The sequence below is a fragment of the Lissotriton vulgaris genome, chromosome 6, assembly GCF_964263255.1.
Source record: "Lissotriton vulgaris chromosome 6, aLisVul1.2, whole genome shotgun sequence".
In the NCBI taxonomy this organism is placed as follows: Eukaryota; Metazoa; Chordata; class Amphibia; order Caudata; family Salamandridae; genus Lissotriton; species Lissotriton vulgaris.
In genome coordinates this window covers 150,143,553-150,431,910 of record NC_141694.1, presented here as the reverse complement: position 1 = coordinate 150,431,910, position 288,358 = coordinate 150,143,553, and the positions used below count along the sequence as shown (strand labels likewise).

General features: G+C 46.1%; 1 protein-coding gene across 3 annotated transcripts; it reads right to left on the bottom strand.

The window, feature by feature from the left end:
• Positions 1–67,604: 67,604 nt before the first annotated feature.
• Positions 67,605–240,489, bottom strand: GATA4 (GATA binding protein 4). 3 transcript variants are annotated; one of them, XM_086926188.1, is made up of 8 exons: positions 240,172–240,489; positions 221,632–222,765; positions 221,005–221,547; positions 114,892–115,058; positions 74,234–74,359; positions 73,410–73,497; positions 70,284–70,423; positions 67,605–70,129 (listed from the first exon to the last, which is right to left on the bottom strand). In XM_086926188.1, the coding sequence occupies exons 3-8, from the start codon at positions 221,492–221,494 to the stop codon at positions 69,977–69,979; spliced, it is 1,164 nt and encodes a 387-aa protein (XP_086782314.1). In that variant the 5' UTR covers positions 221,495–221,547; positions 221,632–222,765; positions 240,172–240,489; the 3' UTR covers positions 67,605–69,976. The 3 variants fall into 3 exon arrangements, with proteins under 3 accessions (XP_086782314.1, XP_086782313.1, XP_086782315.1); XM_086926187.1 differs by lacking the exon at positions 240,172–240,489 and adding an exon at positions 227,781–228,793; XM_086926189.1 differs by lacking the exon at positions 240,172–240,489 and adding an exon at positions 227,785–228,574 and having other exon boundaries at positions 70,284–70,416; positions 73,409–73,497; positions 221,005–222,765.
• Between the last annotated feature and the right edge of the window lie 47,869 nt (positions 240,490–288,358).

Sequence of the window (288,358 nt, the reverse complement as noted above, 5' to 3'; positions counted from 1 at the left end):
TACTTTGAATAAAGTGGAGTTAAAACAATACAACCTGCTATCTGTGATTATTGAACTACTTTACAGTCTATTGCATATACTAGTGATTAGAGTTATCTCTATATACATAGGGAAGAGATACGAATAGCCCGTATACTGTGTAGGGTATATTATTGTCCCAACACCTTCTCTGTCCGCTCTTGTTTATTGTGCTTTGTTGCTACTATGTGCTGTATGTAATATAATCTACTGCTTTTGTACGCGTTACATTCAATACATACACTAAATAGAGATATTTTGATATTAGCTGCTGGGAAAATGGCGAGCAAAATCCCAAAACGGCAGCTCTGTTTGTACTGAATTGTGGGGTCTAAAACCGAAGCTTACCGGCTCCAGGAGGGGTCGTGGAAACGCTGCCCAGACGCTGCTCACACTACCTTCCTCACACAGCGCTGCTGGGTCCCTGACGTTGTGGTCGCCCCCGCCGCTGTGCAGCGCCATCGCACGGCCGCGGAGCGGAGCGGACCACAACTCCCAGCGAGCCCTGCAACATCTCCCGCCCACTTCCTGCACAAGCGCCAGGAGGCGCTACTAAAGGCGGCTGCTACCTCCGCGTCGCGGACGCGCGCGGGCGGCGCCGGGCGGAGCCCGGGCAGAGGGCGGGCCGTCTAAGGCCGTCCAAGGACGACCAGGGACGGGACGGGCCACGTCCGTAACATCTTCCATTATGGGTAAGCGCAAATTGGTAACACCAGCGGCTGATGAAGCCAAAGCGAAGGTGCCAAAGTATACTACAAGTATACTCACATACCTAACTACTAAGGTGGGGGAACTATCATCGCAGATTGCTGAGTCCGAGCGTGAACTGGGCCTTGCTCCTAGCCCTGGGATTGGTGATACTTCGAACTCCTCTACCATAAATTGTATACCATTGGAGCCTCGGGTCATCATTGAGGCTTGTAGACCTACTTTGCCACTTCCTGCCACAGTTCTTCCATGCCCGGCCTTACCTGAAACTGTGATACCTAACTTCCCTATGAACCCCGGGGATGATGGAAGATCTGCTTTAACTATGGCTGGCTCTGCCCAGCCAACCCTTCTGACGGAGGAAGGCATTATGGCCTTATTGGAAAAACTGTTCACAGATAGACTTGAGACTGCTTTAATCCAGATTGCCTCGGATATTAATGAAACCTTGAAGGACTGTGTTAAGAACCTTATGGCAAAATGTGATCGTATCAATGATGTTCTTAATACTCGGGCCCCTGCCTTCTCTATGCCTTTGGCTCCATGCTCCTCAGTTGTGCAGGTTGCTGCCCCTAAAGTTTGTGACCCACCCATAACTAGGCCAGTCAATATCCCTCTTTTACCTACTGTTAAACCTGTGCCCCAAAAAGGGAAAGTAGATAATGGAATATATATCCCCACGACAGAGGCTGCCCATAATGCAAGTTGCTCCACAAGGCCCAGAGGCCAGTGGGGGGCACCGGAAAAAAGGGTACCTCCAATAAATTTACCTCCGGATGCAACACCCTTTGTCGCAATTTTGGTTAACGTGCCTAAACTTGAAGATGGGGCGGTAGAACAACATGAGTCTCTGCTTAGGCACGTTAAAAAATGGTGTAATGCCAACTGCACGGGAGAAAGTAACATCGCAGACAATATTGTAACAAGCAGACGGGTAAACTGGGTGGGTAGAAGCAAGAAAGAGGTATCTGGAGACTGTGTCATTGTAAATTTTAAATCCAAGAATGTCGCTAGTCGACTTTTTTGGGATGACTCCCCTCTGGATCCTCTAAGTAAAGGGGTCCGGGCGATGCCTCTTGGTTTCTTTTATCCCCGACCTTTTAGGCCAGTTGTAAATGAGAACAATAAGTTACAGTCTATTGATAATACTTGGGCAGAGGATAATCTTATCTCACCTATGCCTACTAATGTATGGATGACTAAGCCAGTCAAAGGTAATGGTGTAGTAAATGTTGTAAGGAATACACCCTCCAACGATCTACCATTGTCAAACATGTTTTCGGCATTAGCTGATAGAATAGACATTGAATGACTAGAACCTGTACCTGAACAGGATAACCTGACTTGTCAACCCCCAAGCAATACTGATGTGGCCCTACTTGATGTCAGAGTCAAAACTATTATTAACGACCCATTACAGTTAGGGGGAGGGCACATACGGTTATTATCATGGAACATTGCGGGCCTACGGGCAAAACAAGATGACCCAATTTGGTTACAATCACTGAAGAACCATGATATAGTTGCATTACAAGAAACTTGGATGAAAGATAAAGGTTTCTGGGTAGAAGGATACATTTCTTTTTTTGTTGATGCCCAGAGCTCCACATCGGGTAGGGACAGAGGGGGTTTGCTATTCCTTGTTTCAGTTAAAATTGCAGGTAATGTTAGAGAAATCCCTAGCTCTTCTCACTATTTTCAGCTGGTGGAAATCTGTTTGGCTGATAAGAATAAGATTGTATTAATAAACTGTTACAACTCTATGCAGGGGGGACCCCCAAATTTTGTTTTAGATGGTTTATCAGACTTTTTAACTAAATATATGTCAAAACAAACCACTTTTGTTCAGTGTATAATGATGGGTGATTTTAATGTTCATTTGTGTGAGTCCCATTGCCAGATTATTGATGATAACGGTCCTGATTATACCTCACCGCCACACTTTGAACATAGCCCTAAGGGTGTGGCGATGGAAAACTTGCTCTCATCAAATGACCTATATGAACCAGGGTTCTCAGATACAACAAACCGTGTGGTCACGTACAACGCAAGGGGCAGTGAATCGATTATTGACTACTTTTTTATGTCCTCAGGGCTCCTTCGTTATGTATTGTTTTATAACGCAATTGTGAGTGGATTTAGTGACCACAACCCTGTGTTATTGGTTTTGGATGCTCTTTCTGGTTTGCATAAAGGAGTTTTAAGGGCTACCTCTATAAGGGACGTGAGGAGTAAAGATCAGGGCAGACGCCTTAAATGGTGTAAAGTCTGCCCAGAGGATTTTCATGGTCTTATTGTGCAAGATATGGGAGTCGAAATTGGGAAATGTAGGAATAGAGAGATGAGGGGAGGGGAAGTTGTGAGTGCCTTTGAAGCTATTTGTGCTAGAGTGGAAAAAGAGCTTAGAGTCAAACCAGGGAGGGGTTCTGCCCCAGTGTGTAGATGGTTTGACCACTCTTGCTCACAGGCACACTCAGCCTTGCTGAAGGGTCTTAAACATTCCCCTAGAGATAGGACTTTGGTGGCAGATTTAAGAAGACATTATGCTTTGGCAGTCAAACTTCGGAAAAAAGCCATCAAAGATGAAGCCTGGGACTCTTTGATGGACCCCATAACCCTTAAACATAGCTCCAAATTTTGGGCTATAATTAATAATCCTTTGTTCTCCCACACTAATAATTTGGATCTTGAAATTAACATATCTGAAGCTGACTGGATTAACCATTTTTCTAATATATATGGTTCTAATGAAATTGCCGAGGTGTTTAAAATACCTTACCCCCCATCGTCTCCCAATAAATTAGATTTTACCAAATCAGAAGTAGAGCTGGCAATTTTAGGCTCAGCTGCTAATAAAGCCCCGGGCCCGGATGGGGTACCCCTGGACCTATACAAACTTAACTCTGAGATGTGGGCTGAGATTTTAGCTAATGTTTTTAATTGTGTGTATGAGGGGGGTTTGCCAAAAACATGGTCATGTGCTATTATAGTACCTATTTTTAAAAAGGGCCTAAGAAGCGACCCAAAGTGTTTTCGACCAATTTCGTTATTGGATTCTTCAATGAAGATTTTGGGCAAAGTCCTGCTTGCTAGAATTAACACCTGGTCCACAGACAATAATATTCTAGTAGATGCCCAGTATGGGTTCCGTGCTGGGAGAGGGACTGAGGACCAATGCTTAAATCTTCATCTGTTAATTTCGAAATACACAACTGTTAAAAAAGGGTCAATTTTTGTTGCTTTTATGGACCTGTCCACAGCTTTTGATTTGGTGAATAGAGCTCGGCTGTGGACCATGTTGTTAAAGCTGGGTCTTGATCCTCCCCTTGTATATTTTTTGGCAGAATTACATAAAGATTTGAAAGCTTCAATTAGAATGGATCAAGAAGGTAATCGTACCGCTTGGTTCAAATCCAGCAGGGGCGTGCGGCAGGGCCGCATTCTTGCTCCCATGCTCTTCACTTTGTACATAAATTTACTTGAGGAAACTCTTTTAACTGCTACTTTGGATACTCCGCGTGCAGGGGAAACTCGTATTCCGGTTCTCCTGTACGCGGACGACGCAGCTTTAATAGCTCGGACCCCCATAGGTTTACAAAAACTTTTAAATGCTTTTAATGACTTTATGTTATCATTAGACCTAGTGATAAACAACTCCAAATCACACGTCATGGCTTTTGGGGCTGGTAAAAACAACTCCAGACAGTTCTACTGCAACGGTGACGTGATCACTAATGTTAAAATTTTTACATACCTGGGTGTAATTTTTGACACCAAGGGGAGTTGGGCTCCGCAAATTGTAGCTAAAACCAAAGCGGTCAGAAGCTCGGCCACTGCTATCCTAAGTTTTGCTAGGAAACTGGGCGGGAAGCCAACAGGTGCCTTACTTAACTTGTACAGGGCAAAATCAGTGGCAATAGCCAGGTACGGCTCGGGTCTGTGGGGCTATGTAAATAGTGAACCAGTTTAAAGGGAAGAAAATAAATTCCTGCGTTCCACCTTAGGGCTTCCCCAATCTACAGCCACGTTCTCTGTTCACCAGGAAGTTGGGCTTGGGTATATATCGGACACCCTTCTTATGGCTCCTATCTTGTTATGGATAAGGCTTTGGACCAATAAAAACTTGGGTCTAAATCATAAAATACTGGTGGACTGTTTAAAACTAGATAATTATAAAAACATTATTTGGCTTTCATATATACAAAAGTGCTCTCTGGACCTGGGTCGTCCTGATATTTTTCTGGCCCCTCAGGGTCTTAAGAAAGCTGATTTAGATTGGGTGAAGGCCAATTTTATAACAATGAAAAATGCGGAGAGGGAGGAACGCCAACTACTCAAGCCCACGGTCAGAGCCCATTACCTGACCATCACGCGTCTTACCATTCAACCATACCTTACTATCGTCACTATCCCCTTTCATAGGTGGCTTCTGGTTAAACTTCGGTTTAACCAGATTTACACAGTTTTGTGTGATAGTCAAGGTTGGTTTAAGGAGGAGGATGCCCCTGTCTGCAATTGTGATAGTTTTTCTACACAAAATAATATGCATTTTATGTTGTTTTGTAATTTCTTTACTGAGCCCAGACAGAAATACCTGGTACCATTATTGAAGGAGAAAGCTTTTTATCAGGCAAAACCTGCTCTCCTGTACCTCCAATTATTGGATTCTGCGCTGGCCATGTTTAGCGTGGCCAATTACCTTGTTGCTGCAGTTAGGATCAGGAGGAAAAGACTTAAAAATGCAAATATTAGTGCTTTGTGAAGAAGATTGAAATGGATGTTGTTCACATTTTAAATGTCTATTTTATCGAGTACTTACTCTTTTTATGATGTATTTTTATAATGTATATTAATTAATTATTACTGTCGTTTCCTCATATCATGTATTTTTTATGTATATGTAAATACTACTGATTGATGCTTTTTGTATTTGCTTATGAATTTGTATTGCCCTTCCTGTGATGTGATTGTAGAATGCTTTTATGATTTTGAACTAAATCGAATAAAGTGGTTTTGACTACTGAATTGTGGAGCAGTTAAAGGGCAACAGTAAAAGTTTACTCTCAAACAATACGGCTCTGTGATGCCTCATCAATAAGTTTTGCTTTTGGAAACCTCGGCACTGTGAGCATTTCAAGAAGATATCTTACTGCCACCTAGTGTACAGTGGCTGTATTACACCCACAAGGACAACAGGATGAGGGCTTGAAGGCTCGTCTTCTCTCTCCGGTTGCCTGCTGCAGCACGGATGGGGGTAACTTATGAGCATTTTCCACAAGCACTTTGATCAGTTAAAAAACTGACTGGCATGAGACCGGTAATTTTTGGCTGGCCTTCTGGTATCGCTTTGCTCATACACTACGAAACAACCTGTGCGTTTTTCTTACGTCTTTTTGTAAAGCAAGTACCGACCCCTCGGCATAGCATTGTGCTAGTCCTATGCTTAAAGACTTTACTGTAGAAATGGCAAAATGCTTTGTCTGTTTCTACCCCTGCGTGGATGGCACTGTGCTAATTACGTGCTTAAAAACTTTGCTAGAAAAACAGACATTTTTAAGTGAGCAGATTCAGTGTCGCTGGTGTTGTAGTGGGTTCTACCCAGGAGATGTTTATCATTTAAACTTGGGAACTACCGGTAGTTCTTTGTCTGTCTATCTATCTATCTATCTATCTATCTATCTATCTATCTATCTATCTATCTATCTATCTATCTATCTATCTATTTATCTATCTATCTTCAATAAAATCAAAATGTCTTAACTTACGCCAGACCTAAGAAACAAACTGCCCTGGGAGCTTTTTAGAACAGCGGCTCAGATTCTGTGCCCCCAGAACACCATAGGCCCCTGCAGCGGCCAGGGTAGGCTCCATAATAACTCTACACGCAGGAAACCTGTGCAGAAATATCATAAGTGTCTCATCACTTCTGTTCCCTCTGTGGTACCAGTACCATATTGTACCTTCACAGAGGCTCAAAGGGCTGATGCAAGTATCTTTGTTCGTGTTGCAGAAAAACCCTTCTAGAGTCCACCATTCATGCTTCAAGGGAATTGTACAACAACAGATGTGTCTCCTGGGCACTCTAGGGCTTTGCCTGTGTACCAAGCCTACTCAGTTCAAGGGGCTCTGATTAGTCATCTTGAACACCTTTCTTCTCCCCGAGCCTTGGCAGGACAGGAGCATCAGAGTTGAAGCTTTTTTCATGACTGAAAGTTGCTTTTCCGCAGAAGAACTGCCTCATCCCCTTTCCTCACCGCTTGTGGCATAAGAATCATTCCATTAGAATCAGATTGATTTACTAAGAGGGCAAAACTGTTTATCTTTTATGGCTCCACTGTGAGCAACTTAGAGAAATGTCCACCCCGTTGTTGCATGGCCACACCCCAAATGGTTGGTTTTGTTCCATATGGTCATATGGTGGCTATTGCCTAGATGCATGAAGGGTTTTTTGCATTCGCAAACGGTGCGAATCGCAAAATTCGGCCGTATGCGAATGCAAATCCCGTTTTTGGGATGCATGAAGCATTTTGCCATTTTCGCAATTTAAGAAGTCGCAATTTTATTGCGATTTCTTAAATTGCGATTGCATTTAAGAAATCGCAATTTTGTAATTTCTTAAATGCAATGCATGATTACTTTACAATTGCGAATTCGCAATTTGGAAGGGGTAAATTAGCATGAAGTTGAACTTCATGCTCATTTACAGAAAACTTTCAAACATGTACTTGTTGCATATTTGAAAGTTTTAATTTACACACACACATGTCCTTGGGTCATGTGTGTGTGTAAATTGCACTTACAGTTTAATTTCAGGGGTGCAGGAAGGGGTTCTTTGAACTCCCCCTGCACCCTTGAAATTGCATTCACATTTTGCGAATCGCAAATTGAAATTCGCAAAATGTTAATGCCTTCCCATTGACTCCTATGGGCCTTTTGGCCCATAGGAATCAATGGGAAGGGTTTTCCTTAATTGCGAATCGCAAATTGTGAATCGCAATTAAGGAAAATTACAGAATCGCAAAAAATTTTGCGAATTTTTGATGCATAGCATTTTGCGATTTCTTAATTGCGATTCCTTAATTTTTGCAATTAAGAAATCGCAAAATGTTACAATGATGCATCTAGGGGCTAGTGGACTAATGCAGCCACTGCAGGGACCTGTGTTAGACCTCATGGTCACAGGTTCAGTTCCCGGCGGGTCCGCTCTGCTTCTCATCCTTTCTGAGGTTGATTAAAAGATGCCCCTTTGGCGGTAAATGTGCGCTTTACAAATACGCATGTTATGTCACATGGGTGTAGGGAATATGTACTGTTGCATTTTGCCTCTGAATTATTTTTCCATCTTTCTGTGGATGTTGAAGGAGAGTCCAATGGGTTTTGAAGGTAGCTCAAGTTGTTAGGGAAAACCAGTGCAATGATTTCAGGAATGGAACGATGGAGTCCAGGTTTTGCCTTTGACTACTGGTCCCGTTATGCAGTGCTGAATCACCTGAAGATAGGATATTTGTTTTTCTGTAAAAATGAAGGTAGAGGGGCTTATTATCAAGCCACTTATCGCTGTGTTATCTGCACTTTTCTGCCGATAACGCGGCAATATTTGCATTGCCCTATCATCAAGGCAGCGTTAAGCCAATTAACGTGGCTTAAAGCCACGTTAATTGGCTTAACGCTGCCTTGGTAATAGGGCCAAAAGGAGGTGCAGTGGGTTTTGCGGTGGGCTTTCCACCGCAACACCAGTTTACTTCGACGCTGCCACCTATTATCAAGCTTGGCGATAATAGGTGACAGCGCCGAACTTAAGACCAGAAAAATCCTGGTCTTAAGGTGGCGAAGCAGCACACATGGAAAAAACAAAATGCCAAGGTTTCTTTATGTACAGGAAGGTGTCCCTTCCTGTACATAACCAAACCTCTTTTTAAAAATGCCAATTTGTAACTTACATGTGTGCTGCATGAAGCATAAACATGCAGCACATAAACAAACCTTCCCTGCTTTCAGACACCCTTGCACTCTGGTGCAAGGGTGCCTGCGCTGGCGATAAGTTGTAAAACCTACCGCCATCACAGGGGGAAGCGCTAGGCTGCACCATTTCCTTGGTAATGTGGTGCAGCCTAGCGTTTCCGAAGTGGCGAAGAGAGGCGTAAAGCCAAAACGGCTAATGCTTCTCTTCGTCACTTTGTTGATAGTATGCCCCAGAGTGTGGAGTGAACTAATACTCATTACACCATTGGCAGAATTACCATTGGCAGAACTTTGATGCCTACTATGGTATGATGGCGCTAATTCTATCAGTGTTAATTCTGCCAGCAGTTATGCAGACTATCACTCCTGCTAAGCACCTGACCTTATACAAAGCCCCACATCATTAGAACATTCTTTTCCATGTTGGGAGCAAAATTATAAAATGTATTCCCAACGTCAAGATAACGTCCACGGGCTGCTGGAATTGAGAATGGCAGTGAAGATCTGGCTTTTCTTCACAAATGAGCAGTCACACAAGGATCCCTCACACAAGGAGGATATGCATTGCTGCACACTCAGGCCCATCCCTCCTCCAAGAACCATATATGAGCCTCCCACACAAGGATGGAAGCATTATCATAAACACATACATCTCACTCCTCTAATTCCCACTCCTTGCTTAACTGCATGTTATGTTATGTTACTGCCATTTGGATAGCGCAACAGCTGCCCAGCAAAGGGGCGTCCCAGTGCATCACTAGTATAAGAGCAATCCACTGCTCATTGTGCACAATACCAAACCCTCATTCTAAATAAGCATACTTGTAATCCATAGCATTTTAATCTAACACAACATGCTATATTAGCTTAAGCATTCTAGCTCTTGCTACTCTTCGCCCAACTACAGCAGCAACAAACATAGGCCACCCTACAAACCGACAGCCATCCAACCGAACAGTGTTTATGGAATCTCATGTAAATGGTTTGCTGGCTCAGTGGAGTAAAGCATCCACCTTAAGGAAATGTGTTTGATCTCATGCTCCTAGGTTCAACCCAAGGAAGGACAGTAGAAAAGTGCATGAACAGGCATGCTCAACATCCATGCACATGTTACAGGCACATATGAAGACAAAAGCACCTAGAGACAAATATGTTTACACAGACCAAAACATTGAGAAACATTTCTCCATATGGACCACCAGACTTACGGGCGCCCATGCACAGAGACCATCAAACCTGCAGGCATCACCAGTCATGCAGTTGCCTGGGCACACCGACCAACACTCAAGCAGGTACCCATGCACTAAGACCAACATGCTGGGGGCTCTTATACATATAAAATACACACACAAATAAAGTTTCAGACAAATGCATACCATAAAGCAGCACACATGCATGCATGTGTAGTTAGACTGAGGGACGAACAGACAGATGGACAGATGGATTGCTAACCACAAGCAGTTATCTACAGATGGGTTGACAGCCATTCCAGCATATGAGAGTGCCTGCCATATTTACAGATGCCATGCCATGTTGACCGGGATTATTTTGCACAATAAATGTGGCTGGAGTACATTAGTCAAAACTATGAATGTCATGTCTTGGTCGCTGGCTGGCATTTTTTACTGTGTTGGGAACAAATCCCAAAGCAATTCTTTATTTCTGCAGAGGAACAAAGCAACAGCCCTGATGCATAGTTTCTCTCTGTGCATGAGGACCATTGTGTGTGTGTGTGTGTGTGTGTGTATATATATGTGTATATATATATATATATATATATATATATATATATATATATATATATATATATATATATATATATATATATATATATATGTGTATATATATATGTATATATATATATATATATGTATGTATATGTATGTATATATATGTGTAGATATATATATATATATATATATATATATATATATATATATATATATATATATATATATATATATAGCCACAAATTGAAGGAGTCACACCCGTCGAGCTTGCACCATTTTATACGGGTGAATAGCTTAGTCCTTCCGTCAGCATACACACACAGGTAACTGTGCCAGACGCGTTTCGAGCATCTCAGCTCTTGGTCACTGGCTTACACTGGAAAAAGCAGTAGGAAAGCGCGCCATGCTTCAAGGTTAAATTGTCACCGTCCCAATGGGCGTGTTCGCTGATGCACCCTGGTAGCTGTAGTTTGCTCCACAATCCAGACCCCAGTGGGTAACGCTGTTGCCATCAAATATTTGCCCAAGTGGAGGTGTGTAAAAACAGTCAGGTAAGGAATCTGCCAATGTTACACCCTCGAATACGGACTCGTCGTTCCATAAGCTTCTGAATGTCCTGACACCATGGACCTGCTGCATAGGCAGTGGGACTCACGGCTTCGGCAAGCCGCTATACTCAAAGAAGAAAGTTGCCAAAAAATTGGAGGAGTCACACCCGTCGAGCTTGCACCATTTTATTTGGGGAATAGCTTAGTCCTTCCATCAGCATACACACACCGGAAACTGTGCCAGACTCGTTTCGAGCATCTCATCTCTTGGTCACTGGCTTACACTGGAAACAGCAGTAGGAAAGCGCGCTATCCTACAAGGTTAAATTGTCACCGCCCCAATGGGCGTGTTCGCCTATGCACCCTGGTAGCTGTAGTTTGCTCCACAATCCAGACCCCAGTGGGTAACGCTGTTGCCATCAAATATTTGCCCAAGTGGAGGTGTGTAAAAACAGTCAGGTAAGGAATCTGCCAATGTTACACCCTCCAATACGGACTCGTCGTTCCATAAGCTTCTGAATGTCCTGACACCATCGACCTGCTGCATAGACAGTGGGACTCACAGCTTTGGCAAGCCGCTATACACAAAGAAGAAAGTTGCCACAAATTGAAGGCGTCACACCCGTCGAGCTTGCACCATTTTATTCGGGGAATAGCTTAGTCCTTCCGTCAGCATACACACACCGGTAACTTTGCCAGACGCGTTTCGAGCATCTCAGCTTTTGGTCACTGGCTTACACTGGAAACAGTAGTAGGAAAGCGCGCCATGCTACAAGGTTAAATTGTCACCGCTCCAATGGGCGTGTTCGCTGATGCACCCTGGTAGCTGTAGTTTGCTCCACAATCCAGACCCTTAGTGGGTAACGCTGTTGCCATAAAATATTTGCCTAAGTGGAGGTGTGTAAAAACAGTCAGGTAAGGAATCCGCCAGTGTTACACCCTCGAATACAGACTTGTCGTTCCATTAGCGTCTGAATGTCCTGACACCATGGACCTGCTGTATAGGCAGTGGGACTCGTTTGCGGCTTTGGCAAGCCGCTATACACGCTATACATATTTTGGAATGGCCACCCTAAAAGTAGTGGGCCTTTATCCAGACAGTGGCTGGTGACCGTGATGCCGATAGGTCACCCATAAAAATGTTTGCTGTGACAGAGCCAACTGAGGCTAGGTCGTGGAAAACCTAGTGGTTCCCTCCCATATCTACAGGAGGTGGGGGAACAGTGAGCTTAGTAGGGCTAGAGCCTTGCCCACATATGGTGGGTCTCCCACAGTGTCAAACTCTACATGATCCTCTAAATCCTTACTCAATGTTAGTAGTAAATTAGATTTGAGGAAGAGAAAAGAGAGTGATAATTACCATTGTTTAGATTCTATGGCCTCTCCTTAAAAAAACCTGTTTACTGTGGTTGATGACATACTTGAGTATCCATCCCTATTGAGTAATTAAAGTTTCAACTTAAATATGAAAGCAGCTCTAAGTACAATTGTTAGAAATGGTATTTCGGGTTGGCTGAGGCTTGTGCCAAAGTTAGGCAGAAACCACCACTCTAGTTAGGGCAAGGAAGTTACACTCCAAAGATAACCCCTGCTCACCCCCTTGGCAACATGACACGAGCAGTAAGGCTGATCCCGGAGGCAATGTGTAAAGCATTTGCGCACGCACCCACCAGCAACAACGTCCTGGCCCCCAACAAAAGAAACTCCACACAAGGTTACATCAAAAATAGCCTTTGTATTATCAAAACACATCATAATCATAATCACAGGATGTACATTGTGCCAACTGGCACGGGCAATATTTACACGGTATTATGTACACCTGCCCGGGCCACATGGACCACTGTCAGGATCATCACAAAGGAAACTTGGTAAAGGTGAACTAAGACATACAAGTAAATATAGGTCATAGAACGTACAGTCAGTAAACACTGCTAATTACTGCACTTGCAACAGTCTGTGCCATGAAATCCATCATACACAGTACCCCATCAGTCTAACTACATTAGACCCTAACCACCTAAGTAAAACCTTACACTAGGGGCTTAAATCACACAGGGAAGTATAATCTCCCTAACATAAACCTAAACAGGTAAAACAACCTCCTATTGCCTCTCACACCTATGTTTTCAACCACACTTGCGGAAAAGTTGAGCACGCTATTAGTCGTATTCAACAAGGTATTTTTATTTATACCGAACCAATCTAGAAATTGATCGAATTCAATCTAACATATTTTCACACATAAAGACACATGGATACAAAAATGATTTACACTATGAATATAGAATACATTCAAAATACAAATATGATCCTAATTCTATTAAACAGAAACATTTAGGGACAAAATAAGTGATAATTCAGAAACAAGACAAAACCATTTTCAACATGTGATACATCCAGTGAAACATTTAGCACTGTGAGTGATAATGAAGCAAGAAAAGTAATGAAGGAAAAAGGAAGGTAGGAAAGAAGCAAAGTGAATTTGTGAATTTTGCAGCAGCAAAATAACTGCTGGCTCGAAATAAATCAAAACAACTCCTTTCGATTCCAGTACGAAATTTCTGGAATCTCATCAGGGCACAAATGAAGTTCTGTCAGAGTGTAGGAATTGTAGAATTGCACGAATTTTCTGGGTGTGCAATGTCAGGCTTCTAAAGCAAATGATCAGGCAATTGGCTGGGGGTCACCCTCCGTAGGCGAAAGTGTAATTCCCGCCTGTCGGTGCATATGTCACCGTGTTGTTTACAATGGGGGGGGAAGGGAGGCAGGACGCGGAGATCTGACTCGCGCTTTCTTTTTTAAGAAGTAACCCTGGCTTGACGCTCCGTAGTTGATTATCGGGGATGTTCCATCATGGTTTCAAAGTTGAAAAGGCGACCGCTGTGTCCTGTGGGTCTCTGCCTACTGGCGTTCTGTGCCGAATCCAAAAAAACGGTGTTCAGATTATAATAGGGTCCAGCCTCTTCACCTGTCCATAAGGGCCTGGCTCCTTTCGTTTTACTCTTACATCATATCTAGAGGCATCAAACACAGGGTGTGCAAAACATATTACACACAGTACATTTCCTAACACCCAAAGCATTAGCACATAAATCACATCAAGGTCCAGGTTGCACCACTGCGCCAAAACCTAAACGTTGCAGCTGCCCACTACTTGCTGGGCAGCTGAGAACAATGAACAGGGCCTAAACGCTGCAACTGGCACTAAGTGCTGCGCAGCTGTGGAAGGCCAAGGTAGAAGCGAAGGAGTGTGACTCACTCCTGAGTCCAAAGACATGTCCCTAGAAAGAGAAACCTAAACGGTGCAGCTGCCCACTACTTGCTGGGCAGCTGTGACTCAAAAACTGAGACAGGGGCCCTCACTGGCCCTTCAGGACAAGTTGCGCAAACGTTGGAGCCTTCCAGGCTCTGAAACAATACATGTGCCCTCTGGAGCACTCTGGCTCCTCAAATACATAATGCCCCCAATGGTTGGAGACTGAATTTGCCTGGGGCAATAAAGCATGGCCCCCTCGGGCCCGTTGTACAAGGGAGCCCCACAGGGCTCGGCGAGCAATGGTGGGGCCTGGAACTAGCCCTGGGCCACTCTTGCCCCTTTTTTGAAAGACATGCCCACAATCGGTGGAGCGGCCCCCTATCAGACGGGGACCGCTCAAGAAATAATGGCGGCCGTGCCCCCTCCATGCCCAGCCCTCACTTACTGGGCTCCAGCATCGGAGGGGGGGCTTCTCTCCTTGCCGGTGTAAATGTAAATGTAAATGTAGTTGAGCTTATATAGCGCACAGCTACCCGCAGTGAGTGTCCCGGCGCTTGCTTAGGGAACCCGTCCTGATATTCCCCTGTGTGATAGCCCCAGCAGGTATCCACAAGGTGAAAGTCAGGCATCCCGCCGCGAGGGGCCGTTGTGGAGATTAAGCAAGCTATTGCCCAGAGTCGCAGAGTGTGAACCCGTGAGTCGAGAAGGCACCGGAGCGAGAATTATCGAGTCTGTGGAATTTTTTTTAGCCCAAGACCCGCCGAGGCGGGGAATTGAACCCTGGTCCAGGACCGATCTCAGCTTCCGGGTCTGCCGCCTCTAACCCCTGAGCCACACTTCTCCACAAGTCCTGCTTCACTTGCGGCACCGGGGCTCCCTTTTCATCACGGGAGCCCCGGAGGGGACAAAGAAACGGCACTGCCTCCACCGGCCGCCTCGATTCCACCGGGTGGCTTCTCCTCTCCTAGGCGCAGGACTTCTGCCAATCTCAGCGCGGCGGTGGGCAGGACTTCCCTTCCAAACCGGAAGTCCCGGCCAGCGTCTGGCACTATGGTGCCTGACTTCCTGTTTTCGGCGCAAGGGCCGCAGCGGTGATTTTTGGGCATAAAGGAGGGGTGGGCACCCTCGGTTTTAAAAATAAATATCAGGAAGCGGACATCAGCGGGGTGGGCACCGGAAATTGGACTTCGACATAAAAACAGGGTGGGCACCCGTAATTAACCCCACACCACCAAGGGCATAATGCAGGGTAGGCACCTGCTATAAACACGAGCAGGACAGTTCCAAAACAAAGCGCTTTCCAGGCGGTAAGGGAGACAGAAACCCTAGCGCCACAAAGCAACTGGAGCAAAAGGGTTTCCAAGAGGTCCTGGGCATCAGGAGGGGCAATGCAGGGCCCAGGGGCCAGCACACAGGGCACTCCATCAAGGAGACAGCCCCCTTGGCGGTCCCTCCTGGGCCCCACTAGCAGCAAGCCCACTACTGTTAGGATCCAAGCCAGAACTCCAGGTATCCAGGCATCCAGAGGCTGGGCAGGGCCCAAGGATGCAAGCCTTCCCCTGGGCCCCAGCAGCAGTACACCCCTGGTAGATTCAAGTCAGGGACAAGAACATTTTCACAGCCTCTTTTTGTACACCATTTCCTTTGTTTCCAAAGGTGCAGGCAAGTGGCAAACCAGACGCAACTGGTTCTTGAGCACTTTGTTTTACCTCAGCCCCTCTGCCTATTCACAGGATGGGTCAGGGACATCAGGCACACCACAGGGGGTGGAGCCAGCATTGTGGAGGGAAGGTCCAGCCCTATTCAGGTCCCAGGTGCACTCCTCCCTCCCATCAACATGCAGATCTCTCCATTCACCACCGGGGCAGACCCATCCTGACTCCTAGAGCCAGGCACACCAGCCAGCTCCAGCCAATTACAAGCCAGACAGTCAATTCACATTAACTGAACAGACATGCCAACTTCTAGAAGTGGCACTTCCACACTAGACACAATAAATCCACACACATCATCGCGCAGCATTCAATCTCTCGAGTCCGCACATACCAAACTCGACCCTGCACTCCCCACACATCAGGAACTACCATGGACACACATACCCCCCATGCATTCCTATGGGAGGGCAGGCCAATCTCACACACGCACTCAGAGAGCGCACGCACTTTCACTGGGACACAATGTCAAAGTGCGCAAAGATCAGAAATCACTATAATTATGTAACATTAAAACGCAAAAAGTTCAGGTGTGAGTCAGCCAAATGGGCCAAGTCCAACAATAATAAATCACCTGGAGAAGGACATGACAGGTCCAGCTACCTCATTGTTAACTTTCTGAATTCTGTATAAAGGAGGCACCAACAAAAAATGATGAATGTGTCCTCATGTAATGCAACTGATGCTATGTAAAGTGCTCTGATACCCGATTCGGGTCAAGTTCGCGCTATATAAAACTCTCGAGAAAAAAAAATTCTAATGAGAGAAGGAGGTTTTCACAATGCATTTTCCCCTTATTGTTGCTGTGTGCATGCCCCACTTACTACTATTTTTGTCAGTGAGGTTTGCTCTTTGCAACCTCAGTTCCCTTTGGTGCTCGATTGGATGTCTTTGCTTTGTTCTTCCCTTTTCCCTGATGGCAGGGAGAGTTTGGTGCCATGTTTGTCAATGTCTGCAGTATCTTAAATTAAGAATATATAAAAGCAAGGATTTTTTCCGCCCTTAGTGGCTTTTTATTTCTAACTGGGACACTCATTGGGAGACACTTCATATGTACCATTTTGTGCAGTATGGCTTAGTGGCTACTGGGAAGAGTCACTCTTTCCGCGGGTAATCATGAAGGAACCTTGACAGAACTTCACAGCAGTCAGTCCGTTACACCTTACCCCATGTCTTTCTTGCACACTAGGGCCTCAAAGTTCAGCCTGCATCACTGAGTGATGGATTGCAGGTCTGAGCAGTCATGCAAGCTTTTTGGATGATGTGGTAATTCCCTTGGCATGTACTGAAGGTCACTGGGAAATTGGCACAGCACGGGTGGCTTTAATTATACATGAAGAGTACTCTTATGACCATAGTATATTAAATGGAACAGTGATGTTATGATTATAAGTTTATGAATGTCAATTATAACACATCTGCAAGGGTGAAAAAACCTAAATTATTTTATTATGAAACACAGTAAAAATGAAAGTCTTGAAAAAGCAAGGGCGTGGAGATTGTGTAGGGCATTAGTTTGAATGAGTGCTGCAAGCAGCATTCACTAAAGCTCACTGAGAAAACATAGGGGCATATTGACAAGGGCTTGCGATAAACTTATCGGCGCTTTAGCGTCTGTTTTCGGGCGTAAAGCGGCGATAATTCTATCGCTTTATCAGCAAGGACACGCTAACGCTTGTTTTGCTGATTTAGCGCCTGTTCCCAGCATGCCTACTTTGCATCACTAATAAAATGCAAAGTAGGCGTGCCTCCAGACACTCCATGGATAAATATCGTGAAGGCAGCTTCGCGATATTTACAACAAGGTGTAACGATAAAATTATTTGCGCTACCTCGGCATTAACGCAGGAATTTAACGTCTGTTAAGGCATGCTTGACATGGGGGGTGGATTGTGGGGCTAAGGCCACAGGGCCTTATCAGTAAGATTATCGCCATTTTCCATGGAACATCGCTGGAAAACCAGCGATGTTCCAAGGAAAACGGCGAAATCCCCACTATCGCCGGAATATTCATCACCATGGCGCTGAGCGTTGTAAATCCGCTACCGTGGCGATTTATTCTGGGGATACAAAAAACAGCGCTAAGCACGGTCAGCGGTAATTATCGCTGCCTGTTGTAAATATGCCCCCCAATATTTAGGACCTGAGATGAGGAAGCAAGAAGTTTCTGACATATGGTGTTGACGCTTGAGCGTTGAACTGATGGGCAATGAGAAGAAAATGTTGTAGGACTCCAATGGAGACCTCCTTTACTTTTTTTTTACTGAAACACATAAGAAAGTCTCGTAGCAAAGGAGCAGTGTGGGGGGAAAAAGGACTCTGTTGTCTTTTTCCTAATTATATCAGAATATTCACCCCACAGGACTCCAAATTGTCAGACATGCCCACGTTGTCTTGTCGTTCAAGAATTTTCTGCCTTTGATTTGGCAGGGCCAGGCAGTGTGTTGCGGGCACAATAAGAGGCTGCTGTTTGGATGCTGCAGGGGGCTGGGCAGCAATGGGTAGAAGGATGGACGAATTTTCCACACATGTTAAGCTCCTGCTTTGCAGGTCAGTAGAGAATGGGAGTTGCGTCCAGAAAATGGGGTCAGAGCCTATTTTCTCGCCTTCCTTCCAGCAGAAATGAAGCAGGTGCTTAAACTGCATTACCAAATTCGCTGAGCTGTAGATCCCAGAGCCAGCACCCTGCAGCATCCAGACTGCAGAAACAAGAGACAACACATTATCAGCCTCCCACCTCCACCGCCCTTCATCCTCAAATTCCTAAGCCTTGATCTCCAGAGAGTTACCATCCTAGGTGTGCAATCACCAGATGCTGGCAACATCAGTGCTTCCAGCCTTTTGGCCTGCTCCTCCCCTCCCCCGCAGGAAGAGCTCATCCTATGGAACTGGAGCCCATCACAAACTCCTGAGCTGCAGGCTCTTTCTACATCCATGATGAGAGAGGCAAGCTTTCCAAAAGTAGCAGTGATTTATTAGATGGTTGCTTGTAAGGATTATAGGAACGAGAGCCATAGGGTTCACCCGAATGGGGGATTTTCCACCAGTTCAACTGCAGGAGGTCATCAGCTCTGTTCCGCAGTTACCCAACAGTTGACATCAGCTTTACAGTTTACTCACCTCTCTGCTTCTTCTATTATATGCCTTTTATGTGTTATTTATGTGTTAATCAAGCCATGTCTCTTTAACCCGATGACCGCGGTGCGAATTTCGCCGCGGTGCGAGCGATTTAATCAATGGGCGGGGTTCGGATGCCCCCCGGCCATTCTCCGCACATGCCCACTGTCAATGTATGTATTGTTGTTGGGGGCGTGGCTATGACTGCAATGGAGGCAGATGTGTTTGGGTAGAGCTCTGCCAGAGGCTCCCCTAAACAGGCTGCTTTCTCCACATACAATCGTTCCTGGAGGCTGCAACTGTGGTGAAATTATGCAAGACATTATGGTGCCGTGGCGATGAGAATTCTAACTCACCCGAGCCCGGCAGTGCGGAATCTGATCGCAGAGACCGATTGCTGTGCAGTCCTGGCTGGACCGGCTCCGTCTACTCCAGCCCGTGGTCTGGCTCCGCCCACCAGGCCGCAGGTAATGGCGTAGGTGACGACCACAAAAACTGATTACTCGTCCTGTCCTGGCCTGTGGCTGTGCCGGCTGATTTACAAGATGTGGCTGATGCGGCCCCTGGGGGAAAGCAGGTCGGCAGACCAGTCTTTTACCCGGGGAGGTTGTGCGAGGCCAGGGACAGGCAGGAAGTAGTTAGGGTTAGGTCAGGGGTGGGAGGGGTTAGTTAGGAGGCTATTTAGGGGGACAGGAAGGGAACAACTTCCTTTTCCTGTCCCCGGTGCCTCACGGAGAAATCAGTTTTGAGCGTAGGCGGAGTGTGAATTAGGTAGGCGGAGAGCTAATTAGTTTGTTTGGACGTCGTAACTGGTGCTCCAGTGCGACGATTAGGCCAGTTTCCTGCATTTACAGTTAGGTGGGGTGCTATTTAGACTTATTTTCGAATTATCGTCACAGGTGCTCCGGTGCGGTGCGCGTAGGTGCCAAACCTCACGCATCTCGCGGACGGGCAGAGCGCGGGTGCCAAACCTCACGCATCTCGCGGAAGGTGCGAACGGTTGATTTTAAGGATGGCTACGCCTGATGCAGAGGCTGTGCGGGCTGCCCTGATAGTGCTTGGCCGGGCTGGGAGGGCAGATCTCCTCCAGCCCGGTGTCCTGGACCAGGCATGGGTCGGCATGACCCGCCCGACCAGGTCAGCATCTGCGGGGGTGGCTGCAGTTGTTGCAGCCTGTATGGATGAGCCCTCTTGGGCTCGTGAGGGGGGGGCAAAGAAAGGGAGGGGGAGGAAGCCGCAGTAAGCTCCCAAGAAAGGCGGCAGGCGGCTGAGCCTCCCTGCCAAGGTGGGGGCAGGGGATGTGGTCCCGGAGGAGGAGGAAGGGGCCGGAGGGGAGGGGCCCACGGGCCCCAAGCTTGCAGTTGTGGATCCCGGGCAGGGCCAGGCTCCGCTGGCGTCACAGGCCAGGTTGTCTAGGAGCTTGGGTCAGTTGGTAGGGTATGACGAGAGCAGTGAAGACAGTGGGGGGGAGGACTCGGATGATTGGGAGGTGGCGGTTGGAGAGGAGTTTGCCCTCACGCTGTCCGGGGAGGAGTCCGGGGGAGAGGAGGGAGTCGCCATCCTTGAACAGCCGGTCGACCTTTCGGGGGGCCGGAAAGAAGTTGTGAGGTCCCATGGTTCCAAGGGCAAGGGCCCTCTGAAGGCGCAGCAGCAGGTGGGGGCAGGGCAGGCGGCGGGGAGTGCTACGGCACCCGTGCCCGGGAAGGGAGGCCTGGGGGAGCCAGGGCAGTCTTCCACGTTTGACAGGTGGGCCCACATGACCGAGGAGGAGAGGGCCCGCGACCAGCGCCGCGTCATTGCGGAATATGAGAAGGAGTGGCAGCGCTTATGTGCCGCCAGGGAGGCGAAAGCGGGTGGGGTGCCCAAGGGCAATGGGGCCCAGGCACCTGCGCGTGGCCGGGGGCCGGCTGGGGGTCGAGGAAAGGGGGTCCCAGGGGCCCAAGGGCAGTGGGTCTGGGTGGAAAGTTCAGGGACTGCCTTGGCGGATCAGAGACCTGGTGGTACCAGGGCCTCCACGAGCAGCTGGCAGAGGCCGGGGTAGGCCGGCGGGGCGCAAAACGGCCTCAAAACGCCGGGACGAAGAAGCAGGGGGGTCTGCGGCAGCCTGCCCTCCAACGAGGGAGCGGGCACCGTCGAAGTTGGAGTGTGAATTTACGCCTGGAGTGAAAGGGAAAGGTGCAAAGAGAGTTGTGACTGAAGTGGTGCTGCTGGATGTGCAGGATGAGTGGTTGGACTATGAGGATGAGGAGGATGATTTGGAAGAGAGTGAGTTGCGTGAACCTGAAAGTGTGTGCAAGGCTAGGGTGGCAGCGGCCAGGGTTGGTGCTTTCCACGAGGCACGGGACGGCGCCAGTCAGGCCAGCAGAGGGATGTGAAGCCGGCGGACGCACGGCGACAGGAGAGGGACGCTCCTGCAACTTTGTCAGGTGAGGGCGCTTGGTAGGACGCCTGGATGGAAGGGGGGAGTGGGGGAAGGAAAAAGCCCTGCCGGTCGGTGGGGGTGGGGGATGGGTCTATGCGGTCTTTGACCCCAGGTGGGGTGGTGCCTGTGAAGGCTGATGGGGGTAAGCAGGTCGCAACGGCCAGCGCGCAGACTGACAAGGCGGAGGAGTTGGAGGGGAAGGATGAAGGGGTAGAGAAGCTTCTGAAGAAATTGCCGTACATGGGGCTGGCGATGCCTCTGGGGTCACATTTGTCGGACAAAACGAAGGAGAGGATCTGGAGACATGAATATGTGGATGTGTTTAAGCTCTTGCATAGGGAGATTCAGGCGAAGGGGGGGTCTAAAGAGGAGGAGTGAGAATTGACCAGGCGGCCGAGGGTGCCGGTCACGATGGAGAATTGGACGTCAGCCTTCTTGATTTATGAGAGTGTTTATTATGAGAAGTATGGGGATCGGGGTATTGCATTGTTCAAGTATATGGATGTGATCAGGAAGGCGCAGCTTCATTTCGGGGGCTTTGCATGGTTGAGCTACGACGAGGAGTGTAGGGCCAGGGACAGTGTTAATCCCGACAAACCTTGGGGGGACGTAGACCAGGTTCTTTGGATTCAGTGGATGTCTTCGACACAGGCGGCGGCGTCTACGCATACGGCCAGTGGTCTTCCGGTCACTTATCGGTCTTTTCAGCCGTGCCCTGCCCAGTCTGGGGCGGGTAACCAGGGAGCTGCAGGTGGACAGGGGAACCAGGCTGTGTGGTCTGGATCAGCAGGGCAGCAGTACAAGCCAGTCGCTTCCGGGGCCTGCTGGGGGTTCAATAAAGGTTTCTGCAACCACGCCTCCTGTAAATTTAAACATGAGTGTTCGAAGTGCGGGCGGCGTCACCCAGTCACACAGTGCCTCACCTTGGCTACGCCGTCAGAGCGGTGGAAATTTGCCAAGGGTAGGGGGCAGCCTGGGCCGAAGGCCCATACTCCGGTTAAGGTGGAGGCCATGGGTCCTTGGCTCTCCCGGTACCCTGATAAGGAGGCGGCGTTGCGTTTGTACTGGGGTTTTGTTGAAAGTTTTTGGATTGGATATCAGGGGCCCAGGGAGAGGAGATGGGCTGAGAATTTGTGGTCCGCCAAGGAATTGCCGGAGGTTGTGGCGCGTAAACTGGAGAAGGAGGTTTCGGAGGGCATGATTGCGGGTCCTTTTTCTGATTAGCCGATGTCGGAACTCATTGTCTCACCTTTGGGGGTGGTGCCCAAAAAAGAGCAAGGGGAATTCAGATTGATTCATCACTTGTCTTGGCCGGAAGGTGGGTCGGTGAATTATTTCATTGCGGAGGAGGACTCCAGAGTGTTGTACGCGTCAGTGGATGATGCCATTGGTCTGGTGCGGTCCTGCGGGAGGGGGGCAGAGTTGGCCAAGTGTGACATCAAGTCGGCCTTTCGCCTTTTCCCCATTCATCCGGCGGATTTTCCTTTGTTGGGCATGCAGTTTGCCGGGGCCATTTTTGTGGACATGATGTTGCCGATGGGTTGTGCGATTTCCTGCGCGCTCTTCGAGACTTTCAGCTCCTTTTTGCAGTGGGCCTTCGTGGACCGCAGTGGGCACCGGCTGGTGTCTCACTATTTGGATGACTATTTGGATGGCTGGGATGACGTTTTGTAGGCGGCTCGGCATGGCCATGTCGGGCGTGGCCCTCCCACATCACAGGGTCAGAATCACCCTGGGAGTCCGGTCGGACTTGCGAGTGTGGCTGGTGTTCCTGGAAGACTTCAACAGTGTGTCCTTGGATTTTGTGCGGGACAGGATGGTGTGACAGGTTCAACTCTACTCGGACGCGGCAGGTTTCGGGATCACCTGGGACGGTCGCTGGTGTGCGGAGCAGTGGCCGGCTCACTGGCTGTGCCAGGGCAGTAGCATTGCATTTTTGGAGTTTTTTCCCTTGTTGGTTGCGCTGCTGGTGTGGGGCCCAGAATTCAAGAACAGGTTGGTGTTGTTTCATGTGGACAACATGACGGTGGTGGACTTGGTGAACAACCAGAAAGCAAGGGACCTGCGAGTGCTGCGCTTGCTGCGAAGTTTCATGCTGCAGTGTCTGCGTTTCAATGTGCTGTTTCACGCACAACATGTGCCTGGCGCAAGTAACGAAATTGCGGATGCGTTATCTCGTTCGCAGTGGCAGCGCTCCAGGGAGCTGGCGCAGGGAGCGGAGGCTTGCAGGACCAAGGTGCCGGAGGGTATCTGGGCAGGGGGGGAGTGAGAGTGGTTGGTTTGGTTGAGAGGTCTTTGGCGGAGTCTACTAGGTGGGCATACAGATTGGCTTGGACTGAGTTTGGGGACTTTGCGGGTTTGGGGAAGGATGTGGGGACGTTGCCGAAAGAGGAGTGTGAGCAATGGGTGGTGCGCTTTGTGTTGGACTGCATCGATAGGGGGTTGTCGCAGACGACGATAGCTGGCAAGTTGGCGGGAGTTTCTTTCTACAGCATGGTGTATATGGGTTTTGATCCAGCTAGATCGGGTCTGCTGAGCCGAATGTTGAAGGGTTGGGGGCGGGTGCGGGCAGAGTTGGGTGGGGGGGGAGTTGCCACAGGAGGCTGTCACGTTTGACTTTTTGGAGAAGGTTTTGCAGGAATTGCATTTCTGTTGTTATGACGGGGAGGAGGTGGCGCTGTTTCGCCTGTGCATGATCTGGATGTTTTTCGGAGCATTTCGTGTGTCAGAGTTGCTGGGGACCCGTGGGGTGCCGGGTCGGATGTTTGCTGATGTGCGTGTGGATGGGGCGCGATTGGGCATTTGGTTGGGACGTTCCAAGATGGACCAGCTGGGGCGGGGCAAGTGGGTTTGGTTGTCGGAGAGTGGGTGTGCGAGCGTGTGCCCGGTGCGAGAGTGGCTGAGGTTTGGTGGGTGAGTGCGGAGGTCAGAGGGGGAAATTTTTGTGCACGCATCGCGGAAGCGTTTGACATCATTCCAGTTGTTGGCGGTCTTGCGGATAGCTTTGAAGAGGCTGGGCAGGGATCTGGCTCGCTTTGGCACGCATTCGTTTCGGATTGGGGCAGCCACGGCGGCGGCGGGCTTGGGTTGGTCGTGGGAGGAGATCAGGAGGATTGGTCGCTGGCGGTCGCGGTGCTGTGAGCGCTATGTGCGCAAGTGAGGGCGCGGGGCGCACTGCTTGGACGGCTGCGCTGCTTGGCGTTTTTTCTTGTTATGCTTTGGTACTAATCTCTTTCTCTTTGTAGGTTGTGTTCGGGGACCGGGGGCCAAGACGGTCACTTGGGTCGTTGGGAATTCTTTTGTACACTGGGCTTCGAAATACGCTGACAGGCAGGTGTACGGCCGTAGCCTGGGCCTGAGGAGCAGCCATCACGAAGTACAATGGTGGGGTAAGAGTGGAATGCGATGGGGTGAACTGTTGCCGTGGCTAACAAGGAAAGTGTTGCAGCTGGGCTGTCCGGACATGCTTATCGTCCACCTGGGGGAAAATGACTTGGTGAAGCAATCGGGGGTGTCACTGTTGCATTTGATGCAGAGGGACTTGGAGGTGATGAAACGCAATCTGGATGGCGCCTGTATTGTGTGTACTGGATTTGTTCCACGGAGGATCTGGAGGGGTGCACTCAAGCCTGCGGCCGTTGAAAGGGCCCGCAGGAAATTGAACAGGGCGATGAGACTCTTTTGTGCGGATCGGGGTATCAAAGTGCTGGCTCATGTCGGGCTTCAGCTGGAACAGCCACTTCTTTTCAGGGACGACGGCATCCACCTTTCTCACATGGGAAACGCTTTTTACCTGATGGAGCTGCGGGACTTGATTAGCTTTTTGTGGAATGAATCGGTCTGGTGTAAGAGGGACTGAGTTAGAAAGGTGCACGCTTGGTGGGGTAGGTAACCGCCCTCCGGGGGTTCCCTGGGTGGCGGGAACTGGGAGGGGTTGGGAGTCCATGACGGGCAGAATCACCCTTCTAGGGAGGGGGTTACAGGTGCAGGATGGGAGAGAGTGATAGACGGGAGTGCGATGGATGGAAATGACCGAGGAGTTGGAAAGTGAAAAGGGGAAGTGAATGAGATGCAAAGAGGTCATGGTGTGATTTGGGAGTGGCTGGTGGAGCACGTGAGTGGATGACCGTTGAAAGGCAGGATGTTGGGGGGATTGTTAAGTTAATGATGTTATGTTTATTGTAAATGTCATGCCTGTCCTAATAAATGGCCTTTTACGCAAACTGATGCGTGGAGTGGTTATTGCGCGATGCTCCTGCTGGTCTGCCTGAGTGCTCCCCTGGTTGCGGATCGCTGTGCTGCAGAGGGTGGACCGCATAAACAGACAACGCCTGGAATACCTGCCTAGCCATTTCCCTCATGGCGGACCTGCAGTGCGCGACTTTCCAGCTATACTGCGCACCCGTGGGTAGCTGCCCCTTAGCTGCACGGCCACAGGCTCGAGTGTGGACGGGACATGCTTTGAGTACCTGCGGTGCCGCCTTTGGGAATCTGAGCTGCGGCCTCCCCCGACTTGGCTGCCTGACCGGTGAGGAGCTTGCGAAGACGTGGTGCGCGTGGGCACCACCTTGTCTGCCTGTGTTGCCGCGTCCGCCCGGCTCATTGCGGTGGGAGGCCCCCCCCATCGGCGTGTTAGAGGCGATCACTGGCCGTGCTGACTGCCGTCTGTCAGCTGTGAAGCGCTGCTGCCGTCTGTGCGCCCCCCCCGCCAGTGGACCAGACAAGGTGTTGATTGCCTGCTGCGGCTCTTGGGTGTACTCGTTGGCAGGGGGAAGTGCATGGCTGAAGCCCTGGATGTGCTGCCGGTGGGCTAAGGACTGGCCCCTTAACACCCGCTGTAAGACGGGCGGCGGGTCCATACACAGCCACGCTGTTTGGGCAGACGCAGTTGGAGTTATCAGCGCAGTGTGCATTTGGAGTAAGGGTCCCCTCCCCCGGGAGCTTGCGTGCTGTGTCCCATGGGCCATAGTCCATCCCCGCAGGTGCTCATCTGTTGGAGGAGCGATTGGTGCTCTGCCTACTGCATGGGATCTATGTAGTGGCTACTCATTCACGGCTATGGTCAAATAGAAGCTGACACGCCTTGCGTGCCTTGCCGCGGCGGGTGGCTGCACACTGCTGCCCCGGCGCTTGTGTGGAGTACCTGGCTTGCTCCTGGAGAGTGCGTCCAGTGATACCCGCCGCTGGATGCAGCACCAACCCATGGAGGTCTCCTGTTGCAGTGAACTGAAGCCCCACCATCTCCTGAGATTTGGAAGGCTGGGATAGATGGTTGGCGGCCGGGTTGCAGGAGGGGCACAAGTGAATGGTGGATTGCGCCCGCGACCACAATTGCGTTCCGTGGAGGGTTGACCAGCTGGGATCCACTGCTGTCGGGCCGGGATACGCAGCACCACTTATGCCCTAAAGATATTGTGCCATACCGCTTCTGGACGTGGTGCACGACGGATGAACGCAATCTGTGCCTGATGTCTGCGGCACCCAGACGCGTGCCGGGATGGGAGGAATGCAGACCTTACTGCCACAGTTTAAATCTAAGCTGGAAAAGATGGCGTAGCAGGGGCACTCCGATCAGACTGCTAGTAAACTAGATGCAGTGCTCCTTGCCATGGAACTGCTGGAGGAAACACTCAACCAGACCCGCACCTCCCTGGAATCCAAAATTGACAAGGTAGCCATTGACCTTATCCACCTGCATGCTGATCATCTGAAACTAACGGATCGCACTACTGTTGTGGAATCTACGCTTGTCGACATCAAACCGCAGGTGACGCAAACAGATAAACACATGCAAGACCTGCTCTATCGTGTGGAGTTCCTGGAAGAAAGGCACGGGACGGCGCCAGTCGGGCCAGCAGAGGGATGTGAAGCCGGCGGACGCACGGCGACAGGAGAGGGACGCTCCTGCAACTTTGTCAGGTGAGGGCGCTTGGTAGCACGCCTGGATGGAAGGGGGGAGTGGGGGAAGGAAAAAGCCCTGCCAGTCGGTGGGGGTGGGGGATGGGTCTATGCGGTCTTTGACCCCAGGTGGGGTGGTGCCTGTGAAGGCTGATGGGGGTAAGCAGGTCGCAACGGCCAGCGCGCAGACTGACAAGGCGGAGGAGTTGGAGGGGAAGGATGAAGGGGTAGAGAAGCTTCTGAAGAAATTGCCGTACATGGGGCTGGCGATGCCTCTGGGGTCACATTTGTCGGACAAAACGAAGGAGAGGATCTGGAGACATGAATATGTGGATGTGTTTAAGCTCTTGCATAGGGAGATTCAGGCGAAGGGGGGGTCTAAAGAGGAGGAGTGAGAATTGACCAGGCGGCCGAGGGTGCCGGTCACGATGGAGAATTGGACGTCAGCCTTCTTGATTTATGAGAGTGTTTATTGTGAGAAGTATGGGGATCGGGGTATTGCATTGTTCAAGTATATGGATGTGATCAGGAAGGCGCAGCTTCATTTCGGGGGTTTTGCATGGTTGAGCTACGACGAGGAGTTTCGGGCCAGGGTCAGCGTTAATCCCGACAAGCCGTGGGGGGATGTACATCAGGAACTTTGGATCCAGTGGATGTGTTCGACGCAGGCGACGGCGTCTACTCATACGGCCAGTGTTCTTCCGGTCACGTATCGGTCTTTTCAGCCGCACCCCGCCCAGTCTGGGGCGGGTAACCAGGGAGCTGCAGGTGGACAAGGGAACCAGGCTGTGTGGTCTGGATCAGCAGGGCAGCAGTACAAGCCAGTCACCTCGGGGGCCTGCTGGGGGTTCAATAATGGTTTCTGCAACCGCCCCTCCTGTAAATTTAAACATGAGTGTTCGAAGTGCGGGCGGCGTCACCCAGTCACACAGTGCCTCACCTTGGCTACGCCGTCAGAGCAGTGGAAATTTGCCAAGGGTAGGGGGCAGCCTGGGCCAAAGGGCCCATACTCCGGTTAAGGTGGAGGCCATGGGTTCTTGGCTCTCCCGGTACCCTGATAAGGAGGCGGCGTTGCGTTTGTACTGGGGTTTTGTTGAAAGTTTTTGGATTGGATATCAGGGGCCCAGGGAGAGGCGATGGGCTGAGAATTTGTGGTCCGCCAAGTAATTGCCGGAGGTTGTGGCGCGTAAACTGGAGAAGGAGGTTTCGGAGGGCATGATTGCGGGTCCTTTTTCTGATTGGCCGATGTCGGAACTCATTGTCTCACCTTTGGGGGTGGTGCCCAAAAAAGAGCAAGGGAAATTCAGAATGATTCATCACTTGTCTTGGCCGGAAGGTGGGTCGGTGAATTATTTCATTGCGGAGGAGGACTCCAGAGTGTTGTACGCGTCAGTGGATGATGCCATTGGTCTGGTGCGGTCCTGCAGGAGGGGGGCAGAGTTGGCCAAGTGTGACATCAAGTGGGCCTTTCGCCTTTTCCCCATTCATCCGGCGGATTTTCCTTTGTTGGGCATGCAGTTTGCCGGGGCCATTTTTGTGGACATGATGTTGCCGATGGGTTGTGCGATTTCCTGCGCGCTCTTCGAGACTTTCAGCTCCTTTTTGCAGTGGGCCTTCGTGGACCGCAGTGGGCACCGGCTGGTGTCTCACTATTTGGATGACTATTTGGATGGCTGGGAGGACGTTTTGTAGGCGGCTCGGCATGGCCATGTCGGGCGTGGCCCTCCCACATCACAGGGTCAGAATCACCCTGGGAGTCCGGTCGGACTTGCGAGTGTGGCTGGTGTTCCTGGAAGACTTCAACAGTGTGTCCTTGGATTTTGCGCGGGACAGGATGGTGTGGCAGGTTCAACTCTACTCGGACGCGGCGGGAGCGGCAGGTTTCGGGATCATCTGGGACGGTCGCTGGTGTGCGGAGCAGTGGCCGGCACACTGGCTGCGCCAGGGCAGTAGCATTGCATTTTTGGAGTTTTTTCCCTTGTTGGTTGCGCTGCTGGTGTGGGGCCCAGAATTCAAGAACAGGTTGGTGTTGTTTCATGTGGACAACATGACGGTGGTGGACTTGGTGAACAACCAGAAAGCAAGGGACCTGCGAGTGCTGCGCTTGCTGCGAAGTTTCATGCTGCGGTGTCTGCGTTTCAATGTGCTGTTTCACGCACAACACGTGCCTGGCGCAAGTAACGAAATTGCGGATGCGTTATCTCGTTCGCAGTGGCAGCGCTCCAGGGAGCTGGCGCAGGGAGCGGAGGCTTGCAAGACCAAGGTGCCGGAGGGTATCTGGGCAGGGGGGGAGTGAGAGTGGTTGGTTTGGTTGAGAGGTCTTTGGCGGAGTCTACTAGGTGGGCATACAGATTGGCTTGGACTGAGTTTGGGGACTTTGCGGGTTTGGGGAAGGATGTGGGGACGTTGCCGAAAGAGGAGTGTGAGCAATGGGTGTGCGCTTTGTGTTGGACTGCATGGATAGGGGGTTGTCGCAGACGACGATAGCTGGCAAGTTGGCGGGAGTTTCTTTCTACAGCATGGTGTATATGGGTTTTGATCCAGCTAGATCCGATCTGCTGAGCCGAATGTTGAAGGGTTGGGGGCGGGTGCGGGCAGAGTTGGGTGGGGGGGAGTTGCCACGGGAGGCTGTCACGTTTGACTTGTTGGAGAAGGTTTTGCAGGAATTGCATTTCTGTTGTTATGACGGGGAGGAGGTGGCGCTGTTTCGCCTGTGCATGATCTGGATGTTTTTCGGAGCATTTCGTGTGTCAGAGTTGCTGGGGACCCGTGGGGTGCCGGGTCGGATGTTTGCTGATGTGCGTGTGGATGGGGCGCGATTGGGCATTTGGTTGGGACGTTCCAAGACGGACCAGCTGGGGCGGGGCAAGTGGGTTTGGTTGTCGGAGAGTGGGTGTGCGAGCGTGTGCCCGGTGCGAGAGTGGCTGAGGTTTGGTGGGTGAGTGCGGAGGTCAGAGGGGGAAATTTTTGTGCACGCACAGCGGAAGCGTTTGACGTCATTCCAGTTGTTGGCGGTCTTGCGGATAGCTTTGAAGAGGCTGGGCAGGGATCTGGCTCGCTTTGGCACGCATTTGTTTCGGATTGGGGCAGCCACGGCGGCGGTGGGCTTGGGTTGGTCGTAGGAGGAGATCAGGAGGATTGGTCGCTGGCGGTCGCGGTGCTGTGAGCGCTATGTGCGCAAGTGAGGGCGCGGGGAGCACTGCTTGGACGGCTGCGCTGCTTGGCGTTTTTTCTTGTTATGCTTTGGTACTAATCTCTTTCTCTTTGTAGGTTGTGTTCGTGGACCGGGGGCCAAGACGGTCACTTGGGTCGTTGGGAATTCTTTTGTACACTGGGCTTCGAAATACGCTGACAGGCAGGTGTACGGCCATAGCCTGGGCCTGAGGAGCAGCCATCACGAAGTACAATGGTGGGGTAAGAGTGGAATGCGATGGGGTGAACTGTTGCCGTGGCTAACAAGGAAAGTGTTGCAGCTGGGCTGCCCGGACATGCTTATCGTCCACCTGGGGGAAAATGACTTGGTGAAGCAATCGGGGGTGTCACTGTTGCATTTGATGCAGAGGGACTTGGAGGTGATGAAACGCAATCTGGATGGCGCCTGTATTGTGTGGACTGGATTTGTTCCACGGAGGATCTGGAGGGGTGCACTCAAGCCTGCAGCCGTTGAAAGGGCCCGCAGGAAATTGAACAGGGCGATGAGACTCTTTTGTGCGGATCGGGGTATCAAAGTGCTGGCTCATGTCGGGCTTCAGCTGGAACAGCCACTTCTTTTCAGGGACGACAGCATCCACCTTTCTCACATGGGAAACGCTTTTTACCTGATGGAGCTGCGGGATTTGATTAGCTTTTTGTGGAATGAATCGGTCTGGTGTAAGAGGGACTGAGTTAGAAAGGTGCACGCTTGGTGGGGTAGGTAACCGCCCTCCGGGGGTTCCCTGGGTGGCGGGAACTGGGAGGGGTTGGGAGTCCATGACGGGCAGAATCACCCTTCTAGGGAGGGGGTTACAGGTGCAGGATGGGAGAGAGTGATAGACGGGAGTGCGATGGATGGAAATGACCGAGGAGTTGGAAAGTGAAAAGGGGAAGTGAATGAGATGCAAAGAGGTCATGGTGTGATTTGGGAGTGGCTGGTGGAGCACGTTAGTGGATGACCGTTGAAAGGCAGGATGTTGGGGGGATTGTTAAGTTAATGATGTTATGTTTATTGTAAATGTCATGCCTGTCCTAATAAATGGCCTTTTACGCAAACTGATGCGTGGAGTGGTTATTGCGCGATGCTCCTGCTGGTCTGCCTGAGTGCTCCCCTGGTTGCGGATCGCTGTGCTGCAGAGGGTGGACCGCATGAAGAGACAACGCCCGGAATACCTGCCTAGCCATTTCCCTCATGGCGGACCTGCAGTGCGCGACTTTCCAGCTATACTGCGCACCCGTGGGTAGCTGCCCCTTAGCTGCACGGCCACAGGCTTGAGTGTGGACGGGACATGCTTTGAGTCCCTGCGGTGCCGCCTGTGGGAATCTGAGCTGCAGCCTCCCCCGACTTGGCTGCCTGACCGGTGAGGAGCTTGCGAAGACGTGGTGCGCGTGGGCACCACCTTGACTGCCTGTGTTGCCGCGTCCGCCCGGCTCATTGCGGTGGGAGGCCCCCCCCATCGGCGTGTTAGAGGCGATCACTGGCCGTGCTGACTGCCGTCTGTCAGCTGTGAAGCGCTGCTGCGGTCTGTGCGCCCCCCCGCCAGTGGACCAGACGAGGTGTTGATTGCCTGCTGCGGCTCTTGGGTGTACTCGTTGGCAGGGGGAAGTGCATGGCTGAAGCCCTGGATGTGCTGCCGGTGGGCTAAGGACTGGCCCCTTAACACCCGCTGTAAGACGGGCGGCGGGTCCATACACAGCCACGCTGTTTGGGCAGACGCAGTTGGAGTTATCAGCGCGGTGTGCATTTGGAGTGAGGGTCCCCTCCCCCGGGAGCTTGCGTGCTGTGTCCCATGGGCCATTGTCCAGCCCCGCAGGTGCTCATCTGTTGGAGGAGCGATTGGTGCTCTGCCTACTGCACGGGATCTATGTAGTGGCTACTCATTCACGGCTATGGTCAAATAGAAGCTGACACGCCTGGCGTGCCTTGCCGCGGCTGGTGGCTGCGCACTGCTGCCCCGGCGCTTGTGTGGAGTACCTGGCTTGCTCCTGGAGAGTGCGTCCAGTGATACCCGCCGCTGGATGCAGCACCAACCCATGGAGGTCTCCTGTTGCAGTGAACTGAAGCCCCACCATCTCCTGAGATTTGGAAGGCTGGGATAGATGGTTGGCGGCCGGGTTGCAGGAGGGGCACAAGTGAATGGTGGATTGCGCCCGCGACCACAATTGCGTTCCGTGGAGGGTTGACCAGCTGGGATCCACTGCTGTCGGGCCGGGATACGCAGCACCACTTATGCCCTAAAGATATTGTGCCATACCGCTTCTGGACGTGGTGCACGACGGATGAACGCAATCTGTGCCTGATGTCTGCGGCACCCAGACGCGTGCCGGGATGGGAGGAATGCAGACCTTACTGCCACAGTTTAAATCTAAGCTGGAAAAGATGGCGTAGCAGGGGCACTCCGATCAGACTGCTAGTAAACTAGATGCAGTGCTCCTTGCCATGGAACTGCTGGAGGAAACACTCAACCAGACCCGCACCTCCCTGGAATCCAAAATTGACAAGGTAGCCATTGACCTTATCCACCTGCATGCTGATCATCTGAAACTAACGGATCGCACTACCGTCGTGGAATCTACGCTTGCCGACATCAAACCGCAGGTGACGCAAACAGATAAACACATGCAAGACCTGCTCTATCGTGTGGAGTTCCTGGAAGAAAGGCCCGGGACGGCGCCAGTCGGGCCAGCAGAGGGATGTGAAGCCGGCGGACGCACGGCGACAGGAGAGGGACGCTCCTGCAACTTTGTCAGGTGAGGGCGCTTGGTAGGACGCCTGGATGGAAGGGGGGAGTGGGGGAAGGAAAAAGCCCTGCCGGTCGGTGGGGGTGGGGGATGGGTCTATGCGGTCTTTGACCCCAGGTGGGGTGGTGCCTGTGAAGGCTGATGGGGGTAAGCAGGTCGCAACGGCCAGCGCGCAGACTGACAAGGCGGAGGAGTTGGAGGGGAAGGATGAAGGGGTAGAGAAGCTTCTGAAGAAATTGCCGTACATGGGGCTGGCGATGCCTCTGGGGTCACATTTGTCGGACAAAACGAAGGAGAGGATCTGGAGACATGAATATGTGGATGTGTTTAAGCTCTTGCATAGGGAGATTCAGGCGAAGGGGGGGTCTAAAGAGGAGGAGTGAGAATTGACCAGGCGGCCGAGGGTGCCGGTCACGATGGAGAATTGGACGTCAGCCTTCTTGATTTATGAGAGTGTTTATTGTGAGAAGTATGGGGATTGGGCTATTGCATTGTTCAAGTATATGGATGTGATCAGGAAGGCGCAGCTTCATTTCGGGGGCTTTGCATGGTTGAGCTACGACGAGGAGTGTAGGGCCAGGGACAGTGTTAATCCCGACAAACCTTGGGGGGACGTAGACCAGGTTCTTTGGATTCAGTGGATGTCTTCGACACAGGCGGCGGCGTCTACGCATACGGCCAGTGGTCTTCCGGTCACTTATCGGTCTTTTCAGCCGTGCCCTGCCCAGTCTGGGGCGGGTAACCAGGGAGCTGCAGGTGGACAGGGGAACCAGGCTGTGTGGTCTGGATCAGCAGGGCAGCAGTACAAGCCAGTCGCTTCCGGGGGCCTGCTGGGGGTTCAATAATGGTTTCTGCAACCGCCCCTCCTGTAAATTTAAACATGAGTGTTCGAAGTGCGGGCGGCGTCACCCAGTCACACAGTGCCTCACCTTGGCTACGCCGTCAGAGCGGTGGAAATTTGCCAAGGGTAGGGGGCAGCCTGGGCCGAAGGGCCCATACTCCGGTTAAGGTGGAGGCCATGGGTCCTTGGCTCTCCCGGTACCCTGATAAGGAGGCGGCGTTGCGTTTGTACTGGGGTTTTGTTGAAAGTTTTTGGATTGGATATCAGGGGCCCAGGGAGAGGCGATGGGCTGAGAATTTGTGGTCCGCCAAGGAATTGCCGGAGGTTGTGGCGCGTAAACTGGAGAAGGAGGTTTCGGAGGGCATGATTGCGGGTCCTTTTTCTGATTGGCCGATGTCGGAACTCATTGTCTCACCTTTGGGGGTGGTGCCCAAGAAGGAGCAGGGGGAATTCAGATTGATTCATCACTTGTCTTGGCCGGAAGGTGGGTCGGTGAACGATTTCATTGCGGAGGAGGACTCCAGAGTGTTGTACGCGTCAGTGGATGATGCCATTGGCCTGGTGCGGTCCTGCGGGAGGGGGGCAGAGTTGGCCAAGTGTGACATCAAGTCGGCCTTTCGCCTTTTCCCCATTCATCCGGCGGATTTTCCTTTGTTGGGCATGCAGTTTGCCGGGGCCATTTTTGTGGACATGATGTTGCCGATGGGTTGTGCGATTTCCTGCGCGCTCTTCGAGACTTTCAGCTCCTTTTTGCAGTGGGTCTTCGAGGACCGCAGTGGGCACCGGCTGGTGTCTCACTATTTGGATGACTATTTGGATGGCTGGGAGGACGTTTTGTAGGCGGCTCGGCATGGCCATGTCGGGCGTGGCCCTCCCACATCACAGGGTCAGAATCACCCTGGGAGTCCGGTCGGACTTGCGAGTGTGGCTGGTGTTCCTGGAAGACTTCAACAGTGTGTCCTTGGATTTTGCGCGGGACAGGATGGTGTGGCAGGTTCAACTCTACTCGGACGCGGCAGGTTTCGGGATCATCTGGGACGGTCGCTGGTGTGCGGAGCAGTGGCCGGCTCACTGGCTGCGCCAGGGCAGTAGCATTGCATTTTTGGAGTTTTTTCCCTTGTTGGTTGCGCTGCTGGTGTGGGGCCCAGAATTCAAGAACAGGTTGGTGTTGTTTCATGTGGACAACATGACGGTGGTGGACTTGGTGAACAACCAGAAAGCAAGGGACCTGCGAGTGCTGCGCTTGCTGCGAAGTTTCATGCTGCGGTGTCTGCGTTTCAATGTGCTGTTTCACGCGCAACACGTGCCTGGCGCAAGTAACGAAATTGCGGATGCGTTATCTCGTTCGCAGTGGCAGCGCTCCAGGGAGCTGGCGCAGGGAGCGGAGGCTTGCAAGACCAAGGTGCCGGAGGGTATCTAGGCAGGGGGGGAGTGAGAGTGGTTGGTTTGGTTGAGAGGTCTTTGGCGGAGTCTACTAGGTGGGCATACAGATTGGCTTGGACTGAGTTTGGGGACTTTGCGGGTTTGGGGAAGGATGTGGGGACGTTGCCGAAAGAGGAGTGTGAGCAATGGGTGGTGCGCTTTGTGTTGGACTGCATGGATAGGGGGTTGTCGCAGACGACGATAGCTGGCAAGTTGGCGGGAGTTTCTTTCTACAGCATGGTGTATATGGGTTTTGATCCAGCTAGATCGGATCTGCTGAGCCGAATGTTGAAGGGTTGGGGGCGGGTGCGGGCAGAGTTGGGTAGGGGGGAGTTGCCACGGGAGGCTGTCACGTTTGACTTGTTGGAGAAGGTTTTGCAGGAATTGCATTTCTGTTGTTATGACGGGGAGGAGGTGGCGCTGTTTCGCCTGTGCATGATCTGGATGTTTTTCGGAGCATTTCGTGTGTCAGAGTTGCTGGGGACCCGTGGGGTGCCGGGTCGGATGTTTGCTGATGTGCGTGTGGATGGGGCGCGATTGGGCATTTGGTTGGGACGTTCCAAGACGGAGCAGCTGGGGCGGGGCAACTGGGTTTGGTTGTCGGAGAGTGGGTGTGCGAGCGTGTGCCCGGTGCGAGAGTGGCTGAGGTTTGGTGGGTGAGTGCGGAGGTCAGAGGGGGAAATTTTTGTGCACGCATCACGGAAGCGTTTGACGTCATTCCAGTTGTTGGCGGTCTTGCGGATAGCTTTGAAGAGGCTGGGCAGGGATCTGGCTCGCTTTGGCACGCATTTGTTTCGGATTGGGGAAGCCACGGCGGCGGCGGGCTTGGGTTGGTCGTGGGAGGAGATCAGGAGGATTGGTCGCTGGCAGTCGCGGTGCTGTGAGCGCTATGTGCGCAAGTGAGGGCGCGGGGCGCACTGCTTGGACGGCTGCGCTGCTTGGCGTTTTTTCTTGTTATGCTTTGGTACTAATCTCTTTCTCTTTGTAGGTTGTGTTCGTGGACCGGGGGCCAAGACGGTCACTTGGGTCGTTGGGAAATCTTTTGTACACTGGGCTTCGAAATACGCTGACAGGCAGGTGTAGGCCGTAGCCTGGGCCTGAGGAGCAGCCATCACGAAGTACAATGGTGGGGTAAGAGTGGAATGCGATGGGGTGAACTGTTGCCGTGGCTAACAAGGAAAGTGTTGCAGCTGGGCTGCCCGGACATGCTTATCGTCCACCTCGGGGAAAATGACTTGGTGAAGCAATCGGGGGTGTCACTGTTGCATTTGATGCAGAGGGACTTGGAGGTGATGAAACGCAATCTGGATGGCGCCTGTATTGTGTGGACTGGATTTGTTCCACGGAGGATCTGGAGGGGTGCACTCAAGCCTGCGGCCGTTGAAAGGGCCCGCAGGAAATTGAACGGGGCGATGAGTCTCTTTTGTGCGGATCGGGGTATCAAAGTGCTGGCTCATGTCGGGCTTCAGCTGGAACAGCCACTTCTTTTCAGGGACGACGGCATCCACCTTTCTCACATGGGAAACGCTTTTTACCTGATGGAGCTGCGGGATTTGATTAGATTTTTGTGGAATGAATCGGTCTGGTGTAAGAGGGACTGAGTTAGAAAGGTGCACGCTTGGTGGGGTAGGTAACCGCCCTCCGGGGGTTCCCTGGGTGGCGGGAACTGGGAGGGGTTGGGAGTCCATGACGGGCAGAATCACCCTTCTAGGGAGGGGGTTACAGGTGCAGGATGGGAGAGAGTGATAGACGGGAGTGCGATGGATGGAAATGACCGAGGAGTTGGAAAGTGAAAAGGGGAAGTGAATGAGATGCAAAGAGGTCATGGTGTGATTTGGGAGTGGCTGGTGGAGCACGTGAGTGGATGACCGTTGAAAGGCAGGATGTTGGGGGGATTGTTAAGTTAATGATGTTATGTTTATTGTAAATGTCATGCCTGTCCTAATAAATGGCCTTTTACGCAAACTGATGCGTGGAGTGGTTATTGCGCGATGCTCCTGCTGGTCTGCCTGAGTGCTCCCCTGGTTGCGGATCGCTGTGCTGCAGAGGGTGGACCGCATGAAGAGACAATGCCCGGAATACCTGCCTAGCCATTTCCCTCATGGCGGACCTGCAGTGCGCGACTTTCCAGCTATACTGCGCACCCGTGGGTAGCTGCCCCTTAGCTGCACGGCCACAGGCTCGAGTGTGGACGGGACATGCTTTGAGTCCCTGCGGTGCCGCCTGTGGGAATCTGAGCTGCGGCCTCCCCCGACTTGGCTGCCTGACCGGTGAGGAGCTTGCGAAGACGTGGTGCGCGTGGGCACCACCTTGTCTGCCTGTGTTGCCGCGTCCGCCCGGCTCATTGCGGTGGGAGGCCCCCCCCATCGGCGTGTTAGAGGCGATCACTGGCCGTGCTGACTGCCGTCTGTCAGCTGTGAAGCGCTGCTGCGGTCTGTGCGCCCCCCCCGCCAGTGGACCAGACGAGGTGTTGATTGCCTGCTGCGGCTCTTGGGTGTACTCGTTGGCAGGGGGAAGTGCATGGCTGAAGCCCTGGATGTGCTGCCGGTGGGCTAAGGACTGGCCCCTTAACACCCGCTGTAAGACGGGCGGCGGGTCCATACACAGCCACGCTGTTTGGGCAGACGCAGTTGGAGTTATCAGCGCGGTGTGCATTTGGAGTGAGGGTCCCCTCCCCCGGGAGCTTGCGTGCTGTGTCCCATGGGCCATTGTCCAGCCCCGCAGGTGCTCATCTGTTGGAGGAGCGATTGGTGCTCTGCCTACTGCATGGGATCTATGTAGTGGCTACTCATTCACGGCTATGGTCAAATAGAAGCTGACACGCCTGGCGTGCCTTGCCGCGGCGGGTGGCTGCGCACTGCTGCCCCGGCGCTTGTGTGGAGTACCTGGCTTGCTCCTGGAGAGTGCGTCCAGTGATACCCGCCGCTGGATACAGCACCAACCCATGGAGGTCTCCTGTTGCAGTGAACTGAAGCCCCACCATCTCCTGAGATTTGGAAGGCTGGGATAGATGGTGGGCGGCCGGGTTGCAGGAGGGGCACAAGTGAATGGTGGATTGCGCCCGCGACCACAATTGCGTTCCGTGGAGGGTTGACCAGCTGGGATCCACTGCTGTCGGGCCGGGATACGCAGCACCACTTATGCCCTAAAGATATTGTGCCATACCGCTTCTGGACGTGGTGCACGACGGATGAACGCAATCTGTGCCTGATGTCTGCGGCACCCAGACGCGTGCCGGGATGGGAGGAATGCAGACCTTACTGCCACAGTTTAAATCTAAGCTGGAAAAGATGGCGTAGCAGGGGCACTCCGATCAGACTGCTAGTAAACTAGATGCAGTGCTCCTTGCCATGGAACTGCTGGAGGAAACACTCAACCAGACCCGCACCTCCCTGGAATCCAAAATTGACAAGGTAGCCATTGACCTTATCCACCTGCATGCTGATCATCTGAAACTAACAGATCGCACTACCGTCTTGGAATCTACGCTTGCCGACATCAAACCGCGGGTGACGCAAATAGATAAACACATGCAAGACCTGCTCTATCGTGTGGAGTTCCTGGAAGAAAGGGCTGAGGATGCCGATGGGCAGACGCTACGCAACAATGTGCGCATAATAGGTATACCGGAACGATGGGAAGGTAGCGAGCCTGCCCCACACATGGAAAAATGGCTCAGAGTTTTATTGCCTGAGGTGTCCCTTTCGCCGAACTTTGTCATAGAACGTGCGCACAGGGTTCCGACGAGACCCCATGCCCCCACGGGGTCAAACCCACGGCCCATGCTCCTTCAGATCCTCAATTACAGAGATCGAGATTCAATATTGCAGGAAACCAGGAAACTTCAAGATGTTCAAATTGACAATCACAAAATCATGGGGCATATTACCAACAACTAGCGATAATTTTTGTCTCTAACTTGTTTAGAGACAAAAATTATCGCCGCACATCGGCGATTTCTATCGCAGATAAACCTTGCTATTAACAAGGTTTATCGCAAATGCGATAAAAAACGGCCGAAATGCATGAATATCGCTGAAAAGTCAGCGATATTCATGCATTATCGAGCAAATGCTCTTAGCCATGTTATCCACCTCCCATTGGATAACATGGCTAAGAACTGCTCAGGGCAGGTGTTAGCTTTTGGAGTTATTCCCGCTTAGCGCGAATATCTCCAAAAGTTGGTAATAGGAGATAGCGATGTTAGCGACTGTTTTCAGTCTCTAACATCTTGGCACGCCCACTTTGCATCTCATTAGTGATAAATATCACTGACATGCAAAGTGGGGCCCAAGATGGTCGCTATCTCCTACTAGCTGTCGCTAACTGGTGTTAGCGACAGCTTGGTAATAGGGAGATAATTTTATCTCCGCTTTCTTGGCTTTTAAAGCCAAAAAAGCGGAGATAAACCCCCTTGATAATATGCCCCAAAGTTCTTTCCGGACTACACTATCCAGGTACAACGCCAGAGGTTTTCTTTCATGGAGGTGAAGAGACGTCTTCGGCAGCACGACCTGAAATATTCCTTGCTGTTTCCAGCACGTCTGCGAGTGGTTGCCAGTAATAAGACGCACTTTTTCAACACATCGGAGGAGGAGGAGGACTGGCTGGACACCTAAACTAATGCAAGGCCCCGAGATCGTGCCACAATGCTGCCTAAGCTGAAGGGCCCCTTTCACCGCCGGCGGAGGGAGCGCAGATTCACAGGAGCAAGGACACCGCCCTCGCCACCTGTAGTCCCACACTCAGAGCTGATCCTCAGTGGGCAGCGGGATGCCCTGCAGGCGATAGCGGAGATCAGCGGCTCGTTAGTGATTGAGGATGCATTCAATTCTAACCAACGAGATTTGTCCAGCGATGACGAACAGGTGTACGGCCTACAGAACTCTCAGGACTCGAATGAACAGCCAGATGTCACCCCGCAGACGGCGGACTAAATAGCAAGAGCTCTACTGGTTCCTGTCTTTACATGGACTATGTATCAAGGTGTTGGGGTGTGTATGGGGGGGGTGCGCTGACATTGCCATAATGGACATCTGTGGTGGGCGTTGCTATAACTCTGGTGTATTCGCTCATAGTTGGGATTGGTGTCATGTTGCATGTGGGATGATGGACTACTGCTGTGTGGGTTTGCTATTGTAAGGATATCAATGTACATCACTCATTTGATAACTGCATCTAAGTTTCTATATGTAGTCAGCCTCACTTATACTGTATTTTGCCTGGTACTGGGGAGTCTCCGAGCTGCTGGATACACGGATTGTCGGCTAACGGATAGCAGTTCGAAGTGCACCCCTCCAGATTGTTTTGATTGTTGTCTCCATATGGGAGTTTGGACGATTGCTAGTTGCATTTTCGCCCTTTTGGTATTACATATGCTTGTGTTTCTGTTTTGGTTTTGTTCTGAGATATCTCCATTATGTGTGGGCTCCTGCACTGGAATGTGCCACAAGTCATCGTACAGGGCAAGCTGAGTGACACTAGGCCTCGTTTGTCAGACACACCTGATTGGCCGCTACGGGCATGGATTCACTTGAAGGGTTGTTGGACGTATGTCTTTGTCGAAAATTGGTACCTGGAATCTAAGAGGCATGCACACGCTATCACGTAGATACCAGATATACTCATACCTCAAACGGCACCTCATAAAGATAGCTCTACTGCAGGAGACCCACCTGGCCAAAACGGAGGTACAGCTCTTGCACCGCCGCTGGCGCGGCCAAATGTATGCTACAGGGTACTCAGCTTTTGTGATAGGTGCACTTATATGGGTGAAGCCAGGTGTTTCGTTCACAATTACGCAATCACAGGTAGATGCAGAAGGGAGGTATGTAATAGTTAAGGGTATGCTAGACAGCCAGCACATAGTACTTGCATCACTGTACGCTCCTAACGCAGAGCAGGATGCTTTCCCTGACAAGGTATCGCACATACTTGCACCGTGGCACGATATTCCCATGTTATTAGGAGGCGACTATAACAGAGTACTTGATGTCTCACTAGACAGATCCTTCCCGCCCCTTCCGGGCACCAGTACACACCACGCCATGAAAGCCTTGACTAATTGGGCAACACAATGGCACTTGAGGGATGCCTGGAGGCACCGTTATCCTCGTGACAAGGTGTATTCCTATTACTCAGGGGCTCATAACTTGCATGTACGGGTTGGATCGTTATATGCTATCGGAGGCACTTCTCCCCCATGTATCGTCAGCTTACTATCTAGGCAGGACACACTCTGACCATAACCCACATGTATTAGAGATGCTGTGGGAACACCCTCTGCCACCAATTCCGACCTGGCGACTCCAACCTGATTTACTGCTAGATTCCCCTTTTCGTACACTACTGGCTGCCAATTTCTCCCAATATTTTGAGGAAAATACAGGCCCAGCTACAACACCTCAGATAGATTGGGATGCATTCAAGGTGGTGATCAGGGGCGACGGTCTTGGTGCACAGGTGGGCATGCGTAGACAATTGGAGGCAAACCTCACACGCCTCGAAGCTGACATTTTTCGAAGAGAGAGAGACACGATTGGTGGGGACACCGGACCTTTTGCACTTGTTAGAGAAGAACACGCTAGATTGATTGACCGCCTCCGCAATCTTAACTATGCAGCGCACTCGGCGCGCACCCGCCACATGGGTGACAAACCTGGGAGGCTGCTGTCATGGCTGATACAAGTGGACATAGCTACAGTACCCGTGTCGGCGATACAAAACACGCAAGGATCTATAGTGTATACCCAAAGCGATATACCCCGCGCCTTTGTGGAGCACTATTCCACTATATACAAGTCTTATTTGACAGCTACGGAAGCTGATGTGCAGGACTTTCTTTCTGCCCTAACACTGCCACAGCTGACGGAGCACCAACAGGAGGAATTGGGTGCTCCCCTGCTCTCGGAGGAGCTGAGGGACAGTATTTATTCTCTTTCAAATGGTAAAACGCCGGGCCCCAAAGGACTGCTGGCTGAATTTTATAAGGCATTTTCGGATATACTGGTGCCGGAACTGCTGCGGGTATATGAGTAGACCCTAGAATACACAGCACTCACGCTAACACAGAATGAGGCTACATTAGTATCTGTATTGAAACTGGGCAGGAATCCCGATTCCCTGGGCTCTTACCGCCGGCTGGCTCCATTGAATATAGATTGTAAAATCCTTGCCTCCACGTTGACCAAACGTATCTCCCCATTTGTGCCGACTCTAGTACATGCTGACCAAAATGGCTTTGTTCCGACCAGGAGCACCTCTCTAAATGTTTGCAGGATATTTAGCATTCAGAAGCATGCAGTAGAGAACTGGCCCCGCTCTGGCTTTCTGGTACTGGAACTGGAGAAGGCCTTTGACTCATTGGAGGGCCTTATCTTGCAGCGGTTTTGCGTAAATATGAGCTGGGAGATGGATAGTTGCAGCTGGTGCACCTGCTGTATCAACGCCCCACAGTGCGTGCTCGCACGGGCAAGCTTTTGTCTGACACAATTAGGGTACGGAGAGGAACCAGACAGGTATGCCCTTTGTCCCCGTTGCTCTTTTCTTTAGCCATGGAGCCTCTGGTGGCACTTCTCCGCGAGGGTGGCGCGGACTGGGGCATCCCCCTGAAGGATGGACTTCATGCAGTGTCTCTATATGCGGATGACTTATTATTGTACGTAAGGGACCTGCATGCAATACCGCTGATGATACCAGCGCTGTTCCGTAGCTTTGAGTGGGTGTCGGGCCTCAAGGTAAACTGGGCTAAGTAGGGGGCCTATTCTTTTCGCGGGGATGTGGCTGTTGCTGATATCTTGTTCAACGGAATCGCGCTTGAGTGGTATTCGACCTCGTTCAGATACCTCGGTATATATATCTACAGGTCCCCAGTGGACATACTGGAAAGTAATCTGGTTTGCGCTACCTCCTTCATAGGATCACAGATAAAATTCTGGAAGACACTGCCACTCAACGTGATAGCAAAAACAACAAGTGATGGACCAAATGTGGATAAATGTCACACATTCCCCCAGTCAAAAGATCTGGGCCCAAATCCATCGTTTTTTTGCACTCCACACCACCCTGGGTTAGACAATGGCGATATGCAAATCAGCTCTGACCCTGTTGCCCCATGGGAACAGTCCAGTCCGAACTACAAAAGTCATGTCCTTCCCAGAACGGAATCAAGCATCCGAGGACCGGACCGGTTTCGAGGTAACACCTCTCATCAGCCCGGCTAGCTTGATTCCAAGTGGTGTGGAGTGCCTGGGACCCACGTCTGGGCATCCCCAGCGCACTTAGGGCGGCAATTGCAAAAACAACAAGTGATGGACCGAATGTGGATAAATGTCACACATTCCACCAGTCAAAAGATCTGGGCCCAAATCCATCGTTTTTTTGCACTCCACACCACCCTGGGTTAGACCATGGCGATATGCAAATCAGCTCTGACCCTGTTGCCCCATGGGAACAGTCCAGTCCGAACTACAAAAGCCATGTCCTTCCCAGAACGGAATCAAGCATCCGAGGACCGGACCGGTTTCGAGGTAACACCTCTCATCAGCCCGGCTAGCTTGATTCCAAGTGGTGTGGAGTGCCTGGGACCCACGTCTGGGCATCCCCAGCGCACTTAGGGCGGCAATTGCAAAAACAACAAGTGATGGACCGAATGTGGATAAATGTCACACATTCCCCCAGTCAAAAGATCTGGGCCCAAATCCATCGTTTTTTTGCACTCCACCCTGGGTTAGACAATGGCGGTATGCAAATCAGCTCTGACCCTGTTGCCCCATGGGAACAGTCCAGTCCGAACTACAAAAGCCATGTCCTTCCCAGAACGGAATCAAGCATCCGAGGACCGGACCGGTTTCGAGGTAACACCTCTCATCAGCCCGGCTAGCTTGATTCCAAGTGGTCTGGAGTGCCTGGGACCCACGTCTGGGCATCCCCAGCGCACTTAGGGCGGCAATTGCAAAAACAACAAGTGATGGACCGAATGTGGATAAATGTCACACATTCCCCCAGTCAAAAGATCTGGGCCCAAATCCATCGTTTTTTTGCACTCCACACCACCCTGGGTTAGACAATGGCGATATGCAAATCAGCTCTGACCCTGTTGCCCCATGGGAACAGTCCAGTCCGAACTACAAAAGCCATGTCCTTCCCAGAACGGAATCAAGCATCCGAGGACCGGACCGGTTTCGAGGTAACACCTCTCATCAGCCCGGCTAGCTTGATTCCAAGTGGTGTGGAGTGCCTGGGACCCACGTCTGGGCATCCCCAGCGCACTTAGGGCGGCAATTGCAAAAACAACAAGAGATGGACCGAATGTGGATAAATGTCACACATTCCCCCAGTCAAAAGATCTGGGCCCAAATCCATCGTTTTTTTTCACTCCACACCACCCTGGGTTAGACAATGGCGGTATGCAAATCAGCTCTGACCCTGTTGCCCCATGGGAACAGTCCAGTCCGAACTACAAAAGCCATGTCCTTCCCAGAACGGAATCAAGCATCCGAGGACCGGACCGGTTTCGAGGTAACACCTCTCATCAGCCCGGCTAGCTTGATTCCAAGTGGTGTGGAGTGCCTGGGACCCACGTCTGGGCATCCCCAGCGCACTTAGGGCAGCAATTGCAAAAACAACAAGTGATGGACCGAATGTGGATAAATGTCACACATTCCCCCAGTCAAAAGATCTGGGCCCAAATCCATCGTTTTTTTGCACTCCACACCACCCTGGGTTAGACAATGGCGATATGCAAATCAGCTCTGACCCTGTTGCCCCATGGGAACAGTCCAGTCCGAACTACAAAAGCCATGTCCTTCCCAGAACGGAATCAAGCATCCGAGGACCGGACCGGTTTCGAGGTAACACCTCTCATCAGCCCGGCTAGTGTGGAAAATTAGAAAAATTGATGTACATAAACAGCGTTCATTTCCCTTTTCCCACTCCTCTCCCTGTAAGCACCATGAATACCATAAAATATTGACCGCATCACTCCGCCAGTAAAAGCCCGTACCCATATGTACGTGACAGCCATTCTAGGCACCATGGCCTTTTGCCCATTGGAATCCCCGGCTTCCCTCCTGCGCGTATCCTAAACCCCCTCTCACATGCATAGACCATGACACCCTCTCCCTCTGCACGACCCTGCTATGAAAGGCAACCCTCCTGCTTGACCCACGCAAACCCCCCATTTCCTCTTGAAGAGGCATCCTTCGTCTCAGCTGACATAACCCCCCAGCTGTATCTGACTGCCCCTGTTCTCTCATGTACAGGTCACAAGACCTTTCTCTCTGTGCGACTCTGTCCCTGTGCGCACCCTGGCTCCCCCCTCCTCCCTCACATGGACAAGTCATAAACCTTCCTCTTCTGCAAGACCCTGTCCTTGGGAGTCCCGGCCGCGCCTGACCAACACCTCCTTTCCTTTTATGAATAACCCCTCTGTTAGTAAACCCTCCCTCCGCGATGGACTGTCCACACATGTCCGAGGCCATCGCCTAAGCCGGAAGATACTGTTTATTGCCCCTTATGGTATGGAGTCACTCCTCTTCAAAGAACCCACTATTGATCCTGGCTTCCCCACCCCTTGGGATACGATCAGGCGCACATCTCCTAATAATCAGCGGAACACTCAGCTGCGTCATTGCCCCCTCCCTTATCTACAGTTCAAGGGTCTCTATTGATAACATATGTGGGGTAGGATTGACACGAGGATTATAGGGATGTCTTTTCTTTGTTTCACAATGTCCTGATTGTAATGCCAAGTGTTTTGTAAGGTATAAAAGAAGATGTCTCAGCTCACTTGTTAGAGCACCTCCCGAAAGACACTGTGTTTCGTGTCCGAAATGACAGGCTCTCCTCATGAGTAATAAACTCTGTTCTTGATTCCTGCTTCCAGCGCCCGTCTCTTTATTTGGTAATCATTCAGAATGGGAACTAAGAGGCGTCTTGCGCCAGCAGCCCGGGCATCGAGGGTAATTTGGGCTCACCTTTTACAATTGGCGTCCCAACGCGGGGTCCATCAGTGACATAAGGTCCAGTAAGAGAGATCCAGACGATGAGGTGAATATCTAAATGATCGGAGTATACCTGCCTTGAGAGGGCCCTCGCCCGGCTGCCGATTGAATGAACTTCACCGATTCTGAACGGACCTCTCTTGAGCGACCTATTGTCCTGACTGGAATCCCACAGGAATGCTACACGGAGTAAGAGAACGATCGGGCACTGGAGGAGGAAGATAAAGAACTGTCCGTATGGTCCGGGTCGGGGTAAGATTAAGTAGGGCGTTTTGCGCCTGATTGGTAGGATGGTTTTATCCATCTGATTGATTGATTGATTGTATTGGAATCGGTATTTGAATACTGATATTGTTGTTATTGGTTCATTTAGCTTTGGATGCTACTTGAAATATTGGTTCTCTTCTTGAGAACGAGACATTCTCTGTTTGCAAACGGCGGCGAATAGGAACGTTCGTCCCTCTTTGCAGATAGAGAAGGGTAGGTAATGCAGACTTTTGTCCCCGTTGTAATCCGTCATGCCTACTTTTCTCCCCACTGATTGTTTGAAATCGATTAATAATCGATTGTTGCTCTTTGAGATCTTCCCTGTCCACAAACAGAGACGAATAGGAATATTCTGTTTCCCTTTGCAGATAGCGAAGGGCAGGTAATGCAGACATTTGTCCCCGTTGTAATCCGTCATGCCTGTTTTTCTCCCCACTGATTGATTGGTTGCCTGGACATTGTTGTTCCAGGAATTGTTTCGTTTGAGGTATTTTCTACCTGCAAACAACGTGGAATAGAAATATTCTATCTAGTCTTTGCAAGTAGTAAAGGGTAGGTTATGCCCCTTTGTGAATTAGTCAGTCCTACCCACTCCCCACTGATTGTTTATTTGGGGGGTAGCTCGCATGGTCCGTCCAGGAGGCTACCCTTATGGAGGACATATGCTCCCCACTCACGGGCCATTTAGTGGAAGTAGATCATCTGGTCCGTCCAGGAGGCTACCCTAGTAAGTGGAAGTACATCCTTTGCTCTGTCCAGGATGATACCCTAATGAAGGAATATATGTTCCCCTTTTGATTGATAATCTAGTTCCACCCGGACCATTTATTGGAGGTAGCTCACCTGGTCCGTCCAAGAGTACCCCTAGTGAAAGGACATATAAAAATGAAGTGATCACCGTACCCTACTAACAGAAAACTTTAGCTCGAAACACGCTAAGGAAAAGAAGGAAAAATAAAAAGAATTCGGGCTAAGTCAGTAACCCCCTGATGAGCTTTCGACTTCACTAAAAATAAGAAACATTAGAAACAGTTCGTAATAAGAAATATAAAATGGCGAAAAATCGACAGCAAGACAGCCACGAGGTAGCTAGGCTCCACTGCCTATTCCTGCTCCCAACATGTCTGCCTCATTGCCCACCACGCCCAAATAACGGTCACATGAAATAGAAACAATTCAATAGGTACCTACCCCCATTCCAGAAGCTCCCGAAGTGCAACAGGTCCGCGGTTACGCCCATCCGGAAGGCGAGGCCTCGATGCGTGCAGGGCTCGGCTGGCCGCAGTCGAAGGGGGAGGCTGTAGGGCGGACGGCCCGAGGAATCATGGAGGTCTCCCCTTTCCCTCTTCTGCTGCCCTGCAGGCCACGGTGGGGGGGGGGGAGCTGTCTTGCCTCGGCCACCGACCACCCCCCACACCCTCTCTCTTGCCTGATCTGGCCATCGACGAGGACCGGAGCCAAGGCGAGGTTGGACAACCCTGAATGTTGCAGGTAGTCCCGCCACATGACCACGCCTGAAGATTACAGGTAGTCCTGCCACATGTCAACGCCTGAGAGTGACAGGTAGTCCAGCCACACGGCAACGCCTGGACAGTTGCAGGTAGTCCCGCCACATGTCAAAAGGGGGGGGGGATGTCTTGCCTCAGCCACCGACCCCCCCCCCCATCTTCAATGGCTGGCACGGCCAATACCGAAGCGCTGGAGCCGAAGAACGGCGCGGGGTCGCTGGAAGGGGGAGGCGGCGCGAACGACCCTCCCCCACCTCCCTCCAGGTGGAGGCTTCCAGCGACACCCCAATGCTCTTGCTTAAAGAGGGTCAACATCGAAAAGCGGTCTTTTGCCCAGGACGGGCACACGCCCCATGCCTTCTCTCCTCAACTTTGAAGATTCTATGAGAGCCGGGGGGCACCCCGATCCCTCCGCATGGGCGCCCCCGTCCCCCTCACTGGGAACCGCGACATCGGCGCACTCCTGCCAGCGCCAGCCTCAGTTTGGAAATGGCTAAAATACAGCCAAGGCACAGACTTGTTCAGTTCCGGAGGAACACCAGAATGACCCGGTAGGAAAAATTGTTACCGCCCTCCCCACTCTTTGACTGATGGTCCATATTGCTAAACTGTTAACCCATTGCGAAAAACTTTTGAAACCACCAACGGAAGGTTCTGGTCCTACTACGAGTCAGTGGAGGCAATCTGACTATGCAGGGACTTGCCTGACCTCGCCCAAAATGGCGCCGACACAAAATGAGACTTTTAAATAAACCTTGTTGCACCCTGATTGCGCAGCTTTGATGCCCCGAGATATGTATGCAGTGTTTGGACAATGAAAGTAGATAAGAAGGATATTGAGTATGTGCTTGGAAAAGAAAGCGATATAAGATGGATATTGATTATGTGTTGGAAGCAACGAATTGGTATGAAACAGGAACTGATTGAGCATTTGACAATGAATTGGTAAATATTAGATCTTGAGTAATAGTTGGACAGCGAGATAAAATTATTGAAAAATTGAATTATTGGCATGCATTATACTTGCAGTGTAGGAAAGTTCGATATGATTTTATTTCACTGCTGCACTTTACGAAATGAAAGACCACCGACTTTTATTCTCCGTAGCCGGCCCACTGGTTTGTAGGCCCGTATTTGTGCGCCAACCTTTTTCATTAAAATCTTTGAACACGCAAATATTATCGTAGCGTTTATATTTATGAATGTTGTTGAAATGTATGGCTACTGTCATCGACATAGGCAAAATACATGCAGTATGATTAAGGTTGAAGGTTAAAAAGGCCCGGTATTTAGCAGCTACACTATGTATCGCAGGCAGCCGAAAAGGTGTTTTTAGACGCCCTTGAGCGATACCACAGAAATACCACCTGACCGCCACCCTTACACACGACCTATAAGGCCACGATCGTGTGATGCATGTAGATCTGCAGACCATCGATGATTATCTATCTGACACTGCTGGTCCCTCTGGGCTTAAACGCCGAGATGGTAGAGAATGCACCCCGGGGAGATAGGTCGAGTATGTGGTAGGTAAAAACATTTTCGGATTTATGCGCGCTGATGTGTTTTGAATGCTGCCCCCACCCCTTCTTTCTCCTCCCTTCTGCAGGTCACGTCGGAACGTCGGCTGAAGTATGGGAGAGCGATGATCGGACCACCGACGAAAAGGGAAGGAGGAAATATGTGCATAGTCCTTATGACGATAAGTTTTTTACAAGACGTAGACTTTAAACATGACTGTTCCTCCCTAGAACATAGAGACTGGGAGGATGGACTGACATAGAAACTTGACGGGTACTGTGATGACGGAAATTGACTCGACATTAGCATGATGGATAACACGATTATGACGTTTAATTAGATAAGGGAAAGGACTAGGAAAAGTCCTGAGGTAAGGGTACCCAGGCACCCCCGTCTGGGAAGTTAGAAATATTGTTGATGTTCGAAATGTATCACCTCCTTCTCACCCTCTTGTAGATATAACAAAAGCTGCCTGACTGATCTCCTGACCAATACCCCCTGTTGCCTCAGCCTGGAGAACTTCCCACCAAAGGAAGAAAACTGAAAAATGGTTTAAGATCCAACCATGGGTAAATAGCGTGACCGGGTTAATTTCTGACCGCCTGACCGAGGTGTAAGTATTGGCAATTGGGAGCGCTCGCAAAAATAGCCAACGAGAAGAGAAGGAGGAAAGGTAAAAAGAACTCAGCCCATGGATAAATAGGATATTAAAAATGCGCAGCATGCGCAAGGAGATTTTCGTTTGGCCAACAACTGTTTTGTGTTTTGTCGTGAACGCTTTTGTATGTAACACATGTACTGTCTTCCCTTGTCTGAGTTTGTGTGTATGTAATGTACGGATTTATGTCTTCCCTCTGTCTGTGTTCGCGTGTTACCTGACCCCTGTCGTTCTGTGTTGTGAGCGCACCAAATGACCTATTACCGTACACGTCTTTCTCTCTCTCTCCCCTCGATCTCTCTCTCTCCCTCTATCTGTCTCTCTCTCTCTCTCTACATGTCATATGTGTACTGAATAGCTCGTTTAGGTTGCGGACGACTCTCACTCTCTACGAGAGTCCCCCTGTTCCATCTTCCTTTGTGTATATACTTTGTGCCCCGCTGGCACTAGTCTGATTGGATACTCTGTGAGCACAAAGGTGTTCAGTGAAATTGACAGAAAATAAAATGATTGTGATTTGCCATATTACTACCTCTCCTTTCTACAAAATGAATGAACTCGAATTGGCTAAGAAAGAAAGGACAGGTGAGACGACTAAGGTCCCCTGATCTGGCCCTCTTAAAAAGGGAACTATATGTCAATGGCACCCTATTTTTTTGTTGTTGTTAGAGACAAACGCCAACGTCTAGGTTGACCTCCAATGCCCAGATTGCCCCACCCCTTTGCACCCAAGCGCTAATGCCCGAAGCATCCCCGCCCCACTTGATTGACCCCAGCTGCTGTCCCGGATATAAACATGATGACCATGAGTAACTGTCGTCCCTCGAGAAAAACCTGTTTTACCCTGACTCTCGATGATAGCGCCCCCGCCCAGTTTGAAAAGGTTAGCCAGCCTTGAAGGGAAACGTTAGACTGTTAAGGCTCAGGTTAGAAAGACGAGTCTCCCTGGAGGTTCCGAAATGTTGAGTTTGATGGAATGCACAGTTGATAAGAGTCTGACTTTCCTCCATATGTGACATGTGTAGACGATGAATAAAACTTGGCATGAACTCAGTAGGAATGCTGACATATGCACTGCTTGGTAATGAACCTCTGACTGTGATCGATGAGCGCATCTCCCAAGTGCGTAGGATTGAGGGAAGAATTCACATGCATAAATGTCTTCCCCTGACCAGTTCTCTAAAGCTTGTTTTGTACCTATTTCAAAGATATACGATCACCGGAGGAGAAGGGTCGGACGTGACACACAGCCTGGCCGCAGATCATGGGACACATGCGACCTCGATCAAAGGTGGAGCCCCAGCACGACAGGAATACGGGACGAGGCAGCACTCTCCAATGTGGTAAACGAAAGGATGAAAGGCTGCCCTGAAGCCCTCTGTCCGCCTACCCACACGTGCCTGAAGCTTCCGTCCCCCTCTTCAAGCCCGGTTGATGGGCTTGCTTGCTTGTTATCATTTGCTCCCTTGGTCCCTTTGGTGTGTCCCAGGAAAATCTGCCCCCACTCGGCCCTCTCACTCCCATCGACTATCGAAACCACACACCCTCTTTTCCACATGACTTCTTGTCGAAAGGAAGAACAGCATCCAGGTGGAAATGGGGTACGCCGCAGGAATATGGGTGCCGAGCATAAGGCGCAACTAAAAGGATTGGTTAGGGAACAGGACTGTGGTCTAACAGCAGAGGACTGACCGCACCCTGCAACGCGTAAGGATGGACCCGAGCTGGACCTATAGCTCCACCGCCGGTGCTCAACAGCGCCAACGAAAGGATACGGACTAGAGCCTACCGGTGATGGCTCACTGCTAAAAAGACTAGAGCCTACCAGTGATGGCTCACTGCTAAAAAGACACTGTGACGAAGAGATCTTGTGTATTGAACTGAATTCCGCCCTCAACTACTTGGTCAAGATGTTCATTGGTCACATTTTTTAAGTCAGAAACATTTATGCTATGTAGTGCTTTTGAAATGATAGGAACTCGACAAATGCAATTTCCTTTGTGCTGCATTCTGCCCATCACATCAACTGTCCATGATTATATGCCAAATGTTAGTATTGACAAATGCTAATTCTTCAACTACGCCTGTTTATTTGTACCCCTATCAAGTACAAAAATGAACTCTGTAATGTAAAAAGGGGCGACTGTGGAAAATTAGAAAAATTGATGTACATAAACAGCGTTCATTTCCCTTTTCCCACTCCTCTCCCTGTAAGCACCATGAATACCATAAAATATTGACCGCATCACTCCGCCAGTAAAAGCCCGTACCCATATGTACGTGACAGCCATTCTAGGCACCATGGCCTTTTGCCCATTGGAATCCCCGGCTTCCCTCCTGCGCGTATCCTAAACCCCCTCTCACATGCATAGACCATGACACCCTCTCCCTCTGCACGACCCTGCTATGAAAGGCAACCCTCCTGCTTGACCCACGCAAACCCCCCATTTCCTCTTGAAGAGGCATCCTTCGTCTCAGCTGACATAACCCCCCAGCTGTATCTGACTGCCCCTGTTCTCTCATGTACAGGTCACAAGACCTTTCTCTCTGTGCGACTCTGTCCCTGTGCGCACCCTGGCTCCCCCCTCCTCCCTCACATGGACAAGTCATAAACCTTCCTCTTCTGCAAGACCCTGTCCTTGGGAGTCCTGGCCGCGCCTGACCAACACCTCCTTTCCTTTTATGAATAACCCCTCTGTTAGTAAACCCTCCCTCCGCGATGGACTGTCCACACATGTCCGAGGCCATCGCCTAAGCCGGAAGATACTGTTTATTGCCCCTTATGGTATGGAGTCACTCCTCTTCAAAGAACCCACTATTGATCCTGGCTTCCCCACCCCTTGGGATACGATCAGGCGCACATCTCCTAATAATCAGCGGAACACTCAGCTGCGTCATTGCCCCCTCCCTTATCTACAGTTCAAGGGTCTCTATTGATAACATATGTGGGGTAGGATTGACACGAGGATTATAGGGATGTCTTTTCTTTGTGTCACAATGTCCTGATTGTAATGCCAAGTGTTTTGTAAGGTATAAAAGAAGATGTCTCAGCTCACTTGTTAGAGCACCTCCGGAAAGACACTGTGTTTCGTGTCCGAAATGACAGGCTCTCCTCATGAGTAATAAACTCTGTTCTTGATTCTTGATTCCTGCTTCCAGCGCCCGTCTCTTTATTTGGTAATCATTCAGAATGGGAACTAAGAGGCGTCTTGCGCCAGCAGCCCGGGCATCGAGGGTAATTTGGGCTCACCTTTTACACTAGCTTGATTCCAAGTGGTGTGGAGTGCCTGGGACCCACGTCTGGGCATCCCCAGCGCACTTAGGGCGGCAATTGCAAAAACAACAAGTGATGGACCGAATGTGGATAAATGTCACACATTCCCCCAGTCAAAAGATCTGGGCCCAAATCCATCGTTTTTTTGCACTCCACACCACCCTGGGTTAGACAATGGCGATATGCAAATCAGCTCTGACCCTGTTGCCCCATGGGAACAGTCCAGTCCGAACTACAAAAGCCATGTCCTTCCCAGAACGGAATCAAGCATCCGAGGACCGGACCGGTTTCGAGGTAACACCTCTCATCAGCCCGGCTAGCTTGATTCCAAGTGGTCTGGAGTGCCTGGGACCCACGTCTGGGCATCCCCAGTGCACTTAGGGCGGCAATTGCAAAAACAACAAGTGATGGACCGAATGTGGATAAATGTCGCACATTCCCCCAGTCAAAAGATTTGGGCCCAAATCCATCGTTTTTTTGCACTCCACACCACCCTGGGTTAGACAATGGCGATATGCAAATCAGCTCTGACCCTGTTGCCCCATGGGAACAGTCCAGTCCGAACTACAAAAGCCATGTCCTTCCCAGAACGGAATCAAGCATCGGACGACCGGACCGGTTTCGAGGTAACACCTCTCCTCAGCCCGGCTAGCTTGATTCCAAGTGGTGTGGAGTGCGTGGGACCCACGTCTGGGCATCCCCAGCGCACTTAGGGCGGCAATTGCAAAAACAACAAGTGATGGACCAAATGTGGATAAATGTCACACATTCCCCCAGTCAAAAGATCTGGGCCCAAATCCATTGTTTTTTTGCACTCCACACCACCCTGGGTTAGACTATGGCGATATGCAAATCAGCTCTGACCCTGTTGCCCCATGGGAACAGTCCAGTCCGAACTACAAAAGCCATGTCCTTCCCAGAACGGAATCAAGCATCCGAGGACCGGACCGGTTTCGAGGTAGCACCTCTCATCAGCCCGGCTAGCTTGATTCCAAGTGGTGTGGAGTGCCTGGGACCCACGTCTGGGCATCCCCAGCGCACTTAGGGCGGCAATTGCAAAAACAACAAGAGATGGACCGAATGTGGATAAATGTCACACATTCCCCCAGTCAAAAGATCTGGGCCCAAATCCATCGTTTTTTTGCACTCCACACCACCCTGGGTTAGACAATGGCGATATGCAAATCAGCTCTGACCCTGTTGCCCCATGGGAACAGTCCAGTCCGAACTACAAAAGCCATGTCCTTCCCAGAATGGAATCAAGCATCCGAGGACCGGACCGGTTTCGAGGTAACACCTCTCATCAGCCCGGCTAGCTTGATTCCAAGTGGTGTGGAGTGCCTGGGACCCACGTCTGGGCATCCCCAGCGCACTTAGGGCGGCAATTGCAAAAACAACAAGTGATGGACCGAATGTGGATAAATGACACACATTCCCCCAGTCAAAAGATTTGGGCCCAAATCCATCGTTTTTTTGCACTCCACACCACCCTGGGTTAGACAATGGCGATATGCAAATCAGCTCTGACCCTGTTGCCCCATGGGAACAGTCCAGTCCGAACTACAAAAGCCATGTCCTTCCCAGAACGGAATCAAGCATCCGAGGACCGGACCGGTTTCGAGGTAACACCTCTCCTCAGCCCGGCTAGCTTGATTCCAAGCGGTGTGGAGTGCCTGGGACCCACGTCTGGGCATCCCCAGCGCACTTAGGGCGGCAATTGCAAAAACAACAAGTGATGGACCGAATGTGGATAAATGTCACACATTCCCCCAGTCAAAAGATCTGGGCCCAAATCCATCGTTTTTTTGCACTCCACAACACCCTGGGTTAGACTATGGCGATATGCAAATCAGCTCTGACCCTGTTGCCCCATGGGAACAGTCCAGTCCGAACTACAAAAGCCATGTCCTTCCCAGAACGGAATCAAGCATCCGAGGACCGGACCGGTTTCGAGGTAGCACCTCTCATCAGCCCGGCTAGCTTGATTGCAAGTGGTGTGGAGTGCCTGGGACCCACATCTGGGCATCCCCAGCGCACTTAGGGCGGCAATTGCAAAAACAACAAGAGATGGACCGAATGTGGATAAATGTCACACATTCCCCCAGTCAAAAGATCTGGGCCCAAATCCATCGTTTTTTTGCACTCCACACCACCCTGGGTTAGACAATGGCGATATGCAAATCAGCTCTGACCCTGTTGCCCCATGGGAACAGTCCAGTCCGAACTACAAAAGCCATGTCCTTCCCAGAACGGAATCAAGCATCCGAGGACCGGACCGGTTTCGAGGTAACACCTCTCATCAGCCCGGCTAGCTTGATTCCAAGTGGTGTGGATCTTTTGACTGGGTGTGAGTGTTTGATTGATTCAGATGCTCCATCCATCACCACCCCCTTTTGTACCGCTTTTGGCTGCCATAAGTGTGGCAGGGTATGCTCAGACGTGAGTCCCTTGCTCACTTTGCCACTTGGATTCAAGCAAGCCGGGCTGAAGACGGCTGGAATGCCAGAAACCGGTCCTCGGAAGCTTGTTTCCGGTCCAGGGAAGACATGGCTTGGCAGTTCGGGCTGGACTGTTCCCATGAGGCACAGGGTCAGACTGATTTGCATATAGCCATGTCTGAACTGGGGTGGCAGAGTGGGCTAAAGAACGGTGATGGATTAAACCCAGATCTTTTGACTGGGTGTGAGTGTTTGATTGATTCAGATGCTCCGTCCATCACCACCCCCTTTTGTACCGCTTTTGGGCGCCATAAGTGTGGCAGGGTATGCTCAGACGTGAGTCCCTTGCTCACTTTGCCACTGGATTCAAGCAAGCCGGGCTGAAGACGGCTGGAATGCCAGAAATCGGTCCTCGGAAGCTTGTTTCCGGTCCAGGGAATACATGGCTTGGCAGTTCGGGCTGGACTGTTCCCATGAGGCACAGGGTCAGACTGATTTGCATATAGCCATGTCTGAACTGGGGTGGCAGAGTGGGCTAAAGAACGGTGATGGATTAAACCCAGATCTTTTGACTGGGTGTGAGTGTTTGATTGATTCAGATGCTCCGTCCATTACCACCCCCTTTTGTACCGCCTTTGGCCGCCATAAGTGTGGCAGGGTATGCTCAGACGTGAATCCCTTGCTCACTTTGCCACTGGATTCAAGCAAGCCGGGCTGAAGACGGCTGGAATGCCAGAAACCGGTCCTCGGAAGCTTGTTTCCGGTCCAGGGAAGACATGGCTTGGCAGTTCGGGCTGGACTGTTCCCATGAGGCACAGGGTCAGACTGATTTGCATATAGCCATGTCTGAACTGGGGTGGCAGAGTGGGCTAAAGAACGGTGATGGATTAAACCCAGATCTTTTGACTGGGTGTGAGTGTTTGATTGATTCAGTTGCTCCGTCCATCACCACCCCCTTTTGTACCGCTTTTGGCCGCCATAAGTGTGGCAGGGTATGCTCAGACGTGAGTCCCTTGCTCACTTTGCCACTGGATTCAAGCAAGCCGGGCTGAAGACGGCTGGAATGCCAGAAACCGGTCCTCTGAAGCTTGTTTCCGGTCCAGGGAAGACATGGCATTGCAGTTCGGGCTGGACTGTTCCCATGAGGCACAGGGTCAGACTGATTTGCATATAGCCATGTCTGAACTGGGGTGGCAGAGTGGGCTAAAGAACGGTGATGGATTAAACCCAGATCTTTTGACTGGGTGTGAGTGTTTGATTGATTCAGATGCTCCGTCCATCACCACCCCCTTTTGTACCGCTTTTGGCCGCCATAAGTGTGGCAGGGTATGCTCAGACGTGAGTCCCTTGCTCACTTTGCCACTGGATTCAAGCAAGCCGGGCTGAAGACGGTTGGAATGCCAGAAACCGGTCCTCGGAAGCTTGTTTCCGGTCCAGGGAAGACTTGGCTTGGCAGTTCGGGCTGGACTGTTCCCATGAGGCACAGGGTCAGACTGATTTGCATATAGCCATGTCTGAACTGGGGTGGCAGAGTGGGCTAAAGAACGGTGATGGATTAAACCCAGATCTTTTGACTGGGTGTGAGTGTTTGATTGATTCAGATGCTCCGTCCATCAGCACCCCCTTTTGTACTGCTTTTGGCCGCCATAAGTGTGGCAGGGTATGCTCAGACGTGAGTCCCTTGCCCACTTTGCCACTGGATTCAAGCAAGCCGGGCTGAAGACGGCTGGAATGCCAGAAACCGGTCCTCGGAAGCTTGTTTCCGATCCAGGGAAGACATGGCTTGGCAGTTCGGGCTGGACTGTTCCCATGAGGCACAGGGTCAGACTGATTTGCATATAGCCATGTCTGAACTGGGGTGGCAGAGTGGGCTAAAGAACGGTGATGGATTAAACCCAGATCTTTTGACTGGGTGTGAGTGTTTGATTGATTCAGATGCCCCGTCCATCACCACCCCCTTTGGTACCGCTTTTGGCCGCCATAAGTGTGGCAGGGTATGCTCAGACTTGAGTCCCTTGCTCACTTTGCCACTGAATTCAAGCAAGCCGGGCTGAAGACGGCTGGAATGCCAGAAACCGGTCCTCGGAAGCTTGTTTCCGGTCCAGGGAAGACATGGCTTGGCAGTTCGGGCTGGACTGTTCCCATGAGGCACAGGGTCAGACTGATTTGCATATAGCCATGTCTGAACTGGGGTGGCAGAGTGGGCTAAAGAACGGTGATGGATTAAACCCAGATCTTTTGACTGGGTGTGAGTGTTTGATTGATTCAGATGCTCCGTCCATCACCACCCCCTTTTGTACCGCTTTTGGCCGCCATAAGTGTGGCGGGTATGCTCAGACGTGAGTCCCTTGCTCACTTTGCCACTGGATTCAAGCAAGCCGGGCTGAAGACGGCTGGAATGCCAGAAACCGGTCCTCGGAAGCTTGTTTCCGGTCCAGGGAAGACATGGCTTGGCAGTTCGGGCTGGACTGTTCCCATGAGGCACAGGGTCAGACTGATTTGCATATAGCCATGTCTGAACTGGGGTGGCAGAGTGGGCTAAAGAACGGTGATGGATTAAACCCAGATCTTTTGACTGGGTGTGAGTGTTTGATTGATTCAGATGCTCCGTCCATCACCACCCCCTTTTGTACCACTCAACGTGATAGGCCGCATCACCTTAGCAAAGATGATAGAACTACCCAGGCTTTTATAGTATTTTGCAAATCTTCCGGTATATGTCCCAGTGAGGCTGTTTAGGGAATTAGAAGGGTTAATCAGAGGCTTAGTTTGGAATGCAGGGCAACCCAGTATAGCCTTACAGAAGTTATATGCACCCCCGGAAGGTGGGGGCTTAGCAGTTCCCCACCTGGAAATATACTATCTAGCTGCGCAGTTACCGTGGGTCGCAAAATGGCTACGTGGCAAAAATTTGACGGACACGGCGACCAAGACAACGGTCTGGACGCAAACTCAGATATACGGGCTGTTTCATCCGCTGGGCAAAGTTCCCCGCCTGACGCCACTCTGTGCACTGAGGAGAGCACCAACTTAGCTGCCATTCACACATAAGTCATTTCTATAACTTTGACCTTACAGTATTTAAAATAGAGCTACTATTCATGCTACTGCATGTGTACACTGTTGCCCTTTTCTTGCTTGTGTGCCTTGGAGCCGGGTCTTACCGCCCTCAGGGTAAGTAGCGACTCCTGGTGGGAGAGCTACCGGACAGTGACGTGGGGCGAGGGAGGGGGTAGTAAACACCAGAATATGAATGAAAGCAGGTAAGTTGACAATTAAATCAATAAAACAAATTCCGTTGCGTGCGCTGCATCGCCAAATGCGATGCAGGGCGCACAACAAAATTCATTTTTATTGATTTAATTGTCAACTTACCTGCTTTCATCCTTATTCCGGTGTTTACTACCCTTACTTTCCTGCCCGGTAGCACTCACATCAGGAGCCGCTACTGCTCACGGTGTAGAGTGAACTTGCGCCCGGACATGAGCGCTCCTTGGAATCTTCCATCATCTTGAGCGCCAGCTGCTCTGCGTGTGCCCAGAACCAAGTATTGTAGAGCATTGGAGGAAATATTAACTTACATTCAGTACAGCCTGATGTTATTTAGTGGTACTGATCTGCTCTTGTTTCCTTTCTGGCGTTGTGTTCCACCCACTGAAGTGTTTCTGTTAAGGGACTGCTGGTTGGTCAATCAGATTGCTTTCCCATCATTTGATATTGGGAAATCAAATCTCTATTCAGATTGGCTACATAGCCTGCCTGACTGGTGTTTGTTGCTACAAAACCAGCTGAAATAACTGTACTTTTTAGGTCGAGCATTCGATACCTCTTGTATATACTTTAGTATATACTTATGAGTATGTACTTTGTTGGTTCTGGAGATCAGCCCTAGGACTAGTCTGCTTCCGCTTAGGGACTTTTTTCTGGCAACTGCCTCTATTTAACTAACTTGATAGAAAACGACCAGCAGAGTTCAGTAAAATACCAGAATCACTTTAGCATTCTCTAGATTCCAGTCCATAGAAATTACCTTCCACAAGCACCCGTAGACAATAATATTTTTTCAAATCTTGTATTTTCAGTTATATGACCACCGAGGGACCTGATATTATATTAAAAACAGAGCTTTGGACTATATCATTTCCGTCTGAAAGTCCACATTTCTCTCCATGTGTTCCCTTACCTGGCGTGTCACGCAGTTTGAACAGTAGATCTTTCAGCACCCAGGCTAATGTCCTGCATAGCTAAATACATATAAGGTCCCAAAGGCGAGACCGATTGCATTGCAAATGCTTGTTAAAATCAGCACACAGGTATTAGCATAGCAAGTAAAAGTTAAAATTACGCAATACGTTTTACGTTATTCTTGGCAGTGTGTTGCTTCTCCTTAAACCATTCAAAATGTGTATATTCTAGCTTCCTTTCTTACTGAACAAGGTGAAAAAATGGGAAAACTGCTTCTAACATTTGACAACTAACTAATAGCAATGGATGGAGCTAAATATGATCCCATTCAGAAACTACTCATATTAGTTAACTGCTTAGCCTCTGAAGGACAGAGAAAAATTGCCCATCTACCGGCACTAACTCCTCTAGTGACTGTTAAGTAAGATGTTTATGTGGAAGCTGTTAATCGGTTGCAACATAATTTCAAAGTTGACGAGTATAATTGTAGAAAGACTGAGATTTTTCACATGTTGTCAATTACAACATGATCCTATTGTTGGATTCTTAGCAGAACTAAGAATTCTTGCTTCCGTGTGTGAATTTGATGGGGCCCTGGATAATTCTTTAGCAGATCAAATCGTCGCCAACTGCATTGATTGGAATTAGTTTTTTAAAAAGATACTTTCCTGCAGAAATTTAAATCTGGAAGAGACATTAAAAATTGCCATGGGCATCAAAAGTTCTATTATGGCCTCAAAAGAGTTGGGAAACTTTAAACAGTTTTCCAAAGTTGATTGTATAAAAACTATTGTAACCAAATATGAGTACAGTTCTTTCTCACATTTTAAGATCTGAACAGCTGACAAGTCTAATAATACATCTTCAACGAATAAGTGTTTTAGATATCGATCTAAAACTAATTTAGCCAATCAAAATGGGTCTCCAGTCGAAGTTTTGATCTACGTAAAGTGTAAGAAAGTTGGGAATTTTGCTAGGGCCTGAACAGAAATTGGGTTATGAGCATGCCTTACTTTCTAAGAAAAAAACGAAAGTAATGGATCTGCAAATAGAGTACTTTTGTCCATCAAGATGGTGAATTATTCTCTTCCTGCAAGCAAAGGTGGGGATCTTATATATGCTATAATCATTGGTGATGTTGAGGTTGAAGTCATTGTGGACTCAGAGTCTCCTATCACCATTATAACGGACACATTGTTTTTCAAACAGTGGAGCAAATTGGAGCTTTCTCCTTCTTATATACACACTGTGGCATTTAGGGGACTCAACCTAAACCTGCTAGGATGTTTTAAAGACAAAGTTTAAAAAAAGATATATCTTTATTGTATAATTTCATAATACACATCAAACAACAGCGCAAACCCACACCCTGCACAGTTGTACAACATCAGAGAAAAGCAGGACAGCACACACATCCACATACACAATTGCAGTACATGGCATAAAGGAAAAGTGCCCCGTTTTAAGAGAAAGTTACTTGCAAGGACAAGGTAATTTACACAAAGATTTATGTTGCAAAGAAAAGGGACAGTATACTTGGGTGGAGAGTTTAAGGTGAATTTAGAATGGCATTGAGGTCTGGCACCACATGTCCCATTACATTGGTTGATACAAGTTCTCATCATATTGGTTCATTAAGACTGTTAAAGGATGAACACATTCCATTGTTCGAGGACAAAATTGATATGGTAAAAGGGTACAAATACAAAATTATTTTGAAAGCAGATGTCATTCCTGTTCCCTGCAAAGTACGGAATGTTCCACTGAGTATCAGGGAACAACTGAAAGATCACTTGGATATGCTATGTTGCGAAGATGATATAGAACCTGTTGACCCCTCAATAGATTGTTCCAACTGTTGGGGCCTAGAATAATCCTTGGGATATAACGTTGTGTGTGGTCTTAGGTTATTAAATAGAAGTATTGTAATGGATTGCTTTCCCCTGCCTAAGATCCAAGAAATGTTAGCTCAACTAGGGAAAGTCAAAGTATTTTTACATTTGGATTTGAGGGACACTTATCACCAATTTGGGCTTAATGATGAACCCAGATCCTTTAATGTTTTCAGTTCACTATTTGGAGCTCTTAGATTTCTTAGTATGTCATTTGGTTTAGCCTCACTGTGTGATCTTGATTTCAAAAGCTGATGCATTACAACTTTGGGACTGTAGGTAATATGCTAGTCTACCAAGATGACATTTGCCTTTACAGATACAAAAGAAAGTCACTTATTGGTGTTAGCATATGTGCTAAACATTTTACAGGTCAAAGGTAATAGAGTTAAAAAAGAGAAAAACCAATTTCTAATGAAATAAGTAGACTGTAGATGTGATTTAGATGGCTGAAGAGATCTCAGTTATGGAAGCGGTTGCTGCGCATAGAGGGTGTATGAATAGATTAACAGGCAAAACACAATTTTCTTTGATGAGAGGTCGAGTGGATAAAACTAAATTGGTGCCTACTTAGTTGATACATGCAGAAGCACTAGTGGTGAAGAAAGGAGGGGGCATATTATCAAGAGTGGAGTTAAGATTATCGCCGCATTAGCGGCAGGAAACTGCTCCTAAAACGCCAATAATGGGCTTGATAATATAGCGTAGAGAATTCCAATAGAAGCCCATGTTCACACTAGAACATGGGCTTCCATGGGACTTCACAAGTGCATATTATCAAGCCCATTATCGCCACTTTAGTGGCAGTTTCCTGCCGCTAAAGCTGTGATAATTTTAACACCGTTTCTTATCTCTATGGAATTTATACTTTTTTCTTTCCTTGATCACATCTTCTTCCTTTTTCAAACGGGTCATCATTTCTTTGTGTAATTTGTCTCTATCCTCACTCGTGCCCATTTCCTCAAATTCTTCATTTAGTTAATTAATTTCTTCGAGAAGAGCTGCCCTGTCGATAGCCGCATATTTGAATAGTATCAAACCAAGCGTTTTGATGAATCCAAATTGCATTCAGCCCACTCGCGCATCATATCTGTGTTGGGGTTTTCATAGCTTGGTGCCAGAAAGATTTGCAAAACCCGTGGGATTCTGCCCACATCTATATAGCATTGCAGGGAGCTCAGCTTTACTTTTCTTTTCAAGGATCTTGAATCTGTCTTTTAAGGTGGTTGTCTGACTTTCACTGCATTTAGTATGGGTTTCACTGTTGTTGGCCGGCGTTTCATCATCAAACGTAAGTAGTGCCGCTGCTTCTCTGCTTTGTACCGTGTCGTCCGACATGGCAAAAAATGAAGGAAAATAGATTGTGTTGTGGGAGCAGCTTAATCTGTATTCTGATTTTATTGTTAGCTCTCCCCCTAAAATAGCACTCCTCTCCGCCCCAGCGTTTGCCACTATAATCCCTACCTGCTTCACCGCAAAGTCCCCCGGGTCCTCCAACTATCGTTACACAGTGGTATCGGTGGGCTTTACGGTAATCACTGGACTGTGGGGGGGTCATACGCCGCGTTTCCTTCACAGGAAGTACTCCGTTATACACATAGATGCTCAAAAGGTCTATCCTTTGGAACCACAGTGCTATATGTTACATGCACACATAGATACATATGCACATGCATGCTGATTCAGTAGGCTCCCCTACTGGACCTAGATTGTGAACACCTTGGCTCTCACTAGTTTATAGCACTTTGACATTACAAGTATAAATGGAAAAAGCATTGAATTATCATAATTTTCCCTAAACATAGTGAAGGGCTCCAAAACTGGCTTATAATTTCATAGAACATCCATTGTTATATTTGAAAGCAAGAGTCCAACAATAAGTAGTGAATTGTGAAGGCCTCTTTAAATATGGCATGATGCTTCACCTGAAATAGGACTAGTGGAACCCCTTTCGCTAAAACCTCTGGACTTGCACAGAAAAAGCCACAACATATATTAAGAAACATCCTCATGAAGTGTTGCCCTGCTCTTAGGCCCCTCTGTGATTCTGCATGCTAGGAATCTTCAACCGAAGACCTCTAAGACAGTAGAGGACCATAACCAGTAGCAACTAGTGTCTTTTAATTAACATGAGTTTTTCTTTATCTGATACCAAACCATATTGGAGTTCATAAGCAATCCCCTACCTGCTTCTTTTGGCCCTCCTGTACCTCTGATCTCTGCTTCTTCCACGCTAGCTTATCAGCTGTCCTTGAGGTGTGGGTGGACAAACAGACCATTTGATAATGTGTCTGCCCCCAGGCCAATTTGGATACCCTCTATATACTAACATGTTGCTTTATGCTTTTGTTAATTTTAAAAAGAGGATCTCTTCCATGCCTCTTCGGCTTTGCAGAGTTGGCCATATTTAAACTACCACCCTTCTCCTTTCCGAAATGTTTATGAAGATGAGGAAGGAAGTAAGCGGGGGACGATGCATCTGTGATGAGGGGAGAAGGTTGATGTCTGCGTAACGTCCTCACAGGCTGGTGTGGTGGATGCTGCAACGCATTCATCCTGCTCTTTGTGTGTCACATTAGCAAGCTATCATGTCACAAATAAATTCATAACATATGTAGTTTCTACTCACGGGACCACCATTGCTTTGGGCAGTCTTTCCGCTTAGACTAAGAAGAAAACAGCGTCTGGCTCCTTGCCGTGGCATAGGCTTGTAAAAAGGATACATGTGAGAGTCCAACCATGGCTATACCTACCAAAGGGACTTGTGTTTCTGTGCCTTGTTTTACAAAGAAGACTTATTAGATTTTTTTTCCTTAGGCCGTGTTGACTGTGTCTCCTTTAATGTGGAGTCTCGACACGGGGTAAAAAGGGAAGGGTCTGAGGGCAGTGGTAGGTACCCTTAAAGCATGGGGTTACGCATGGAGCAACGAGTAGGGGAGAAAGCGAGTCATTAGAGAGAGACACACCGAAGTAGGATGCATGCCAAAGGATACCAAAGAAGAGAGTAGGCAAAAATTTGAAGAACCATGCACTCCCATTGAGTGGAGAAAGTGACACTCCATAAAAAGAAGCTTAAGGAAAAATATTTCTGTGACGCACCGTTCAGCCAAAAGCCATATCTCATGACTTTAGGGACATACTTGCATTTGTATTATGTGTAAAGTCTTTAGACATAATAGAAGTGCTCTACCTTTTTAAACCATAACATAACATGGCATGAGGGGTCAACACATTAGGGTGGACTACTGCATATCCCCATTATCACCCCACAGTTCAAGATACATTACAGTCTTGACTAACCAATTCCACAGCAGTCACAATCTAATCATCTCCACTTCATATCCATCTCAGTTCAAGAGTACAAATCACATGTCTTGCATCTTGAGGATTCATAAATACCCTTTGAGCTTTTCCATGGGCCCCATATTTTGTCAAATGTTGGGTACAGCCCCGCCCCATGTATATTGATTTGTCGGCTTCTATACACCAGTACATATGTTTGCTCTAGTACTCAAAGTGGGGGAGCAGAGCTGACCACCACAGCTTTACTATGTTTTGGCAGGCCAGCACCATGCCTACATTGCAGGATGCTTGTTTCAGGTCCAGGGAGGACCCAGCTTGGCAGTTCGGGCTGGACTGTCCCCATGAGAAGCAGGATCAAGACTGAGTTGCATGTCACTGGGTCCAAACAAGAAGAAGCGTAGAGAGCAAAAGATTTAACCTAGATCTCTTGACTGGGGATGAATGTTTGATTTATTCAGCATTCCGTCCATCATATGTTGCTGCAGCATACATTGCAGAACAGGCACTGATATCTAGTTCAAAGTTCTTCCACCTTGATTCCCAAGATGCACAATTTCATCCCCATAGTTAATTGGAGCAGTGAGGCCCCACCAAACATCCCATAACCTTCCCCCAGAAGTACTTAATTCCTAAGCAATCTGAAAAAGAAATAGTATGTGAGAATTAACCCAGTTGATCACTCCCCCTAAGACATTCACTATTTTCAGCTTGTCCTATAATTCCCTTGTGTAATAGACTCATTGCAACACCTGACGGTGTATTTGTCTAAATCCAGCCTTGATTTCTGCTCCACTTGGCACCTGCAGCACTTTATTCCATCCCTTATCTGAGAGGTACTCTTGATCCTGCCCCCACCTTTCTCTATGGGAGACAGTTGATTATTGTTTTTTTATATATAAGACAAATTGTGAAAGAGGGTCTGGCAGTATTCCATCCTCTAAGGGATTAATGTTCTCGACCTGAGTATCTTTAGGTACAGCAACCCTCCGCATGTATGAGGTGTAAGTAGTGAAAAACCTCCCCCACTCGCATCCGAAAAACCTTGCGGGCCGCACATCTCAAACGTCACCAAGCTTACTAACCTCCCCCTTACGTGCCAGCTGCAAAAAAACAATTACTTTATTCGTCTTGCACAATCTCTAGGACTCCCTAAGTGGGATCTCCCATCTAAAGGTTTTATGACCATTCCAGCTATTTCAATGTTTTGTCGCAAGACAGGAGGACCATTTAATAGATGTCGGCCACCCTAGTCTGTGGCCTTTGCCGTAAATGGCAGCGGGGTTTCCTTGAGGACCTATCCAGTGTTTGTCATGCCTAATCAATGGCTCCCCTTGTAATAGAAGTGCTAACCTGTACAATGCATGCAAGAGTCTTTCCAGTATGTCTAGAGCTCCATAGACATAACAGAAGGACTTCTTTTACATTAGAAAGAGAAAATAAATTCCTTTTAATATGTATGAGCATGGGTGAGCTGGCCTGGTTTTGAGAGGTTTTTGGGCTCTTGGACAATGAGAGAGAGTTAATGTTGTTACGCGAAGGTTCCCTGCCCTATCCCAGAAGGTAAATAATATGTTTAAAGTAACCTTTGCTTAAAAGAGCTCTCTTGAATGTTCAAGGGAATTCTTCTGGTCCCTCTGAATATTCATGGTACAAACTGATTTGTGGCTATTCGTGGGTCAACCAAAATTTGAGAGGGTTACGCAAGCGCATTTACAGGTCTCACATTTAAAAGTTTGCTTCAGATCTGCTCCTGGAGCCTTCATATCTCGTCTTCACAATAACTATCATTCACATTTTTCTTCATAGCATCCTATTTGTGCCTAAATTCCTGAAATGTTTTTTCCAGTTATATTGCTTTGAAGAGAATGAGCTGGTATCCATGAAAACAACTTATGTTGCAGACATACAGTTGAAAAAGGTTTTTAAATCCCACCACATTTTAAAGTGGTTTAATTACCTTTGAAACATTAGACAAAACAATATAAAAATTCCCACCATCAGATTTTTACTTAGCAATAATAGGAAGAGAAAATCAGCATTGACTACCTTGTTCCAATCAATAAGTTACTCTTCCAATTAGCTGTATTACAATAAATCAATCAATTGTAATGTTAATAAAAGCTCGATTTTAATTACAGCTAATAGTGTGTACGGGAATTGCACGTTATCAAAGAGGAAAACAATCACAAATGCCTTGCATCTTCATGTAAACCCACAGGATCTGCTTCCAACTTCACTCAAATGTTCCATACGCAAACGCTTGGGGTTATATTGCATTACAGGATTAGATCATTCCCCCTCCTAGTGAGAATCAATATCCTCAGATTTTCTCTGTTGAATAAGTATTTGTATTCTTCAAAGAAATTCTGCAAATGACTGAGAGCTTCCAACAGATATTAAAGGTCTTGCCATTCTTGTTATCTTTTGCCATACAAACTTCGACTGTCTTTAATAGAATATTAAATTAAAGACCCAATAATAATGACATAAAGATGCAGACAAACAAATAAAGACTATAGAAAAATATCAGTTAAGAATCCTGACCTGATCATATCCAATGTTTAAGCTCGTGTCCCAACATCTATCATGCATGGAATTAGAATTTTAATTTAACCTAGTCTTACAGGTGAAGAATGTGTTTGAGTGGATTTGGACATTGTCAACTGGTCAACATTTCTGGAGATATATTTGCATGGTCTTTATTTTTGCAGTCTGCATTTCTGATTTTCTAATTTGTAGCCTTTATTTTTTAAGTTTATATTTTTACAATGGACTGTATTTTTTACTGCCACATTTACCAATATCACACTGAGTATATATTTGTGAATTTATCTCCGGCTCTGGCTCTCTGTGCTAGTTAAAGAAGTGTTGAATACAGCCCTTTAACACACAGCATGAATCCGATGCTCAGTTGTCAGTACATCAAATGTAGTGTTTTAAGCTCTTGACGTGCTTCGTTTGTCTTAGTAGATAAGTAGATAATATAGACGCATTGTGAAATTTTCCATTCAACTTACAAATGAACATCAGTTTTTAGATGTCTTCAACTTCTAGATCGAATTTGAAAAAACACAACCTCTTAAAATGCACTTGTTGAAATGTTCTCTATCACTCGTTCACTTTTTTCTAGGACTTTCTCATAGGAGTGGAATACATATTTACTACTTGTTGAGTGATATTCAAAAAGCTGCCATTTCCTCTTTCGAAGAATTACAAAGAAAGGCAAAATATGGTCAATAGGCTTGTCTGTTCTTTCTAAAGGAGTCATTGATTATCTATCATTGATGGAGAACACAACGCCTTGTCCTGGAGGAGGTCACCTGAGCAGAACGTCATTTGTATGTACAATATCCCAGAGTTAATAATGATAGTGAATTGATGATTCTTGAGCCAAATACAGTGACCTTCCAATATGATGCAAATACATTATGGATGGCATACATTTAAGTTATAGTCTGAACAATTTGGTGTTGAAACCATCCCTGTTTAAATAAAATGATCTAGCTTTATGTTTTATGTGTTACAAAAGCAGACCTAATAACAAAAACTAGAAGACTTCTTAATAGTACTTTATACCTCCAGTGAATTTCAAGAGTCTTTTAAAACACACCTTGCACTGTTTTGTCTTGTATTGTCCTGTATTTCTGTTTTCTTACTTTCAAGCCCAACCTTGGTTATGTGCTCATTTAATGAAGCTGTTAAATGTATTACTAAATTGAAGAGATTTTCAGATCTGCTTGTGAGGGAACCATTGAACCACAGTGGCCTTATACATGTGCCTCGGGCATGGCTTTTAGAGCGACTGAATGAAAAGCTCGGTCCTGGCCTAACAAACTTGACTTTTTCAAACTATTTTCTGGAGCCGGCTCCATGAGATGCAACGTTAAGTCAGTTCCGGCAAGACATAACCTATTCGACACATCATACATGATGAGTCCACCAAATATACTCATGAGAAGAAAATGTGTCCAGTTTGACAATAATCAGCCCTTTTCACACCTTTTTGTAGTCTTTATTTTCTTCCGTTAACACACTTTCTGTAGTCTGAAAGCACCAGGTTCTTGGGTAGTGACGCTGATTATGAAACCGCTTTTTGGAACATTCTTTGGTTTGGAGATTTGGATTGTTTTGACATTGTTTTTCCTTTCTTATATTATTATTAGAATTCAAAACTTTGCATCCATGAGAAGTCCTCATACAAGAGTGCTTTTTTTTCTTTTGCAGAACTGCAGCTTACACCCCTCAATAAGACAAGATGAACTGCGGCGAGCACGATGTGTTCTCGAGGAGCAGGCAGATGAACCTGGAGTCTGAAAGGGATGGAGTACTTTGCACAACTAGGTTCTAGCTCTGGGTTCAGGCTAAGACCAGGTTGTTCCAGGAGTCATGCTTGGAGCTGGTTTGTGGGGGCGTACTGGCAGCTGAGTGGTGTCCCTGTGGTGAGAGCTTCAGGCTTGTTAGAGAAGGGTGTAAAGAACCCATATGCCCTGAGATTGAAGAAGCAGAATTCTGGAAAACAAATTGTAGGACATGCTATTAAGCTATATGATTATGGGCAACAAACAGAATGACAAAACAAGGGGTTACACATGTCTCTATGCATTTATGAATAAACCTAGTTCTATCCACGCTCTGATTCAAGCTACTTTGGGATCACTCATACCTGAGAAATTGAGTGTCCATAATGAGATGAGATTTCTGGTTCTGTCTTTATTGGGCGCAGGTCTTCTGTGGTGGCATTGGAGGTGATGTAGCTGGTGTTGGGCGTAGATGTGAGGCTCTCACTGTTGGTTGATGTTGATCCTAAAAAGAAATAAAGCCTTAATACACATATTGGTTCTAAACTTGTTCAGCAGCAAGACAAGATCAAGGATTGACAATAGATACACAATACCATACAGGAGTTAAAACATATTCTCATGAATCAGTGTCTGATCACACAGAAATGCAATAGAGTGTATTTGTTTATGGAGGGTGTAGGGGGTGAGGGGCTCAGCCACAAACAGGGTTGTATATTTCAACTAGGCACCCTTCTTTTGTTTTTTTATCTGTTTATTGCGTTTTGTTTAATAACTTTTACACACTAACAAGCATAGGAGTATTAAATAAATGGTACATCTAACAATGCAAATTTGTGCCAATGTTGAATGTTACAACAAGAGCAGGAGTATCTGAACACCTGTGGCAGCATTTCCCGGTGGTGCGAGTCCAAGTCAGTGTATCAGATAACATCCATTACTGGGAAACGAGCGGGAGACACTCTTACAGCTAGGCAGGGCATGAGTACATTGTCATAAAACTAGGCACCCTTTTTGTGCATTTCCTTTGTATCTTGCATGGCTGACCTAAGGTAAACCTTTGAATGATTCCTTGATTGTTCTTTATTATAGTGTGTTGAACATTATATGTTTGATGTTTCTATTTACCTACATAAATCAGAGGTAGATTTTAGTAAGTGAGCTGTGAGTAACACCCTTAATTTTGGAAGAGAAATGTTTTTGCCTACAGGTCTTTTTGGCCGAATGCCTTGGTCACAAGGTCTTTCTGTAAAGATATCAGGGCCTGGGGATGTTGAAGTTAAAGGATCTATGCATTCATTCATATGTAACCCAAACAGAGTATTTGGCACTTAATTCTGCTCTCCATTGTCCACCACTGGAGGCAACTCGCAGCCGTGTAGGTAAGCGTGGTCGGGTAACTCCCCCCACCCCGCGCCCTGCAACCGCACCACTGCCCCGCTGCATGACAGCTCTTACCTGCACCGGCCACAACTGGTGAAGGCTCTGGCAGGCAAGGCCCATGTTATATTTGAAAGTATCTCTGAGACCAACCATGTGTTGCAAATGTTTTTCGAAATGTGTGTTTTGAATATGCACCACTGGATAGTAAAACCCAGGAGCTTGGGAACTAGACAGTGGTGTGCAATGCTTATGGCCAGGATAGGTTTTTAGATTCAGCATTCCATTGTTTGTTATTCCTTGTTTACTTGAGAGCATGCTACCTTCAGTGGGCGCCATGCTCTAAAAGTATTATAGCCCTGCTTCTTTGGACTATAACGATTGCTAAAGTGCCTCTCACTCATTATAGGCTCACAGAGGGTTGCTATATCTGTTATCACCCTCAACAACGGGGTTGTAATACTACCTTGTTGGAATGTGTCCTGAAGGTTTTGCATGCTTGTGTCTTGTGTTTGCTATGAGGCCTTCTGAAATCTTCTAATTGCCAGTATAGCCAGTGGAAGTTCACAGCCCTAGACAGAGTGGTACCTCTTTAGGCAGCCTGTAATTTAACCTTTTTGTCTATAAATTTAGTTTTGGTTTATCATCTGCCCTTTAACAATCTACTTGATATCTGGTCACATCTATAAACAGAATTATGGTTCTCATGGTCTTGACTCAACTACTTACTTCAACAAGCATTGGCAATGCCAATAGGGCTGGCTTTAAACTAATGTTGTATGGTAATGTGATATATTACAAGTAGCTAGCATGGGAATGGATATCTATTTGTGTGGAAGCAAAGACCTGTAGAATAATTTTGGTGTAGGTTAAATGATCAGGTGACAGTTGCACTGTCAAACCAGTCTTGAAAATCCATGTAGGTTAATGACTGCCCTTCTCCCATATGTGCTGGTGCCAAAGAAAAACGCCATAGATTATCTAGTTATGTGAGACACTTTAATAGCTTTACATAGCGTCTGTAAGCCCCTGAAAGTTCAAGCTCCGGCAGCCGGATAAATAAACAAAATTCTAACAACTCCGTAGAGGGAAAATCCTTTTTTGTGGAAGCACACAACTTCTGCCAATTCAAAACATGTACTCCTAACTCCCAACATGTAGACAGAGCCAACACCCTTCTCTAGTGAAGTTTACATATTTCTCTTGCAACAGCTGCACTATCAAGCCAGACCATGACAAGCATTGGCAATACCAATAGACCTGACTTTAAAGGAGTGTTGTATGGTAATGTGAAGCATTACAAGTAAATAGCATGGGAATGGGTGTGTATTTATGCAGAAGCAAAGACATTGTAGAGTACTATTGGTGAAGGTTAAAAGGTCAGGTGACATTTGCACTATCAAGCCAGACCTAAACATCCATTTAGGTTAATGACTGCCCTCCTACCATCTGTGCTGCTGCTGGAGAAAAACACCATAAATGATCTTGTTATCTAAGACACTTTCATAGTATTACAATGTTATGTGTGTGCTCCTGAAAATTCAAGCTCAGGCAGCTGGATAAATAAACAAAATGGTCACAGCTGTGTGGAGGGCAAGCACTTATGTGTGGAAGCACACAACTTCTGCCCAATCAAGACATGTATTCTCAGCTCCCAACTTGTGGGCAGACCAAGCCCCTCTCCAGATGATTCTCACATAATTGTCGTGTGACTGCTGCGCTGGTAAGCCAGACCATAAAAACAGGAAGCCCGATGTTATTGTTTTGCTGTTTTGAATACCAGTTTATGGAAATTGAACTCTACTGTAGCAACATTTGAAAAATGTATTTGCCTTAAAATTAAAAAAAAAGTGATGCCCATTTTGGTGCATGGCCAAGATTGATTATCTTATTATTGAGCCTTGTTTGTAATTGGAAAGTGATCAAAAACATGCAATGGAGTGGAATGTGGCCGGAGCAAATGCCAGTGGTTAAGATTCATTCAAGCCTTTCAATACCCAGTTATTGCCTTTCACAATGGCTTTGAAAAATGGTAGGAATGGCTACTGTGGTGCACACCGTTGGCTTTTACTTAGTTAATCTCTCACTCTTACTTAGTTAACCTCTCTTACCTGTCGGTGTATTGGACTTATTCAGGTTCTTGGGTTTCCGTTTCCTGGTCTGAATTCCCTCCTTTTTCATTGCTAGTGGCCTTGGCACCTAGAACCAAATGCATGGTTGTCAGTGTGCTGCATTCAGCTGATACACATGAAATAAAGTTGTGGACAATTTTACAACTTGGACAGGTAAAACAAATCTTTCTCCCTCTCCTTTAGGAGGTCTACTTGTGCAGTCCACCAACAGAATCAAATTTTGACCAACTTTGCTTTAGTATATGTGACTGTTTGTATATCTTTTTTATCCCTGGCATCATAAAAGCATTGAAATGAATTTGTGAGTTCCTAATCCTGATCATCCTGAGACGCTGGTAGATGTGGTTTCCCTTCAGAGATGCATTGCCCGATCACCAACACTGCTGTTGTCCTCGCCCTGCATCTTGTAGATTTATTGATATGTCCCCCCTTAGTAGACCATCGCTGTAGTGTCTTAGGTTGAGTTTTCAGGACTTAAACGAGAAGGCACACTACTCTTTGAAAATTGCCACTTTACCAATATTACCACTCCACTCCCTGATTATCTTAGTGTCACCAGTATTACATATTCCCTTCCAAACGAGATCTGCCATCTCTTTTGAAAGTTATATTAACACATTTATGAACAAGACTGATACCTGTGGGAGCTGGAGCCCTAGTGGCCTGGATTATGTTTTGTTTTTTGTAGCTGGAAGTCTTGCAAATAGCAGAGATCCTACTGAGATGTACTGAAACAGGGTGTCCCTGGGAGCAGGCAAAATATGCATTTGTTTCATGTGAACCACAAAAAGAACATAACTTACCCCATGCAACTTCATATACAGGCCGCAGGCATTACAGACTGGCTCGCCCTCTGCGTTTCGGCGCCACAGAGTGGTGATGGTGGTATGGCAGTTGGCACAGGACAGTCCGACGCGACGGGAGGCAGACTGCAACGAATGGACAGAAACATATATATCAGCAAAGAATTGATAATGACATCTCTCAGTAAACCTCTTTCTCACCTTAGCTTCAGTTGAAGGACTATTAAGAATTTATTTTTGCAACCTTGAGTGAAGTAACAATTTATCACTGCCTTTCCTACAAATGGGGCCGCCGTGGACACCTGAGCGGGCACACAGATGCTCCTCGGCAGCATGGGCAGATGAATACATTCTTGGTGCCCTAGTACCCTAGACCTGTGGTTTGGGTACACCTGGGGGTCCATGAAGCCTATTCAAGGGGTCCATGACAAGTGGACTAATTTTAGTATAGAAGCAATCCAATATTCCTATTACAATTTGCATTTAGATTTTTTTTTAATATTTGTGAATTATATAAAATATTTCATCATTTGGGTATCTGTTTGATGAATGCTTGTTTTTGTATTTTTTGAGTATTGGTTTGCGATCAAATCATCGACATTTACTAGGCCAGGGTCTCCAGGTACCAGTAATGACTTATTGGGGGTTCCCGAAATTCCATTAACGATTCAGTGGGGGTCTCCAGGTTCCAATATTGATTATGTGGTGGTCCTCAGAGGTCAAAAGGTTAATATTCACTGTTAGGCAATGGTGTTGCTTTAATGGCTGGTAATGGTACCCCCTTCACGTAATAACCTGACCTTGTCAACATAATATGCATTTGTAAAGTGCACGTCTACCCTGAAGGGTATCTTGGTGCTGAATATTGTTTCTCAGCTCAGAGATACTCATTTTATTGAACTTGGAAGGATGAAAGGCTGATTAGACCATCAGGATTATAACCTGGGTCCATGAGGTCAGTTCCCTGCAGTGGATGCATTTGTCCCTTGAACCTCCGGACCCAGCTCACATGGCTTTCCTGTATGGTATTAGCTTACGAAACAACTAGTTTGCCTACTTTTCTTTCAAAAAGAGCTATTTCCTCCCCTCCTACAAGTTCTAGATACTTGTCCTGGGATCCTACTCTCAACTTATTTCCTTTCCAAGGATAGGCATTTCCTGTGTTTACTTATTGCTGGATAGAATTATTTAACCTAAATACCCTCAACAAGTAATCCCTAGGCAAACTTTTATTACACGAGTTTACAAACATACTTTTTTATTTAAACCTGTCAGCAAGTCATAGAGGGAGACTATGGAGCTGACTTAAATGTCGGTGGGAGCCCTGTTTCTCTGCCAGGACGATGGACTAAATTGCTCAGTATCACTGGCCTAAATTTGAAAATGATGACCAAACTGGTGGCTATTTCTACAAAATTGTCAAAAACCGCTGTGACGGTGGTTCCTGTCAATGCTCTTCACAGTTTGGTGCAGGGCTCTGTCAGCATGTCAGAGCCTTGCACCAAACTTGTTTCTTTTTTATTAGAAAAAAAAAATCCTGAAGCATGATTTTCATTTTGGAAATAAAAATATAACACCCCTTCACCATGAGAGTTACCTCTCATGGCGAGAGGGACATTGTGTTGGCCTGGAGGGAGATCCTTCACCGTTGTGACAGAGTTCCCTCTCTCCTAACAATTAAATCAGCCCCTTAGTTTGCGTTGGAAGCTTGGGAACACCATAAACATGTACTCTGGTGAGCATTCCCAAACTCCTGCCTGACTTCTTCCCACCCTGAACAAGGTTGGAGATTTGCTCCAGCATATGGTAACTGCTCTTCCAGAGGAAGGAGAACAGATCTCCTCAATTTCTGGAGTGGGTGTAAGGGAAGAGGCTTCCTCGATAAGGTGCAATATTTTCCCTGAAGAGCAATAAAGTGCATGTGCACAGTGGACGCTGATCTCAGTGTGTGGGGTTCTCTGCTATGGAGAATTCAGCACCAGGAATAAGAGTGTGCTGAAAAGCTGTCCTGCCCTTCCCTGGAGTAGGGCTGGAAACCTGTGCCACCTACACCCGGTGCAGCTTTCCAGGGGTACTCTTGCAAATGTTGTTGAACAGCAGAAACTAGGCACGTTCAGGTGAAGGCAGACACCTCCGCCCATACCTTTCTTACTTCCTTCGTGAATAGTCTCTTGGTGTGTGTTAGCCCATGTGTTTGATCTGTTGTGAGGTACTTGCCCAAAGCACACGGAGCTGCTTTCAAGCCATTTATTTAGCAGGGAGACAGCCTAATGGGCAGATGTGCCTCTGCCTTGGATCACATCCTCTCAGGCAGCTAAGGTGCATTTGGCACAATGCAGGGTCCAATAAGCATTATGTGTTTGTGTGCGCGTGTAGGAGTGCTTGTCGAGCACTTAACAGTTCCCCTTAAGCACTCCCCAGACCCTCAAGCCTCCACTTGTCTTTTGTTAGCAGAGCACTCACTGCTTGAACGTTTGATGCCAGGAGTGTTTAGCTTAGCTATGTAAATAAGAGTGAAGTATGTTTTGGGAAAAATCAGACTACCTAATATTGTTAAGCATTACAGACAAATGACAGCACGTGACCACCCAGAAGCGACTGCTGTTCATTAGCAGCAAGTCCTGTAACTTCTCAAAACCCTCTCAACACTATGGCTCGCCTTCTGAGTGGTAGTGACAAGCTGAGTCAGGATTACAAGTCACCTGCACGGGTTATTAAGGCACTAACTTGATTTTCCTAAAATATGTTCGCAAGGATTAACCTGGTGAAATATATCCCTGCATAACAGCCTGGAAATCTGGAGTTAATTGTAGAAATCTGTTAGAAACACAGATTTCCACATTAATTTCCATTTCCTTAGAGGGTTACTTGAAATAGTACAGTAATTTTGCATCTTGTATTCATTTATTGCTGCAATATCAAGAGGTTTGGGTGCAAAATTACTGATGCAGTATTACTACAGAACTTAGAATGACCCTGTAAGGCCCTTCTCAGAAATTCTGTATTGGTCGGTAATGGGAGTCTTCCGCCAAGGAGGGTTTCTGCAATGTGTGCTAATACCATGTGCCGTGTCAGTGCAACCACTGAGCTTCGAAGGACACATGTGTCAGATTCATCCTGGCAGAATATGTCTTGAGAACATGACCTAAAGATTGGGAATGACCTGCAGAAATCAATGTGGAAAGAGAGATTCTTCTTCAATTTCCCATATCTTAGGACAATGCTCATAAGGAGGCCAAATCTCCCCCCAGCACAAGAAACCCCTCAGGGACGAAGACCCCCTCGTCAACTATGTAAATGATTCTAGGACTCTAGTAAATATTCCCGATTTCATGCCCTGATGTGGTTATATCAAATCATATCCTTATATAGGCATAAGAATCATACCCATATTAAGACATAGCCAATGCAGTCCAATACGGCAAGGCTACTCCCATAGACTCCTAGAAAGCACAACACGTTCTTAAACAAACCAAGCCTCCAGCAGCCCGGGAATTCCCCCTGCTTCTGTATTGATTTGTCTTAGAACTCCTGAGGTCCTGAAAGAACTGCGAGTTCTTAGTGACGTCTTATGTCCAACCTTACGTCAAACTCGGCACCTTCCAGGTATAAATATACCAGCATCTGCCTTAAACAACACACAGTGGTTTGGAGCAGATCGGCTATCTACTTGCCCGACGCCCTGCTGATACGAGTGCCGAAGGAAGCCGACCCTCCCACTGACGCACTGAGAGAGACGCTGTCTTTTCTCCTTTAGAGAAATCCAGCTCCAGTGTTTCCCTGTCACCCTTGCGGGTTGCTGGGAGATCGAGTCCTAAGAAAGAGATACAAGACCTCCTTCATTCTATAACCAAGGTACGGAGCTGATTAGACACTTAGAGAATTCTTGATTCAGATTCTTGGCAACAACTGTAACTCATCTACTCCTTCCCTGTAGTAGGTTTAGGTTAGGTACACTGGGGTAGGCGTATCTTAGAAACACCAGTTGAGTACGTTTAGTCATTATTTTATCATAGTATGTATTTTATCCATTTTAAGTATCTTATGGCTTAGAAACCATATCAATACTTTTACAGTATTATTTCATAATACTAATTTTACTGTACGCACTTTACTTTATGACAAGTATTGCAATTGTGGCAATTCACTTTTCTTGCATGAGAAAGTAGACTGCTCAATAAATAACCACTTTTATTGAAAACGCCCATCTCGCTATTTCTCTGCACTTCTGGTGAAACGAAGCATGCACGCTTAACTGAGTCAAATAGCTATCTATTGTTTCCGCGACTCTGGAGATATACTCCTTATTCTGGGGGAGCAAAGTTGTCATGTTTATGCGATTGTCAGAAACTAATCCCTTCTTGTCTATTCAAGAAAGTTAGCACCTTCTTGTTTACTCAAGAAAGTTTCTAGTGACCTCTGAGCTAGCTGGCATTTCATAATTAAGTCCAACATATTTAATAGAGAGCTAGTCGACCTAGAGGCCCATAGGAATGAATGGAAAGACATTCTTAATTTGCAATTCACCATTAAAAATTCGCAAATTAAGAATGCAATTTCAAGGGTGCAGGGGTGTCCAAAGGACACTCTGTTGCACCCCTGAAATCTGCTTAGGAGTACATTTTACACACTCACTTGCCCCAAGGGCATGTGTGTGTGTAAAATGGAACTTTGAAAAATGCACTTTAGTGCATTTTTCAAAGTTTTTGCAAATTACCATGAAGGTCAACTTCATGGTAATTTGCTCCCCTTATTTGCGAATTCGCAAATTTTTAAAGTTTGATGCATTGCATTTAAGGAATCTCAATTTGAAATTCCTTAAAAATTTAAGAAATTGCAATTTTGCGATTTCTTAAATTGCGAAAATAACAAAAATTTTAATGCATCCCAAAAATGGGAATTGCATTCGCAAACAGCCGAATTTTGCGATTCGCACCGTTTGCGAATGCAATTTCCTTTGATGCATGTGGCTGATAGAAACTACACTACATGGCGCCCAACATGGGGTCAAACGTTTCCTTACAGCCTGCACATACCACGTCACTGTGCAATCTCGTACCAAAGGAACAATTAGCATTTCTCTGAGTGTGGGGGTGAGTCAGTTTCATTTGCACTGGCCGGTGGGGCTAATAATGAAGGCATGCATGAAAATGATTTGTAATTTGGAATCAGGATTTATGGATGTATTTTGATTATCAACTTATCCAATTGAGATATTGTTGAATAATACCCAAAATGAAATATAAAAATAATATGTGAAGCATGCATCAATATATTGAGACATTAGGCAAATAGGGCCAGATGTGCGACCATTCCATTTTGCGAGTCTTTAATTGCGAGTATTTGAGACTTGCAATTAGAGACTCACAAATGTGATGTACTAATGTGTCTCAGACCACCAGGTCTAGGTCACTTTTTAAATAAAGCAATTTTTTAAAATCGAAATGCAGCCCAATTTTCTTAAAAGAAAACAGGATGCATTTCAAAAATAAAAAATAAAAGCTACCTTTTCATTTTTTAAGAGTAGGCAGTGGTCTGTGGGACCATTGTCTGCCCTCAAAACATGTTGGTGCACCCATTCACAAATGGGAAGGGGTCCCTTGGGGGCGCCTTCCCCTCTGAGAATGGGTTACAACCTCCTTCATAGAGGCAGTAAAATATTAATGTTTTGCGACCACATTCCGGTCGCAAAACATTCATACTTGCCTCTGCGACTTGCTATTAGGAAGGGATGCCCTTGAAATGCATCATCCTAATACCGACTTGCAAACCCTATTTTGTGAGTGAGTAATAGGTTACAGACTCACAAAATAGGGTTAGTACATGCTAAGAACAATTTTAGCCATTGCAAACAGCCCTATTCTGCATTTGGGACTGCTAATAATGGTCGTAAATGTGGCCCATAGTGCGCGGAACTCGCATAAAAGTGATGGTGCACGGGGGAGTATCCAGGTTGTTTTCATGGACTTGTGTGTGTTCATGGACAGAGAACATACCCCGTTGCATACATGAAAATGATTAAATGTATGAAATAGGACTAATTATCAAGTTCGAACTAATATGGGTGCATCAATTGGATTTGTCTATGAATAATTTTCTCCCTCATATTTGGAAGTTAACTCTAGGCCATGTTCTTCATCCACCAAAACCCTCTCTCCACCTGACCTACCTATTTATTTATTGTATCGATGTATGAATTACTGGCTTGTGACAGAGAACAACTTTGTAGTGCTAAGTCTTGTTATACTGTTAAGTTGACAGTTTTGGTGATTCAATAGGAAAGCCCATTCCAACATCGGTGCCTTCTTTCGCATCTGCATTGCTGCCTTCATTTGCATGAACCTGCATCTTGTGAGGAGACCAAGTGAGCATGCATGGTGGCCGAGCAGACAACTGCCCGGTGGATTGGCTTAGGCTTCTGTGCACACAGATATATAATGATCAGGAGGACCCCTGGTCCTTATAGCAGCCATGCAGCAGTTCTGGGGTGAGCGCAGCGCAGTTCGTAGTCTCTGCCACAGATATTCACCGAAAATCCAGCTGAGTCCAAAAATCCAGAAGACCAACTTCCAGACCACAAACTGGGGACACTATGCCCTATGTATTGCCTACTAACTGGGGAGGGGGTGCGGGGGAGAGGGGATTGGGTCCTCTACAACACTGACTACCTAATTCACCACCGTGCCCTTTCAAAATGCCCTAAATGCAGCTCTGATGACTCAGGCCTTCCTTACATGGTTTAGTCGTGCCACATAACACAGACCTTCAGGTCTCACTAATTTGCTGAACCTTACGAGCTACCTCCTGGGACAATCCCTCAACTCTAGGATGGGAAGGATGAGTAACAGTTGTATCAGTCTAGCCCTCACCCTGCCGAAAAAGACCACTTCAACCAACAGGAGATCGCCCAGAGGACCTAGCCCCCCACAATGGACCGACCTAGTGAAATATTAGGTACAGCTAGAATTAGGGACCCTCCGTTGAGAAAACTGCAGAGGCACCCAAACACACACACAGTTGGGAGGCTTAGCTACTGTCCTTCCACCTCCCTGCAGTCATAGATGCGGATTCCGGTCCCGGCGTGACCCCAGCCGCAGTTCTGCAGAGCGCTAACAGGGGTGATCCCAGAGCAGATCTATCTCTCATAGAGTCCCTCTCAGGAGGCTGAACACCGGACATGCGTACTGCTACTAATCTCACACCAGAGGGCGAGAAGCGCCTCACCACTGCACTTTACTCTGCATTGGATGGTTTGACATGCCCTGAGACCAGATCCGATTGGCCTTAATAAACTGAACTCTGACCTAACTTTTGATCACAACTTGTTTCCAACCAATTGACTTTTACCAACCTTCCTTTCTGAGCACTGGCTCCTCCTGTCAGTGAAGGAGGTGTGGTCTAGTGGATACGTTGACCCCTGTGAAGGTAGTAAATCGCTGCTCATTACTTCAGCATTTTAGTGAATATTGTCATCCTGGGCAAAAATGTTAACATATCTGCTCTTCAGTTCACTTATCTACAAAATGATGTGCATAGATGAAGTCAAAGGGCCTCATTATGAATTTGGCTGCTTGGGAGCGGAATCGCTCAACACCATCAAACCCGTGGTTAGACCGCCCGCCAGATTAGGAGTTTTCTCCTGTCTGGCGGGGGTTCTTTGGCAGTGCCTAAGAAATAGGCAGCACAATGAGAACGTCAAACTCTGTACCTGCACGGCATGGACTGCTGCAGTCAATGCCTTATAGGTACTGGGGTGCATGCACACAGGAGAGGGGCCCTACAAGTACCCCCCTGCATGCTTTCCATGGCGCAGAGGCACAAGGAGGCCTTGTAGGGCCCCCTTTGTTTGAAAAGTGTGGCAGTGAGGAAACTCGTAATTGATTGGTGATGGGCCCAGGGCGCCTGACTGCCCTGGTTGTAATAGGGCGGTTGGAAGACCGTCACCGCTGTGCCCCCACGAGTCTGGCAGTCCGTGGATCGCCAGACTCGTAAGAGGACCAAAATTACATTATTAACCTGGATTTTAAAAAACTTTCACAAGACATCCAGTAAAAGTTGCCAAGTGACTCCTAACTCACATGTGTGGTTCTATTGTGCAGTGTAGACATGCTCCTGTGCCTTGGGGGAACAATTTCTACAAGGGTTTGACCCGTGCTTGGGTATACAGTTAAGTTTAGTATTTGGTTTGTAATTTGGATTAGGCGTTTTATTAAATCTACAAACAATTTTGGATTAAGGTGAACATTATGGGTTAGAATATTATGGGTAGTGTTATAATTAAGGCCATGGTAAGGGTTTTGAGATTTGTTGTTATGGTTTCTTCATAATTATCAGTGCAAAGTAAAAAAGGCACTTTGGGTGATTACGGGTTATTCATAATCGCTATTTTGCATATATTTCCTCATTGTCGTACTCATTACTCAGAGTGGGATACTAACCAGGTGTAATTGCCTTCGATCAGGGGCGGCCTTTGGCATGTGCAAGCTGTGCACCTGCACAGGGCCACCAAACCCCAGGGGCCACCACACCAATATATATATTTAATATAATAATCCTCTCAGGATAGATACATATTTGTGTGGGGGGCCCTGGCATCGATTTGGCGGTCTCCAGCTATGTTCCACTTCCAAAAACCCTGACCCCCGTCTTCACTGGCCTCCGCGCTCCGCCCCGCCCGGAACCCCCTCTTCCGGGGCCCCCTACCTACGCTCCCTGCCCAGGGCCACCATGAGCCTAGAGCCGCCCCTGCTTCGATTCTGACAGAAGAATTGAAGCATATCACCTGGGATTAACTCTGTTTATGCATTTTTCTGACTCCCCCCACCCTCACCCCTCACCCCTCCCCTTCCCCGTTTCCAGAGATGGATGTCACCTGTGGCCTTCCCTTGCGATGTCTCGGGCGAGGGTCATAAAAGGGGAATCGGGAACAGAAAGTGCGTTTTCAATGTCGGTGAGCGAAGTCAATTTAGTGTAGTCCCACAGATTAGACTGCAGCACCTGAACCACTAGAGGGCAGCAGTGCCCGCAGAATATGCCCCAACGACTGTTTGCCTCTCGACAACTGAAAATCAAAGCGGGCTATGAAACACTAAATATAATTAATAAGAGAAAATCTAAGGTGACAGCGTACATTAATTTTTTGACAGCACGTCTTAGATGATGTAGCACCTCGCTAACCACCTCCCCAAAAACTCGCATGCCCTTTTTTTCGCTTCGTATACTAGCTTTATTGTAAGGAAAATTTTGAACAGAACATAATTGTGAACATTTCTTTTATAGGGCCACATCTGTTGCCATCTAAAATGTTTCGCCTCCTTGCAATGTTTTACATAGAAATGTTTGGGGGCAGATTTACAAGCCGCTTGCGCCATATTTGCGTCACTTTTCCAATGTTAAAAGTGACGCAAAAGTGGCGCAAAAGGCTTGTAAATCTGCCCCTTGGTGCGATACTTTTAAAAGCCCTACGGAATAGTAGTCTTAGTTTCCATTTTACAAAGTTGCAGTTTGCTCACAGTTATTAACATTTCACGTAATAGTTATGAGAAAATACTGTGTCATTTTGCTAAACCCAAACTACATTATTTTGCACAGGGAAGACGAGGGGTTATGTTTATACTGGAGCATAACCGTTTTATTTTTTACATTTCCCTTAGGAAAGTAGCAGATGTTAATTAAGGGTGTGTAAAGTGAATTGTACTATAACAACACCTGTTATTTACAGTATTTAGAAATTGCATTGTGTTATGAAGCGCTTTATAACACGGATTGTTAACATTATCGTTATTGAGAATTAAATTGGAACAATAAGGTACAAGATCTGTCATTTTTGAATACGAATGCACTCTTTTTCCAACCTTTATTGGGCAAAGCTAGTCGGATTATATTCCATAGTTGGCGGTACAAAGATGTGGATCATTACTATGTCATTTATGACCCATGCTACCTGATTACTCTAACTGATTACTCCTTATTACTCAGGTTGAGATTTAATTAAGCAAAACGTGGGTAATCCAATAGAATGATGAGGGGGTTATTATGGTGTTTTATTTGATGATTATATTCTGTATTGTAAGTTTTAATTAACTGAACAATAAACTCGTACTTACTTGAGTATTAAAATAAAGGCACTCTGGGAGCTCTGGTGAGTTCTGCTACACATTTCGGGCCTATTAAGAAAAGTGGTGGCTCCTCCGCAATGGCGAATGAGTGTCGCCCCACTGCCTGGCTCAGAGCCAGCAAATGTAAAATAAAACGAGGTTCTTGCACCGTTTTATTTTGCTTTTTGCCAACTCTGAACCAGCGCTGCAGGGAGGGGCGGGGCCTTGGTATGGGAAGGGGAGGAGGCGTGCTATGTGCACTCCAATCCCTAAATGCGCATATGTGTTTTGGCCGGCCGTCTCAGCCAACCAACAAACATGCGCACTTCGGTTTTCTTCAGCCCAGCTGCATTGAGCAGCCGGGTTGGAGAGACCCCGTAGACTCCTTGGTCTGAACGGGCGTCTTTCCTGACTGCTCAGACCAATCCCCAATAATGTATTTCTCCCCCCCCCCGTCCTCCCCCGCCCCACCACCACCACCACCACCCTCTGTTTATGGCGGCCACCACTGATTAAAAAAGACTTCAGCGAGTCCTCCTAGGTGAAGCAACCACATGGATGAGAAGAATTTGCACTGGATCAAGGTGAGACATGTGTTTTCTGGTCAATATGTCTGAGCACATATTGAGTTGAAAAACAAAGAAAGTTTCCTGTGTAAATAAAAATATTATCTACAAGCAAAATACACTATTAGGCATGAACTAATAGCCAATTCCAAGATGTAGGTGGAAATAACGAATGTTTTTTCTGTACCAGTTATTAAATGTTCAGAAACTCATACTCCAGAAACTGAATCCAGAAGTTAACAAACAAGCAACTGAGTATCTCGAGCTGCTCCCATATCTCATGTATTCTGTTTTGCAACTTTACAGCAAACAATCTTGCATAAGGTAGAGAAGAAGGTTGTATGAGTGATAGAATCTGTCCCTCTCCTGACATGTGCCACAGCAGCCATTGCTAAGTCTTGCTACATCAGGGCTCAAAACAGTGAGAGTGTTTTCACAACCAGCTGCTATAGTAGGGAAAGGTCCCTGCATGTGTAGCACAGGGCATCGGATATTCATGCAAACTGTGAATCTCTGCACACCCCACATGTACAGGCCTAAGGCACGTATTGAAATGTGCCTGCGACTGGCATGAACAGACAAAATCACAAAACAAATATATTTTTTGTTTTAAAAAATAAATCTTGAATTTGACTAGCACTTTAGTAGTATTCTGTGTGCCCTGAGACCACTTCGGAAAGGCACCCATTTGTTGAGGAGTTTTTAAAACTGGACTCATTACAGGATATCTTTGTCAGCACCAGTGGCGACTGACAACATTAAAATATGGTGGGGTCCTGTGCCCGAAAAACTCACCATATATGTTACACTTGCTGGCCCGTTTCAAGTGAAATTGCGGCAAGACAATGGGAATCATCACATTTTGATTGAGTACAGCTCCTCTGCAGCAGGTGGCGAAGGGTAGCAGTTCCTAGTTATATTCGGTGGGGGTCCTGGTTACTGAAGCAGGAAAGGGAAGGACTTCCCTCTTTGTGCAGCGTGAATCCAACCAATCCTGGAGCTGCAGCACAGCTCTAGGATTGGCTGGAGCAGCCTAACCCAGGGCTTATTTTGAGGCTGGTGGCCTGCAGGTGCAATCCCTCTGCTGTTTTACAGTGTCAGGATTGCTGGCTCTGAATTGCCCATGTCTGATTGGCCTACTGTAGTTAGCCGGCTAGTCCGACATAAACAACTGGCAGGCTGCAGTAATAGTGAAATTATAGGAATCACTTAGCGAGCCCCCTGCCCTGTTGCACTAAGCGCGCGCCTGGGAAAAATTATAATGGTATTTATTACCATTTTATTAATGTGTGTTTAGCTGCTGCACTTGCATACTGGAGTCAAAGTATCAGTTGTGTGGGTGGAGTCAGAGTATAAGTTGTGTGGGTGGAGTCAGAGTATCCGTTGTGTGGGTGGAGTCAGAGTATCAGTTGTATGGGTTAAGTCAAAGTATCTGTTGTGCTGGTGGAGTCAGAGTATCAGTTGTATGGGGGAGTCAGAGTATCAGTTGTAAGGGAGGAGTCAGAGTATTAATTGTATGGGGGAGTCAGAGTATCAGTTGTGTGGGTGGAGTCAGAGTATCAGTTGTGTGGGTGGAGTCAGAGTTTCAGTTGTGTGGGTGGAGTTAGAGTATCCGATGTATGGGTGGAGTCAGAGTATCCTTTGTGTGGGTGGAGTCAGAGTATCAGTTGTATGGGGAGTCAGAGTATCAGTTGTAAGGGTGGAGTATCAATTGTATGGGGGAGTCAGAGTATCAGTTGTGTGGGTGGAGTCAGAGTATCAGTTGTGTGGGTGGAGTTAGAGTATCCGATGTATGGGTGGAGTCAGAGTATCCTTTGTGTGGGTGGAGTCAGAGTATCAGTTGTATGGGGGAGTCAGAGTATCAGTTGTATGGGGGAGTCAGAGTATCAGTTGTGTGGGTGGAGTCAGAGTATCCGTTGTGTGGGTGGAGTCAGAGTAACAGTTGTATGGGTTAAGTCAAAGTATCTGTTGTGCGGGTGGAGTCAGAGTATCAGTTGTATGGGGGAGTCAGAGTATCAGTTGTAAGGGTGGAGTCAGAGTATTAATTGTATGGGGGAGTCAGAGTATCAGTTGTGTGGGTGGAGTCAGAGTATCAGTTGTGTGGGTGGAGTCAGAGTTTCAGTTGTGTGGGTGGAGTTAGAGTATCCGATGTATAGGTGGAGTCAGAGTATCCTTTGTGTGGGTGGAGTCAGAGTATCAGTTGTATGGGGAGTCAGAGTATCAGTTGTAAGGGTGGAGTATCAATTGTATGGGGGAGTCAGAGTATCAGTTGTGTGGGTGGAGTCAGAGTATCAGTTGTGTGGGTGGAGTTAGAGTATCCGATGTATGGGTGGAGTCAGAGTATCCTTTGTGTGGGTGGAGTCAGAGTATCAGTTGTATGGGGGAGTCAGAGTATCAGTTGTATGGGGGAGTCAGAGTATCAGTTGTGTGGGTGGAGTCAGAGTATCCGTTGTGTGGGTGGAGTCAGAGTAACAGTTGTATGGGTTAAGTCAAAGTATCTGTTGTGCGGGTGGAGTCAGAGTATCAGTTGTATGGGGGAGTCAGAGTATCAGTTGTAAGGGTGGAGTCAGAGTATTAATTGTATGGGGGAGTCAGAGTATCAGTTGTGTGGGTGGAGTCAGAGTATCAGTTGTGTGGGTGGAGTCAGAGTTTCAGTTGTGTGGGTGGAGTTAGAGTATCCGATGTATGGGTGGAGTCAGAGTATCCTTTGTGTGGGTGGAGTCAGAGTATCAGTTGTATGGGGAGTCAGAGTATCAGTTGTAAGGGTGGAGTATCAATTGTATGGGGGAGTCAGAGTATCAGTTGTGTGGGTGGAGTCAGAGTATCAGTTGTGTGGGTGGAGTTAGAGTATCCGATGTATGGGTGGAGTCAGAGTATCCTTTGTGTGGGTGGAGTCAGAGTATCAGTTGTATGGGGGAGTCAGAGTATCAGTTGTATGGGGGAGTCAGAGTATCAGTTGTGTGGGTGGAGTCAGAGTATCCGTTGTGTGGGTGGAGTCAGAGTAACAGTTGTATGGGTTAAGTCAAAGTATCTGTTGTGCGGGTGGAGTCAGAGTATCAGTTGTATGGGGGAGTCAGAGTATCAGTTGTAAGGGTGGAGTCAGAGTATTAATTGTATGGGGGAGTCAGAGTATCAGTTGTGTGGGTGGAGTCAGAGTATCAGTTGTGTGGGTGGAGTCAGAGTTTCAGTTGTGTGGGTGGAGTTAGAGTATCCGATGTATGGGTGGAGTCAGAGTATCCTTTGTGTGGGTGGAGTCAGAGTATCAGTTGTATGGGGAGTCAGAGTATCAGTTGTAAGGGTGGAGTATCAATTGTATGGGGGAGTCAGAGTATCAGTTGTGTGGGTGGAGTCAGAGTATCAGTTGTGTGGGTGGAGTTAGAGTATCCGATGTATGGGTGGAGTCAGAGTATCCTTTGTGTGGGTGGAGTCAGAGTATCAGTTGTATGGGGGAGTCAGAGTATCAGTTGTATGGGGGAGTCAGAGTATCAGTTGTGTGGGTGGAGTCAGAGTATCCGTTGTGTGGGTGGAGTCAGAGTAACAGTTGTATGGGTTAAGTCAAAGTATCTGTTGTGCGGGTGGAGTCAGAGTATCAGTTGTATGGGGGAGTCAGAGTATCAGTTGTAAGGGTGGAGTCAGAGTATTAATTGTATGGGGGAGTCAGAGTATCAGTTGTGTGGGTGGAGTCAGAGTATCAGTTGTGTGGGTGGAGTCAGAGTTTCAGTTGTGTGGGTGGAGTTAGAGTATCCGATGTATGGGTGGAGTCAGAGTATCCTTTGTGTGGGTGGAGTCAGAGTATCAGTTGTATGGGGAGTCAGAGTATCAGTTGTGAGGGTGGAGTATCAATTGTATGGGGGAGTCAGAGTATCAGTTGTGTGGGTGGAGTCAGAGTATCAGTTGTGTAAGTGGAGTTAGAGTATCCGATGTATGGGTGGAGTCAGAGTATCCTTTGTGTGGGTGGAGTCAGAGTATCAGTTGTATGGGGGAGTCAGAGTATCAGTTGTATGGGGGAGTCAGAGTATCAGTTGTATAGGGGAGTCAGAGTATCAGTTGTGTGGGTGGAGTCAGAGTTTCAGTTGTATGGGGAGTCAGAGTATCAGTTGTAAGGGTGGAGTCAGAGTATCAGTTGTATGGGTTAAGTCAAAGTATCTGGTGTGCGGGTGGAGTCAGAGTATCAGTTGTATGGGGGAGTCAGAGTATCAGTTGTATGGGTGGAGTCAGAGTATCAGTTGTGTGGGTGGAGTCAGAGTACCAGTTGAAGGGGTGGAGTCAGAGTATCTGTAGTGTGGGTGGAGTCAGAGTATCAGTTGTATGGGTTAAGTCAAAGTATCTGTTGTGCGGGTGGAGTCAGAGTATCAGTTGTATGGGGGAGTCAGAGTATCAGTTGTATGGGTGGAGTCAGAGTATCAGTTGTGTGGGTGGAGTCAGAGTATCCATTGTGTGGGTGGAGTCAGAGTATCAGTTGTATGGGGGAGTCAGAGTATCAGTTGTATGGGTGGAGTCAGAGTATCAGTTGTGTGGGTGAAGTCAGAGTATTAGTTGTGTGGGCGGAATTAGAGTATCAGTTGTATGGGTTGAGTCAAAGTATCCATTGTGTGGGTGGAGACAGAGTTCCAGTTGTATGGGGGAGTCAGAGTATCAGTTGTGTGGGTGGAGTCAGAGTATCAGTTGTACGGGTGGAGTCAGAGTATTAGTTGTGTGGGTGGAATTAGAGTATCAGTTGTATGGGTAAAGTCAGAGTATCCGTTGCATGGGTGGAGGCAGATTATCAGTTGTACGGGTGGAGTCAGAGTATCCGTTGTGTGGGTGGAGTCAGGGTATCAGTTGAATGGGTGGAGTCAGAGTATCCGTTGTGCGGGTGGAGTCAGAGTATCCATTATGTGGGTGGTGTCAGAGTATCAGTTGTGTGGGTGGAGTCAGAGTATCAGTTGTATGGGTGGAGTCAAAGTATCAGTTGTATGGGTGGATTCAGAGTATCCGTTGTGTGGGTGAAGTCACAGCATCCATTGTGTGGGTGGAGTCAGAGTATCCGTTGTGTGGGTGGAGTCAGAGTATCAGTTGTATGGGTTAAGTCAAAGTATCTGTTGTGCGGGTGGAGTCAGAGTATCAGTTGTATGGGGTAGTCAGAGTATCAGTTGTATGGGTGGAGTCAGAGTATCAGTTGTGTGGGTGGAGTCAGAGTATCCATTGTGTGGGTGGAGTCAGAGTATCAGTTGTATGGGGGAGTCAGAGTATCAGTTGTATGGGTGGAGTCAGAGTATCAGTTGTGTGGGTGGAGTCAGAGTATTAGTTGTGTGGGTGGAATTAGAGTATCAGTTGTATGGGTTGAGTCAAAGTATCCATTGTGTGGGTGGAGACAGAGTACCAGTTGTATGGGGGAGTCAGAGTATCAGTTGTGTGGGTGGAGTCAGAGTATCAGTTGTGCGGGTGGAGTCAGAGTATTAGTTGTGTGGGTGGAATTAGAGTATCAGTTGTATGGGTGAAGTCAGAGTATTCGTTGTATGGGTGGAGGCAGATTATCAGTTGTACGGGTAGAGTCAGAGTTTTAGTTGTGTGGGTGGAGTCAGAGTATCAGTTGTATGGGTGGAGTCAGAGTATCCGTTGTGTGGGTGGAGTCAGGGTATCAGTTGAATGGGTGGAGTCAGAGTATCCGTTGTGCGGGTGGAGTCAGAGTATCCATTGTGTGGGTGGTGTCAGAGTATCAGTTGTGTGGGTGGAGTCAGAGTATCAGTTGTATGGGTGGAGTCAAAGTATCAGTTGTATGGGTGGATTCAGAGTATCCGTTGTGTGGGTGAAGTCAGAGCATCTATTGTGTGGGTGGAGTCAGAGCATCCATTGTCTGGGTGGAGTCAGAGTTACAGTTATATGGGTGGTTATATGGGTGGAGTCAGAGTATCCATTGTGTGGGTGGAGTCAGTGTATCAGTTGAATGGGGGAGTCAGAGTATCAGTTGTAAAGGTGGAGTCAGAGTATTAATTGTATGGGGGAGTCAGAGTATCAGTTGTGTGGGTGGAGTTAGAGTATCCGATGTATGGGTGGAGTCAGAGTATCAGTTGTATGGGGAGTCAGAGTATCAGTTGTAGGGGTGGAGTATCAATTGTATGGGGAGTCAGAGTATCAGTTGTGTGGGTGGAGTCAGAGTATCAGTTGTGTGGGTGGAGTTAGAGTATACGATGTATGGGTGGAGTCAGAGTATCCTTTGTGTGGGTGGAGTCAGAGTATCAGTTGTATGGGGGAGTCAGAGTATCAGTTGTATGGGGGAGCCAGAGTATCAGTTGTGTGGGTGGAGTCAGAGTATCAGTTGTGTGGGTGGAGTCAGAGTATCAGTTGTATGAGGGAGCCAGAGTATCGGTTGTGTGGGTGGAGCCAGAGTACCAGTTGTGTGGGTGGAGTCAGAGTATCCGTTGTGTGGGTGGAGTCAGAGTATCAGTTGTATGGGTTAAGTCAAACTATCTGTTGTGCGGGTGGAGTCAGAGTATCAGTTGTATGGGGGAGTCAGAGTATCAGTTGTAAGGGTGGAGTCAGAGTATTAATTGTATGGGGGAGTCAGAGTATCAGTTGTGTGGGTGGAGTCAGAGTATCAGTTGTGTGGGTGGAGTCAGAGTTTCAGTTGTGTGGGTGGAGTTAGAGTATCTGATGTATGGGTGGAGTCAGAGTATCAGTTGTATGGGGAGTCAGAGTATCAGTTGTAAGGGTGGAGTATCAATTGTATGGGGGAGTCAGAGTATCAGTTGTGTGGGTGGAGTCAGAGTATCAGTTGTGTGGGTGGAGTTAGAGTATCCGATGTATGGGTGGAGTCAGAGTATCCTTTGTGTGGGTGGAGTCAGAGTATCAGTTGTATGGGGGAGTCAGAGTATCAGTTGTATGGGGGAGTCAGAGTATTAGTTGTGTGGGTGGAGTCAGAGTATTAGTTGTGTGGGTGGAGTCAGAGTATCAGTTGTATGAGGGAGCCAGAGTATCGGTTGTGTGGGTGGAGCCAGAGTACCAGTTGTGTGGGTGGAGTCAGAGTATCCGTTGTGTGGGTGGAGTCAGAGTATCAGTTGTATGGGTTAAGTCAAAGTATCTGTTGTGCGGGTGGAGTCAGAGTATCAGTTGTAAGGGTGGAGTCAGAGTATTAATTGTATGGGGGAGTCAGAGTATCAGTTGTGTGGGTGGAGTCAGAGTATCAGTTGTGTGGGTGGAGTCAGAGTTTCAGTTGTGTGGGTGGAGTTAGAGTATCTGATGTATGGGTGGAGTCAGAGTATCAGTTGTATGGGGAGTCAGAGTATCAGTTGTAAGGGTGGAGTATCAATTGTATGGGGGAGTCAGAGTATCAGTTGTGTGGGTGGAGTCAGAGTATCAGTTGTGTGGGTGGAGTTAGAGTATCCGATGTATGGGTGGAGTCAGAGTATCCTTTGTGTGGGTGGAGTCAGAGTATCAGTTGTATGGGGGAGTCAGAGTATCAGTTGTATGGGGGAGTCAGAGTATCAGTTGTGTGGGTGGAGTCAGAGTATTAGTTGTGTGGGTGGAGTCAGAGTATCAGTTGTATGAGGGAGCCAGAGTATCGGTTGTGTGGGTGGAGCCAGAGTACCAGTTGTGTGGGTGGAGTCAGAGTATCCGTTGTGTGGGTGGAGTCAGAGTATCAGTTGTATGGGTTAAGTCAAAGTATCTGTTGTGCGGGTGGAGTCAGAGTATCAGTTGTATGGGGGAGTCAGAGTATCAGTTGTATGGGTGGAGTCAGAGTATCAGTTGTGTGGGTGGAGTCAGAGTAGCCATTGTGTGGGTGGAGTCAGAGTGTCAGTTGTATGGGGGAGTCAGAGTATCAGTTGTATGGGTGGAGTCAGAGTATCAGTTGTGTGGGTGGAGTCAGAGTATTAGTTGTGTGGGTGAAATTAGAGTATCAGTTGTATGGGTTTAGTCAAAGTATCCATTGTGTGGGTGGAGATAGAGTACCAGTTGTATGGGGGAGTCAGAGTATCAGTTGTGTGGGTGGAGTCAGAGTATCAATTGTGTGGGTGGAGTCAGAGTATCAGTTGTATGGGGGAGTCAGAGTATCAGTTGTGTGGGTGGAGTCAGAGTATCAGTTGTGTGGGTGGAGTTAGAGTATCCGATGTATGGGTGGAGTCAGAGTATCCTTTGTGTGGGTGGAGTCAGAGTATCACTTGTATGGGGGAGTCAGAGTATCAGTTGTATGGGGGAGTCAGAGTATCAGTATTGTGGGTGGAGTCAGAGTATCAGTTGTGTGGGTGGAGTCAGAGTATCAGTTGTATGAGGGAGCCAGAGTATCGGTTGTGTGGGTGGAGTCAGAGTACCAGTTGTGTGGGTGGAGTCAGAGTATCCGTTGTGTGGGTGGAGTCAGAGTATCAATTGTATGGGTTAAGTCAAACTATCTGTTGTGCGGGTGGAGTCAGAGTATCAGTTGTATGGGGGAGTCAGAGTATCAGTTGTAAGGGTGGAGTCAGAGTATTAATTGTATGGGGGAGTTAGAGTATCAGTTGTGTGGGTGGAGTCAGAGTATCAGTTGTTTGGGTGGAGTCAGAGTTTCAGTTGTGTGGGTGGAGTTAGAGTATCTGATGTATGGGTGGAGTCAGAGTATCAGTTGTATGGGGAGTCAGAGTATCAGTTTAAGGGTGGAGTATCAATTGTATGGGGGAGTCAGAGTATCAGTTGTGTGGGTGGAGTCAGAGTATCAGTTGTGTGGGTGGAGTTAGAGTATCCGATGTATGGGTGGAGTCAGAGAATCCTTTGTGTGGGTGGAGTCAGAGTATCAGTTGTATGGGGGAGTCAGAGTATCAGTTGTATGGGGGAGTCAGAGTATCAGTTGTGTGGGTGGAGTCAGAGTATCAGTTGTGTGGGTGGAGTCAGAGTATCAGTTGTATGAGGGAGCCAGAGTATCGGTTGTGTGGGTGGAGCCAGAGTACCAGTTGTGTGGGTGGAGTCAGAGTATCCGTTGTGTGGGTGGAGTCAGAGTATCAGTTGTATGGGTTAAGTCAAAGTATCTGTTGTGCGGGTGGAGTCAGAGTATCAGTTGTATGGGGGAGTCAGAGTATCAGTTGTATAGGTGGAGTCAGAGTATCAGTTGTGTGGGTGGAGTCAGAGTAGCCATTGTGTGGATGGAGTCAGAGTGTCAGTTGTATGGGGGAGTCAGAGTATCAGTTGTGTGGGTGGAGTCAGAGTATCAATTGTGTGGGTGGAGTCAGAGTATCAGTTGTGTGGGTGGAGTCAGAGTATCAGTTGTATGGGGGAGTCAGAGTATCAGTTGTATGGGGGAGTCAGAGTATCAGTTGTGTGGGTGGAGTCAGAGTATCAGTTGTATGGGTTGAGTCAAAGTATCCATTGTGTGGGTGGAGACAGAGTACCAATTGTATGGGGGAGTCAGAGTATCAGTTGTGTGGGTGGAGTCAGAGTATCAGTTGTATGGGTGGAGTCAGAGTATTAGTTGTGTGGGTGGAATTAGAGTATCAGTTGTATGGGTGAAGTCAGAGTATCCGTTGCATGGGTGGAGGCAGATTATCAGTTGTACGGGTGGAGTCAGAGTAATAGTTGTGTGGGTGGAGTCAGAGTATCAGTTGTATGGGTGGAGTCAGAGTATCTGTTGTGTGGGTGGAGTCAGGGTATCAGTTGAATGGGTGGAGTCAGAGTATCCGTTGTGCGGGTGGACTCAGAGTATCCATTGTGTGGGTGGTGTCAGAGTATCAGTTGTGTGGGTGGTGTCAGAGTATCAGTTGTATGGGTGGAGTCAAAGTATCAGTTGTATGGGTGGATTCAGAGTATCCGTTGTGTGGGTGAAGTCAGAGCATCCATTATGTGGGTGGAGTCAGAGTATCCGTTGTGTGGGTGGAGTCAGAGTATCAGTTGTATGGGTTAAGTCAAAGTATGTGTTGTGCGGGTGGAGTCAGAGTATCAGTTGTATGGGTGGAGTCAGAGTATCAGTTGTGTGGGTGGAGTCAGAGTATCCATTGTGTGGGTGGAGTCAGAGTATCAGTTGTATGGGGGAGTCAGAGTATCAGTTGTATGGGTCGAGTCAGAGTATCAGTTGTGTGGGTGGAGTCAGAGTATTAGTTGTGTGGGTGGAATTAGACTATCAGTTGTATGGGTTGAGTCAAAGTATCCATTGTGTGGGTGGAGACAGAGTACCAGTTGTATGGGGGAGTCAGAGTATCAGTTGTGTGGGTGGAGTCAGAGTATCAGTTGTACGGGTGGAGTCAGAGTATTAGTTGTGTGGGTGGAATTAGAGTATCAGTTGTATGGGTTGAGTCAAAGTATCCATTGTGTGGGTGGAGACAGAGTACCAGTTGTATGGGGGAGTCAGAGTATCAGTTGTGTGGGTGGAGTCAGAGTATCCGTTGTGCGGGTGGAGTCAGAGTATCAGTTGTATGGGGGAGTCAGAGTATCAGTTGTATGGGTGGAGTCAGAGTATCAGTTGTGTAGGTGGAGTCAGAGTATCAGTTGTTTGGGTGGAGTCAGAGTTTCAGTTGTGTGGGTGGAGTTAGAGTATCTGATGTATGGGTGGAGTCAGAGTATCAGTTGTATGGGGAGTCAGAGTATCAGTTTAAGGGTGGAGTATCAATTGTATGGGGGAGTCAGAGTATCAGTTGTGTGGGTGGAGTCAGAGTATCAGTTGTGTGGGTGGAGTTAGAGTATCCGATGTATGGGTGGAGTCAGAGAATCCTTTGTGTGGGTGGAGTCAGAGTATCAGTTGTATGGGGGAGTCAGAGTATCAGTTGTATGGGGGAGTCAGAGTATCAGTTGTGTGGGTGGAGTCAGAGTATCAGTTGTGTGGGTGGAGTCAGAGTATCAGTTGTATGAGGGAGCCAGAGTATCGGTTGTGTGGGTGGAGCCAGAGTACCAGTTGTGTGGGTGGAGTCAGAGTATCCGTTGTGTGGGTGGAGTCAGAGTATCAGTTGTATGGGTTAAGTCAAAGTATCTGTTGTGCGGGTGGAGTCAGAGTATCAGTTGTATGGGGGAGTCAGAGTATCAGTTGTATGGGTTGAGTCAAAGTATCCATTGTGTGGGTGGAGACAGAGTACCAGTTGTATGGGGGAGTCAGAGTATCAGTTGTGTGGGTGGAGTCAGAGTATCAGTTGTGCGGGTGGAGTCAGAGTATTAGTTGTGTGGGTGGAATTAGAGTATCAGTTGTATGGGTGAAGTCAGAGTATTCGTTGTATGGGTGGAGGCAGATTATCAGTTGTACGGGTAGAGTCAGAGTTTTAGTTGTGTGGGTGGAGTCAGAGTATCAGTTGTATGGGTGGAGTCAGAGTATCCGTTGTGTGGGTGGAGTCAGGGTATCAGTTGAATGGGTGGAGTCAGAGTATCCGTTGTGCGGGTGGAGTCAGAGTATCCATTGTGTGGGTGGTGTCAGAGTATCAGTTGTGTGGGTGGAGTCAGAGTATCAGTTGTATGGGTGGAGTCAAAGTATCAGTTGTATGGGTGGATTCAGAGTATCCGTTGTGTGGGTGAAGTCAGAGCATCTATTGTGTGGGTGGAGTCAGAGCATCCATTGTCTGGGTGGAGTCAGAGTTACAGTTATATGGGTGGTTATATGGGTGGAGTCAGAGTATCCATTGTGTGGGTGGAGTCAGTGTATCAGTTGAATGGGGGAGTCAGAGTATCAGTTGTAAAGGTGGAGTCAGAGTATTAATTGTATGGGGGAGTCAGAGTATCAGTTGTGTGGGTGGAGTTAGAGTATCCGATGTATGGGTGGAGTCAGAGTATCAGTTGTATGGGGAGTCAGAGTATCAGTTGTAGGGGTGGAGTATCAATTGTATGGGGAGTCAGAGTATCAGTTGTGTGGGTGGAGTCAGAGTATCAGTTGTGTGGGTGGAGTTAGAGTATACGATGTATGGGTGGAGTCAGAGTATCCTTTGTGTGGGTGGAGTCAGAGTATCAGTTGTATGGGGGAGTCAGAGTATCAGTTGTATGGGGGAGCCAGAGTATCAGTTGTGTGGGTGGAGTCAGAGTATCAGTTGTGTGGGTGGAGTCAGAGTATCAGTTGTATGAGGGAGCCAGAGTATCGGTTGTGTGGGTGGAGCCAGAGTACCAGTTGTGTGGGTGGAGTCAGAGTATCCGTTGTGTGGGTGGAGTCAGAGTATCAGTTGTATGGGTTAAGTCAAACTATCTGTTGTGCGGGTGGAGTCAGAGTATCAGTTGTATGGGGGAGTCAGAGTATCAGTTGTAAGGGTGGAGTCAGAGTATTAATTGTATGGGGGAGTCAGAGTATCAGTTGTGTGGGTGGAGTCAGAGTATCAGTTGTGTGGGTGGAGTCAGAGTTTCAGTTGTGTGGGTGGAGTTAGAGTATCTGATGTATGGGTGGAGTCAGAGTATCAGTTGTATGGGGAGTCAGAGTATCAGTTGTAAGGGTGGAGTATCAATTGTATGGGGGAGTCAGAGTATCAGTTGTGTGGGTGGAGTCAGAGTATCAGTTGTGTGGGTGGAGTTAGAGTATCCGATGTATGGGTGGAGTCAGAGTATCCTTTGTGTGGGTGGAGTCAGAGTATCAGTTGTATGGGGGAGTCAGAGTATCAGTTGTATGGGGGAGTCAGAGTATTAGTTGTGTGGGTGGAGTCAGAGTATTAGTTGTGTGGGTGGAGTCAGAGTATCAGTTGTATGAGGGAGCCAGAGTATCGGTTGTGTGGGTGGAGCCAGAGTACCAGTTGTGTGGGTGGAGTCAGAGTATCCGTTGTGTGGGTGGAGTCAGAGTATCAGTTGTATGGGTTAAGTCAAAGTATCTGTTGTGCGGGTGGAGTCAGAGTATCAGTTGTAAGGGTGGAGTCAGAGTATTAATTGTATGGGGGAGTCAGAGTATCAGTTGTGTGGGTGGAGTCAGAGTATCAGTTGTGTGGGTGGAGTCAGAGTTTCAGTTGTGTGGGTGGAGTTAGAGTATCTGATGTATGGGTGGAGTCAGAGTATCAGTTGTATGGGGAGTCAGAGTATCAGTTGTAAGGGTGGAGTATCAATTGTATGGGGGAGTCAGAGTATCAGTTGTGTGGGTGGAGTCAGAGTATCAGTTGTGTGGGTGGAGTTAGAGTATCCGATGTATGGGTGGAGTCAGAGTATCCTTTGTGTGGGTGGAGTCAGAGTATCAGTTGTATGGGGGAGTCAGAGTATCAGTTGTATGGGGGAGTCAGAGTATCAGTTGTGTGGGTGGAGTCAGAGTATTAGTTGTGTGGGTGGAGTCAGAGTATCAGTTGTATGAGGGAGCCAGAGTATCGGTTGTGTGGGTGGAGCCAGAGTACCAGTTGTGTGGGTGGAGTCAGAGTATCCGTTGTGTGGGTGGAGTCAGAGTATCAGTTGTATGGGTTAAGTCAAAGTATCTGTTGTGCGGGTGGAGTCAGAGTATCAGTTGTATGGGGGAGTCAGAGTATCAGTTGTATGGGTGGAGTCAGAGTATCAGTTGTGTGGGTGGAGTCAGAGTAGCCATTGTGTGGGTGGAGTCAGAGTGTCAGTTGTATGGGGGAGTCAGAGTATCAGTTGTATGGGTGGAGTCAGAGTATCAGTTGTGTGGGTGGAGTCAGAGTATTAGTTGTGTGGGTGAAATTAGAGTATCAGTTGTATGGGTTTAGTCAAAGTATCCATTGTGTGGGTGGAGATAGAGTACCAGTTGTATGGGGGAGTCAGAGTATCAGTTGTGTGGGTGGAGTCAGAGTATCAATTGTGTGGGTGGAGTCAGAGTATCAGTTGTATGGGGGAGTCAGAGTATCAGTTGTGTGGGTGGAGTCAGAGTATCAGTTGTGTGGGTGGAGTTAGAGTATCCGATGTATGGGTGGAGTCAGAGTATCCTTTGTGTGGGTGGAGTCAGAGTATCACTTGTATGGGGGAGTCAGAGTATCAGTTGTATGGGGGAGTCAGAGTATCAGTATTGTGGGTGGAGTCAGAGTATCAGTTGTGTGGGTGGAGTCAGAGTATCAGTTGTATGAGGGAGCCAGAGTATCGGTTGTGTGGGTGGAGTCAGAGTACCAGTTGTGTGGGTGGAGTCAGAGTATCCGTTGTGTGGGTGGAGTCAGAGTATCAATTGTATGGGTTAAGTCAAACTATCTGTTGTGCGGGTGGAGTCAGAGTATCAGTTGTATGGGGGAGTCAGAGTATCAGTTGTAAGGGTGGAGTCAGAGTATTAATTGTATGGGGGAGTTAGAGTATCAGTTGTGTGGGTGGAGTCAGAGTATCAGTTGTTTGGGTGGAGTCAGAGTTTCAGTTGTGTGGGTGGAGTTAGAGTATCTGATGTATGGGTGGAGTCAGAGTATCAGTTGTATGGGGAGTCAGAGTATCAGTTTAAGGGTGGAGTATCAATTGTATGGGGGAGTCAGAGTATCAGTTGTGTGGGTGGAGTCAGAGTATCAGTTGTGTGGGTGGAGTTAGAGTATCCGATGTATGGGTGGAGTCAGAGAATCCTTTGTGTGGGTGGAGTCAGAGTATCAGTTGTATGGGGGAGTCAGAGTATCAGTTGTATGGGGGAGTCAGAGTATCAGTTGTGTGGGTGGAGTCAGAGTATCAGTTGTGTGGGTGGAGTCAGAGTATCAGTTGTATGAGGGAGCCAGAGTATCGGTTGTGTGGGTGGAGCCAGAGTACCAGTTGTGTGGGTGGAGTCAGAGTATCCGTTGTGTGGGTGGAGTCAGAGTATCAGTTGTATGGGTTAAGTCAAAGTATCTGTTGTGCGGGTGGAGTCAGAGTATCAGTTGTATGGGGGAGTCAGAGTATCAGTTGTATAGGTGGAGTCAGAGTATCAGTTGTGTGGGTGGAGTCAGAGTAGCCATTGTGTGGATGGAGTCAGAGTTTCAGTTGTATGGGGGAGTCAGAGTATCAGTTGTGTGGGTGGAGTCAGAGTATCAATTGTGTGGGTGGAGTCAGAGTATCAGTTGTGTGGGTGGAGTCAGAGTATCAGTTGTATGGGGGAGTCAGAGTATCAGTTGTATGGGGGAGTCAGAGTATCAGTTGTGTGGGTGGAGTCAGAGTATCAGTTGTATGGGTTGAGTCAAAGTATCCATTGTGTGGGTGGAGACAGAGTACCAATTGTATGGGGGAGTCAGAGTATCAGTTGTGTGGGTGGAGTCAGAGTATCAGTTGTATGGGTGGAGTCAGAGTATTAGTTGTGTGGGTGGAATTAGAGTATCAGTTGTATGGGTGAAGTCAGAGTATCCGTTGCATGGGTGGAGGCAGATTATCAGTTGTACGGGTGGAGTCAGAGTAATAGTTGTGTGGGTGGAGTCAGAGTATCAGTTGTATGGGTGGAGTCAGAGTATCTGTTGTGTGGGTGGAGTCAGGGTATCAGTTGAATGGGTGGAGTCAGAGTATCCGTTGTGCGGGTGGACTCAGAGTATCCATTGTGTGGGTGGTGTCAGAGTATCAGTTGTGTGGGTGGTGTCAGAGTATCAGTTGTATGGGTGGAGTCAAAGTATCAGTTGTATGGGTGGATTCAGAGTATCCGTTGTGTGGGTGAAGTCAGAGCATCCATTATGTGGGTGGAGTCAGAGTATCCGTTGTGTGGGTGGAGTCAGAGTATCAGTTGTATGGGTTAAGTCAAAGTATGTGTTGTGCGGGTGGAGTCAGAGTATCAGTTGTATGGGTGGAGTCAGAGTATCAGTTGTGTGGGTGGAGTCAGAGTATCCATTGTGTGGGTGGAGTCAGAGTATCAGTTGTATGGGGGAGTCAGAGTATCAGTTGTATGGGTGGAGTCAGAGTATCAGTTGTGTGGGTGGAGTCAGAGTATTAGTTGTGTGGGTGGAATTAGACTATCAGTTGTATGGGTTGAGTCAAAGTATCCATTGTGTGGGTGGAGACAGAGTACCAGTTGTATGGGGGAGTCAGAGTATCAGTTGTGTGGGTGGAGTCAGAGTATCAGTTGTACGGGTGGAGTCAGAGTATTAGTTGTGTGGGTGGAATTAGAGTATCAGTTGTATGGGTTGAGTCAAAGTATCCATTGTGTGGGTGGAGACAGAGTACCAGTTGTATGGGGGAGTCAGAGTATCAGTTGTGTGGGTGGAGTCAGAGTATCCGTTGTGCGGGTGGAGTCAGAGTATCAGTTGTATGGGGGAGTCAGAGTATCAGTTGTATGGGTGGAGTCAGAGTATCAGTTGTGTAGGTGGAGTCAGAGTATCAGTTGTTTGGGTGGAGTCAGAGTTTCAGTTGTGTGGGTGGAGTTAGAGTATCTGATGTATGGGTGGAGTCAGAGTATCAGTTGTATGGGGAGTCAGAGTATCAGTTTAAGGGTGGAGTATCAATTGTATGGGGGAGTCAGAGTATCAGTTGTGTGGGTGGAGTCAGAGTATCAGTTGTGTGGGTGGAGTTAGAGTATCCGATGTATGGGTGGAGTCAGAGAATCCTTTGTGTGGGTGGAGTCAGAGTATCAGTTGTATGGGGGAGTCAGAGTATCAGTTGTATGGGGGAGTCAGAGTATCAGTTGTGTGGGTGGAGTCAGAGTATCAGTTGTGTGGGTGGAGTCAGAGTATCAGTTGTATGAGGGAGCCAGAGTATCGGTTGTGTGGGTGGAGCCAGAGTACCAGTTGTGTGGGTGGAGTCAGAGTATCCGTTGTGTGGGTGGAGTCAGAGTATCAGTTGTATGGGTTAAGTCAAAGTATCTGTTGTGCGGGTGGAGTCAGAGTATCAGTTGTATGGGGGAGTCAGAGTATCAGTTGTATAGGTGGAGTCAGAGTATCAGTTGTGTGGGTGGAGTCAGAGTAGCCATTGTGTGGATGGAGTCAGAGTGTCAGTTGTATGGGGGAGTCAGAGTATCAGTTGTGTGGGTGGAGTCAGAGTATCAATTGTGTGGGTGGAGTCAGAGTATCAGTTGTGTGGGTGGAGTCAGAGTATCAGTTGTATGGGGGAGTCAGAGTATCAGTTGTATGGGGGAGTCAGAGTATCAGTTGTGTGGGTGGAGTCAGAGTATCAGTTGTATGGGTTGAGTCAAAGTATCCATTGTGTGGGTGGAGACAGAGTACCAATTGTATGGGGGAGTCAGAGTATCAGTTGTGTGGGTGGAGTCAGAGTATCAGTTGTATGGGTGGAGTCAGAGTATTAGTTGTGTGGGTGGAATTAGAGTATCAGTTGTATCGGTGAAGTCAGAGTATCCGTTGCATGGGTGGAGGCAGATTATCAGTTGTACGGGTGGAGTCAGAGTAATAGTTGTGTGGGTGGAGTCAGAGTATCAGTTGTATGGGTGGAGTCAGAGTATCTGTTGTGTGGGTGGAGTCAGGGTATCAGTTGAATGGGTGGAGTCAGAGTATCCGTTGTGCGGGTGGACTCAGAGTATCCATTGTGTGGGTGGAGTCAGAGTATCCGTTGTGTGGGTGGAGTCAGAGTATCAGTTGTATGGGTTAAGTCAAAGTATGTGTTGTGCGGGTGGAGTCAGAGTATCAGTTGTATGGGTGGAGTCAGAGTATCAGTTGTGTGGGTGGAGTCAGAGTATCCATTGTGTGGGTGGAGTCAGAGTATCAGTTGTATGGGGGAGTCAGAGTATCAGTTGTATGGGTGGAGTCAGAGTATCAGTTGTGTGGGTGGAGTTAGAGTATTAGTTGTGTGGGTGGAATTAGAGTATCAGTTGTATGGGTTTAGTCAAAGTATCCATTGTGTGGGTGGAGATAGAGTACCAGTTGTATGGGGGAGTCAGAGTATCAGTTGTGTGGGTGGAGTCAGAGTATCAGTTGTACGGGTGGAGTCAGAGTATTAGTTGTGTGGGTGGAATTAGAGTATCAGTTGTATGGGTTGAGTCAAAGTATCCATTGTGTGGGTGGAGACAGAGTACCAGTTGTATGGGGGAGTCAGAGTATCAGTTGTGTGGGTGGAGTCAGAGTATCAGTTGTACGGGTGGAGTCAGAGTATTAGTTGTGTGGGTGGAATTAGAGTATCAGTTGTATGGGTTGAGTCAAAGTATCCATTGTGTGGGTGGAGACAGAGTACCAGTTGTATGGGGGAGTCAGAGTATCAGTTGTGTGGGTGGAGTCAGAGTATCAGTTGTACGGGTGGAGTCAGAGTATTAGTTGTGTGGGTGGAATTAGAGTATCAGTTGTTTGGGTGAAGTCAGAGTATCCGTTGCATGGGTGGAGGCAGATTATCAGTTGTACGGGTGGAGTCAGAGTATCCGTTGTGTGGGTGGAGTCAGGGTATCAGTTGAATGGGTGGAGTCAGAGTATCCGTTGTGCGGGTGGAGTCAGAGTATCCATTATGTGGGTGGTGTCAGAGTATCAGTTGTGTGGGTGGAGTCAGAGTATCAGTTGTATGGGTGGAGTCAAAGTATCAGTTGTATGGGTGGATTCAGAGTATCCGTTGTGTGGGTGAAGTCACAGCCTCCATTGTGTGGGTGGAGTCAGAGTATCCGTTGTGTGGGTGGAGTCAGAGTATCAGTTGTATGGGTTAAGTCAAAGTATCTGTTGTGCGGGTGGAGTCAGAGTATCAGTTGTATGGGGTAGTCAGAGTATCAGTTGTATGGGTGGAGTCAGAGTATCAGTTGTGTGGGTGGAGTCAGAGTATCCATTGTGTGGGTGGAGTCAGAGTATCAGTTGTATGGGGAAGTCAGAGTATCAGTTGTATGGGTGGAGTCAGAGTATCAGTTGTGTGGGTGGAGTCAGAGTATTAGTTGTGTAGGTGGAATTAGAGTATCAGTTGTATGGGTTGAGTCAAAGTATCAGTTGTGTGGGTGGAGTCAGAGTATCAGTTGTACGGGTGGAGTCAGAGTATTAGTTGTGTGGGTGGAATTAGAGTATCAGTTGTATGGGTGAAGTCAGAGTATCCGTTGCATGGGTGGAGGCAGATTATCAGTTGTACGGGTAGAGTCAGAGTTTTAGTTTTGTGGGTGGAGTCAGAGTATCAGTTGTATGGGTGGAGTCAGAGTATCCGTTGTGTGGGTGGAGTCAGGGTATCAGTTGAATGGGTGGAGTCAGAGTATTCGTTGTGCGGGTGGAGTCAGAGTATCCATTGTGTGGGTGGTGTCAGAGTATCAGTTGTGTGGGTGGAGTCAGAGTATCAGTTGTATGGGTGGAGTCAAAGTATCAGTTGTATGGGTGGATTCAGAGTATCGGTTGTGTGGGTGAAGTCAGAGCATCTATTGTGTGGGTGGAGTCAGAGCATCCACTGTCTGGGTGGAGTCAGAGTTACAGTTATATGGGTGGTTATATGGGTGGAGTCAGAGTATCCATTGTGTGGGTGGAGTCAGTGTATCAGTTGAATGGGGGAGTCAGAGTATCAGTTGTAAAGGTGGAGTCAGAGTATTAATTGTATGGGGGAGTCAGAGTATCAGTTGTGTGGGTGGAGTTAGAGTATCCGATGTATGGGTGGAGTCAGAGTATCAGTTGTATGGGGAGTCAGAGTATCAGTTGTAAGGGTGGAGTATCAATTGTATGGGGGAGTCAGAGTATCAGTTGTGTGGGTGGAGTCAGAGTATCAGTTGTGTGGGTGGAGTCAGAGTTTCAGTTGTGTGGGTGGAGTTAGAGTATCTGATGTATGGGTGGAGTCAGAGTATCAGTTGTATGGGGAGTCAGAGTATCAGTTGTAAGGGTGGAGTATCAATTGTATGGGGGAGTCAGAGTATCAGTTGTGTGGGTGGAGTCAGAGTATCAGTTGTGTGGGTGGAGTTAGAGTATCCGATGTATGGGTGGAGTCAGAGTATCCTTTGTGTGGGTGGAGTCAGAGTATCAGTTGTATGGGGGAGTCAGAGTATCAGTTGTATGGGGGAGTCAGAGTATTAGTTGTGTGGGTGGAGTCAGAGTATTAGTTGTGTGGGTGGAGTCAGAGTATCAGTTGTATGAGGGAGCCAGAGTATCGGTTGTGTGGGTGGAGCCAGAGTACCAGTTGTGTGGGTGGAGTCAGAGTATCCGTTGTGTGGGTGGAGTCAGAGTATCAGTTGTATGGGGGAGTCGGAGTATCAGTTGTATGGGTGGAGTCAGAGTATCAGTTGTGTGGGTGGAGTCAGAGTAGCCATTGTGTGGGTGGAGTCAGAGTGTCAGTTGTATGGGGGAGTCAGAGTATCAGTTGTATGGGTGGAGTCAGAGTATCAGTTGTGTGGGTGGAGTCACAGTATTAGTTGTGTGGGTGAAATTAGAGTATCAGTTGTATGGGTTTAGTCAAAGTATCCATTGTGTGGGTGGAGACAGAGTACCAGTTGTATGGGGGAGTCAGAGTATCAGTTGTGTGGGTGGAGTCAGAGTATCAATTGTGTGGGTGGAGTCAGAGTATCAGTTGTATGGGGGAGTCAGAGTATCAGTTGTGTGGGTGGAGTCAGAGTATCAGTTGTGTGGGTGGAGTTAGAGTATCCGATGTATGGGTGGAGTCAGAGTATCCTTTGTGTGGGTGGAGTCAGAGTATCACTTGTATGGGGGAGTCAGAGTATCAGTTGTATGGGGGAGTCAGAGTATCAGTTGTGTGGGTGGAGTCAGAGTATCAGTTGTGTGGGTGGAGTCAGAGTATCAGTTGTATGAGGGAGCCAGAGTATCGGTTGTGTGGGTGGAGCCAGAGTACCAGTTGTGTGGGTGGAGTCAGAGTATCCGTTGTGTGGGTGGAGTCAGAGTATCAGTTGTATGGGTTAAGTCAAACTATCTGTTGTGCGGGTGGAGTCAGAGTATCAGTTGTATGGGGGAGTCAGAGTATCAGTTGTAAGGGTGGAGTCAGAGTATTAATTGTATGGGGGAGTTAGAGTATCAGTTGTGTGGGTGGAGTCAGAGTATCAGTTGTTCGGGTGGAGTCAGAGTTTCAGTTGTGTGGGTGGAGTTAGAGTATCTGATGTATGGGTGGAGTCAGAGTATCAGTTGTATGGGGAGTCAGAGTATCAGTTTAAGGGTGGAGTATCAATTGTATGGGGGAGTCAGAGTATCAGTTGTGTGGGTGGAGTCAGAGTATCAGTTGTGTGGGTGGAGTTAGAGTATCCGATGTATGGGTGGAGTCAGAGTATCCTTTGTGTGGGTGGAGTCAGAGTATCAGTTGTATGGGGGAGTCAGAGTATCAGTTGTATGGGGGAGTCAGAGTATCAGTTGTGTGGGTGGAGTCAGAGTATCAGTTGTGTGGGTGGAGTCAGAGTATCAGTTGTATGAGGGAGCCAGAGTATCGGTTGTGTGGGTGGAGCCAGAGTACCAGTTGTGTGGGTGGAGTCAGAGTATCCGTTGTGTGGGTGGAGTCAAAGTATCTGTTGTGCGGGTGGAGTCAGAGTATCAGTTGTATGGGGGAGTCAGAGTATCAGTTGTATAGGTGGAGTCAGAGTATCAGTTGTGTGGGTGGAGTCAGAGTAGCCATTGTGTGGATGGAGTCAGAGTGTCAGTTGTATGGGGGAGTCAGAGTATCAGTTGTGTGGGTGGAGTCAGAGTATCAATTGTGTGGGTGGAGTCAGAGTATCAGTTGTATGGCGGAGTCAGAGTATCAGTTGTATGGGTGGAGTCAGAGTATCAGTTGTGTGGGTGGAGTCAGAGTATTAGTTGTGTGGGTGGAATTAGAGTATCAGTTGTATGGGTTGAGTCAAAGTATCCATTGTGTGGGTGGAGACAGAGTACCAATTGTATGGGGGAGTCAGAGTATCAGTTGTGTGGGTGGAGTCAGAGTATCAGTTGTATGGGTGGAGTCAGAGTATTAGTTGTGTTGGTGGAATTAGAGTATCAGTTGTATGGGTGAAGTCAGAGTATCCGTTGCATGGGTGGAGGCAGATTATCAGTTGTACGGGTGGAGTCAGAGTGATAGTTGTGTGGGTGGAGTCAGAGTATCAGTTGTATGGGTGGAGTCAGAGTATCCGTTGTGTGGGTGGAGTCAGGGTATCAGTTGAATGGGTGGAGTCAGAGTATCCGTTGTGCGGGTGGACTCAGAGTATCCATTGTGTGGGTGGTGTCAGAGTATCAGTTGTGTGGGTGGAGTCAGAGTATCAGTTGTATGGGTGGAGTCAAAGTATCAGTTGTATGGGTGGATTCAGAGTATCCGTTGTGTGGGTGAAGTCAGAGCATCCATTATGTGGGTGGAGTCAGAGTATCCGTTGTGTGGGTGGAGTCAGAGTATCAGTTGTATGGGTTAAGTCAAAGTATGTGTTATTCGGGTGGAGTCAGAGTATCAGTTGTATGGGTGGAGTCAGAGTATCAGTTGTGTGGGTGGAGTCAGAGTATCCATTGTGTGGGTGGAGTCAGAGTATCAGTTGTATGGGGTAGTCAGAGTATCAGTTGTATGGGTGGAGTCAGAGTATCAGTTGTGTGGGTGGAGTCAGAGTATTAGTTGTGTGGGTGGAATTAGAGTATCAGTTGTATGGGTTGAGTCAAAGTATCCATTGTGTGGGTGGAGACAGAGTACCAGTTGTATGGGGGAGTCAGAGTATCAGTTGTGTGGGTGGAGTCAGAGTATCAGTTGTACGGGTGGAGTCAGAGTATTAGTTGTGTGGGTGGAATTAGATAATCAGCTGTATGGGTGAAGTCAGAGTATCCGTTGCATGGGTGGAGGCAGATTATCAGTAGTACGGGTAGAGTCAGAGTATTAGTTGTGTGGGTGGAGTCAGAGTATCAGTTGTATGGGTGGAGTCAGAGTATCCGTTGTGTGGGTGGAGTCAGGGTATCAGTTGAATGGGTGGAGTCAGAGTATCCGTTGTGCGGGTGGAGTCAGAGTATCCATTGTGTGGGTGGTGTCAGAGTATCAGTTGTGTGGTTGGAGTCAGAGTATCAGTTGTATGGGTGGAGTCAAAGTATCAGTTGTATGGGTGGATTCAGAGTATCCGTTGTGTGGGTGAAGTCAGAGTATCCATTGTGTGGGTGGAGTCAGAGGATCAGTTGTGCGGGAGGAGTCAGAGTATCCATTGTGTGGGTGGAGTCAGAGTTACAGTTATATGGGTGGTTATATGGGTGGAGTCAGAGTATCCATTGTGTGGGTGGAGTCAGTGTATCAGTTGAATGGGGGAGTCAGAGTATCAGTTGTAAGGGTGGAGTCAGAGTATTAATTGTATGGGGGAGTCAGAGTATCAGTTGTGTGGGTGGAGTTAGAGTATCCGATGTATGGGTGGAGTTAGAGTATCCGATGTATGGGTGGAGTCAGAGTATCAGTTGTATGGGGAGTCAGAGTATCAGTTGTAAGGGTGGAGTATCAATTGAATGGGGGAGTCAGAGTATCAGTTGTATGGGGGAGTCAGAGCATCCATTGTGTGGGTGGAGTCAGAGCATCCATTGTGTGGGTGGAGTCAGAGTTACAGTTATATGGGTGGTTATATGGGTGGAGTCAGAGTATCCATTGTGTGGGTGGAGTCAGTGTATCAGTTGAATGGGGGAGTCAGAGTATCAGTTGTAAGGGTGGAGTCAGAGTATTAATTGTATGGGGGAGTCAGAGTATCAGTTGTGTGGGTGGAGTTAGAGTATCCGATGTATGGGTGGAGTCAGAGTATCAGTTGTATGGGGAGTCAGAGTATCAGTTGTAAGGGTGGAGTATCAATTGTATGGGGAGTCAGAGTATCAGTTGTGTGGGTGGAGTCAGAGTATCAGTTGTGTGGGTGGAGTTAGAGTATCTGATGTATGGGTGGAGTCAGAGTATCCTTTGTGTGGGTGGAGTCAGAGTATCAGTTGTATGGGGGAGTCAGAGTATCAATTGTATGGGGGAGTCAGAGAATCAGTTGTGTGGGTGGAGTCAGAGTATCAGTTGTGTGGGTGGAGTCAGAGTATCAGTTGTATGAGGGAGCCAGAGTATCGGTTGTGTGGGTGGAGCCAAAGTACCAGTTGTGTGGGTGGAGTCAGAGTATCCGTTGTGTGGGTGGAGTCAGAGTATCAGTTGTATGGGTTAAGTCAAAGTATCTGTTGTGCGGGTGGAGTCAGAGTATCAGTTGTATGGGGGAGTCAGAGTATCAGTTGTATGGGTGGAGTCAGAGTATCAGTTGTGTGGGTTGAGTCAGAGTATCCATTGTGTGGGTGGAGTCAGAGTATCAGTGGTATGGGGGAGTCAGAGTATCAGTTGTATGGGTGGAGTCAGAGTATCAGTTGTGTGGGTGGAGTCAGAGTATTAGTTGTGTGGGTGGAATTAGAGTATCAGTTTTATGGGTGAGGTCAAAGTATCCATTGTGTGGGTGGAGACAGAGTACCAGTTGTATGGGGGAGTCAGAGTATTAGTTGTGTGGGTGGAGTCAGAGTATCAGTTGTGTGGGTGGAGTCAGAGTATTAGTTGTGTGGGTGGAATTAGAGTATCAGTTTTATGGGTGAGGTCAAAGTATCCATTGTGTGGGTGGAGACAGAGTACCAGTTGTATGGGGGAGTCAGAGTATTAGTTGTGTGGGTGGAGTCAGAGTATCAGTTGTATGGGTGGAGTCAGAGTATCTGTTGTGTGGGTGGAGTCAGGGTATCAGTTGAATGGGTGGAGTCAGAGTATCCGTTGTGCGGGTGGAGTCAGAGTATCCATTGTGTGGGTGGTGTCAGAGTATCAGTTGTGTGGGTGGAGTCAGAGTATCAGTTGTATGGGTGGAGTCAAAGTATCAGTTGTCTGGGTGGATTCAGGGTATCCGTTGTGTGGGTGAAGTCAGAGCATTCATTGTGTGGGTGGAGTCAGAGTATCTGTTGTGTGGGTGGAGTCAGAGTATCAGTTGTATGGGTTAAGTCAAAGTATCTGTTTTGCGGGTGGAGTCAGAGTATCAGTTGTATGGGGGAGTCAGAGTATCAGTTGTATGGGTGGAGTCAAAGTATCCATTGTGTGGGTGGAGACAGAGTACCAGTTGTATGGGGGAGTCAGAGTATCAGTTTTGTGGGTGGAGTCAGAGTATCAGTTGTACGGGTGGTGTCAGAGTATCAGTTGTGTGGGTGGAGTCAGAGTATCAGTTGTATGGGTGGAGTCAAAGTATCAGTTGTCTGGGTGGATTCAGGGTATCCGTTGTGTGGGTGAAGTCAGAGCATCCATTGTGTGGGTGGAGTCAGAGTATCTGTTGTGTGGGTGGAGTCAGAGTATCAGTTGTATGGGTTAAGTCAAAGTATCTGTTTTGCGGGTGGAGTCAGAGTATCAGTTGTATGGGGGAGTCAGAGTATCAGTTGTATGGGTGGAGTCAAAGTATCCATTGTGTGGGTGGAGTCAGTGTATCAGTTGAATGGGGGAGTCAGAGTATCAGTTGTAAGGGTGGAGTCAGAGTATTAATTGTATGGGGGAGTCAGAGTATCAGTTGTGTGGGTGGAGTTAGAGTATCCGATGTATGGGTGGAGTTAGAGTATCCGATGTATGGGTGGAGTCAGAGTATCAGTTGTATGGGGAGTCAGAGTATCAGTTGTAAGGGTGGAGTATCAATTGAATGGGGGAGTCAGAGTATCAGTTGTATGGGGGAGTCAGAGCATCCATTGTGTGGGTGGAGTCAGAGCATCCATTGTGTGGGTGGAGTCAGAGTTACAGTTATATGGGTGGTTATATGGGTGGAGTCAGAGTATCCATTGTGTGGGTGGAGTCAGTGTATCAGTTGAATGGGGGAGTCAGAGTATCAGTTGTAAGGGTGGAGTCAGAGTATTAATTGTATGGGGGAGTCAGAGTATCAGTTGTGTGGGTGGAGTTAGAGTATCCGATGTATGGGTGGAGTCAGAGTATCAGTTGTATGGGGAGTCAGAGTATCAGTTGTAAGGGTGGAGTATCAATTGTATGGGGAGTCAGAGTATCAGTTGTGTGGGTGGAGTCAGAGTATCAGTTGTGTGGGTGGAGTTAGAGTATCTGATGTATGGGTGGAGTCAGAGTATCCTTTGTGTGGGTGGAGTCAGAGTATCAGTTGTATGGGGGAGTCAGAGTATCAATTGTATGGGGGAGTCAGAGAATCAGTTGTGTGGGTGGAGTCAGAGTATCAGTTGTGTGGGTGGAGTCAGAGTATCAGTTGTATGAGGGAGCCAGAGTATCGGTTGTGTGGGTGGAGCCAAAGTACCAGTTGTGTGGGTGGAGTCAGAGTATCCGTTGTGTGGGTGGAGTCAGAGTATCAGTTGTATGGGTTAAGTCAAAGTATCTGTTGTGCGGGTGGAGTCAGAGTATCAGTGGTATGGGGGAGTCAGAGTATCAGTTGTATGGGTGGAGTCAGAGTATCAGTTGTGTGGGTGGAGTCAGAGTATTAGTTGTGTGGGTGGAATTAGAGTATCAGTTTTATGGGTGAGGTCAAAGTATCCATTGTGTGGGTGGAGACAGAGTACCAGTTGTATGGGGGAGTCAGAGTATTAGTTGTGTGGGTGGAGTCAGAGTATCAGTTGTATGGGTGGAGTCAGAGTATCTGTTGTGTGGGTAGAGTCAGGGTATCAGTTGAATGGGTGGAGTCAGAGTATCCGTTGTGCGGGTGGAGTCAGAGTATCCATTGTGTGGGTGGTGTCAGAGTATCAGTTGTGTGGGTGGAGTCAGAGTATCAGTTGTATGGGTGGAGTCAAAGTATCAGTTGTCTGGGTGGATTCAGGGTATCCGTTGTGTGGGTGAAGTCAGAGCATCCATTGTGTGGGTGGAGTCAGAGTATCTGTTGTGTGGGTGGAGTCAGAGTATCAGTTGTATGGGTTAAGTCAAAGTATCTGTTTTGCGGGTGGAGTCAGAGTATCAGTTGTATGGGGGAGTCAGAGTATCAGTTGTATGGGTGGAGTCAAAGTATCCATTGTGTGGGTGGAGACAGAGTACCAGTTGTATGGGGGAGTCAGAGTATCAGTTTTGTGGGTGGAGTCAGAGTATCAGTTGTACGGGTGGAGTCAGAGTATTAGTTGTGTGGGTGGAATTAGAGTATCCGTTGTATGGGTGAAGTCAGAGTATCCGTTGCATGGGTGGAGGCAGATTATCAGTTGTACGGGTGGAGTCAGAGTATTAGTTGTGTGGGTGGAGTCAGAGTATCAGTTGTATGGGTGGAGTCAGAGTATCAGTTGTATGGGTGGAGTCAGAGTATCCGTTGTGTGAGTGGAGTCAGGGTATCAGTTGAATGGGTGGAGTCAGAGTATCCGTTGTGCGGGTGGAGTCAGAGTATCCATTGTGTGGGTGGTGTCAGAGTATCAGTTGTGTGGGTGGAGTCAGAGTATCAGTTGTATGGGTGGAGTCAAAGTATCAGTTGTATGGGTGGATGAGTATCCGTTGTGTGGGTGAAGTCAGAGCATCAATTGTGTGGGTGGAGTCAGAGGATCAGTTGTGCGGGTGGAGTCAGAGTATCCATTGTGTGGGTGGAGTCAGAGTTACAGTTATATGGGTGGTTATATGGGTGGAGTCAGAGTATCCATTGTGTGGGTGGAGTCAGTGTATCAGTTGAATGGGTGGAGTCAGAGTATCCATTGTGCGGGTGGAGTCAGAGTATCCGTTGTGTGGGTGGAGTCAGAGTATCAGTTGTATGGGTGGAGTGAGAGTATCTGTTTAGAATCTAGGCTGCAGCCACTTACTGATGAGTCTGCCACTAATTAACAGGAGAGGGACCCTACTAACAGTTTCAGTCCTAACATGTACACACAATTCCTAATTATTAAATACAATTAGTTTGGTATCCTCATTAGCTAAAATGTAAACATCTGGAGCAAACTGAATGCATATATTTATAGGTTCTTTACTTAACTATTTTGCTGATCCATATATTTTGGAAAAGGCTTCTATGTCAGTGGATGAGGTCCTATTAGAAAAATGTTTTTAAAACTCTTTAGTCTGCTACTTTTAGCGGTGATGTAATAAGCTCCATTACGTGACATAACTCTATGTGTTGCTGAAGTTGTTTATTTGTTCTCTTAGCCTCTGGCTGGTTGAGCCATGCTTTGGGAAAGCCTGATCTGGTTTTGATAAATATAACTTAACTCCGGTTGAATCGAGATTAAGAAAAGTTACAAATTAACTGGGCCTGTTCATGAGTACGTCATTGTTTTATGGCAATGCATACTTACGTTATTGCTATTAATAATCAAGTGTGACTCCAGGAAGTCGCAAGGTGGTCAAGTGACATGCCAAAGATCACACTGCTCTACTGGGGCGCTGTGAGTGTTTTTTTACAGTGATCTACTGTACGTCAAATTCCTAGGCAGATGAGCAATTTACTACTACTCCTTCCCCACATACACATACATAGTAATAAATGAACTATTGCTGGGTTTGTGATCGGTGGATGAACTCAGTGCTTGAGATTACAGGAACTCAGCTGTCCTACATCTTCTTTAATGCCCTCACATGGTGGGTGGGTGCACAGCATTGGAGCTTCTGTCCCTTACATGTTACCACCAGTCACAGTGTTAAACAACTGACGAGGCTGTAATTCCCACATCCTATCATAAGTGTGATCTCTTCTTCAGCTGCTGCCAAATCGAACTTTGACATCTCACCACTGACAACTGTGCTATGCAGATCTCACTCAAACTGGTAAAGTCTCACAACTGCAAGACAGAAGTGATGAAATGGTCAGGTATTGCAACAAAACCTCTTAGTGAACTCTGATGTCATGATTTAGGTCACTATCATGGTAAGATGGAATTGGACAGTAGAGGTGATGTATAGAAAATCTGGTCCTCCTGGTAGGAAGGGTCATCATAGTGTGAAGGGTTTGTACAACCACAATGCACTGTAGGGATCTGTGAGGAAGCCATGAAGTACCAGTGTAGATCTGCACAACTTGCAGTGAAGGAGGGGCTTAGGAGTGAGAAATAAAGAAGACCAGCAAGAAAGTGAAGATATGTGAAAAATTATCCAGCATTTGGCACCTAGAGCAGCACTCTCCAGACTGCCCATGGCAATCTAGAGGAAGAACAAGGCCAGAATAAAATGAGAACAGAACTAGGCCCTGGGAGCTGCATTCTCAGAAATGAGGGTTGAGGGCAATCATGCCCTTGTGTTATTTTGGAGACGATTGGTTAGGGTTCCAGCAAGGAATGCCCATTGCAACCATCTTCCACTAAAGCTAATGGAAGGGCAACCCCCGGTGCCCTACATGCAGAGTCAGATGAACATGATGCTGAGTGACCATGGCAGTGGACTAAGAAATATATCATAGTTGTTTCAGTCGAGTAGAGAGATCATATAGATTGATGATATTGGAGATTCTAGTCAACGTGAGAGAGCTGTCCCTCTAACGACAATTTCAAATCATGCTGATGCATCCTGGGCATGGCTGAATCTCTAGAGGGGAGCGACAAGCCTCTCTGGAGCCAAGACTGACACTTGCGCATGCACGCAACTCATCTACGGTACAATGGCATCCTTGAGTTCTGGACTGGAACTTTTACCTGGTTCTATACTTTTAAGCCCTATATTTGACATGCCTGAAGGTCCATCCGTCCTTGATTCCTAGATCTCTTGCTACTTTCAAGAGCAATGAAATATAAACTTGAAGATGTACAAGTGATGCTCCGATCTGTCGCTTTTACTGTAATTCCAATTATCCAACAAGTAATGGTTGCAGGGGACACCCACGTAATGCGGACAGACCGTGAGAAGGCATAGGCAGATGAGGATAGAGGCACAATGGTGCAGTTACAATAAACAAAAATGAAAAGATGGCAGATGGAGGGACCTTGGAGGAGTGGGATGAAGCGTAAACCAGAACCGGAGGTTTGTGTACCCAAGAAACAGCGGGAGAACAGGGGGCGCGCAAGGAAGATGTGCCACAAGGATCCAGTACATGGTCTGATCCAGGACGTGGTTTACCTCTAGGATCCGACAAACTTCTTCGTCTGCCTTTAATTCAGTATTTTAGAGAAGAAAGTAGGGATTCTACCTGGAAATATCACAAGGTTCCAGGGGCATTTGAAGGATACGGTTCTCCGCACCTCATCTGCTGCCTGAAATGTTTTGGTATTACAAAATCTGAATCTCTAATTTGGGAAGATCCCTCTAGATCACTAATATGATCTGACACAGCAATTGCCCTTGGTTTAACCCTCGCATACACGTATGCAACTTTTATCTTATACCTCAGTTCACTCCCAAGACCCTTCTAGAGGACATGTTGATCAGGATTTACAAAAACAGGATCATCAATGAATGCCTTACATTGCTTTATATGGAGAGGACTCCTATCTCTTTGTCTTTAAAGTCTTTTTACTAAATCAATTAATGCAATGATGCTATATTTTGGCCTTTCACCCTCAATTGAAGAGAGAAAAGAGGAATGATTAACCCAAGAGCCCAGTAGAGTCATGCAGCAGGTCAGTCTCACCAGCCTTCGTTGGGGCTTGATCAGTGGCCGGTTGATGCCGTTCATCTTGTGGTAGAGTCCGCAGGCGTTGCACAGGTAGTGACCCGTGCCGTCTCTCCTCCATAGCGGCGTGGACATGGCGCCGCAGTTGACACATTCTCGACCCTCTGCGAAATCATCATAAAACTCTGCAGAAAAGGAGAGAAAATCATTAGGAGTCATAGAAGGCTTGAGAAGTTCAACCTAGAAATCTGTAAAAGGCATGTGAAGTTGTAGCCTGTAATCTCTAAAAACACTGAAGTAAGCCAGTTATGGTAAGCGACGCAACCTAAACCCCTCTCAATGCAGGGCGTATAACCTCGAAAATGATGTCACAGATGACATCACAAATATCCTCCTTGAGGATATCAAAGCCATGACCCAGAGTTGTTTTAAGGCATGGGCAAATTGGGTGCTGGCCCAGGGCCCCAGTTTTTCAGGGGCCCCCTTATAGAGCCAGCTCTGTACTGTAGAGGCTGTCCTGATGACCTGGAATAATTATTTAACAAATTGTTTTAAATACTGTTTTCCTTTAATTTATTTTTAATGTAGGTGATCAGTGGAAGACCATCACAGTACATGTTGCATGTTGTGTTTATGTTTCCTGCAACATTCATAAAAAATGTATCTTTTAGAACAAAACAGGGCCTCGTGTAGAGAAAATGGGAGAGGGTCACAGATATTATTTGCAATATTGTTGAGCTGCTGCTGTTATTAAATTGAAAACCCACATACCTATCACTAAATATTAGATGTAAACAGATTTAGAATATGCGCTATCAGTGACCTAGCCAAGGAGGGTACTAAAGAACTGAAAATGGATCATGAATTCAAAGCTGTTCCGAACAGAGGCCTCCAAAATATGTTTGTCCCCAGGCCCCCAAAATCCATAAGATGTCCCTGCTATGACCACCTCTCAGTGCCTAATGAGCACAATTAAAGGCCCCGCAAAATGGTTGGAGGAGAAGAGGGGGTTCAGGGAAAGGCTCAGTAACAGCTGTAAATGGTTGAAGCCACCCTCTCTGCCCAACAGATAAGAAGAAGCCACTTGGGCACAGATGACAGCCATACCATGAACCTAGTGCCACTGACTCATTGCCTTCAGCGAGTGGGATGTTGGATGCATGGCGTGGAGATGGCAAGTGTACTGCGCTCCACAAAGTAATGGCAAAACCAAAAAAACAGAAAAATCCCTCAAAAATGTACAGTTTCAGAATTGTTGGGCTTATGATGCACAACATAAAACTGACTGAAATGTTGATTGGCTTAGGGGAGGCAAGGGAGGCTGCCTGCTTTCTGTGAGGAGCAGAGAGAGGAGACACGACGTGAGACCAGAGGCAAAGGTAAGAAAACATTTTTTTTAACCACATCGCTGCGGCGGCTATTCCGCCGCAGCGCTATACGGGCGGGGCGGACGCACGGCAGCCGCATGCTGGTGACAGAACCGCTCCGTCTCCAGCCGCGGTTGCGCTGTGCTAGTGACGGAGCGGTTCCGTCATGGCCCCGCCCGCCTAATAGAATGTGCCGCGCAGGCGCGAAATCAGCGCCGTGCAGGCGCGGCGGCCGGGCCATGACGGAACCGCTCCGTCATCAGCACAGCGCACCCGCAGCTGATGACGGAGCGGTTTCGTCATCAGCATCGAACCGGGTAAATTACCCCGTCACCCGCGAGTCATGCCGCAACTGTTGTGATGTCATGTGAGGTCACTACCAATAGACCGGGCAAGTAGTCATAGTTGTGTGGCTCACCATCAGAGGTAAAACGGTTCTGCATGTTAATGAAAAACGTTTTGAATTTAGAAGAGACTTTATCATATTTGTACAGATTAGTTGCATGATGTCTTTAAAAATGAAGGATGTTCTAAAGTTAAGCCATGCAGGACGCCCTAGTTACTTCCTGTCTTTAACTTCAATTAACCTGAAAATAAATGCTTGCCCCTTTATTTAACAAATGTTTAATGTTAGGGCTTAGCCAAGTAAACAGCAGCCGAGCGCTGCTGTTGACCATTGGACCTTAGGTAAAAGTCAGGTGGGCCGCATGCGACCCCCGGGCCGTACTTTGAGTATCACTGATCTAAATAGAAGTATTTGGGGGAATCTCACAAAAAGAGCATACATTTTATTTTACACCTAAAATTCAATATTTATTTAATTTTCCCTCGTGGTCGTCTGTCGAATCTCCCCCAAACCGGCTCCACCACTCCACCGCTCTTACCTGCACGGGCCACAGCTGGCAATCACACAAGTATTCTGGCAAGACCGAACCTTATGCCATCCACAATTTGCCCTATCTGCACCATCAAAATCCGACCTTAGGTCTACAAGACAAGGACTGTTGTTTGTTGGGGCATAATCCGAGCAAATTAGATGAAGTCCAAACCTGTGTTTTACAGGACCTGTTCCCTCCATCCAGCGAGCTCCTTTGCAAAATGGGTTCTTCAGCTAACTTTCTGGATCTGGTTGAACAGAAGCCTTCCAAGAAACTCACCAAACACATCCCTAGGGGACATGGACCTCTTTACTTAATCAGATCCTGCTAATGAAACCGAACCATGGACATGTTCCTCAAAGGAGTCCACTAAACAATATTGCATTTATAACTGGGCACAATGATGACATGAAACCAGACCAAGAACTGCCTGGGCGCATTATTCCTATAATCTACCTTCTAGTTGGCACAACCTCAGCTCCCGAACATTGGTCAGATCACATACGTCAGTTCAGCCCATTTCTCTGTTGGATTAATAGTTATACAATAGATATGTAAAAAGACCCTTATCGATTTTCACCGGGAACCCATTTGCACTCAAGGATACGAATGTCTGACATAATATCGACAGACAGAATATCTACATACAAAAATATCGACACAAAAATATCGAAATCAAAAATATGGGAGTCATATCTTCATAAAGGTAAGTACAAAAATATCGAAAAAATAATATCGTAGTACAAAAATATCGAAATTAAAAATATCGTTTTTTTAAATGTATTAATAATAATGTAAAAATAATTTTAAAATACATATAATTTTACAAATATTAAATAAAAATATTAAAACATAATTAAAAAATTCAAACTAGTACATATACATTTAAAATAAATTAAAAACTTAATTTAATGTAATTTTATTTTTTTTATTTCCTTTAATTGATTTAATTTAAATTTATTTTATTTTTACCCTGTACGACTGTACCTTAAAAACCCAAAACTGACCCTGAACCCTAAAAATACCCCTTTACCCAAAAACCCAAAACTGACCCTGAACCCTAAAAATACCCCTTTACCCAAAAACTGAAAACTGACCCTGAACCCTAAAAATACCTCTTTACCCAAAAACCCCAAACTGACCCAGAACCCTAAAAATACCCCTTTACCCAAAAACTGAAAACTGACCCTGAACCCTAAAAATACCCCTTTACCCAAAAACTGAAAACTGACCCTGAACCCAAAAAATACCCCTTTACCCAAAAACTGAAAACTGACCCTGAACCCTAAAAATACCCCTTTACCCAAAAACTGAAAACTGACCCTGAACCCAAAAAATACCCCTTTACCCAAAAACTGAAAACTGACCCTGAACCCTAAAAATACCCCTTTACCCAAAAACTGAAAACTGACCCTGAACCCTAAAAATACCCCTTTACCCAAAAACTGAAAACTGACCCTGAACCCTAAAAATACTCCTTTACCCAAAATTAATTAATCTTATTTAATTACCAATTAATTATTAATTAACAATCACAATAAAGTAAATATATTAGCACATTAGCTGTAATTAATTAAATTTAATAATTAATATTATTTTTTCCCAATTAATTAATTAACAATAACAAAAAATTATATATAAAAAAATACTCTAATTAATATAATTAACTAATTATTATTAATTAATTACCAATTAATTATTAATTAAAAATATGTACAAAATTATATTAATTAATTAACTAATTAATATTAATTAATTACCAATTAATTATTAATTAAAAATATTTACAAACATATATTAATTAATTAATTATTATTACATTACTTCCCACCCTATTCCCCTATAAACCCACAACCCGCTCTGATACTAAAACGCAAAATGTAAACAAATTTACAAATTTTCAAACATACATTACAAAACATGTTTAACAAACATATAAACAACATAATAAAATACATAACACTAAAAAAAAATTCGATATTAGTAAAATTCGATATTAGTAACATACATACCTTAAAAAAACGATATTCTGTCTGTCGATATTTTGGACATCGATATTCTGTACTGTCGCAATTAAAACATCGATATTATTGTATATCGATATTTTAATTTCGATATTTTGTCTGCCTACCCAAGGATACAAGTTGCAGATATGTTTTTTAACTCATACTTGTTGCTGCTATTGAGAGATCAACAAGGCGTTTGCTAGATGGTGTCTTTCCTTTCATGCTACATAGCTTTTAATCTCCTATTTCACTTGACTAATAATGGCTTCTGTGTGATACGATTCTTCTATTTGGGATATGGTTTATTCAGAGCCCTTGGATTCCTCTGTCCCACAAAATATTTGGAATCATACCAATGTTGTGGAGTTATTGTGGCAATATGCGGCAAAGCATTGGTAGTAGGATGTGATTGTAACTTTGCTGTGAGACTTGAATATTTCTATAGCACATCCTGGTGTTCATCTACTCAGGCTATTATGACAGCATCTATCTCTAGCAGTGGCGTAGCTGGGCCTTTTGCTGTCCGTGGCGGTCCATGTGTTTGCCGCCCGCGGCGGCCAAATATAAGAATGGGGGGGGTTGGGGGAGTCCTGGCAAATCCAGCGTTTGCCACCCCGCTACGGCCACAGGTAAGGGGGAGAGGCCGCTGCCACAAAAAATCATGCCACACGGGCGGATCACCCCCCACTAACCGCTCTTGCTATACCACTGATCTCCAGCAACTTATTTTTATTTGTTGTAGAAAACAGGGTAAATTTATGTACAGAAGTACATTGCAAGGGGGGGTATAGTAGGTTCTGGCCGAAAATCACTTACAAGTATGCCGGCCCTAACATAAATTATTAATTAATTAATAAGACTTTACCTGCAGCTTTCTATAAAATTACATAGTGTCATCAGGTTTGCCAATTAATTCGATTGACCTGGAAAACAGGTTCTGGCTTTCCACTAGCAGCATCCCATAGCACTGCCTTAATGTCATGTGATACAAAAGGGGATGATGGATGGAGCGTTTGAGCAAATCAAACACTCACCCCCAGTCAACTGATCTGGGTTTAATCCATCACCGTTCTTTAGCCCACTCTGCCGCCCCAGTTCAGATATGGCCATATGCAAATCAGTCTGACCCTGTGCCTCATGGGAACAGTCCAGCCCGAACTGCCAAGCCATGTCTTCCCTGGACCGGAAACAAGCATCCTGGGACCGGTTTCGGATTCATAATCCTCATTAATGTCATGCAGCACCAGTGCTCAGCTTGTAAAAAGCATAAGTGTCAGGGCCCTTGTCTGGAGGCGTTTGCAGCTCGCACCACCATAGCACCTGCCAGCGCTGCCAATGACGGTACCTACACAACTACTAACCAACACACTGCTACAACTGAGGCAATTCAATCAATTAATCAAACAAAGTACCTGTAAAGCTCGCTACTTACTCGTTAGGGTCTCAAGGCTCTGAGGGGAGGGGGTGCCGCTACTGCTCGAAGAGCCAGGTCTTGAGGATTCTTTTGAAGGCGAGTAGGTCTTGGGTCTGCCATAGGTGGGTAGGGAGAGTGTTCCAGGTCATGGCAGCGAGGTAGGAGAATGATCTGCCGCCGGAGGTCGTTCGTTGGATGCGGGGGACAGCGGAGAGGGCGCGGCTGGCGGAGCAGAGCTGGCGGGTGGGGGTGTAAAAGCTGAGTCTGCTGTTTAGGTAGGCTGGCCCGGCGTTGTGGAGTTCTTTGTGTGTGTGGGTGAGGAGCTTGAAGGTGATCCTCTTGTCAACTGGGAGCCAGTGTAGGTCTCTCAGGTGGGGGGTGATGTGGCTGCAGCGGGGTACGTTGATGATCAGTCGGGCGGAGGCATTTTGGATGCGTTGTAGTCGTCGTAGGTGTTCGGCTGGGATTCCTGCGTAGAGTGTTTTGCCATAGTCCAGTCTGCTGCTGACGAGGGCCTGTGTCACCGTTCTTCTAGTTTCGGTCTGACGGTTCAGACTGTTAGGGGCCTCCTATGCGCCGTTGTTGACAATTAAGTGCTGGTGCTAAGCACCAGAAATCACCTGCTCAAATTAAGCACTGTTCAGTTGTGCATAGGTTGGTATGGCAGGCACATTATATGTACAGGAAATGTTGTGATATCTGCCAGAAGTATTTGAAGATATGTCCACCCTCAAAGAAAATGAAAATAGAATTTTGGTAAATAAATTATTTTTCATAAAATACCGCAGCACACTTGAGGCTATTTAAAATGTGCAGTTACCTTTCTCAACATAATAATTGAATGAGCAACCGATAATTGTTTTTGTTTACCTATCTAAAACAACTTTAAGCAACCGAGTGACAGTCAGAGGTACTGCAGCCTTGACTTATAGTAACATGCAGGGACACCTAGTATTGGTCAGTGGTATTGCAGGCTTGCTTCTACATATAAAACAACTGTGTGGTGCTTTAACATTTTATCTCTACCTATTCTTTTTATACACATCTTGTCATTGCCATATCAACAAACCTGTATGTGTACAAAGACGCCTACTAAAGGTCACTGTTACTATAGCCTTTTTCTCCGCATCACCTTTCTAAAAATATCTCTGCTGTCAGGACTGAAATAATAAACTCTGCATTGGGCTTATGATTACATAGCTAATCATAACTAGCTAATTTCAATGAAATTTTAGATCGCAGCGCTGTCCATTCAACTCAACTTAATTTCCTGGAATTTGCACTTTGTTTGTGATCTTAGTATAAGACCATAATATCCATTAACAAAAGTGTTGTCAATGATACATATCCCTGTAGGCACATCCAAATTTACTTTTTTATATTTTAAGTGAGTTTTTGACTGATGTTCACCCGGTCATTGGGGAAGATAAGGATAAAGTGCCTGGAACAGAGTAGAAATCACAATTTGACATAAAAAGTTCATTTATGCGTTGTTCTCTCGTAAAGCTGATGGTGACATGTGGAACATCCTTGGACACTCAGCCTCCGGTACAGAGTGGGCTGTCCCCCTCACCGCAGCCTTCCAGCGGAGAGCATAAACAGAGCACTGGAGATAGTATGTGCCAGTGACAGGCCCCATTTCTTCATGTCACAACTTCATGTTGTACTAAAAATATACTCATAATAATGCTATGAATAAGAGTCTCAGCTATATCCACCCATCTTCTGCTGGTCTTGTTTGTTTGAACAGTTTTACAGCAGGCTTTGCTCATAGCCCACAGCCCTGATTGCAAATGGCTTTAGGTAGTGTCGCGAGATAGTATAAAAGCATTTATTATAAAACAGTTGGACCATGTTCAAGTCTTCCTCTTTTAGGAAAATGTGCACCCCATTGTACTCAATGAGATGCACATTAAGGACACTTAAAGTGACAGCAACAAGAAGCTTTGGAAATAATCGCAGGACACAATCGCCTTAGCATCAATGAAAAACAAATCTACAAGACTGAGGTGAAGAAAAAGCAATGTGTAGGGTGATGGATGAAAGGGGCATGGGTACAAAAATATGCAGCATTGGTATTCGCTGACCTCACCATTCAGCAGTGACGGCAGCAGACTCCAAAGAAAAACTTTGGCCCTTGCAGTAATTATTTTATTTCTATTTTAAAAAAATGTTTTATGCGCTGCCTCTATTGGAATCTGGCCATTTAAGAAGAGGGCAGACTAGAGGTGTTTCTCTGCTTTGCTGAGATCCTAGTCACTCTGCAAAAGTAAACAAGCATTTGCCAAGCAGTAGGTCTCGCATTTACGAAAGTTTGTGCTATTGGCATTGTATATGGCAATGCCTTTTATTTATGTGTTATTTTTACAACAGATAAATAAAAGGCATTGTTATTTACAATGCCAAGAGCTTAAACGCTCACAAATGCGTTGTAAATACGTCCGACGCCCGTGCTATACATTTTTATTTTTAAAGCATTAAGAGAGAGTGTGTCCCGCCTGCAACAGGAGGCAGGACAAAGCTATTTGAGACAATAGTGCTCGGAGGCTGTAATTAAAGCTTACTGTGTAACAACACATGTAACAGGGGGTGTCGCCATGGGAGGTTACAAAATGAGACAAGGCGGTACTAAGGCCTATTGACCAATAACAGCCACAGTTTACAGTGGACAATGACATAAGCCAATGAAAAAATATGGACGGAGAGTGGGCAGAGCTTCAAGTCCATACCTGAATACAGCAGGCCTCGCAGAGCACACATGCACCTCCCAGGCTCGACCAAAAAAATGCAACACAATGAGGTTGGAATAAAATATAAAAAAGCTCCCAAAAGTATCTATACGGCCAGGAAAATATGCCCAATAAAGCCTTTGCCTGTTGAACAGGACAGAAGGAGCAAAATAATACATAGCAAAGCACAGGATGTGCAGAAACCCAAAATAGGAGATGGGAGCAGATTCTCATGTAGATGCAATAAAGAAATCTGGAAGGAGAGGTGAAAGATGAAGGCAGGAAAGGGAAGTCAAAGGTGGGATCAACATGTTTACAAAATGAAGGTAAATGCAAAATAAAATTTAAAAACTAGAAAAACATACTTTGTAGTTTCAAGATTATTGAAATTCAACCTAAAAACCTTGGGCCTCATTTATGAAAAGTGACGCACCGCTGAGAGAAAACAGCGATGCGTAACTTTTCATTGTGCCCTCCTTGCAACACCAATGATGTGTCATATTTACAGTATGACGCATCATGGTGCAAGGAGTTACAGATACCTCAGTATTTCTGACGTATCTGTAGTCGCAAAAATGACGCATTACTGGAGTGTGTCACAAAAGTGAAGCAATGGGTCATTACACATGGGCAAATCCCATGTGAAATGTGCCTGCGTCACACTTACGCCTGCCATGAGGCAGGCGTAGGATATTGATGCATTTGCAACCTAAAAGTGGCGCAGTGAAATCTTATAGATTTCACTGCGTCACTTCTATGACCCTTTCTTGCATCAGAACGCCCTCCGCATACATTATACCTGGCGCAGGTATAATGTGGCGCAGGGATTTACAAAGGTACTCATCTACCTAGATGCGTCACTTTGTAAATATGGTGCAACTAGGCAAATTTGTTACGCAGCTGGTCGTCACAAAAAGTGACGCACCGGCGTCGTAAAAGTGACGCAAGGGCTCCTGAATAAGCCCCCTTGGGTCTAATTCACAAAGGTAACTCTATGGGTGGAAATGTCTGCACATGTAGAATTACACAGATGCCTGGGCCTAAATCTCTGCCAAAATGCAACTTACCAATGGCATACGGAGATTTACTCTTAGTAGTAGAGGTATGTGTCCCCACACCATTGCACAAAGCGGGTAGGGCACATAACTCTATATATGACTATAAAGTTATGAATAGTAACTTTACATATGTGTTTTAGGCTTAACCCCATCAAATGTCATTCTATATAGCATCGGGGCAATCTCTGCCTCTGCTGTGTAAAACTATAAAGTGAAAATAATAAGAAAATAGCCATCACTAGAGAAACATTTATACACCTGACAAACATTACTGCTGGGAGGACATAAATAGAGCTCACGCCTGAACTCCACTCTCTTACACTTGCTGCAAGACATTGTGGAGTCAGACACCTTCTACAATTGCGTTCTGAGTCATTATGTGCATGTGTTCGGGTCACACAAAGTGTTATGATGGGTCCTTCGGTGTGTAGAGTAGTGTTAGATGGAGATGAGTGTGATATTTATAATTCACCAAGAATTCGCATATCTATCATCCGTGTATGTGCATGTGTTATGTTTACAGTTTCATTACAAGTTTTGTATCAATGTATACAGTTAAATGACTAATTTGTACATTTATTTTTTTGTTTTATTTTTTATTATGTTCTGCATTTGTGCAATGTGGTGTATATGGTTGTATTCCATATCTGAAGTTATATTACAATTTTTTCTCTTATTTCTTTTTTGTTTTTTTAGCCGTTGGTCTTTGTACTATTGGTGCTATTCTCTGCTTCCATTGGTTTCCATGTGATCTCCTTGCAGTATATGTGAGTGGCCATGCGTGACGTGTGATTTACTCCAAGGCTTGGTTAAACTAGAGATGGGCCTGTGTGGGCTGTAGGGATATCAGAGTAGTTGATGGTTTGTCTCTAATGAACTGCAAGTGACTTACCCTATTGCAGCTGTGTTTTCATATCTACAAGTGCCCATCTCTAAACCTCTCCTGAATGTTCCCTTTCCTCCTCCAACTTTGTAGTAGATATTCCCCATTTTCCAACCACTCCTTCTTGTTACTCCCACACTTACATCTTCCTAGTTCCCCACACTCAAGATTAACACAATAAGAGGGTAAGTGAATGTAGGAACTTTAAAAATATATTAACAATTCAGATGGAACTCCGGGGCCCAGGGAGAGCTGCAGGACGCGGAGAGTGCGGTGGGAGGATGTCCTACAGGTGGAGCTGGGATCTTGTGGTGCTGATAATTATGATGCTGTCGTTTTTGGATGGGAGGGTGGGAGGGAGCCAGGGCATGTGGGTATTCATTTGTGACTTGCCAGCTGTGTTCTTGTTGGTTGAAAATGCAAATAAAAATATTTTAAAAAACAATTAAAATGAAACTGGAAGAGATGCATTTTAAGGACTTCCTGAAAGACAGGTAAAGTGGGATTTGGATGCTGGCTTCACATCCTGCCAATGTTGGCCTATTCTGGCAGTTCTGTCCCATTCCTTCTTTGAGAAAACAGGAATTAATGAAAATATTTGTACAAGCAGTAACCCACTCAACAATATCCTCCAGGAACTCAGAACACAAAGGCCTGTGCACACCCTGCAGTCGCTTGGAGGCCAACAGCTTCCTTGTCATTGATTGGAGCATGAGGCCTGATAAGAGAGAGCAAGAAGGTTGCGTAAGGCAGGCGCCATCCTGCAGCCTTTGTGCTCCCCCTATGACAAGGCTGCTCTGTTTTTTGTTCACCCTTTGGTTTTTCTTTCCTATCTCTACCTTTTGGTCTGACTGAGTACATATATATATACTTGTATAGTGCCTGTGCCAAACTGATTACCTCTAGGTGCTGGCTTCCTCTGTGGAGAGTGGGAAATCAAAAAGCCCAGTTGTTAGTGTCAGATATGCACAAAACGATATTTCTGCAGCCCTCATAAAATCAAGAAGGATGGAGCTTTGAGGAGAATTTTGGGCAGATTTCTGTCCCTCAGTTTCATGACGGATGCGGGGTCACTTTTTAATAAAGTGTATAAAGCACCCAGTTTCTTCTCATGGCATGCATTGAAAGATAAGGGCCACTCCTTCGACAATCGTACAATCCTTCACCGGGAGCTTTTTTCCGGCTTCTCCTGTATGGTCACTTTGTACGAATCCATTACAAGAGACACAGCACCATTCTACACCCTTCAAAGTTTGTGCTACTGGCTCTCCGGTGGTAGTGTTTATTGTGAGTGAGTGGTTGCACGCACAGCCATCAGGACTTTGGCTTTAGCAGTGAAAGGTGGCTTGGCAAATACCAGAGCACACGGAGGGTCCGATTTAGAGTTCAGCGGAAGAGTTACTCCACCACAAACGTGACAGATATCCCGTCCGCTGTATTACGATTGCATTATAACCTATGGTACTTGTAATACACCATGTTCAGTGCTTAATTTGTGCTGGTGGTTTGCGGTGCTCGGCACCGGCACTTAATTGTCACTAAGGCTCTAGAGGCAGTCAACCACATGGTGGCACTATCTTTTTAATTTTGTCATGAGCACAGCAACCGTGTTCATTAAGTCGATATACATTGAAAATTAATCAAACCAGCTTCTCATGCCATATTAAGCTTTGTGTGGCCTGAAATAGTGTGAAATGTCACACTTGTAGGAGTGCGATGGTTAGGTGTTATGTTGGTACTGTCCATGGCAGCGCTGGCAGGGTATGGGTCGTTCAAGCTGCAGTCGCCTTCCGAGAAGGGCCCTGGCACTTAATGTTTTACAAATTATGCACTAGCAATGCTTGTGATTAAGGCTCCCTGTTTTCCGTTTTTACTAATTTTGACAGATAAATACAGACAGAAAACAAAGTGTTTTCTGTCTGCGTTTATTTTTTAAAGTGAATAAATACAGAAAACGTTGCTTCTTTTATGTGACTCTCCAGGCAGTCTTTCATGAATTGAAGGCCAGCAGCTGAGCAGAAAGACAGCACAGGAAATTAAAAAAGCAGGATGGAATTTCTCTAAATAAAGGCATATGTCAATATTCATTTATGGTATAATGCTAGTATTTACCAGTGGGTGTATTCTTATGTAATATTTGGCAGCTTAAATAGCTAAAACATGCCAGACATCAAAGTATGAGTGGCCGCCCATCAGTTAAATAGATATGGAAATGTACAGTTTTACAACTTCATTTATACGCAAAAAACACAAAATAAATATGTATAAATACAAATAAAATGGCCAAAAAAAATGTATAAATACAGACGGAATTAGACAAAAAATAAATGCCATAAAACCGGGAGCCCTCCTTGTGATGGAGTAACCTGTCTGTCTGTGAATCAGGCGGAGTCTGGCCCCAGTCTGAAGGAAGATAACAAGCCCAGCACAGACAAAACTAACCAGTTTCATCATTTCCAGGCAAACTCCGCTTTATAAAACAAGAGACACGTGTGTGCCCATTCTGGATCTTTTGCTAGTAAGACACAAGCTGCCACCTTTTCAGGTCTAGTGCCTAACAATTCTATCTGTCAATGAAGCGCTGCACTCTGAAGCTTTCAATACTTTATATGCAATGTGTGTCTTTTCATTAGCATGTGGCTCATCTTGTATTTATGGAAGCAACAAAGCAGGTTTAGACAACTGTTCCCTGTCACTTGTGTGGAATCACCCAGCCACCAGGGGTAAAAGAGTGTTTACTGAGCACCAAGGTTAGTGGGGCCAACACTGGCGACTAGCCTGGCACAGGGGAGTGGGAGATGAAGTGTCCTTCTCGAGACAAGAAAGCAACAGCAGTGATAAAGGTTGGGGGAGGATGTGGCCGAATGGCTAGACCGGTCGACCTCAAATCTAGGGAACTGGGTTCGAATCTCTATAAGGACGCTCAACACCGTGTGATCTGGGCAAATCAATTAATTTACCTGTGCCTAGCAAAATGAATGTGTCCATCTGTAATGCAACTGGTGCTCATGTTCAGCATACCTTTGGATGAGTTGGCACTATATAAAACTAAAAAAAAGCTTAACTCCGGAAACATCCCGATTATGCATATGTGGGTTTTTCTGGGTAAACTGTCTTGATTGCACGAATTAAAACACAGGGCTGGGCCAGGGCCTTCAGGCTCCCGGGTCTTGGCACGCAGGGAGTGTTCCCTACGACCTTGAGTTCCTACAATGAATGTTTGTACTCTGATATCACACATGCCCGGAGAGCGGGGTAACCTTGACTTCTTTTCTCATTTTCACATTTTGTTCTACTTTTTGAACTGTTGCCTCACTTTTTGATACAGGAGACTTTAGGCAGATTCTTAAGGGCTGCAATAAAAAGTCTTTGCAATGCCCGTGCTTAAAAAAGGTGCAAAATTCAGTGGGGCTGAGAACTGACCAATGCCCCTCAGTCATTTTACTATATTGTTTTCATTTTATTTGTGAACAGTATGTTAGGTGCATGCAGATAAATATTTTATGTTGTAATCTTATGAAATCGCACTTTTAACAGCGCCATTTTTGTCAACAACGTGCATGCTGTCATTCTACATTATGCAGATTAGGGTTTACGCACTAATTAACTCCAGAGCTTCAGTATAAATTTGATGCCCTGGATGAGTGTGTGATAAATATTCTATCGCATGTGAATGTGATTTAAAACAAACTTATAGGGCTTGCATAAGAGAAGTCTCATCAGTTAAAGCAAACTACAGAATCTAACAAGCTACAGAATCTAGATTTTTTGGATTCACTAATGCTGGTAATATTTCATAGGAATCGCGCTTTAGGTTTGGCCTAGCGATAGATTTATGCACATAAAGAAAATCATAATAAAAATTACATGCACCGCAGTTATTGGTTTTCTTCACTGCAATTAAAGCATGTTGCTTGTGCACATGTGCACATTCATCTAAACGTATCCCACTTCAATGTCAGGACTGGTGGCACAAATATATGTAGTCCACCTTCACAGTAGCATTTTTACTTGTTATTCCTTATAATGCCTTCTATATGTTAAAATAAAAAATAAAATAAAGAAGCATTTGTAATGCCAATAGGTCTGGAATTGGCTATCTCAGTTTGGCTTTGTTAATGTTTGTTCTGTATTAGCATGGGCTTTGCTAAACAATAATGTTGGAAAGCTGCTGGGCCTGGTCAATCAGAAACAAAACAGCGGCTAAAAGTAAATACATTTTTTGGGGTGTCAGAAATCACCCATTGCCTGGCACTGAAGGGAAATACTTTGCGTGTGTGTTTGAATTGGTGAAATGCTGTTCTCTGGCTGAAGGGGGATGACCTATTGCTTTTTACTCTAGTGGGTGGAAGAAAATTGTGCATGACACAGTAAGAGACCAACAGTAAAATCAATAGCTCTTGACAAGCGCCAAACCTAAAAAAAACTGACTTGCCAAGGCCAGACCTACTGGCTTGTTAATATTAGCCTGACACAACATTCGTTAATACGCTTGGTTCATGGAACATCATTGAGGTTTGCAGGTTTTCTATATTACAGTCCACAACGCTTACTCTGGAAAGAAAAGAGAATAGTGTTGTTGAGCAGGTTCATAAAACCTACTAGTTTACTGAGTGATGAAAATTTTCAGTTCTTGAGACCTATCCCGCAGGGGTGTAGCTTCAAGGGGGGTAGTTGGGGCGTCACACCCCCTAATAAATATATTTTATGATAAATAGTTGGGTACAGCTGCTTCCACTTGGGTACAATGAGGTTTCTATCGGATTTCACCAATAATTTTTATATACACACAGACAAAAACGCACACACACTCCCTCCCTCTCTATTTTGAAAGTCCTCAAAAATGTTGGTTATTTTACAAAATATTGTATTTCTCTCACGCAGTACTACTACCAAATCTGCATTCCCCTCCCATTACACTATCCCTTAAGCCCCGCTCATGCACCCTGCTCGTTGTATAATGTATTTTAACTTTATATACCAGCGTGATTGTTGGAGAATCTGAAGATGAGGAACATTTTTGCAGCAATATCATTGCACAATATGATCCAGTTATTTGACGACTAGGACATATACCTGTTAGCCATTTTGTCAAAACAACAAAAGAAAAAATTATTTAAAAATATTTTGTGATTTAAAAAAAAAATAACCAACTATGGTCAGTTTGTGAATTTATGGGCCATCAAACCATATTCTATTGTCCTTTATATTGTAGAATTCTGTGTTTCTTTCTATCTCTCTTTTTTAAGTCTCCAAGTGGGTGACCAGATGGGCCAAATCTTCTGATCCATGGATGAGGAAGAGTGTTGTAGAGTTGTCATGTTGTACTTAATGCCCAGAGAGTGAATTACAAAGTTGGCTCAGCAGCGTTCAGCGCGCTCTACGCCAGAGAACATTGGAAGTGTATAGAAATCAGTTTCATCTGAGGTTGTCTGTGTCGCATTTTAAAGTGCTTTAATTACATTTGGCCCCATTCTCACAGAAATTAGTACATATGCACATAGAGGCTTTTGACCTCAACTGGTAGAGAATTATTCGGTTCGCAAATTCACATTTCTTTCTACTTTACTCCTAGAAACGTGCAGCTGTAACAGGTTTCCAGGCATACTCCTGCCAAACTTTTGGGAATGCAACCTTCGCTTATGGAGTGCCAGTGCAAATGCACTTGATAACTGTTTTCTTTTTTCCATGTTGAAAAAATGTCCTTCCCCTAGATAAACCCTTTTTTAAACCCTCACCAGTTCTGAGGGTGTGCACCTTCACTTCCCTTCCCACCCTGGAAAAAGATTTACTCCTGCCCAAGTTAGCAGCATTTCTCACATTTTCTGAGGGGAGTAGGAGTGGGAAGCCTTTTTGTGAGTATCCACATCTGTGTTAAGACTAATGGTTTCTGAAACTCATCACCAATCAAATGTATAGATTTGCTCTCTTGAAAATTTTTGTGCAATATTTTTTTATAGGCGTAAAAACATCTTCGTTTGAAAAAAAAACTTTTACAAGTATAAAACTATTTCTGAGAAATGCAAAACGAGTTTTTTGCACTCGAATTTTTTTTATTTGTGTACGCATGATAAAATTGTGTTGGTGAATAGTTTTGAGAAATGGGCCTATGGTGTTTATATATGTAAAGTTCAAGTGTGTCACCTGGATTCCTTGAAAAGTAATATCAGGTAACTGACAAAAAGGTACAATATTAATGATATACTTAAATAAAGGAGCTATTGGCTCACAAAACCTGCCCTTTAACCCATTAAAAGCAAATTAGTGATTTGGTTTATTGTCCAGCTATTTCTGAACATCAGTACAGAATATAACTGCCAAGTCATGCCCATGCAGAAGGACTAAAAATGTAAGTTGTCTAGAAGAGAGTTTAGTGGATCCTTAAACTGGAATAAAGATGACAATGTATGTTATGCAATGCATTTGATTAGGGATGTGCAAAGTTTTCATTATGTGTCAAAATATTTTGCTGATCCAAATGATTGGCCTAGCTACAGTGCTTAATTTGAAAAAGAATAAGTGTCAGGGCCCTCGTCAGGTGTCCTCTGCAGCCTACACCACCCATTGCCCCTGCCTGCACCGCCAGTGACAGTACTGACACAACTACTAACCATCACACACTTACAAGTGGGACTCTTCCAGGCCATCCAACACTATAACAATCACTTTGGAGGGATATATTAGTCATTATCAATGACTATTGAATTAATCAACACCTGTTGTGCTTATCTCTAAATTAGACAAGCAGCACCACCATGTGTCAGACTGTCATAGGTGCCGGTGCTGACCACTGGAAACCACCCGCTCAAATTAAGCACTGGAGCATTTTGAATTTCCTGCGTCTATCCGTAGGTTTAGTTTTTTCATGCACGCCAGGAATATTTTCTTGTCAGTGCTACTAGGCGCTGAAAACGAATGTGCGGTTTCCTGGCAAGTTCACTTATTTAAAAAATTCTCACAATTTTAAAACTGCAAGACTGTTTGCAAACTTGTTTTTTCTCTCAACCACTCCTTATTTTTATCTGAAAATTCATATGCGGAAAACTGTCTAACCTTCGGGTAGTACGAGTATTATTGGAAAGAATTAGGGGAGGCTTCAAGATATTAACTTTACAGCCTCGCATACTCCTGCATTTCATCCTTTACAATATAACTAAGAGTTACTCTAACCTGAGTGGCAGGCAGAGCTTTCCAAGGAGAGTTATGTTTACTCACTGTAACATTGAAGCAGGACATTCCTCCTGTACAGTGAGAGCTCTGGTGGATGGTTTTCTGCTCCTCAACAGTCCCATGTGTTGCTTCTGTATTGCAAATGTATTTCTTTTTAACTAAAGCAATACAAATACTTGAACTAAAAGATAGTCATCCAAAGCCTCTCTGCCCCCTGTACACATTTTGTTCACCATGGGGGATTCGGTCCCCGGTGCCTTTATAAGGCTCGAGAATGGCATTTAATGTCTTTAATACTGGATTAACTAGGGCTGCCTTGATAAAACCATTGGCTAACAGTAAGTCAATCTCAGTAAAAGGAAGCAAATGCAGAGTACACCTCTGTTCCCTCTGGCAGGATCTCAGGATCAAATGGAGATGGAAAATGGAAGTCTTCGGCTTTCACAACTTGGAACAGTAGATCAAAAGCAGATAGGGATTTTGAAGGTTTGTTGAACCACATTACTCCAGATATGGGATGTAACCATGATAGTTTTGAACTATTAGTAGCAACAAAAGTCAAAAGCATCTTTTAGAGACAAATTCTAAGTCTCTTATTCCAAATGGAGTCTCTTGATCCCACTTCCGTCACTAGCCTTAGTATGAGTTGAAAGCGAGCTACATCACAGGCTAAATCTGCACACCCTCAGTGTTTTTGCCAACAACATTTTCACCTAGTAAAATCTGTGCAAATCGTGTGGACTAATTGTATACGTTCGGGGTTTGAGCACATCAGAAGGGGGATAACATGCTTTGTTTAGTTCATTATCTGCCAAGTTGTGGTGCATTAATCAGAATATGGCATATTTGGCAAACCCAGTAACTATCAAATCCAGTGTTAAAGGAATTTACCAGGTGTACAATTTGCACCACAAATAATGCACAAATCATAGTACAGCTAGAATGAGGGGCTAAGATAGAGACCATCACATTGTAACGATGCCACTGAAATTCCGCATGGGCAGTCCAAATGTAATTTTTTAGGCACAGCCAATGATATCTACTGGACAGTGCTTGGTGGGTATGAAGTAAAAAAAAAAATTTAAGACAAAGTAAATGAAAATCTTCTTGAAAAAATGGGTGTGACATTAAAAAATGGAGTTTGTTTTTATTTCAAAAAAAGAATGAAGATTGGAAGAAAAAGAAAAAAATGAAAACCTTTTTACAAGTCGACCTGGGTGAAAAATGAGAGCTGAGTGGTACAAAAGTAAAAGCACTTGAGCCAGATGTACAAAGCATTGTTGCAGTTGCAAATGCCCCTATTTGCAGAATCGGGGTGTTTGCAACCATAACAAAGCTTTTTACAATGTAAAAAGTTGAATTGCAATTTGGTAAATTGCTAACGAATTGCGATTTGGGTTTGCTACCAAATACAGAGTTGGTATTTAGAAAGGGCATCCTTCCAAATGCTAAATCTGAATAGTGCTTTTAATGTTTTGCAACGGGGGTTGCAAAACAGTAATACTTTACGACCAGTTTATAACTGGTGGTAACACATTCGCAAAGGAGAAGGGGTTCCTTGGAGACCTGCTCCCCTAAGAAAATGTAAAATAAAAAGATTTTAGTAGCAGGCAGTGGTCCCACGGATCACTGCCTGCTATTAAAAAATGAAACTGCCAAGTTTAATTTTTAATTTTTAAACTCATCTCGTTTTCTTTTAAGGAAAATGGGTGCATTAAAAAAATACTTTATTAAAAAGGAATGACTGACATAGTGATCTGCTTACCCCAGACAGGCCACCATCCCTGTGATGGCTGTGATTCCTAATTCGTTGCAAATTGCAACCTACCTCATTGATATGAATGAGGTAGGTCTATTTGCGACCCACTAGGAATTGCTAATTAGGAAATCGGCATTCTAATGTTTCTACATCTGGCGCTAAATATTCAAAAAAGTGAGAAGGAGCAAACATGTAGTAGCAAAGCAGTCACAACGCACAAGAGGTGGAAGGGGTGGGGTGAATATAGGGGTTCAATTAATATGAGAATTTTTAGATCATAAATTGTAGCAAACTTTGAATTCTGGCAATTTTGAATTTTGGCAATAGATTCAGCACTACGGAAATGGAACTTTCATCTCATGAGTTGGGGAGGACAGTTTTGCAGTGGACTAGGTCAAAGAGTGTATCTAATGCATGTGATCCTTAAGGGGCCAATAATGGAGAAGTGTGGCTCACTGGTTAGAGCAGGCAGACCCTGAAGCAGAGGTCAGACCCGGGACCAGGGTTCAATTCCCGACGCGGCAGGGTCTTGAGCTCAAATGTCCATGGACTCGATAATTCTCGCTTTGGTGCCTGACCTAATCATGGGTTCACACTCTGCAACTCTGGGCATTAAGCTTGCTTAATCATGGGTTCACACTCTGCAACTCTGGGCATTAAGCTTGCTTAATCTCCACACCGCCCCCCCCCCGCGGCGGGATGCCTGGCTTTCACCTTGGGGATGCCCTGTAGGGGCTATCTCACAGGGAAAAGCCAGGACGGGTTCCCAAGGCAAGCACGGAGATACCCCTTCGGGGGTTGATTCAGGCGCTATATAAGAAACATAATAATAATAATGGCTTCTGGTGCCGGCGACACAGGCAGTGACGAGTGAGCAACATGTTTTGCCCTCTGCTGCTATAGCAGGAATAGCAGTTCTCCCACCATCCTGCCTCCACATCTGATGTGATCCAATCTCTTTCCCTAGATCTGATAACAGACTGCCCTTTTTCTGACCTCATGACGCAAGCACAGCCCAACTCAATTTTGAAATGAAAACATTAGGCGTCTGAAATAAAGTTGTACAAAGGAGTGTCAGGGTACTGAAAAACTAACTAAAAGAGACAAATTACAACACATAAGGATGATCTCTGTCTGGCAGCTGAAACAGCACTCTCTGGCAAATGATAACTAGAAACTAATGTTTTTAAGTTGCTTGCTCTTGCCAAGTTTTTGCTTGGCAGAAGGCCTCCCGTCTCCTTAAGCCACAGAGACAGTTCTATCCCCTCAGACTGAAGGAAATGTCTGCTCAGGAGGATACAGAAAAGGCCTGAGACGTGAGCTGGGGCTAAAAACCAGATGTCTGAAGGAAGATTACAGTGGCTCCTGGTCCGGCTGGAAGGAGGCCAGGATAGCAGCAAGGCTCTGACATTGGCCCAGCAAAGGGAGCCTTTTTCCATGTGCTCACAAACACTGTCACCTCAACCCTCTACAGATGATATTATGACAGAGACAAATGTTTTTCTTTAGCAATATTAATTAGTTTACTTTTTATGCAAAACTCTTGTCTAATAGTGGAAGACAGAACTATGTCTGTGGTTTGACAAATGGCAGTGGCTGCCTGCTGCATTTTACTTTCAAGATATAAAAACTGATTTGTGCTACAGAAATAAATGTAAGCTCACCCTGAAGCACAAACAACAAGGTTATGTAGGGGGTGGCCTATGCTCCTGCGACCTTGAGATATCAGAAGAGTCCTTTGCACCTCTGGGAGCAGAGAAACTTTCCCTTTTTGTGAACAATCCTCTAGTAGGAACGAACACATATGAGTGAGGAAATATGTGCCCTCCCCCCAGGAGGAACCAGCACCGATGGAAGCTGGGATAAGGTCACTTTTGTGAGACACTTCCTCCAGCACGAACCAGACAGACCAGGACATAAGTAAGTGCCCTACTCCCACCATCAAATACAGCATCCAAGGTAGCTGAGAAGCACCTCTCACCCCCTCGTGGGAAATGCAACCCATCAGCACGAACAAGCGCTGATCAAAGCTGTGAGAGAGCGCAAATTTGAATAAAAGTTATGTATAGGCCATATTTACAACCACATCGTATAAACGTAGGAATGAAATGTATATTGTAACATGAAGTTGACACTTATAGCATAAAGCTAACCGATATAATCAAACGTAATATAGGAAATGTAACTGTATTTACTTTAGAACATGTATTAGATTTAGAAGGCCCGTATACGTAGTGGGCTGATGTAGAAATATGTAGAAATGCTTACGAAATATAGAACGTGCAAAGTAGAATTCATGTACGTGTGTAACTTTAAATGGAGAAACGGCGTGAAATGTAACATGGAGAAATGTGCAGAGAACATACACGGCGACGTAACAAAAGAGAATATAAAGTTATACTTTACGTAGTCTATATTCTATGTACAATATATTCATTTATATGTAAAGGATTTGCTAAATGCAATTGTATATAAATGTGTGTTAAAGGTTATACTGTGTAGAAGGCTTCTTGTAAGAAATGTTAGAAGGGTTTAGGTCATTTGTGATTTTAACCTGACTGACCAAGGGTTCGCAGGAGTGTAGTCCGCTGTTTGTGATTTAGTGGGCTCACAGGAGTCGTGAATAGCCTTGCTGTGAATGTGCGAGCCAAGGAGTCTAGTTCTTGCTAGATTTAAGGTGACAACGCTGGACAAAGTTTATGGCCTAAACGTGATAAGAAGCGTTTGGAATTTGAGAGTTGTTTTGAGAAGTCCATTCACAGGACCAAGAAAGGTTATATACATAACTATAAAGATTAAGGTTCTGCTGAGGTAATTGACTTATGTTCTGAAAGTGTCAATTGTAATATTGAAAAAGTCACCAACGAGAAGATGAAGATGACATCGGAGGAGAAGGTCAACTTAACGGACGGCGAAAGAGACGAAGCAAGGAAAAGGCTAGAAGATGACCTCACGGGGAAAGTCCGTGGTGGGCGTCGAAGGGGCGTTCCACCCACACTGTGATTGTGTATTTTAGGGACAGCACCCCGGGGTGAAGAGAGCAATTGGCAATTAGCGAAGGGAACAGCGAAGCGAATTGCTCATAGGGAGCTCGGAGAGAAGGGCGAAGAGTAGATGACTTGAGCAGATGTGCTGAGAGAGAACAGAGCGCAAGAGAGCAGTAGGCCGAGGACCCTTAGAGAGCGGATGGGTAGGCAGAGAGGGTACTGCTTCTTAAACTTAAGTTACCTTTAGAGGCTAAGAGAGTTTGAACTTCTTTGGGAGTCAAACTGCTGACACCTTTTTAGGTTAGGAACTTGCGAAGTAGGGATGTCACGTAGCATAGAGTAGGGACAGATTTAACTTGATTAATTTTCTCTTTCTGTAGATGACGCAACAAGACCACATTGTATGGATGCTTTAATCTGGAGATTTGGAATTGATTTTGTATTCTTTTGTATACTTATTGAGATTTATCCTGAGAGGATTGTATATGCACTTAATTCTGATTTTATATAAAACTTTCAAACTTTATCAGTTGTAAGTGGTTCTTCAGAGTGGCGTCAGTTTATGGGGTTGATCTAACCTATGCGGGGTTTGTCTTTTACTCAACGACAGAAATCAAGCGATCCAAAATTTTCGAATGAGATAAGTTATTAAATTGATCATAAATTGATATCAAAATCTCATTCCCCGCAGTTGGTAGCAGAGAAAGATGGTTTTCTTCTTGAGGAAGACAACCTAGGTCAGGTTTAGTTTACCCCAAGGTCCCTAGTCATCGACGACCAGAAGAAGAATCCCTGCCGAAGACGGTGCTGACGGTGTGTCGAGAGAAAAGCAGCAGAGTCGGTCGAGAGTGAGTATAAGGGTCATGCGTTGTAAGATTGCGGTGTTTTATGTTGTTCCTGTGTTGTAATGTCAAGCGGAGTTGAATGCCTGTAGTGTGAGTGAGGGAAGGTTGCGAGCGCGCGCAACCGGATGAAATCTTAAGCTCCAGGGAAGGACTTAAGTGGTTCGGGTGTATCGAACACCCAGAGTAATTTGTCTACCATTGAAAGGGGGTCATGAGGTACCATTGATCGCCCGACAGACCGATGATAGGGGGAGCGTAAGAGTGAGTGAATGAGTAGCGGACGCTGGTCGTACGTTTACTGTGTGTAAGTAACCTATCAGTTGAGGCGATCGTCTGACCGTAAGAGGGAAGACGTTTCGTCAGTTGAGGTGACAATTACAGACTGTGGCCGTACAGTCAGAGAAAAGTGATCGCTTGGACGGAAGTAGTCATTTTTCAGCGTATGAATGAAAACGCATGCGAGATCGTGAGACGAGTTGAGAAAGAAGGAGAACTGCTGCAGAGGGAAAAAGTGACGTCAGCATAGAACCGCGCTGAGATTGGTTAGTTTGTCATACGTCAGCGTAGAGCCGAGCTGAGATTGGTCGGTCAGCGTAGAGTCGCGCTGAGATAGGCCGATTAGCGAGAGCCGCGTAGGGATTGGTTGGTGGTTGTCATCGGGACGTAAACAAGGAAGAGAAAGAGGAAAATAGTAGAGTATCGAAAATGAAGTGTTTTAAGAGTTTAAGAGCACTCTTTAGGAGGAATAGAAGAAATTTATATGCCGGAGAAGAAGCTCCACCAGAAGGCACACCAGCTTATCATATGGCAGTAAATGTAGGCTTACACTCGATACTATGGATCTCCGAGTGGAATAAGCTAACTGAAGGGAATAAGGAACTGACGTTTCCGAGATTCGGAACGTTTAAGCTAGACGTACTGAACGAACTGAAAGCAGTAATGCTTGCAACGAGACCTCTACCAAGGCCAACACAGTTCGAAGCCCTTAGTGCATGGTTTAGAGCAGCACACGAAAAGAGCGTAAAGAGGCGCCAAGAAAGAGTGAGAAGATCAGTAAAGGCAGTGCAGGATGCTAAATGGGACGATGAAGCTAAAAAGTGGAGGGTGCAGAAGATAGAAGCAGACAAACTGTACCCGATGCTAGAAGTTACGGCAGAAAAGAAACCTCTAGAGGAAGATGAGGAAAGCGAGACAGAAGAGGATCTGATAGAGAGGCTATTAACAGATAGACCACCTCCGTACAGCGGAGGGGCCGCAAGTCCCATGTTACAACAGGAAGACGGAGCTAGATGGAGGGAATATAAATCGATCCCAGTAACAGAGTGGGATCCCAAGAAAGATGAGGAAGTACCTCAATCTAGTTCCGAACAGAGAGTAGTGGGAAGAGTAGTGGTCCAGAAGGTGCCAGAGACACAATATGCAAGGTCCTACCAAATGCCAGACGCTTTACAGGTACCTGTTACCATAGGCCCTATTGTGTCAATCTACAACCCAGAAGGGGTCCAGCAGGAGGAACAGGCACGATGGGACAGGGAAAGGGCAGAGATGGAGAATAGGAATACCATGATGAATCCTCAGAGACAGATACTAGCACCGATGAGTCGGAGTACCCCATTAGATGCCGCAACAGGTCCCTGGGTAGAACAGGGGGGTCAAAGAGGGCCAATGGACTTAAGAGGACCAAAACCGAAATCCCATAAGGAATTAAGGGAATACCTGAAAGAATGGGATACTGCTGAAGAGATTCGGAGTAAAAGTTTAGAAGCAGGAGCAGAGTGGAGAGACCAAGATAACAGGATCCTCTCTCATTGTGGAGCTGGCGAAAGCAGCCCGGAGTGGGAGAGAGGGAGCCAGGAAAGCAGAGGAAATAATTGTCCTACTATCAGCGGCAATAGGCAAATGTGTGACGACAGGAGTGCAGGGTGTGGCGAAGTGCCTCGCGTCACCTTTAGTGAAGGGGAACGAAGGACGCAGGAGTACCGAAATACTTTCAGATGCACTCACCATACCCCGGGTGAAACAGTGCAACATTGGAATCACGGGAACATGGAGAGTCGTGAAGGGTCTCGCCATGCATCCGGTGAACGTGAGCGAAGTCACGAGAATATAGGGAGTCGTGAAACGTCCCGCCATACTTCTGGTGATCAGGTTCGTGATCGCGGGAGCATGGAGGGCCATGAAGGACCTTATCGTTTATTGAGCGACACCAGACAGCAAGCGAGTTACAGTGGTTTTGAACAGAACGGTGGATCCTATCTCAGATCTGGAGAAACCGAGCCAAAAAGACGGAATGTAGGGATGGGGGATGGAGTAATGTTCCACCACACCCCACGGGAAGATGGAAAGGCTTGGGATCTAGAGAGGTGGGAACAAAGAGATGGAAGGAAAACTCCTCATAACTCACCTGTGTTTAGGCGTAGGGCGCATAGTGGAGGTGAGAGGGGTATGAGCGAACCACCTAGGACTGACATACTGAGAGCTGAGATAAAAGCAAAACGGCTCGATGTAATGAGTTTGAAGTCAGACTTAGATGAAATAATTGATGGCACAGTGGCAATGGAGAGATTAGAGTTGTACGCACCAGATGAAATATTGTTCTTATCCAAGGATGTTACTCGGAGAGCGAGGTCAGCTCATGAAAATGTATCTAATTTGGCAAATAGGTATATGATAGACCTGTCACGAACCAAAGCTTTACAGCCCAATCATAGGCTAAATTGCACAGACCTAGATTTGGATGAACGTAGAACGATTGGACTAAGAGTACACATAAGGGAACTAGTCATGTGTATCAGAATATGGAGAGATCTGGATAGATGGGAGGAAAAATGGTCTAAGAAGGGATCTGTCAGAAGAAGTACAATTGTGAAGTCTCAGGATACAGACCTAATGCGAATGGAAGCTTTCCCTTTGCGAGAAATCGCGAACGGAAACTACGTTCATGTACCTTGGAGTAGGGGGGATTTAGCGGCATTTACTAATTCTTTCCCGAAACTTAGAGAAAACCCTGTAGAGTGGTACAAGCAGGTAGAGAGGTTCGTGAAGATCTCTAAGGTGTTATGGATCGATTTGAACACATTGTTCGATATCGTAGTACCCGGAGATTTGTGGACAGCATGCAAGCTTAATGTTGAATGGCCTACGTGTGAGCCTCCGAGAGATACCCGGACAAATGGTCCATCAGATAGAGTCATGGAAAAATACGAAAGAGTAATAACGTGGCTGAAAGAGAAAGTGCCAGTGCAGGACATAGACTGGGTTAAGATAGATCGAACAACTCAGGAGCCCAAAGAAACGGTTCACGAGTTTTATGAGAGGCTACTGAAAGCATTTAAACAATACAGTGGGTTAGACGTAATGGATCCTAAGGACATAGGACAGTTTGTGTCGAAGTTTGTTTTAGGATTGAGACCGGACATAAGCCTGATGATACAACAGCATTTGATCTGTTGGCAGAACAAACCCTTAGACGAAATTTTGAGGTATGCAAGGTACTGTAGCGACGAAATAGATTCGAAGGCAAAGAAACTCAAGGAAAAGCTAATGCTGGTACAAATGCAAGCAGCTGGAAAGGGTGGACAGCGGCAACAGGGAACAGGAACGCAAGCGAAGAAACAGAATAATCAGAGCAGAGATGAGGAAGAAAGACCAAGACCGAGAATGGATATTGCGACACTGAAAAAGACAACGAGGTGTCATCAGTGTAACGAGGTGGGACATTGGCGACGCGAGTGTCCTTACAATGTTGAGACAGGGGAATTAGAACAAGAGGAGGAAGAGATACAGAACAACGTGGTTAAGGGAGCCGCAGTCCCGAAGGGAAAGTTTATCAAAGGGGGGACTCAGACTCCTCGAGCCCCGTTTCCTCAACCGCCTCGCATCACAAACGGAGGGAAAACCTATAGACAAATGCCATTGTTCGTAGGAGGAGAAGAATGCTACTACGTTGATCCTCTTACAGGGCAACGAGTGAATAGGGAAGAAGACTGTACTCTAGGTGCAGCCCTGGAAGTAGATCAGAGAGGACCATACGTAGAGGCTGAAGTAGCTGGATGTCCTACAACCTTTTTGGTGGATACGGGGGACACTCGATCCACGCTGAGATCAGCGGTAGTTCCAGGTCTGCCAATATCGGGAGAGACGATTCAGGTGGTAGGAGTCGCGAACAAGAGGATGACGAATCCTTTGACCGAACCAGTATCAGTAAAGATAGGGAATTACAGTGACGAACATCAGTTTGTGATCTGTGATTCTAGCCCTGTGTGTTTGCTAGGAAGAGATCTGTTGTGTAAACTGAATTGCACAATACATTGCACACCTGAAGGAGTAGAAGTGCAGACCAATGATGAGGATGCCGATTTTAAGGTTGTAAACTCGCAGGAGTGCGTGGAACTATATCCTACCTTAACAGTGGAGGAGCTTCCACAGGATTTGAGGGAGAAAGTGTCAGCTGAGGTGTGGGATTTTACTGGAGAGGAAATAGGATTGATTAAAGGAGTAGAACCAGTAAAGATCTTGGTAAGACCCAATGCTGAATATCCAAGAACACCGCAATACAAGTTGACACCAGAGACGATCGCAGGAATAAAGCCTGTGATCGAATCCATGATTAAACAGGGAATACTGAAGGAGATCGTGGGTAGTCCATGTAACTCCCCGATCATGGGTTTGCAGAAGCCTAGTGGGAAATACAGAATAGTGCAGGATCTTCGAAAGATTAATAATATTGTTGTCTCATGTTGTCCAGTGGTACCGAATCCATCAGTGATATTATTTCAGATACCGTTCCAAGCTGAATGGTTTACCGTGATAGATTTGTGCCAGGCTTTCTTTTCGATTCCTTTAGATGAAGAGAGCCAGTATCTTTTCGCTTTTAAGCTGGAAGATCGCGTCTTAACATGGTGTCGTATCCCTCAGGGGTATACAGAAAGCCCATCGATCTTTAACCAGCTATTAAAAAGAAATCTTGAAAGTCTAGTACTGCCCAAGAATTCGGTTCTAGTCCAGTACATAGACGACCTCCTAGTTGCGTCAGAGACTGAGGAAGCTTGCAGAGTAGACACCATAACCTTGCTGAATCACTTGGCCGAGAACGGACACAAGGTGTCTCCAAGTAAGTTGCAATATTGTATGACTGAGGTGCAATACTTGGGCCATAGGATTGAAAAGGGAAAACGGAAGGTGTCTCCAGACAGGATAGAGGCGATCATGAAAATGAACGCGCCTACAACACAAAGAGAAGTCAGGATGTTTCTAGGCATGGTCGGTTTTTGTCGGCAGTGGATAGCCAACTTCTCACTGAAGGCAAAACCGTTATTACAACTGACGCACAAAGGAGTAAGTGATCCGGTACCATGGGACAAAGATTGTTTGATGGCATTTTTGCAGCTGAGGGAGGACTTATGTCGTGCCCCGGCTTTAGGAATGCCTGATTACACAAAACCATTTTTGCTTTACTGCTGCGAAAGAGAGGGATGCGCGTTAGCAGTTTTGGCCCAGATACATGGAGATGCGCGTAGACCAGTGGCGTATTTTTCGGCTACATTAGATCCAGTAGCCGCAGCGTTGCCCGGATGTCTCAAATCTGTAGCTGCAACGGGTGTCAGCATTGAACGTTCTGAAAGCGTGGTAATGGGACATCAGTTAGTGGTGTATGTACCGCATTCTGTAGAATTGTTAATGACCAGGACTAAGACTCAGCATCTGACAAATAGCAGGCTCACACGCTACGAGCAAGTTATACTGGCTGCCGAGAATGTGACCCTAAAAAGATGCTCCGTCTTGAATCCTGCAACTTTGATGCCACTTCCAAACGAGATCGATGAAGAAATTTGTACAGACCATGATTGCCTTGATGTGACTGAACTATGCACCAAACCGAGACCCGATATTGTGGATGAGCCATTGACTGATCCCGATGAAATATTCTTTGTCGATGGTTCATGTGTAAGAGACAATATCGGTCAGCTGAGAGCAGCTTATGCAGTTTGCACAATTACGAGAGTAATAGAAGCCGCTTGCCTGGAAGGAGTACACTCCGCTCAGGTAGCTGAAATTGTTGCTTTGACGCGTGCTTGTTTAGCAGGCGACAAACTTCGAGTCACCATATACACCGATAGCCAGTATGGTTTCGGGGTAGTTCATGATTACGGGCAGCTATGGTCTCAAAGAGGTTACATGACCTCCTCGGGTTCCCCCATTAGGAATGGAGAATTCGTGAGACTATTGTTAGAGGCATTGCAAGGCCCAACAGCCATTGCAGTTGTCAAATGTGCTGCGCATACAAAAAATGTTGATTTTGTGTCCCAAGGTAACCGCTATGCGGATGACGTAGCGCGTTACTGCGCAGAACAGGGATATTCTCACACCGATGTAAAAGTGGGGGGAATCCAAGAAAGAACTGAATTGACAATGTTGGATACTGTAGATACGTGGGATGAGCTAAGGAGTGTTCAGGAAAATGCACCAGACGATGAGAAAAGGAGTTGGGAAACAGCTGGTTGTTCCAGAAGTGAGATGAATTTCTGGATATCTGCAGATGGGAGAGCAGTTTTACCAAATGAACTTGTTAGTCCAATGGCAAGGAAATTGCATGGATCAGCACACATAGGTAGAGATGCTATGGTGAGGGTTTTCAGACAAACGTGGTTTAACCCAAAGTTTAGAGTAGCGGCAGAAGCAGTGTGTCAGCGATGTACGATCTGTCAGCAGCTAAACGTGGGAAAGAGAACACCAGTCACATTGAGTCACATTGGGAGGTCTGGGGGGCCTTTCAATAGAATGCAGCTTGATTTTATAGAAATGCCTAAATGCAATAGACTCAGATACGTTTTAGTGATCTAGCAGATGTCTTGGGGACAGAAATCTGGGAGAGTGAAGAAAGTGAAAGTAATCGATCACGATCCATTTGTGGCAGTGGAGATATGGATGTTGACGCCTGGACTCGAGACTGAGGGGTTACTGACTTTCACACTTCCCATACCCCCATATTTGAGTCAAATTCAAGATCTAGTGCTAAATAGATTACAGTTTCCGACTTTTGGTCATCAAATTCCAGAGGAAGAGGAAAAAGTAATTCGTTTTGAATTATTGGAAATAGTTGTGAAAGCTGCAGGTGCGAGAATTATTGTTGATGCATAAAAGACTTTTGTATATAAGCTATAAAGAAGAAGATAACCTAGCGCCGAGTGGAAAGAAGAATAAAATTAGGGATTACATTTAGAGGACGGAGAAGGGTTAGGGTTGTCTGTTGCTAGAAAGAGAAAAGACATTGTTGCGAAAAGAGACTTTGTTGATAAAGAACACTTTACAGACTGAGAAAGCAAATAAAGCAAACAAAGACTGGAAAAGAAAAACTTTCGCAAAAGAAGGAGCTAAGCTGTTTGATAACATGGAGAACGGCAACCCAAACCGAAAAGCTAGATGTATAGTAGGTACACTAATAGCAGTAGTAATTTTTCTCATAATTACAGTAGTGACAATATCATATATAATAGGACATGAAACTGATAAAGAAACAGCAGATGTAAAGCCTGTAACGACTTTGAGAACTGCTCTTGTGGGGAAGAACGAGGAGAGCAATGTTATACGTAAAAAGGTGTTATTGGCAGATGAAGCTCGTAGATTACACATAGACGAGTCACAGGGAAACTTTAGGTCAAACGCATATGCTAAACTGTTGTACGAGTATATCGATGCCATGGAGGCCAAAGATTGCTATGTATGTATGCAATTGCCGGCTTCTGTAGACGAAGGCATTAGATATCATCATCTCCCATTGACTTATGGGATAACATGTAGTTTACTGCTTAGTATATTTTATGGTAGAGAAGGATTTGAGTACTACTTTTCAAATTATGATTCGGTACTGCCTGAAGTTCCGAATTATAAGCAAATGAATAAGTGGGACTATTACAAAAAGGAGGATAGATTAGCCAAATTCTTTCTTCCATGGGATACATTGGATACATCATACGCACGCAGAAATAATCTAACTTGCAAAGTGTCAGAGGTAGAGAAAAAGTTCATAGGACAAGTAGATGACAGATACAGAAGGCAGAAGATTCTAAAAATGTCAGGACAGTCGAAAACTGATTGGACCGAAGAAGAGAAGGCACATAAAAAGAAAGGTAGCAATGGTCCAATAGCGTTGGATAGAACGCAGAAAGGAAAGTTATGTTTAACTCGAAGCAAGACGTATTATGAGAGTGTATTTGTAGGTGAAGTAAATTGTGAACATGCTTTTAGATTAGAGTACTATACGAAAGATTTTATGAAAGGAATGCAAGCTATTCCAAATGTGTATTTTGTATGTGGAAGAAGTGCCTATGTAAAACTACCTGACAATTGGTATGGTTCGTGTTACTTGGCAATTGTCTTCCCCAAAATATATCATGCAAAGGATGTAGCGATCATAGAAGGAAAGGCTTCGACGAGAGTGAAAAGGGAAGTAGGAGATGCAGAAGTAGTAGGAGATGTATTTGGAGCGATGTTTCCTATGTTAGGTTTAATACTTAACGATGTTAAGATCAGGAGACTAGCTACAGTAGTAGATAGACTATCTGCAAGCACTGCAAGGTCATTAATGTTAGTAGAGGGAGAGATGCAGTCGATTAGAGCAATGGTTCTTCAGAACCGACTTGCTTTAGATGTACTGCTAGCAAAAGAAGGCGGAGTTTGCAAGGCTTTGAAGGTTCAGGAATGTTGTACTTATATTCCTGATAATTCAAAACCACTTGAGAAAGTCATACAGAACATTACACAGATCCATCAAGAAATCGAAGATTTATCCAAAATAAACGTTTGGGAAAAAGTCGGTCATGGAGTAGGAAAGGTTGGGAGTTGGTTTGCCAATCTTGGTAAAAGCATAATATGGTATATATTAAAACCTGTATTGATAGTATTAATTTGCATAATCACATTGTTAGGTTTAGTAAAATTGTATAGATGGTATAGGTCGAACCGGTTACAAAGATCGATGAGAGAACAAGAAAGGAGATTGGCTGCTTTACAAGATCAACAGTACAAAAGCTTAAGAGCACTCGAAACGATGAAAAGAGGGAATATTGTAACTAGTTCTGTGTAGAGATGTTATTCAAATTGCATTTAGTGATGACTCCTAGAAGTCATCAAAGGGGGGACTGAGAGAGCGCAAATTTGAATAAAAGTTATGTATAGGCCATATTTACAACCACATCGTATAAACGTAGGAATGAAATGTATATTGTAACATGAAGTTGACACTTATAGCATAAAGCTAACCGATATAATCAAACGTAATATAGGAAATGTAACTGTATTTACTTTAGAACATGTATTAGATTTAGAAGGCCCGTATACGTAGTGGGCTGATGTAGAAATATGTAGAAATGCTTACGAAATATAGAACGTGCAAAGTAGAATTCATGTACGTGTGTAACTTTAAATGGAGAAACGGCGTGAAATGTAACATGGAGAAATGTGCAGAGAACATACACGGCGACGTAACAAAAGAGAATATAAAGTTATACTTTACGTAGTCTATATTCTATGTACAATATATTCATTTATATGTAAAGGATTTGCTAAATGCAATTGTATATAAATGTGTGTTAAAGGTTATACTGTGTAGAAGGCTTCTTGTAAGAAATGTTAGAAGGGTTTAGGTCATTTGTGATTTTAACCTGACTGACCAAGGGTTCGCAGGAGTGTAGTCCGCTGTTTGTGATTTAGTGGGCTCACAGGAGTCGTGAATAGCCTTGCTGTGAATGTGCGAGCCAAGGAGTCTAGTTCTTGCTAGATTTAAGGTGTCAACGCTGGACAAAGTTTATGGCCTAAACGTGATAAGAAGCGTTTGGAATTTGAGAGTTGTTTTGAGAAGTCCATTCACAGGACCAAGAAAGGTTATATACATAACTATAAAGATTAAGGTTCTGCTGAGGTAATTGACTTATGTTCTGAAAGTGTCAATTGTAATATTGAAAAAGTCACCAACGAGAAGATGAAGATGACATCGGAGGAGAAGGTCAACTTAACGGACGGCGAAAGAGACGAAGCAAGGAAAAGGCTAGAAGATGACCTCACGGGGAAAGTCCGTGGTGGGCGTCGAAGGGGCGTTCCACCCACACTGTGATTGTGTATTTTAGGGACAGCACCCCGGGGTGAAGAGAGCAATTGGCAATTAGCGAAGGGAACAGCGAAGCGAATTGCTCATAGGGAGCTCGGAGAGAAGGGCGAAGAGTAGATGACTTGAGCAGATGTGCTGAGAGAGAACAGAGCGCAAGAGAGCAGTAGGCCGAGGACCCTTAGAGAGCGGATGGGTAGGCAGAGAGGGTACTGCTTCTTAAACTTAAGTTACCTTTAGAGGCTAAGAGAGTTTGAACTTCTTTGGGAGTCAAACTGCTGACACCTTTTTAGGTTAGGAACTTGCGAAGTAGGGATGTCACGTAGCATAGAGTAGGGACAGATTTAACTTGATTAATTTTCTCTTTCTGTAGATGACGCAACAAGACCACATTGTATGGATGCTTTAATCTGGAGATTTGGAATTGATTTTGTATTCTTTTGTATACTTATTGAGATTTATCCTGAGAGGATTGTATATGCACTTAATTCTGATTTTATATAAAACTTTCAAACTTTATCAGTTGTAAGTGGTTCTTCAGAGTGGCGTCAGTTTATGGGGTTGATCTAACCTATGCGGGGTTTGTCTTTTACTCAACGACAGAAATCAAGCGATCCAAAATTTTCGAATGAGATAAGTTATTAAATTGATCATAAATTGATATCAAAATCTCATTCCCCGCAGCTGAAATACTGACACTTTTATGAACCTCCCCGTCTGGCAGGAGTAAGCACCTAAAGAAGCCATACTCCTAGCACCAAGCAGAAAACAGCACACATGGGTGCTAAGAAACTAGAGGCCGATCTACAAGAAAGTGTCGCAGTGTGGCACCGCAAGCCCTTTGGCTGCGCCTCGCTGCAGCACTTTCAGGGCACAGGAATGACCTGTGGAGGCAGAGACTTGAGACCCCTCCCTCTAGCAGGAAGTAGCATCTATGGAGCCGGAGACATGAAACACCATCTAGCAGGATGCGGCACATTTGGGAGTGAGATATGATTCCCTCTCCCCACCTCCTCCTCTCTCGCAACAGGAGTAGCACCTATGGAAGCTAAGATATGATACTCCTCCCTCATTTTCCCCTAACCCACCTATTTGTTAAGAATTATTCCCCCCCATATTCCCACCAGTCCCCTGCTCTTTCCCACATTTACTACAAAGTATCAGACTTACATGTGTGGAGATCTCTGCCACCGAGGCGGAGATGTCTGCGCAGAAAAGTTACGAGAGGTGAGATTGTCACTCGTGAGTTTGTGAATTGCATTTTGTGGTAAGTAAGCAGTACTAGAGGAGTAAAGTTTCATGTACTACAAAATGCAGTTTGAGGATCTGACACACAGGCTACAAAAGTGTGAGCTCTGTAAAAATTGGGTTTTCTCTTAAAAGGCGGCTCTACTTGGAGTTAATACTTGTGTTCATTGAAGAGGTTCATATGGAAGTGAATGGATCAACTAAACATTATAAACGACCCCCCCCCCCTCCCAACCCCCCGGAAAGAGAAGCAGCAGCAAGCGCCATCCACAAAGCTAGGATTACGCAAGAAAACAAGCAAGAGTGTGGGGTAGAGTGAAAAGCACAACTAATACAAGCTTAACTCCTAAATATATATCCAGGAGTATCACTGCCTAAACCTGCATGAAACGGCCAATGTAATTTAAAAAACATTTGTTCATCCAACCGTGATGTGGAAAATAACTCAAACTTGGTGAACATTATCGGCGCCATCTTGCCCCTTTCCGAGCCCATTCGTGCGCGTAAGCGGCAGCCATTTTGAGCACCATGGCCTCCCTGCCCCTCGCTGATAGCCAGCGCGTCTCTCTCTCTCTCTCTTAACCTCGCAAGCATTCCCCCGCACGCTGACAACCCCCGCTCTCTCATGCCTTGGGTCATAAACCCCTCTTCAGCGCAGCTTCACCACGGAATCCCATCCTGTTCCCAGCGCGACACCTCCCCTCATTCCTTTCATGGCCTCAAACCCTTTTGATGCAAACCCCCTTTTCCTGTGTCCCCGTTTGTCTTCCCTGTTCCCAGACCGCCACCTGGCTCTGCGGATACTGTTTATTACCCCGTACAGTAGGAAGTTTCCCCTCCCCATCAAAAGACCCCCGAATCGATCAAAGCCCCCACCCCATGAGATCCGACCAACCCCATGCATTCCGTGAATCGGCGGAATGCCCTGCTGTGCGACAACCATCACCTGTTGTGACCGGGGTGGGGAATCCAACTGTAAATGTATGTGGGAACGGGTCTGAAGGGGAGATTCCGAGGATGTTCTTTCAAGTACTAAAGTATTGCGAGAATGTGTTATGTGCAATAAAGGTCATAAACCCTAGTATAAGAGGCCAGGCCTCAGAGATGTGGTTAGAGCACCTCGTGACGATACTTGCTGTCTGAATTGATGTGTTCTCCTCCGGAGAGAATAAAATCCTCGTTTCCTGCCTTCCAGTCTCCAGCGCCTGCTTCTTCATTGATTAATATTGGTGGGTCATAGAGGCGATACCGCCGGGCAACATAAAAGGGTCTTTGGTTACCGGTTGTCTTTGGAACCCTTTTTAACAATTGGCGTCCCAAACGTGGGGCCCATCAGCGACTCGTGGATCCAGTGGGAGAGGTCCCGACGACAGAGTGAACGACTGCAACGATCGGAAGGTACCCTGTCCGATAGACCCTCGTCTGACAGCCGATCATCCGAACTTCACTGGTTCCGAACAGACCTCTCTCGAGTGATCTGCGGTCCTGACTGGGAACCATCAGGAGTGCCACGAGAAGTACGAAGAGAAGAGGACGATCGGGCGCTGGATTCGGAAGACGAGAAACTGTCCATGCGGTCCGGGTAAGGTCGTGTAAACACGACGAATTACGAAAGTGATAGATAATTGAAAGTGATAGATAATTGTGGAGAAAATACTAGTATTACTTTTTGTTAATTTATTGGAGATTCACTGTCTACAAACGGAGAAACAACAGGCTCTCCCTTTATAAACAGCGAAGGATAGGTACGCACCCGTCGGACCTATCTTTCTCCCCCACTGAACAATTGCCCCTTCCCCCCATTGATTAACTGTTATAGATTGTTTTCTGGAGATTCTCTGTCTGCAAACAGGGAAAAATAGGTCCCCTCTTTACAGATAGTGAAAGGGTAGGTGACGCGAACCTTTGCGAGCCTACTTATTCTCCCCATTGACCATATTGATTTTTTATTTTTGACCTAACATTGATTGCTCAGAATTGGTTCATGAGGTATTCACTACGTGCAAACAACGTAGAATAGAAATATTCTGTCTAGTCTTTGCGCGCAGTGATAAGATAGGTAGTGCTGACTATTATCCCATTGCGATCCGTCATGCCTGTCTTCTCCCCACTGGATAGTAGCCTGTTTTACCCGGACCGCTTATTAGAGATGAACCATCCGGCTCCGCTGGAAGGCACCCCTAATAAGGACATGTTCATGAAGCATGGATTAATCGCTATAGCCTACAGTGAACTATGGCATAAATATACGAAAAAGGATCGAGAAAGTCAGTGGCCACTGAGAGGATCCTTTGATCTTGACAAAATAGAAACGGTAGAAATAGCCCTTCGTAGGAATGAAACAACACCTATTATGCTCGATAGTCTCGGTATGTGGCGCAAAGAAGCTGCACGACGAAGGGAAGGCGACGAATTTAGAAAAGGTGAAGGGACACGACGGACAACCCTCCAAACGTCTAGTAGGCAAAGGGAAGGGCCAGCGATGGCACAGTCCCGAGGAGTAGACATGAAAAGCGAACGGTGTAAAGGGATGTGCCGACAAGCCAACCCCGGAACACAACGACCCGAAGGTAATCCCCCGACATTACGCACAGGACGGACAGATTTAAAACAAAACCAATGTGCTTTCTGTAAATGTCTCGGGCACTGGAAAACCCAATGTCCGACTTTGCAGAGCATAAGTAAGAATGGAGGGTCGACAGAAAGGACAGGCCGACAGAAAGGGAAAAGGCACGAAATAAAAACCAATCAGACTAGTATGGACAGGACAGATAGAACCACCCCGTTTGATTATGCTCGGTGGCACAGATTTCGTCAGACCAATTTTAATGACATGTTAGAGTTCTGGGACTGATTGCTCTCTGTTGCTCCCCCACTCTGAAAAACAAACACAACTGCAGGTCAGTGTAAACAACCCCCCCGTTAGAGAAAAGACTCAAGAAAGCCAAGCGTCTATTATATAACTTAGGATTTAATTACGGTAAAACACACAACCAACAGTAAATAGAATAACTAGTAGAACTCTCTAAAAAACAAACTTTGCTAATAGGAAAAATACAAAACATATTATGCTCACTCCGGAAGTCTTCCAATGTAACAGTTCGATGGTCCCGCCCATCCGAAACACATAGCACGTGTGGGGCGGGGCCTGCCAGCAACCATGGGCCAAAAAGAGATCGCTGGCGAGAAGGTACTGGAGACTCCACACAGCAGGCAATGAAATGGTCTTCCCATACTACCCTTCCAGGGATGGCGTCCCCCGGACCGCGAGTAGGGAGGGGGCGGATGAAAATGACCCCCTCCCTTGTATCTCCTGGTCCGGCCATCACGAATTTCTCCATCGAACGGATGCAGGGTGGGCAGGGAGGAAGAGGCGACGCGGACGAGCCTCTTCCACCTCCACAGGTAGGAGGCTTCCCTGCCCTGGCCCGACGCCGATGTCCTCCAGCCGGGCGACGGCCATATACCTACGCTGCACAGGAAATATAATGCCCGACTGGTATATTTCCGCAACACAGGACATACAAGACCCGGCTGGTATACTTCCTTAGTACAGGACATACAATGTCCGACGGGCATATTTACGGAGCACCGGATGTACAGTGGTCCCCCAAGAGTCGGAATCAGGGGTGTAGGGTGGTCATCATGTGCGCCCCTGATTCAAAGGGACGGCGTAGGATGCGCCGGGAGAGGAAGGCGGCACGGACGAGCCTCCCTCACCTCCCCAGATGAAGGCTCCACTGCTGCACCCTGGCGCCCCGAACCAAAATGTCCTGCTCCAGCAACATGATGCTCCGTCTTTCGCCATCACAAGAAGTTTCTTCCTCTCCTGATCGATACAACGAAGGGCGGTTGCTGCAGGGTTTCAAAATGGCGTCTGGGCCCTCGAAAGGCGGGTCTAGGCCGCTGGAGTAACTTTGTCCGAAATTGCAACTCGGGCACTTGCCCACCTGGGCGCAAGCCCCCACCATCGACAAACATCCCCTCGACTTTGAAGATTCTACCAAAGTCCCAAGAGCCCTCGGCCCCATCAGGCTTCCGGTGAGGAACAGTTGCATTGATCTCAAACGAAATAACCACGGCACAGCAACAAGATGGCGGTGCTCTCGTGTCTGCATCAGCTTCCGTCTGAACCACCCAGGAACATTATGGGCTAACGAACTCGAGCAAGTTCCGGCTGAACATCAACATGACCCGGTAAGAGAGACTCTACCCCCTCCCTCTCTTGATTGACGGTCCACACCACCAGCCCCTCTGTTAGCACAGTTTTCTTTTGAACTGCCGAAAGGGACTCTGGTCCAACCGCCAAATTGTCGGGGATATTTTGCCCCTGATGCTACTTCCGGACTAAACCGGCCTCGCCCAAAATGGCGCTGGTATCAATGGAAACTAACGGATGCCTCGTGGTGTTCCTTAGCTAATGAAACTTGATGTACTAAGATATATATATATATACGAACCATTGCGCACTCAATGTTAAAGGGAGGAGGGTTCACTTGGCGAACATTTAAGGAGGGTTCCGTAAAATGTTGATTTCAATGAACAATTTATTTTTGATATTTGTTGTAACTGATACATAACGTCGCTTATGATGCACACCCGCGGTTTACATCTAGGAAATGTGATTACGATGAGCTTGACTGTGTTTCCATTTATGAACTGAAATGCCCCTGATTCCTTCGTCACGCAATGAAATGTTTTTGGTTACTTGCAAATAATTAATTAGACCTTTTTTACATGTTCTTGTGCTACAAAATAACCCCCCACTGTATGTGCTTCCATCGACGACATGTCAGGCCAAAATATGAATTGCGCTCTCACATTTTACGTACTGAATAATTCTACAAATAAAGGTCTTAAAAAGCTACGGATAGGCATCGCATACTTTTGTAAATGCGGGTATCGGTGGGAGGGTTTTTCTGTGCGCAACTGTTCTGCTCTTTTTTCAAGGTTATCCGAGAAATGGTTGTCCGGCCCCGGATTGATGATCGGATCCCAGGTATGATACGTTGCCTCCAAAATATGCGACTAAGCTCAGGGACTAACATATGAAGAAGGACCTCGACTTCTGAGAATGGGTAAAGTAAAGCGGGGTGATCGATAAAATGTTATTAAGATATGGTGGTCGAAGGTACTAAGGTACCGGGTTAAAACGAAGAACTGATATGTCTTAGAACCTCACAGCTTTGGGAATGATTTAAGGATCCCGAAGGCCGGATACATCTACAAAACCGGGTACCTCACGCTAGGCACCTCTGATTCCTCTTTTTAGCGTTTTCACTACACACGATCCTTAATGCCATCCTCGAACCTCCCCATGAACCACCTATCACATTTCCCGCCCCCCCTTGACTTTCGGAATCTAAAACCCTAAGGGATTATATCCCGAAGAGATAAGTACGAGTATGTGGTAAGTAAAGGACTTTCGTGCCCATACATTTGATGTGTTCGAATGTTGTCCCCCTACCTCCCCTTTTTCCCCCTTTTTCCCTCTGCAGGTTATATTCGAATCCCGATTAGAGTATCATAAGGGATCTGGAACCACGTCACGCCCGATGCATGAAGACGGACTAGCGCTGCAAAACGGCACAACAAGGACGCTCTACCCAATGCACGACCTTTTTACCTGATCTAATGCTTTTCTGTCCCAAAACTGCATGCTTTCTTACATCCTAACACAGACCCGAAACGTCTAACGTTGGGTAACGCACTGAATAGCCCAAACAATACACGGTCATTCCCCATGTCACACGTGTACTGTTTGACCTATTCTCTCTCTCTCTCTCTCTCTCTCTCTCTCTCTCTCTCTCTCTCTCTCTCTCTCTCTCCCTCTCTCTCACTCTTTCACCCCTCCACGCTTTCCCTTTGCCGAACGACTGGCACCTAATTGACGAACCTGGTGCACCTCCTGATTGGCCCCAAATACCACAAGTATTTGCACTAAATTTGTCCTACATAAAATTGTATTGGTACCACGTTACTACCTCTCCTTTTCTGCTAAATATGGATGAAATTTAAAAATTGGCCAAAAGGAAAGGGACAGGTAAGACGACTAAGGTTCCCTAAATTTGACCCACAGCCAGGGAACTACTTGTCAGTGGCTTCTATGATAAAATATGTCTGTGGTAATGCGACCATCCCCATTGAAAATTGTCTCCGTACCCCAAGCTGTAAGAAATGATCGAGACACCCCCATCTACCCAAAATGCCCCCAGTTTGGTATCAGCCGCCCTGAACGAGAACTTGAAAAACGCCCCTTGCTCCGATTCGCTGTGTTCCTAATCGTTTTTCATAAGATCCCACCTTCCCCGAGGATAAGTTTAATAATTATCGCAAACCACCCCCCGAGTTTTTGTAGTAACCAGGTTGCGAGGATTTATATAGAAAGTTAGAAAGATGTATGCAAAGTTAAAAATTAGATCGAAAATCGAAAGACCTTGTTGCTGTAAGCCTTGCTGAAAATAAGATGTTTTGATGTAATGAAGACTTGTTTAGCCTATGTTCATCCCTCAGAAGGATGCCTATCAGACTATGGTGAATAGCACGTTGCACTTTTTGTAAAATACAAGGCCCTGAAGACCAGCCTAGCCTTGCAAGACTCGTACTAGGGAAATGGGTCTCTGCCAGAAGAACTGACATCTACTATAATAGACATATGACAAATGAACGTAATAATCATCAAAGCGTCAAAGAATTAGCCAACAAAAGGAAGTTGTAAGGAATCCAGCAAATCCATCATCAATTATTTATACGTTAGCCGCAAAAATCTCAAATGTAGCGAGTGCTTACCCCAGTTGCTTGGTGTTGGGAGAGAAAATAGATTTATGTAATTACCTTTTTTCTGCAAAATCTCTAAAGACTGTCTTTTCAACACTCATTTAAGGGTATCACTGTCGGAGGGGAAAGAGACCGGATGTGGGAGCACGCGGCCTGACTGCGGATGGTGGAACATCAGCGACGGAGGTCGAGGCGAGACCACAGCAGTAAGGAGTCGCAGGACGGGGCATTGTTTCGAACAAAGCTAAGGAAAGGGCTGACCTGAAGCCCCTGCTCTATGATCAACGTGTGCCCAAAAAGTCCCCGCTCTCTGAACATGGTTACGGACCCGCCTGTCGCAAACCCTCCGTCCCCCTGATCTGTTCCCGACTTGGCCTTGCTCCATCCCCTCCTCCTCCGACCTACCATAAGGACTGTTCACACCCGCACCTTTCCACCCGAACTCCCAAGTTCCTCCAAATCCTACTGAGCTACCCAGAGAAGAGTACTCCCTGCGTCAGAAGGGAGGGAGCTCCGACTAAGTAGACCACGAACTATGTTAAATCCCAGAACGATGACCTAGAACTCCACCAAGGGTCGCCCCCGAAGAAAAGATAAACAAAGTCTGTGGTTCTGCCCGCTACCAAGCACCTTGAAGATGATGGAAGCAACTGGAAATGCTCACCACACAGACCCAAGAAACAAACAGATCTCACAATTCAGGAACAATCGCATTTTTCATTGCAAATCTATGCTCTGCGTTACAAAAGAAAGTGCACCTGCTCCAAAACCGTAACGCACTGCTCCTATGAGGCCTGGCGAAACAAGACAAAATGTACCCCTGCCCGCAGACCTCCAACGACTCAATCCACATGAACATTCCTGTTGACAGACCGAATTGTAATCCAGGTGCTTAACAGTGCCAACAGAAGACGACAAAAGACAACAAGAACTCTGATATTTTTACTATCTCTCCTTTCTCTCCCAAGCACCATTGGACTAACTATGCACCCGCCGAAGGCTAAAAGGACTTATTTATATGATAACTTACCAGCTCCTATTTCGAATGACTATAAGCATCTATGATCTATACCCAACGCCCTCGCTACATAATTCTAGTCTGATATTGCATTACGATGACTTTTTCTGCAACCAACTTAACGATGAACCCGCCTACTAAATGATGAGATTTTTCAATATGATGTTTATAATGTGATGTTTATGTACAGTTCTTTCGCCTAAGTCCTCTCTCCCTTACTTATGATCGCTGCATATAGGTGTAGATAGGAAATAGGCCAGCAAGATGTCTTGGAAATGTTAAAGGGAGGACTGTGGAAAATAACTCAAACTTGGTGAACATTATCGGCGCCATCTTGCCCCTTTCCGAGCCCATTCGTGCGCGTAAGCGGCAGCCATTTTGAGCACCATGGCCTCCCTGCCCCTCGCTGATAGCCAGCGCGTCTCTCTCTCTCTCTCTTAACCTCGCAAGCATTCCCCCGCACGCTGACAACCCCCGCTCTCTCATGCCTTGGGTCATAAACCCCTCTTCAGCGCAGCTTCACCACGGAATCCCATCCTGTTCCCAGCGCGACACCTCCCCTCATTCCTTTCATGGCCTCAAACCCTTTTGATGCAAACCCCCTTTTCCTGTGTCCCCGTTTGTCTTCCCTGTTCCCAGACCGCCACCTGGCTCTGCGGATACTGTTTATTACCCCGTACAGTAGGAAGTTTCCCCTCCCCATCAAAAGACCCCCGAATCGATCAAAGCCCCCACCCCATGAGATCCGACCAACCCCATGCATTCCGTGAATCGGCGGAATGCCCTGCTGTGCGACAACCATCACCTGTTGTGACCGGGGTGGGGAATCCAACTGTAAATGTATGTGGGAACGGGTCTGAAGGGGAGATTCCGAGGATGTTCTTTCAAGTACTAAAGTATTGCGAGAATGTGTTATGTGCAATAAAGGTCATAAACCCTAGTATAAGAGGCCAGGCCTCAGAGATGTGGTTAGAGCACCTCGTGACGATACTTGCTGTCTGAATTGATGTGTTCTCCTTCGGAGAGAATAAAATCCTCGTTTCCTGCCTTCCAGTCTCCAGCGCCTGCTTCTTCATTGATTAATATTGGTGGGTCATAGAGGCGATACCGCCGGGCAACATAAAAGGGTCTTTGGTTACCGGTTGTCTTTGGAACCATTTTTAACAGTGAAATAATACAGACGTTCATCTCTTGTTTCCACTGACATATCATGTTGTACCAAGTTTCGTGTCCACCATTTGAACTACTGGTCAGATGGGAGGAACGGCGGGAGCAAAGCAAGTTGGCCAAAATTCCCTGGGATTCAGTGGCCACCTGATGCATCATGCTGCAAGGCCTTGCTTAGTGGCAAAGACAGGTGTGGCCTTGTCAACTGAAATTACACTTCAGAGTCAAAGGTAAGGTTCTCCTGTTTCCCCATCAGACGTAAATTAAAGCTGATAGCTAAAAACATAATGTGCGTTTGAACATATACATGATGTAATATCACGTCATGGGCATTTGTATAGCCCGCAGTCTGGCGTTAGTATGATCTCAGTGTTGCAGGTCCATGGAAGTTTGCTTTTGTTTTTCGCCACTTTCTAAATTCTCCTTCATTACTGATAGGCCTGCTCACCAACTCACCAAATGGTAAAATCCAGTCATCCTTTCACGGTAGTCATGATAAATGTATATGGTACAAATGTATGCAGAAAGAATTTATGGACATTAGTGGCATATTTTTGGCTAGTCGGAAAACTTGACTGAATTTTATTCTTTTGTTTGGTCAAAGAACCAAGTCCTATTGGTGGTGATAGACTAATTTAACCCTGCTCTTCCTGCACGTATGAGTTTCCATGTTTCAAAGCAACATACTCAACAATAATACCATCTCAAATTTGACTGGCCAGCTCTGAAACTACGTAGGTGGTGGCTGCATTGTTGCCTCTGATATTTAAAGTTGCATGACCCTGATTCTGCTCAGTTACTAGTCAGGCCATTAGACAGAGCCCGCCTTTTTACACAATTTACGGTGTGTAATTGTACAAGTGTAAAGATGGCGTCCTTTTTGCCAATGGTTTCAACTCACAGCACCAGTGCGGTTCAGGACCTTCTCATCCTGGTTTCGAGGATTCCATAGCAGACAGGTGACGAGTTTGTTTGTGAGTTGTACTTTGAAGGCAAGTGTGTGAATAAAGTTGGTGCATTGTGGTTCATAATTTGATCTATTATAGCCGTGGTATAGAGGTAACTAAGAGCAGATCTGGAAAATGTGTTCACGCCAACCCACTGGCTATACAGTGAGTCTAGAGAGTGACACTGGCTGTCTCAGGTGGACTTGGGGAAGAGGAAAAATGATGTATGCGTCGGTAAAAAAAAAACTGTGTGTGTTTCCTTGGAATAATTTGCCAGACTGGAGAGTCACTCCAGCCCTGGGTGTGTACAGATGCCTTGCCAAGAAGCTTATATGTTATCTCGAATAGTGGATTGCATGGGAATGCGTTCAGGATTCTATTGAAGGGTGTTAACTGGGTGATTTGTGTGAAGTTTTGAATATGGCACCTTTACAACAGAGATCCGAGAAAGGAGTCGAAGAGGTGTGAGTGGGAGTTCACTTCCCTGCAGCTTCAGTCTTACCCCACTCAGCTTTCCTTACCCCGCAGCTCCATACAGCCCACCCCCATTATCTTGTAGTGAAGGTGGTTTCCATTAAGTCGTTTCTGCACCTCTGTTTACAGAGACAGCGACATGTAATCTCAACAGCACAGGCGGAGCGCGAGCGTGGAAGCGACCAAAGGCCTGGGATGCCCTCGCAGCATGGCGAAAGGCGCTCCATTCGTTTCAACAGAGCTGCAGGGCAGTGCCTCCGACAGAGGAATTACGTTTCCTGAAACAATTTATGATAAGGAGAGAGGCGAATGTTTAGAATTCCTAGCGGTGCCTCCTCATTGGCCTATTCCCTGCGCCTAGGGAGGCTCTCCCATCACACGGCCCTGTCTAACCTTAACTTATCCGGCATTGAGTGCTCTCGCCTGGTCCAATATGTGCACAAATGGAGGTTTGTTCTAACTATCGTGAGTCCCTAAGATGACTCAGTTCAGCCAGGCTCAAAACAGAGGCTAGGCAACTCTGCAATATAAGAGGGGGTCACCACTTTTCAACCCTCGTTGATCATCTACAACGTGTTTTTATATAATTCCCTGTTTGCCATTTGGGCAGGCACTCAGGAGAGTGTCTCAAGCTCCTCATTATAATGGTAACTTGGGGGGACGAGGGGGTGGGGGAGGAATCATTTACTGACCTACCTAGTACAGAAACTAAGAGCCCTATTGGAGATCCAGAAACAAGTTATTAAGCTGGAAATCCCCAAATTTAATAATGAAAAATAATTGTGTCCATCCTTAGTAGGGTCAGTGCCAAAAATGTGGAACACAATCCCTCCAGAACTCAGGCCAGCTCCTTGAAATATTAAATGAAGAGAGGTTTTAAAGAATTCTTGAGGGACACCCTGTTCCTGCCAATTGATTCAAGTGGAACCTTCTATAAAAGACCCACCATAACACAACTCTGTGATTGTTCCTAAGCAACAGATGTATTCAAAATTACTGCTTTCGATAAAGTCGGGATGCCACCTGGCCAGTATTTCACAGCAACAACCGGTAGTTTTTATGTCAAGGCTTGCTACAAAATTGGGAACATTTGTAACATCAGATCTTTTTCTACATTCTGAACTATAAACTTGCTATAAACACACAGAAATAATTACAAGATTATTTTAGAACTGTCTAAACTATTCAAAACTGATTATTAAAGCAAGCACAGGTCGTATCGACATTATAAAAAAAGAAATGCATAGGGTTTACACAAACTATTATTCAAGGACCAACTCCTGTCCCTGTTAGAATCAGCAAATGTGAACAAACTTTCTCTTAGAAGGGGCAACCCTTCGACCAGACCTTACATCTCTGACCTATTTAGTGGAATAAGATCGTCGCTCCATTTCCTCACACAATCCATCTTTCAGAAGACGTTCATACTGTTATGTTTTAAAGTTTTGGATTTGTAAAATGGTGCTAAATGAATCTGTTTAATCGCCACGACCCTGAAAAAACATGAATGTGTTTTGAAATTTAACTTGTTCTTTATGCAAATCTCTCCAATACCTTCGGGTCGAGTTCGCGCCATATAAAGATTTACTAATTATTATATTATAATTAAATTTCTAAAGCGCTCAGCTACCCGTAGGTTTCCCGGCGCTAAAACCCAAAAAAAATGAGAGGAGAGAGTCAGAAGAGAGCTGTTAGATGTCAAATAGCCAGGTTTTTATCTGTCCACGGAACCTGAGATAGTTAGGTTCAGTTCGTATATGATGAGGGAGAGAGTTCCAGAGTGAGGGAGCCAGCCAAGCGAATGAGCGGCCACCCATTCTGGCTTTCTTGATTCTAGGAACCGACAGTAGGTTTTGATTAGAAGATCGGAGATTGCGAGCAGGATGGTATGATTGTGCCAGGGGGTTGAGATAAGAGGGGGCTAAGCCGGAGTTTATTCTGTGAATGATGCAGAGGGCCTTGAATTTTGTCCGATTTTCAATTCGGAGCCAGTGCAGGGAACGAAGGGCATTGGAGGTAGGAGAAGTGTTAGGTAATTTACAGAGAAGTCGTGCAGCCATGTTTTGAACTGTCTGCAGCTTACGCGTCACCTCTTTACTTGCTCCCAGAAGAAGGATGTTCCCGTAGTCCAGTCTTGAAGTAATAAGAGCCTGGACCACTGTCTTCTGAGTATGCAAGGGAAGCATCCAAATGATTTTTCGCAACCACTTAATGATAGTGATGCAAGTGGATGATGTTTTAACCACATGGTTCTTCATAGACAGTTGGTTATCAAAGGTGACGCCAAGGTTGCGAGCAGTTATAGATGGAATGGGTAAAGGGCCCATTTGTGAAGGCCAATACTGGGGTCCCCATAAGGTGCTGTTGGGACCGAACAGAAGAACCTCAGTTTTACCCCCATTTAGTTGTAGTTTGTTGTCTAACATCCAGGCTGCGATGTTACTCAGACCTGTACGGAGGGAGGAGGATGAGGAATGAGAATCAGAGGAAAGGGAGTAAATAATCTGAGTATCATCGGCGTACGAGTAAATAGTGAGCCCAGCTTGCTCTGCAATAGCAGCCAAAGGTCTGACATACAAATTGAACAGCAAGGGGCTCAAGATGGAACCCTGCGGTACACCGTACGCCGATTTAAAGGTTTGAGAGGCAGAGGACGAGGAGAAAACTTGAAAAGTACGGTCTGGAAGAAAGCTAACAAACCAGTTGAGAGCTGTGCCGACAATACCAGATGATCTGAGGGCATTGATAAGGATGGCATGGGAAACCGTATCAAATGCGGCACTCAGATCAAGTAAAATGAGTGCCACGGTTTCACCCTTATCAACTCGACCCCTGATGTTTTCCGAGACCCCTAACAGGGTGGATTTAGTCGAGAAGCCATGTCTGAACCCAGATTGAGATGGATGAAGTAGTCCACTAGCCTCAACATGTGTTGACAATTGAGAGTTGATGTGTTTTCCCATAATTTTGGAAAAGACTGGAAGAAGTGAGATTGGGCGAAAATTAGATGGGATACTAGGGTCTGCATTAGGCTTTTTTAGCAGGGGTACTATCATTGCATGTTTCCATGCAGCGGGTACTGAAGCTGTGTTAAGAAGGGAGGTGTTAAGAAGATCCACAATCAGTGCAAGAGAAGAATGATTTAGTTTGTCTAGTATGTAGGGAGGAAAGGGATCCAGAGGAGAGCCGGATTTAATTTTGCGAATTATGTCAGAGAGAGTCGTGATGTCAAATGGCTCCCAAGTGTCGATCAGAGGAAAGGAGGGAGAACTGATGTCAGGATGAGTTCTGGAATCACAAGAGATCAATGGTACTAAGGGAGTGGAGGGAGTATATGGACCTGAAGTAGAAGACGAGTCCTCTAGTGTCAGCTGTTCAGTGAGTAAGATAGGGGTGGATGGGTGGGACAGCACAGGGGAAGGGGTAGATTTCTCAAAATTGGAATAGATGGTGTCTATTTTGGCTACAAAGAATTCGGCCAGTGAATTACACTGCGCAGCACCTAGGCTTGGTTGTTTGGGTTGACACAGAACGCCCGACAAACTCTGAACTACCTTAAAGAGAGCTTTAGGGCGATTTTTTGCTTCAAGAATGGTGATATTAACATGCTCAACTTTAGCAATTTTACATGAAGAGTGGTATTTGTATAAAGCGGCTTAATAAGTTTGTTTTGAACAAGGATCATATTTTGAGCGCCATTTGCGTTCAAGATTTTTGCAGATGGTTTTTTCTGCTTTTAAGGCAGCTGTAAACCAGGGTGCGGGCGGATGTCGAAGATTATATTTTTGCATACGTTGGGGTAGGCAAGTATCTGCAGCCTTAGCTAACCAGGCGTCAACAGCCTCAGCAGCTTCAGTACAATTATCTTCCCTGGAAGGTCTAGTGTTCTCAAGACAGAGATTGAATTCATTTATATCCACTTTGTTCCAGTTTCTAGAAAGTCTGGATTCAGTTAATTTCTGGGGAATATTAGATTGGTAACCAATGGTAATAGTGAAAGTTACTAAGAAGTGGTCTGACCATAGGATCGGTAGTGAGGCCTCACAGTCAATAGTTTCTAAATTGGAGAGAATGGGGTCCAAAAGATGTCCTGCAATATGCGTAGGGCCTGTGTTATGTAGGGTGATGTTTAAGGCAGCCAAGTCCTGTAAAAAATTTCTACTAATGGAGCAACAGGGGTCATTTAAGTGAAGGTTGAGGTCACCAAGAATTGAGAAATTGGTGGAGTTCTGGATGAGGGGCGCTATATGCTCAGGGAGGGAGGTGGCCCAAGAATTCGCTGGTCCTGGGGGACGATATATGAGCAGTCCGGAAAAGGTAAAATTGGGAGACAGCGAAAGCTTGAAGAAGCCTACCTCACAGTTAGGCACTGCAATGTCTTCCCATTTGCAAGAATACCGTCGGTTATAGACTAAGTGTGCAATATGTAAAGTGCTGTGACTTCACGTCTATACCGCCTTAGGCCGTGTTCTGTAAACTTATACAAATAAATATATTTTGTTTTAGGCCACAGCACTCAGCCTAGGGGTCAGCTTGTCGGTACTGATCTCCTAAAATAGAACTGCCTCATTACACTGGGGCAGATTTACAATAACTGGCGCATCCCTGCATATCAGCAGGGATGCGCCAGTTATTTTGCGTCACGGCACACACCTCTTGTGCCACCATGGATGCGCTGCATATACAATATGGCGCACCATGGGGCAAGAATAGACAGATGCATGACGCATCTGCTGCAGTGAAGGTGGCGCATTGCTGGAGTTGCGTTGCAAGCGTGACGAGCTCCAGCAAGGCTTGGGGTGCCCCTATGCCTAACATGCTGCGTCAATCCTTACACCTGCTTCAAGCAGGCGCAGGGTTTTGACGCAGCATGGCCGTAAAAGTGACTGATTGAAATCTTGTAGATTTCACTCAGCCACTTTTAGGAGGCGTTCCTGCACCGGAACACCCCCCCACCGCCGGAACGCCCATATGTGGCGCAGGGCTTTACAACGTAACGCATCTCTGTAGATGCGTCACGTTCTAAATACCCCGCAGCATGGCGCTGGCTTGGCGCCGCTGCTGCGTCACAAAAGTGACACAACGGCAGTGCAAATGTGGCGTACGGGGCTTGAAAATCTGTCTACTGTCTCCTTACCCGGAAGGCCGACCCTTTCTCAGCTGTCTCCGACCCGGCATCATAGTGACGCGCTTTCTCGCCGGAGTCAGGGGAGGCACCGGCCTTTCAGACAACTGCCTCCGGGGGCCAGTGGAAAACTCGTCCCTGGCATAAAAATCCACGTTATCGGGATTCAAGTACTCAATTTCTGACTCCAGCTTGCGCGCAGAGAACAAAGCGGTGAACCCAGTCCCAAAATGAGAGCCAGAGACATCCAAAAGGCAGAATGGAGAATTGTTTTTAAGCGACAGAAAAAATTGTGAACGGGTACTATATAACATTCTTGTGAATCACCACTAGGCGACGCTAATAGAAAAGCAGGAAGTGACCTTTACTATTAAGCTGTGCATGGGATCAAAATCTGGTTTCACCTTTACACATGCAGCCTAGTATATCCTTGAACTAACACGAGAGTCAGGGGGTTTTGGACGCATGTATAGTACACTTCTGTAAATAAAACACATGCTCGAATTTGAGAACAAATTTAGAAGAAAAAAAATTGTAATTGGAATGGGCTACCCACGTGGGGATTGTTTGACACTCATGACAGTATCAAACTATCAAGAAATCAGGAACACCCAAGTTGTGAGGTTAGTCCATTGCGAATCCTGTAGGTGAGAGGTTACTTATCTTCTTGCTACACAATGAGTGCTCTTCGAATGGAACAGTCCAGGTTAGGGGTGGAGTTTGAGGCACTTACTTAATGTTTACAAACAGCAATACTAGTTTGGTCAGTAAGACATAACTTTCCAGACATTTTTTAAGGAGACGCAAGGTTTACAGATGTTTTATGCTATGGAAATAATTGCAATAATTGTTTATAGGCAATCAAGTATTAACCTGATGAAAAGAGCGAAACGCAAATGAGAGACGTCGATCTGGCAGCGCCTACAAACAACAATCACAACTTGTCTTCACCCCTTACTAAACTAAAGACTGATTAAGTACAATGGGGCACATGCATCAACCTATTTAGAAAGTGCAAACGGTGCGAATCTGTAAATTCGGCCGTTTGCGATTCCTAAATAGGTTTTTGGGATGCATCAAACATTTTTGGGAAAATTGCTATTTTTAGCGAATTCCAAAAATGCGAATGCTTTTAAGGAATCGCAAATTTGCGATTCCTTAAAAGCAATGCATGATTGCTTTTCAAATCGCGAATTCGCAATTAGAGGGTGCAAATTACCACGAGGGTGAACCTCGTGGTGATTTGCGAAAAACTATTAAAATGCTCAAATTAGCATTTCAAACACTGTCATGTTACAGACACACATGTCCTTAGGACATGTGTGTGTGAAACATGCACGTTAAAATACATTTCAGGGGTGCAGGGGGGGTCCTTTGGACCCCCCCTGCACCCATGGAATGCATTAACATTTTGCGAATCGCTAATTGAAATTCGCAAAATGTCAATGCCTTCCCATTGATTCCTATGGGCCTTTTGGCCCATAGGAATCAATGGGAATTGCGAAATCGCAAATTAGAATTCGCATATTTGCGATTCGGTAAAAATTGCAATTTTTACCAAATCGCAAAAATTATGCGAATAAATTGATGCATCCCGTTTTGCGATTCCTTATTTGCGATTCCCTAATTTTCGCAAATAAGGAATCGCAAAACCTTACATTGATGCATGTGGCCCAATGTCCACACAACTTACTCTCTGCACTCAACCCAAAAGGGGAAGTAACATGCGTGATCTCTGAACACCTTTTCACTAACCTGCACCCCGAGAAGCAAGAACACCACACAGCTGACAACTCGCAGATAAACACCTCCATACCATCATGACTAAATCAAATACCCACGCTCGATCTAAATGAGCGACTAAGTCTTATGGAAAGTCAACTTGAGAAAGTAATGCTTGATATCAACAGCATCCTAACGAACCTCAAAACTTCTAAGTATGCTCATTGCTTACACCTCTCCCCTTCCTACACCTCCAGAGGACCCCCTCATCTATCTAAAACACAGCCAAATCGCTGGATCACAATACCCCTCATCAACCAAGCTCACAGACCGAAATGATCGAGCCCCAGGATGTCCCAAAATGAGGCGAGAGAGCTAGCCAAAACTCATCACTTGATGCCAAACAGAAAAAAAACACCTCCAAAATTCAGGTGATAACTGATATTGGGAAACATCCTACCGCCTAGGAAACGGCCAGACCACCAGCACACCACACTAATATCCCCAGGGCACCCCCTCCCAGAAGCAAAACAGGAGCAGAAATATCAACTGCTTGTTCATAAACTTTCGATCTGCATCCAAACATGCAACTGAATTGGCTGAAGCCATCCTCAACCATGACATCGATATTGCATTCACCACAGAACCTTAGCTTATTATATGATCATACCCAATTCTTGACCTACTAGTCCCTCCTGGGTTCTCATTTATCAAAAAAGACAGAGAGGATTTCCAAGGTGTTAGTTTAGCCATAATCCACAAGAATACCAACACTATTGTAGAAACAGACACCTACAGCAAATTTGAATATCTAAGTACCAGTATAGTGATGAAAAATAATAAAACAACAAAAGGCCACCTCCTCTACCACCCACCTGGCAACTCTCTCTCCTTCCATAAACACCTATCAGATCTGGTAACTCACTGTACAACCTCCAATGCCAATAACCTGATCCTAGATTATTTCAACTTCCATTGGAGCCATGAGAAAAATACACTAATCCATACTAAATGAACTCTAACTCAGCAATAACATTACCCAACACTGCAAAGAACAAACTTATACCAGAGGCTCATCCCTTGACGCCATTATAGCCCAGGAGAAAGTGACAAATATTGATAACATCCTCCCAGTCGACTGGTTGGCCCACCACATAATTCTGTTCCACATGAGCCAAGCAGAACCACACACTATTCATACTAAGAAAGCTCTCGAGTGGACTAGAAACTTAAGTCAGATTCCTCTAGCTGCTCTGGAAGAAAGAATGATATCACTGCTTCCACCAACAGCAGATAACCTCTCTACGAATGAACCTGCAACCCACTTTAACTCAACGATGTCAGCCGTTCTAGACCAAGAGCTCCTCTGAAGCTAAAAAGAATTAGAGACAACCGCTCGAGGTACTGGTATAACAGAGACCTCAATACTGAAAGAAGGCAACTAAGAGCTACAGAAAGACGATGGTGAACAAATCGATCCTTAACCCACCTTCACCATCTCAGAGAGGAACGAAGGGAAAATATATATAAATCACATCATGAAAGAAAAAGCAGCCTTCTTCCACAGCGCTCTAGACAATGCAAAAAACATGCCTGAAAGATCTTTTTAACATCATCAAACAACAGACTGCCAAACCACCCAAAAAAGCCCCTCAGGTCGCCAAAGAATGCTGTGACAAATTTGCTAAATTCTTTAATAAGAAAATCACGATGATTGAGCCCGCTCTAGACCGTCCCATTCAAGCTCTATTGGAAACACCACCGCCACAACCAATGATTATAACTCTCTCTCTGTTTCCCTGGACAACCAATCAGTGATCGCCCCTCCTGATTCCGATGGGTGCAATCAAATTCCAGGATCCTCCACCACCCCCAGAAGCCGGCAGGCATTTAACCCGCTTTCAGAGACTGACATCTCTAAGTTAATTGACAATTCCATGACCTCCTCCCATCTCGCAGACGCCCTCCGGCCCTCCATGTCAAAAAATCTTAATCACGTCATAACGCGCCTCCGGACAATGATAATAAACAGATCCCTAAGCACTGGGGTTATGCCAGACTGCCTAAAATGAGGCTCAGTGATTCCACTGCTAAAAATAACAGGGATCAGACCTTGATGACCTCAACAACTTCCAGCCTAACTCCAACCTTCCCTTCCTGGCTAAAATTCTTGAGAAACATGTCTTATTGTAACTCAACCAACACATCAACACCAAAAATCTCCTTGACTCACACCAATCGGGCTTTATAAAGAGATGTAGCACAGAAACAGCTACATTAAATATAGCTGATGACATACACAAATCTCTAGATGCTGGACGATACTGCCTGCTCATCCTCCTAGGCCTATCAGCTGCCTTCGACACAGTCGACCACAAGCTTCATCTAAACACCCTCAAACAACAGAATGGAGCTGACAGGCTGGTTCTGCAATGGTTTATATTTTTTCTTCATAACCACTTCCAACAAATAAAAATCAACAACTCAACTTCAGATAGATTACTACAACCAGCGGTGTTATCTAAGGCTCCGTTCTTTCAAACGCACTCTTTAATATCTAGATGGATCCCCTCACTATCATACTCAAAAAGGCAAGCATCCCCTTCCACCTCTATGCGGACGACATCTGTCTACCTGGAAATATTCTCTCTGGATGACATACGTCAACTACATGATACGCTCAAAGAATCTAAAACTGGCTATTGTACAACCACCTGAAACTCAACCAAGAAAAGACAGAAATTATTTTCCTCTCCGAAAACGGACATACCCCACCCACCCCCCATGTCCTCTCTAAACTGCAATCTATCCTTGGCTGGTTCCGCCAAATCACTGGAATCACACTGGACCCAAGCCTGAACATGAGCTCACACATAAAGAATACAGAGAGGAGTGCCTTCTACAACCTAAAACTCCTTAATAAAATAAAGCCCTCCTCCCTCCAAATGATCTCAAAAACTGCAGCCGTGGTTTTGTCCAGACTAGCCTATAGGAGTGCTACCCTAACAGGCACAGTGAAGTCCCACTGGGCCCCCATGAGAACCACAATAAATAAAGCAGCAAGGATGGTCACTGGAATCTAATCAATCAATCGGCGTACTTGTAAAGCGCGCTACTTACCCATGAGGGTCTCAAGGCGCCGAAGGGAGGGGGGTGCCGCTACTGCTCGAAGAGCCAGGTCTTGAGGAGTCATCTGAAGGCGAGTAGGACTTCGGTTTGCTTAGGTGGGTAGGGAGGGTGTTCCAAGTCTTGACGGCGAGGTAGGAGAAGGATCTGCCGCCGGAGGTCATTCATTGGATGCGGGGGACAGCGGCGAGGGAACGGCTGGTGGAGCAGAGCTGGCGGGTGGGGGTGTAGAAGCTGAGTCTGCAGTTTAGGTAGGCTGGTCCGGCGTTGTGGAGTTCTTTGTGTGTGTGGGTGAGGAGCTTGAAGGTGATCCTCTTGTCGACGGGGAGCCAGTGTAGGTCTCTCAGATGGGGGGTGATGTGGCTGCGGCGGGGGACGTTGACGATCAGTGAGGTGGAGGCGTTTTGGATGCGTTGTATTCGTCGTAGGTGTTTGGCTGGGATTCCTGCGTAGAGTGCATTGCCGTAGTCCAGTCTGCTGCTGACGAGGGCCTGTATCACCGTTCTTCTTGTTTCGGTAGGGATCCACTTGTAGATCCTGTGGAGAATGCGGAGGGTGTTGTAGCAGGAGGAGGAGACAGCGTTGACCTGCTTAGACATGGAGAGGGAGGAGTCGAGGATAAATCATAGGTTGCGTGCATGGTCGGTGGGTGTCGGTGCTGTTCCCAGTGTGGTCGGCCACCAGGAGTCGTCCCAGGCTGAGGGGGTGGGTCCGAGGATGAGGACCTCCGTCTGTCCCAGTTCAGCTTCAGATGGCTGCTCTTCATCCAGTCGGCGACAGACTTCATTCCCTCGTGGAGGTTGGTTTTGGCGGTATGTGGGTCCTTGGTGAGGGAGAGGATGAGCTGGGTGTCGTCGGCATAGGAGATGATGTTGAGGTCGTGATGGCGGGCCACTTGTGCAAGGGGGGCCATGTAGATGTTGAACAGCGTCGGGCTGAGCCCTGGGGGATGCCGCAGATGATGTCGGTGGCTTCGGATAGGAAGGGTGGGAGGCGGAAGCTCTGGGTTCTGCCGAAGAGGAAGGACGTGGTCCAGTCAAGGGCCTTCTCTTGGATTCCGGCTTCTAGGAGGCGTGTCTTTAGAGTGTGATGGTAGACCGTGTCGAAGGTGGCTGACAGGTCCAGGAGGATGAGGGCTGATGTTTCGCCGTTGTCTAGTTGGCGCCTGATGTTGTCTGTGGCGGCGATGAGGGCTGTCTCTGTGCTGTGGTTTCGTCTGAATCCTGACTGGGACGGGACCAATATGTTGTCTTCGAGGTGGCGGGCCAATTGCATGTTGACGATTTTCTCAATGGCCTTCGCCAGGAATGGGAGCAGGGAGATGGGCCGGAAGTTCTTGAGGTCCTTGGGGTCCGCCTTGGGCTTTTTGAGGAGGGCGTTGATTTCGGCGTGCTTCCAGCTTTCCGGGAATGTCGCTGTTTCGAAAGGAGATGTTGATGACCTTCTGTAGTTGGGGTGCGATGGCTGCGACTGCTTTGTTGAATATGTGAGGTGGGCACGGGTCTGACGGAGATCCTGAGTGGATGAAGTTCATGACCTTGCGTGTCTCGTCGTCGTCGACGTTGGACCAGGAGGTCAGGCGGTTGTCGCTGGTGGTGTTCATAGGGGAGGTGGATTCTGGCATAGTCAGGGCGGTCGTGGTGTTGAAGCTGTTGTGTATGTCAGCAATCTTGCGGTGGAAGAAGATGGCTAGTGAGTCGCACAGTTCTTGTGAGGGCGGGATGTCGTTGGTGTTGGCGCTGGGGTTGGAGAGTTCGTTTATGATGCTGAAGAGCTCTTTGCTGTCGTGTGCTTTGTTATCCAGGCGGTCTTTGAAGGAGGATCTCTTGGCTAATCTGATGAGGTGGTGATGTCTGCGGGTGGAGTCCTTGTGGGCTGCGTGGTTGTCCGGAGTGCGTTTGTGGAGCCATATCTTCTCCAGTTTCCGGCATGCGCCTTTGGAGGTCTGGAGTTCGTCTGTGAACCAGTTTCTCTCTTGCTGGTGAGGCTGTTGGAGGGTCTCTTGAGCGGAGTGAGGGTGATGGCGCAGTTGTCGATCCAATGTCTGAGGCTGCGGGTTGCGGTGTCTGGGTTGGTGGGGTCGGTGGTTGGGATTTGGGCGAGGGTGGTGATCAGCTGGTCTTCGGTGACTTTGCTCCAGCAGCTGCGGGATGTATGACATCACAACGCATGCTTTTACATTGCATGCTTTTACATCGCAACTTTTACAACGCATGCCTTTACAAGGCATAGTGTTGAGGGGTGCTGGATAGTGAATAGTTTAATTTACTATTCCAACTCCAGTCCCCGTGGATAGTAGGGAAGGTGTTGGATAGTAAATTAAATCTATTCCCTATCCTAGAGTGCCCCCCAGCGCAATGCGTTGTAATGGTTTGCGTTGTAAAAGTTGCGATGTAAAAGCACTGTGTGGTAAAAGATGCGTTGTAAAGGATGTTTCCCGCAGCGGCGAGGCAGCTGTTGGGTGCGGTGGTGCATGGTTCGTTTCTTGAAGGTGAAATGGATGCAGCGGTGGTCAGTCCAGTGGAGTTCGGTGGTGTGGTCGAAGAGGACGTGGGTGCCTGTGGAGAAGACACAACCACATCTTTCGATCCCTGAAATATCTAAAATGGCTCCCAATTCAAGCTTGCTGTCACTTCAAAACTGCTGGGCTCACTCACAATAACTTCACACCACTGGTAAACCAGCCTACCTGGAGGCAAAACACACCAAGGCAGGCCAGTCGAGAAGCCTTAGTAGCACCAACACCCTATTTCCCATCCCCCCCAAAGAAACATTAATAGAAAGCCCTGGCTCTCTCCTTCTCAGGAAATGCCCACAAGATCTTGAACTCCCTGCTGGTAGATCTCAGACCAACCCCTCATTCCTGATATTTAAGGGACAACTATAGGATCTCCTCCTCAATCGGCACCTCAACCCCTTAAACTGTAAAGCATAGCACATATTGGTAATCTCCACTCAGCTCAATGTATAGATTGTTGTAATTCTCTCAACACCAATCCAGTTGTAACGCTCAACTCTGTTATTTACTTTTACTTATTGCCTGTATTATTGCCTGTGTTAGTGTTGTAAAGCGCTCTGATACCCTCAGGTCTTGCCAGCGCTACATAAACTCTCTAAATAAATAAAACTCAAACTACACAGAGAATGGGTTAGTGTGATATTTGAGACTGATGTGCTGGAGACAAGTATCAGTGCAAATTGTGATTTCTGTACAAAGCAGAGCACAAATAATACCTGAATAATATCATTGAATTTGGAGTACACTCATTGTTGTTTAAGATGGCTCATGGTGATTGTTAATCATTGATTACAGAACCAGAGGACCACTCAAAACGTCTGAAAGAATATTATCTTTTTATTAAATGTTATTGCTTGTCAATTGTATCTATAACGAAAAAATAGCTGGTATTTTGCAATGGATATACATTACTTCAACATTTTTTTCTTGCTCTAATTTCCATCTTCTCTCATTTCTTTTTTATAGGAAGAATGTAATATTTCTAATTAAAATGTATTTTCTTGTTTTTAAATTGTTATTTTATGAGTAATTAATGATTATGATTATTGTTTTGTCCTACATCTATTAACTATTGCTCAAAAATAGACAGCATGCATTATTTAATTATTCAATAAAATAATTTAACATTAAAAAAGTTATCAGTTGCGTATGGCTTAATATTATAGAATTGAATTTACCCGGCACATGGTCCCAAGGTAGCAATCCAAGAAGTTAATGAACCAAAACGTACTAGAAGGGAACTGTGCAATGGGCACATTGGGGTGCAATTGTATGAAAAAGTGGCTCAGCGCAGCAAGTCACCTTGCTGCGCTGAACTGCATCACTGGGAAAGGACAGGAATGCAGCACACATTGAAGAGGAAACAAGAGGAACAATAAATATATTTCTCCTTGTTAATCCTCTCCTGGTAAGGCGTACGATTTTGGCGCATTCCCAAGTTTTCAAGTCCTTGTAAATCTGGGAATGTGTCAAAACCAATGGAAGTTCCGTGGGAACACACACCGCAGCGCCCATGGAATGCCTACGCAGGGCAGAGTAGCGCATTGCAGCGATTTGCAAAGTGCCTTTGCGTGGCTTCATAAATCTGACTCAGAGGTTTGCATCACACATGTACCAAATTGTGTAGTGCAAATGTGTTGCAAGCCTTCCAGAAATATGCTCATGCGTTTATAAGCAACTGGAGCTCTGATATTAAGATTAACCAAAAAGTTGACAACATTTAACACCACTTCTAGGTTGGCTGCCTAGACAATTGCGCCTCCACAATCCATTCCTAAAAATAGAGCTTGTATTGATTGTCAACAACAAGCATAATATCATGGTCGGCTCGCAGCGACAAACTTGGAAGTATCCAACGCTACCCAAACATTAACTTTGCAGCAATAATCTACAACACAAATGCAATTTTTGAGAAGATTTTTTAACACATTGTAGAGAAGAAATTTGTGACAAAAAGACTGAATTAGAGTTGTGTTCTTTTTTTAACAGACCTGATGCATTTCACAAGGAAAGGATTGCAGCAAATACTGAAAGTAGTCAGTGCTAGATGTGTCTCAACTAAATAAAAGGCTGATAAGAAATACAAGTGGAAACATTCTCTATATTTACCAAACACACTGTCCTTAAATTGGATAATTCAATGCAGTAGAAATTGATCCCAGAGTACACTGGAAGAGAGATAGTTGCAACTAGGATGGCCATCCTCCAAGAACAAAATTCCGAGACATTTGAAAAAGTGAGGGAGGAATTAAGGACACATTATTTAAAAAATTCCAAGTCAAATGCATTGGGAGGGATCATTTATTTTCAACAATTGGGCTGGCAAAATGGTAATATTTATCAAAATGTAAGTGACTATCACACAAGATGCAGGCCCGTTGGCCCACTTAATTGCAACAGTGTTTATTCAAATAATCATGGTGGGTTTTCCTTGTGCAAAGATGATGAACCTGTGGTCTACCTGTAGCAGGAAGAGACAGATGCATAGTAATGGCACGTGAAATGTTCGAGGAGTAGCAGTATCCTTGCAGTCTCACTATTTATATTAAATATTCCATGTTCTGTGTAACTGTGCAACCCCAATCAACCTGTGCAACCTGCGCAGTGGTCAGAGAGCTACAATATACTGGTGGTGCCTCTGCGTCACTGCCGAGCATATTATGAGTTACCTGTCAGCCGCACCTTTAATGGCGGAAAATCCACCAAGAAAATGGAGGTGAGAGACAACAAAGGGGGTCCTAACAGGGCCCCGTGCAGCTCCTGGGCCTGGGGGTGCCCCCTGGAATTGCACCCTTGTTCTTGCACGGTGTGGCATGCACCATGCAGGAATGTGCTGCCGGCTCTGTCATGGCAATGGGCTGCATGTTAGGCTCTTCTCTGCCGTGAGACCGTTGCAGCACCGCTCGCCCGACTAGGATTAAACTCCGAATCCGGCGGGCAGTCGCACTACTGCTTTGGTGGCGCTCCAGCAGAAGGAGTGGTGGCGGCACCAATGGAGGACCGCCAAAGTCGTAATAAGGCCCTAAGTAAAGCATGTAAAATACAAATTGGAACGACATGGATTACCTTACCTTTTTTTACAATCCTTTTTCTGAAATAAATCAGTGTGTTTGCCCGTAAAGTTACGGACATGAATACAGGGCCTGAAAGGGACCTGTTTCAACGTCTGTTTTTAATTTCTACCTGGTCTGAGACCCTGAGGTACCAGGCCCATTTAAAGCCCTGTCTAGTACCATCTACAATGTATGGGGTTGGAATGATATTGAGACTCAATGAATTTAATACAACTCTCGCAGAGGGGTGGGCTGCTCAGGCCTTAGTTTGTAAAAAGTTAAAAGTACAAGAGCCAACATTTTTACCTTTAGCCCACTGCTTGCTTTGTCGAATGCTGTGGTTGCTGAATACCAAAGCTGCCTGGTCTTGATTTCACCACATCTCTTTCTTTGAATTTCCTTGAATACTTCCTGCCTCTTTATCTCACTTTCCCAGGATGTTTTTCTTTTCACTATTTCTCTATCTTTGTCTTCCTCTTTCTTTCCCTCTTTTGTGCCTTTCTTCCTCTTTGCTGAATCAAAATGGTTTTATGAAAAATAAGTCCCGGCCCCCAAAATAAGAGATAATGCCAACTATGTGCAACCACCCACACATTAAGCATTGGAGATGATGATAAAAAGGGGGTGTAGTGACGTAATGAGGGCTGGTGAAATGACGAGGGTGGAGGGTGCACAACACGGTAAAAACGCATATCTGTAAGTACCTGAGCTGTAGTTCCATCACTCGATGGCTTTGAGTGGTTGAGGGTACGTGACGTAGCTCACAAGGTGGAAGATCCACCTCTTTGTGGTGCTTCGTCTAACTGTTTCAAGCTCAGCCATGAGCAATCAAGTGCTGAATCAACCACAGGGCGGCGCTACAGGACATTTCACGCAAATCGGGGCACAGATTCGTTATGCACCATTTTTACTGCAAAGAACTAAAAGGGTTTGTCCTATCAGCGCTCCAGAAAGTAACCCATCGGGTAAACAATGGCGCAAACTGATTTAGAACCAGTTCTTTTTGTTCCGGAATATGGGGCAGAACGAGCTCATGTTGCTGCTCTTTTCAAAAGTTAAAGTGAAAAGGTGAAAGAAACACGAATGCCCTCTTTTTCTGCCTGCTGCTACATCAGTCTGTTTTACGAGCTGAGCTTCCCTCGTGCACAATCCATATGCTGCACAATTCATTTGACACGTCTTGTGTTTGTGGTTTGGTGAGGGACACAGGATGGTGGTTCCATCACTGCATCAGAGGTGCCCAGCGAACGAGTGAAACGTATTGCGACAATGTTTGATGCCTGAGTAAGCAGGCTTTTTTTTTCTTCAACACAGAAATGTGTGTGTATTGTAGAAAAAATAGAACAAAATGACTGTGAACCATTGTTATAAAATGTGCCGGAAATGTATTATTTGAAAAGCTTAATAGAGAAATTAACAAAGATGTTTGAAACCTCTATAATTACCTAAAAAACAGAACACACCGTCTCTGCCCAACTTGTTTTACGTATGTGATACAGAACGAGACAGTTTTCGTTTGCCTCAAACGTTGTGGCATCGTTTGCCTTCTGAAATAAGCTTCACTCCGTGGAAAAAATAGCTCGGAGTAAATGCCGTTTGCTCTATTCTGATTTTCACAATAAATAAAAAATAGCGCAAAATATATTTATTTTCACAAGTGCCAATAAGCTTCAGGTATAGGCACCAGGTAGGTCGGGATTTTTTTTGGGGGGGTGGGGGGGGGGGGGGGGGCGGGGGCCTTATATAGCCTGAACTCGACCCGAAGGTATCAGAGCGCTTAACATGAGAACACGTTGCGTTTCAGATGGACTCGTTGATTTTAGGCACGGGGAGATTAAGCGATTTGCCCAGAATCACTGGACGTTGAGCCTCCTTGCCGAGTAAGATTACAGTTTTCTGACGTTTCTAACCCAGCAGAACGTTGCGATCATATAAATATGACACTAAACACAGTACATGTGTTTTCTTTATTAAAAAACAGCTCTCTTCAAATGCACCAACCACATTCACGCCCCCCCCTAAGTGTTAACATGTTCTCAGTGTGAGACACATATTAAGTCAACTGCTCGTTAATATGTGGAAAGTATACCTGTGATGTGTAATAGGTGGAACAACTTTTCTTGTTCTCTTCACATTTGCATTTATGACAATATCCCGTGGATTGTTTTGGTCTAGCGCTTAGAAAGCCCGGAGACCGCTTTTGAGCACTAAAATAACAAACCACAAACTTCTGAGACATTATATCCACATCAGAAATAAGTGGATGTGCTATGATGGTGGTCGTTGGTGCTAATTTCACGAGTCTCACCTATAAGTAATAATGTGATGACGACCCCCTAGGGTTCCAGGGGAGATGCCACTGATCACCAAAAAAAGACTGTGCGCCACAGATCCTTACAAACCGCAGTCACCTCAAGGCGCTTTACAGGTTTGCGTTAAGGCACTTCACTATTCTGCATTCCCGGGATACACTGATTTTTGTCAGCCTCGCCTCCAGGGCCTCATCTCACAATGGGCACCTTGGCATATCCAAACAGCCCCAGAGACACGACGCAGCCACAGGCGTGCTTTTGATGTCCCAGGCCGCTCGCGCCAGCAGAGGGGCTTCTGCAAACACACTTAGCACATGAAAGGGGCGTGGGCCGTGTTTGGTGCAGTCCCACTGCCCAGTGCCAGGGAGGGCAGGGCCGCTGGAAGCACCCTTTGTTTCCCTCTAATCAGATTGTAAGTTTGTTGTTGTGACAACTGCTTTACATTCTCAGCTCTTATCTGTGCTGAGCGGCTCAGACAGGGGCCAGGTGATGTCTCACGGACCAGGACTATGGCAGCGGGGCGATGTCAGCATGGCTGGGGACGTCAGTAATATTTCTTATAGCGCTTCCTGTCCACTTCTGCACGCTATGTGGAACAGGTGTCACTATCTCCCAATGTAATGGGACTCCGTCTGCCGAAGGATGAATGGCTGAGGTGGCCTTTCATGGATTCTTGGACTTGAGCACTGCTCTGCACCTCCTGCGTCAGCAGCGAGCGTGCTTCTGGGAGTTAGTGAATGTTCTGCTCAGAGGTCACTGCACCCGGGCCCGCCTGTCTCCCTGCGTTAATAGCGCCTTTATTACTGACCCGTTAGTGGTTTTTACCAGAGCAGGTGTTGAGTTAATGGCCTGGGCCATGCAGATAGCCTCACTCGGGGATTTGCTGGGGTAACTGACCCACTACTGCCATAACACTGGAAGTACAGGTAACATGCTGAAAGTTCAGTGTTGTCCCAATTTGTGATATGTGAGGCCAACAAAGGCCCCCTTAGAAAAGTGGGTTGGCAGTGATAAAACATTCAGGGGCCCATTGGCTAAAAAGCAGTTATTAAAACCAGGAGAGTTGAGTTAGAGTCCCCCACTTGAGGACCAAAATGTGTGATCCTGGGGCAATCACACTTTATCTCCCTGTGCCACCACAGAAATTGTGTCTGGCCAAACTGCACAGCGCCTACAGGTGATTCAGTTTGCACTGTGCAGGAAAAATATGTTTATTCATGCAACAAAATGTATGCAGAGCTGAGATTAGTCAGGGTTGACCTAAGGTGTTTCCTGGTAGAGTTGACGATAATTAAATAAATGGAACCCCCTGTGGGGGGGATGGTGGTGATTGTGAGATAAAATGTCCCCTGTTCTGCCATGTAGCTATGATGTGGTGTACGGGAGGGAAGCCAGTCACTGCAGCTCTCAGCAGCAACAAGAGCGTACTCATGGCTTCCACTCTCTGGCGCGACACATGTTATCTTTTTACCTGCACAATGTGCAAAATGTGCAACCCACAATGATGCACAATACATGCAGAAAATATAATATTGCTCGCTGTGTAAATTGTTTACCAAAATTGCCAATAATGGAGAAGTATATTCCAGTAATGCCCATGGCAACATATACATTTTGAAGCTCAATACATCTAGGACTTCAGAAACACTGGTAGAGCAGTGGTGACAACGGTGGGACTGTGCGGTGTGCCGAAAACCATCCATGCACTAAAGATTTCATGCATGTCGCCTTATAGCATCCCTCCTCACAAAAAGCTAAGGTAGTCTATTGATGCCAATGTAAAAATAAAGTAAATGGATTCTCAGACTGAGAGCTTCTGACAATGGCCTCAATATTAATATTAAAAAACATATTTTCCTAAATAAATCAATTAATGACATTAGCTTGCACTGCAGGTAACATTACACCTGTAAAAAGCAACACATTGTGCTTCACAGTCGAGGGGGAGACATTTTGTTGGTTCAGCAATAGCAAATTATTTTCCGGTTCAGTCTTTTTGTCAAATGCATGTTATTAATGACAGGTGATAGAAAACTATTGCCTTTGGGGTAGTATGATGTATAACACACCAAGGCAGCTTTGCTTCCTTTGACTGGCCACCATGTGAGGAAGCAGCTTGTGTGAGGGATATACCTTCAGCAGCATGAAAGAACTATGACTCTTGCACGCAAGGGGAATATTTAATACTTCAATATAACTATGTTGTATAATGAAGTGACTTGAGTGTTAGTATTAACTACTTACACCTTTCCGAAACAATAACTACAAACTGGAAACGCATCTACTGCTTAACATATGTCTAAAATTCCCTGCCTTCACAACGTTAGTGATGTCTTTAATTCGGATCTAATATCTATGAATAATCTGATTTTAAACTAATTCAATTTAGAGACTGAAAATTAGTTTAATTTAGCAGGAAAGATGCACATTTTTGTTAAATGCCTGTTGCTGACACCTCAGTGAAACCTGTGCACGGGTTCGAGTCCCATTGTAACCAACTCAACATTTTATCCCAAGGTCAAACAATTAATTTATAGCAACACTATAGTTTCCAAACAGCAAAACAGTGGTAAGAGGTGCTACATAAAAACAATTGTTTTATTATTTCAAGTGAATCCTTGGCTATCTTTCAGTGGATGTGACTTAGTTGGTGGGGCATTAATAGCCTTTCTAAATATTTTCAAATATTCTACTATATTTTGAAAGTGAAGCCCCACTCACCCACACATTAAACAGTCATGTGCGCTGACTGCAGTTTATTTTACCATGTCTTTCTTGTGTTGTTGGAAAATGTGTCTTACAGGTGATCAGAGAGACTTAAAGAATATCTACTAGTGACATGGTGAAAAACAGAAAAGTAATGGGTTCAATGCTTGAACTGATCTCCAGCACCAGTAAATACAGACACCACTGCAGCCAAGGACCAACAATGTGCTAACCAGACATGGCCTTGCTAGAATAAAACCAGTTCAGGCCAAATGCTAGGCCACACCCCTTTAAATGGAAACACCAGTGACTCCAGGTTGGTTTTGACACGGGAGAGGGGCGAGGGAAGGGAGGCTCACCAGTGAGGTGTAGCCAGTGCTTAATTTGAGCAGGTGGTTTCCAGTGCTCGACAACGGCACTTAATTGTCAACACAGGTGCTTATGACAGTCTGCCACAAGGTGGCGTTATCTGGCTAATTTATAGATGACCATAACAAAAGTTAATTATTTAATGACGTACCCATTGCCGGGAATAGGGGTCTTGGGTGGTATTAAATTGTTATTTACAGTGCTTAGAAGTCGCAGAAGCACTATATTAAAAAACCTGAGAGTATCGTATTATTATTAGTTATAGAGAAGTGTGAGATGCCCCCTCCCCCTGACCTGCTGCAAGCATCATCGATGATGGTGCCACTGCCAGGGAAAGGTGGCCGAAATCGAGGACTTTAAGTGGGATGAAAAAACTGGGGTGGCTAGTGTAATTAAGGGTGTGGCTTAAAAACACATGAGCTAGAAATCTGTGCTTAGCATAGTGTGCTGTCCAACTTGTATTTTGCTGTTTCTGTCATTGCATCCAGATATATGATACAACAAGTAACATCATGCCTACAACAAGTCAGGACTGTTGGCTTTGTCAACGTTTGTTAGTTGCATAAGATAAATAAGCAGCAACTATGGCTTGTATATAAAATTGAAAAAGATTCCACTTAAAGCCCTGGTGGGACACGACAATGTTGCTGCTCTTGAGTTTCAAAAGAGAAGGGAAATTCAGAGAGGAAATGACTCTCTATAAAGGTGTTCCCTTCCCCTACAACGCTCACCTGGCATGACGTCATTCCGTATCTTCTCCACTAGTGAGAAGTGAGCAGTGTGAGCATGCGCACACTAGGGAGAAGTGAGCCGTGTGAGCACGCGCACATCAATGTGCCTGCTCTCACTGCAGTCCGGAAAAAAACGGACCGCCTGTGCCAGGGCACAAAACAGAGCCCGATAGAGACCTGTTTCGTGGCCCCCTCAAAAAACTGCCAGTGCTCAGCACCAGTGAGACCCGGCCCACTTAAAGCCCTGTAGAAATCCATGCTTCTTTCATCCTCCAGGCAGTTATGTTCCTGCCCTCCCACTTCCTGTTTAGGATTTGAGCGCAGGGCCATTCCTGGACAGTTCAAACACAAACTATCAGAGGTAGCAAAACAAACCCCTCATCACAGTACAGATAGAGTATCTGAAAGGTCAGGCGCTCCAGGCAGCCACACACAACACTTTAACGCACTCCAATCCAAGGCAGTGCTGTACACACCACTGGCAGACCATCCGGGCCTTCTCTGAATTGGTTGAACTTTTATCTAAAATGACAGGCATTAGAAGATAGGGAAAAAAAACTTCAGATAAGGGACATGATTGGAAGGGGTGGAGGGTGAGGAGACGTTCAAACACCACCTGGGCCGCTCCGCGTGGAAGCCCCAAGGCCCGCGGCCATTGTTCCGCCACAGCTCGTGAAACGTTGTGCAAGGTGGGTGAACTTTGAGACCTGGGAGTTTATTCTGCGATTATTATTAACCTGCATCGATTAACACTCAACGGCTGTGGCAAACTGTGGCTGGCGCACTCTTTCTCACTTCAGAGTAGAGCGCATGGACATGTAAGACACAGAGGTTGTGTGGGCGGGGCAGGCGATGATTCACCATTTTCAACTTAGGTATCAAAGGTGTGACATGAAATATTGATCTGTGTTAAAATGTTAGAACCACATTGGCTCCTTAATTAGTGTAAGTCACAAACTAAATTGCCTCGAAGAGTAAACTGGGTAGCAAGTGGCAACTGTTTTTCACACAACAAAGTGGGATGGATGAAAGGCGGAGTTGCGTAGTAAGATATGTGCGGTAAGCGGATTACCCAACATTTTTTCCACTCTGCACATTTACAAAAATCTCTCCAAATTCCTAGCAGGGCCATCCCCTCCTCAATGGTGGAGGAGTGTCACCCCAGTGGCTCAGAGTTAGCAGGCAGTAAAAAAAGAATGCACTATTATCTTTTTATTTTCCATTTCCCAGCTCTGATCCACCATATGCTGGGAGGGGCGGGCCGGGGCATGGGAGGAGGAGGAGGAGTGCTATGTGCACTTCTTAATGGGCATATGCGCTTGGCCAGACGTGTCAGGCGGGCCAAACACACATGCGCACTTAGGTTTCTCCAATCTGTCTGTATTGTAGAGTCGGGCTGGAGAAACTGCTCAGTGGAGTGTCTTTTCAGCCTGCTCAGGTCAATCCCGTGCTGCAGGATGAGAGCACGCAGGGATTGCATAGGGAATCTATCCCAGTGTCTGCTGGGAGCAGTAAGGGCACAAGAGGCGCAGCGCGACGCGAGATGCGGCCGCAGCTTAAGGTAAGTCCTTTTTCAAAAAATATTATTAACACCCTTCCCCCGTGGTCCCCCTCCCGCGCTCCCTCCACCCGCCCCATCCCCCTTTGTTTGTGGTGGCCGCCACTGATTACTAGGATTCATTTGTAATACCAGGAGGAGAACTGGTAATACTGTACAACTCCATGTAATCATAAGAGATATCTGGAGCAGCTTTTTCCTGACAGACACAGGCAGTGAGTGCGCCGGAGCCAGTTTTCCCAGAAATACAGGCCCAGTTTCTAAATGCAGCAAAGAGTCTGCTGGAAACAATGTTACTGACCTGCATACTCCCTGTATTTATCAGCAGATTTATTGATTAGGGCCTTCATATAATCACAACAACAATCTGGAATGGACAAAAAGCGGAGTTGCCTAATAGGATTCTACCATGTCAATTGTAGTGGAAGCACAGAGATTTCCAGCCCCGGCTCAATTCTTACAGAAATCTTCAGCTAGGATCTGAGTCTCTAAGAAAGTTAGAAACTAAGAGCCCAATTATGATGTTGGACGGACCACTGCCGACGGCCTGCCAGTGGCGGTCTGTCCGACAACTGGTGCTGCAGTCCGACCACTGCATTATGAAGCAGGCAGTCAGAGTGACCGACCGACACTTCTGACGGGCTCAAGGAGCCTGTCCGACCATCGGTCGGTACATGATACCCTACAATAGGACGGTACCTGCTCATGCACCGCCATGGGGATTACGATGTCCCATTACGACTGCCATGAAAAGGCAGCTGCAATAGGACTTTGGGGGGCCCCCAGCAGGGCTCCAGTCCCCGTGGGCCTCCCCTATGGGCCCAGGCAAGCACCTGTGGTGCCCCCCCAAACATACATGCCCGCACACGTGGCACAGCTGTTTGAAAACATCCATTCTTCCATTGTGGTTTGTTCTGCGGTCCATTTTGGGCCACAGGACATGCCACAATGGGATAAGTTGTGATTCTAACCGCCTACAGGGCGGTAGCATCAACATTTGGCAGTTGGGACCTCCTACTTGTCAGTCGGTCCCCATTTCTGCTACAATGTCGGTCGGACGCTCGTCCGGCCGGCATTGTAGTGAGCCACTAACTCTTGTATGTTTATGCCTATGTTTCCAATAAATTCTGATTTTTTGGGACTTCACTGAGAATTCCAGGAGTGCTCCTGGAAAGCTGAAACAGTTGAAGTTTCCTATGAGTAGTTTTGATAGTTCTTTATGAAGTCCAAGTTTCTTGCATGAAAATTCATTTTGCATGCATAAATGTAACAGAAGAATATGTATTAAATATGCTTAAGTATATAGCAATAGTGCACTTGAACTCCACATTGTTTTGCTTCTCAACTTGGAAAATACTTTTTCATAGCTGAGAAACATTTTTGCGTACAGCTCTACCAAATTTTCATTTGCACCTGTTTTATGATTTACATCTGACTTTGACGGGAGTGAATCACCAATCTTATCTAGGGAGTCAACATGCCAGAGATGTGCTTGTGAGTACAAACTAACACACTCACAAGATAGTGAGGCTCACGTTCGTCAGTAGGATCCCCTGCCTCCGAAAGCTCACAAGAGTTTCCTGAGCGTACATTTACACCACAAGTAAGTTTTCCGTTAACTAAAGTAGTTAAAAAAGATTTATTTTTCAGTTCCAAATCAAAGAACAATAGCTTTTACCATCAGTCTAAATGCAGAGGTTATAACCAAAATTTATTAAAAGTAACTGCACTGTTGAAAACGAACACTTGTATAAAAAAAAGTGGTCATGTGGGCTGATTTTGTTTTGCAATTTTTTTGTCAACAGCACACTGCCAGCCTGCAGTCTCCCAACCCCTGCTGTCATACTCTGTCAACTTTAAACTATCAATTCCATCTGTTTTGCCTACTGTCTTCTTACCTTGGCATCTGCCACAGGCTGGCGTGGTCTAACAATTGTAACTTTACATGTGCGCATTCCCATCTTTTAATTTTAAACAATTAATAATTGTTAAACATAGCAACAATGTTTATACTAATGCAAGTCACTTTTTCAAAATAGCTTTATAAGATTTGCTGCTCAAAAACATAAATATACATTCAGAAAATGTCTTCTGGAGAAAGCTGTTTCTCATCTTAGTCATGGTCCGTCAAACACAATCGCATGTTTGGGTTTTAGCAAAAAATTATCAAAGGTAAACTATGCCCTGCCTCCTCTCCATATGCGTCATATACAAGGGGCAGAGTGGTAGCTTTTTGCTTTTACAATAATAAAAGTATATGTGTTGCCAAGTAAATGCAAAGTCAATGGGGAGGACCAATGCTGACAGCAGTCAGACAAGTGTCATAAGGATGCCCGAAGGATCCGAGGACCTTCAACAAATTTAAGAGTAGTCAAACAAACCTCAGGCACACACTACACACAAGTTATATATCATAGGTTATTCACAGTTTAGTGGTCATTAAGCTTATATTTTTAAGAAAATCCATTTTCCACACGAAAATTATAATCATCCAAACCTTGGACTCCACAGATCTCTAATTCGCAGATCGTTTTCAATAGTCACGTAGCCAGCATGTGTTTTGTCGGATTAGCGACTACATCATGGCTGTATTTGTTAAGAAGGATCAAATAGTAAGCACAGCCATGCTAAAAGATCAGTGTGCCACCGAAAGGTTTCCTCGCCGTGCTGTTTTCTCAATATAGAATAATATTGGCAGTAGATTGGGGTAAAAGCCAGGTATATTTTAATTTTCAGTAATAAGGCTCCCAATATGTGAAACTTCAGGTCCGTGTAGTTTCTCGTAGCGTGAGCGAAAGCATTCTGTCTTAATTTAAGAGTAGTGCTCGGCATTATTTAAAGTGACTGTAACTCTGGGACGCGGTTCATTACTGCTGTGGCCATTTTGAAAACAAAACCTAACTTTGACACACTAGCCTTATGATAACAAGCATTGGCATAGCCAATAGGTCTCGCTTTTGTGATCTTATAAGTATTTAGTTATGCAGCACAATATCCTTGGTGCAACAACAGCAACTTTTGCATGGCTGAACACATATAAGGTCCCTAAGGCGAGTCCTATTGGCTATGTCAATGCGTGTTGTTTAAAGAATTTGGTCACCCAATTCATAAGTAAACACCATACACAATGTGTTATACAATAGCACCACACCCAGACAGAGCCTCTCTCAGTCTGGCAGTGTCCCCAGGGCCAGAAGGGTCTTCAACCCATGCTGTCTGCTCTGGACATCATGCTTGGTGACTGCATCGCTCTCATGCTAAAAAATGTAAATATAAATATTAAAGGATTTATGAAGTCACGTGCAGGCGCCCAGACTAACAGTGTGTTCCAATAAAAGAGCCTGTGGCACGCTGAATTGGTTTCTATAGGTGGTCTTCCTAATAATAGCTGACTGGCGTCCTTCTCCATCCCGCCTAAACCCAGAAGCCCCTCTTCATCCGCTAGGGAAGTGGTGGCAAATGGCTGGGTGCCAGTGCGTGATAATGCGGCCCCAGTGGGAGCTGCCAAGGGTAGCGGCACGGCCCAGCCCCTGTCCAGTGACCAGAACACATACAGCACTTAATGGTCCGCAGTGAGGTGAGCGTGGCCGAGCATCACCTTGGGAGCCCCTCTGGGGGACGTGGGAGGTATGAAAGGAGCGCACGCGAAAGGAGAATGGCAGACACTTGTCTACGGGAAGAAAATCAGGAGAAGTGGGAATGATAGAGGCCGTAGGAAAACAGGAAAACTGGGGATGTGGGGGGGCAGCTAGGGGTGTCGGGCGCAGGCGAGAGGGTCTGGTAAAAACAGAGGCGAGCACCAAGAAGGGAGCATGTACAAAGTGTGCAGGAATAAAAGAGAGAGAAGGGACGACGAACCGCAGAACAAAATGCAATGGTAAGAGAAGGTGAGATGGTGAAGCAGAAACCTGAAGCGCAGTTCTGAGGGGAGCCTGAGATAAGAAATAGTAGAGAAGTGGATAGAGGGAAAGTGCGCAAAGAACGGGAGTGAAGTAACGAGAAAAAGTGAAAAAATGTGTATGCAAAGAGGTGTAGGCGGAATCGAGAAGAAAAGGTAAAGCGATTGGATTGAGTCAGTAAGCAGAAACAGAGAGAGAATGAGTGAGGAATTAAGTGAGAGAAATGTGTGGAGAAAAGATGAGCAGGAGGAGAATTGGGGGCGAGAAGGTAGAAAGAAAAGAGAAAGATGTGGGAGTAGGCGGGAGAAACAAGGAGATAAGGGAACAGGAGTAAAGGGAGGCAAACGTGTGGGGAGACGAGGAAAGCAGACATGGCAAATGTTGGAGAAAAGAAAGGTACAGGAGATGGGCATACAAGGAGGTTCAGAGGGAATAGAAAGGAAGGGATAGAAGTAAGGGACAAAGAGTGACAAGTGAGCAAGAAGAGAATCTAGGAGGTTAGATGGAAGATCCACATGAGCAAGTGAGGACGAAAAAAAGCTAGAGGAAGGGAGAAAACATTGTTATAGAAATAAATGTAAGTGAAAGTGTGGAAAAGAAGAATAGGGTGAAACAAGGCTAACAATGGATTTGGAGAAAGGATAGATGAAGAGGTGAGGAGGAAAGTAACAGGGAGAGAAGAGAAAAATTAGTTAGTCCGTGGAAAAAAATCATAATTCGTGTCATGGGTAGTCGAAAGATACCTGAGAAAATAGGTAAAGGAGAACAAGGAATACAAATGAAATAAACGGAGGAATGCAGAGCAGACAAAAGGAAAATATTTGATTGGAGAAAATGTGTGGGGAGTAGGAAAAGAAGCAGCCATAGGAATAGAGCAGAACATAGCAGGAAAGGAATAAGGGAGGAGGAGAAAAGTTGTAGGCTAGTGAGTATGGTAAACAATCACTGGCAAAGCTAACAGATATTGCCATTCGGTGGTGTTACCCAAACTTTTGGCTTAAAAATGTTTTTTGCTGATGCTCTTCTGTATCAATATAAGGAAAACAACTTGTGTTTGCTGATGCGGAACAGCATTAGATAAAACAAAATAACAGTTTCTGCAGTGTGATGACGTATGTGCATGTGTCACCATGCATGCGCAAGTATGCGTCATGATGCAGCAGTTTTTTTATTCATTTTTAACTTTGAATTTACCATTCGAAGGCGTCAGACACCAATATTGGAGTTCTAAATTAAACAAGTCCGACGTTTGAATATCAGGCTTCTTCATGTAATGTATCGTTGGTACCTTCGTGATTATCATAGGAAAGGGTTTTTCAACTCATCTTTTACTGGTGACGGGATAAGCTTAAGTCAAGTGATGTGAAGTTCGGTTTAACTAGCACTAAAACCCTTACTTCCTTTTAACACTATAGCCGCAAAGCAGACCTTTGTCCTGGGTGAAGTGAAGCCACCAGAGAGTAATGGCTGTTTAGGCAACTGTGCCGACAAACCAGCAACTGTAGAGAATAGCCTACACGTCACAATAGACCTGTTCACCACAAGCCAGGACTAGATGAAAATGGTACATGCTAGGAAGCCTCTTGAGACCTAAGCACTTTAAATATTACTTGTTCCCAAAATCGCCATGTGTTAATCATCAAAATCGAGAGTTCCTTAGTGCAGACACCAACCAAAACAAGCAATGGTCGTGCAGCCGTGAAAGTGACTCGGCCGCACGGCCGTGAAAGTGAATCTGATCGCAATCGCGCGAAACCGAGGTAACTAAGGAAACAAGACGTCGAAAGTGAAACAGGGGTGCGCGCGCGACGGCAAAAACGCGAGTGTTGTGCGCGCAGCAGCAGCAAAAGTGAAAGTAATCACGCTCCAGATGGCGCCTCGGGCGCTGAAGGCTGGCGGCTGCGTGCGGGCACCCGCGCCTGAACGCAAGCACTAGGCCACCAAAAGCATGGGGTAGCATTTTGAAAACCCCACTTACTAAATGTCTCACAGAGCAGTGCATGCGCTGGCCCAGGAGAGACCTAAAAACATTGCTAATCCAGAAATGAAAGATAAGGCAACACATACCAAAAAACATGCACCCTCGGGTTGGTAACACAACAAGCAAATACAATGGCACCGCAAATACCTAATGAAAGGGTGAAAATTCTTATTTACTAGTTCAACATTTTAAAACTCATTCCCCTGGGTCAGAGCAGACCACCTCTTTCACAGAAAGCAAAAACGAGCTGCATAAATACAAAAATATATAAAATAACGTATCCTTATATGGTGACTCACAGACTCGAAGTACTCTACCACGACAAAACAAAGCTACACAATTGTAAGAACTGAATGTGCTTGGCTATAATACAATATCAAGATACAAATAGAAATTCGTCTTCCAAACAGTACATTTACGTAGTGTAGCGCCACAAGCTGAATAGTCTATGACACTGTTTCTAAACAAACTGGGACTGAATAATAAAATGTGCTCAAATGGCATGATTTCCAACGGTAAATTCACAAAACATGTTTACACTAGTAAATTGATTTGCTCACACATAATATTACACCAGTATGGTGTAATATTACCTGACAGTAAATCTGCTCTCACTGGTGAACAGTTGCTGGTTCAGGTCGGGAATCACATGCCAAGATAGATGAACACCCACACACTTGTGAATTGGTGGGTATTCACCAGATGTATGACCCATTCCAACTTTGATTATGGACGGAGTTTTTCTTCTGTTAGCAGCAGGAGTAATTCCTGATCCATGCTGCAAATGGGAGAGAACTCTACGAATGTTAGGATTAATTAGGATGAACGGTTTCTACACGGTTAATTTTTTTTGGGAGACAAAAATATTATGTCTAAGACAGTTTGGCTAAACATTTCCACAGGTGCGGATATACGACATGTGTAATTGATTATGTAGGTGAGTACCCCATAGATGTGAATATATGCCATGTGTAATTGATTATGCAGGTGAGTACCCCGCAAGTGTGGATATACGCCATGTTTAATTGATTATGCAGGTGAGTACCCCGCAAGTGTGGATATACGCCATGTTTAATTGATTATGCAGGTGAGTACCCCGCAAGTGTGGATATACGCCATGTTTAATTTATTATGCAGGTGAGTCCCCCGCAGATGTGGATATACACCATATCTAATTGATTATGCAGGTGAGTACCCCATAGGTGTGGATATACGTCATATCTAATTGATTACGTAGGTGAGTACCCCATGAAATCTACCATTCTCACGGCTTCTGGTGTAAGCCTAGGATTTTTTGAGGATGCACAGAAGCATCTACGGACACAGAAACGTATTCAGAAGAACACAGTACGCCCAGGGGAGTTAGTAAACAACAAGAGACAAAGGTGAAATTTCTAGTTTGACCACTAGGAAGATAGCTAGTGGTGGGGGTTCTGGACAGTCATTCGTTTTGGACCGGGGTGCAGGATTTTGGATAATTTACTGCATGTTGGCTACAAGGAGATTTTCACCAGAAACAATGTAATACAGGTTATTAATTATTGGTTAATATTTTTTTTTCTTAAGAACCCATGCACTTTCAATAGGAATTAGGTCCATTTTGAATGAATATGTGCTAAACTGTCAAAATAGCTAGATGATATCCATGGAGCGTGCAGCAAATTTACCTCATCTCATTAAATGCAGATGCCATTATTTATTACAATATATTCTCTACTGACACTCCCCAGGGATTAAACCCAAATCATAAAATAATTACTGATATAAAGCTGGGCTCACCATCTAAAAGATGTCACTAAAAGTGTGCTTTGTATGTAAGGGAGGCCCTCTGACACCATGGCACAGGCTACATCATTATCCTGCCAATAAAAATGCAAACTACCTACAAACAAGATTAAAGTTGACTCATCACTGGCAAACACCATCTACACATTTTGAGGACAGCTATTGAATGCGAAGTTCCACTCATTCTATTGTTATCAAAATAGCAGATTTTTTTCACCCAACAGCAAGAAGCCCCTCTCCTTAGTTGGGAGTCAGAGGAAACTCCTCTGTTGGGAATTAGAGGAAATAGTTATGTCCAGGTTTAGTCTCCTAATCAGGTACAATCTTCTGTGGTACTCGTGGCGCATGAGACATAATACATACATATGGATAAGAGTATATTCGGATCGCTGCATCCCTCATTCGCAATAACATGTGAAATGTGTATTTTGGCTTACATTTTTTCATAAATATCTCATTTTGTAGATTGAAAAATCCCAAGAACTATGCATTGGAACGGTTCAAAACTCTACATTTACAGCCTTACTTTTACTTCTTGACACTTACTGTAATGCAGATTGTCTAGCAATGTGTACAATCCAAAGGCGTAATCATCAGTGGCGGATGGCACAGATCGAAGGTGGGATGGCAGAGGGTGGGGAGATAGAGGGGGGGGTAAAGAAAAAAATGTACCTCCATGCCACGTCTTGCCGCTCTCTCCACCACCTATCTCTTCTGGAATAGGAACAGAGCACGCAGGAAGCACCCAGGCTCCCCTGCCGCATTGTGATTGGTCTGAGCGCGGTGGTTCGGCGCTCAGTTGGGGACTGGGATCCTGGGCATGTTCTCCACCCAGGTTGTAATGCAGCCTTGTTGGAGAACATGAATAGTGCGCATGACTGTTTGGCCGACCCTAGATGGCCGACCAAACATTCAAGTGCACTTAGGGAGTGTAAACCACTCCTCCCTGCCCACAAAGCTGCTGCGAAAAGGAAACACTAAAATCATAATAACTTAAAGTTATTATCATTTTATTTTTCCTTTATTTATACTGCTTAACACCTTCGCTGCGGCGGCTATTCCGCCGCAGCGCTAAGGGGGCTGGGCAGCCGCACGGCGCGCCCATGCTGGTGACGGAACTGCTCTGTCACCAGCCTCGGTTGAGCTATGCTCATGACGGAGCGGTTCCGTCATGGCCCCGCCCACTCAATGGAACGCCCAGCGCAGGCGCAGAATCCGCGCCACGCAGGCAGGGCGAGCGGGCCATGACGGACCCGCTCCGTCATCAGCACAGCGCTACCGCGAGTGATGACGGAGCGGTTCAGTCATCAGCATCGAAGGAGTTAAAAGCAGTGGGGCGACGCTCCTCCACCTTAGCTGAGGAGCCACCACTGGTAATCATGGCGATAAAGTATATTTGTACATTCTATGTTCTCCTCATGGAAAAATGTTTCCATATGAAGAAAACAATTAAGTAAGTATGAGCTTTCCCTATACTCCCCGAAAGTATGGAGGTACTTTGTCACTGATTTCACACGCGCTTTCAGGCCTGCAATTTTGCAGATAAGGCTAGCTACAGAAATTGGCTGCAACTCCTGCTTGACTCACAAAGTCAGCAGATGACTCAGAGAGCCCTTGACGTAAGGCTGCCTGGTGCCCTTGCCCACAAAGTGTAGGTGGTCCAGAATGCTGCAGGCCAATCATTGACCCTGGAGTACAAGACCATGGCTCAGATTGCACTGAAATGCTTTCCAGGGCCTGATTCTTAGGCTGCAGTACTTTCCATACAAATATGAATAAGACATGGCACTTAATTCACTATCTGCTGGATAATTTGCAGATTTGCTTCTAGCTCAAGTGGATCAAACGGTATTAAAATCATAGCCCTTGGCATACAATGCAATGATGGACATTTTGCAAAGCTAAATGGTCTCTTTTCGGCTATTGCTAGAGCCAAGGTACCATAAACATCCCAATTTGATTGGCTGGGGAAGGATTTCTGTCTGCTGCAAGAAACAAATGCCTAAAGTGTAATTCCTACAGTATGGAAAGAATGATTCCATCTTTATCATGAAAATAATTCCTGAGTTTATCAAACAGATCACTGCTTACATCACAGACACTGTTCTGAAAGCTGCCACAATTTCAAGAGGGCACTCCTGCTTCAGAAGGACCCCAAACATGCTGCATTTCATTTTAAAGTCGGATGTTTTGGAGCCTAATGTGCTTCCAAGTAAGATATGTTTATTTATAACGCACACGTCAGGAGCTTAACTCTGTTTAGGAGCCAAGAAGAGTCACTACTAGCAGCCAACATTGGATTACACTTAGCAGAAGTTCCTGCTCTTAAAAGCTTTCCAGAAGAATAATACTCTTTTGAATGTTCAGTGGTAATTTTTTTCTGTAGTTTTTCGTTTTCATTAGTGTGCACTAGACCCGAAAGTATCAGACCATTTTACATGAGCACCAATTGCGTTAGAGACAGACACATTCATTTCTGTTAGGCACAGGGAGATTAAGTGGTTTGCCCTGAATCACAGGATTTGGAGCGTCCCTGCCAAGACTCGAACCGGGTTCCCCAGCACCAATGTCAACCGCTCTAGCCATTAGGCCACACGGCCAGCCTGAGAATTCTGTTTCGTTCAGGGGCCTTCGAGAAGAGTGCAGTCACTAGTTGTAGTGTCCTTCGAAGGCTCGTAGGGAGAGATGTGTAAGGAAGGATGGTACGGTTTCAGGAAAGCACTGAAGACTACAGGTTAAACTGCACTCTGCGGGCAGAACAACAAATGCATAAGAACCATGCATTTCATTTACAATGCAAGTTGTTAGAACGACATGCGTTAGGTAAAGCGGCGTTGGTCTTTAAAGTCCAACGCTTTCCCTACTGTTGCAGGGACTGGAGTTGGAATAGTAAATGTCACTATTCCAAAATCAAGGTCCTCCTAAGGCAAGTCATTGTAAGGACTTGCGTTGTAAATGGAGTGCGTGGTTCAGACGCATTTGTGGTGCCACCACCGTTGGTAAGGAACGCGTGGGATAGAAAACTGTGGTTGTGTCATACGACCACCACAAGGTCTCATTTAAGACAGTCGTAGACACTCTTTTGGGCCCTATTGTGTCTTAAAAAGCAGTCCCTGTAACTTTAGAAAAATGTGCAGCTTTTGGCTGTAATTATGGCAGCAGTTGTTGACATTTCAAAACTACTTACAATAAACACAAGAGGACCACAAAAATTTATGACACAAAGCAAAAAACAGCACAACCAAAACATGACAGGGCACAATACACCAAAGCGATAAAGACAAAATGCAACGCCACAGTACAAATGAACAACAACAGAGTGCAATAATGCAACACAGAAGCACACCAGCACAAGAAAACAACACAACACAGTACCGCCGCAGCAAAATGTAACACAATAGTGTCACACGTTAGGTCTCCACAAACCTGTTTTCACAATCAGTGGTAAATGATGATTGTAACAAGCACTGCCTTGATTACCTGCAGGGACATCAAATGTGCCTGACAAAAAGCAAAATTCACACCCGGGCGATGGACTCTCCTTCAGGGTTCAAAAATGAATTGTAATTTAGTGTTCTGGAACTGATGCAGTCTATCTAATCAGTTGTGTTTCTGAGAGACCCCCAAACAAACCATCTCCATCATGTATTTATTTATACAATCAAAAAATACATTTTAATGTTCTATGGGGCTTAAAGAAAAGAGGTGCTAGAAAAGCCTGCGCTGGCTAAGCAAGGGGTAAATATGAAAATGAAGATACGTTTTAGAACATCTGGGGGTTCACAGAATAAATGAGGAACGCCTTCTATAACAATAAGTGTAGATGTGTAGAGTTGTGTTCTGGAAAGTGCAGCGCTGTACATGTTTTACACCCTCGCTTAAAGGGAGGGAATGGACAGTGTAAATAAAGCGGCGTTTCTATGTAAGACAGATCATTAACGGTTGGTGAATAATTGTTTTCTTAAGAAACCATGTACTTTTAATAGCAATTGGGTCCATGTCGTATCAACATGTGCTAAACTGCCAAGATAGCTAGATGATATATCCATGGAGCCTGCTGCATTATTTACCTCTGATCTCATAAAATATTTTGATTATTATTGGTGCACACTTCATCCCGTCTTGGAGCATAAATTCACCCAGACGCATAGTGTCCTCCACTTATAAAATATTCTAGAATTTCTAGTCCTTTCTCCAACTTCCGGTAAAAGGTTTAGTAAACCTCACAGTAGACTTTCAAATGTTGATTTTGCCAGACCCCAATGTATTTCTGAGATGAAACCTAAGATGATTTTCTGCCAGAAAATCTTCAGGACATCACCAAGCCTATTTGTTCCAAGTCTTGTTTTTTCAGCTGAAAAGACAAGACACCTGACTTTCTAAACCAATTACTTAGATAGCATCAGCACAAAAACCCAACTGCAAAAGAGGTTTGAGCCAGCTACTCACAGTGTTTTGGAAATGATTTTGGAATCAAAATGAATAATGGGAAATAAAAGGGGGTAGGTGTATTCGCATCTGTTTTCCGCTTGTATTCAACCCATTTCTCATATTTTGCAAATACGGGTACCACTAGCTGAAGACTTCAGGTAAGAGAAAGGACAGACCACATTACACTGTATAGGAACAGTCTCAGGGACAGATTTACAAGCTCCTATCGCCACCACCACGTCACTTTTTCAGACGTGTTGGCAATGGGGGCTTTGCCCTATTTGCAAGGCAGCATTAAGCCACTTAACAAGGCTTAATACTGCCTTGTAAATAAGGCCCCCTTTCACGCTACACTTATTGTGAAAGTGGAGGGCAAAGGGTGTTGCTGTGGGCGTTTCACCGCAACACCCATTGATTTTGACGCGGCCCCGTATTTACAAGGGTGGCGTAAATAGGAGACAGCGCCAAATTTATGACCAAGGAAAACCTGGCCTTAGACAGGCAAAACGAGGAGAAATGCTTTATTACTGATTGTTTATGTGCAGGAAGGGACACCTTCCTGCACATAAACAATCATTCCCCTGCAACGCAGAAACTCTTGCACTATGGTGCTTGGGTGCCTATGTTGGCACTAGGCAGCTAAAATAGCACCTGAGCAGGGGGAAATGCAGGGCTGCACCGTATTCTTGTAAATACGGTGCAGCCCTGCATTTCAGAAATGTTGGAGCGTGGCGTTAGGCCAAGGAGGCTAACGCCACACTCCGCCACTTACTCGTAAATATGTCCGTCTGTTTGCAAATTGAAGCTACGTCCCATGGCAGGCTCAAGTTTGCCTTGTTTGCACCCACCCAACCGATCCCTGCCAAGTGCCACACATCACGAGTTAGCATAATGCATTAAAATGCTATATCACACATACTAATGCCCCGGTGTATTGAATGACAAGGGGTTCTTCACTCTGCAGTTCCCTGCCCCACTCTGCCTGCATTGTTTGCTGATTCAGGCGCAGGCCTGGGTCTTCGTCCCTCAGTGTGCACCGAGGCTAGTTGGGGCATAAGGGCATTTAAACATGCTTGTAAGAGGTCAGAGCTTTCTGCTGCATGGGTTCTTCACTCCGCGCTTTCCTGCCAGCACTCCAACCGCATTGTTTGCCGCTTCACTCACTGGGGTGGAACCCAGTGTGCACAGAGGCTAGCCGGGCCTCAGGACATTTAAGTGTGCTCTTCAGCACTCACAGCTTCCTGCAGCGTGGGACACGCCCAGGTGAAGACCAGGCCAAGAGCAGGCCCATCTATGGCTGTCAGACCCAGAGGAGGAGGGGCCAGGTCCCACCTCTTGGTTCTTGATTCCGGTTGTATGCAAAAGGATTACCTGAGAGTCCAGAAAGCTGTGGAAGGATTTGGCACCAAGGTAGACCTTCTAGCCCATACAGCGCTATCTGTTAAATTTAACCTGTGGCATCAATCTGACTATTCGTCAAACACTCACCCTAGTCATGGAAAAGAGGAAACAGACTCAAACAAAAAGCAGAGGAGAAAAGGATTCCCTATCTACTTCCTCTGTTACCTTTCTTCAGCAATGGAGGCCATCACCACCATCGAGAATCGTATCGATGCCAGGCAAAGAGTGATAAAAGATCCCTCACCACAACCTGAAGCACAGCACCCAGAAGGGAGTACTGACTCCACAGAGGGAGAGGTAGAGGTTGGGAAAATCTCAGGGCCAGCTCTTTCTACTAAAACTCCAAAGCAGGGATTAAAGCAGGCAGGATGGGGAACCATTGTACAGTTCATGATCATTTGAATGACATCTTCCTTGCCTCATCCTGTTCACCAAAAATAGCAGCCAACAAACCTCCTCCTCCTCCTAAGAGGAAGCGAAAGGAAGGAAAAGTACAGAGGGATGGTCCTGCTAGACCCAAAACATCTGAACTAAGTAACCCTGTTAGGTGCTGCAAAAGAGCTCAAGCTGTTGCTTCTTTGCAAGTTCCACCTCTATTGGAAGGAACTAACTAAAGGCATACAAGATTGTTGTAATCCATTTTTTTCAAAGCTAGAGGTCCTTGCGAGGAACTTCCATCAGGCATCATGAGGCAGGTTAAATCCTTAGCTGATAAAGTCAACGCTCTGTCTGAGTCACAGAACCGTCTTACGACCATAAATGCTGGATCGAACAATGAGTCAACTACAGAGAGCTACGTCTTCCATTCCACTACCACAGTTGCTCCTCACCTTTCATCTGCAAAAAACGCCCCCAAAAGAATGAACTCTAAAGTGATGAGCAGTGCAACATCGGATCATGTCGCGGGACCGGTAAGTTTTTTCCCCTCTGAAGAGCCTCACTGCCAGTTGACACATGGCACACAGGTCCAGACAAAATGAGCATCTTCACCTTCCAACCAAGTGTACTCCATATATCGTTGTCTTTGAGGGGGCCCCACTCTGGTTGAAGGCACCAAGGAAGACTACGAGGGCCTAAAAAATAAAACAACTCACTGGTGCATGAAAAACACTGGGTGTTCGATAGACTTAGTGGATGATATCATAATGTCCCACAGAGTAGACTGTTTAGGCCAGTCTCCCAAAAATTCTAAGGGGGATTGCATAGTGATAAATTTCAGGGACCACCGTTTAGTGAGTTCCCTGCTGCATCACTTGGAGTATTTATTGAACCAGTATGGCAGGATTTGTGCCCTTCCTTTGAGCTTCTTCTACCATCCACCTATTAGAAGGCCAGTTGACCCTATAAAGCTCATGGCAGGTCCTATAGCAGCATATAAGATCTTGGCAATCACCACAACCAACTGTTTTATGCCACTATCTGGGCTCTCCAGTATTGATTGGCTGGCCTCATTTTCAGTTTGCCAAGTTACTGACCCCTCTTAGGTTATCGCCCCTGATTCTGTAACTCATACTTCAGCTTCAGTTTATCAACTTACCGACATCTCACCTGTAACCTTCGCCGATCCCACAAGTCACACTATGGAGCTAGATAACCTGGACCCGGCACAGGAGGCAGAAGAGGATCCACAATGTCTCAAATGATCCCTTTGGAACCCAGCAAGGGTGGGAAAGGCAATCCCCAACTAACACATTGAAACTGTTTTTTCAACAGGCAAACTGCACTATTTAGAGGCCGAAGCAGAGTTGGGTGTAACTCAGGACTATTTCCCCGCTCAAAATGGTCTTAGCCTTACCTCCTGGAACATTGTGGAAGCCCGATTTAATTTTGCCAAATCTTAGTGAGTTGCCTTTATTAGTGCCTTTGAAATCATATGCTGTTAGGAAACTTGGATGACAGAAAACTTCCTTATTAATGGATACCACGCCTTCTTTCAACCAGTTTTGCATTGCAATCTTTGTCTCAGTTAACATTTCTGTTTATCAGGCTTAAGAACGTTGGCCTTTCCCTTACTTTCTGATAAACCTTCCCCTTAATTTCTGATAACTCTTTTATTTTTTACTGCTAGGACAGATATCATGTTCATCAATTTTTACTATAATGTTTTTAAATAGAAAGAAATTGAAGCACTAGAGCACTTTGATGGGTTTTAGAAGATTTTTAACAGGAAAAAAGTGGACTATTTATGGAATATGAGTTGGGGATTTTAATATTAATTTATGCCACAATAGTGATAACAGAGTGTGCGGACTTGCAGACCTAAATAAAGAAAATGTCACTCACTTTAAGCATACCGTTTATGGTGAGGCCTTAAATACCCTAATCCTGAAGTATAACCTATCCTTGGTACTGACCTTTTTTGTGGGGAAAAGGCTCACAATCCAACTTTCCTGGGCACTCACTCTGGAAGCACTATTTATATAGTGAGGATTGAGCATTAAATGGGATATGCTCGATCCTATCCTTCTCAATCGTGATATTGTGTCTAGAAATATGGCCTCTATTTTAACTTTTCTCTTGGAGGAGACCAGACCTCATTACATTCAATGTGAGTTTGAGAATATTTTTTGATTGATATCGCATTAGTTGACCTCCGCAAAGCATCCCAGTAAGTCTACCCCCCTTTTGATGGTTCGTCGCAGCCTGCTGAGCGGCCCACAAACAGTTGCTGACGGCTCTCACATTCCAACCACGCAAAAAACAAGAGGTTAAGGATGCAATAAGACTTTACAAATCCACTATAGAAGAGAGGAAAAGTGAAATTAGAAATAAAGCATGGGATGATCTTAGAGAGGCAGGGAGAACTTGGGATAATACAAAGTTTTGGGAAGTAATAGACCGGCCTCTTTTTGCTGGTTCAGATGTACCAAAAGTTGAATCCCTAATTTCAATTGATGCCTAGGTGTGCAACTTCTCGAAAATGTTCCAAACCGAGGAGTTTTCCATCACCTCAGGAATCAGCCATAATCTGACACTACAAACCCAATTATGTCTACCGGTTCCTAATAGTATTCCTGAAGTATCCACAGCAATTGAGAAGTGAGTACCCTAGAAGGTGCCAGGCCCTGACAATATCCCGAGGGACAGTTTTAGATCTAATACAAATATGTGGGACCCCCTACTTAAAAATGTGTTTAGACCTGTCATGGCAGGACTATTCCAGATTCCGGGAAGACAGCCATAGTTCCCTACCATCCTGTTATAGGCCCATATCACTGCTCGATTCCAGTGTTAAGATCCTAGGGCGTGTACTCTTGTCTTGTTTGGAGAGTTGGGCTGAGGAAAATAATACATTAACCGATGTCCAATACGGTTTAAGGCCAGGCATTAGCATGGTTCATCAATGCCTTAACCTCTAACTCATTGCAGGAAAATATGCTGGAGCAAAAGGGGGGATTTTTACATCTGGCCTTTATAGATCTATCAAGCGTGTACGATTTAGTGACCCACTCGAGGCAATGGGATCTAATGGGTAAGATATGTGTTGAAAAAGAACTTCTGATACTCATTAGGCGCCTACATCAGGACCTGTCAATTCAGGTCCGTTACGGCCTCTCAGAGGAATGTTACCCTCACATCAGCTCTACCACGGGTGTTAGACAGGGAAGCATTTTGTCTCCCTTCCTTTTCTTACTCTACATAAGCAGGATAAATAAACATCTAGTGAATAAAGGGACATATATTCCGTGTATGGGAATACAATTGATACCGATTTTATTATATACAGCCAATGCGGTGCTTCCTGCCCACACCGCTAATGGTCTACAGGTTCTATTAGATGAGTTTTGTATTTACATGGATGAGTTGGACTTACAGGTAAACTATTCCAAGGATTTCTTGATGTGCCTGTTACAAGAAGAACATTACCCGTAACTACTGGGTAAGTCACCACACCTCCACCTGGCAACCGCTCAGGAAAGGGGCACCGCTCTGTCCATCAGTACGCCGGAATAGTATAGAGCCTGAAGCTTCAGGGTACGGGTAATGTTCTTCTTGTAACAGGCACATCAAGAAATTTTGTGTCCCTGTATCCTTTTGTGTTATATCACTCTTACACTTTTTTGCAGCAGCATCATAGGTCCTGATGAAAGCCTAGCCTACTTATAGGCCACACGGCTGAAACATGTTGACCGATTAGTCTTTTTTCACCATTGCGGTTTTGAATTTAGACCGCTGGTGAACTGCTATTTTAATCCTGGCGAAGTACATCTCACAATAAAGATTTTTTGACGTCCTTGAGCTAGTTTTAATTTCACTCTCCTCACAGTTCCAATAATATTTGTTTGCGCTGCGCCCTCACTCACACTACTAGCTCTCCATTTGTGGATTTAGAACATCCAATACCATATTCAAAACATCCCTGAGCTCCTCCCTCTCAGAGAGGGGATTGTAGCCCCCAAAGGAACTAGGTTTTTCCTCTGGGAGGAGAATCCCAAATGATGAAGCATATCGCCTTAGGTGAGTGAGGGATTTCGTCCTGAAAAGCGAAATGCCCAAAGATAGTTCTGTTGGGCTTATTCACTGATTTCTTTTCACATTTACACTTTTCCTTTTGTTACAACAGCAAGCAGTGGTTTTCCACACTTTCTTAGTACTATTATAGACCTCAGGATTTCGTACTGTTGATGGTTCTGCTATTGGGGAATAAATCCTGTGTGGTCTTAAAACTATCCCTAGGACCCTCTGGCTTTGAACCTTACATTGTTATAGTTTCATGTGTGTAGTTAACCATTGCAGCGATAAGAATGCCCGCTACTTTCTGTTGGCAGGGACATCCAAAGGGTGGGAATGTCCTGTACTTTCTGTGGGTGTCTGAGATATGGGAAGATGCATTCAAGTGTCCGCATAGCATGGAACACACTTCATTCACATCTGGGATGAGAGATGGGCTGCGGTCCATGTTTACTCCGAGGTGTCTTACTTCCCTTGAAGTAGTCAGTGGAACATTCACTTCCTTGGTCCCGAAGGCTGCAGATTGGTAATCAATCCACTGTCCAACATGTAATGCTCTGCCTTTTGGAGGCTCTAAGTTTACAGTATTTGACTGTCATCCATCCATCAACAGCACAGAGGTACTCCTCAAGCCTCTAAGTGTACATGTCCCTACTGTTTCCCAGTTTTAAGATAATCTGCATGTTGTCTGCCTGGTTGTAACACAGGCTGAATGAGCTGATCTAGTGTTCAAATGGCTGGCATGCAACACTAGCAAAACTGTCAATCACGCCCTAGTCACCAGCAAGTTGGACCACAGGAACACCACGATCAACAAGCAACTGACCAGAAGACTGCAACCCATCCAGAACTCGGTAGCCAGATTCATCCTCAACCTCCCAAATAGAAGTCACATCACACCACGCCTTAAGGAGCTCCAGTGACTCCTGATACACAAACACACTCATTTCAAACTCCTCACACCCATTCAAGTTACTACACAATTTATGCCCCACCTACCTAAACAGTCACATCTCCTTCCTCCAACCACCCGGACACCTCCGCTTGGCAGGACACCTACGCACACACATTCCACACATACACAGAACCCGACCAGGAAGACGAGTGTTATCTTACATCACTCGTTAAGCATGGAACGGCCTCCTACTCCATATCAGAGTCTCTTCCTCTCTTCTTGAATTCCACAAGAAGCAGCAGACCTGATTTTTAAATTAACCAACCTACTACAAACAGGGCTAGGCACTTCTCCGAGCCAGGACACCCTTGGGCGTGATAGTGTAATTTATAAATGCCCATAACATAAAATGACATGAGATAACACTTTACCTATGATAATGGGGTGATGTAGAGGTTTCACTGAAGTGGGCAAATTAAGACCTAAGTGAAACTGCAGTTTGGAACTTTGAGGGTTGATTGAGAGTTGGGCGGATCCATGCCAGATTTTCACGCTACGCTCATAAAATAACCCTACACGAAATCAATTTAAATGACATTCCCTTGAGTGGTTGTTTTGAAAATCTGGGATGGACCTGGACCTCTTGGACCAGTGTTGGGCACCCTTGTCCTACTTCAGTCAATATCAACAGAACACCAGAAAACACAGAGACACAAACGAAGGCAGAAAGCTGCTTGCATGAAATAAGCTGAACTCTGTGCTACTTCTGCAATGTACCCTCAGAGGCAGGCGCTGAGCCACTGACAGCAGCATTCCTGACAAGCCCTGGCTGAAGCCTCTGTCCCTGCCAGACTGAAGGCACAAACATTGTTACTGCCCATAACACATTCCGCTCTTCACGTGGTTTATCAGACACTGGGGGTGTTGCTACATCAAAAATGTAGGCCTTGCGTTTCTGTATTTTGTGGCCTGGGGAGATGGTTACATTGTACACCGTGCACCAAGCCCTTGAGGGCGCAGGAGCCATTCACTGATTCCCAATTCACATTTTTGAAAAATCTGACTGGATACTAAATAGGTCTACTGTTACCCTTTTTGTCTTGTTTGTGCATGTACTCTAATGATCCTACCAGGAACAGTTTATTTTGTCTGTCAGGTATTTTTCTGCCAGGAAAAACACTTTCTTTTCACGGCTGTTTTGTATCTCTAGGCATTTGGGTGCAGATTCACCAATGGATAAGCTTCCTCAAAATGGTTTTTTTGGCTCCACATGGACATTAAAGGTGCACAAGAGTAAAACATGTCGATTACAAAACAAAATGTAAGAGTGAGCTATTTGCGTAAGTGTGAGCTGCGTGTGCATAATTTACCATAGGAACGTGTATATTATGTTTAACGTATGAATTTTAAGTTTTATTATAGGAACAGAAAACTTAAAATAAATAATAACATTGAAACAACCACGCGTATTTCATTAGAACATTTAAGACACCCATACTAAGTATCATAGGAAAAACTCTTGGATGAAACAAGTATCGGCAAAGCAAGCCAATAGGGCTCGCTATCATTTTGACTAATGTCTAAAACATTTTTAAAAAGTCAACCGCAGTGAAAAAAAACAAGGCAAAAAACGATTGATTTCTGAAAGAAAAAAAACTTATAACATAAAGAATTTAATGTGCACAGTGCACTTTTTTTTTGTTTTCGTGTACCTTCTGTAGTAGGGTGATAGTCAGATATCCTTTCCTTCCCTTCAGGGTAGCAGAGTTGTAACTATCACGAGTAAAGAGGGTGCAGTGTCCAAAGCACCCCAATCGTGCCAGAATCTCAGTTCTCAAAGGGGACGGGGGGGGGGGGGAGGAGGGCAGGGACCTACCCCCTGCGCCACTCCCCCCCCCACCCCCCGTGGGGGCAGGGACCTACCCCTAACAGTGCAATGCAATACAATATCCAAAACAGGTGCTTCTACAGAGCGCCCATTCATCCTCATGGAGTTTCTTGGCATTACTGATGGATGTCTGGTGTAACTTAACTCATTTGTACACAGTAGTACTCCTTGTATTTATTGATCTGATCAAGAGGAAAGCCTGAGGGGAATGACCAGGATTCAAATTTGTGCCCAAGGGGGCAAACGCAGATCCCTGTATGAAAGCATTTCCTCCACAGAGCTAGTAAAGGGGGCAGTCCCACCCCATAGTGTTCCGCCATTATTAATTATTTCAGGACTTTAAACATAAAATGTATTAAAGCTAGCTCAATTCATAGCAGTTTCACATAATCAGGGCCACTGGAATGATGCAATCATGCTGCTGCAGCGTTTATCACATAGTTATAGAAATGCCTCATTTGCAGGGGCGGCTTCTTCATTAGAGCGGAGAAGCATAGCCCCCCACTACCCCATTTTATTACCCTTTTTATTTTCAAAACATTAAATAAATATGGATAAATACCAATACAATGTCCCAAATAAAATTGGATAAATACTGATGGAAATGTCAAAAAAAGTAATACCATTAAACCAGTAGCCCTTTTCAAAATTTACTAAAAATACAGCAACACGTGCTGCTGTTCTGTGGATGGCACTTTGTAAAGGTTGACTGGTCACCTTTCTGTTGCGTATTGCTGTTTGTGTGTTCAACTGGTACTAGTAAGGTGCAACCTATACCGTTTATTGCCACATAATTTAGTCAACTCTGCTGCATAATTTAGCCCTCCGCTGCCCCATAATTCCAGTGGCCCTGCTCATAAGGATATTTGCTCATCGTTTCTTTATAGTAATCTGTTGTTTGGGGATGTATAACTGATATCATGGGGAGGTTTCCCAAAGACTGCCTCCAATTATGTTATAAGCATGAAGAGAGCATCAAGATTAAAAGCACAGGTCTGACCAGCCACAACAGTTTGGCTTGCATGCTACCCCTTCTCCTTGAAATAAGGTGTAAAGGAAGGCAGAGGGATGCTCATATAACACCATAAATTGATCCGGTTCTGTTATTTCAGGCTTTCTATCTGCCCTTTCCTGCCAAGATTTCCTCTGCCCTCTTAAAACAAGGAAGCAGCATAGGTGTAATGTAAACGTACGCGGCTCCTGAAGTGTAAGTGGGGGGTGTACCCTTCTGGGGACTTCTGATCGGTACATATGTGAGACAAATAGACCATGCGTGATGTTAAGGGTCCCACATCACTGCTTGAGAGCCATATAATTGTTGCATTAGGTCACTGGGCAGTAGTGTTATGATCAACAGTGACTAGTGCATACTGTAGTAGCAGCAAACCAGTACAGGGCTGGTGTTCCTTCAACAATGTAGGGTTGGTGCTTCAAACTACAATCGGAAGCCACAATCACTAAATGTATTCTCCACCAACATCACAACAAACTGTAATCCACAAAGTAACCAGTTAGGCACGCCCGCGACATGCCACTAAATAATACGGTTCACTATCTTAATGACACATATATAGCAACCAGTGTGAACCTTTTGCCTCATGTTTGCCCTTGTCAGGCAAACACTGCTAACCAGCATTCAAAACCTACTTCCAGCTTATTTCAGCATCGTCTTAACAGCATTCTCCACACCAGCATAAACTGCCTACACCGGTGGCCATCTTGGAATGATATTTGCCTATATGTAAAAAAAACTGTCCCAAAATGGACCCTAGTGTGTCATGATGCATGCGCACACCAGGGAGGCCTTTGTGAAATGTTTTTTTTTTCAAATAAATAACATTCCAAGAAGGCCATCAGTTTTGGGTTTTTTTGTGAGTATGATTTACCATACCAAGAAGATAAACAGCAATTTTTGAATGATAAATTAAAATACAAATAAAGAAGTGCAGGAACAGAAAAATATTGCACCAAGCAGCTGATTAACAATGCACGGCCACCAGACCTTCACAAGATAACAGAATATACTTTTTTTAATAGAGGAAAATTGAAAAGCAGGAAGTGATAAGGTAGAGGAGCAACAGAGAGAAGGTATGGTGCTGGAAGATGGAAAGCAATGGTGGAGAAGGAATAGGTGGCAGAGCAATGGAACAACTGGTTGTATGATAAGCAACAGAAGAGAGGGGAGTAGTGGCAGAGAAACCGAGAAACTAGCAGCGGTCAAAGAAGCTACAGAGGAGCATGGATGGATGCAGAACAACAGAGAAAGTTGGAGGAAAGCAACATGTACGGAACTGCAACTGTGATGAGCTGGAGGTTGGGGGCACGAAAAGCAATGGAGGAGCGGTGAGGGGTGGTTGACTAATTGAGAAACCGATTGAGATGAAAAATAGAACAGCAGGGAAGGATGGCACAGCAACAGAACTACTGGTGGACAAAAAACAAGAATGATGATAGTACGGTGGCCATATGGGAGGTGATGAGAACGTCGCTGCGCACCTCTGAAATTCATCTTCTCCCAACCTGCAACACACAACCGACCCTCAGTGAAGAGGTCGGACTACTGCACCTTCCTGATGCCTGGTGCAGTGTCGGGGAACAACCAGGAAGGTTTTCCCAGACACGTTGACTACAGCTTGGCTTGTCCCCCCCAACCCCCCACTTAGCACGACTGTGGGGACAGGATTGGTGGCTGGGGCCCTTGGATGTTGTGTTGGCTTCTCTTCGATCCAACCAACCAGCCGAGACCATGTTATGCTATATAATATCATAATGTTATGTCTATGTTTTTTGTACTCACTTCCTGTCAGTACTGGCAGGTCTTATCTACACTGTTACTTTAAATTGCACATCTTTCATAAACACTATTGTAACATTTTTCATTTGTGTTTAGACTCATGTATCTGTTTTGTATCTTTACATGTAATCCATGTCATCTGAAGTCCTTATGTAATGTAACTGATTTATTTTGAAGGTTTTATAGAGCGCGAACAAGATCCTTGCGGATATCAGAGTGCTTTACATTAAGCACTGCAAATTATACAAACAAATAAATGCAGGTTAATCACGTATACATAACATCTCATGCAAAGAAAGCAGTAGGGTGCATAACAGGAACATCCTTATTGAATCAAGTCAAGTGCAGAAAAGTGACTAGGATGTTTAGTTGGACCCTTATCATAGTACGGATTACTAGTAAGGGCACAGTTGATCTCAGAATTTATTTAGTCTTTGATGAGGTGAATTTTGCCATGAGAATCGCTTTAACTTCCCTTTTGAAAGATGCTGTAGAAGCATTCAGTCTGGTTTCTGTGGGAAGTGTATTCCATATCCTGGGAGCCATCCCCGAGAAGGTTCGTTTATATGCTTTCTTCTTGTTGAATCTTTGAGGTTTCAGTATTAGGTTTTCTGCACTTCTTGAGGATCTTAACCCACCAGAGATCGTCAGTTTCTGTGCGAGGTAACTGGGTGCATTATAATGTAAGGCCTTATGCGTCATGCACGCTATTTTAGATGAATTATGGCTTCAAGCGGTATCCAATTCAAGGATTTTAAATCTGGGGAAAAGTGGGAACTTCTTTTTGAGCCATCGATGAGTCTTGCTGCTGCATATATTGAGGCTCTTAATTGAGCTGTTGTAGCTTTTGGAAGGCCACATAAAGAGACACTTCGAGGGATAACTAGAGCTTGTACTGCCAGCTTGAAGTCATTGACTGGCAGGAAGGGTTTCAGCTTCCTCAGTGTGTTTATCTGGAAGTTTGCTCCCTTGGTGGTGTTGCTAATGTGTTTCTGCATAGTGAGGTTGCTGTCAAGAGTTATTCCCAAAGATTCCGCTGAGTCCACAATGGTTGGTTGAACGTTGAGTGCAGTAAGATGATTGATAAAGTGTTGCATTCTGGGGACTTTGGCGGGTGGAGCTATAAGGAGGAATTCGTTTTTTAGAGCATTCAATTTGAGATGGTTTTCTGCCAGCCAGGTCTGGGTGTTCCTGTGCATTGTAAAGCGCTCTAATACCTTCAGGTAAAGTATACGCTATATAAAAACATAAATAAATAAGGGGGCAAATGTGTAAAACAAAACAAGCAGGCAGGGGATATAGAGGGAAGAACACATGCAGTGCTATAAAGTGCTGGGAAAAATATAAAAAAAAGTATTTTGTCTTTTCAAGCAATGGAAGGATGCAAATCATCTAATCAGAAACACTATAAAACCACTGTGGTCTAAAAAAGGTAAGAAGGCACCTGAATAGGAAGCAAGCAAATGAGTTTAAGAAGAGACCCAACCAATGATAAAAAATGTATATTGTAAACAATAGGTATTTTGACTACAGGCAGCTAAAACTGTTCGTTAGCGACACTTAAACACCTAAAGAGCCGACAAAATTATTTATTATTATTACATAATGTCTTTGACAAAACAACGAGGGAGGGAGACAAACTCAGAGGAGGTTAATCAAATCAGAGGCTATCTAGATAGTCAGTATTTTGTTTGGAGGGACATTAATAAAATATCTAAAAAGCAGCAGTGACACTTGGCTTAAAATAATACATCCTTCTCTCCAACCATCCATCCATCTCTCTATCCATTCCCTTCTCCATCAATCCATCTATCTCTCCACCCATCCTTCTCCCCATTCCTCCGTCGATCTCTGCCTTCCTTCAGCTGCAAGAGCTGGCATTTGTAAGCTTGCCATCAAAGTCTAAGGAGTCATAATCACCAATTTGTTCCATGTGGATCACTGACATAATATTGAGGGACATAATATCGAATACCTAAAATGTCGGCGACAAAATATTGACAGACATAATATCGACTTTGTATCTACAAACAGGTAAGTACAAAAATATCGAGTAAAAAATATAGTTTACTAAAATATAGTTTGTAAAAATATCGACTTTAGTAAAAACAATGTTAAATTTAATTAATATTAAAAATTATTTTCTAAAATATACTTAAAAATACTTACATTAAGTTATAATAATTAAATAATTAATTAAAGTTGTAAAAACAAATGTACAATCATATTTGTTAAAACATATATATATATAGTAACATAATATAATTAAAAAATATCCAATATTATTACCGTAGGATAGCGGAAGTGTAAAATTACTATTCCCACTCCAGAGAGTGCAACAGTAGGTAAGGCGTTGGATAGCGTAGAGGTAAACATTACTATTCCCACTCCCGAGAGTGCAACAGTAGGGAAAGCGTTGGATAGCGTAGAGGAAAAAATTACTATTCCCACTCCAGAGAGTGCAACAGTAGGGAAAGGGTTGGATAGCGTAGGGGTAAAAATTACTATTCCCACTCCAGAGAGTGCAACAGTAGGGAAAGCTTTGGATAGCGTAGGGGTAAAAATTACTATTCCCACTCTAGAGAGTGCAACAGTAGGGAAAGCGTTGGATAGCGTAAGGGTAAAAATTACTATTCCCACTCCAGAGATTGCAACAGTAGGGAAAGCGTTGGATAGCTTAGGGGTAAAAATTACTATTCCCACTCCAAAGAGTGCAACAGTAGGGAAAGCGTTGGATAGCATAGGGGTTAAAATTACTATTCCCACTCCATAAAGTTCAACAGTAGGTAAGGCGTTGGGTAGCGTAGAGGTAAAAATTACTATTCATACTCCAGAGAGTGCAAGAGTAGGGAAAGGGTTGGATAGCGTAGGGGTAAAAATTACTATTCCCACTCCAAAGAGTGCAACAGTAGGGAAAGCGTTGGATAGCGTAGGGGTAAAAATTACTATTCCCACTCCAGACAGTGCAACAGTAGGGAAAGCGTTGGATAGCGTAGGGGTAAAAATTACTATTCCCACTCCAGAGAGTGCAACAGTAGGGAAAGCGTTGGATAGCGTAGGGGTAAAAATTACTATTCCCACTCCAAAGATTGCAACAGTAGGGAAAGCGTTGGATAGCGTAGGGGTAGAAATTACTATTCCCACTCCACAGAGTGCAACAGTAGGGAAAGCGTTCGATAGCGTAGGGGTAAAAATTACTAATCCCACTCCAGAAAGTGCAACAGTAGGGAAAGTGTTGGATAGCGTAGGGGTAACAAATACTATTCCCACTCCAAAGAGTGCAACAGTAGGGGAAGGGTTGGATAGCGTAGGGGTAAAAATTAATATTCCCACTCCAGAGAGTGCAACAGTAGGGAAAGCGTTGGATAGCGTAGATGTAAAAATTACTATTCCCACTCCAAAGAGTGCAACATTAGGGAAAGCGTTGGATAGCGTAGGGGTAAAAATGACTATTCCCACTCCAAAGAGTGCAACAGTAGGGAAAGTAGATACTTCATATATTATTTAAAAATATATATATATTAATGTCTATAAAAAAATTAATTAAAAGTAATTACCAATTTAATATAATATAAAAATGTATTATTTCCAAATACTAATTTAATGTAATCATTACAATCAGTTATCTAGTAATACTAATTAATTACAAATTAACAATTAATTAATTTGCAATTAAAAACTTACTTAACAATTAAAATCTAATAAATACCCCAAAAAATTAACATATGTAATTAGTTATAATTAAATTACTTCCCATCCTATTTCCCTATAAACCCACAACCCACTACATAAAATAAATTAGTTAAATTAACATAATTATCAATTAATAAATTAAATTAATTGTGAATTAAAATTTAATTAATTACAAAATAAAAATTAATTAACAATTATTCATAAACAAATACCAAATAAATAAATGTACATATTTAATTAATTATAATTAAATTACTTCCCACCCTACTCCCCTATAAACCCACAACCCGCTACAAAAATAAAATTAATTAACATAATTATCAATTAATCAATTAAATAAAATGAATTGGCAATTAAAATGTAATTAATTACAAAATAAAAATTAATTAACAATTAATTATAAACAAATACCAATAAATAAATGTACATATTTAATTAATTATAATTACATTACTTCCCACCCTATTCCCCTATAAACCCACAACCCGCTACAGAATTAAATTACGCAAAATTTAAATAACATTAAATTCATTAATTAAATTACATTATAACATAAATAAACACTTTTAACACATAAAATACACTATAAAAAATTCGATATTATTACATTTTCGATATTTTTATTAACCTATATTATGTACTTCGATATTTTGACTATCTATATTTTACATTTCGATATTACATTACTTACCTTCAAAACGATATTTTTGATGTCTATATTCTGTCCATTCGATATTCTGTTCTGCCTATATTTTGTACTCGATATTATTTCCATTCGATATTTTGTAGTCGATATTTTGTCTGTTTACCGTTCCATGTTACACTGAACACCCACCCCACTCTCAAAGCTACTAATATGTGGGGCAGCATTCCGCTCTTTAACAGGGACACATCCACACCAAGGTAGTTCCCTTTAATGCCAGTGGCCTCAATGGCAATGAGTGCTTTTTGAAACCAAAACATTTTTTTTGCATTTAACTAATACTATTTTTATATTATTGAGTGCCCAGCTTTACCCTCAGCAATAAAGTTTTACAAAAACCATGGCAAAACAAAACAAGCATTGAAAAAGCCAAAAGGTTGGCAGCCTGACATATGGCATGTGCCATTGCTTGTTTCAAATTTTCTTCTGTTTCGATTTTTCATTTTCTCCTACATTTTATGGTATTTTTGATTTGCTTCTTTTGTTTAACTTGTCTACCGAGTGTTTCTCCGATGTGCATATCAGCAGCCCCACTGCTAGCATCACCATAAATAAATATTATTCATCTGCAATGTGGCTAGACAAGAAAGACGGGCGCCAGCTCACTGTCGAAACACGCTAGGCCATGGCTTTCTAAGAGCGGGCAGAGCAGACACTTGAATTTAATAAAAAGTAACATTAATCCTTAGCACTCAGACTCATTAACGCATAGTTGTCTATTGGCCATAAGCCACCAGTCTTAGGCCCTGATTACGACTGCCAAGGAAAGGTGTTCTGTATTTATCACACCAGATAAAATCCAGTATCCCAAGGTTTGTAATTTATCAGTGCGATAACTAGTACCTCTTCTGAGGTTTTTCCCAAATAATGGAGAATAATGTAGATTTTGGTGTTGACTGACCGAATATCTGGATATCCTGTATATTTGTTTTGCCTTTTTCCACCGTTAAACTGCGGCAGCTTTGACCTGCCAAAATTTAACAGAGATAAAGACTTTATTACGCCCGGTAATTACCGGTTATGATAAAGTCTGACAACTCAGCGTAGGGGTCGAAATGTTGTGGCCTAGTCGTAATCAGGGCTTCAGTGTTTTAGTCAAAAGTACCGCTGATATGGGGAATTGTGGTTTCAATGTTCCCATTATAAGTACAGACCTATGAGTCCTTTCAAAAAACAAGCATTTGCAATGCAATAGGTCTCGCATCTGCGAGAATTTAAGCTAATGGCATTCATAATGACAGTGCTCCCTATTTACATGTTTTGATAATTAACACATAAATAAAAGGCATTATCATTTACAATGCCAACAGCTCAAACTTTCGTAAATGCGAGACCTATTTTGATTTAAAGAAGGGGCCGCCATTGACCCAAGCTGCTTGGAAAGTGAAAGCGTGCATGGCACGGTGAATGTTGCAAGAAAACATGTCGTGCCTGCAGTAGAAGAAACTCTTTAAAGAAAATAGTGCTCACAGACTAAATAAGACCCACTGTGTAACAACAAAAGTAAAAGGGCAGGTCCTAATGGGAAGGAGGGACTAACAAGCCTATTAACGTATCAGAAGCCTGTATTTACTAAGGACAATGACAAAAGCCAATTATAAATATGGGCGGAGAGTGGGCAGGGTTTCAAGTACATACACAAAATACAGGAAAAGTTGAGAAATACCCTCATTACTTGGGACAAATTCAGGTGCAAAGTATGCCTGTACAGCTACAGTGGCGCTTGGGATTTCCACGCCTCCTGGGGCTCCTGACTGACCAATGTCCTTGTACATGTGTCAAGCACTCAGCTAAGTGAATTTCTAAGGACTGTTCCCTTTTAAAAGAACCCCATAAGTTTGTGTTCACAGCCATAACACAGTGTGGAACTACTAGAATCGGTCAGGAAAGTAAGAAAAACACATATCGCAAACATATACATAGGCAATATTGATCTCAACTGTATTGTAGTTGAACAAAAAATATTATTAGCTGGCAATCCACATTGTATCAAAATAATTTCAAGTCCATTCTTCAAAAGTTGTAGTCACTTTAAATCTTCAAAGGTTTATTCCAATAGGATCTGACTGTAATGTTCAGTACATCAGTCTCTGTGTAAAGATGGTACATCAGCCAACACGTGTTTCATCGTGTATTAATACAACACATAGACTTCCACAGGGCTGCAACCAAATAAACATTGCCCAAAATTAAAATAAATCTTCTGTATGGCAAGAAAGGAATAGAAGTTATAGTATCCTTCACCTAAAGAAGAAATCGTGCAAAAGCTACCGTGTAGGCACTTGCCGTGAGAAGAATGGACTTGAAATTATTTTGATACAATGTGGATTGCCAGCTAATAATATTTTTTGTGCAACTACAATACAGTTGAGATCAATATAGATTATACTTTCTGTGTGCTCAGGGGGTGGTGATATATCTTGGTTTCTGTAATTACAGAAGTTTTGGGTGTTGGATGCACGCCCTCCCCCTAGATGCACCAACTTTTGACTATTGCTGTTAATACACTTTTCCCTGATATCTAATGTGGAGCGCCCATTAGGCTGTTAGTATCCATTTTCAGTTGTTATATACATAGGCAATATCGACAGCATGGTAGGCAAGGCTTATTCGAATAATTATTACACTCCTTTAAATGTTGGTTACAGTTATGTTATAGTTCATCTGATGCTTGACGCATAGTTGCCAAAGAGCCCTAAGTCCTAAGGGCGATTTTAAAGCAGATTTTGGAACATGTACACCCACACTTACATAGGCAGGCAAAAACCTACACTTCGAACTTCGAAGAGTACCCCTCAGCTGTACATATTTCACAAGTCCTAGTGTTACAGCCACGAGTAACAAGAATGCTGCAAAGTGTGGTTTTAGTTTAACATTGCAAACATGGTCTTTACACCCTAAACTTTGTTTTTGTATTGGTTGTGATCTCATTATTCCTCTGACATGTATTATATAGTAATATATACTTGTGCTTAACTATTTTAATTGCTTAGTGCTTACTTTTTCCTGATGTATTGCATTCTATTATAATTGTATGTATTCTTATTTTTAAAATTAATAAAATATTGAACAAAAAAACATTGCAAAAATGGGTTCTTAATTGTTACTGGTTTCGAGAATTGACCTGGTCCTTTTAAAATGTGTGTATTAAGGATATTTTTCCAAGAAAGACAGGGGAGAGTTGAGGTTGGTAATTTGTGGCACAATTATCAGTCATATAGCAAGGCTAGGTTTGTAAAGACAAATGCAATATCATAAAATAAAGGCAGTTAATCCCTGGGCAAGCTGTGAAAGAATATTATTGAGAAGATGTCCTTTAAGAACTTTTAATTAAAGTGAAAACAAATCATATCACAAAACATAACGTCACTAGGTCCCACATACATAAGAAAATGGAACATCCTTAGACCACGCGCCTGTGCTGTATGAATGCTCACCTCTGGGTTTACTAGTACACCCACTACTACCACCCACCCCTAGTACTGCCACTATGAGCACTAATAGCATAATCAATAGGACTATTACCACTTGTACTACGAATGTCAGTAGTACTGGTAATAAGAATACTAAAATCCCTATGACTACTTGTACTAAAGTGGAAAATGTTACCATAACTACTACTACTTCTAATATTATATGACTATACTCTCTGACTGACTGACTGACTGTCAGAGAGTGACGCTTCTTAGGAGGAGAAGAGTCGTGACCTGAAGAGGCCTGAGCATGGTCCGACTCCTCCATGGAATGTGACGCAGAAGTTTTGGGCTTTTCCGAAGACAAAACCCTCGCTAGTCTTTGAAAGTCCGATTTATGAGGGTTATGAGGTGATTTTGCGGACTTCTGGGAAGGCGGTAACCAGCCCTGCTGAACAGCATACTCATTTAAATAACGTTTTAGGGGGTTAATAGCCCTAACCAGCGCTTTGTTCACTGAGAGTTGAACACCCTTATCTAGTTCTTCAACCAGGTTGTACTCCAGAGAGTCATCCTCCTCTTCATCGTAGTAGCAGTCATCATCTGCGTCATAATAATCAGCCATTGCCACAAAATGCAAAATTCAATGCCCACTAGATGACTGACCAAATATTGAGTATCCAAGATACAAATAAGGGGGAGTGATAACCCCAAAGCAGGCTATGCAGAGGTTGGAAGAACCAAACCCCAGGCAAATAATTAAAACGTGGAGGGAGATAAGCCTGCCAACAAAAACCACTCTAGGCAGAGCCTATGCACAACAATAGTCAGCCAAAACACTTTCCTGTGCTCCGGCGTAGACGGGGTCGAAAGTTCAGGGCTGTGGGCGTGAGCGCTGGTGAGAAGCGTTCCTTCACTCGACCGGCGTGAGGCGAACAGCCTGGAAACCGGAAATAAAGCAACGCGTATGCGCGACGCTGCTGCCGCTGAAAACACCGGCTCGAGAGCGCTCACGCTCTCCCAAGAAGCCGACGACCCCTGCTCCCACTCCACCAAAGCAACCGGGCACAAAAGCGGCCAGGCGCAGGGAGGTGAACACACGCTCCCAGGAAGACACGCCGCCAACGGACGCGCAATACCGGCACTGAAGCCGAGTAAGAGTACACAAAGCGCCGCGCACAAAATCACAAGCAGCGGAATATAAGGCAGGTGTACACAACAATAAGCAGAGCAATATCAATAAAAGCAATGCAAGAAAGGTAAAGAGACTTAACTGGCTGCGGAGCAGCAAAGAAAGAGGAAGAAGGACTAGTGTTTGGACCTTATATAGTGTATCCTCTATGGTCATTCCCAAGTGTTCATGGGATTTGTAGTTTTGTTTTTTGATTGGCTGCTGAACATTTCATTAAAGAAATGAGAAAGCATAATCCTCACCTCCTAGTCCTTAATAGAATTGAAAATTCTTGTCACGAATGTTTGCAAATTTTGAATTAACCTCTCTTCTCTCTCGGTCTCTTGCACTGTCTCCATGTCAGCTTCCCTAAAACAGTGGCTCTTGTGCTTGCCCGAACGGGAGAGACAGACGAGTTTTTAGACCATTGGATAGTAAATCCGCACAATGTGTGCCAGAGCCAGTAGGGTTCCAGGTTTTTCGTGGAACCACAATGGTAGATTACAAGAGCGTCTAGGGTCTGAAGAACAAGATTAAATACACTCAAGGTTTATGTGACAATACCACCTAAAATGAACTTCCAGAACCAACAACCTGCCACCCAAATATCATCCCACCCGAGTACCACTGAACTGTGCAATTATAATCTTTTTCTTTTGAAGAGCCAACAAAATTGAGTGCCTGGCGCGCGCACATTTATAGCAAATAAGATTAATTGTAATTAATAATAACCATCCTAATTTCTTGCAGTGTTTATACCATCCGCCTCTTGAAGCATTTAGTAAACACTAAACAGGGTATATTTTACTGCCTTAGCCTCTGCCACCAGCTTGTCCCAAAGAAAGGTGCCCTTTGAAACACACGGGTTAATATCCCAGCCTCAGTGCGTGTACCGCTGCGCGCTCACGCACTGTCCGAATAGAGAGTGCGCCCCCTGGCGCGCGGCTGCGTAGGTGACGTGCCGCGAGCGAATCACGAGAGCCCATAGACGCACACCTCATACGTCGCGCATCTGCCGTACGCCACGGGCACGTCTCAGTTGTAGACCGTGTCCCGGAAGCACAAGCTCACCTTTCCGGTCTGATACGTTCATTTCTGAATTGGAAGATAACAAGAGACGGCGCCGCGCAGGGTGTATCTTTCCCATCACTGGAAGCTTTTGTAGCAGCTGCTGTCATATTTTAATGCATTTTAGAGATGCCCACTACTACATTAATAATTTTATTGGCCGCTTCCGCTTTAGTGCGACGCACTGATATCAATTATCATCAATTCTATTAAATGGCGCCATCGTTAAGAGTATCAAATTATATCAACTAGCTTTAGTTAACATCCTTCTTCTTGAAGTACGATGCACTCCCAAAAAATCAAACTTCCTAAAAACCACAGACGCATACAATCTACTTCAGCACAGTCTAGGCTCCTAATTTAGAAAAGTGTTCTTATGTAATATTACGAACAATAATAACAATAACGACAGCAATGACAACAGTAATACTAATATTACTATTAATGCAATAATGACACTTCTACTACTAACATTACTACTTTTACTATTGAAACATGTCGCGCCTCCGAAATGACAATTATTTTCGTGTACATTTCCCCCCAGCCATTCTGCTTTTTCCAGACTTTAGGATGTGTTGTGCAAATAAAAGCTTTTGGTGCCTGCTCCTCCCACCGCAACCCCACACACACATACCTGAATCTGCCTAAATTGAAACCCGCCTCGGTGGATCTTTGGGCGCATGGTCACAACATTGTTATATAGCGCTTATAAGCCACTTCTGCCATTTCGAAGCTCTGTAATTATTAGGCAGTACTATTAACCAATGTAATGCAACTAATAAAGGGGTATAAAACAAAAAACGTTACTAGTTTTATCAAATGTTGCCCTGCTTGGACTGGTCGGTGAATTTAAGTAGTATTTGGTGTTGTAAGGAGCGCGCGTTCTCCGTGTGCGTTATAAATTTGCGCCTCACTTGCACGACGATGGAGCCGTTTAAAAAATGCGGGAACTTCCACACTGACATCAGCTCACTAGAGCGTGAAACAAACACGCAAGAAAACCGGCACTTCGGGTTTTATAGAGTCAACAGTTTACGATGCACATGGAAACGTTGGTTTGTTGTGTGCGCTGTTTAACGTTACAACAAGGCGACCTTAGGGAATCCAATCCCAAAAAACTGAGATATATTTAGTTCCATTCATTTACATACAAGCGCAAGCGCACAGACAGACAGGCATACATATACAGTCAAATTCAAAAGTACTCTCACAGTCACTGGCACACATAGACACACAGAAAGACAATACAGAGACGCAAACAGGTACAGAAACAAAGACTCCCCACACGCACAGTTACACACAAATACACCCTGACTCACAAACAAATACATTCAAACTTAAGTATGCTGACACGCACGGGAGCACACATGCACACACACATATGCAATACAAACACGAATAAAACACACACAAAAAAATAGACTTGCCCACACGCACAAATACACACTGACACACACATACACAAACATTCAGACTTAAGTTCTCGGACACACACTGACGCACATCCAGAAAGACACACATACAGGCACGTATAGAGGTAAAGAAAAATAGACTCGCCCACACGCACAGTCGCGCAGAAATACACACTGGCACACCCACAATACATGCAAACGTCAGTACGCAGACACACACAGACGCACAGACAAACAGAAAGATGCAATACAAACACGCATACAGAAAAATCGATTTGCCCACACACACAATCACGCACAAATACACTCTGACACACACACAAATACATTCAAACTTATGTACGCAGACACATTGGCGCGCACACAGACACACAAAGGAATACACAAACAGGCAATTCAAGGACATTACGTGAAACCTAGATTTGTAAACGTGTATTGTAAAGAGACATGCACGTTCATGTGCTCATGTAAGCAAATTGTGTAACTTGATGTGGATTATGCATATGTCTGATAGTTGAGCTGTGTTTGGGTGGTTTGGGCGAGCACCACTTCTGAAGTTAAGACTACAGACACAATCCACAACACATTATCACAATACACAAAGACAGACTCAAAAGCACACGCAGACACTTCTCCCTAAACGATTATCCGTCCGATGAGTCTGGGTGACTTTTATTACTCGAGTACTTTACCCGCTGGTGAGACATTTTTACCTACGTACGCGTGACGTCTATGTCCTCGGGACCTGTGTACTTCTGTCTACAGAATACCTTTTTCAAAGCCACTCTACTCGCCCAAAGCACCCGACAACACCCCGGGCAGCTGGTAGATCGGGCCAGCACCCCTTCACGAGCCTCTCACCTGTGCTGTGCGCTCCCTCCTCTCACCTGGGTGTTAATGAGCTGAGCTAGTAGGGACCTGCCCCCCCACCCCCACCCTTACGTGGAAAAAAAGAACTATGTGCACACTGCGTTATTTATTGTTCTTTATTATTGTTACTTTCGATACAGCCGGTATTGTTGTTGTTGCTATTATTGTGATTCGCGGTCGTAGTAGTATTAACTACAATCATACATACAAAATGATAGTAATGTTCCCTACGTTACCACTAATAATAATAATGGATGTTTGTAGATTTCATGCATTTAAAGAATAACTGAACTCAATTGGAGAACTGTGTTAAGTGCTTACATTCGTTCTTACCACTTAAACAAACAAAATACAAGGCCTTCGGTTCTCTTTTCTTCCAAAATGAAGACTCCAAACTGCTTACGCTCCCTCCCCGTAATTTCAAATATATTCATCACAGCCACAGTGTAAAGCAAAACATTGCTATTAAGTGGCACGCGCAGGTTCATAAACACCCACACCTGCATCTGAAACACAACAATCTGCTGTCCGTTGGGAGGTGATGAGAATACAGCGCTTGTGGCTTCTCACTGTTCACACTCAGGGAATGTTGGTTGCCGCGGCCGGCTCCAGTGTCAGATGAAGAGCTCAACAGAAGTCCGACAGCAGCGTCATTCACAGAAAGGCCGAGGCGCGAGCCACGGCGTGAACTAGACTTGCTGCAGCTTCAAGCGCGAGGCAGAAAGGGAGCGCGGAGCGGTTTATTCAACGAGAGGCAGTGGCGCAAGCTGGGCCCGCAGCGTCAAGCGCGAAGCAGAGAGCGAGCGCAGAGCGGTTCATTCACAGAGAGGCCGGGGCGCGAGCTGGGCCTGCAGCGTCAAGCGCGAGGCAGAGAGCGAGCGCAGAGCTGTCCATTCACAGGTTCACGCAGACAGTCCACGCAGGAGCGCGCAATGCGTCCTCACGCACGACCCCCCCCCCCCCCCCCCCCCATCTCCTACTAAAACGATTACAGCAGCATCAATAACACTCAGGGCTTATTTACAAGCCCCTTGCACCACCTTTGCGTCATTTTTAACACGGGAAAGTGACGTACAGGTGGCGCAAGGGGCTTGTAAATTGCCCTTAACACTACAGCTAATAACAATGCATAATAAGAATATTGTTGTTACTACTATTGTTTCTACCACTAATAATAATAATTATAATAATAAATAACTTAATCATCACAGTGGGGCAAAGAAGAGGGATGATGATGATCATGATCACCTTATTAGTCATATTACAATTATTATATAATGATGATCATAATCATAATCCTCATATTCATCCTTTATCATCATCTTTGTCCAGCTGTTTATAATTAATAGTTGTACTAATAGTAGTAAGAACACAATATTTTTAATAGTGATAATAGATACAACGATGAATAATATTAATCATCATCACCGCGGTCTCGCTGGGATAATTGTGCTGTTGATTATCATCAGTAAATAAAGCACTAACAAGAATAATAAGCATCTTCACCCATTGTCATCAATAGGGTGAGGATTGAGCAAGTAGTAATATTGACAATATCAATAATCTAACATACAATGTAAGGATTATCCACATTCATATTACAAACGTAGACTTTGAGTCCTGTTATTGATATCAGTGACAGGAAAAATAAGAACAAGTAATGTGCAATATCAATATTAATATCAATCATCACAATGACAAAAATAATACCGTTAATAACAAAACGATAGCCCTAAGCGACTGCGTTGATAACATCTTTTCAATGGGAATTATTGTTATTAATTCTTGTGCAAAATAACGAGCTTAGTAATGTTATGAGCGCCCTGACATTAATAATATAAAATCCATGTACAAGTATTTTTGTGATGAATCCCTACCATTTACATTATTGGAACACAAATATTTCAATATCATCATTTATAATAGCAGCAGTACATCAAAATAATATTAATAACGATTATCTTTATTATTATTTCCCCTTACCCTTGCCTAAATTGGGGTACCAGGTCCCTGGTTAATAATAATAATAATTATCAGAACAATATTAACAATAATGAATATAATAATTTCTCCATACTTAGGTTGGGGTGCCGTACCCCTGGATAATAATCATAATGTTATATTAATGCAATAATGATAATCACAATAATGTGTTCCTTACCTAGGTTGGGTGCCGGGCCACTAGATAATGATAATATACAATATAATAACAATGGTGTTCCTTACCGAGGCTGGGGTGCCGGGCCCCGCCAGTGGCCCCGCGGCCCTGGAGGTTCTGCAGCATGGGGCTCTCGAAGGGGGACGAGGTCCAGGGGCCGCCCATGTCCGGGCTGACATAGGCCTGGTAGGGGCTGGGGTAGGACCCGGCCAGGCCCCGGCTGAACTGGTCCCTGCCGTTGGTGGAGAGCGCCAGCGGGGTGCTGTAGCCCCCTTCCCGGGGCGAGGCCGTGCTGATCGGGGGGCTGGAGGCGAAGGAGAAGCGGGAGGGCCCCGAGGGGCCCGGGCTGTAGACGGGGGGCTCCGAGCCGGGCTGGCCCCACACGCAGTGCCCGGAGCCGGCCTGCTGCGAGGAGCCCCCGCCCTGGAGGTAGGGCAGGCTGGGCAAGATTGAGCCGACCCTGGTGGTGGGCACGTACACCGAGGGGCTGTGCATGAAGGAGCCCCCCTCGTAGGACGGGGGGCCGTGGGTAGACGCCATGGAGAGGCCCTGATACATGCCTGCGAGAGAGCCGGGCCGCCGTCGGGGTTGGGGCCCTCTCCACGCGCACCCTGGACCCGGGTCAGAGTAGGGGCCCTCTCCCGGCGCTGGGGTCCTTGGATCCGGGTCAGGGTAGGGGCCCACTCCACGCGCACCCTGGATCCGGGTCAGGGTAGGGGCCCTCTCCCGGCGCACCCTGGATCCGGGTAGGGGCCCTCTCCACGTGCAGGGGTCCTTGGATCCGGGTCAGGGGCCCTCTCCCCAAATAGGGGCCCTGTTACTCTCTCCACACACAGGGTCCTGGGATACAGGCTACCAGCCCACTCCAAACGCAGGGTTTTTCAAGTACGCGCCAATGTCGGGGCGCAGGTCCACTTCACTCACAGGGGCCCTCTGATATTTTCTCCCCACACGGGGGTCCTGGGGGAAGAACAATATTGCCCTACGGTGCAGATCCAAGCCCTCAGCAAACACTCGCAGACTCCTGGCTCAGGGGGTGAGTGACCAAACAGCGCCTCCCTCCTCACTGAGTCAACGCCTCCAGGCGCTATACCCAGATCCTTGTACTCAGTTGTTGGCAGCTGGGCCCTTCTCCTCGCCGTGAGTGGGGGTTCCTTCCAGATACAGCCCCTGTTTCTCGGCGCTCAGCCGGGACACAGCGCGGCACTCCCCTCCCCGGAGCCTGGTCCTCCCAGGTACGCCCTTAGGTAACTCAGAAGGCTTCACACTACTGGGGTGGGGGCCTTCAAGGCGCAGCGTCAGAGAGTTTATTTGGCAGACACCCAATCCTTTGACGCGCAATCCTGGATGTTGATGCCCAGCTGATGCACAGATGGCCCTCTCTTCAAGGTGTGGGAGACCCCCTGAGCTGCCGTCTCAACCTCACGGCTCAGGTGCTGCCCCGCTGGGCCCCTCGTGGCTCAGATCCTTATAAGCTGAGCAGAGGCAGATCTGGGTCTCTGTAGGGCCCGGGTTCCCCGTAAACTAGGTTGGGTCACAGCAGGGCCTCTCCCCCCGCGGTGACCATGATGCTGTGAGATTAATAGCTCAGCCTCCGATAAATTACCGGAACTTCCTCCTCTGTCTGGCCCCGGCTTCCAGTGACTCCAGGAATCTTGTATCCGCACCAGAGTTTCATGCGTGTTCCTCTGACACCGGACCTCCGAGTGCGTGCGCCCAGGATCACACAGTTGTCGAGGTGCAGTTAAAGGCTGCTCGTCTTCCCTTGCCGCTTCCAAGTTTAAAACCGCCTTGCCTCCTCCCCTCGCCGTCCAGCGGGCTCCAGGCACCTAGAAAAGAGAAGGGGAGACGCTGAGACCGGCCCTGGCTTCAAGTCAGAAGAGATAACGAGGTTATAGGGGCTTGTCTGGGCCCCTGGAGGCGAGAGACGCAGCACCGCCGCCTTCCCAGGGGCCCGTCTGTCTGTCTGCAGGCCCGCCGCCCCCTGTGTGATGCTAATGTTCCCCCCTTTGAAGTGAAACCCCAACAAGCGCGGGCAGAGGTAAAACAATACAGGTGAGGTCAGGAGGGGATAATTGGGGTACACGCCAGCCCCGATGGAATTACTGCAAAGTGTATCTGATAAACACGGGTGATTGTGTCAGCTCTCGGGCCCACCCGGCCACTGCACAGCAGCAAACAGCGCCCTGATGTAACTGAGAAGATACACGTAGCGCTACATTTAAAAAAAACCTCAACCAATCATAAAACCTCAAAAGCTCCCCTCTGGAGGAAAACAGCTTGTATTTACGTAAACTAAAACTCTATTTTAAGTTTCTTGTCCTTGCTTTAATTAAAGGGAGTTTTAGTAAAAATAGCATAATTAAAACGAAAATGTATTTTAGTAAGAACATAATATTTCTATTGACGATTTGATTTATATCCTCAAAATAGATCTAACTAGGGACCTGGAGGTCAATAAAATACTATTATATTTTACTTTTCATGGAGAGAATGCTCGTTGTACAGAGGGTTTTTATGTTTTTAACATTTAAATGTATTGCCAGGTTTCGAGTCTAATTAACTACCAGGGAGGCAAAGAAACGCAACAAACAACGACCCCAGCGTCCCATTCGATGAATGACAACCTTATGCCTGTGAATTATGAAAAAAGAATTCATTAGCATGACGTCACCTCGGTGAAATAAGGGGTTTGAAACCACTCTTCGTGTAATATTTATGCGGATATGCAGTCTATAACGTGCTATTTATTACCCTTGTTGAGACTGGAGGGGGCTAAGCCTCAGTAGAGGGGGCTCGTGGTAACCCTCCCCCACCACCCCAGCAATCGTAATAAATAGCATATTACATGGTATGCACCAACATACGCAGTCTGTGCTAAACCGCCTTAATGTGCATTGGTTATAAAAAGTAATTTAGCCTAAAATAGGAATTAAGGGGATAGATTTGTGCGGTAAAATAAAATCACATTGAAGAGACATTATGACAGAATTAGGTTTTCCTGTCCGAAATCATAGTAAGATGCCACTTGTGAGGCAGCAAACAGTGTTTTTTGTGTCCTTTTTAATATAGTAATAAATGTGTGAATTTATGGTGTTTTTTTTAGTGCACTGGTTCTCAGTATTAAGTGTTAATTATTGGGTCAAATTTGTTTTTTTACTGCAGACCTTTGCCATTGGCAGAGCTACTGGGATTGTGCGATGTGCAGAATCAAATCATGCAGCAAGGTAGTCGAAATTTGGGAGCAAAATTGACAAATTATGTGGCACATTCTATGGAATTCTTATTTTCATCCATTGGAGATGGTAAACAATTTTTTTATTACATAGGCAAATTATCTGGTAAATGCATTGAATTCGTAATTATGCGGAGAAAACTGTAGCCATAGACTTGCTTAAAACCACAGGAACTTTGATTCATTATTTTATTATCAACGTATTCATGAAAGATAAAAAATAAACCTTCAGCATACTGATTCCAATCTTTGCCCATTGTTAAATAGGCTTTCTGGAAACGTTTTTCAAGCTAACTCTTTCAAAATAAATATCTAAAATAAAAAATACATAAAGAGTACCAAATAATATGGCCCTGTACTACTTCCTTCTCAGATTCTGGTGACATTTGCACACTTCCCGACCTTTGGTCTTGTGGTGCATAAGGCACTCAATGCCAATATTGGACCTGGTAGAGGGTCGATGTTATGCACAATATATATGTGTGTGTATATATATATATTTTCACACACACATATTTACATATATATACATGCATATACACATTATATATGTATATCGATGTTTTCTACATACGTGCACAAAAGTATACACATGCAGAGGGGTGTTTAATGTATATATATATATATATATATATATATATATATATATATATATATATATACGTGTGTGAGAACACACACAACACACACACACACACATATATATATACACACACATACATATGTATGTGTATTTATATATATATGTGTGTGTGTCCACACACACGTATATATAAATTAAACACCCCCTGCATGTGTATACTTTTGTGTATGTATGTAGAAAGCATCGATATACATATATAATGTGTATGTGTATATATATATATATATATATATATATATATATATATATATATATATATATATATATATATATATATATATATATATATATATATATATATGAAACACCCATCTGTATATCTATTCTTGTGAGTATGTATATAGTAAACATCTACACTTCTGTCTGTGTGAATAGGTGGATTTCTTTACTAGCATTTTACAAGAAAAAAAACACTCGTTTTAATGGGTAAGCGAAACTACCATTTACCTTAAAAACCAGTCGAGTGCAGTCAGGATAAAAGTCACTACCTACTGCGAATGAATGCAATTATTACTTTATGTAGGCCCTTTCAGCCTAAAGAGGCAGCGTTGCACTTTCACGCCTGTTACTTAAGGGGTAAAATAAATGGATTACAACGAACCTCAACAATTGAAACAGCGCTAAGTGGGCGGGCGTTGTATGTGTGTTATCTGTATGTGTAGAACCAGAACTCGCCCCCACCCTCACACAGTCTGAGACAGCCAGAGGTTCAATAAACTCTGCACATTCGTATTCATATGAAATAAAGCCATCCGGCCATTCATCCATCCAGTCCTTTCACCCATTCATTCAAGAGGTGTATTCACGCATGCGCACAGACGACTAACCACTGACTGTGGCAATTGAGCAGGTATCGGCGTGACCGGGGCGAGGGCAGGACAGCCCGTGTGAAGCCACGGGTGGGGGGGGGGGGGGGGGGAATGGGTGGACGGTACACCACGCATTGTGGTGCAGAAGCCATCCCTGCAAGCACAGCAGCGACCTCCAGACGCCACGCATGTGGTACATAAATATATAAAGACCGTCATTATGGGCATTCGGCCTAAGCGGCATATACTGATGGTTAGGGCTGTGCCGTCCAATCAGAGGCGCGCGTCGTTGATATGAATACTTACCACAGAATGTGTGTGTTCAGCAGCGAGGGGGGCTAGGTAGGTACTTGTAATGGGGGCATTTGGGGGGAAGGGACGGTGGAGCCATTTTAGAACTTATCTGTGATTATTTCAAGCTGACAAACACCTTTTCCTGACACCCCTCCGCCTCTCACTGCCAATTCGGAATGCAATGGCGGGGAGATAACTGCGAGATAAGTAGCAACTCTCGGAAGGGCGAGGCGTCAGGGGACCGTGGGGCAGGCACTCCAGGTGAGGTGCAGAGAGGAGGAGGTATGAAGTGCAGGCACTCCGGGTGAGATGCAGAGAGGAGGAGGTATGAAGTGCAGGCACCCCGGGTGAGGTGCAGAGGGGAGGAGGTATGAAGTGCAGGCGCCCCGGGTGAGGTGCAGAGGGGAGGAAATATGACGTGCCGGCACTCCGAGTGAGGTGCAGCGGGGAGGAGACATGAAGTGCAGGCACTCCGGGTGAGGTGCAGTCTGGAGAAGGTATGAAGTGCAGGCACTCCGGGTGAGGTGCAGTCTGGAGAAGGTATGAAGTGCAGGCACTCCGGGTGAGGTACAGAGAGGAGGAGGTATGAAGTGCAGGCACAGTCTGGAGGAGGTATGAAGTGCAGGCACTCCGGGTGAGGTGCAGAGGGGAGGAAATATGACGTGCAGGCACTCCGAGTGAGGTGCAGAGGGGAGGAGACATGAAGTGCAGGCACTCCGGGTGAGGTGCAGTCTGGAGAAGGTATGAAGTGCAGGCACTCCGGGTGAGGTACAGAGAGGAGGAGGTATGAAGTGCAGGCACAGTCTGGAGGAGGTATGAAGTGCAGGCACTCCGGGTGAGGTGCAGAGGGGAGGAAATATGACGTGCAGGCACTCCGAGTGAGGTGCAGAGGGGAGGAGACATGAAGTGCAGGCACTCCGGGTGAGGTGCAGTCTGGAGAAGGTATGAAGTGCAGGCACTCCGGGTGAGGTGCAGTCTGGAGAAGGTATGAAGTGCAGGCACTCCGGGTGAGGTGCAGAGGGGAGTAGGTATGAAGTGCAGGCACTAGTCTCCGGGTGAGGTGCAGAGGGGAGGAGGTATGAAGTGCAGGCACTAGTCTCCGAGTGCGGTGCAGAGGGGAGGAGGTATGAAGTGCAGGCACCCCGGGTGCGGTGCAGAGGGGAGGAGGTATGAAGTGCAGGCACTCCGGGTGAGGTGCAGAGAGGAGGAGGTATGAAGTGCAGGCACTCCGGGTGAGGTGCAGAGGGGAGGAGGTATGAAGTGCAGGCACTCCGGGTGAGGTGCAGAGAGGAGGAGGTATGAAGTGCCGGCACTCCGCGTGAGGTGCAGAGGGGAGGAGGTATGAAGTGCAGGCACCCCGGGTGAGGTGCAGAGGGGAGGAGGTATGAAGTGCAGTCACCCCGGGTGAGGTGCAGAGGGGAGGAGGTATGAAGTGCAGGCACCCCGGGTGAGGTGCAGAGGGGAGGAGGTATGAAGTGCAGGCACTAGTCTCCGGGTGAGGTGCAGTCTGGAGAAGGTATGAAGTGCAGAGGGGAGGAGGTATGAAGTGCAGGCACTAGTCTCCGGGTGAGGTGCAGTCTGAAGGAGGTATGAAGTGCAGGCACTCCGGGTGAGGTGCAGGCACTCCGGGTGAGGTGCAGGCACTCCGGGTGAAGGGCAGAGGGGAGGAGGGTCCCGTCCCCACAAGTGCACTGATGACGTCATCGGAGGGGAGAGAAGCCTCATCTCCACAGGTGCACTGATGACGTCATCAGTGGGGAGTCTAGCCTCATCCCCACAGGTGCACACCAGTGACATGTCAAGGGTGGGGCGAGGAGCGTTCCAGCTGCAGATGAAGGTGAGGAGCGAAGCCTCGGAGCGCACCTACCTTGGCAGATGCCCGATGTCACGTAGGGTGGACCCTGGGGTCACGGGCCTGGTGTGTCCTTCCGGGGCATTAGACCCACGCCGGCTCCGCTGCCGCTCTTGGGTCTGGTCCAGAAGCCCGTGCCTGGGCCTCCCTCGGCCCTCTCGGGTCTTGCGCTGGTCCAGATACCCCTGGCTCTGACCTGCTGGTGTCGCCTGATTCTGGCCTTCCAAGAGCCTGCGGCCTGGCTGCCGGCCCCGGACACTCCTGGTTCAGCCTGTCCTGGCAGAAGCAGCCTTGGACCCGTTGCCGGCCCCCAGGATCCTCCTGGTTCGGTCAGGATCCTCCTGGTTCGGTCAGGACCCCCCTGGTTCGGTCAGGACCTCCTGGTTCGGTCAGGATCCTCCTGGTTCGGTCAGGATCCTCCTGGTTCGGCCAGGACCCCCCTGGTTCGGTCAGGATCCTCCTGGTTCGGTCAGGACCCCCCTGGTTCGGTCAGGACCTCCTGGTTCGGTCAGGATCCTCCTGGTTCGGTCAGGATCCTCCTGGTTCGGTCAGGATCCTCCTGGTTCAGCCTTTCAGGCAGTCTTGGATTCGCTGCTGGTGACTCCCCATGAGTCCCCTTGGTTCTGCCGGGGTCCCCGTCGGCTCCCTGGCGCCCCCTGGGTTGGCACTGGTCCTGGCAGTCTCTGGTCCGGACCCGCCCTGGCCCTTGGCTGGGGCTGCGGGGGGTGTCACTGCCCAGCGCCCAGTCGGCAGCTCTACCTCCTCGAGACGCTCGGCCGCGGATCCGCGGCCACCCCCGCCTCCAGTCCTGTTCCCTCTCCTCCCTCCTCCCCGCGGTGGCGGCTCTCCCCCCGATCACGTGGGGGCCCTATCTGTTGCACCATCAGCCGGCGCCAGCATCACTGCTGCTAAAAACCCCGCAGCAGCCAAAGTCCAGCCAGTGCGCTGCTGGAAACTCAAATATGTATCCAAGGCTGCGCGGGCGGCCACGCCAGTGCCCTCGCCCCTCACGGGAGGGGGCAGGCTGGGGGTGCCAACGACACACGTGCCAACATCAGGGTCAGGGGGCAAGCTGGGTAGGACTTCCTACACACGTGCCACCATCAGGGGCAAGAGACGGGGCAAGAGGTGTATGACTTCCCACCCACGTGCCAACATCGGGGGCAAAGGACAGGACTAGCTGGGTATGACTTCCCACACACGAGCCACCATCAGGGGCAAGGAACAAGGCAAACTGCGGATGCCCTACCACACTCGTGCCAACATCGGGCGCAGGGGACAGGACTACCCAGGATATATCCAGAGGTCGAAGTTGGCGGGCTCGATTGGGAACGTCGTTCAAAAACTCTTTTCAATTTTGCCAAAACAATTTCCATACTTTTTATAGAAAAATCCCCGTTCCTGACCCCGTGAATGCCAATCTTGGTTTGACACAGGCTGGAAGAAAAGGAGGGGGGGTGGGGGGGATCATACGAAGCAGGTAACTGGGACCGACATCCAAAGAAGAAGCACCGTAAGCCCGCCTTCTAGCACTGGTGTCTATTTCCAACCGCCCTCCCCTCGGCCCTGCCCCCCCCCCCCACTCCCTAAACCAGCCCCGGCCCCCACTCTCACCGAACCTGCACCCGCTGCACCCAGGCTCAGAGCTCCCATCGAATGCACTTCGACCACTGGGTGCACCCTGCCCTCACACGTGCCAGCATCAGTGGCAAGGGGCACTGACATGCCACGGTAGGTATACCCTGCCCTCACGCGTGCCAACCTCATGGGCAGGACAAGCTGGGCGCACCCTGCCCTGAACCATTCCAACATCTGGAGACACCCCAGAGAGGTTCGCTCTCCTCACCATTTTCTCATTGGAGGAGCATTTTAGGAGGAATAAATGGAAACAATAGAACATTTCCTTCTTAACACATTTGACCAAAGTGCAAAATATTCATCATTCCGCTTATGTAGGGTGGGTCTGTAAAATATTCATCTTTCAAGTTATATCAGGGTGGGTCTGTAATTTATATTTTAAATGATGTCAGGGTGGGTCTGTGAGTTAAATGCTGCTCGCCCATCGCCTGCAGTGATCGGAGAGTCAGTGTCATAATTTCATCAAGGCCGACTCAGCCTTCTGAGGTCGGTCAATTGTGCATGTAGCACCTGCTTCGGCCTATGAAGCGCCATAAAAAGAAAAAACAGGCGAGGTTTACCGCTCCCCGTGTACTTCAGATTAAAAATGCAGTTCCTCGCCCTTCCAGTGCTGGAGAAAAACCAGACCTGGGCGGAATTTCAATTACACCGGATTAAAGAGAGTAGTTTCGGTAATACCGCATTAGTCTTCAATGTGGAATTATTGTTAATAACATGATTACTCCTGCTCGGGTGGTAAAGAGCAATTTTGGGGGGAAATCGCACAGTAAAAGCACATTCAGTGCTGACTATTCGTGTTCTGCTGCATTTGGCGCTATTTCTTAGCCCAAAATGCATTTTCGGGCCCATTTTTGGCTAAGAAATCGTGTTAAGTGCAGAATTAGTCTTCTCCTGTAATTATGCGGAATCTCACAGAATTCCTGGGTAATTCGGTGTGATTACACTGCACTGAATTACACGCCTTACATCGAACCCTTAAAAAGCTCCTTTTTGGTTCCTCTCAAACCTTGGCACGTTCTTATGCTTTCATCTCCAATAGCAGAGACGCTGAAACCTCACCCATTGTGCGTGAGCCTCACACCGTTGAGCACCTCACTGTGGACGGCGATCCTTTTTAATAGAATCTCAACCCTGGCCCAGCCCACAAAGATCCTGGTAAAACCTGAAGGTTGCCAGCATCTCTACAGTTTATTTCTCGTGCAGTCTGTGGCCGGAATCTCTGTGTGACCCCCACATACACCCTGAGGAGTCTGTGAGGTTGGGCCCAACTGTCACCCTAAAATCTTACTCCTAATTCATGCTTTGCAGGGGTTTTGGAGAATGGTAGAAGGGGGCGGATACCAGGGAATGTGGAATTGTCACTTTGCCTCCACCACCTACCGATAGGCATGGCCACCGGGATGATGGCATTGTGCAGCAGCAACAATTTTTACATTTTTATAGATTTGCCACATAATCCATCAACCGCTGCAAAATCTGCAGATGTTAACAAAAAAAAAATTCTAGCTCAAACGGTTCAAAAGTTATACAAATACAGTGGAACGTGTCGCTGCGCAGTGGAAGGTCACTGGCACAGTTGGACTGGGCACTTTTCTGTTGGGTGTAAAAGTGGACCTACATGGATGCAGCTAGCTAGTAATAACACGTTTTAAATTGATAAAATAATGAAGTAATACTATATACCTTTTCTTGCTACATAATTTACTCAACGCTGCCGCATAATTCCAGCGGCCCTGCCTACATGTAGGTGGGTGCTGGAATCAAAGTAGCACGTGTGTTGCACATTTTAGTAAACAGATGAAGGCTGGTGCGGCAAGTCGAAAAGGTGAGGGCGGTGAACTAGAGGTGGATGGGTACGGAGTGGGCACAAGAGGCGGGTGGGGTGAACAGGCACTTAGTGGATGGAGAATGGGCAGGAGAGTGGTGAATGGGCAGGAGAGGGGTGAATGGGCAGGATAGGGGTGAATGGCAGGAGAGTGGATAAGGGGTGGGGAGGGGTGAATGAGGAGTTACTGAAATTAGGGCGGAGATAGAAATAAGTTTGTTGAAGGTGGATCCAGGGTGTGCGGCGCCCTCTGCCGAGAGGGGGCGGCGTGCCGGAGGGGAAGGGACACCTGGGTCCGAGGAGGCAGCGGGGGCTGCAGGTAGGAGAGGGCACTGTGCTGGAGTGGGGGTGGAGGAGCGGTGTGAAGGTCGGAAGAGGGGGCAGGGTTCGAGCAGAGGTGAGAGTGGAGGAGGGGCTGTGAACAGGCTTGAGACCGAGGGCAGGAGGGCGGCTGCGAGAGCATAGGGGCGAATAAAGCAGAGGGCGGACAGACGGCAGCCGCACCCCATGGCAGGTGAGGGGCAATCACTGCTGAGCGGGGGCCTGGTGCTGCCAGACAGGGGGCAGTAGGGTGACAGAGCCCCCAGGGAGAGCACAACGTACCCAAGGCACGTGTAAAGCGCACAGACTGTCAAGGCCTCGGCCTCTCGGCGCTGCACCTCGCCTCAAGCCTCTCCACCCTTAATGCTTCGAATCACGAATCAACAGCTGGACACGGCACTGGGCGAGGCACTGGATGAATGGATACATTGATCGACGGATGGACAGCCAGCTGCACAGGAGGCCGAATCAACGCGAAGGAGGAGGCCACGAGTCATCAAGTGTCGCTATCACCTGTGGAGCTTCGATATAAAGAACGGAAACCGCTTTTTTATCTGGAAAGATGAAGTGAACGAACCCTGGAAGCAAGTGCTTCGAGGCGCATCGTGCAGGGTCAGGGATTAACACTCACGAGCGCAAGCCGTGCCCGCAGCCGCCCCCGTGACCTCCTCAGCACAGCCCTGTGCCATATGCTTGATAGCGTGTGTGGTAGTGTGAGGAGCTGTGAAGTACACATTAAGTCTGTGTCACGCACACTCACTGGGTACAAATGGAGCGCCGAGGTTTAAGGCACGTGCGCTCACAACACACCAAGGGCCAAGCATCAGACGTGTGTTACATGTTATGAACATGAATACTTTCAAGAAGGGGGCAGCGAGCTACATGCCACGCGGACTGACATTGCACGGGCAGTTGTGCCCGCTACTTGCACGTGCATCTGCTGTGACCAGCTGAGGATGCGTTTGCACGTGTAGGCGCGCGTGTGTGCTGGATGTTCATACAGTGCACTGTCAAAGTCTGTGCAAGACGATATCTCGGTGATGCTATTAATAGCGTCTCGTGCAGTCCTGCCGTTTCCAAGCGCTTTAAAACAACAGTCATGGCAGATGTGATGTGCTGCCGGTCCTTAACCAATGACATCTAACTTAACTTATTGGCAATATATATATATATATATATATATATATATATATAATGTTCTAAGCTTCTAGCGCTTTGAAATGGGACAGAAACAGAAGAAGCACGTGTCCTTCTGTTCAGAAATTGAAAATGAAGATGGCGTTGACAATATGTGTGTGGTCCGGCTCAACAAAGATCACACGTGTGAGGGTTTAGTGCGGGTAGCGCTGTGATATGAACATGATGCATGCGGGGCTCCTATGGAAAATAAAAGCGGTGAACGGCCTTTGAGAGTCAAAACCACGACCTGAAGAAGGCGTGAAGGATGAGTGGGTGACTTAATGAGCCGTTTCGTTTTAATTGTGATGAATGGGGCTGTGCTCGCCCACGTTCACTGCATGTATCATGTCAGGACAGCGCAGGCGCGTCCGCGTGGCTTTTCACTGCAGTTCTCGACAAGAGGCAGCGCCAGGTCAAGGGGTATCGGTTTAACACGTATATGTTTCTGCGACACCCACGGTGGCACTTTATGCAGGAACCACCGTACAGCGGGCCCGATCACAACAGACCACGCAGGATATCAGGAAGAAGAGGGAGGGGGGCGGCGGCGCAGGTGGTTGGGGGCGGAGGGGGGTCAGTTTTCAAGATGCACAGTACTATTTTGTATATAAATAGTTGAGGTAGGCGCTGTGCTGGTCCAACAATTTCGGCATTTAGCCCATGCAGCGCCTAGACGCACACTACAGCCTGGAGGTCTCATTAGTTCTACGCCACTAATACAGGATACACATCTAATAAAACATTTCTTTTTGGATGAATTCACACAAATGTGAGACATTCCCCTGTGCATTCGGGGCACATTTTCCTTTCAGCCCTCCCACGGAGCAGAATATATATATTTTCCGGCTCCCAATCGTGGACTTTTAGACCTAGGTTCCCTTTTATCCATCTGATTGATTGATTGACATTCTATAATCTATAATTGCACGTGTCTATATTCACGCAGGGGCGAGGTGCAGTGTAAGGTCGACGCGACAATTGTGAAATGTCCCCCTTCACCTGGGTCTACACAGGACTCGGAGCATCATTTCTCCACAGCAGGGAATCGGGTCTGCGCATAAAATATTGCGTTGATATATCGGGTCTGCTTTAAGAGGCTTGAAGAAGCACACCTTGGGGGTTACATTGTTTTCACGTGAACATTGCAAGAGTCTTTGACACTTTCTTTTTAATGAATTCTTATATTTGTGAAGCCTTCCCCGGTGCCTTCGAGAGCAGATTTAACTTTCATCCCTCCCATAATCGGAGAATTTATTAGGACCCGGATCCCCCAGCATGCTCCCCGCTCCCTCCTTGTAACCTGACGACCCACATGAGAATCAACCACAGAGATTTATGTGGGTGTAAAAAACGGCCATGTTTAATATTTTGACATCTCATAAACATGACAAGGCATTTCAAACTTCATTACATACAGTTATCAACATAATTTTATTCTTGACTTCCGGGTCTTCTTCTGCCAGATTAAGATTCCAATCCACCAGCACTAAGGGGGCTTCCGGCTCCCCCCTTCCATGCCGTGCATCCACGCGAGGCGAAACCCACCTGCGAACCCAAGAGGAGTGAGCCCCCAACCTCTGATCCTTGTCCGCCTTCACCAGGGGCCCACCCTCCGACCACCAGGCTGACCAGGGACCCAGGAGGCTCGTAACCTGTCGCCCTAGCCTCCCCAGCCGGGGCCCTATTTCACAGCGGAGAGCTTACCGTCTCCCCCCTCAGTGCTGGCCTAGGGAGTACGCAAGGCGGACTCCCGTCCATTCCGTCGGTCAATTGTACTGTCCCAAGGTCTTTCTACCGAATACGCCACTACAATCCACTGAGCTAAAGGGATGGGTGGGTGGGAGTTTAAAATTAAACAAAGGGGGTGTAAGAGGGAGGACGCCACGATCCGGTGCCACAGAGGAAGGAGAGGCCGGGGTCCCTGCCCCTGGCTCCTAAATAGGTCACCAGGCTCCGCCCTCTGTTGCACCGGAAGTGCGTCCTCCTGCCCCGGAAGAGATAAGCGGCCGGTCGCCCATTGGGGCAGACCGGCCGCCCCTATCTAAATCAGGTAGGGGGCGGGGGCCGGGGGGCCGGGCCCTAAGGGCGCGCTTGCCGATGCTCAGCTCGCGCTTGGCATAGGACCCGGATCCCCCAGCATGCTCCCCGCTCCCTCCTTGTAACCTGACGACCCACATGAGAATCAACCACAGAGATTTATGTGGGTGTAAAAAACGGCCATGTTTAATATTTTGACATCTCATAAACATGACAAGGCATTTCAAACTTCATTACATACAGTTATCAACATAATTTTATTCTTGACTTCCGGGTCTTCTTCTGCCAGATTAAGATTCCAATCCACCAGCACTAAGGGGGCTTCCGGCTCCCCCCTTCCATGCCGTGCATCCACGCGAGGCGAAACCCACCTGCGAACCCAAGAGGAGTGAGCCCCCAACCTCTGATCCTTGTCCGCCTTCACCAGGGGCCCACCCTCCGACCACCAGGCTGACCAGGGACCCAGGAGGCTCGTAACCTGTCGCCCTAGCCTCCCCAGCCGGGGCCCTATTTCACAGCGGAGAGCTTACCGTCTCCCCCCTCAGTGCTGGCCTAGGGAGTACGCAAGGCGGACTCCCGTCCATTCCGTCGGTCAATTGTACTGTCCCAAGGTCTTTCTACCGCCACAAAGGTGACCAGGGCCCACAGGTCCGTCACCTTCCCCACCTGCGCTCTGCAAGAAAGACCCTAAACCTCTGACCCAGCTCTATGTGCTGATGCCCGATACCTGTACTCCATCACCGTGATACATCACCTTACCGGAAAAAACCCATCCGGTGCGGAATGTGACACCGGCAGCCCTTCACTGAGCCCACCTGGTCACCTCCAACCTTGTGATACCTCACCTTTCCAGAGACTGGAGACCCTTCGGGTGGAATGCTACACAAGCGGCCCTACACTGAGCGCAACTTGGGCAATTCCAACTGGAGCCGCCTCCCAAGACATTCCAGGTTCTCGACTTCTTCCCAGGGCCGCCCGCCCTGACATAGGAACTCCGTTCCTCTCAGGCCCACCGGCCATACCACTCGCCACTGCCATAGTCACCTTGCCGCATGGACGAGTGCCCCGTGCCACCACCACTTTCGCGGGCACACTACTGAACAGGAGAGAAATAGAAAAGTCAAGCATGGTCACTGGCAAATCATTAGCATTTCTGACCCTACCATTCTGGTCAAGTGAATCTCATGCCACCATTGGACGACCGGCGCCCGACATATTTCAAACTGCTACAGGTAGTCGACATATTACCAGCCCATCCCCCCAGCCAGTCCCACTCCTGCTGTGCGCCAGGGAAACTGGTATAAACCTCCCTATGGAGACGGCCAGCCTGTCCTATACTGCGTATTCCTGAGACAAATTAAGTGAGCCCGAGTGACTGTATAGTTTCCATGCCAATGGGGATCAGGGCCGTCCTGCACTGAGGATGCTAGTAACTGGGGGAGATTGAAGCGACTCTGAGCGCTCGCTGAACCATATAGCCTATATATACGGGGGGGTGCATGGGAATGACTACCCACATAACCTAGTCTATGATATCCCCAACTTTGACAGACCCATCTATGGTATAAAGGAACTACCCGCCAAATGAAGGCGGGGTCCTATGTTACCATACCAGGCGACAAGACCAGAGGAATCTAGCTACCTCTTATTTCTGGTCTACCCACATAACCTAGTCTATGACATCCTAACTTTGACAGACCCATCTAGGGTATATATAGGGACTACACGCCAATTGAAGGCGGGGTCCTATGTTACCATACAAGGCGGCAAGACCAGAGAAATCTAGCTACCTCTTATTTCTAGTCTACCCACCTAACCTAGTCTATGACATCCTAACCTTGACAGACCCATCTAGGGTATATAGGGACTACACGCCAATTGAAGGCGGGGTCCTATGTTACCATACAAGGCGACAAGACCAGAGAAATCTAGCTACCTCTTATTTCTCCCACACTGGCCTATTTTCCCGGATGACGGTCTCTGAGTGAATTAATGACGCGGCATCCCTTAGGTTACCCCACCGGAATTAGCAGTACAGTGAACCGTATGTATACAATAACTATAAGCCCCTGAGACTACTGTGCAAGGTACCCCCCTGGCGCTACCCTCATTTGCCTATAGTACTAGCACTAAACATCTCAACTCGATGGTAAGTGAGAACTCCTGTCTTATTTAGATCACACAGAGCTAAACTTCAACTCTTGCACGCTCTGCACCTACTAATCCCTTCGTTCGTCGATAAAAACCACCGACTCCCCCTAAAGAGTCGCCCGCCCGCGACAGTCTGCTCCCCTTAAGTTCCGTCCACTACGGAATTAGCCTTACCGTGAAGAGCAGGGACAAGCTTCCACGTTACATTATACCCTCGAATTATCTACCTGTATCCTTGTGGCCTCTACCTTTTAATTACCTATTCAATTCAGCTATATGCAGGTTAATGCTGTTTCCTGAGGACACCCAGAGGGTAGAATCACTCCGTAACCGAAATTCAGGCACACATTTAACCCCCCTGATTCAATAGGAATAGATAACTAAGGGACGCTTGTGCAAAAAATCAGTAGCATCCTCAACTTTGCCAGTGAATCCCTAAGGAGACATTAACCACATTTGTCCCCCAAAAATTAAACAAAGGGGGTGTAAGAGGGAGGACGCCACGATCCGGTGCCACAGAGGAAGGAGAGGCCGGGGTCCCTGCCCCTGGCTCCTAAATAGGTCACCAGGCTCCGCCCTCTGTTGCACCGGAAGTGCGTCCTCCTGCCCCGGAAGAGATAAGCGGCCGGTCGCCCATTGGGGCAGACCGGCCGCCCCTATCTAAATCAGGTAGGGGGCGGGGGCCGGGGGGCCGGGCCCTAAGGGCGCGCTTGCCGATGCTCAGCTCGCGCTTGGCAAATTCCCACGTACCCATTAATGTGTTTATTAAATCGGTTTCTTTTTTATCCATTTTACGTTCTATGATATAACTGGACGCACATTCATTCATCCAAATGTAGCGCTTTGTGCGGCAATCGAAGGTCGGGTGCCTCCTGTGCGGATTCCCTGCCTGGTGGTAGATCGATTCATACATTCATCCTAGAGCTTGCTTCGCTAGACTCTCTTTTAATAACACGTTGCTTTACATAGCGCTTGTAAGAGCGGTTTGCCGAACCACTATAAACCACCGGTGATAGAATTGAACAATTTATTGTTACTTATTATGTCTACCGTTGGAACACGAAATGCTAAATCAGCCTTCCAGAAAGAAAATACTTAATCGTCGATTTCAGAAAAGCGCCTAGAAACACTTTCACCATAAACGAAACGCAACAGTCCAGTCGTAACAGTCCTTTTAGCACGGCACCCGCCTGGAGTAGTAAATTGCACAGCAATACTACGCTCCGTGCCACCTGATCACCCCTATGTCCGAGTGGTTTATTGTCCTAGGAACCGCTTTACAGCGCTATAATAGGTATAGCCATATCTGCAACAACAAACAACTGGCTCGGAAGTATCTGCAGGGGTAATATCCCCATGGCTCCTTTGAGCGCGCGACCATCACCTGGTGTCTATAGGCAATGTACACAATATATCACAGCGCAAGCTGTACTGTCACCAGGGGCGCACCTGTGCAAGCACCACCGCCGTGTGCCAAACAGACTTAACCCTTATTGTATCCAAACTGCACGAACTACACCAGGGCTGCCCCCACAGCACTTCGTTCCGCTCTTCTGGTATTTCTACGCACTACAAAGTTTTAGTTTAGTTAAAATTTACAGACGACCACTGCTAGTCCGCTACTGACAGAGGAAACGTCACAGAATAGCGTCGCGGGTCTGTAGGGGGATGTATAATACATTTTTGTTTTGATTTGAATTAGAACAATTATTATGTGCAATAAAATACTCCTTTTTTGTTTGTTTTTAAAGCCTCACGTTGTTTACAGAAACATACCCGGAAAGGAACGTCTACTGTGCCCACCGTTGTCCTGGCGCCCTGGTCACCACCAAGAGCAGCAGGATTACAAACGGTGCCCTCGGCGTGCCCAGCGGCCCCCGGCGCAGCCCCCTGCGAGTCCCGAGGACGGTGGGCGCTGCGTTTCTAATATCACACATTCGAGTGATAGGCAAAGAAGACATGGGAAAGGAGGTCAGACAGAAAACGCGGAAATGCAGAAATGCACTCGGGAAAAATGAAAGAATAAACTTGCAATGGAGAAAAATGAATATTAAAGTAACAACAATAATTATATTACTACTACTCTTGCTAATAATAATAAAAAACAACAATACTAATAATACATCAGAGGAAACGAGAGAATGAATGTAAGGAAGAAAAAAAATAAACTGGTAAAACGAAAAGAACAATCAAAGAAATAAATATGAAATACAAACTAAAAAACCTATAAAAATAAAGAAACCGAAGGAGATCAAAGTAAAAAACTGAGAAATCAGAAAGGTACAAACAAGACATAATTGAGAAGTGAAAGGAAACGAGAAAACGAGACGAAGAAACTAAAAAAATACGAGGCCAGAAAAAAATAAAATATAAACAAAATATATGGCAAATAGACGAAGGAACGTAGAAAACAAAGAGGAAAGCAAAGAGGCGGAAGACAAGAAAACATAGTCAACAGGAACGGAAGGAAATTGAAACAAGAAAGAAAGAAAACAGCACGAATGAAAGAAAGAAACCAGAACTGGAACAAACGGATCAGTGAGGGGGAAACGCGAAATAAAAAAAATGCACATTCAGACATAAACTAAATAAACCATTCGTCCAACCTCCCATTCACACGACTTGCCTTCACGTTTTTAAAGATACACCAATGCAGGCCCTGTCGGCGTTTGTGTAGCGTTTCTCGAAGTGTGTTTAAGATTATATATCCTTACATTTAAAGGTGTCAGTACGGAGCGGAATTATAAATACAGCGTGATTGAAGCAGTGAACCCCGCAGCCCATAACCCCCTGTAGCCGGCAGCGCGAGGACGGCGAGAGGCCATGTGTACTGCAGGGGCAGCGACGGAAAGTGTCACTTTACTGCTATTGCTACTATCCATCAGCGCGACCTGTCGCGATATGGGGCACTTAGCCATCTGACAGGGGTTCACTGAAATGAAACCGAATATACGGGGTGTGTGAGGAGGGCATGTAGAATGTATGTCTCTGTGTGTACTTAAAGTGCATCAGAATCAAATGTGAATGCCTGTTAAACTTTGCTGTTGAAGGTCTGACTCCAGGGTAAGATAATATGTAATAATAAAAAGGAAAAACATATCGTGAGCCTGGTGTGTAAATTAAGTTTAACCCGCGCAGACACACGGACCTCCAGTCACCTGAGGTTAGTTCGGTAATGTAGCCCCCACCACCGTCTCCCCCCGGGACAAATAAATGTACGCAGAAACAGAAACCCTGTATGAAATCTGTACCTCCGGCGTCTTCTGTGGTGTGCACCCGGCGCTGTCCGATCACAAACTGTTCAGCGTCCAATGGATGCAATTAAAGCGCCAACTCGTGACAAACACGGGCGAGTGCTGGCGAGCAGTGAGTGACCGGCAAAGGCACAGAACCGAAAACAAGCCGAAGACACCTAGCGGGAGCGAGAGGCGGCAGCCACAACCACTGCCGCTCGACGTCTTTTATGGAAACAAATAATTCCAACGTAGTTTTTACAAGATGCACGTCGTAAAATGAAATAAACTCATGACGTCATTAAACGTGTTTTTTCCTTCACATTTTCAGTTATTATGAGCCATAGCAATATATACAGCTTAAAATAGCAGGATACATACATGCACTGTAAATCAATTGCACACACACTGGCTCTCTCTCCAAGTTCGTTTTCAGTAATTTCGGTGCAGGTCTGAAGCGGTTTAAGCGTTTACCGAGCGAGTCACAGCGCTTTACAGCTGTTCCCAGTAATCTTCATTACTTCAGTGTCAGTCTGCGTCAACACCGTAATTACTCACTGGAGGGAATACTTCCCCAACCCCCCTCCGAGGCAGGTAGGCCTAGCCCAAATCTATTTAAGATAGGGTAGATACAATACATATAATGACTGTTTTACAGAAACATTCATACGTATGCAGATGAGTACCACAGGAGTACTCTTTACATACTCATATATGACTGCGAATACTCCACTACTCCAAAAAGTCTTTGAATGTTTTGAATAACTCCCCTTTACCAGGCCGGTCTGTGCAAAAAAACGATGGATTTGGGCCCAGATCTTTGGACTGGGTTGAGTGTGTGACATTGATCCACATTCGGTCCATCACCTGTTGTGTTTGCAATTGCCGCCATAAGTGCGCTGGGGATGCCCAGACGTGGGTCCCAGGCACTCCACACCACTGGAGTCAAGCTAGCCGGGCTGATGAGAGGTGTTACCTCGAAACCGGTCCGGTCCTCGGATGCTTGATTCCGTTCTGGGAAGGACATGGCTTTTGTAGTTCGGACTGGACTGTTCCCATGGGGCACAGGGTCAGAGCTGATTTGCATATCGCCATTGTCTAACCCAGGGTGGTGTGGAGTGCAAAAAAACGATGGATTTGGGCCCAGATCTTTGGACTGGGTTGAGTGTGTGACATTGATCCACATTCGGTCCATCACCTGTTGTGCTTGCATATTCCGCCCTAAGTGCGCTGGGGATGCCCAGACGTGGGTCCCAGGCACTCCACACCACTGGAGTCAAGCTAGCCGGGCTGATGAGAGGTGTTACCTCGAAACCGGTCCGGTCCTCGGATGCTTGATTCCGTTCTGGGAAGGACATGGCTTTTGTAGTTCGGACTGGACTGTTCACATGGGGCAACAGGGTCAGAGCTGATTTGCATATCGCCATTGTCTAACCCAGGGTGGTGTGGAGTGCAAAAAAACGATGGATTTGGGCCCAGATCTTTGGACTGGGGTGAGTGTGTGACATTGATCCACATTCGATCCATCACCTGTTGTCTTTACATAGCAATATATACAGCTTAAAATAGCAGGATACATACATGCACTGTAAATCAATTGCACACACACTGGCTCTCTCTCCAAGTTCGTTTTCAGTAATTTCGGTGCAGGTCTGAAGCGGTTTAAGCGTTTACCGAGCGAGTCACAGCGCTTTACAGCTGTTCCCAGTAATCTTCATTACTTCAGTGTCAGTCTGCGTCAACACCGTAATTACTCACTGGAGGGAATACTTCCCCAACCCCCCTCCGAGGCAGGCAGGCCTAGCCCATATCTATTTAAGATAGGGTAGATACAATACATATAATGACTGTTCTACAGAAACATTCATACGTATGCAGATGAGTACCACAGGAGTACTCTTTACATACTCATATATGACTGCGAATACTCCACTACTCCAAAAAGTCTTTGAATGTTTTTAATATCTCCCCTTTACCAGGCCGGTCTGCCCGTTTCTGTTTTATACAAGCACAGGGAGCCTATTGTCAGCCATAGGCGGGTTTGGTATTTGTTCCAATAGCAAGATGGCGGTCCCCAGTCTGAACTCACAGTACTCTTTAGGAGTAGTGTTGGTGGAGGGTGCAGTGCAGTTATACAAGCACAGAGAGCCTATTGTCAGTCATAGGCTGCTTTGGTATTTGTTCCCATAGCAAGATGGCGCTCCCCAGTCTGCACTCACAGTACTCTTTAGGATTAGTGTTGGTGGAGGGTGCAGTGCAGTTATACAAGCACAGGGAGCCTATTGTCAGTCATAGGCTGCTTTGGTATTTGTTCCAGTAGCAAGATGGCCGTCCCCAGTCTGCACTCACAGTACTCTCTAGAGTAGTGTTTGTGGAGGGTGCAGTGCAGGTCGGGCACACAAAAACATTCTATCATTGTTGACCTATTTAAAGGTCTCTTTGAGATTGGAAGAGGCTGTTCGCTCTGTAGTTCAGTGCTGAGGCCGATACCTTTTCTAAATTATTTCTTCAGGACTTTGGAAAGGCAAGAGGACTTGCAGCAACCTTGCAGTGCCAAGAGGCAACTATCGTAATGAGCGCTATACAAAGAAATCAATCAGGTGTGGATGGTTATCAGTGTATAATCATGAAGAACTGGCTCATAGTTAAAGCCTGTAGTTTGTGTTTGGAAGCTCCTCCATATAGAGCTCCCTTCCAAAAGAAGAAGTTTGCTGCTTTAACTGCAAAATATGCCCCAGACGGTGAGAACCCTTCTCTTGAACAGGAGTTGGGCGGTGACTGTCCTTGACAGAACAGCGGAAGTCACCATAGTGTGCCTGACACTCTGCCAGTTTCTAGAGGTGAGAGGAACTCACACATTTGTAACAGTTGATACAGGGGATACTCGATTTGCACCCACTGATCGACTTTATCATTTAGTCATTCAGTTCGAAGGTGATATTAAATGCACCATTATGCTATTTTATGGGCTAATTTGACTTATTCTTATGACATTTTACTGGCGGAGGTCGATTGGCCTCCTGCCTTTGTTCTCGCTTGTACTCATGGAGAAGATGTAATCCTCCCATCTTTTTCGCAACTTGACCCTGATGAAACAAAATATGCTTATGCTTCTGAGTGGGCCCTTGCTTTGGCCCCTGCCTTATACCACAACCAGGCTGGTTGGGATAAGGATTCTACGCTACATGTTATTCCAATGTTGAAATTTAAAATCCGATTCTCTCATTTATTTATTGAGCTATGCATCATCCATTTCACCTCTATCCTATTTTCAGCCCCGGCTCTGTCCTTCACAATGCACCTGCATAAACATTGGTAAAGAATCTAAGTTAGGGTATTGTGGGCTATGTTTACATATGGAGTCAGCGCAAAAGAACAGCTGGCGTCTGTTCGAGGTTTTTCAGACAATGGTAAAGCTTCAAGTAAAGTTTACCCAGATAGCATATCTTATTGTGCAGCCTTAGGATGCGACGATTGCACAAGGCACCAAGGCTGTCAATTCTTACCATTACCTCATTTGCATGTTTTTCCCAAAGCCCTATTTACCTCTGGGCATCACATGTTTGTGATATTTTGCTATAAAAACTGGTGTAACCATCATTCAGGGTGCTTCCTCCTTGAGTATATCTAAGGTCTTTACAAAATGAGGCCCCATTCATGAATGCTAATAAATGATCTTTAGTTTGTACTTCACTGCAATGTCGATTCCTCCTTACTTGTTAAAAAAGATGTGGACGAAAGGTGACCCTGCACCAGTGGGTTTTAAATAATCTGCTTCCACAAATTGGCGCCCACGTGGGGCCCCATCGAAGGCTTGCATTCGGACCGGGGTAGGAGATTGTGTCAGTAAGACGAACTTCACTGAGGAGCGCACCACCTCAAGAGACTAGTTCTCCTGTCCAAGGTGATTTTTCAGCTCTCCAACTCTGATTGAATTTCCCGGCAGCTGCTAAACTCGATTGGGGCCCTCAGACGGTCATTCTTTTGGATCAGGGAAGATCAACAGGTGGGAGTTGAAGACTATGAATAAGGTAGATTTGTATTGAACCAGCTCTTTTGGTTATTTGGAATTTGTCCGAAACTTGTTTGGCATTTGTTTGGAATCTATTTGGAATTTGTTTGCACCCCCTGATCGACTTTATCATTTAGACATTCAGATCGAAGGTGATATTAAATGCACCATTATGCTATTTTACGGGCTAATTTGACTTCTTCTTATGACATTTTACTGGTGGAGGTCAATGGGCCTCCTGCCTTTGTTCTCCCTTGTTCTCATGGGGAAGATGTAATCCTCCCTTCTTTTTCACAACTTTTCCCTGATGAAACGAAATATGCTTATGCTTCTGAGTGGGCCACTGCTTTGGCCCCTGCCTTATACCCCAACCAGGCTGGTTGGGATAAGGATTCTGCGCTACATGTTATTCCAATATTGAAATTTAAAATCTGATTCTCTCGTTTCTTGATTGAGCTATGCATCATCTATTTTCACCCCTGCCTTATTTTCAGCCCGGGCTTTCTACTTGACACCGCACCTGCATAAACATTGGTAAAGAATCTACATTAGGGTATTGTAGGCTATGTATACTTACTTGCAGATTCAGCGCAAAAGAACAGCGGGCAACTGCTCAGGGTTTTTCAGACAATGGTAAAGCCTCAAGTAAAGTTGATCCAGATAGCATATCTTGTTGTGCAGCCTTAGGATGCGACGATTGCACAAGGCAACAAGACTGTCGATTCTTACCGTTACCTCATTTGTGTATTTTTCCCAAAGCCCTATTAACCTCTGGGTATCATTTGTTTGTGATCTATTGCTATAAAAACCTTTGTAACCATCATTCAGGGTGCTTCCTGTTTGAGTATCTCTATGGTGCTTACCGGATGAGGCCCCATTCATGAATGCTAATAAATGATCTTTGGTTTGTACTTCACTCCTTACATGTTAAAGAACCCATGGACGAAGGGTGACCCTGCACCAGTGGGTTTTAAATAATCCGCTTCCACACCAATACATTCCACCCCTAAGCCTCAACCTTAATATCCGATTAAACTTGATGCTAAAGCCTCTGTTAAAGACATCCTTACTCAGCTGGAATATCAGGGTATAATAATTGAGCTCTATATCTCCCCCATTTCTGGTCTTGAAACCTGAAAGCTCTTATTGCATCGTGTTAGATTACAGACATTTGAATAGTTATACACGCACTTTTGTGGTGCAGAACACACATTGTATGGCCCTGATTAATAATATCATCCGTAAATAATTTTAAACTACACTTGATATTTCTAACGTTTTTTCAGTCAGAACCTGGCTTATGAGAGCCGTGATTGGTCTGTGATTATCGCCCTCGGTTCCCAGAGGTGATACGCCCATTTACCCATGGGGTATAAGAATAGCCACAGGGTCATTTAGCGAGAGTGGATTGCAATTATACGTGATTTTCTGAACTTCGTTACAAGTTTGCAAAGTCACACATTGCATTTCTTTCTATGCTTTTTCTTGGTTATGAATTAACCAATGAGGGTAGGGGTTTGGCTCCCTGTTTTTTGAGAAATGTGCAGAATTGCAACCCCCTTCAATCCTCAAGAAATTGCAATCTCTGCTTGTTTTGTTTACAATTCGGCAAAACTTACATGCCCGATTATCCTCAGCGCATTATACCTCTTTATGCTTTGATAAAGCCAACTTTTTCTGCTTCCTCCTGGCTCCAGAATATACTGCTGTCTTACTTGATTTGCAGTCTGATCTACTTGCTACGCAGGTCTTACAAACCAGGCTTAATACCACACATTTGGCCATCCAGATATAGCCAGGTGAAATTGGTTTTACTTATCTAACATTTAATGAAGGTGACACTGGTCCCATTGCCTATAAATCGCATCTGTATACTCCTGCGGAAATGCGTTTTTCCACTACTGAAAAGTATGAACTGCGGTGAAGATGGCCATCGTTAAGAAACGGCCTCTCACTCAAGGTAAAGGCATCTTTGTGGTTTCACCTGTGCCTGCCTTAGAGGCAGTTACAAAGGCTAGCGTTCCTAATTCTAAAGCACTTCACCCCTGTTGGATTCAATGGGCTACTTCTTTAACATCTGTTGATGTTACCTTTGTTTTTTACCCTTCATTACAAACACAAGATTTTCTTCAATATGAACATGCCCATCCTCTGCCTTCTTCGCCTCTTCCTTTTTATCAGTACAAATGTATCATTTACACTGATGGTTCTGCACACCCAGCCATCGGTTCTGAGCAGACTTATCCTGCCGCTTGCGCTATTGTTGTAGGTACTATGATTGATGGAGTTTTCCACTCCACTTTGATTCATACTCACTTCCTTGGTGACTGTACAGCACAGTTGGCCGAGTTAAGAGCTTTGCTTTTGGCTCTCGGGCATTCTGATCCTGAGTCACTCACCCTCATGGTGTGTGATTCTTTTTATTGTGTACAATTGTTTAACGACAATTAGCATTTTTGGAAACAAAATGACTTTTGCAATTCTAAAGGTAGCGCAATAAAGCGTAAAATGCTTTGGGTTAAGGTTGCTGGTCTTAAAGATTGACTACCTCTTACACATGTTGTACATACAGTGGGTCATCAACGTGCGGGTGTGCACGCTGTTGTTAATCAAATGGCTGATGATGCGGCCAAATCTGCAGTAGCCACAGCTAGAGTAGCCACAGTAACGTGTTCTATGACTAAAATTGATGATGACATTCTTGCTGCCATTGCCGCATCCCAGGAAGGTGCTGCTTTCCCTCAAGGATTTCCTTCTAAGTATTCTTATCAGTGAACTTCTGACAAAGTTCCCTTTGTGACAATTCCAGGGGTTGGTGATCGTCTGATACCCAACCTCGACCACAGACACTCTTTGATAGTGGCCGCTCATGAGGGTATAGCTTCTGCTCATGCAGGAGTTGCTGCCAATGTTACACTCTTACAGCACTGGTATTGGTGGTGGGGTTTGTACCTGCAGACTCGCCGGTATGTCCTATGTTATGACGTTTCTCAACAAACTAAGTGTTCAACTGTGACTCGTCCACCTCAGACAAACCTCTGTATTTCAAATCAGCGGTTTGGCTGTATTTACTTTAATCATTGCGGTCCCCTTGTTTCAGATATATTTTGGTTACAGCAGACTCTTGCTCTAGGTTCCTCTGGGTCTGGCCACAGCTCTCGGTTGACGCTCAAACTGTTATTAAAAATTTGCAGGTGGGGGCGAGGCTAGACGCCGGCTAAGATGGCCGCCTAAACCAAGAGCTCTGCGCTACCGAGCCTTCTCCCCTGTGACATCCGCCATTAATCCGCTCAATCCTGCACTTCAGTGACGGTGCTGCGTTGGCCGGCGGAGGGAGCATTCAGCGGTCTGCCTCCGACCTCGCTGCCTCTCTCCGTTGCGGAGTGGCACCCCTCGCCAGTGGAGACCGGGCTCTGGCCCAGAACGAGAGTGCGACGCGGACGGCTCCCCGGCGCCAGGAAAGGCCCTGGTTTTCCGGCTGAGTCGGGGAGTGGCGATGCCCGGCTCGGCCTTTGCTGATGGCTGAGGGGCAGAACAGATAGCGCCATACAACAGCGGAGCTGCACCGGGGAGGTGACGCAATCCCCTAAACATTATCGGAAGCTGCGCGGGGGTCCGGCATTTGAGTTGCTGAGGCTCTGGGAGGAACACGTTGCGGCATTCCCGGACCGGAGGGAGACCTTGCTGACTGCCGGGTCCGGAGCTACGGTGAGGACAACGGCGGGGGGTGCCATAAAGGACGTAGCACCTCGTCCCCCCAGGGCCCAGTGCACAGCGGGGCCACTCTGCACCTGCGAGGTGGGACCTGCTGGGCGTGACTTGTGGAGGCACCGGACCCGGGACGCCATTGTAGGCTGCTTGTATCAATGAGTGGCGGCTGCCCAGAAAGTTTGGATCGCACCTTCGGAGTTTCCACCGCCGGCCCGTGACCATGCGGGACCTGAGACTAGGCAAGAACTGCTGGCTGTGTCCCTGCCGCGGTATCGTGGGAAGTGAGCCGGGGGGACCGTGAAAAGGCTGAGAACCCAACGGGCCGGTGCAGGAGACGCGGCACATCCCCGGTGGTGACGAGTTGAGCGGTGAGGTAGTGGACCTTCGTTATTGGGGGGGGTCCTAGGTCTCCCCAGAGGCACAGAGCAAGACCTGCGCTCACTGCGGGCGGGGGCCCCCCTAGAACAAGACACCGCCATCATGCGGCCCAAGCCAGGTGTGGCCTCCCAGACCAATAAACTGGACAAATACATGGTGCAGAAAGGCACGCCGCAGGCTGCGGGCCAGGCCGTCGACCAGGCAGGCAAGCAGGAACCGTCACTGGCGTCCATAATGGCGGCCATCCAATCGCTCGGTGCCACTCTAGAAACTAAAATAGTCAAGGTGTCTATCGAGGTCAACCTCCTTCGAGTGGACCTTAACAAGACGTCTAAGAAGACCAAAGCTAACGAGACCGGAATCACGAAGCTGCAGACGTCGACTAAGGCTCTGGAACAACGCGTGAACGGACTGGTGCACCAACACCGTCAAATGGCCCTGCGGCTGGAGGACCAGGAAGGACGGGCCCAGAGGAGTAACATCTGCCTGGTGGGGGTGCCGGAAGGTGTGGAGGGGCCCAGCATGGGAACTCTTTGTCAAGGATTTGATCCGTAATCATATCAAGCCCAAACGCCTGTCCAACATCTTTACGGTGGAACGGGCGCATAGGGCGCCTATCCCAAAGCCTAAACCTGGGGCACCGCCGAGGACCATCATCGCAAAAATCCTAAACTACAGGGACTGCGATGCAATACTGCAGACAGCCAGGCAGTCTGGGGACTTACAGTACGAAAATCCCATGGTTAGTTTTTTTCCGGACTTTACTCTCCAGGTCCAGCGAGAGCGGCAATTCTTTGTGGCAGTGAAGGCTGCGTTGAGGGAAAGAGGCCTCAAGTACATGATGTTTTTTTCCTGCCAAGCTCAAGGTCCTAGTGGGGGGCAAGTCCCGATTCTTAACTTCGCCATCGGAGGTGCAGGACTGGATTGATCGGGAGGCGGCGAGACCTCGCGATAGGACTGGAGGTGAGAACTGGAGGGACACCCAGGTAGCGTCCCCGGGGTCGGCGGTAGGAGGGTCGGAAATGGACGGACAGAGCCAGCGTTCCTGGAGATCCCGATCGGCGAGCCCTAGGTGGGGAACCCAGGGTGAAGCGAATGAACATTGATGATGAGGGACACGCCACGCTGGACAGACGTTCGCTGTATTGGGACACTGAGGTGCAGCCGGTAAGGGGGTTATGATCCACCATGTGAGTCTCGCCCCCGGTGGGGGGTAGGGGGAGAAGTACGTTATCCCCGGCAGCGAAGGGGTTCTGGCCCGTACAGCGGTCACTGATGATGACCCTCCCCTCTCCTGCTATTTTAAGACTCTGGGACTTTGCGGGTCCCACTAAGGGACTGGGACGAGGCCGATAGACCTGGGTCTCCGACACACAATGTTTACCTTCACACGTGCTACTGTGTAGGATTTAATGTTTATATCTTTTTCCTCTTTGTGGGGGGGGAGGTGCGGGCGGCGGGGGGGCCGGGGCCAGTGCACGCTCCTGGCAGAAGGTCCACTGGGAAGGGAAGACAGGGTATTTTTAGTTGTTGCTTCTTCCTCTTCTAGGCTGTGGGTTGGGCGAAAGGTACTCTGCTAATTGGGGATGTGGGTAGTTTGGAGCCTACGGAGCAGGGCAGCAGGGTGGGGGGCGGGGATGGGGGGAGTTGGGGCTAGAGACATAGTTTGGGGGTCAGGGGGGAGGGGAGGTAGGTTGGGGGGGTCGCACAGACGTATGGTAGAGAGGATGGGGCATGACAGAGAGAACCAAGGGCACGCAGGACACACGAAACCTGACTTACCATGAGGTGGGATAAAAGTCTGAAGTTGGTCAGCTGGAATGTCAACGGGCTAGGGGACAAACTGAAGCACAGTATAGTATTGCAGTTTTTGAAGCGACACACCCCTGACATCGTTCTCCTTCAGGAGACGCACCTGATGGGAAACACATGCCCCGCTCTTAATAGGTGGCGGTACACCCTTGCGGCACATGCGGGCTTTACGTCCGGATCGAGGGGAGTGGATATCCTTTTGCGACGCACCTTCCCGATTACGATTGACCACACAGAGGCAGATCCCCTTGGCCGCTTTGTTGCAATCTCGGGGAATGGGAGGGCCGCCGGCTGACTCTGGTGGCAGTCTACATCCCGCCAGGCCTCCAAACACAGTCCTATCAAGATCTGGGGAAAATGCTTCTGTCACTTCCTGAGGGACAACTCCTGGTGGGGGGAGATTTTAACGCGGTGGTATCAGGGGAGCTGGACAGGCACCCAGCCAGGGACATTGGTTCAGGGCAACGGTGGCTCCCAAACCTTATGGAGGCCCGCGGTCTTGTAGATCTTTGGCGCCTCAAACACCCAACCCAGGAACAGTACACCTTCTTCTCCGGCCCGCACCACACTTTCTCCCGACTAGACTATTTATTAGTACCAATGTATCAGGATGTAATGATCCAGAAGGTCGCCCATCTGGCACGAGGTATCTCGGACCACTCCCCACTATGGGCGCACGTGACGGTGGGTGGCCACAGGGTGAGTTGTGTGGCGATCAATGCCTGGTATATTAAAGGAGAGGGCACGAGAAAGGCGCTGTCCCGGGTAATAGGCAATTACTTCACAGAAAATGAAGGCTCTGTAGATTCCCCAGCGGTATTGTGGGAGGCTTTTAAGACGGTGCTGAGGGGTGAGGCCCTATCGGTCATAGCGGGTAACAGAAAGGCATGAGAAGCCCAGACCATAAAAATAGTGATGGAACTCCTGGCGCTTGAAAACACGGTGCAGCAGGGCACGGACCCTGGGGCGACACACCGTCTCCAACTCAAAACGGCAGAGTATAAGGACCTCGTCACGGAGGCAGCCAAAATCATGGCGCGCAGTAAGGAGGGTAGGATATACGACCAAGGGGACAAAGCGGGCAAACTCATAGCCTGGTTAGACAAAAAACAACACACGTCGAAGGTGGTCGCTGAAATTAAGACAGAATCAGGGGACGTAGTAACAGAACCGCATGAGATAGTGAAGGAGTTTGCTGCCCACTACCGTCGCGTCTACACTAAGAAGTCGGAGCGGTCGCAGGAGGAGTCTATGGTTTTCCTGAGCGGTATTACCCTTCCCACCTTAACGGCTGAGCAGCGGGAGATCCTTGAGGCACCAATAGGGACAGAGGAACTGACACAGGCCATTCATGATCTCAGTTCAGGGAAGGCCCTCAGGCCCAAAGACCTGCCAGTGGAACTGTACAAGCTCGACCAAAGAACGGCCACGATTGTGGTGATCCCGAAAGAAGGAAAACCCAAGGACGCCTGTACCTCGTACAGGACGATCTCGTTGCTCAATTCTGAGCCTAAGATCCTAGCCAAAGTACTGGCCAACAGACCGAAACCCGTCCTGCACGCCCTAGTGCAACCAGACCAATCGGGCTTCATGCCGCACCGCAACACGGCGCTTAATTTGCGCCGTCTGCATGGAGCGCTGGGTAGCTGTCACCGACTGCATGAGGACGCGGTAGTAGTGTCATTGGACGCGACAATGGCGTTTGACACCTTGGAGTGGCAATATATGTGGGCAGTACTACGGATGTGAGAAGTTGGCCTGATATGTAGTGCTCACTGTTCTAGTGATCACTGTGTATCATTCCAAACGACCCTTATTGATGATTGGTTGTAAGTCAACCGTAGACCAGCTATCCTAGTAGCATGGACAAGAGCAGTCTTTAGGCTAAACTCTAGAGGGCGTGTTAAGCCAGCTGTTATACCATCACATATACCCCTTGAACACCCAGTGAAAGGACACCACACAAGTTGTTATGAAAATAAAAGTATATTTATTTAGAACACAACAGCCCTGGACTCTTTATGAGGACAGGGTGCTAAGCACAATACAAAGCTCTTAGGAAAATACGCAAAGTCGCACAATTTACACAAATGCCCGAGGGGCACGAAAAACCATATACTCTAAAAGTGGAATGTGAAATTACTAGCAGGTAAGTACTACTCTAATAGGCTTTAGGATCGCTAGGACTTGACTACTGAACCTTCAGATTACTAGCAGGAGGCCTAGGGAGATCGGGTGCAGAGTGTGCACTCTCACGCGGGATGCGGGACAAAGTCTATGGATGCTAGATTTCGTAAAGTTAGTGTTATCGGACGAATCCGACTAGGTAGAGCTGAAACGAAAAAGGATCTGGACCCTTGGATAGCAAAGCTATGCTGGAGCACCGAAATGCTGAGTTTACCTAGCCCAGGGGCTGCGGATGCATAGGTCTGGAAAGACGTCGGGAATCCTCGTTGCAGTCTATGGAGCCTGAAAGAAGAAGTTGCTGGCAGGCGACCAGTGAAGAGATTTGGAGGGATCCAAGCCTGGATCGAAGATGGAAGACACCTCTAAGCAGAGGGGACCAAGTTCTGAATCACTAGCCAGTGATTAGATGGGCACCAGGATGGCACCGGATGGAGTCACCTCGACCAGATGAGTGGGCGACGCTGGGCTCTGCAGTCTCACGGACCAGGAGGAGTTGTCGGCGACAAGGATGGAGGTGCGAGCTGTCCCACGATGGTATCTGCTGTCGACGTCGCTGGACCCAGGATTGGGGCAACAAGTCTTGGCAAATGCAAGCCCACGCGGTGGACTTAAAATGGCGTCTGGAGTGTACCAGGAGGGTCCGGGGTGCTCCTCTGTTGGAGGGGAGCAAGGGCCAGTCTGGAGCAACCAGACCAGCGGTGTTGTTGTCATGGAGCGTCGTCAAGAGGGCCACAAGGCAGCAGGCAAGTAGCCGGACAACGCGGTGAGCAGCAAAGAGCAGAAGGGCCCCACGCAGATCTGGTGGATGCTGGGGGGCTGGACTTCGGTGCTGGAGCTGCTCAGGGTCAGGGCTTCTCGAACCACAAAGCACTCACTCGAGGATCCCTCGGCGGTCGTGCTGGATAAGCGTCATGCAGTTCTGAAGATGGCCGGTCCCTCGAGGTCTCGTCACACCCACGGATCTCAGCTGAGCTGAAGATGTAGGTAGAGGTCAGAGGTGTCAGGGAAGCCGAGTCTCGTTGTGCTGGTCGGTCGGATCCCGGAGGAAGGACGTGCAGCAAACCGCAGTGTTCTTAGATGGTGCCTGCGGGTGCAGGGTGACTACTCCTTAGTCACAAGGGAGAAATCTTGAGAAGAAGTCGAGAGTTCCTTTCATAGAAAGTAGTTTCAGGATTCAAAGATGATCTAATTCGGAAGGGGGCCCGCTCCTATCTTTATACTAGGAAAAGGGGCTGGCACGCGACTAGGTCCTGCCCATGGGTGGGACCAGGAAGGGGGGTGGTTACACCCCTCTCCCATGCCGGACTTTCCCCAGCTCAGGGGCTGGTGTGCCCCTGGAACTGGTTCTAGCCGGCAGATGCATAGTGAGCACCGGGGTGCCACTTGCAGTCACCTTCCTCTAAAGCCCTGCCTACCCAGGATACATAAAACCCTGTCTGGGATGGTGCTAGCACCGCCCCTGACAGGAAACCCTTTGTCCAAGCCTCCCTCGCTGGAAGGACTCCCAGCAGCAGGAGGTCAGACTTGTGTCTGTGGTGGCAGCATCCAATTTGTGATGCTGAGGCTTGAGTTAACTTTAACCGGGGTTCACAGTTACATACATGTCGTGTCCCTCTAGAAGGGTGGAATGCTAGCCCTGTCGCCAGAATTGGCGAGGGGTTAGTATTCCAATTCGTATGACACCTTACTCGACATGTTTTGATAAAGCGATACCAGAGTTGGCATATAACAGCGAGGATTATAATGCACTTAAGAGTATATGGTATGCGTTATCATGGAACAGCTATTAGGACTTGGTTCCGCAAGCTGCAAACGGGCTCAGCTCATGCCAGAGCGCCATCTCACATGATTCCAAGCACTCTGCCTTCAGGATTGTTAAGGCCTGCCATAGGAGTGACTGATAGGAATCTATGTGTCCATTTTAGGGTTAGATATAGGTATACTATATCTAAAGCAAAAGGTGATTACACCACCTTGCCCCAGCTGTCGTGCAATCAGTTGTGTCAGAATTAGATGGCCAGCCAGGGGTGGCATAATACATGCTGCAGCCCCTGGTAGGCCCTGGGTACACCTATGCCCTGAGTTACAGGGTCTGATAAGGTGGCCCAGTACCAATTGGTAAATGCACCTAAGGTACACGTGTCAATTTAGTGAGAGAACAGCAAGGCTCTGGGTCTGATTAGCAGGCCCACAGCCAGAGAAGTCGTAAACCAGTGAAGCAAAAAAGCAAAAATCTGGGGTGATCATAGGATTGCAGACCCTACTCTCCTACAACGGACGCTAGGATTCGGGCTGTAATTTGTAAGCTGGGTGCGTCTTTTATATACGGAACCGCGTGCGCAAGTAGTAGTCAACAACAAGGTCTCGGAAGTCTCTGGGTTGGAACGAGGGTGCTCCCTCTTGCCCTTGCTTTTTGCTCTTTCGCTGGAGCCGCTGGCTGCCTGGATTCGGCAAACGTCTTCCCTGGTAGGGAGACGATGGGTGGAGGGGTAGGAGGATAGAATCTCGCTCTACATAGATGATATCCTCCTTTACCTTACTAAACCGGGTGCGTCTATTGTGAGGGCATTGGACATCTTCACTAAATTTGGCGACTACTCCGGCTACAGCGTTAATTGGGGTAAATCCCTGTTGTATGCCCTCCAGGGTGACCCCGCCCTCACTGCCTGGAGGTTTGCATGATCCAAATATCAGAAGAGGGCTTCACATACTTGGGGGTATTTATAACGCAAGACCTGACCCTCAGATATGAGAGGAACCTTCTGCCGCCACTGCAGCGGCTTCAGAGGGACTTGGCCACCTGGAAACCTCCCCCTTTGTCCCTTCTGGGACGGGCAGCACTGTTTAAAATTTTTATTTATTTATTTGAACTTGTATTGCGCGCAGCTACCCTCAATGGGTTTCCCGGCGCCAGAGATAGATAAAAGAAAGAAAACAAGCAGAAGGCCTGAACAGAGCATACTATGCAGAAAATTAATTGAATAAAAGGGTCTTCAGTTTTTTACGAAAGGGGAGAAGATCAGTCTCAGCTTTCAGAGCCAGCGGAAGAGCATTCCACATCTTTGGGCCAATGTAAGAAAACGAACGGCTGCCCATTTTGGCCAGTTTGATTCTGGGGACAAAGAAATCGCCACTAGTGGAAGATCTTAGAGTCCGACCAGGCTTATAGACTTGAACCAGGTCTTGCAGGTATTTTGGTGCTGAGCCCTGCCTAATTTTGAAGAGGAGGCATAAAGTTTAAAATTTTACGCGGTTTGAGACTTTGATCCAATGAAGGTCATGTAGAGCCTGAGCTGCGGAAGGTCTCCGGGGAACATTACACAACAAACGAGCTGACGAATTTTGCACCACTTGAAGCTTGTTTATGGTGGCCTTATCGGCCCCAAGATAGAGCGCATTCCCATAATCAATACGAGAAATCACAAGGGCCTGGACGACAGTTCTCCGAGTGGAGCAAGGCAGCATCCATAGGATCTTCTGCAACCATTTTAAGGTAGAAAAACAGATTGCAGCGACCTTTGTTACCTGCTGTCTCATAGAGAGCCTATCATCTATGAGGAAGCCAAGGTTGCGGGCAACGGGGGTTGGCTTCGGCAGAGGACCCATATCACTGGGCCAGTGCCTGGGGCCCCACAGATCTTTATTCTTGCCCAGGATAATGACCTCGGTCTTGTCACCGTTGAGCTTGAGCAGATGGTCGTGCATCCAAGCAGCAACTCGTGACAGGCCAGATTTCAAGGCGGAGACCTCATGGCCCTCACTGCTGGAAAGAGAGAACACGATCTGCGTGTCATCGGCGTATGAATAAATCATCAACCCGGCGTCCTCCACGATGGTAGCAAGGGGTCTGATATAGATATTAAACAGCAGAGGGCTGAGAATCGACCCCTGGGGGACGCCGTGTGCCGATGAATAGACAACAGATTCAGCTTTTGTCGAAAACACCTGAAAGGTGCGCTCACCTAAAAAGGAGGCAATCCAGGCCAGCGCAGATCCAGCAACACCAAGGGAGCGGAGAGAGTCAAGAAGAATGGAATGAGACACGGTATCGAACGCTGCACTCAAATCCAAAAGGATGAGTGCAAAGGTTTCCCCGCGATCGATACCGCGCCAAAGCCTCTCCGTCACCCCGAGGAGAGCGGATTCAGTGGAATAGTGTGCGCGAAACCCGGATTGGGACGGATGAAGATATCCCACGTTCTCGACAAACGAATTAAGCTGAGTGTTCACATGTCGTTCCAAGATTTTGGAACATGCAGGCAGCAGGGATATGGGCCTGAAGTTGGATAGGTTAGAGGTGTCCGCTCCGGTCTTTTTCAGCAAGGGAACAACCATGGCATGCTTCCACTCCTGCGCCACCAGGGACTCTGTGAGAGATGTATTTAAGAGTCTCATCAGGACTCTCCTAGGCTCAAGGTCCTAGGCTCAAGGTGATGGCGCTGACAAGATTCCTTTATGCCCTCCAAAACTACCCGGACTTGGTGCCTCGGTGATACTTTGCGCTATTGAGACGGCTCAGCGAGACCTCCTTTGGAACGGGTTGCCCCGTATATCGCTGCAAAAACGAACACAGGGATGGTTCGACGGGGGTATAGCACTTCCAGACATCAGGAAATATTACTGGGCGGCGCACCTCTCGGCCATCAATCAGGGCACGTACAGTGCGGGGAATGACCGGGATACAAGATGGACAAGTGGCTCCTGCCGGGAGGCAACTACGAAATAGCCCTCTACTCACGAACGGGTAGATACCACCTCAGGGGTCCCACCAAGCACTCAGTCCAACTCTGGAACATTGCGCAGAAGAGACTGGGGTGGGCGGGGAAACTTACCCTAGCAACGCCGCTCTGGACCTCGGAACAACTTGGTTCTCTTCGGCGAACCAAAGGGTTTCGGAACTGGGACCTGATTGGAATTTCGCAAGTTAAAGACCTATGGGGCCCACCGGAGTAGTGTCATTTGATACCTTACAGCAGACGTATGCGCTGGCGCAGACAGAGCACTTCAGCTACCTGCAAATTAGACACCCACTCACGACAAACTTCCCCCCGGCGACCCAACCCCCAGAGTACTCGCCGTTGGAGGATAGGCTACTAGATTGCCACCTCCCGGAGGAAGCCATCTCCTTAACGTATAAGAAACTCATCAACCACACTCCAGACCTGTTGAGGGCCCTAAGGGGAAAGTGGGAGGCGGATGGTCTCGTAATTGATGACGAGGAATGGAGTGAAGCTCTGGCATCCCCCAAAGAGAGAGCAATAGTAGCCAAACTACGCCTTATCCAGTTGAAAATCCAATATGTCTGATACAAGGCTGGTCCTGATGGGCCGTAGTGAGGACGGGCTCTGCCGCAGAGGGTGTGGGGAGCTTGGCACCTTCCTGCACATACTATGGGAATGTCGGGAGATACAGGCCTACTGGACCCTAGTGTTGCATTGTATGAGGGAGGTGTGGGGAGTGGAGCTGCGACCTGAGGTGAAGAGGTGTCTCCTCAATATATGGAAGCCAACGGACCTTTCCTCAAAAGGGAAACTGTGGGTCACGCTGGGTCTAGCAATTGCTAAGCGAAATATTGCATGACTGTGGGGGGCGGAGGCCCCACCCACCCTGGGCTCCTGGAAAAAGGACATGGACTGGAACATGGTACAGGAGAACACAGTGTATGTGGCTCGGAGGTGCCCGCAGAAATGGGTGGCAATATGGACTAATTGGAACAAGTACAGGGGGTATATCTGTGAGCCTCCCTGTATAACACGCGACAAGGAGCTGGCCGAGTTATAAACGATGTAAATGCTGTTTATCCTACCTCTTGAATGTAACTTTGATGACGCTGCAGCCCAGATGGTTCTCTGAAGTACATGTAAACTCTCTAAATGCCTTGGTTGTGACCCGTATGTTTGTTTAACTTGCATTTGATTTTTGCAAATAAAAAGTTTTATAAAAAAAAATAATTTGCAAGTGTTTGTCAGGACTTATGCCTTTGGTGCTTTCCATTCAGACCAAGGTCCAGCTTTCACCTCTAAGGCATACAGAGATTCAATGACATCCAGGGAGGTGCAGGTGCATTTCCCGTCTCCATATAGGCCCAAGGGCAATCCTGTTCTGGAATGGATGATCAGTGACTTAAAGCAGTCTTTAATGGCAAGGGTATTGGGTACGGGATGTAGCTGGTTAACTCATCTTTATGGGGTTCAACGAGTGCTTAATAACCCCCTAAAAGATCTCTGAGTGGGTGTACCTCATATGAAATGCCCTTTGGCATCAAGATGTACATTCCAGACCTTGATTGTCTACATGTTGTGGCAGCAGCCATAATCTTTGACGCAGATAACCACAGTGCTGTCTTACAGGATCTACAAAAATGTCATGATGCTCTGGCTAACAGTCATTTACCTTTTACTCTCCAATCGGATGCCGCTGTTCAGATTCCGGTTTCTGGCTGGCTTACTAAAGTTAGTGATCTGGTTCGTGAAAAGGTGGCGATCAAGAAATAATTCTGTCCCTCCAACCGTGCTCCTGTTCCAGTGCCTGGTCTTCAGGGTACCCGAACTGTGATTTTACCTCTGCTTCCTGAATACAAAGAAAATTGCTTCGTTTTCATAGAACATGTCAAATTACACCATATGGCCAATCCTAAATAGTAAGCCTAGAGGTGTCCCAATGCAGAATGTTGCTTTATAGCCAGTGAGCACAACCCTTGCTGATTCTCCCCAGCTGCCGCAGGGTGATGATATTGAGTCTTCAGCTAACCTGGTAGCTGTTACACCTTCTTCACATCCCACAATGGAAATAGTTTATTCTGATCCTCCAAATGAGGCTCTTTCTACAATGGAAGCCCAAAGTCTCCATCCAGAAGCACAGCCTCCTTTATTTCAGCTGAGTTCTTCTGGTTACTATATCGATCAAGATAACTTTTCTTCAGACAATTCTTTGTTGTCTTCTGTTTTTCCTCCACCACCAGTGCGGATTTGTGTCCTCATCTCTTGGTTAAAACACATTTATCTAGTTCCACGGTGGATATATTACTGGTTTGTGTTTTCAATGGTATTTTTGTTCATGTGGATTGGATTTGTGACAGTTTTTCCCCTTTTGATCAATGTTCTGCTGCAGAACTGATCAAAGGGGTGTTGACCCCATATTCTTCCTCGCATAAAATGAAAAGAGACCAGTCCCTCGTTAACATTTAAGTGGTCCTAGTTACTGATGGAATTGTATGGGATAAAGTACCATTCAATATATTCGGTCCTACGGAGACCCTGTAGATACCATATGTGTTCCGAGTTTACATCGGTGATGTAACAGTACCTGGGTTGCAACTGGATGAATGGGATGTTGGTAATGTGAATTTGAGGTTTTCTGAACTGCAATATTACACTCTCTTTGAGTCTGAGGATTTATATTTAAATTTCGCTAACTATGCCGAATTGTTCTGTTATCAACATTATGGATATACTTTTTTGCATAGAACAAATGGACAACATCCCCAATATGATCATAATCAATTGGAGCATTACCCAAATGTATCTTAGAGTAGGTCAAAAACACAAAAGATGAAGTACACATATTTCACCAGTTCTAATGCTTCAGACCTTCAAATTGGTTCTTACTAACTCAAAGAAATATGTGCTTACTCAAACCAAGCTAATCTATACAGCATCCTTTATTGAGGAACTAGCCCTGAAAGGCTATGATTATTGAAGAACAATTTTACTTGAAATCGGTTTTGGGTACTAAGTCCTGGCAAGTCCGAGGTACAGAATCTCTATTCAATGTATGTTTTAAACCTACACAAATGATTTTTGTAATTGACAGGATCCAACAGACTACTTGTCTGGGATTGGCTAAAACTAAAGAATTGAATACTCCAATCATAACGTCCCTTTGCCACAGGGACATACAGTGATTCTGTTGTATTGATGTTACGGGGATAGTAGTCCCAGTATATACATTTTATAGAACACAAATAATTCTTTGTACTTATTCAAGAGTAAAAACAATTATACAGTTGATTGGAGAGGAATGTTATTTAATCACATCCTCATCAAAACATATTTGTGACAAAACTCTTCACTGGATATCTACAATGTGCCCGAAGAAAAAAGGGAGGAAGTGGGGTAGGTAAGTGGTTTTTTGTGAGTAATTGGGGTTGAGTGGAAAGTTTCAGAGATTCAGTGTGGTCACAAAATGTATGGTTGACATCACAGAAGCATATTACTAAGCCACATAGAGAAACAATTGTAGACCTAGCCCATATAGTGAAACACAGTAACAATAATTCTGTTGCTCATGGATAGGTAAAGATATAAAAGTCGACGTTTCGACCCCTGATAGATGTAGGTTAAGTTCCACCTTACTATGGGGTCTTCCTCAGGACTGAGATGTGTGGTAGGGGTGAGAAAAGGCACCTAGGGTCAATGAAAAATAAAATTAAGCTAACGAAAACGCACCTACTAAAGAAAAAGCGTGGAAATTGCCAATAATTACCAAAGCCGCCACACTTGTGGCGCCGAATCAGAGGGAATAGTGGACCAGTAGGCTCCTAGAAAAGAGAGAGTGAGATATCACCTGCAATGTAAGGTATATACATGGGTGGCCTGTCAGAAGAACACCAAATTCCACAATTATCGAAGCCGATGACCAAGCTAACCTGGTAACACGGGGAGGGACAGAGAGTTTCTTCCTCTTCGACCGATTCACGATAGATGAGCATTAATGTGCGCACTGGGAGACAAAGGCATGCAAGGCCTATTACTCAATTAACAAAACCATAGTAACTCAGGGCCGTGCCTATCGCTGAGTATATATTAATACAAACTTAGTCAGTTGCTTAACGAATGAGGAAAATAAGGTTTCCTTCATTTTGCCTAGTTAATGGTAGCCGTTCGATAAAATATACACAAGAGATGAATTGGCCAGTCAGCGCACCAGATTAGCCGAAACACAGGCCGCCAGACACACAATGGATACAAATAAATAAATACCTCTCAGCAGGTATGTGCATTAATTGGATTCATCTGAAAAATAGAGAAAACATTGGAAGAATAAAACCTCTATCCCATACGTGTGGGGCTGTGCAGAGACTTCTGGTTCTCCCGCTTTCTTCCTGTGGCCGGACTTGGCTCCGCCCCCTGCTTCACCGCTCCTGTACATCGACCGGCCGGGCTTGGCTCGGCCGGTCCCGTTGGTGACTACAAGACCCAGGATCCCTTGGGGCAAGGACGCAACTGCAACAAGTGCCAGGAGGCGCATAAAGCCCCACCTGGGGCCGAGTCGCTGTGCAAAGACTTCTGGTTCTCCCGCTTTCTTCCTGTGGCCGGCTTGGCTCCGCCCCCTGCTTCCTGTACATCAACCGGCCAGGCTTGGCTCCGCCGGTCCCGCTGGTGACTATAAGTCCCAGGATCCCTTGGGGCAAGGACGCAACTGCAACACGTGCCAGGAGGCGCATAGAGCCCCGCCTGGTCCCTCGCCCCGAGCCCCGCGAGGTCGCGCGCGGGTTGCGCCGGGCTAAGCCCGGGCAAAGGGCGGGCTGTCTAAGGCCGAAGGAGGCTGGGCTGGGCCACCCCCTTAACATCTTGCCACCCTCCTTTGGAATTGTCCCATATGTAAAGGTACTTTTAAAATCACAATATCTTGGACAATTGACTTATTTATTTAAATATCTCTTGTAGTAGGCCCATTAAGCCCAATAATTTATTTTTGTTCTCAGATTTTTCTGATTATCTGGGGCGGAAGTATTAAGCATAGTGTATTGTGGAATCTACTAACATAATTATATTAATGAGTGATAAGGGAAAAATGTCTAAGCCCGCTTCCTCTCGCCCCATTACTAGGCTTCAGGCCACCACAGCACTACCTCTCCCTAGCCTTACTGCCATCGATAAGATGCTACAGAAGACAATTGGGGTTGTAGCATCTGCAATAGAGAATACGGAAAGGCGATTGTCTATTACCCAGGCTATCCCCCTTCTCCAGTCTGTTGGGGATTTTTCTGCAGGTACTGTTAATCCCCCTGACTTTAGTTCTTCTCTTATGTGCTCCTTTGCAGAGTTGGCCTAGGCACAAATTGCACAAGATGTAATTGATATCCCAGAGGTCTCTAATTCTCCTCCACATTCCGTTGCTAGAAAGGCTCCTGAACCCAGCTTAAGAAGCAAGAAAAGTAAAAACAAAAAACTGGCTAAAAGGTTCTCAACTCCAGCTGTCGGTGTGCAGGTCGCTGCTAGTCCTCCTCTGCACAACCTGGGAACTCCTGTTTGGGTCACACACCTCTTATCTGACTTTGAAGCTCATCTTGAACAGATTATTGGCTCTTATTTTAAAACATTGATATCTAGGCTTGATAGATTGATCTCTACGATTAATAATTCAGGCCTAGGGAGATCTCAGCCTATCTGTTCATTAGGGAACCCTATCACTGTTAAACCTACTCTTATTTCCGACCCTAAAATTCCATCAGTTGGTAAAAATACACCAGCTGTATCGGCTCAGGTAACTGTAAATCCTATACCTGACTCTGTTCTACCCCCGCCTAGGGCTGGAATAGCAGATGTTGGTAAATCTTCAGTGTCGAGGGGATCCACTGAAAACAGACCAGATTCATCGAACCGCCAACCCCGAGCTAGCAGAAATAGTTCAGAGGAGGGGACTCTATCAGTTTTGCCCACCCTTGATCTTCCGACTGAGTCCTTACCATATGTTGTGGTCCTTGTTGGGGTCACCCCACTAAGTCAGGGATCATTTTGAATTAAAAAACAAATGCATACAATGGCTTAACTCAAATAGGCCTCTTCCCCCCAACGTCCCTGGTGAAATATTGTGTGTAAGAAGGGTAGACTGGATTGGGACTGGGCCTAAAACTATCACAGGAAACTGCATAGTGATTAATTTTAGGGGCACCCGAGCAGTAGAATATATCTGCAGCAGGTCGCCATCTTGGTCAAACACCCAAATTTTTCCTCTGCACCTATCATATTTCTACCCCACTCCCTATCGGAGATTTGGACAGAATAGAGGTATCCGACAGGAGGATGGTCAGAACATTTTGCCATTAAAAATTCAACAGGGAATAGCTTCTTGGGAGGTCTACCAGCCGTACTCCCCCTAACTTTCACAATTCCCACAAAGAAATAGGTACTGCATATTGGAACAGGATGAATGACGCCCGGTGTGGCAGAGCTCTTTACCCCAAATAGGTAGTGGTCGGAGTATGTTAACAGGGCAATCGGTGGGAAATGGTGACAGTAATACCCCTCAGGAGCTAATACGTATTAGCGCAGATAGTACAGAACTAAACTCGTGTGGAAGGGATGGGAACAAGGGAGTTATAACAGCTGTCCCGGTAATGACCCAGAAGGTGATACAATTGCTCTCTTGGGACATTGCTGGGTTACAAAAAAAAGTGGTCATACCAGATTGGAACAACCTCATCGATAAATTTGACATCTGCATGTTCCAAGAGACATGGAGTTTGCTTCCTGTATAAAAATCGGGGTATTCAACTTTCTATACCCCCACAATAGGTTCTGGGAAGGGCAGACCTGCAGGGGACCTCCATGTCTGGATTAAGATTGCATTAAACTGGGACATTACCATCCTCAAATCAGTGACTGAGGACATTTTACATCTTTCAATCCAAGGTAAAAGATAAGGACAGTAAGATAGACCTATATAATGTTTATGCAAGAGGGTCTGCGGGGGACCAAATGTCAAATACAATAGCAGCTCTAGAGCTAGAAATAGCTAATAGTCCCCCGCTTTCCAAAACCATCGTAGGAGGTGATTTTAATTGCACCATTGAACCTCTAAGCAGGGATGATTCCCTGGGAATAGAGGAGGAAGATTCTAGATGGTCTAAACCGGCCTTGACATTGGCACCAATTAGAAAATGGTCCCCGAGAGCAATTCAGATCAATGCCCTGACCCTGGAACATAACCTGAGAGCGCTAAATGGCAGGACAAGCTCTGATCCAGACGGGGCAAACACCTTCAACAGGCTTAATAGCCCGTCAAGAACAGATTACATTTTACTGGACATTAACCTGTGGCAAGATTTAATTGATATGGAGGTAATACCATCCAAGGATAGTGTTCATAACCCATTGTGTACAAAGTTAAGGAGGGGAACAAAAAATGAAAACCGAAATAAAGCCCCTTCAATGCAAACTAAGGAGGTTGTTCCTATTAACTCCAACCACCGGCTGAAATGGGATAGAGTTCAATCCCAGGAAGGGAACCTAAGTAAGATTAGTAAGCACTTAGTAGAGATGATTGCAGACCTAGAGCAACTTGCAGCTGTAAAAGAAAGTTCACAGGGCCTTTCCTTCCGTCTAGTCTACAAAAACTGTGGTACTGAAAATTCTGGACCCATGTCATAAAGATCGTCGTATCATGACGATTTTGGTGTCAGCAGACCGCAGATGGCGAGTGTAGTGTGTCTGAGTGTTTTCGCATGAATCGATCTAAGAGAACACTCTGTATTCACTGATTTAGTTTGTACCCTCGGGTTCCATTTTGTGAGTGGCAGCCATTTTGTGGTTGCCCTCACACAGGCCAAAAGACTAAGGCCGAAACGAGTCTGAAGGACACGTACACCTTCGCTGACTCCTCTGTGACCTGGGCAATCGGACTCCACTGCCTGAAGCCAAACCTGTTCGGCCAGTTCCTTTCCCAGTGGCCGAATGAGATTAGCATCAAAGCACCACATGTCATAAACCTTTTCATCGCACACAAACCATGCCTAATCTCACACACACCTGTCCCTGTTTCTTTCTTTATGACTTGCTTTACGAGGAGGAGGTGCCCGTTTTTATTGGGGGTCCGTCGATATCTGATGAGAAAACTAGGCCTTGTCGGGTAATTGATTGTGGGCTGGACAAACTGAAATGTGGGTTTGTCATCATGACTCTGCTTTTTCTTTGTAGTGAAAATATGTGAATGGTCAACTGTAAAAGAAGGAATGTTTGCCTAAAGCATAATATTTTGTATAAAAGAGAAGACAGACTTTGTAAGTTTGAGCAGTCTCCTGAGAACATACACGGTGTTGTACTTCTAGGATACCTGTTACTGGCTGCAGCCAATAAATACGATCTTTGACTTCACCGAGAAGACTCTGTGTTTCTGTAGTCTGAAACAGGAAGAACTCGAAGTCTTCGGGTGTGTTCCCTGGCATCGCTGGGTTCTTAAAAACCTGGTACTTCAGTTGGCGCCCAACGGGGGCGGTATCAGTGGTACCGGTCCAAGCCAGAGGTTCGCGAGGAGCTTCGTGTGAAAATTCTGGAGGAAGGCCGCCACTTCATCGACCCCTGTATGTCGACGTGGTCCGAAAGTCTTTGCTGCGAGGTTCCCCGCTTCCCGACGGCTACGAAGGACTGCTGCCCTGACTATCGCCCTGTTTTCGACCCTTGATGATTGGTAGAGCGAAACGTTAGTCTTCTGGTGACGTCATCGATACTTCAGTTAAGTATGAGTGGAGCGTCTCCCAGTCCTTAGTTTGGTTCTTAGTTTTTGGGTATCCTTTGGGATCGCTTTTTTTGGAGCTTGCAAGTGCTAAAACCGAAGGACTCGTGTATTCACGAGACTATCGTATTCGATAATCCTTTGAAGTTTGAAGCTAGACTAGAGAGCGAAGATGCCTGGTCTTAGCAGACTTGGAAATTTGTTTTGTCTTGGTTGTAATAGGGATTCCCGATTGGAGGACACGTGTCCGGTTCCTCCAATTGGAACTCCAACCAATGAACTCTATGTGAAACATGGCGTAGGCCCTATCACATATAATGAAGTATGGATCCGATACACCAGGAAAGATGGTGTTTTAAAATGGCCCCAATATGGTAGCTTTGACGCGGAGATTTTGGATAATCTAGAGGTCAAACTTTTTAAGAAGAAAGCCCGGCCGGCAATGTTTGACTCTTTCCGTATATGGCGCAAAGAAGCCAAACAGAAAGAAATTAAATTAGCGAAGAGGAATAAACGTGAACGAGGTATGTCAATGGTACAAGCTGCTGTTGCGTTTAGGGATAATGAGGAAGAGCAGGAAAGCGAACAGATGCTTAGAGTAAAGAAGTTAACGGTAGATAGATGCTACCCAGTTTTGCCGCCTAAAGAGCAGGAAGAGAAGAAAGATCTTGCGAAAGATCCTTTAATGTCACATCTCTTGAGTTCACCACCTCCTTATGCACAGAGTGCTACGGCACCACCACCACCAGTTGTGATTATGCAACCTCCGGTTGTTGTGCCACCCGTAATTCCTCCACAGCCAGCTCCTTTTCCGTTGGCTACTGTTCCTTTGGCGCAGCCTCCTCAGGGGCCGCCAACTTTGTCTACTCCTTTGTCTGCTACTACTACGTCTGTCTGTAATATTCCTTCTGGTCCGACAGGAGATTCTTCTACTGTTGTTCCGTCTTCCCTTATTCTTCCATCTTCTCCTTCTACTAGACAGCGTATGACCACTGCTTTTTCTGGTTTTCTGACTCCTTTGTTGGGACAATTGGGTATGTCGCCTGTGAATGAGGATAGACAATCACATAGTCAGTTGCCTGATACGGATGAGCGTGTAGTATTGGATCACATGGCACGTAGATGGGTTACGTATACTTCCCAGTACGATCTTGAGGGTATTATGGATGTTTTCCGACAATGGAAAGCACCAAAGCAACGATACATTTTTGAAATGATGTGTGTGTTCCTCCATGAACAGTGGATGGACGAAGTGGGCAAAGCACCTGAAGAATTGTTTCGAGTACGTTCCGAGTTTGCGAAAGGGACAATTGTGAGTCTTCTCGACATCGAAAGAGCGGTGTCGACGTTGTTGTCGTTTCGTAATAATGCTCCTTCTGAGCGATTGTTTGAGCCTGACTCGTCAGTGAGGAGAAAAGCGCGTCAGTATCCGATGCGTGAGGTTCCTCCAGTTTGGAGACCTGCTGATGCAAATGCTGTTCCACCTGTTGCTGCGCACTTTCAGCGAGTTTGGGTACATGTTCCTTGGAAGCGTGCTGAAGTTCTAGCACTTAAGCAGACTTTACCCGATCCGCGCAAAAATCCGGCGGGATATTATAAAGAGCTCACTCAAACTGTGGGTTCGTGTGTCATGAATTTAGCGGACATAGACATGTTGTTTGGCAATGTTGTTCCACAGCCTATCTGGAACGTGATACGACATACGGATCATGATAATGAATTGGGTGATACCTGGGTTAATCTTGTTGCTGCAAATGATAGACAAGTTGGAGGTGCTAGGCCTGAAGACCTTATTACCGAATTGCCTGGTAGGATCATTAATTTCATGAAGACTCTGATGCCCGAAGTGCGTGTTAATTGGGACAAGTTGTCCGCATGTAAGCAGAAGAAAGATGAGACTGTGTCTGATTTCTTCACGCCGTTTGAAGACACTTTTGTAGATCATAGTGGTCAGGATATGGCTACCAAAGATGGCCAGAGGTTATTCGTCGACAAATTTGTGCATAATTTGCTTCCCGAGTTGTGCACTAAGTTGAAGGATTCCGAGAGTGCTTGGCCCGTTTATACGTCAGCACAGATTTAACTACGGCCCAGTACTATGAAAATAGGCGCAAAGATGAGTTAGAGAAAGCGGATAAGAAGACTAAGGAATTGAAGACTAAAGTTCTTCTACAGCAAGCTTATCCACCCCGTACTAATAGTCAGCGCGATTATCAGCAACCTCAGCAATATTCGAGGAACTCGCAAAGAAACGAGTCTTCTCAACAGCGTTTTCCGTATGGTCCTAATCAGTGTGCGTATTGCAAAGAAAATGGTCATTTCAAGAATAGTTGTCCGGTTTTGTTGCAGCGTATGAATGGTGTTTCTAGTGTTAGAGGTAGAGGTGCTCAACAAGCGCCTAGAGGTAGAGGTCGCGGACAAAATGTACTTTCTTTGCCTCCACAGAACTCGATGAATAGTTTTGATCAACAGCAGGGTTCGTCTGGTAGGACAGCACAGTACTATATGGATGATTACTATGTTGAAGGTGTCAAAGTGAACGGTAATGATTGTTAGGACAGCCATGGACAAAGAGAGGGAGTTGTTTCAGTTCCAGTAGATCAGAGTGGACCTTATGTTGAGGTGATTACATCAGGTGTGTCAGAGCCTTTTTTGCTGGATACTGGTGCTACAAAGCTTTCTATTATGCACTCTAAACTCCCTGGCGCACCTTTGTCTGGCGAAATGAATGTTTCTGTAGGTTTTTCTGGCGCCCCCGTTACTAATCCAATTTCTGCTCCATTGTCTCTTTCTGTTGGACCGCGTAAGATTGAAGCACCCCCTTCTATTGACTACAGGTTGTAATGAGAATCTGTTGGGTTTGGATTTATTGAAGAGATTGTATGCGACACTGCATTGTTCTCCGTCAGGAGTTCATCTTACCTTGGGTGAGAGAGTGATCTCTCCAATGTATCTGTCGAAGGATAGTATTCCATCTGAATTGTCTTCTTTACCGGATTCATTATGGGCTATTGGTCCGAATGATGTGGGTTTGTTGGACATTCCTCCATATGTTGTGACGCTTAAGGCGAATGCTAAGTTACCGCGCATTCCACAATACCGCATCTCGAGTGATGGTGAGCGTGCACTTTTAGCGATCATTTATGATTTGATCGACAGAGGTGTTATTGAGGAAATGAGAGGTAATGTGTGCAATAATGCGGTTTTGCCTGTCTTAAAGAGAACTGATTCTTCACAACCTCCTTTATACAGGTTTGTCATTGATCTTCGCAAAGTGAACAAGATTGTTGTTCCACAATTTCCCGTTGTGCCTGATATTACTGCCTTGTTGACTTTGATTCCGGCTACAGCCACATGGTTTTCGGTGATAGACTTGAAGAATGCTTTCTTCAGTATCCCGATTGCCATAGAGAGTAGGGATATCTTTCGATTCTCTTTAGGAGGACGAAGTTTCCGCTTTAAGCGCGCTCCTCAAGGCTATTGCGAGAGTCCATCGATCTATAGCCAAGCTTTGAAGACACAACTGGATTCGTTGGTTTTACCTAATGGTGCAGCCCTTATTCAGTATGTTGATGATTTGTTAGTTGCAGCTGATACTGAAGAGATTTGCAAGCAAGCCACGTTGTCATTACTGCGACACTTGTCTGATTGTCGGCATAAAGTTTCTCTCTCTAAGTTACAATATTGTCGACAAGAAGTAACCTACTTAGGTCACCTCTTATCGAAGGAGGGAAGGAAACTGACCCCAGAGAGAATTCAAGCTATTGTGAAAATGAGTGTTCCTAAGACGCAGAGAGAAGTGCGTGCCTTTTTGGGTATTATGTCGTACTGTAGACAGTGAATCCCTAATTTCTCTTTGTTAGCGAAGCCTTTGATAGCTCTTACTGTTAAGGATACTCCAAATCCTATTCCTTGGACTGACGAATGTCAGAAGAGCTTTTCAGAATTACGCAATGCGTTGTGTTGGGCTCCTGTGTTGGGTACTCCCGACTACAGCAAGCCTTTCACATTGTATGTCCACGAGAGAGAGGGATATGCATTGTCAGTTTTGACTCAACAGTTTGGCGATAAGCAGCGTCCATGTGCTTACTTTTCGTAAACTTTAGATCCTGTGGCTAGAGCATTGCCGAGTTGCTTGAGAGCCAGAGCGGCAGCAGCTGTTTCAATTCGACAGTCTGCTGGTTTAGTTATGGACAATACGTTAGTGGTTATGGTTCCACATGCAGTGGATACCTTGTTGAGCCGTACGAAGACACAGCACTTAACTAGTGCTCGGTTGTCGGGTTATGAGTTGACGTTGTTAGCGAGTCATGTGCACATTAAACGATGCAATACGTTGAATCCAGCCACGTTGTTGCCAATTACAGTTGGGACAGATAGTGAAGAACTATAAAACAGAACAGAAGTGCCAATACTGATATGAATGATTTAAATAAACCAATGTTCATCCAAATCAAGAAAAGGAATTCAAGAATGGGAATTGCTAATCAATAGTTTTTTGATCAAAAAGTTTTTTGAAGAATATATTTCACGGTTTTAACTCATAGTACAAAATGGATTTTCTTAAAAAACACTTGGGACATTAGGGCGTTGACTGTACATTCAATCATTCATTCGAAATTACAAGCATATCACAAACAACCATATCACATTCACACAGTCGTGAGGAAAAAGAATATAGTACAATATATAAACAAGGTAAAAAACAACAAGAGAAAACAGCCACGGTCTACAAATATTTTCCAATGGCAATGAGGTAAACTATTTTTTCATAGTACATTCCTATATCTCTAGCAGACTAATTGAAGCTCATTATAAATTAATGCTGCAAGGTAATGTACGGAATCGAGCTCCGGGTTCAACTACTTAGATTCCCGGATGCTCACGCAGACCAAATGGGGCAGGGCCTACGCATTTCGAATCCCCCTGAGGTCGTTGGGGATTCTCTTCAGGGCCTATTGAAATATCTGTGAAAAAATGAAACAAAGCAACAGGACAAACCATGAGTGACGCATATTAAACATTTTTTGAATCAACTTAGGACAACATAAAAAGCGCTGCTTTACGATACACAAGCCAGTCTCTACAACGGCTTACCTATTATGGGTAGTCGTAGACGTGTACTAAGAAGAGTGGCTTTACGGGGGTTGGTCTAAACCTAAGAATAGAAGGATATTCAACATAAGAATTGGCTGAGTTATTTAAGTTGACTTCTTAATGTATGGTGGACTAAGGCACGGATTTAATCAAGGCGACTTTCTCTGTATCTCGTAATACTCACCTTTTCAAAATATAATGAAGGATATGTTCTTATTCAGATGAGCCCGTGGAGGGGTATAAAGGTTCTTAAACGCTGCAGAACGGAAAATGGAAGCCTGCCTGGAGGATGGAAGACCTGATTTAGACTGTTATACCAAGGTAACATGGCAGAAATGGATCGAAGCAAACTAAAAGGCTATCTCACCCCTAATGTAGCTAGATATCGTCTCGGGGCTGAGGAGAAAGGGGACGATGAAAATAATTGCATATACCGGTCGAGGCTGCAAAGGCAAAAACGTAACCGATTAATTATACAGAAAAGGGAGCCTATTTGACGTGCTATCTACATGGCAAGGTCAGCGGGTCTTACGGGTCTTTGAAACTTGAAGACCCAGAAGGAGTATGCGTCAATCGATCCGCCAAGTTGAAGGGGAATCAGTGCTGTAAAGAAAATATTGAAAGGTGACCGTTACCTATTTACAACGGATAATTACACGGGTTTTTTTTTTAAAAGACCATAAGCGTCTTACCGGTATTACTCAATAAACATATATGCCGGTGCGGAGAGCCAACAAATGACAGTGCTTGAGGGGCATTCTGGCCGGCGCACTAGAAAGGCACAAAAGAGGAACTGTCAAATATGAAGTCCTATTTGTATGTAGGTGAAGATAACCCAAGTTTAGCCAGTTCTTACCGAATAGGTTCAATATTCAATTATGACCCGTACTCGTCTATAGAAGGGAACATCAGACACCAGCCCAACGGGAGCCTTGGGGTAATCTACAATAAAAACAAAACAACTATGACTATCCAAGGGGACAGGGGCGTAAGCTAACGCCAAATCGGGTAGACACACTTACTTTTGGTCCGGGCATCCGCACGGACCGATGGCGTTCTAATCGGCACTTCTCACTCGCGCATGCGTCGAAAGGCGCAGTCGAGATAGTGTTCCTATTTAAAGGAAAGGATACACGAGCCGCCCATAAGGGGTGTGGCAAATGGTACACAGTCAAAATATCGAGTTGTAAATATCGACCTACCATAATATCGAGTCTGAAATATCGAAGGTGCATAATATCGAAGGCAAGAATATCGTAGGACAGAATATCGACCCAAGGTAAGTAATATCGAAATACTTAATATCGATGTAAGTAATATCGAAGTAAGTAATATCGATAGCATATATATCGATGTTACTAATTTCGATGACACTAATATCGATATTTGTATTATTGTATAGTTTTTTATTATGTATGTGTTATGTGTTTAATTTAAGTATTTAAAATAATTACTATTATATGTGTATAAATTTTATATAATAATAAATAATTTTATAAGTAAATTTTATGTTTTTGTACCGGAGCGGGTTGTGGGTTTATAGGGGAATAGGGTGGGAAGTAATTTAATTATGGTAAGTTGATTAATAATTAGTAGGATTAATTAATTATAATTAATTGCTAATTAATATTGATTAATTGGGAAAATAATTAATTGATTAATTGATATATATTTTCTGTAGCAGGATGTGGGTTTATAGGGGAATGGGGTGGGGAGTAAGTTAATAATAATTAATTAATTAATGTATGTTTTTATAAATTTATATTTAATTTATTGGGAAATAATTAATATTAATTAGTTAATTAATTATTATTATTTTGTACATATTTAACATTATTAATTAATTGGTAATTAAATAATATTAATTAGTTACATTAATTAGAGTAATTTATTGATATATAATTTTTAATTACTGTTAATTAATTAATTGGGAAAAAATAATATTAATTATTAAATTATAATAATTACAGCAAATTTGCTAATATATTTACTTATTTTGTTATTGTTCATTAATAATTAATTGCTAATGAAATAATATTAATTAATTTTGGGTAAAGGAGTATTTTTAGTGTTTAGGGTCAGTTTTGAGTTTTTGGGTAAAGGGTTTATTTTAGGGTTTAGGGTCAGTTTTCAGTTTATGGGTAAAGGGGTATTTTTAGAGTTCAGGGTCAGTTTTCAGTTTTTGGGTAAGGGGGTATTTTTTGGTTTCAGGGTCAGTTTTCAGTTTATGGGTAAAGGGGTATTTTTAGGGTTCAGGGTCAGTTTTCAGTTTTTGGGTAAGGGGGTATTTTTTGGTTTCAGGGTCAGTTTTCAGTTTATGGGTAAAGGGGTATTTTTAGGGTTCAGGGTCAGTTTTCAGTTTTTGGGTAAGGGGGTATTTTTTGGTTCAGGGTCAGTTTTCAGTTCTTGGGTAAAGGGGTATTTTTTGTGTTCAGGGTCAGTTTTCAGTTTTTGGGTAAAGGGGTATTTTTAGGGTTCAGGGTCAGTTTTCAGTTCTTGGGTAAAGGGGTATTTTTTGGGTTCAGGGTCAGTTTTCAGTTTTTGGGTAAAGGGGTATTTTTTGGGTTCTGGGTCAGTTTTCAGTTCTTCGGTAAAGGGGTATTTTTAGGGTTCTGGGTCAGTTTTCAGTTCTTGGGTAAAGGGGTATTTTTAGGGTTCAGGGTCAGTTTTCAGTTTTTGGGTAAGGGGGTATTTTTTGAGTTCAGGGTCAGTTTTCAGTTCTTGGGTAAAGGGGTATTTTTTGGGTTCAGGGTCAGTTTTCAGTTCTTGGGTAAAGGGGTATTTTTAGGGTTCAGGGTCAGTTTTCAGTTTTTGGGTAAGGGGGTATTTTTTGGGTTCAGGGTCAGTTTTCAGTTCTTGGGTAAAGGGGTATTTTTAGGGTTCAGGGTCAGTTTTCAGTTTTTGGGTAAAGGGGTATTTTTAGGGTTCAGGGTCAGTTTCAGTTCTTGGGTAAAGGGGTATTTTTTGGGTTCAGGGTCAGTTTTCAGTTCTTGGGTAAAGGGGTATTTTTAGGGTTCAGGGTCAGTTTTCAGTTTTTGGGTAAGGGGGTATTTTTTGGGTTCAGGGTCAGTTTTCAGTTCTTGGGTAAAGGGGTATTTTTAGGGTTCAGGGTCAGTTTTCAGTTTTTGGGTAAAGGGGTATTTTTAGGGTTCAGGGTCAGTTTCAGTTCTTGGGTAAAGGGGTGTTTTTTGAGTTCAGGGTCAGTTTTCCCTACTGTTGTACTCTCTGGAGTAGGAATAGAAATGTTTAGCCTTACGCTATCCAACGTTTTATTTAATTAATTGTTAAAATATCAAATATAATATTAATTTTGGGTAAAGGAGTATTTTTAGTGTTTAGGGTCAGTTTTGAGTTTTTGGGTAAAGGGTTTATTTTAGGGTTTAGGGTCAGTTTTCAGTTTATGGGTAAAGGGGTATTTTTAGAGTTCAGGGTCAGTTTTCAGTTTTTGGGTAAGGGGGTATTTTTTGGGTTCAGGGTCAGTTTTCAGTTCTTGGGTAAAGGGGTATTTTTAGGGTTCAGGGTCAGTTTTCAGTTTTTGGGTAAAGGGGTATTTTTAGGGTTCAGGGTCAGTTTCAGTTCTTGGGTAAAGGGGTGTTTTTTGAGTTCAGGGTCAGTTTTCCCTACTGTTGTACTCTCTGGAGTAGGAATAGAAATGTTTAGCCTTACGCTATCCAACGTTTTATTTAATTAATTGTTAAAATATCAAATATTTATTTTATTTTTTATATTACTTACATTTTATTTATGTTACTCTTTTATGTTTGTAAATGTGTTAGTAAATTAGAATATATTTCTTTAATTTATAAATTCGTAAAATAATTATTAATACTTATTGTTCAGTGTATATATATTACATATTTACTGTATATATTTAATTAATGTATTCTTAATATATGTATTATTTATTACTTTTAAATATTATTAGATACTTTTAAATATGTTTCTTTTATTTATTAGTCTTATAGACTTAATTTTACATTTCTATATTAAAAAAAAAAAAACGATATTTTTAACATCGATATTTTATTTTCGATATTTTTGTACTTACCATGTTGTAGATAGGATGTCGATATTTTTGCCCTCGATATTGTTGACTCGATATTCTTGTAGGTCGATATTTTTGTAGTCGAAATTCTGTCATAGATCCGTGGCAAATAGCTTGTCAGCCCGATAGTAATATGAACGGGTCCAACATATGCCTGGGAAGTGAAGAGGCAACAAGTACAAATACCGTTGGAGTAGGTGGTTTAGATGGCTGAAAATGTATGGATATAAAAAATCCATGGGCGTCGAAAGGCGCAGTCGAGAAAGAGTTCATATTTAAAGGAAAAAGTACACGAGCTGCCCATAAGGGGTGTGGCAGATCGCTTGTCAGCCTGGTGATAATATAAACGATTCTAACTTCTGCCTGTGAAGTGAAAATACCGCTGGGGTGGGTGGCTTAGATGGCTAGACATATATGGATCTAAGGAATCCATGGGCACGGCCACTTATGGTGCATAGATGGCATCAGTTACGGCTGATTAGATTCACCACCTTATAGTTTATAGACTTCACTCAATTCGTTAAGGCCCGATATAGCCGTATCGAATTTGACTATAAGGAATGCCTCTCTCTTGGATAATTTGAGATTCCAGTCACCTCCACGAGGGTCTTTTTCGACCTTAGATATTACTGTCCACCTCAAATCGCTGGTTTGATGTTGCATCAGTGTCCAATGGTTAACCAGGGGGGCATTTTCCACTTTTCTTTTTAGTCTAGATTTATGTTGGGAAATGCGCTGGCGCACTTCCTGGTTTGTTTTGCCGATGTAGAGGCGTTCGCACGGGCACTTTATTCCGTACACTACAAATTTAGATTTGCAGTTGCTAAAAGCATCATGCTTCCATGAAATTCCATTATGTTGGAATAACGACCCTTCTAATGTGGTTTCACAGCAAAGGCAAGTACCACATTTATGGTGTCCTGTCACTGGGGGCATGCCCATCATTTGGTGTAGAGTTGGTTGTGTTTGAACTGGCATGGCTGCTCGTACTACGTGATTGGCCACACTACTCTCTTTCCTGAAGGCGAATAGAGGGAGTTCTTTTAAGCTGGCATCTAGGTTTTTTACCAGGTGTCAGTTTTGTCCAATGACCCGTTTGAGCTGATTGGCATTTGGGCAAAAAGTAGTAACGCACACTTGGCGTTTCAAATCAGGTTTCTTTTTACGCTCCAGGAGTGTCTCTCTGGGCGTCCATCTAGCCCTCCTTATGCAGTTTTTTACTAGCTTTTTTGGGTATCCCCTATCGCACAGTTTAGACACCAAGTTGCCTGCATGATGAAGGTAATCCTCATTGTATGTACAATTTCTGCGGACACGCAGAAACTGCCCGTAGGGGAGATTTTCCTTGAGACTTCTTGGGTGATTACTGTCGAACAGTAAAGCTTTGTTCCGATCGGTGGATTTGATGAATAAAGTTGTCGCAAGTTTGCCTGCTTTGGGGCAACTTTATTCATCGGACAAAACTGGCACCTGGTAAAAAACCTAGATGCCAGCTTAAAAGAACTCCCTCTATTCGCCTTCAGGAAAGAGAGTAGTGTGGCCAATCACGTAGTACGATTCAGAAAACTGTTATTTATCTCACTGCGCCATCCCAGCTCAGAACCTGGCTATATGCAAATCAGTCTGTCCCTGGCCCAGTGCATCATGGGAACAGGGCAGACTAAACTACCAAGCCAATTCTTCACCAGAAAGGAAACAAGCTACCGGGGACCGGTTTCTGGCATTTCAGCCGTCTTCGGCCCGGCTTGCTTGAATCCTGATGGTGCAGTGAGAAAGGGACTCATGTCTGAGTATACCCTGCCACACCTATAGTGGCCAAAAACGATTCAGAAAAGGGGGTGGTGATGAACAGAGTGTCTGAATTAAGCAGACCACTCTTACCCAGTCCAAGGATCAGGGCTTGATCCATCACCGTTATTTATCTCACTGCACCATCCCAGCTCAGAACCTGGCTATATGCAAATCAGTCTGTCCCTGGCCCAGTGCATCATGGGAACAGGGCAGACTAAACTACCAAGCCAATTCTTCACCAGAAAGGAGACAAGCTACCGGGGACCGGTTTCTGGAATTTCACGTAGTACGAGCAGCCAAGCCAATTCAAACACAACCAACTCTACGCCAAATGATGGGCATGCTCCCAATGACACGACACCATAAATGTGGTACTTGCCTTTGCTGTGAAACCACACTAGAAGGGTCGTTATTCCAACATAATGGAATTTCATGGAAGCATGATGCTTTTAGCAACTGCAAATCTAAATTTGTAGTGTACGGAATAAAGTGCCCGTGCGAACGCCTCTAAATCGGCAAAACAAACCAGGAAGTGCGCAGGCGCATTTCCCAACATAAATCTAGACTAAAAGAAAAGTGGAAAATGCCCCCCTGGTTAACCATTGGACACGGATGCAACATCAAACCAGCGATTTGAGGTGGACAGTAATATCTAAGGTCGAAAAAGACCCTCGTGGAGGTGACTGGAACCTCAAATTATCCAAGAGAGAGGCATTCCTTATAGTCAAATTTGATACGGCTATATCGGGCCTTAACGAATTGAGTGAAATCCATAAACTATAAGGTGGTGAATCTAATCAGCCGTAACTGATGCCATCTATGCACCATAAGTGGCTGTGCCCATGGATTCCTAACATCCATATATGTCTAGCCATCTAAGCCACCCACCCCAACGGTATTTTCACTTCTCAGGCAGAAGTTGGAATCGTTTATATTATCACCGGGCTGACAAGCGATCTGCCACACCCCTTATGGGCAGCTCGTGTGCTTTTTCCTTTAAATATGAACTCTTTCTCGATTGGGCCTTTCGACGCCCATGGATTTTTTACATCCATACATTTCCAGCCATCTAAGCCACCTACTCCAACGGTATTTGTACTTGTTACCTCTTCACTTCCCAGGCATATGTTGGACCCGTTCATATTACCATCGGGCTGACAAGCTATTTGCCACATCCCTTATGGGCGGCTCGTGTATCCTTTCCTTTAAATAGGAACACTATCTCGACTGCGCCTTTCGACGCATGCGCGAGTGCGAAGTGACGATTAGAACGCCATCGGTCCGTGCGAACGCCCGCACCAAAAGTAAGTGTGTCTACCCGATTTGACGTTAGCTTACGCCCCTGTCCCCTTGGATAGTCATAGTTGTTTTGTTTTTATTGTAGATTACCCCAAGGCTCCCGTTGGGCGGGTGTCCGATGTTCCCTTCTATAGACGAGTACGGGTCATAATTGAATATTGAACCTATTCGGTAAGAACTGGCTAAACTTGGATTATCTTCACCTACATACAAATAGGACTTCATATTTGACAGTTCCTCTTTTGTGCCTTTCTAGTGCGCCGGCCAGAATGCCCCTTAAGCACTGTCATTTGCTGGCTCTCCGCACCTGCATATATGTTTATTGAGTAATACCGGTAAGACGCTTATGGTCTTTTAAAAAAAAAAAACCTGTAATTATCTGTTGTAAATAGGTAACGGTCACCTTTCAATTTTTTCCTTACAGCACTGATTCCCCTTCAACTTGGCGGATCGATTGACGCATACTCCTTCTGGGTCTTCAAGTTTCGAAGACCGGTAAGACCCGCTGACCTTGCCATTTAGATAGCACGTCAAATAGGCTCCCTTTTCTGTATAATTAATCAGTTACGTTTTTGCCTTTGCAGCCTCGACCGGTATATGCAATTATTTTCATCGTCCCCTTTCTCCTCAGCCCCGAGACGATATCTAGCTACATTAGGGGTGAGATAGCCTTTTAGTTTTCTTCGATCCATTTCTGCCATGTTACCTTGGTATAACAGTCTAAACCAGGTCTTTCATCCTCCAGGCAGGCTTCCATTTTCCGTTCTGCAGCGTTTAAGAACCTTTATACCCCTCCACAGGCTCCTCTGAATAAGAACACATATCTTTCATTATATTTTGAAAAGGTGAGTATTACGAGATACAGAGAAAGTCGTCTTGATTAAATCCGTGCCTTAGTCCACCATACATTAAGAAGTCAACTTAAATAACTCAGCTAATTCTTATGTCGAATATCCTTCTATTCTTAGGTTTAGACCAACCCACGTAAAGCCACTCTTCTTAGTACACGTCTAGGACTCCCCATAATAGGTAAGCCGTTGTAGGGACTGGCTTGTGTATCGTAAAGCAGCGTTTTTTATGTTGTCCTAAGTTGATTCAAAAAATGTTTAATATGCGTCACTCATGGTTTGTCCTGTTGCTTTGTTTCATTTTTTCACAGATATTTCAATAGGCCCTGAAGAGAATCCCCAACGACCTCAGGGGGATTCGAAACGCGTAGGCCCTGCCACATTTGGTCTGCGTGAGCATCCGGGAATCTAAGTAGTTGAACCCGGAGCTCGATTCCGTACATTACCTTGCAACATTGATTTATAATGAGCTTCAATTAGTCTAGTAGAGATATAGGAATGTACTATGAAAAAATAGTTTACCTCATTGCCATTGGAAAATATTTGTAGACCGTGGCTGTTTTCTCTTGTTGTCTTTTACCTTGTTTATATATTGTACTATATTCTTTTTCCTCACAACTGTGTGAATGTGATATGGTTGTTTGTGATATGCTTGTAATTTCGAATGAAGGATTGAATGTACAGTCAACGCCCTAATGTCCCACGTGTTTTTTAAGAAAATCAATTTTTTGTACTATGAATTAAAACCGTGAAATATATTCTTCAAAAAACTTTTTGAATAAAAAGCTATTGATTAGCAATTCCCATTTTTTAATTCCTTTTCTTGATTTGGATGAACATTGGTTTATTTAAATCATTCATATCAGTATTGGCACTTTTGTTCTGTTTTATAATTATTTGGCTCAGCCTTACTAATTGGAGCCAGCCCCCACTTGTTTCTTGCAGATAGTGAAGAACAGCATGACTGTTTTCTGAGAACTGAAGAAGAGACGAAAGGGAGAGTAGATTTGAGGGATACTCCTCTTCCTGAGTGTGATGGTACTTTGTGGGTTGATGGTTCGTGCTTTAAGTTGCCGAATGGTGATACGACTGCGGCTTATGCAGTTACGACTTTGCATACGATTGTTGAAGCTGCACGTATCCCACATAATTCAGCACAAGCAGCAGAATTGATTGCACTTACGAGAGCGTGTGTGTTATCGAAAGGAAAACGAGTGACCATATATACTGATAGCCAATACGCTTTTGGCGTGGCTCATAGCTTTGGACGTTTGTGGCGTGAACGTGGATTTTTAACTTCGCATGGAGCTACGATACAGCATGGTCAGTTGGTGAATGAGCTTCTTGAATCACTGACCTTGCCGTTACAAGTTGCGATTGTGAAATGCAGTGCCCATAAAAAGATTACTGATGATGTTGTTCGCGGAAATGCGTTTGCGGATGAAGTTGCGAAAGAAACTGCGAGAAATGTTATGAGTCGAATGTACATTGCAGGTCCAGCGAGATGGGTTCCAGAGAAGAGTATGTGTGAAGATACGATTGAGAGTGTGAAATCCATCTAAGCTGAAGCTACAGAGAAAGAGTGTAATGAATGGAGCGAAAGCAAGGGTAAACTGGATGCAGATGGTTGTTGGACTGATTTGTCAGAGCATCAAAGATGGTTGTTACCCGATGCGTACGTGCTTGCGGTTGTGACAATGGCTCATGGAATGGCTCATATCAGTGTGAAAGGGATTTGCAAGTTGTTAGCTCCAGTATGGCAAAATGCTGGAATTCCTAAGTGTGCAGAGAATGTGGTCAAGAATTGCATGGTGTGTCTGAAATACAATCCTGGTAGGGGAACCCCAACTCCAGCTGGTCATTTTGCTCCTCCTACGTATCCGTTCGAGGTTTTGCAGCTAGATTTCATCCACATGGAAAGGTGCAACAATTTGAAATACGTACTTGTTGTTGTTTGTGCCTTTTCGAGATGGGTAGAAGCATATCCCTTAAAAGACAATACTGCCATATCCACAGCTAAAGCCCTTGTCAAAGAATTCTTCCCTAGATTTGGAATGCCGAGAATGGTCTGGAGTGATAATGGGAGCGAATTTGTGGGTCGAGTGATGAAGAGAGTATGTGAAGGGCTAGGTGTCCAACAAAAGTTCCATGCTGCAAATCACCCCCAATCAGCTGGACTAGTAGAGTGCTATAATGGCACACTAAAACTGAAATTGGCCAAGATTCAAGCAAGCTCTGGCCTTTAGCACTCCTATCGACAAGAATGACTGTTCACTCACGATTGGGACTTAGTCCCTATGAAATTGTGTTTGGCCGTCCGGCTAACATATGGGGAGTGCCAAGGCCGAGAAAGTTTAGTGAGATCGAACACCCTGTACTGCTTGATTATTTGTATGAATTGATGGCTAAATTGCGTGTTTTACACCAACAGGTGCACGATACTTTGCCTCAGGTCTCTGAAGCTCCAGGACATCCTATTGATCCTTGATCGTGGGTGCTGGTGAAGAATTTCCAACTGACAAAGAATGACCAGCCCCATTGGACCGGCCCTCACCTTGTCCTTCTATCAACAAGATCAGCAGTTCGAGTAGAAGGGAAAAAGCACTGGATCCACGGCGTACATGTCAAGAGGGTCCCTTTGCCTCTACCATACGACCGGCGGGTCCAGGAGGGGATAGCTGACTCTGAGACTGAGACTGTGCCTCGTTTTCTGCCTTTTAGCGATGCACGAATAAAGGGAACAACTTCTGAACGAGAAAGTGACAATATTTTGCAAGAGGCTGTGCCACCGACAATTCGATTGAACACTACAGAGCCTGAACTCTTGTTCCAAAACCAGACAATACCTGGAAGAAGCCGTTATAATTTGAGGCCGAGAACTATGGACAAATAATTTTTTTTCCCTATTTTTGAATGTGCAGCTCTCTCATCTGAGAAACTTGCTTACTTTTGTTTTTCGAACTGCCATCCGGTTCAGCTGCTAGGGTCGTGGTTGCCGAAGTCTTTGGAGTGCAGCTGAAGACGTTAGGTCGACAGTTCTGGTTGGTCTAAGGGAGTTGCCCTGGACAGACAGAAGCATTCCTTAGCATAGAACACCCTACCGCCACGGGCAGCAATTAGAGAAGATGGAGTTTTTCGAGATGGAGAGACCTGCCAAACAGATGAACTTTAAAGACAGAATGTGTATATTAATGACAAAGACACGATTTTTAATATTATGTGTTTTCCTGTTGCTTAGTGTAATGACGTTTTTAATAGGATATGTTTTATTCTCTTTTCAAGTGACCTTTGCACCCACTACACAGCCTATACCTCCTTCTCCTGTTTCCTCGCATTCTTTTCACCCTCTGCCTGAGCATGAGTCTACTAGAAGATTAGAGTTTGTCAATAACTCCTTTGTTCAGCTCCTACACCAACACCAATGAGTAGTGAACACCACTAATTGTTGGGTGTGTGGTCTTATGCCACATTCAACAGATAAGGGTATCCCATACTCGGTCTTTCCATTAGTTACAATGGTTCTTTGTGGGCGTTTCAGACGATGTTCATATACGCCATCGAACCATATCCCCCACGTTCCACGAGAAGTAATTCGAGCAACAAAGCATTGGTAGTAGGAATCACAAATATGAGCAGAACAATTGACTCGTATAGAACGATTCCTAGAGATGAGTTGCGAGCTTACGCTAGATGGAATACAACAGAATATGGAGTTACTTTGAGTGAGAACCAGCGAGCAAAGAGATCCTCCCCGATTTAGATTGTACCCCATCAGGGTCACCTATGTCTGCAAGGTAATGGCAAGAATCCTAGAGCTCAGTTAGGGAGAAGTATCTGCACTGAAACATATGTTTCTACGTCTCAGATTTCCCCTTTCTTTTTAGCAGCTAAGGTACCTATTTCATCTGCCATGAGAGAGCCTATACATGGTTGCCCCCTGACTTCTCGGGCACATGTTTTGTTTCGTTCCTGTTGCCTCCCACCTACACAGCTGCGGCAGATTACCATAAGACAAGGACAGTTAGAGGTGTCATCAGTGAAGAAGACACTGCAGGACAAGAATTTGGAGATTTCGTAAAGGGTTTTCTGCCGTTCTGGGGGCCTATGGTTAACAGCAGGAACATAAGGCAATTGACAAGGGGGGTCTCTGAAGCAGACTGGGGCATTTAAAACTCACCTGGGGTCACGCTGCTCTTCCGTTGCTGTTGGTCTCCGGCTGCCGCTTCCTCTACCACGCGGCAGCTGTGCGAAGAGACTACAGCCCCCAGCATCCTTGGCGGCGACACGCCCACCGGGTATCGCGCACGGAGGCGCACTAAAGGCAGAGGTCCCTGCGGACGAGCGGGGGTCTCTGAAGCAGACTGGGGCATTGAAAACTCACCTGGGGTCACGCTGCTCTTCCGTTGCTGTTGGTCTCCGGCTGCCGCTTCCTCTACCACGCGGCAGCTGTGCGAAGATACTACAGCCCCCAGCATCCTTGGCGGTGACACGCCCACCGGGTATCGCGCACGGAGGCGCACTAAAGGCAGAGGTCCCTCCCACCTCGCGGGACGCGCGCGGGTGGCGCCGGGAGAAGCCCGGGACAAGGGCGGGGCCATCTAAGGCCATCAGAGGCCAGAGGAGGTCGGGGCGGGGCCACTCCCCTTGATCATCATGAGGAGATGCGGTATATGCAATAAAGGTACTGTTTCCCTTTACTTGTTCCCCGGTACAAACGGGTCCCCACTATTTTGGCTCCCCTTGGCATCCCCACAAGAGAAGGTATAGTGCCTATTCTCATTTGTAGACGACTTATGGATTTTCCGTTTCACCAACATAGTCATTGTACATAAACCATAAGTCATGACATCTAAGGGGGCCTTTCCAATTTTCTCTCAAAAATGTCGCCCGGGCTCTAACATGGACACTTACACCCAGAACCATAATACCCTTATTACCATCAGCGAAACAGATACCGATGATTGTTGTCAACCCCTAGATCCAACTCAATTCCTGCCACTAATCCCCGTCAGTTCGAAAAAAATGTCCTATTGGGAGGAACTAAATGCTCTGTGCGGGACTAATTTTCTTCCTATTATAGCTCCTTCCCCTGTGAAGGACTCTACTATCGACCCTCGCGCAGTTGGACCTCGCGATCCATCCCGATCACCCAAGGAGGATAGCAGCCAAACATTTGGACTGTCACAGGGCCAAGCTAGTGGTCTGTCACAAGGACAAAGTGCAAAAGGGAAGCACGACTTGGTTAATGATCACGAAACAGAAGCTAAAACACAAAAACTCTGTACTGATCCCTCATTGCTTGCCATAAATCCAATTTCACCTAAGATGCTCACCAAAACTCTGGATGAAGAAGTGCATCCACCAATTTGCAACTATTACCCCAGTTTGAATCGATGCTAAGAGCTGTAATAGCACCCCTGCTCGACCACATCAACATCCTAGGGGATAGATTGACAAGACTAGAGACTATTATCAAAGCCAATTCGTGCCCGTCAGCAAAGACCGTTAGATCTAATTGTTCTACTCTCCTTTCTGTTCCCAAAGTGCCTCACATTACAAAAACTGTTCCAATTGTAAATCAATCTCTCAATTGCCTATCTCACACTGTTACCAAAATCATTCATTCACCTGTGATCAACACCACTAAAAATGTCCCTATCGTTAGACAACCTCCCAAGAGACAACCGCCAACTACCACCAAAACTGCCTGTAAATCTAAATACTCTGCGATTAGAGCAGAACCTAACAGAGTAGCTTGCATAGATTTGCCTCCCGAAGCCGCCCCCTTTGTGCTTGTTCTTGCTGGAGTACCTGCACCCACCCACGGGAAATTTGAAAGACATGAGGACCTATTCTCCAAGGTCCTCTTTTGGTTATCAAAGAATAGACCCCTCCCACCCAACAAAGACGGTGGCATCCTGTGCGTTAGAAGGGTGGGTTGGTTAGGGTCAACACCCAAAGAAATTCCCGGGGACCTAGTTCTAGTAAAATTTAGGGACAGGCACACAGTCCCCTACCTACGATCCTCCCAGCCCCATGAAAATGACGGCCCTATCTCAGTTTGGGATCTGTATGACTTTTATCCAAGTACCCCACATATCCCCTCCACCAAGACTAACAGCCATACACAAACATTTGCTAGGTAGGGGTACCATCAATTTCCCGACCCCCATTAGATCAGCTCTTGTTATTAGTCACTGACACTGAAACTATGAAATTCAGCATTTTGTAAATATGTACCATGGATTTATTGTACCTTGTGTTTTTATATTTATGTATACTTACGCTTATATGATATTTCTTTTGAATATCGAAAAAAAGCTTATTTTGAACCCTTTGACAAGGGTGGTTGAATCCACCGTAGTTGAAACTGCCGGTGCCCTTAGTAATTTGACAGCTGAGCTCCAGTCGGATCGCCTTATGACTCTTCAGAACAGGGTCGCGTTAGACGTCATACTTGCAGACCGAGGTGGGGTATGTAAAGTGATCCAATCAAGTTGCTGCATTTTCATCCCAGATAACGCTCCGACAGTTTTCCAGGCCATCTCCAAACTGCATAAGATCTCTGAATCTATCCACGTGGATAAAGGAGACTGGTCATTGATGGGAAGGTTCTGGGAACTGATATCTGCCTGGGGATGGAAAATTCTGATAGTCATTGGGATGGTCTTAGCCATTCTTTTTCTGTTTTGTCTGTGTGTACAGTGTGCTCCTGCAATATGTGGCCTCTGTGCTACATCGTGTGTAAGGAAACCTGTATCAAGAAATAAGCTGAGTAATAGGATGATGCTACAGCAACACCTCAATGACTTTATGAATATAGACCTGGACTCAGATTAGCATGAGTATAGGTTATTGCCTGTGTAAGGGCAAAAGGAGGGTCTGTGGTACTGAAAATTCTGGACCTGTGTCATAAAGATCGTCGTATCATGATGATTTTGGTGTCAGCAGACCGCAAATGACGAGTGTAGTGTGTCTGAGTGTTTTCGCATGAATCGATCTAAGAGAACACTCTGTATTCACTGATTTAGTTTGAACCCTCGGGTTCCATTTTGTGAGTGGCAGCCATTTTGTGGTTGCCCTCACACAGGCCAAATGACTAAGGCCGAAACGAGTCTGAAGGACACGTACACCTTCGCTGACTCCTCTGTGACCTGGGCAATCGGACTCCACTGCCTGAAGCCAAACCTGTTCGGCCAGTTCCTTTCCCAGTGGCCGAATGAGATTAGCATCAAAGCACCACATGTCATAAACCTTTTCATCGCACACAAACCATGCCTTATCTCACACACACCTGTCCCTGTTTCTTTCTTTATGACTTGCTTTACGAGGAGGAGGTGCCCGTTTTTATTGGGGGTCCGTCGATATCTGATGAGAAAACTAGGCCTTGTCGGGTAATTGATTGTGGGCTGGACAAACTGAAATATAGGTTTGTCATCATGACTCTGCTTTTTCTTTGTAGTGAAAATATGTGAATGGTCAACTGTAAAAGAAGGAATGTTTGCCTAAAGCATAATATTGTGTATAAAAGAGAAGACTGACTTTGTAAGTTTGAGCAGTCTCCTGAGAACATACACTGTGTTGTACTTCTAGGATACCTGTTACTGGCTGCAGCCAATAAATACGATCTTTGACTTCACCGAGAAGACTCTGTGTTTCTGTAGTCTGAAACAGGAAGAACTCGAAGTCTTCGGGTGTGTTCCCTGGCACCGCTGGGTTCTTAAAAACCCGGTACTTCAAAACGCAATAGAGAAAATGGGCCAATATTTTATTATACAGGGTAGTAGTGGTAGACAGAACCATACTCAGGTAAAATCAAGCAACCCCTGGTATACGGCTCAATGTAGGGAAAAAAAAGAAAGGCGCTAACTGCAGCCTTGCTTAAAAAGAATCCTTCACTAGTTAGAGCGGCCAGGACGGATTATGCCATGTCATTAGTGCTAGCTAAACGTGAATGGGAAGAACAACACTGGCAGGATCTTAAATCCGCATCCCAGAGGAAGAACTCCTCCCTATTCTGGGATTTAATTAATAAAGCCAGGAGAGGGGGCTCGGAACCCATCACTAACCACATAACGGAACAACAATGGTACTTACATTTTTATGATCTGTATTGTGGTGCAGTTGAGCTATGTCCTCCACCTCTAGTACTTGATAGTGATAGTAGAGTACTTATGGTTCCCGAAGACCCCTTTTCAATTACCAAGGTAAAAACGTCCATTAAACATCTGACCCCGGGAAAGGCGGCAGGTCCTGATGGGCTACCTGGGGACCTCCTCCTAAACGACTCTGTAACCTGGGAAAAGCTCATCTCCCTAATAATAAACCTGATCTCAAGGGGCCACCCATTTCCGGACTCTTGGAAGGGGGCGGAGGTGGTAACAGTGTTCAAAAAGGGGGCGAGAGATGACCCTGCCAACTACAGACCGATCAGTCTGATAGACGTTGTCCAGAAGGTGGTTGGCAGGGCCATCATCTCTAGGGTAGGGTTTTGGATAGAAGAGGAGAATATCCTTTCCCATTTCCAAGCGGGATTTAGGCAGAAGGTGGGCACGATGGACCAGGTCTTTCGATTCTTCGCTAACTATTGGAAGGCCGTGACCATCGGGAAGGGCAGCTTGTATTTGGCGTTCATAGATCTTAAAACCGCTTTTGATCTAGTCACACGCTCTAGATTATGGAATGTTTTACAAAAGATGGGCCTCCCCATCACCCTCCTTGAAATTATTAAGAAATTACATGAGGGGAATTATGCAAGGATTAGATGGGGTACTCAGGGCCAGCTGACAGAGAGGGTGGCCGTGAGGAGAGGAGTCTGCCAGAGATGCGTAATGGCACCGACTCTGTTCTCCCTCTTTGTTAATGGGGTGGTGGACCACCTGAGGGAGGACCCAGCCGACGCCCCATTCCTGGCAGGGGAAAAAACACCTACCCTGCTCTTTGCTGACGATACCCTCCTGATCTCTAAAACCCCACTGGCTTTCTAAAGCTATTGGATCGCTTCAGCTTGTTTTGCGAGAATAGAGGTCTTACCATCAACACTTCCAAGACAAAGCTTATGGCCATTTCACCTTCAAAGAGACCTAAGAACAATGTCTCCCTTCATGGTGGCAATTGCAAAAACAACAAGTGATGGACCGAATGTGGATCAATGTCACACATTCCCCCAGTCAAAAGATCTGGGCCCAAATCCATCGTTTTTTTGCACTCCACACCACCCTGGGTTAGACAATGGCGATATGCAAATCAGCTCTGACCCTGTTGCCCCATGTGAACAGTCCAGTCCGAACTACAAAAGCCATGTCCTTCCCAGAACGGAATCAAGCATCCGAGGACCGGACCGGTTTCGAGGTAACACCTCTCATCAGCCCGGCTAGCTTGACTCCAAGTGGTGTGGAGTGCCTGGGACCCACGTCTGGGCATCCCCAGCGCACTTAGGGCGGCAATTGCAAAAACAACAAGTGATGGACCGAATGTGGATCAATGTCACACATTCCCCCAGTCAAAAGATCTGGGCCCAAATCCATCGTTTTTTTGCACTCCACACCACCTTGGGTTAGACAATGGCGA

What these genes read in the sequence shown, in the direction of transcription:
- GATA4 (XM_086926188.1), bottom strand. Translation starts at nt 221,494, where the DNA reads ATGTATCAGGGCCTCTCCATGGCGTCTACCCACGGCCCCCCGTCCTAC. An exon ending in TCAAGCCCCAACGAAGGCTG is followed by an intron (nt 74,360 to 114,891) that starts GTGAGACTGACC and finishes CATTCGTTGCAG; the next exon opens with TCTGCCTCCCGTCGCGTCGG. An exon ending in TGTATATGAAGTTGCATGGG is followed by an intron (nt 73,498 to 74,233) that starts GTAAGTTATGTT and finishes ATTTGGTTCTAG; the next exon opens with GTGCCAAGGCCACTAGCAAT.